This window comes from Mesocricetus auratus, unplaced genomic scaffold (assembly GCF_017639785.1).
Source record: "Mesocricetus auratus isolate SY011 unplaced genomic scaffold, BCM_Maur_2.0 Super-Scaffold_6730, whole genome shotgun sequence".
In the NCBI taxonomy this organism is placed as follows: domain Eukaryota; kingdom Metazoa; phylum Chordata; class Mammalia; order Rodentia; family Cricetidae; genus Mesocricetus; species Mesocricetus auratus.
In genome coordinates this window covers 24,690,480-24,928,753 of record NW_024429184.1, presented here as the reverse complement: position 1 = coordinate 24,928,753, position 238,274 = coordinate 24,690,480, and the positions used below count along the sequence as shown (strand labels likewise).

The 238,274-nt window shown below is 39.6% G+C and overlaps 1 protein-coding gene and 2 long non-coding RNA genes across 6 annotated transcripts in view; 1 reads left to right on the top strand and 2 right to left on the bottom strand.

Annotated features, from left to right (window-relative positions):
- Positions 1 to 9,458: 9,458 nt before the first annotated feature.
- On the bottom strand, positions 9,459 to 15,334 carry LOC110342891. The gene is made up of 4 exons (XR_002385069.2): positions 15,136 to 15,334; positions 13,465 to 13,617; positions 9,790 to 9,881; positions 9,459 to 9,684 (listed from the first exon to the last, which is right to left on the bottom strand). It is a non-coding gene; the product is annotated as an uncharacterized LOC110342891 (long non-coding RNA).
- Positions 15,335 to 15,479: 145 nt separating this feature from the next.
- On the top strand, positions 15,480 to 201,891 carry Rngtt (RNA guanylyltransferase and 5'-phosphatase). Of its 4 annotated transcripts, none has more exons than XM_040740422.1 (16): positions 15,480 to 15,690; positions 25,088 to 25,197; positions 29,270 to 29,373; positions 29,456 to 29,544; positions 33,541 to 33,616; positions 34,681 to 34,921; positions 37,808 to 37,917; positions 38,956 to 39,057; positions 56,938 to 57,073; positions 65,860 to 65,931; positions 70,727 to 70,891; positions 76,183 to 76,251; positions 111,706 to 111,806; positions 142,415 to 142,481; positions 197,999 to 198,122; positions 199,457 to 201,891. In XM_040740422.1, the coding sequence occupies exons 1-16, from the start codon at positions 15,627 to 15,629 to the stop codon at positions 199,570 to 199,572; spliced, it is 1,746 nt and encodes a 581-aa protein (XP_040596356.1). In that variant the 5' UTR covers positions 15,480 to 15,626; the 3' UTR covers positions 199,573 to 201,891. The 4 variants fall into 4 exon arrangements, with proteins under 4 accessions (XP_040596356.1, XP_021089082.1, XP_005080892.1 ...); XM_005080835.4 differs by having other exon boundaries at positions 15,482 to 15,690; positions 199,396 to 201,891; XM_040740421.1 differs by lacking the exons at positions 15,480 to 15,690; positions 25,088 to 25,197 and adding an exon at positions 28,345 to 28,483 and having other exon boundaries at positions 199,396 to 201,891.
- Positions 201,892 to 236,764: 34,873 nt separating this feature from the next.
- The window catches only part of LOC121137744, a 3,882-nt gene continuing 2,372 nt past the window's right edge, over positions 236,765 to 238,274 (bottom strand). The window contains exon 2 of the long non-coding RNA XR_005875053.1: positions 236,765 to 236,890. This is a non-coding gene — a long non-coding RNA (uncharacterized LOC121137744). The remainder of the gene's footprint in view (positions 236,891 to 238,274) is intronic.

Sequence of the window (238,274 nt, the reverse complement as noted above, 5' to 3'; positions counted from 1 at the left end):
GTCTTGTCTCAAAAAACAAAAGTCGGGGCTGAAGGAGATAGCCCAGTAGGCAAGGGCTGGCTTGCTATATAAGCATGAGAACATGAGTGTTTAATCAGTGAAGAGATCAGATTACACACACTAATGTAGAGATAATTTATCCAGTTCTTAGTTTGGAAAAACATTTCCTATTGTAGATATTAGTTACTAACCTCCTACATAAGAAAGCTACAGAATGCGGGTGGGAGATTGAGACTGAAGAATTAGGATTTCTGAGTCCTCCTTGGTTACATAAAAGGAGTTTGAAACCAGCCTGGCCTACATGAGACCTTGTCTCAAGATAAATAAATAGGCAAAATGCAAAATTTCAGGTCCACATCAGACCTATTGAATTCGACTTTACATTTAATGAGATTACCAGGTGATTTTGTGCATTTAAGTTTCAGGGACAAAACTAAAAACTTGGTCCCTAAAAGATTATTTTTCCCCTTCAAGTCTAATACACTCCAGGGCCTGGGGCAGCCTTGGACCCCGGGCTTTCCTGCTGCGCCCTCTGGAGTACTGAGGTTACTGCAGAAGTTTTCATTATATGTGATAGGAGATTGGCAGAATGCTTGTGCTGTATTGATTATGGAAATAGGACACCGTGGTTGAACCTGGAGCTGGAGGCTCTCCAGTTCCAGGCCAGACTGGGATATACAGCAAGTCTAAGTCTCAAGAAGCACTCAAGTTAGTAAATGTATAGGTTTGCAGGTCGTCAGGTGATAAAGCGCTTGCCTGCAACGCACAAGCGCTGAGTTCGGGCCCCAGAACCACATACAGGGAGGTGTGCTGGAGCAAGCCTATAGTTCCAGCACTCAGAGGTAGAATAGGAGGATCACCTTTGGGTACTCAAGGCATTTGGGGCCACCCAGGCCTATATGAGACTTGTTCTCAAACAAACACAGAGCTCCCTAACCATAAACCAGCAAACTGAAAAATAAGTCCTGGTCTTGAGGGTCAATAGATTTGTTGTAATTTTTAAAGTTGTGTGTGGTAGTACCCACCTATAATCCCAACACTTGAGAGGTGGAGGCAGGAGACTGGCCCAAACTACATACTCAGGGCCAACCTGGAGTACCTGAAACTGTCTCAAAATAAAACTGACCTGGGCCTTGTGAAGAGTGCTGTAACCCTGTTTCTTAGGAGGCTGAGGCAGGAGGATCAGGAGTTCCAGGTTAGCTTGGTGACAATGCCAGGTCCTTTCTCAAAAGGAAAGAAAATGCCCAAAATACATACGCAGCAGAGCTTGGGTGGATGAAGGATTCCTAGCAGTTTCTAGTTTTGCACATCCTTCCTGGCCTGCACAGCCTGCTCCTCACCACATCCAAATGATCTCACACCTGCTACACAGAGCTGTGCACACAACCTCATGTCTGATAACCTCAGAAGAGTTCATGCAAAATGTGTGTTGTTCTCAAATGACAAACAGATCCCATATCATTGAAAACAGTTGAACTCGTTTTTTTTTTTGTTGTTGTTGTTGTTTTTAATGATAATTCCTATCTCTGCAAGTCTTGACAGCAGTGTTTAGAAAGCTCCCTCCCCCCACAATCATGAGTATTTTGCAGTGAAGCTACTGACATGAACTGGACATCAGAGTACTGGCATAGTCATGGCTACTTAATTGAGATAGGTTAGGCTGACCTCTTTTACTCAAATTCCACATTCAGTCTGGAACTTTTCTTTTGATTGCCACAGCAGTGAGAAATTGGATTCTCTGGGTTGTAGTGCCATCTGGTGGAGCCATGTGGGGAATATTCTGTTTTTGTGGTAGGGGAATTAAGGAGAATTTTATTTTTCTACTTTCGTGATTATATCCAACTTCTCAGCATTCAGAGTATACAGTTTGGTTCTGTTTGTGATACTTAAGGCAATAGCTGGGCTGACCATGGAACTAGTTGAGAAGACTTGCCTCAAATGCACGGCGCCTTGGGAATGTTCCCCAGCACGGCATAACCCAGACATGGAAGGCAGAGTCAGGAGAAGGATAAGTTCAAGCTCATCTTCAGGGTACATAGATAAACTGAAGTCAATCTGAGATACGTAGTATGCTGTGTTTAAGAAGAAAGCAATAATAGCATTGCTGAATCCATTCTGTCACCAAGTCCTAAGAGAATGAATTTGTCAGATTTCAGGTCATTGGTACTAATTTAATGTTGCCTTTGAGTTTTCCTGCTTAGGCTTTGCTGTCATTGTTAAAAGGTTTTATTTTTATTTTATGTGTATTGTGTGTAGGTGCCCACCTGGCATGCATACTAGGAATCGAACTCTGGTCCTCTGCAAAACCAGCAGGTGCTCTTAACTGCTGAGCATCTTTGTAGTCCCTTGTCTGCTTAGTGAGGGAGGGGATGGGATAGTCCTCTAGAATGCAGATTTTGGTTCAAGTACCTTGGAGAGGAGTTGCTTGGGGCATCCAGCAAGGGAAGGCTGGACCAGTGATGCTGTAACGATAAATGGCACACTTGAGGGTATAGGTAACTGTTTATTGTAGAAATTACTCATAAGAGAGAAACGAGCAACCCTGATGAGTCGAGCAGTTTTCCGCCACGGAACTGGAAGCCGAAAAAAGGGGTGAGCGCTCTGCTGTTCCTTCTTTTATTCCTTCCTCCATACACGCCCCTTGCCAGGCCCACGAACCTGGATAGTGGCGTAGTTCTGCTGCCCTGTCTCTAGTCATGCCCAAAGTGGGTGTCGTTAGCAGCGCAGTTCCGCCCTTTCGTTACCACATCCATATGCGCCTTTAGAGCTGCCACATAGCTAATGGTGGAGTCCTGTTTCCCCCTACAGACCAGCAGGACTTTGAACCTCATAAAAGATGCTCTTTCCTTGTGTGGCTGAAAAGCAAGCAGTAGGGAGTCATGTTCCAGACCAATGCAATCCATGTGAGCAGATGACAGTGACAAGGGCTAGCCTTCCCTTGCTTGTTGGAAATGGTTTGGGTATATAGAACTAGGATGCACTTACTTATAGGGATAGAAGTGAGACAGGCTCCCCAAGAGTAACAGAACGGAGGTTTTCTAATTGTGCACCAGGAATTTAACAGAGAATCCAGATTAAGTTGGTTTATAGAAGATAAAATGGCTTGTAATTGTGGCTGCTTTAAAGCTGAGGCATGTGACCACAAGTTCAAGACTTCCGTGGGCTACAGAGCAAGTTTAAAAGTTAGCTTGGGAAACTTGCCAAAACTGTGTTGTTGTTGTTTTCCTTAATGATAATAAACCAGATAATGATGGATTACACTTTTAATCCTAGCATTTGGGATGCAGAGACAAGCATATCTCTGTGAGTCAGAGGATAGCCTGGTCTACATAATTGAATTCTAGGTCAGTCAGGGCTACATACTGAGACTCTATTGTCTTAATTAGGGTTTCTATTGCTGTGAAGAGACAGCAAGACCATAGCAACTCTTACAAAGGAAAACACTTAATTGAGATGGTGTCTTTTGGTTTCAGAGGTTCAGAGGTTCAGTCCATTAACATCATGGCAGGGAGCATGGCAGCGTGCAGGCAGACATGGTGCTGGAGAAGGAGCTGCTACATATTGACATGCAGGCATAAGGAAGTAGGCTGGCTCACTGGACATGGCTTGGGCATATATGAGACCTTATAGCCCACCTCCACAGTGATACACTTCCTCCAACAAGGCCATACCTTCTAATAGTGCTACTCCCTTTGGGGGGCATTTTCTTTCAAACTACTACAATCTATCATATATATATATATATATATATATATATATATGGACAGTATCCTTCCTGTCTTTTATTCTGGTCTCTCTAAACTAGCTATTAACCCTGTTGTAGCCTGCCCAAAGGGTCCTTTCCTCCTTCCAACACATCTTCATCCTCTGGGGACTCCACCTCTTGGTGAGGACTCAGGGTTCACCTAGCTCTTTCCCACAGCCCCTTTCAGACTTTCTGGTCTATCTCTATTCCTTTTTGATACCCACTGACCTGCAGAAACACTCTTTACCAGGGACCCCCCCATTGCCACCACAGTTGCCTAGGATCCAGAGTGGGCAACAGAAACCAGAGAACAGAACACATTCCTAACAAAGACAAGACCAGATATCTACACCAAGAAACACTTCAAATTTCATGACTCCAGGTGCCTGGATTTCAGAGCAAAACATTCATCAACAGCTAAGACAATATGCCCCCTCCAGAAGCCAGCAACAGACCCTGAGAAATGCAATTTAGCTAAAACACAAGAAATGGACTTTCAAACAGCAATTATGATATGTTCAAGAACCTTAAAAACATATGAATAAATACCTTAATGAAGACTGTGAAAGCAAATACAAAAGTTTGAATGAAATAATGAAAAAAATATTTCAAGACACAAAAGTAGAATTTCATAAAGAAATAGAGTCACTAAAGGAAACCCAAAAGTGGACAAAATAACTAGAAATAAAACATTTAAGATGTAGACAAAAACCTCACAGGTAACTCTCACCAACTTACTAAAACACATGGGAGACAGAGTCTCAATTGTTGAAGACTAAATACTTGATACAAATCAAGTCTCAACAGATACAAGAAAATTGAAATAACATCCTGCATTCTATCTGACAAGCATGGCTTAAAGCTGGATATCAATAACAATAGAAATGGCAGAAAGTATGCAACCTTAGGGAAGCTTGAACAACTCTCTACTGAATATGGGTCAAGATTTAAATGAAGGAGGAAATTTAAAACTTCCAAGAGTTGAGTGAAAATGAGAACACAACATACCCAGACCTAAGAGACACAAGGAAGGCAGTTCTAAGAAGCAAGTTCATAGCACTAAGTGCCTACCTGAAAAACATGGAGAGACCTTTTTAGTAGTTTAATGATACACCCAAAAACTCTAGAACAAAAAGAAGAAGTAATACCCAAAAAGAAATAACTAAACCAGAGGCTGAAACGCAAACAAAAAACAACACAAAAATCAGTGAAACAGAAATTAGTCACCATGATTAAAATGAGCTTCCTACCGGGTATGTGGGAGTGGTTCAACATATGTAAATCATTAAGCACAATCCACCATATAAACAGACAGAAAGCAAAACCAAATGATCATCAATACAGAAAAGGCCTTTGACAAAAATCTAACACCCCTTAATGATAAAAGTCCAGGAAGTCTTTATTCTGGCATATAGTTTCAAGGGGACACAGTCCATTATGTCAGGGAAAGGACAGCAGCCAGAGCAAGAAGACACTGGTCACACTTTATAGTTCCAGGGGTCAGGTCCATCATGACAGGCAAAGGGGGGTGTTAGGAGTAGGAGACCAACTGGCCAGGCTTGTGCTTCTATTTAAAACAGCGCTCATTCACAAAGAAAGCAGTGTTTTCTAAACATTGGAAAGAAAAATAAGACAAGAACCATCAAAGAAAAAAAAATACAGCCAGGTGATGGTGGCCCATGTCTCTAATCCCAGCACTTGGGAGGCAGGGGGAGGTGGATCTCTGTGGATGTGAGGCCAGCCTGCTCAATAGAGTGAGTTCCAGGACAGGCAGGACTGTTGCACAGAGAAACCATGTCTTAAATAAAAAACAAGCAAGCAAATGTAACATGAAAAAGGAAAGACCCAGATATTGATATTGGGGCTTACGCTTCAAGCAGCCAAGCCACTAGCTCTTACCTCTACCTTGGGCTGAAAGGGCTGAACCTACCTCAGACAGCTTCCTCTCCTCAGCATGGATGGAGAATCAATGCCTTCCTATCCTCAATGTGGCTGGAGAATGAAAGCCAGCTCTGAGACCATGTTCCTGTCTTAAATACCTCTCATGAGTCCTGGGACTAACGGAGCGAGCTCTGTTTCTGTTAGACTGATTCAATCTCGTGTAGCCCTGAATGGCCTTGAACTCAGAGAGATCCAACTGTCTTTGCTCCTTGAGTCCTGGGATTAAAGGTGTGTGCCACCACTGCCTGACTAACTAGTATGGCTGCTGGAATTAAAAGTGTGTATCACCACTGCCTGACTTCCATAGCTGGTAGCTGGCTTTGTTTTCTGAATCCTCAGGCAAGCTTTAATAAATCTTAAGTAACATATCACCACAAACAAAAGAAAAATACAAAGGTTATAGATATAATAAAATAGATTTTTGTTAAAGAAGGTTAAAGGAAAGGGATATGATTTTTGACTTTTAGATGAGAAAGACTTTAATGGAGAAAATTTGTCCTAAAGATTGTTAAAACAGGTCAGGTGTGGTGGAGCATACGTTTAATACTAGCGCACAGGAGGCAGAAGAAGGCAGATCTCAGAGATCCAGGACAGGTCTACATGAGCTCTGGGTCAGTCAGGACTACATAGTGAGACTCTGTCTGAAAAAAAAAAAGGTTAAGATAGATAAGACAAGACTAGAAGAAGGTTTAAGTATATTGTATGTGAGAGTTAAAACATAAAGCAAGGAGACATATATACAAATGGTCATTTCATTTCTACAGTTAGAGCTCAAAACACTAAGATAAATCGAATGCCTGATTTCCTGTTTATAGCAACAAGATTTTCTCGAACGTTAATCTTTCAGTAACGTTTTTAATACAAACAACTGGCTTAAAAAAAAAAAGATTTGGGTTAGTGGGAAAGAGGACTCAAGCCGGGTGGTGGTTGCGGTGCCCGCACCACAAGCAACGCCAGGGTATCAGGAAAAGAAAGACCAGATGTCCAGCTGTTTGTACTAAGAAGTGTCTTTATTTTGCCAGTGCTGTACTAAGAAGTGTCTTTATTTTGCCAGTGCTGTACTAAGAAGTGTCTTTATTTTGCCAGTGCTAGGAGGTTTCTCTCTTGTATGAGGGAGCAGTCTTATCTATAGTCTTACAATGCAGTAGAAAAACCCCAGGTGGAAGAGAGTGTGTTTTCTGCCTGCCAGATGTTGATGTCAGTGGGGCAATGCGGGGGGCAGTAAGCCAGGACTAGAAAACAGGATGCACCTGTGGCTATCAGCTGACAAACAACTCAGAGACCCTGTGGGGGCTAGGCCCCATCAGGTGGTGGCAAATGCCTTTAATCCCAGCACTCGGGAGGCAGAGGTAAGCGGATCTCTGTGAGTTCGAGACCAGCTTGGTCTACAAGAGCTAGTTCCAGGACAGCCTCCAAAGTCACAGAGAAACCCTGTCTTGAAAAAAAAACAACAAAGAGAGAGAGAGAGAGAGAGAGAGAGAGAGAGAGAGAGAGAGAGAGAGAGAGAGACAGAAAGAGTACTTAGTGGGTAAAGGTGCTCGATGCAAGCCTGATGATTGAGTTTGATCCCTGGGATCTACAGAGGAGAAGGAGAACTGATTCCTGCAAGTTGTCCTCTAATCTTCACACATATTATCACACACACACACACACACACACTAAATAAATAAAAGCAGTAAACGGTTTAAAAAGATATTTTAAAAAACTCATGGATTTTATTTTAACCTTTTACAGTGAAACGTTTCAAACGTGTGATGAGATTTTATTCAAAAGCTAGTTCACAGGTTTCCCCATTGGGTTAGAACTTTCCCTTTCTGGAAGCCACCCCTCAGCAGTACCACCTTGATATATAACATCGTGTTGCCCAGCTTGTTTTACTGGACTAGCACCTGAATCTATCGGGAAAATTTAGCCTATTATTTATTTCCACTTGGGTTTGCGACCTTCAGTCCTCTGGATTGGTTGAGTGAACAGATGGAACTATTTAAAAAAGCAAGCAACTAGCAAAGCTAAAGCCTTTGGCTTTTGCAGCCTAAGACACTTGCATTAGTTCTTCTAAATCTCTGTCCCTTTGGGGAAACATTCATTATCTCCTTATAAAATAAGTACTCAGTGTCTTATAAAAGTTAATTTAAATTTATATGGGCTGTATCAAAGGGAATCCTACACTATCATAAGGAACTTTTAAACAACCAAAACAGCAGTACTGGTCATAGTCTTTGCACAGTGAGTTCCACAAGAGATGGAAAAAAAGCATCTGCCCCCCCCCAACCAAAGAGGAGATTTCTTAGTTGTGTCTTTTGTGTGGTTTGGGTACCAAGGTAGCCTCATAAAAAGAGTTTGGCAACGACCCTTCTGCTTCTATTGTGTGGAATACTGTGAGGAGTATTTGTATTAGCTCTTCTTTGAATTTCTGGCAGAATTCTGCATTGAAGCCATCTGGCCCATGCTTTTTTTTTGGTTGGAAGATTTTTGATGACTGTTTCTATTTCATTAGGGGTTATAGGTCTATTTAGATTGCTTATCTGTTCTTGATTTAATTTTGGCAAGTGATACCTATCGAGAAAATTGTACATTTCTTTTAAATTCTCCAATTTTGTGGAGTATAAGTTTTCAAAGTATGACCTAATGATTCTCCGGATTTCCTCAGTGTCTGTTTTTATATCTCCCTTTTCATTTCTGATTTTTGTTAATTTGCATGTTCTCTGTCTTTTGGTTAGTTTGGGTAAAGGCTTGTCTATCTTGTTGATTTTCTCAAAGAACCAACTCTTTGTTTCATTGATTCTTTGCATTGTTTTCTTTGTTTCTATTTTATTGATTTCAGCCCTCAATTTGATTATTTCCTGGTGTCTACTCCTCCTGTGTGAGTTTGTTTCTTTTTGTTCTAGAGCTTTCAGGTGTGCTGCTAATTCCCTGGTGCCACAGTTCTCCAGTTTCTTTATGTGGACACTTAGAGCTATGAACTTTCCTCTTAGCACTGCTTTCAAGGTGTCCCATAGGTTTGAGTATGTTGTGACTTCATTTTCATTGAATTCTAGAAAGTCTTTAATTTCTTTATTTTTTCCTTGACCCAGGAGTGATGCAATTGAGCATTGTCCAATTTCCATGAGTTTGTAGGCTTCCTGCAATTTGTGTTGTCTAATTCTAACTTTAAACCATGGTGATCAGATAAGATACAGGGGGTTATTCCTTTTGCATTTTTTTTCTGTATCTGTTGAGGTTTGCTTTGTTGCTGAGTATGTGGTTGATTTTAGAGAAGGTTCCAAATGGTGCTGAGAAGAAGGTATATTCTTCTGTGTGTGGATGGAATGTTCTATAGATGTCTGTTAAAACCAACTGAGTCATAACTTCTGTTAGCTCCTTTATTTCTGGTAGTCCTGTCAATGAATCTATTTCCTCTAGTGTATCTTCAACACCTGAGATTCTCTCTTCCCTCTCTTGTATTCTGTTGGTTCTGTTTGCATCTGTAGTTCCTGATTGTTTACCCAGATTTTCTATTTCCAGCATTCCCTCAGTTTGTGTTTTCTTTATTGCCTCTATTTCATTTCTCAAGTCTTGAACTGTTTGAATTCTTTCCTTCACCTGTTTGATTGTTTTTTTTTTTTCTTGGTTTTCCTTGCTTTCTATAAGAGATTTGTTGCTTTCTTGCAGTTTTTGGTTTGTCTTTCCCTCCATTTCTTCCATTTTTTGTTTGCCTTTTCTTCCATTTCTTTAAGGGATTTTTTCCAAGCCCTCTTTAAGGGCCTCTATTATCTTCATAAAGTTGTTTTTAAGGTCATTTTCTTCTGCTTCATCTGCATTGGGATGTTCAGGTCTTGCTGATGTAGAAGCCTTAGACTCTGGTGCTGCCGTATCAGTCTTTCTGTTGTTGACTGTGTTCTTATACTGTTGTCTTCCCATCTCTTCTTCCAGTGGGTGCAGGTAGGCCTCTCAAGTGGGTGTGGAGCCAAAGCCCCGATGGTGGCAAATGCTGAATTGTTTGAACTGCCAGCAAGTCTCTGGGGATTTGGTGGGCAGGATGGGGTCAAGGGCCTCCAATGGGGGTATGGGGGAGTGAGGGGATGGGGGTTGGTAGGGAGGACAGGAGAAGACCCAGTACTCACCTCTTCTGGTGGGTGGGGGGCCAAGGTTCTGATGGCAGATCCCAAAGAGGAGATTTCATCAAGTAAAACATTGTATCAAATATTCCCTTTTTCTGGAGAGAAAGGGAATTTTCAGGTAACTAACTAGCCAGCATCAGTGCAGCCAAACTTCAGGACATAAACTCTCAGGTTTTATTTCCCACCTCAGACTTGTTTCTGTTTCTTCTGAGGACAAACCCACATAGACCTCAGAAGTGCTGGATGCGCTCATCTTCAATAATATCAACAGCTAAATGTGCCAAGTAACTAAATATTTCTAAATATATTCAGATTTGAAAATCTGTCCAATCTATTTAGTATTTTGCTAGGTATATGCCTAAGTGATAAAAATAATGCTAATCTTGATTTTAGAAAAACCTCCAACTGAGGATGATATCTCCTCCCATTAATTATATTTTTGTTATCACTGCTTGTTTATTTAGAACCCCATCACAAAACCAGATCTGGATCATGGTTGCTCACAGACTTGACATGATTCAAAAGTTTCTTCCATAGTGGTTTTACCAACTTTTCCTCTTTCTCAAACACCACCTTCCTGCCTATGACTCAGTCTCATTTCTATCAGATCCAAGGAATAAGCTTTCCTAGTAATGGGGAGACCTGAAATAATGTTTAGAATAACATTTGGCCTTCACAAGTGCAAACTGTGATGTTGGAGGAGGACCTTTGACCTAAACATCCCAGAAAGAAGTTACTTGTACACTGAACATTTGGCGGTTCTCAACCTGTGGGCCATGACCCCTTTGGCAAACCTCTGTCTCCAAAAATATTCATAACAGTAGCAAAATTACAGTTTGAATTAGCAAGAAAAATAACACAACATGAGGAGCTGTGTTAAAGGGTCAAAGTGTTAGGAAGGGTGAGAGCCACTGTACTAATTAGAACTTCAGTGGTTGTGGAGTAGTTGGGATGTTGAAGATCTAGAGCCAGATTGTTTCCAACTGTCTTTAGATCCTTTCATAGCCATTAATTGCCCACCTCTGTGTCTGACCTAACATTTGTGACTATCACAGGAGGTCTTTGGGGATGTATTAAGCTAACAACTTCCACTAACCAAACCAACAAGCAAACTATGTCATTGGGCAGCAGCATCTGAGGCCTACGTGTAGCAAAGCTTCCCCACTCTGCAGTGATGGTTAACACCAACTGCCAACTTGACGAGATATAGAACTGCCCAGAAGATGCCTATGGGGATTATCCTCGGTTAGGCTGAGGTGGTAAGACCAACCTACTACCTACAAAGAGGAGAGCGAGCAGAACGGCACACTTTGCTCTTGCTTCTTCTTGACTCTGGATTCAATGACCAGCTGCTTCAAGCTCCTGCTTCCCTACTATGATATGACTAAGTGGCCTTAAGTTGTCAGGGTATTTTATCACAGCAACTGGAGAAGTAATGCACCTGCCTACCTGAGGTACCTACTGAGGAATTTGAAAAGTCTGTTGATCTGTTACTTTCTTTGTTCTGTTAATGTAAAAACTGTTAACCACATTAGAACATGGAATTTGGGGCAACCTAAATTATCTAACTAGACCATGGTCACTCATATTTGGTAGTCCTGGCTAGTTTGGAGCTTTTTTATTTATTTACTTATTTTTGGTTTTTATGAGACAGGGTTTCTCTGTATTGTTTTGAGGCTGTTAGTCCAGCCTGGCCTCGAACTCACAGAGATCCACCTGCCTCTGCCTCCTGAGTGCTGGGATTGAAGGTGTGCGCCACCACCGCCCGGCTTAGTCTAGAACTTTTTTTTTTGGTTTTTACAAGACAGGGTTTCTCTGTATTGTTTTGGAGGCTATCGGTCCAGCCTGGCCTCGAACTCACAGAGATCTGCCTGCCTCTGCCTCCCGAGTGCTGGGATTGAAGGCGTGCGCCACCACCGCCTGGCCCAGAATTTCTTTTTAATAAAAGGATTTACTTTAAGTGTGTCTCTGTATATGATGAGTGTCTTGGTATAGGCATGAAAATGCCATGACATGAATATGGAAGTCCGAGGACAAGTTTTGGAGTCAGTTCTCCCTGTCCAGTGGTTTTACTTGAGCTTGTAAAGTCAAACTGTTACACTGCAGTTAATTTGCCACTGTGATGGTTAGTGCTCTTGTCAATTTGATATAATCTAGAATCATTTGGGATGGGCTCCTCATGGAACAACTCTATATCTTAGGTTGGCCCGTAGGCAGGACCGTGTGGGATTTTCTAAATTGGGTCAATTGGGGTAGAAAGACCTATTGTGTACGTAAGTCGAACCATTTTATGGCTGGATTTGTACTTAACTGAATGAAAAGTACATAGAGTACGACCATGCAGGAACGGATTTGAAAATGGACATTGGCCGGGCGTTGGTGGCACACACCTTTAATCCCAGCACTCGGGAGGCAGGGGCAGGTGGATCTCTGTGAGTTCGAGGCCAGCCTGGTCTACTGAGTTAGCTCCATGACAGCCAGAGCATTACCCAAAGAAACCGTCTCCAATCCCATCCCCCCAAACCAACAACAACAAAACCCCCAAAACTAAAATCAGACAACAAAATGGACACTGAAATAAGTTAAGGGACCATTTCAGAGAAAACTAACCAAGCAGGCAATCTGTAAACACTCGTGGTTGCTGGGAGGAGGGTGCTGGAGAACAGCATGAAGGAGAGCAAGAAGCAGCATTATGGTTAGGTCACGGAGGCTGCAAGCAGCTTCATGGGTCATGGGGTGTTGTGTAATGGGGAGACACAACACATACATCTGTTCACTCCAAAAGGGGAACCCACAACAGAGTAATGACTACCCCAGTTTCTTGGTGAACTAATAAGGTCTTTTACTAGGGTTACTAACAGAGGGTGGGGGATGGTTACTGATAAGGAGCAGGCTTAACCCAAAAGCAGCTGCTGCTTGGCCAGAAAGCCTACCACATGTGGGTAATGGCTCAATTTACAACTCTGGAGCTTTCTATGTGGCTCACAGGCAACTCTGTAACTCTCTTTTTATTCCACCGTTTGGCCTGTGGAGACTCTTCCACCTCTCAGTAATAGTTTACCCCCCTTTTCACTGTTGGGTAGCAGCTCTCAGTAAGCTTCCAAGTTCCTGTTTACTGATAACACTGTGCTCACCTTCAAAGCTCAAGGGCCTCCCCTCCTCCTTGGTGCAAATGCTTGTTTGGAGGGAATGTTACAGGCTTACCAGAGGGGGCTTCACAGAGGGGATTAGATTGCCCACAACATCAGGGCAAGAATGTGTAGGATATTGGCCAATATTTTAAAAAAGACAGACAAAGACAAGTCATGTGTTGTGTTGGAACTCCTGCTCCCCCTTGCACAAGCTGGAAAACTCCATCGGTTCGACTTTCCCCACCCCCACCTGTGCTGAAAAAACTCTGATAAAAGGAATGACACCCAAGTGCCCACCTAGGAATCTAGGTTTTGACCATATTTGGGCACAGTCCCAGCTCCTGTTGGCACATCATCACCCCATCATCTAAGGTCTATAAAACCTCCCTGCCGCCGGGCGGTGGTGGCGCACGCCTTCAATCCCAGCACTCGGGAGGCAGAGGCAGGCGGATCTCTGTGAGTTCGAGGCCGGGCTCGACCGACAACCAACAAAACAATACAGAGAAACCCTGTCTCGTAAAACCAAAAACAAAAAAAACCTCCTTACCTTAGTCTGGGCGTGTGGCTTCTCTGGCTCCTGTTCTCTGGGACCAGTAAATCCACCCTGGAGGCCACAACCAATAAACCTGCATTCATCTGTTTTTAATCTGGTCTGATCTGGCCTTTTGTGTTGCCAGAAACATATCATCTGCCTTTTTAACTAAACCACAGAAAACAGAGCAGAATTAGTGAAAATCTAAGTAACTGCATTGGGGGAAGGACTTGGGGTATGTGTTTAAGTACTCTATTCATTAAGGAGATAATTATTCCTTCCATCGCCTCGGCACGTCTTAAGGCAAATTAGCTTGGGGGGGTCACATGACTGACAGACTCAGCGGGATTAACTCTAAAGGGAGGGGACATAACACAAAGAGATTATATATTTTGGACCAGATTATGACATGTCTCTATTCACCTAAGGCCAGAGGTAGAATTTAGATTTTATTCATTTGAGCAAGAGTGTTCTAGTTTGATTTTTTTGTTGCGGTTAAAAGCATGTGGGGGAGGAAAGGGTTTATTTGGCCTACTGGTTCATCAAGAAAGAAAACAAGGGCAGGAACTCAGGCAGGAACCTGAAGGCAGGGAGCGATACAGCTGTTGGAGGAATGCTGCTTAGCGGCTGGCATCCCTGGCTCGCTTTCCTGTACAGCCCAGCCAGTGGTTCTCACCAGTGCGTCATGAAGCCTGTGACAAACCTCTATTCTCAAAAATATTTAATTATGGTTCATAACAGTAGCAAAATTGCAGTGATGAAGTGGCGATGAAAATGATTTTATGGTTGGAAGTCACCACAACATCAATCATATTAAAGGGTCAAAGCATTAGGCAGGTTGAGAAACACAGACCCATTGGTTCAGGAATGGCACTGCCCACGGTGGGTTTGGAACTCCCCCACCTCATCAACTAGAAATCAAGAAAATGCCCGACAGACATGGCCACAGGCCAATCAACTCCTTAATTGAGGTTTCCTCTTCCTGGGTGTATTATGTTGACAACTGAAGCTATTACAGAGGAAGCAGCTTGTCCCTAATGGGCCACAGCCAAAACAAAGCCCTGGGAGTTCCACCTTTCCATATGGTGTTTTAAATTTCAAGGGGGAAACACAAGGCTTCCTGGTCTACACTGACCTAGTAGTAGCCGAGTGGTCAATTCCTACCTCTATCAATTACACATAATTAGTGATTCCTTCGAGACAGAATTTCCAAACCCACTAAAGGTTTGCGATAGAGAGAACAAAAAAGATTGAAAAATAACAAAACAAACAAACCACATTAAAACTGCCTGCCCCAGCAATGGCAGTCTTTTTTTTTTTTTTTTTTTTTTTGAGACAGGTTTTTCTCTGTATTTGGAGCCTGTGCTGGCACTCGCTCTGTAGACCAAGCTGACCTTGAACTCACAGAGATCCACCTGCCTCTGCCTCCCAAGTGCTGGGACTAAGGGCGTGAGCCAACAACGAACGCTTAGAAATGGCCGCCTTAAGGCTTCTGGAATTACATTTTGATGTTTCATGGGTTCTCAGGATCATGTCCCCTACCCTACCCCTTCCCGAAAAAGAATAACCTAGTCTCTGGTTTTCAGGACTTTCTGATCCAGTCAAGGGAGGATTCCCAATGCCACTTCAAACCGAGACCCAACAAGGGCACCAAAGGAACTGTGATTAGCAGAAAAGCACTTTGACCTGTAAAACATATCCTTTTGAAAGTGGTAGGTCAGTCCACAGGTGGGAAGAAACTTGGATTCTTTCTATTTCAGGAGTTTCTCTTGTTTAGATGGTAAAAAAGGACGCCTGTCATTTGCGTACGCACAAAGGCAAAAAAGGCGTGGCGGGGGTGGGGAGAGGGAGGCGGGTGCTTGGGATCCAGGGGCGGGGCTGGAGGGCGGGGCTGGAGGGCGGGGCTGGAGGGGCGGGGCAGTTGGAACCGCCCCTCTACTTCGCGGCAGCTTCCACCCGCTCACTTGGGCGGAGCTTCCTCTACGCCTGACCTCGGAAGGAAGGGGGCGGGCCCCTCTGGGGCGGAAGTCGCAATGCATTGTGGGCTCGCCGGGAACCTCGGAGTCGAACCTGAATGAAAGTGGCGCGCCGCTGAGGAGCCGGGTGGGGCAGCTGGCGCTGGGCTTCGGGCCGCTTGCTCCTGAGCGGTCGGCTAGGTGGCGGTGTGCGGCGCCGACATGGCTTACAACAAGATCCCGCCGCGGTGGCTGAACTGTCCGCGCCGCGGCCAGCCGGTGGCAGGTACCCGGGAGGGGGCTGCGGGCGGGTTCGAATCCCACTGCTCCGGCCGGGCCTGGGCACCGCGCGCCCGGCGGCGGCCAGTCCCGGCTCCCGCAAGGCTGGGGAGCGAGGACGGGAGGTGGACGGGGGGCCTCCGCAGCTGAAATCTGCGAGCCCCTCTCTGTGGTAGCTTTGAGCCTGGGTCTCGCTGTCCTGGCGAGACTTGTTCTCCGAAAGAGGACAGAAGCGGCGGGAGTCCTGAGACCGAGGAAAGCTTGAAGAGAACGAGGCTGGGAAGCGGGGGCACTTTTGGCTTTTAATTGGCTTGTGTGGAACGCTCTCTTCCTGAGTTTGACAGAGTAGCCCCATCCTCGGACTTCAGAACTTTTCTTTCTGTCTTCCATTACCTGGGATTATAGGCCCGTGCCGCTGCCTGGCCGAGGGACAGCGACTTCAGCGTGTACAGTGGGATACGTTTGGACCACACACATATCCCAGGGAACACACTTGACACAGCTGAGACACAGTTCTCTGACTTTGTGGGGATCCTGCAGATGGTAGCTTGAAGGGACCAGATTCCACAGGTACCAGCAGCAAGGTTAGATAGCAGTTTAGAACTTCTGTCGACTGGACCTAGGAGCCAAAAGCTTTTTGTTTTTTATGATAAAATTGAGGAAGGAATGCATGAACTGTTTATGCTGGGTTTACTCTGTTTTAGAATACTCATCGGAAAGTTGTTTGCAGATCTTCATGGTTAAGCCTCCGTTTCGGAGTTCTCAGTGAAACTTTGACGTTTCCTTTCCCTTTTTCTAGATATTTATTATTATTATTATTTGTTTTGTTCGAGACAGGGTTTCTCTGTGGCTTTGGAGGCTGTCCTGGAACTGAGTCTTGTAGACTAGGTTGGCCTCGAACTCACAGAGATCCGCCTGCCTCTGCCTCCCCAGTGCTGGGATTAAAGGCGTGCGCCTCGACCGCCCCACCTTCCTAGCTATTTGAATACCATCCAAAATACAACGAGCGATGGCTTTCCACTGAGGAGGTGGTGCCTGTACTTGGGATTTTTCTCTGAGAAGCCCATACCCTTGCTTTCTGGTTGTCATTCTTCTGAGCGACTCTTCACTCTGAGCTAAAATCTTTTAAAATAGCTTTATGAAACTACAACTGTGCTTCAGAACAAAACAAACACAAAGCAGGCAAGTTTTAGGATGTCACATATGTGGACATTTCAGTATATATCTAGAAAGACTACAGTTTTGTTTTGGGTCACGATGTGGTGGTAACAGTATCTTTTCTGGCACCATCTGGCATTTGTAATTCAATTTAGTTTCCTGCTGCCCCCAACTCTTACTTTGTTTATGTCACTGTGCTTAAGATGTGTGGAAAAGACAGCCAAACTCTTGTACCCCATTTGGGGCAATTCTAGTTGACACCAATTATGTGATGACAAATAAAGGGGAAAAGAGCTCTGGTGCTTCGAGTTTCTCCAGCACAGGTGGCCGCCACGTCTATAGTGATGGTCAAGTGAAATGACCAGCTTTTAAACGTAAGCTTCAGGGCTCGAGAGTTTTCTCAGTGCTGCTGCTCTTCCAGAGGACACAAGTTCGGTTCTCAGTGCCCACAAAGAGTGACTCACAACCACTTGTAATTCCAGTTCCAGGGCATCTGATACCCTCTTTGGGCTTCTTGCAGTACCTGCACACATGTGGTACTCATATAACCACACACACACATACACTTAAACAGAAATAAACCTTTAAAAAAGTGAGTCTAAACATAAAGCCCATATACATGTAAAACTCAAGCTCTTGGTGTATTTTTCCATTTAGTTTACATAAAACATCTTCATTTTTATAGATACACAGTTTTTTTCCCCTCATGTAACCTACCATGTAGCTGCTTATAGACTCAACATGTAGACACAGGAAAAATAGTATGACAGCTCCTGCATAATAATTTCTCTATACTGTTGTGTGAAGCTTCTGCAGACCTTTTGTTCCCAGACAACTATTGATCTGCTTTCTGTCATCAATGACATGCATTTTCTTATAAATGGCAAACATCATGTACTCATTATGTGTGTATGTATAGGTGGCCTTGAACTATGGCCTATGTAGTTTGAGGATGATCTTTAACGCCTGACCCTCCTGCTTCTGTTTCCCAAATGTTGGGAACAGATATAGAGAGAGTTTGAGTTGGTAGAATAGTTACTTAACATTTGTCAACTCCATTGTGTAGCTTGTCTTTTTATTTTAACAGTTTACATTTGCTGGGTATTGTGCTACAGACCTTTAGTGCCAGTACTAGGGAGGCAGAGGCAGGTGAATCTTGTGAATTTGATGCTGCCTGGTCCAGATGGTGAGTTCCAGGCTGCCCAGGGATGCATGAGACCCAGTCTTAAAAAAATAGAAAAAGAAAAAGTGAAAGTTTAAAATTTTAACTAACTTGCAACTTATTAGTTTTTGTGTTTTGAGACAGGGTTTCCCTGTTATTAAAATGTCTAGGTTTACCCAGTAACGAGACACACACTGTGACTCAACGATCCCACGTGGAGTTTTATTGGTAGACAGGGAAGGAAAGGGGGGGGGTGAGAGGTAACCAACCCGTGCAGAGCTGAGAGAGAGAGAGATACGATGGGGGGGGTGGGAAAGAGAGAGGGAGAGAGGAAGGAGATGAGATGGAGAGGAAGACGAGAGTATAAGAGCGGCAGGGGTCAGTCCTTTAAAGGGGTCCTTTGCACCTGCGTGGTTCTCACAGAACTCTGGGCTGGCCAGAGTGCTGCCTGAGTGTATCCTGCCAGGTAACAGGGCAGACCAGCGTAATGCCTGACCCTTTCATTCCCCTGGATGGCCTTTAATTCACAGAGATCTGCTTGCCTCTACCTCCCAAGTGCCAATTGCTGGATTAAAGACTTCCTTTTTTTTTTTTAAATGATTGAGAGATTTTATGTGTACATAATATCAGACATATTTTACAGTATTACCTAATATATGAAAGTGTTAGAAGCACAGATATCATGATGATTCTATTTTGTGATGGTTTTTTAATATTTTATATGATATCCTCAATTAATAAAGCCATATAAACAATTGATAAAAGTGATTTGAAAGATTTTAAATAGAGACTATGGCAGATGTGTGTGATCCCAGCATTTGCAAGGCTAAGGAAGGAAGATTGGTGTGAGTTTAAGGCCAGCCTGGGATATACAGTATCCTAATAAGACTGTTGGAAAAAAAAATAGGTAGCATGCACCTATAATTTTAGCATTTAGAAGACTGAGGTAGGAATGTCAAAAGTTTGAGGCCATTCTGAGTTACATAGGGAGACCCTGTCTCAAAAATTAAAAAAATTTTTTTAAAAGCTCTGTCCATTGAATAAAAAAAAAAAGAAAGCTAATTAAAGCAAGTTGTAGTGTGAGAAAATAAAAAAGCAACCCTTTTTATTCTCACCATACTTATATATATATTTTCAGTTGTAATGATAGTCCTATTGTCTTTAATCAAGTTAATTATTCTATTCTGAGTCGTTTGAGAAATACTTATAGTCATGGTGGCACCCAACTTTAAGTCTAGCACTGGGGAGGCAGAGGCAGGCGGATCTCTGTGAGTTAAACACAGGTGGATCTCTGAGTTTGAGGCCAGGCAGGTCTACAGAGTGAGTTCCAGTATAGCTAGAGTTATACAGAGAAACTGTCTCAACCCCTGTCCCCCACACAAAAATAAAGGAACAGTTATTTACTTAGTAATGTTGGGGATTGAACTTAAAACCTCACACACACTAGGCAATTGTACCACTCACCTGTGTCCCCATCCTTTATTTATTTGTGTGTCTTATGTGTGTTTTGTTGTTGTTGTTGTTTTTTGTTTTTTTTGTAGTCCAGACAAACTTTGAATTTGTGATTATTTATATAGATATATATGTATGTATGTATGTATATGAAAGACAAGGTAGTGCTTGTGACCCAGGCTGTCCCATTTTAAAATCATCTTTTTAGGAATTGATTAGTTAATTGATAAATTAATTACTGTGTGTGTGCATGACATGTATGTGGGGTATGTGTGTGCCATGGTGTCTATAAGGAGAGGTCAAAGAACAACTTTGTTGAGTCAGTTCTTTCCTCCCATCTTTATATGGGATCCAGGAATTGAACTCAGTTCTCTAGGGTTGCTCAACAAGTATCTTTACATGCAGAGCCATCTCTAGCCCTAAATCTTCTTTTAAAAGTATTTTAAAGGGGCTGGAGAGATGGCCCAGTGGTTAAGAGCACCTCTGCTCTTCCAGAGGGCCTGGGTTCAGTTTCCAGCACTCACATGGCACCTCATAACTGTCTGTAATTTCAAGATCTGACATACTTAGATATACATGTAGGCAAAATACTAATGCCCATAAATTTATTTTTTAAAAATTATTTTTTTTTTGAGACAGGGTTTCTCTGTATTGTCCTGGAACTTGCTCTGTAGACCAGGCTGGTCTCAAAGTCACAGAGATCTGCCTGCCTCTGCCTCCCGAGTGCTGGGATTAAAGACGTGCACCACCAACGCCCGGCTTAAAAATATTATTCTTTCACAGTTCCATATATGTATGTAATGTATGTTGACCATGTCCCTCCTCCCATTCATATATGTATGTAATGTATGTTGACCGTGTCCCCTCTCCCATTCCTTCCTCCCATCCCCCTCCAACTCCCTCTGAAACCCTTTTTCCTAACATTTTGGAGCTTTCTTTTTTTGTTTTTTGTTTTTTGTTTTTTGTTTTTGGTTTTTAAGAGACAGGGTTTCTCTGTATTGTTTTTTGGAGGCTGTCAGTCCAGCCTGGCCTCGAACTCACAGAGATTCTCCTGCCTCTGTCTCCCGAGTGCTGGGATTAAAGGCGTGCGCCACCACCGCCAGGCTCTTCTTTCTTATCTTAAATATTTGAATTTCTACTTTTATGTCTTTAAGGAAATCTGGATTTTGCATATTACAGAAAACATCTATTTAGCTTTTTGACTCCAGTGACACTCATTTTCTTTCACATCATTTAATTTAGTTCCTTTTTTTTTTTTTACAGTTCTTTAGAATTACTTATTTTATGTGTATGAGTCTTTTGCATGTATGTATGCGCATCATGTGTGTGCATGTGCAAGTGGGGGTTAGGAGGGCTCTTTCGTCCCCTGGAACTGGAGATACGGATGGTTGTGAGCCACCATGTGGGTGCTGGGAACTGAACCCATGTCCTGTTGAAGAACCATCTTGCCAGCTTCCATGATTTAGTCTTTAAGGTGAGATAATAGTTCATTGTGTACATATACCACATTTTCTTTATGTAGTCACCTCTCGATGGCACCTAGGCTAATTCTGTAACCATGAGTATACTGACTTTACTTCTTTCAGATATATTCCCAGGGTTGAGATAGCTGAATTGTATGGTAGGTGTATTTTTAGATTTTTTTTTTTTGAGGAACCACCATACTAATTACAGTAGTGTCTATACTAATTTTCATTCTCACCAACAAGTGCATTGGGGGTTCTCCCACACTTATTAACATTGGTTGCTTTTGTTTTTCTTAGTAAGATAGAAATTCTGATTGTGCTACTTATGGAATTTTGAGGAGTGTCTTAGTTTCTTTCTCCGTGCTGTGATAAGATACTTTGATAAAACCCACTCAAGGAAGGAAGGACTTATTCTGGCTTTTAATTCCAGAGGGATATAGTCCATCATGTCAGGGAAGATGACAGCAAGGAGGGAAGGTTTGATGAGAGGAATATGGCTAGTTCTATTGTCTGGTCATGTTGCAGAGATTGCTGAGCGCATGCCGCTACTTAGCTCCAGTTTTTCCACTTACACAGTCCAGAATCTCAGCTAGGAAATGGTACCACCTATAGTGGTTGGCTCTTCCTACCTCAGTAACCCACTACAGGTATGCTCAGAGGCCCATCTCTCAGGTGATTCTAGATTCTGTCTAGTTGACAACACTAACCATTACGGGAGTATTGGTGTTCTTTAAAAAATTTAATTAAAAAGACTTATTTTATTATTTTTAATTATATACATGTATGTGTGGGTGTTTGTGTGTGTTTATGTGCATGCAAGTGTGGGTACCCACAGAGACCGAGGGTGTTGAATACTGATGGTAAAATTACAGGTGGTTGTGAGCTGCCCAACATGGGTGCTGGGATTTGAACACCTGTTATCTGCACGAGCAGTAAGGACTCGAAACTACTGAGCTGTCTCCTCAGCCTAGTTTAATTTTATTTTGAAACAGGATCTCACTAGGTAGCTCTGCTGGCCTGGAACTATGTACACTGACCAAGCTGATGCTGATGCCTACTAAGTGCTGGGATTAAATGTGTACCCACTCTGCCTGGCTCAGCACTGGTGTTCTTTAAAGAAGAATGCAGTAGTACTTAGGCTTTTCTTTGTTCCAAGACCTTGCTTTTTTCTTGTTTCTTTTTTAATTGCAGAAAGGATCTTGCTCTGTCCCTCAGAAAGGGCTTGGATTGTGCTCCCTTTGCCTCAGCCTTCCAAGTGCTGAGATTGCAGTGTGTGGCACCATGCTGGTTTCTGCATTTTCAATGCTTATTCTAGGCTTAGATTGTTAGTGATTTCTTGTTTCAGTTGGAATAGTGTCTCCACCTCTCTTTGAGATTGGATCTTACTATGTAGTCCTGGGCAGCCTAGAACTCTATATGTAGATTTGGCTGGCCTTGAAATTAGAAATCCCTGGTCTATGCCTCCTGAGTGTTGGGATGAAAGGCATGCACAGCCGTGCCTGGCAAGATCTAACTTTCCAGTTGTGGACTAAATGGTAATTTAATCTTTGAGGATTTTATATATTTCTATCATAGTTGCTTCTCACTTTCTCCCTTCAACTCCTCCTCATGACCTACTTTCAACTTAGCATGGTTTTGTTTTTGTTTTTTAAATAACCAACTAAATCCAACTAATCTCATTCATATACAAATGGATGTGGGGGTCATTCTTAGTCCACACCTCTGAGAAAACTGACTCTCTTTTACTTAGCGTGAATACCTGGGAGTAGCTCTTCAGCATGGGGAGGGGGCTTTGAGGCAAGGTCACTTTCTTTTCTTTTTTTGTGGAGTTAGGGTTTCAATTATTTGTACATGTAACAAAACTTAATGACTTCACCTGTCCGTAACCACACCTAATTCACACTAATTTCGAGTTCTCATGCGGTCTAATTATAATTTTGCCCCCACTCCTTTACTCCTTCAAATCCGTCTCCTTCCAAAGGTGATTACATCCTGGGAGATAGAAAAAACACTTCTAACAGTTGTCAACAACTACCAGCACCTAACATCTCAGCAGCATTTCACGCAACACAAAACTTGCGTGCTCACGCGCGCACGCACACAGACACACACACACCTACCTCACTCGCTCCTGGTTTTAGTTTTTGTGAGATGGGGTCTCACTATGTAGCTTACACTGGCACAAAACTTGTGGTTCTCCAGCCTCAGTCTCTTAATGACTGGGATTACAAGTAGGTATCACACGCTTACTGTCTCAAACTCACCTAACACATTCCAGTTCTTTCTTTTTCATTCATTAGATCCCTCTTCTATCCTCTACCCACCTTCTAAATGCCAGAATTCTATGTGTTCTACCCTGGACCTCCTCTACTCTAAATTATGTATAAAGTCTTCCCCACTACTGAAGTATAAATAATGCTAACTCTTTACCAAATTACAACTATTTTCTTTTCCCAAGGCACATCTCAGCACTTGGTAACAGAGGCAGGATATCCATTGCTAGTTCAAGGCCCTTTATCTATATAGTGTTAGCCTGAGCTACATTGTGAAACTGTCTTTTTCTTTTTTCTTTTTGGCTTTTGAGACAGGGTTTCTCTTTGTAGCTTTGGAGCCTGTCCTGGAACTCACTCTGTTGAGCATACTGGCTTCAAACTCATAGAGATCTGCCTGCCTCTGTCTCCCTACTACTGGGATTAAAGGTGTATGCTACTACCACCGGGCATGAGACTCTATCTTAAAAGTAACCATAAAAATCTAAACCATGACAAATAAGTATTTAAAGATTGTTTATTTAAGGCGATTTCTCTGGATTTATATTGTTGGCACCAAACACAGTCTTTAGCAAGTGATTTTGGTTAATACCATTGTAACACTATAACAAATCCTATATGATCTTTTTCCTAAGATGTGGGTAAGGTTCAAGATGGAAATACTCAACTACCCTCACATAGCGCCAGGACTGGGGAAATCCTTTAGTTAGTAGATTACTTGCCTAGCATGCACAAAGCCCTGGTTTTGATCCCTAGCATTAAATAAAATCAGTTCTGTTGGGGGAATAATACCTATGATCCCAGTACTCTGAAAATTGAGGTAGGAGAATCACGAATTCAAGGTTATCCCCAACTACATACCAAGTTTGAGGCTAATCTTGATAGTCCCTACTTCAAATAACAAAAAATAAGTAACAACAAAAAGGAAACCCCCAAATACCAAAGTCATGAAATTAGGAACTTGAAATAAATTGAGTTAAATTGGATGTGTAGGTACATGCTTGTAACTCCAGCTTTTGGGAGATTAAGATATTCTGTGAGATGATATTATTGGGTAGATGTGAACATCTATTCTTACTTATCCCAGATAGGGAAATGACAATAGGCAAGAAGTAAGGATTTTATCAAAGTCCAACTTGGGGAGCTGATTAGTTTTATTGGGCTAATTGCTTATAGGAACAGATGACTCTAGTGGTTTAAAGTTTAGATTCATAAAAAAGGATTTCTTCATTTATGTTTTATTTATATATATGTGTGTGAGTCTGTATAAGTTTATGTGCACCATGTGTGTGCAAGAGTCTGGAGGCCAGAAGAAGGAATCAGATCTTCGGGAACTGGAGTCACATGCGATTGTGAAACACCACATGGGTGCTGGGGATTGAACCCAGATCCTCGCTGCAAGAGCAATAAGTGCTCTTAACAGCTGAGCCATTTCTCTCGCCTCAATTTTAGATTCTTTATGGAAGTTTCATTCAGTGGTAATTTTCCTTTGTTCATATCATCCAATTCTAGAATTAATTCAAATTAATAAATCTGTGTTTCAAAGTTTCAAAGTAGTATTCTTTTAAAATATTGCTTAGAGTGAAAATACATTTTGGGTTTCATATTAAGGTATTAACAAAGTGAGGGTGGGATGTACCTGCTTACCACAAGGAAGCCCTGGGTTCCATACTCAGCACTACATAAAGCAAGGTCAGTGGTACAAGGTAATTAGAAATTCAAGGTCATCCTCAAGTACACAATGAGTCGGAAGCCAGGCTGGCATATGTGAGACCGTGTTTTAATAAAAAACAAAGACAAAGCAAAATGTTATTTTAAGAAGGCAGGTTTGAAATAGCAAGTTACAGAATTTTAGTCCTTTAAATAATGAAAATTATTGTTCACTTTAATGTTTAGGAAGATTCTTACCTCTGAAGACGATGCTGGGGCCAAGATATGATAGTCAAGTTGCTGAGGAAAACCGGTTCCATCCCAGTATGCTCTCAAATTATCTAAAGAGTCTGAAGGTAAGAAGAAGCAAAGCTCTTTGCTGCTGATGTGCTAATCCCCTCCCCGCTTTACTCTTCAAGGCTTTTCTGTGAGGGATGTGTGTACACATGGGTATAGAGGTCAGAAGACAACATTGTGTATGGTTTCTCAGGCGCACTGGTCTGTTTTTGAGATAAGATTTCTCATTGGTAGATTCCTTTCATATATGTATTTATTTTCAGGAACTTCTACAGTAGTAGGTTTCCATATGATTTTTGAAATGACCTTTAGTGTTAGTTTTCCTTCCCTATATTTCCTCCTTTTACCTTACCCCCACCCCCACACTATTTAATCCTCCTAGTTTTCATTTTATTTCTCCCTAACACTATATTTTATTTCCTCTAATTTGGGAAATCCTCTCCTTCTCACTGTACCTTATTAGGTTCCTAATCTCTGGTTATTCAGATTGTAGCACACATATTGAAAACTTAGAACTAATATTCACATATAAGAGAATAGTGTGTTACATTTGTCTTTTTGGTTCTGGGTTACCTCTCTCAAGATGAATTATTCTAGCTCCATCCATTTACCTGCAAATTCCAGTTCTTTAATAGCTGAATAATACTCCATTGTGTAAATGTATCACATTTTCATTATCTGTCAGTTGATGGACGTTTAGGCTGTTTCCAATATCTGGCTGTTACAGATAGAGCAGCACTGAACATGGGTGAGTAAGTATCTCTGTAGTAGGAGATAGGGTTCTTTGGTTATATGCTCATGACTAGGATAGCTGCATCTTAAGGTAGATTGAGTCCCAGTTTCCTGACACACTGATTTTTGTAGTGGCGACTGTTCCAGTTGGCATTCTCCCCAGCAGTGAATTAGTATTCCCCTTTCCCAACATCCTTGCCAGCATATGCTATCATTGTTTTATTGATCTTGGTCACTCTGACTTGTGTAATATAAAATCTCAAAGTCATTTTAATTTGCATTTCCCTGCTGTCTAAGGCTATTGAACATTTCTTTGTTTTACAGCCATTTGTATTTCATCTTTGGAAAATTTTATGCTTAGTTTTTTCTTTTTTTTCTTTTGGTTTTTCGAGACAGGGTTTCTCTGTGGCTTTGGAGGCTGTCCTGGAACTAGCTCTTATAGACCAGGCTGGTCTCGAACTCACAAAGATCTGCCTGTCTCTGCCTCCCGAGTGCTGGGATTAAAGGCGTGCGCCACCAATGCCCGGCTTATGCTTAGTTTTGTACCCCACTTTTTAGTTAATTTATTTTCTTGATGTTCAGGTGTTTTTAGTTTTTTAAAAAAATATATATTTTATATGTTAACCTTCTATCAGATGTATACTTGGTAAAGATCTTTTCTCATTTCATAACCTACTACCCAGTCCAAATAACAGTGTCCTTTGCCATACAGAGCTCTTCAGTTTCATGAGATCCTATTTATTAGCTGTTCTTAGTGCCTGTTGTATTGGTGTCCTATTCAGAAGTCCTTTCCCATGCCAGTGAGTTTAGGTCTGTTTCCCACTTTCTTTTCTGTCAGATTCACAGTATCAGGTCTTATGGTAAGATCTTGATCCATTTGGACTTGAGTTTTGTGCAGGGTGATAGGTGTGGATCTTTCTGCATTTTTCTGCATGTGGCAATGAAGTTTGACCAGCATCATTTGTTGAAGATGCTGTCTTTTCTCCCGTGTGTGTTTTTATCTTTGTTAAAAATTAGGTATCCAAAGGTGTGTGGAAATATGTCTGGGTCTTTAATTTAATTCCATTGATTAACATTTTTATGCCAATGCCATGCTGTTTTTATTATAATAACTCTATAGTACAATCTGAGATAGACAATGGTGATAACTCAATAGTGTTTTTAATATCAATTTTTCAGAATTGTTTAAGTTATCCTGTTCTTTGTGTGTGTGTGCGCGTGAGCGCACGCGCGTGCGTGTATGTTTTCATATGAAACTGAAGGCTTTCTCAATTTCTGTGAAGAATTGTGTTGGAATTTTGATGGGGAGTGTATTGAATCTGCAGATTGCTTTTGGTAGGATGGCCATTTTCACAAATTAATTTTACTGACGCATGGACATGGGAGATCTTCCCAAATTCTGTTGTCTTCCTCAGTTTCTTTCTTCAGTATCTTAAAATTTTAATTATACAAGTCTTATCTTACTTGATTAGAGTTATCTCAAGATAGTTTTTTTTGGGGGGGGGCTACTGTGAAAGGTAATATTTCCCAGATTTCTTCTTAGTATTGTCTGTCATTTGTATATAGGAAGGTTATTGATTTTTTTTTTTTGTGAGTTAATTTTGTATCCTGCTATTTTTCTGAAAGTGTTTATCAGCTGTGAAGGTTTCCTGATAGAATCTTTAGGGTCTTCTATATATAGAGCCATGTCTTCTGCAAATAAGGATACTTTGACTTGTCCCTTTCCTGTGTTAGCCCCTTCAGTTGTCTAATTGTTCTAGCTAAGGCTCCAAGTAATGTATGGAATACATATAGAGAGTGAACATCCCTGTCTTGTTTCTGATTTTAGTGGGACTGTTTTGAGTTTCTCTCCATTTATGTTGATCTTGGCTCTTGACTTGCTTGTCCTTTGTATTGCTAGTCCATCCTGGACTTTTATCCTAAAGGAATTATGGATATTGTCAAAGGCCTTCTCTGCACTGATGAGATGATCATGTGATTATTTGTTTCTCTGTCTGTTTATGTGGTAGATTTACACTCATAGATAATGTAAAGACTTTGGTAGGTAACTCAATTCAGTTTCAGTTTCATTGGTTATATTTTCCTGTCATCTTCCTAAATTTTGTGTGGCAGAATGCTGTGGAGGACATGTGAATTAACTCTTTCTGGAGTTCAGGTCAGACATACATTTCTTCTTTCTTTCCTTTCTTTTCTTTCTCCTCTATTTTATTTTTGGACAGGGTCTCATGTGCTTCAGCTACATAGCTGAGGATGACCTTGAAGTCCTGTTTCTCCTGTGTCTACCTCCCATGTACTAGGCATGAGCCACTACACTAGGCTTCGGAGCTACATTTTAAAAGTAACCATTTATATTATATGCCTCTCATTTTTATTGAAAATGAAGTTAGGATTTTATTTCATTTTCAAACTCTTGTTTCTTTCTGATATCCAGGAAGAGGAATATACGTGCAGAGGCCAGAGGTTGATGTCTGATGTCTTCCTCTGTCATTCTCCAACTTATTTTTTTGAGACAAGGTCCTTCACTGAACTGGAGCTTGCTGATTTGGCTAGACTAGCTGGACAACAAAGCCCCGAGGATCATCCTGTCTCCATCTCCCAGCTCGGGGATTACAGGTGTGTTACCACACCTGCCTTTTTATGTGGGTGCTGGGGATCCGAACTCAGGTTCTCATGCTTGCAGAGCAAGTACTTTGCCCACTGAGCCATGTCCTCAGCATGGGAATTGCATATAAGAATTTCAGAGGAGTCTTTTTTTTTATACCATCTGTGTAGCTGTCCTAGAACTTCATCTGTAGACCAGGCTGGCCTCAAACTCAGAGTTCTGCCTTCCTCTGGGATTGGAGGTGTACGCCACCACACTTAGCTGTTTTCATTTTTTTACTGTGCTTCTTTATAAGGAATATAGTTCTAGGCATTAGTGTATTTTTAGAAAATAGAAGAATAAATTAGAAAAGGAGCACACATTTGCTGCATTAATGGCTTCTTACGTAGTTGTGGTGGCTACTTTGGACCTGGGTGATGTGTCCCTTGGGCTAGAGCTGTACTCTTTTAGAAGAATGCTGTCCTACTTCTAAGTTTCAGGCTTCTGAGGACCAGAGGTAGATACAGAAAACAGTGACAGTGTTTGCCTCTTTGAATTCACATTGTTGACAGTGGAGTTTGCTTTGCTTATATTTTCTCTCCTCTGTAGTTTAGAATTATTTTCCAGTGCCTGCTTAGCTCTTATTTCTGGAATGCTTGGATTCTTAGTTCAGAAGGTACTTTCCACTGTCAGCTGCTTGCTAGCAATGAGCATGCAATCCTGCTCAGTGGAGTGGATGAACCCTAGTCTTGTCATCTACTCATCCTGTTTGGAATAAATGTAGTGACTAGCAAATCTGCCTTTTTTTTTTTTTCAAGGTTAAAATGAGCTTGTTGGTGGATCTGACAAATACTTCAAGGTTCTATGACAGAAGTGACATAGAAAAAGAAGGAATCAAGTATATCAAACTTCAATGTAAAGGGTAAGTTGTAAGTTATTAACATTAAACATTTTCATTGAGGTTTGTAATTTCTTTTCCAAGCAACTTCTTTTTGTGTTCTCAGACATGGTGAATGTCCCACAACTGAGAATACCGAGACATTCATTCGCCTGTGTGAGAGGTTTAATGAAAGAAGCCCACCTGAACTTATAGGTATGCTTGACTTCCTTAAGACAGTACCCCTGCTTTCTGTTTTAGACGTTGACAAACACAGAGAAGTAGTAAGTAAAATAAGACTTCGTATACTCAGTAATTATCGTTTGCTGATACTTTTAATCTTTCCACTCATTTATTTTAGTATTAAATTTTGTTATTTTTAATTAATAGATGTGTATATTATATGTACATGCTTATGTGAGAGTGTGTGTTTGTGTAGGCCAAGGATCTCCCACTAACTGGAGCACATCAATTTGGCTAGGGTTGCTGGCCAGTGAGCAGGAGTCTGCCTGTTTCTATCTTCTGATGCTGGGGTTAGAGGTGTGTGCTGTTCTCTGCTGGGGATCTGAACTCAGATCTCATGCTTGTGTGGCAAGGTATTTTCTGACTGATTGATCTTCCCTGACTTTTTTTTCCCCCATATTTAAAGGAAATCATAGATGTCATGTCATTTCATTAAGAATATTTCAGTATCTCTCTTAAGGGATTTTGGCTTTTATATAATCACTGTGCAATTAGTATACCAAGCAGAATAGTTACAAATTTCTTAATGTTATCTAAAAATCTGTCTACTTTCAGATTTTCTCACTTAACCTAAAATTTCTTTTTAAATTTTGTTGTTTTGGGAAAGGGCGTGGAATGACCTCTGGTCTCCATATACACACTCACACACAGAAAAAGAAAGTAAAAACCTAACAGTTGGATATTTCCTGTATACTATGAAGCACGCAGAGCCATCTACACAATACTCCTGGCTGAGGTGCTAGAACACATGAATTTAATTATGTTCCTAGACTAAATTCATGGGCTATATAATAGATAAACAGTTTATAGATTGAAAGTCCATAATCTGAATATTCAAAATGTAAAATATTTTTAAACCACAAACTTTGTGAGTATAGTTAGGACACCACAAATAGCAAATTCCACCTCATGAAACTTTGTTTAAAGTTTTGTTAAGAGTAGTCTACAATTTTACTTTCAGGTTAGGTTTATATGTAACAAATTTCATATTTAGACATGAATTCAGTTCTTAAAATGCATTTTCCAAAATTGGGGAAAAAAATCCAAGACCTAAACTACTTCTGGTCTCAAGCATTTTGTATAAGCTGTAATTAATACCATGGGAAAACAAGCATAGGACTTCAGAATGGAGACTATTTTTATAGGAAAATAAAGTTTTGTCTAAGAAACTTCTAATGGCTTGAAAAAAGAGAAACTAGAGAAACAAGATACAACAATAAAATTCCATATATGAATGTTGTTAGATTGTATTTTGAGAAAGTAACTTTAGAAAGGCATTGTTGGCCTGAGTATTGCTATGATCTTCTTTAATCCCATCCCAGATTTGGGAGGCAGAAACAGGGAGCTTCCTATGACTGAGGTTAGCCTGGTCTATGTAGCAGATTCTAGGGCAGCCAAGTCTACATAAAGAGACCCTGTCTCAAAAGAAAACAAGAAAAAAAAAATCAGGTGAATGTAAGTACAGATCGGCTGTCCCAGCAAGCCTTTTTACCTGCTGATCTGCTGAGCCATCTTACTGGCCTTCAGAGGATTTTGTTGAACTTCATTTGGCATTACTTTCTTAGGCGAACCCATGCTCTAGCCACTGATGAATGGATTGATAGTTTGCGCTATATGCTTTGTGATTACTTTGTTTACATTTGAACATATTCTTACTATCCATACTTTCTTTGTATCTTTGTTTATGAGGATTGTTCGTGTAAAAGATTTTATTTTTTTTTATTTTTTTGTTTTTTCAAGACAGGGTTTCTCTGTATTGTTTTGGAGGCTGTACTGGAACTCACTCTGTAGACCAGGCTGGCCTCGAACTCACAGAGGTCCGCCTGCCTCTGCCTCCCGAGTGCTGGGATTAAAGGCGTGTGCCACCAACCCCGGCTAAGATTTTATTTTTAATAGTGATGGATATTATGCTATAAAGTTGAAATATTTGATTTGACCCCGCTAATAGTCATTTTTAGAACTGTCATTTTAAGTAACAAAAACACTTTTGTAAAGATATCTTAAATGTAGAAATGAGATGAAAATGATATTTACCTTATTCAACTTTTGAGATAGGCTCTTTGTAGCCCATGCTGGACTGGAACTCAGGATCTTTGTTTCTACCTCCTGAGGGCTGTGTTTATGAAAATGTACCACAGTGCTGGAAGTTGAGCTCAGGGCCTAAATATTCTACCTTAGTTATTATTTAAACCTTTTTAACATTGTGTATTTGTGTGTGTGTGTGTGTGTGTGTTTGTGTGTGTGTGTGAATATGAATGCGTGTGAATGTCTGCGTGCACATCTGCATAGCAGGTATGGGGGGTGGTCAGAGGGCAATTTACAGGAGTTGGTTCTCTCCTTCTACCATGCAGATTCTGGATATTAAACTCAGGTTGTTAGGCTTTATGGTAAACACACACACACACACACACACACACACACACACTTTATTTTATTTATTTATTTTAGGACATAGCTTTATGTTCTAGGCTAGCCTCACCAAACTCCAGCTTCATTCTCCTAAATAATGGGATTTCTGGTGTGGGGTACCACACTTGGCTTCTGTGAGAGTTCATTTTGAGTCAGCAGGAGAGTCAGTTGATCTAGGAGCAATATTAATTTTTTTCTTTTCATTTCTTTCTTTTTTTTTTTTTTTGAGACACTTTTTCTGTGCAGCCTTGACTGTCCTGGAACTTGTTCTGTAGACCAGGCTGCCCTCGAACTCAAGAGATCCGCCTGTCTCTGCCTCCAGAGTGCTGTGCAATGTCAGGCTTTAATTACTAGTTCCAAACTCTTTGGTTTTGTGCTTTGAGCCCAGACTGGCTTTACTCTAGGACTAATCTTTTTGCTTAGGCTCTTCAATGATGGAATGAAAACAGGAATGAAAGCTTAAAAATGTTAAAATGATCCCTTCCACTTCTCTTCTTCCCTCCACCCCTCTCTCCTTCCCTCCTGTAGCCTAACTTTGCCTTAACTTGCTGTATAGCTGAAGATTACCCTGAACTTCTGATCATCCTCCTTATAAAGTGCTTTGATTCCAGGGTGTATCACCATGCCCAGAAAAATGATCTTGAATATATTCTGAAAGAGGGTTTAAGAAAAATATTTTCTTCATGTGTTTCTTTCTTGTAAAGATTTATTTTAAAATAAGCCCCATGTGAAGCTACAGTAGTTTGGTTTATAAAGCACTTCAAAATAATATAGGTTTACTATACTGAGCCAATCAGTTATCTGCAGCTGTCTTAGTTGGTGTCCAAGGCCACGTGTTTCTATCTTTTCAAATAATGCCACTCCTTATGAGCCTATGGGGACCAGTTGTATTCAAACCACTACAGCAGCCAATCGCTTTAGTTGATTACAGTCAACTACTATTAATCCCAGATGATCTTATATCCATATTTTTTTTTTTTTTGGTCTGATTTTTGACTCTTTCCCATTGCAGTTTGACTATCTTTCATGTTGATTATAAGGAGGGCTGGAAAAACTGGATGAAAGTTGTGGAATATAGGTGTCTTATTTTTCTGTCTGTCCTTCTGACCTGTGTGTTTAAACCTAAAATTCTTAATTTTTTTTTTTTTTTTTTTTTTTTGGATTTTTGAGACAGGGTTTCTCTGTTTTGGAGGCTGTCGGTCTAGCCTGGCCTCGAACTCACAGAGATCCGCCTGCCTCTGCCTCCCGAGTGCTGGGATTAAAGGCGTGCGCCACCAACGCCCAGCAATTCTTAAATTTTTAATGACAAATATTAGACAGTAGAGAGTTTTAGGCCAATAAACCAGTGTATTGTTTTAAAGATTTTGTCTAGTGCTCTAAGTTAGATCCTAAACAACTTAAATTAATAAGCTATTAATTAAAGGAGTATTTAGAGTTCTTAGAATGTATAAATATGTAGTGTAATTAAGTAACTGAACTGTTTGGAAAGCAGGTTGTCATTTAAAACAGAATGTGGCATTTGGAGTGGTTCAGTTTAACCCAAGCTGCTTTCTCTTCTAGGTGTTCACTGCACCCATGGCTTCAACCGGACTGGTTTCCTCATATGTGCCTTTTTGGTGGAGAAAATGGATTGGAGGTATATAGATTTGTTATAGTGGAAGAAGATATATGTGACAATTCATGGTACTTATGAATCCTATAAACAGTGTTCTTGCTTTTCCATGTTTTTCTTGTATTTTAGAATTAGTAGAGGTTGGGTCTTCAATGTTTGTGTTTGTATTCAACTTTGGAAATGTCGTTTTCCTGTGAAATTTATCTTTTATGGCTGTTAATTACGAGGAAAAGCATATAATGCTATATGAAGGAAGCATTTTAGGATGGCATTACTCCATTTAAACAAATCTTATCTTTATTGAACATGTTACTTGTAAAGTATATTTTTAGATTTTGAGGGATTAGAGCCTACTTACCTGGAATTCTTATGAGGATAGGATATTGCTAACTGAATTTTCTTATTACTGCTCTAGGTTCATAGTTTATGTTTCTAAAACCTTTTACCCACTTGGTCCTTTTTTGGAATGGAGTGAGGCAAAACATGGATCTGACTGTTCTCTATTCTTTTATACTCAGTGGTTTTCTACTTTGTGTATTTTTTAGCTTTGGCCATTCAGAATACTACATACAATAACATCAGACTCCTATGCCAGACTCAGCCAATGCTTACTTCCCTCTCAAGATGTGTATTCTTGGTGATTGGGTCTGGGTCTGTTGGTAGTTTCTTAAAAATCAATATGTTTGTTCACTTTGCTGTTCACATTTTCTTGACTGCTCTTTTATCTATGAGACCTTGACTTTCAATGTTTTATTAAGATTTCTTTTCATTGGCTATCCATGTCTGTCATAAACACAGCAATGTGCTTTAGACATTTGTAATGCACCATGTATTAGAAAACACTATGTATTATAGTGGACCATGTGTTATAGGTGGATGATCTATGTGTGCGATATGTTGCAGTATAACTTGTGTATGTGTTTTTAGAATCAGTTTATCATTGATTGAAAGCTTTGCTGATGAGGAAAGATTTTAGTTTGTCTGTTTTATATGCCTGTTATACTTTTTGTGGTGCGTTGAGTATGAGTTGTTGATAAGTCCACATAAATGGACACTAGTGAGAAAATTGCATTGATTGTTTTCCATAGTATTGAAGCAGCAGTTGCTACGTTTGCCCAAGCCAGACCACCAGGAATCTATAAGGGTGATTATTTGAAGGAACTTTTTCGTCGCTATGGTGATATAGAAGAAGCACCACCACCACCTGTATTGCCAGATTGGTGTTTTGAGGATGATGATGAAGAAGATGAGGAGGAAGATGGGAAAAAGGACTCAGAACCAGGGTCAAGTGCTTCTTTTGGTAAAAGGAGAAAAGAACGATTAAAACTGGTAATGTTCACAAATGCTGAATATTCTTTGAAACATGTAATTTATTTTTAATTAATTTCATTTATTCATTTAATTTGCATATATGCATACTTGAACGTATATGCCTTGGTATGGGAATGGCACAATATGCATTTGGAGGTCAGAAGGCAACTTGAGGGAGTCAGTTCTTTTTTCATACTATGTGTGGGTCCTGGGAGTCAAAGTCAGGAGCCCTTGCCTGCTGAGCCATCCTGATGGTCCCAAATACTTCCTTCCCTCCCCCTCTCTCTGTATATTGAAGAGCATAATAGTGGCCTCTGATTTTATGAAATTAATTTAGGTTCTACCTGAAACCCATTAATTAAATAAGTCCTGACATCGTGAACCACATGGAGACCTCAAGGCCAGTCTTGTCTCAACTCCCAATCCTCCTGTCAGAGTGCTGAGTAATATTCTTAATGCAGAGATAGATTATAGGCATGCCCCACCATGCCCTTACTTTTAAAGATTAGTCAGCCAGAATTGGTCTTTAAAATTTTGTCTTACAAAATTATTCTTTGGGTAGAGGGACTTGCCTGTTGCGGTGGGAATGTGAGATAAAGGGCCACTTGTGGGGCCCATTCCTCTCCAACCATCTTGTGCTTTCTGGGATTTAACTCAGGTTGTCAGGCTTGGGAACAATTGCCTTTACCTGCTGAGCCATTTTGCAGCCCAGAAGTCTCTCTTTCTCTCTCTCTCTCTCTCTCTCTCTCTCTCTCTCTCTCTCTCTCTCTCTCTCTCTCTCTCTCTCTCTCTCTCTCTTTCTAAATCAGAGAAAAGTTGGAGTTAAGAAATCCCATTCTGGTTTTGTTTCTTATGTAACCAAAGAACTTTTAGATGTTAGATTGACATTAGCTAATAAACTACTAACTACATTTAGTATTAACAATAGACTTAGTGTATTATCTAATAACCAGTGAGAATGTTTCTGCAAAATAGTCATATAGGTAATGTAACTGTCCCCTGCCATAGGTGTTTCCTTTGTACTATATACAGCTTAGAAGATCTCTGCTTCCCTAGTCAACTTCTCTTAATCTTTTCAGATTAAGAGTCTAATGAAATATAGGAGTTGGGTTGTGGCTACAACTCAGGTGGTAGAATACTTGCTAAGCATTCATGAAGCATTGGGTTCGTTTCCTAGCACTGTATAAATGGTGCATAGTGATACATGCTGATTCCAGCATTCAGAATTCAAGGCTACCCTCTGCTACATAGTTGTAGGAGAGGATGGGATACAATGCCCTTTGTTTAATTGAAAGTGGTAGAGTGGAGTTATCTTCCTCTTTCCTGCAGTGACAAGCGATCTGTTGAGAGCATAGTACTCTTTTACTTGTACATAGATATACTTGGTATAGACCAAGGGAAAGTTACAGAAGTGTGGAAGGAATGAGGTGTTGATGAAGTTAGTAATTAATGTATATTGTGGTTGTCCAGTAGACACTACAACTCATGTTTTAGTTGATAGTGGTTCACAAGCAAGAAAGAAAAATGCCTGGATTGTTTTATATGAATTAAGTAGTTGTTTAGTTTTTTTTTTAAACTCTTAGTTGGAAAACCTTTGTGTTTAAGCATTTCCATCTTGAAGACGGACTATAAGGCCATCCACAAGTGTAGATTGCTTTAAAAGAGAAATATTTTCAAAAGTAACTTATTCTCAGGCTAGTGAGGTGACTCATTCAGTAAGTGTTTATACAGTATATTACAAGTTGTTTTCAGAATGTATTTTCATTATTTAGTAATAGAAATGGCCTTATTTTTTTTAAAGTTTTTAAAATAGGCTGTCAAATAGGCCTCAAACTTATTGTGTAGCCCAAGCTGACCTTGAGCTTGTAGGTTTCCTCCCTTGGCTTCCATAGTGCTGGAATGTTAGTCATGTGTCACCACAGCTGCATTAGAAGTATATTTTCTTAAGATTTATTATTTTATACGTATGAGTATTTTGCTTCTATGTATGTATGTATGTGTATCACCTGTGTGTCTGGTGCCCATGGGGGTATGAAAAGTGTGTTAGATCACCTGGGACTGGGATTCCAGATAATTGTGAGCTGCCATGTGGGTGCTCAGAATTGAACAAGGGTTCTTCTACAAGAGCAGCAAGTGTTCTTAAGCACTGAGCCTCTCTTCAGCCCCCTAGATGTGGTTTTGAAAGAGCAGTTTTGTTGTTCAGCCAAGGAAAGCATTGGTCATCTTTGATCCTTAGGTCAAGGGATCCCTACATTATTTTAAGGCATCATCAGAGTTGAAGATTTATTAGATGACTATACATATTAATTCTGAGTTTCAGGCAGAATGTAGCTGGAAAGACTTAGGACTCCTGTAGACCTGACAGTGATGCATATGTGGATAAACTCTGAATGTTTTTCTTCCTCTTCCCAAGTGGATTGCTTGCCAGATCTTGGCCAGAAGGTTGACCTTTGCAAATTGTAGACCAGGTTTTTTATTCTTTAATGACATTATCAGCTAGAGTTGTTGTGTAGACTTTCCTTGGAAGTGATGCCAGAAGCTCTCTGATGGACCTGAAACTAATTTAGTATACACTTAGACTAATGTTTTGGTTTTAAAAAGTGTAATAAAACAAGCACATAAAATGTTATACAATTCCCTGAAGTAGACCTTTACTTTTCTTTGGCTTTAAGATGGGATCTTGCCATATAGCCTATGGTGGCTTCAGAATCATAATCTTTTTGCCTGAGCCTCCTGACTGGTGGGTTATATAGATGTTACTAGTACAGCAGGTGGAACAGATTATTTCTGTTTAATATGAGTTTTCTTAGGTTTGTGAAAATAAACTAATTCATTTATTTTGTAAACACATTTGTCCTTTATATATGTGTGTATTATTAACATTTTATCCTCTTTTCTTTAAAGGGTGCTATTTTCTTGGAAGGTATAACTGTTAAAGGTGTCACTCAAGTAACAACTCAACCAAAGTTAGGAGAGGTACAGCAGAAATGTCATCAGTTCTGTGGCTGGGAAGGGTAAGGAATATTTTCAACTTTTAAATAAAATTTATTCTTTATGTAACACTTAAAATTGATACAGACATTAACTGGGCTTTTTTTGTTTCTTTAAGTTAGTGTGTACATTGAGTGCTTAAGAGGATTTCACCTGTTTTCTTAAAGGTAATCTGTGACAGTCAAGTTGAATCAGGAACAGATGACTCACATTGTTCTCAAGAATATATTACTATTGTCACCAGCATTGTTTTCTTTGATCTCTTTGTTTCTGCTGTTGCTGGTTAATGTTGGACTGGTTTTTACCAGTGGAGAAGAATAGAGGAAGACTCCCAGTGTCAACCTCTGCCTCCACTATGCTTGTGTCAGCAGAGTGCTCACAAATTCCCCATAATTTAGTATGCATGATCTAAATAATAAAGCAGGTGTATTTTACATTTTATACTTCAGGGAAAAGCTTGAGTTTTAGCTTAGTTACCTTAACAATACTACACCTTAGGATCCTCCTGTTTCTACTTCTCCCTTTCCAGTGCTGGGATTATAGAACATGCTGCTAGGGTTGGCTTTTTACATGGGTACTGGGGATCCCAGCGTAGGCCCTTATATATGTAGGAAGCATTTTAGCCACTGAGATCTCTTTCCAGTGCTGCTTAATAACATTTTAAATTAGCCTAATATTTATATTATAGCAGTGGCAGTTTAATACCTTGTAAACTTGTATTCTAAAATGTCAAGAGTGAATTTTTTTTTTGAGACAGGGTCTCACTTCATAGCTCTGGCTGTCCTAGAACTCACTATTATAGATCAGTTTGGCTTCAGACTCGCAGAGAGATCCATCTGCCTCTGCTCTGAGTGCTGAGATTAAAGCAATGCACCACTATTCCTGGCTGAGAGTGATAGCCTTTGTTAGAGTTTTTGTGACAGCTCGTGCTGTTCCATTTGAAATTAATCTCATGATAGGAAGAACATTGTGATCAACATGTGGGCCACTTGAGATTGGTTTAACACAAAGATACCATTATATGGATTGTAGCCATGACAGAGTAATGTTTTTTCTCTTAGGTCTGGGTTCCCTGGAGCACAACCTGTTTCCATGGACAAGCAAAATATTAGACTTTTAGAGCAGAAGCCATATAAAGTAAGCTGGAAAGCAGATGGTACTCGGTAAGTTTGATTACTCAAAAACAATTACACAAATAACTATAATGCTTGAAGAATATTACATTGTTAGGGAAAGCATACAGTCCTAAGGGTGTGAGTTTTTGATTTGAACAGTAAAATAAATGTGTTTCAGAAAGTATGTAGTTTTCATCTCATTGGTATTCTAAGCTATATAAAGCTTTAGTTTATTCTTCTAAATTTTGGTTTCAGAATTCTGTTAGTTTATTATGAAAAAGTTCATTTCTTAATTTTTTGAGACAGAATTTTACTTTGTAGCCTGGGCTAACCTTAAACACCTGGTGAACCTGTAGCAATCCTCTTGCTCACCCTCCCAAGTGCTGGAATCATACCTGGCATATACTGACCGTATAGAAAGAGCATGGGATCCTTGTATCTCTGTCTCCTGGGTATTGGGATTATAGGTATGTGCCACTGTGCCCACATTTAGGATCTCTTTATTACCCTTGTTTCATAATTTAGTTGCCAGTTGTATCTTCCCTTATTCCAGTTTTCTTATTTAAATGCGTTTCATTAAAACTTAATTTTGGGGTCAGGGATGTAGTTCAGTTGGTACAGTGCCTGCCTAGCATGGAGTAGGCCCTGAGTTCAGTCGTTGGCACTGAGTAAAACTGGGAAGTAGTGGTTTAAGCCTATAATCCCAGCATTTGGAAGATGGTGACTAGAAGATCAGAAGTTCAAGACCAGCATGAGGTAAAGGAGACCCTGCTACAAACAAACCAACAAACTAATTTATTTACAAAGCAGTAGGCCACCTTTTTCTTTTGGCTCATAGTTTGCAAACCTATAACTGAATATATTCTTCTTAAAAGTCTTCGCTGGTCTGGAACTTACTATGTAGTTCAGGCTAACCCTGAACTTGTAGCCATTCTCCTACCTCTGTCTTCCCATTTCTGGATTACAAATGTGACCCACTGCACCTTGATAAGATTTTTTTTAATTAAAAATTATTTGTTTTTATGTGTATGGTGTTGTCTTGGTTAGGTTTCTATTACTGTGATAAAACATCCATGACCAAAAGCAGCTTGGGGAGGAGTTTCTGTTTTTCTTTTTTGTAGACTAGTGTGAAAGAGAATCAGGACAGGAACTCATGTAGGGCAAGAACCTAGAAGCAAGAACTGAAGCGGAATCTTTTGAGGAGTGCTGCTCATTTGCTTGCTCCTTCTTATGGCTTTGGTGATACCTTGCTTGTACAAATAAAGCCACTAGATAATCATAGAGGCCTAGCATATCTGATAGACATTTCTGTGAACCAGGATAATCTGAAGGACTGGACACCCTTGTCTTGGCAAAGTTTGCTGTCACTCTTTTTGGTATCTCGTTTGTCCAATTTGGACAGCATACTGTCAGCAGTTGAGGCAAGGGCACTTTCTTGCAAAAAAGAAAGTGAACTCCATGTGGAGTTTCTTCCATGCCCATCTTCCTCTCTGACATAATTGGTGTTGCAGGGAGCAGTTGTGTCTCATTGTCATGAAAAACCCTAATAAACAATTTTAAATGCCATATTCTGTAGGTATTTGAAAGGTTTTAAGAATACCTATCCATTTGAAGTATATATCTGTATATCTAGGAAACCTAACTAACGTAACTATAAGTTTTGACTATTATAGGTGACTATCTATGATCTGTATTTAATTATACGTTACACTTTAAAAGAGCTGTACAAACACATCTGTCAGATATGCTAGGCCTGTAGGTCAAAGATAGATGCCCCAACGTTGCAGAAGACCCTTGGGTGACTCCAGACAACCAGCTGTTTTCTATCATTTCTCACAGTTTTAGGAAGTCGCTTGCTCGCATTTCCCATTTACTCAATTAATATTTCCTTCTTGGGCCTCTGAGGGAGTTGAAGACTAGATAGTATAGTTTTCCTTGTTTACTAGAATAGTAAAGAAACTCACTATAGATGTGTTAAGTCTAATAAGTTTGAAAGACTTTAAAAGATAATTTGATAATGCACATTAGAATAGAAAGTACATTAGGTACAAGACTTGTCTTATCAGGAAAGAATAGATAATGGAATATTTTCTCTGAATTTGTCTAATGCTAATGAATTAGACATTTTTGATGTGCTTATTGCCTGTATATATTGTATATACTTATTGTATATAGTTTTCTTATATTAGTTATGATTACTTTTTTAATTTTAGGCAAAAAAGGGGCATATGTGGTGATATTTTGCTTGTACAAATAAAGCCAGTCTGAAGGTCAGAGAATGGAACTTATCACTAGTTAACCATATATAGCTTGCTCAGCCTACTCTTTTATATCATCTAGGACCACCTGCCCAGGAGTGGCACTGCTCACAGTGAGCTGGACCCTTCAGTGTCAATTATTAACCAAGAAAATGCCCCACAGGCCTGTGCACAGGTGGCATTTTCTCAGTTATGGTTCCCTCTTAGATAACTCCAGCTATGCCAGATGGGCAAAAAAACTAACCAGAACATATGCGTTAGCGTAAGTGTGCACCATGAGTTTTCAGGAGACTACAGAAGCTGGAAGAAGGTGTCAACTTTTCTAGAGCTGGTATTGTGAGCTACCATGTGAGTGCTGGGAACTGAACCCAGGTCCTTTGCAAAAACAGTGAGTTCTCTTAGCTGTTAAACCATTTCTCCAGCCCCAGATTGTTTTTTTTTTTTAATGTAACTTATTAAATGTGTATTTAAGAGGCAAATAGGACTGATTTTCCCCATAAAAAATTTGTTTTATTGCTTGGTTATGACATGGTGCTCAGTGTCTGGTTTCTGTTACATGTGCTGATGTAAGTATTTAGTGACCTGTGACTATCCTGTTTTAGAAATAGCCGTTATATGAATAAACTAATTATAATAAGTTGCCACAGATTCTGTATTTGTTGCTCTGTTTGTTTTTGTACAGAGCAATGCAATTACTCTAGGTAGTTTGCTTGAATTCCTTGAGTAGGTATTTCATCAGTAATTCTTGTATGTGATGTTTATTCTAGTAACTAGAGGCAAATGTTCAGACAGGAATGATGTGAATAAGGTAATGAGACTCTAGAATTTAGTATTAAAGAGGCTTCAGATGTCTCTGGGATAATATTTAGTCCTTTACAAACTGACTTTTATACTATGTAGAAATAGAATGACCCATTCATGTTTTAGTTAATTGGCCATTGTATATATGCTTTTACATTTGCTTGCCTAGCTCTTTTGAATTCAACTTAAAGCAGGGCATCAGCTCAAATACACATTTCTGCTTAGCCCTAGTTTCTTTCTGGCATTACATTCTGAGTGGAAATTTTTTTTTTCAGTTTATCATGATACCTTTTAGAACAATTCACAGATAACAGTTATGTATCATTGTAGAAGGTTTTTATTGAAAGAAAAAAAAAGCAGAGATTTAAATCAAATACAGCTGGGTTGGCTATGACAGTACACATTTTTGAGAAATGTTTCCTGGGAAATGCTGAGAGATTGCAGAGAAGGAGCAAGCCACCGTTACACCTTACCTCCTTCACAAGAGTGAGTTCCTGTTTCTCCCTGCCTTTTTCCTGTTTTCACCCAGCTACCTTACTTCCTGTCTGTACAGACTTCCAGACCTCTAATAGTTATCTAGTGGCAAGCTCCATTCTCTGACCTGCAGACAGCCTTTATTTGTACAATCAAGATATCACTACATTGCTGCATAGCAGAAGTTGACCTTGACGTGATTTTCTTGACTCTAGCTCCCAAGTACTGGGATTATAGGCCATGCTCAGCTTTGTGGTTGAAGTTAAATGGTGAAAATAATTTTTTATTCCTACTAGAAATATTTTTAGATTGGTGGGATAAATCACATTCCTGTTTTTTTTTTTATGGCAAGAGAAAAATCACTTTAGTATTTCAAAGATACAGGGACTTGATATGTGAATTTCTTACAAAAGCATTTGAAAGTGAGGTCATGGGCTGTTATTGCTCGTCCAGCCTGGTTAGCAGATGGGTTGTTTGTTGGAGGAGGGCTGTTCCTGGAAGTGTGCTTATTGTGATAGTAACTGCAGCCATCACTCAGACCTCCCGCCGAGGAACTGGAACCCACACTGCTGCAAAGTCAAGGTCAGGTTGGGCTAAATTAACCCCCCCCCCCCCCCAGCAAAACTAAAGACTACAAAGCCTTGAGGAAGACAGCCTCTTGGAAGCTCTTGGACTATGGGCTTCTGACTTGAACTTGGCTCAGCTGTCTGTGCTGGAGGACCCTCTTTTTCCTTCACTTTGATTACATGTGTGCCTTATGTAGGACTTTTGAGAATTTTAGTTTAAAAATACATTTCTTTTTTAGTCCATATGTCCTGTCATTCTTTCAGTTGATGTTGGGTCTGTATCTTCTTGGGATGTGTAAAATAGCAGCTCTGCCTATGGAGATGATTACTGCCTTTGGCCATTGCTTGTGATCCAGAAGGTTGTTGAAATAGAATACATTTTGTTTTTGTTCTCGAAACAGGGTTTTTCTGTATTGCTTTGGAGCTTATCCTGGAACTCGCTCTGTAGACCAGGCTGGCCTCGAACTCACAGAGATCCTCCTGCCTCTGCCCTCCTGAGTGCTGGGATTGAAGGCGTGCGCCACCAACTCCTCGCTAAAATAGAATACCTTCTTACGTTTCTTTTTTACCTTGCTGTTTCTATTAATGTGTCTAAGTTACCCAACATTTAGTAGTTTAAAACATCAAAACTTATTACCTTACTGTTTTTGAGAACAATGTACATGTGTGTGTGTAAAGTGAGGAACATAATAATGGCCTTTGATTTTGTGAAATTAATTTTGGTTTTACCTGAAACCCATTAAATAGCATTATAAACCAGGAAATGGAGATGAAGACCTTGAGATAGGGGTCTCCTGCAGTTGGCAGGTACCTCTTAGTCACCTATGGACCCCATTGGGTTGGTTTTATTTCTTGTAGTTTCAAAACTTCCAGTACTGCCACTCTGGGGACCAGGGTTAAAGTTGGACTTGGGGTGGGGGACTTCCATTCCATACCTGACACCAGTGCTTACTGTATCTTGGGCATATGCTATAATAGTGGGTATTTTCTTTCACTTGGCCAACTGTTCTGTCCCTTTTATATGTTAACACATTTAGTTATTTTTTTAAAATTTCTAAAATTCTGGAAAATACAAGTAACATAAAATTACCATTGCAATACACTCCCCTTTTATTTCTTTTTGAGACAGGCCCTTTTATTTGTTCTTGTGGCCTGGAACTTGTGGTCCTGACTTAGCTTCCCATATGCTGGGATCACAGATGTGTCTCCATGCTCAGCTTATTTTGCCACTAGTGGGTGAGCAGTTAAATGATATTAAATGAGACAGTCATCAGCAACATCATCTCCATTTAGAATTCTTTCATCTTATGAAACTAAAACTCTATATCAATCCATGAAACAATAATTCCTCATTCTTCTTTCTGTACCACCTCTGGCAACGCTATTATGTGTGCATGATTTTAACTACTTAGGGTACCTTCTATGAATTGATATAGTGTTTGTCTCTTTGTGACGGACTTACTATATAGCTCTCAGGGGTCATCCTTATTATATGTGAACATTTTCTTTCTTTTTGGAGACTGAACCGTATTTTATGTTATATATGTACCACATTTTGGTTATTTATCACTCAGAGAATATAGGAGTTGTTTCCATGTCTTGGCTGTTGTGAATAATGCCACTGTAAACATGGCCATGCTAACTCATTTAACTTTTATGAGCACCTTAGGAAGTAAAAACGTTTGGTGAGGACACTGTATAAAGAAATAACATTTATTTACTTATTTTTGGTGCATATGTGTGCATACATGTTTATGTGGGTGTACTTATATGGGTGGGTGTGGGTCAGTTCACACATCAGGACCAGAGGTCAACCTTGATGTGTTCCTCAGGAGCACTGTGTGTCTCCTTTAACAGGATCTCTCACTGGCCTGGAGCTTACCAGTTAGGCTTGACTGACTGGCCAGTGAGTCTTAGGGAGATTCCTGTTTCTGCCTTCCCAGCCCTGCCTTTTTACATAGGTACTGGGGATTGAACTTAGGTCCATGGTTGCAAGGTGGGCACTTAACCAACTGAGCCTTTCCTCAACCCCTATTTTATTTTTAATTATGTGTCTCTGTGTGTGTGTGGGGGGGGTGAGTGGGACACGCGCATGCACCCCCCCATCTCCTTTTGAAGAGACAACCCTGTGTATTTAACATTCCTGGTTTTCTTAATGCTTATCTGTGAGCACAAGGACCTACATGTCACGTCTGCTGTGCGGCCTGTGTCCGAGAACGTGCGGAGGGTGTCGGGGATTGACAACACAGAGACTCGTTCAAAGATATAAAGAGAACTTTTAACAGGCTCCAAAAAGGTTCAAGAAAAACTTCCTAAGAAAAGCTCCCACCAGAGAAGCTTCTGCTCTCTCCTCTACCCTCGCTGGTTCTGCTCTGACACCAGAGGTGGATGTGTGTGGGTTTTTGAAGGTGCGGTTAGTCTTTGGACAAGGTCGAGGTCAGGGCGGTTTCTGTGGGAAGGCCTTTCCCAGGAACTTATTGTATCATTTTTAGTAAACATGTTTTTACTAAACATTGCCTTACAGCTGCCTACTCCCAGGCAGAAGGGGAAGTGGCCAGGAACTTATTGTATCGTTTTTAGTAAACATGTTTTTACTAAACATTGTCTTACAGCTGCCTACTCCCAGGCAGAAGGGGAAGTGGGTCTCTGCTCAAGGTCTGGTGTTCCCACAATTCACCCCTTTTTATTTTCAAATGAGGCACTCCTGGCTTAGGTCAAGTAGGGTCACCCTCCCTTTCCTGTCTTTGGGGGACCTTGAACCCCTGTTTTAGGTGGGAGGGGTCTTCCCCACAGGTTGCCCGTCATCGGAGATACCCCAACCTTAAATCATCTGTAACCAACCTTCATGGCTATCGGGATTGCCATGGGCTAAGCTAATACTTGGTTACGGATCTCTTGTCTCTGGAACAAGGCACGTTTGAGCTCGGCATAAAGCCAGAATGCCTACCGCCACTGCCACCATTTCCAGGACCCCCATTGACATAGCGCCTCTCCATTACCATACCCATCACCAGATCTGGGCCATAACATTCTACCAGCCTTCGTCTCTTACAAGGGTAACCCGCATGTGATTTACATTTACAATTTGATAAAGTTTCCAATCGTTTCAAGATCTGCTCAGGAAAGCATTTAGAAAGTGCACTTGCACAGATACATTAGGTACAATCATTGATGTTACACATGTAGCATTATAAAAAATATGAACAATAGTTGTCACATTAGGACAAGTTGCATTTCTCCAGAAAAATACACTGGCCTAGTCGTGATTCCAGAAACAGGAACCATCAAGTGACCATGTCCTGTTCAAATACTGAAAAGAGGCTTTTGCCACTCATAGTCCATACCAATGTCCAAATACTTTAAATGGGTCCTTTTTTCCCCTAAAGGGAAAACTGGCAAAATGAATTCTGTTGTTTCAAGGTGTGTCAAGGGCAGACAGTTAGTCTTTCCAGTTCTCTGTTGGCTTCGGGATGAAAACTCACGGGTCCGGAAGGTTAATGCAGCAGGTCTGTTGAGAAACTGGAAATCTCAAACCGACTGTTTTCTTTCTTTCTTGGGCTCTAGATTCGATGACATCAAGAATCAGGAACACTGATTTAGGAGATCTCACTCAAACTGGCTTAGGTAGGCTCCCATGGTCTCAGGTCCAGTTTTTCTCTGCTCCATGCATCTCACTAAATGGTCTGACAGTTGCCGAAGCTTTATTCTTTTCCTGCAAGAAAACACAAACATGCCCTCGACCCCAAATTAGGGTCTTCTCCACTGTCTAGTGTATGGATGTCTCCATTTGACCTGAGCAATGGTTGCTTAAGTTCCATCATGCCAGAATCTATCTGAAGCTCACTGGCATTCACATTATAAAATTTTTAAATGAGGAGTGTATTATTTGATGAGTCATGTGGGGACTGGGGACATTATTCCCCCTTTTTTATTTTCTAAAAAAAAATTTCTTTTTTGAACTGTTGAAGCTGGACCATAACAGTAGAAGGATTTGTCTACCCTCCTTGGTTAACTATCTAGGTAAATTGGGATTACTACTTAGATTATTTGTAGATGCCCATTAAAAAGGACATATCCATTAAATATTTCCCAAAAACTTCTGAAAATCACTCAAAGATTGTAAACTATACTGTGTCCAAATAACTTTTGAAAATTATTTGAAGTCTGTGAGCAGTCTTTCCCAATCTAACCTGCAGAGCTCTCACTAGCTGACAAGGCCTCATTTGCATCTTAAATTTTTTTTTTAAAACATTAACAGACTGGCTGGATGTTCCTTTTGGCTATATTTAAAGCAATCTAGGTAGCTTCTTAACTATTTTTGAAGGGATTTAAGTATCCTTTTAATCATATAAGCAGTTCACACTCACGCATTCACAATCACATTTCATACATACCGGTGTGGCCACACCATACATTCAGAACATACATGCATCTTTCAGTCATCCTTTTTCCCTAGGTCATGATTAGTCTGTTGCAATGAAGCTTCCTTAATTGAAATCTATGTAAAAGAACAACTCCAGCCAATCCTTGAACTAAAAGGTTAAAAAGTCCTATATGTTTTTATCATTCCTCCATTTGAGCTACAGTCATGGGGTACAGCCGTACCTACTCCTTGTAACTCTGTAGATGCAAGGTGGAGAGGCCAGGCTTTTGGCCAAAAGTTTTTAGAGATGACTCACAAAATAGAACTTAAATGTAAACAAGAATTTCCATTCCATATACCTTTGTCTTTTTTTTTCTTTTACTTAATACCAGTACCTCCTTTATTAACCGTTACCAATTTTCAATTTACCCACTTTTAATCCATCCTCCAACTGAGGGTGATCTCTCAGGTTCCCCTTTCTTTCCTGACCTTGGTGTCAGGCGAAGGCCTGGAGATTTAATCCAATCCACCCCCTCAACTGAGGGCAATCTCTCAGGGTCCCCTTACTTTCCTGACCTTTGTCAATATCTCGGTGGAACCTCCAATTGTCACGTCTGCTGTGCGGCCTGTGTCCGAGAACGTGCGGAGGGTGTCGGGGATTGACAACACAGAGACTCGTTCAAAGATATAAAGAGAACTTTTAACAGGCTCCAAAAAGGTTCAAGAAAAACTTCCTAAGAAAAGCTCCCACCAGAGAAGCTTCTGCTCTCTCCTCTACCCTCGCTGGTTCTGCTCTGACACCAGAGGTGGATGTGTGTGGGTTTTTGAAGGTGCGGTTAGTCTTTGGACAAGGTCGAGGTCAGGGCGGTTTCTGTGGGAAGGCCTTTCCCAGGAACTTATTGTATCATTTTTAGTAAACATGTTTTTACTAAACATTGCCTTACAGCTGCCTACTCCCAGGCAGAAGGGGAAGTGGCCAGGAACTTATTGTATCGTTTTTAGTAAACATGTTTTTACTAAACATTGTCTTACAGCTGCCTACTCCCAGGCAGAAGGGGAAGTGGGTCTCTGCTCAAGGTCTGGTGTTCCCACACCTACATTCCGCCTACATATGGGTATGTGCAAGTAAGTATAGGTTCAAACAGAGGCCAGATGTGTTGGATTCCTGAAGCTGGAGTTAAAGGCTAAGTTGCTTGATGTGGATTCTGGGAACTGGACTCAGTACCTATACAAGAACAAAAGGTTTTTAACCATCTTCAGATGGTTTTAAAATTGAGTGGCTTAAGAGCAGATTTTATCTCTGTTTTATTGTATGCTTTATTGTTGGTATTTCCTGTCATTTGTTCATGCGGAAGGATGGAGGAGTCTACACTCTGATTCTGGGTTCTGTCCTTAGGTGTGTGGGGTTTTTGGGGTGTGTGTGTGTGTATTTTTAGGCTTTGTAGAAGTCTATAAATTTTTTCTAGTCGAAGGAACTTTTTGAAATAGAAGCATCTATAATTTTGAAAATGATCAATTTCTGTTGATAGAAGAACACTCATGACATTTGAGAATGCTTAGCTGTTTACTGTAGGCATCTTGAGTTCTTCGTTATTTATTTGTAAATTTGCTAAAATTGAAACAAAGGTTCCTTTTTTGTCTAATTACTTTTCCTTAGACAAAGTTTACCAAGATGTAGTAGGACACTTGTAGTCTAAAGAACATGTGAAGTAAAAATTATATGAAATACTGAATTGGAATGTTGCCAAATTGTCCAACTGCTGCTGTCCATTTAATACACAATTTGTTCTAAGATAAGAAATTGGTTAGAAAGAATTGATATTTTAATTAGTGAGGAGGTAATGGGCTTTGCAATTATAATTAAATAATGCATGTTGTCTGTTTAATCACTGCGTGCATGCAAGTCATCCTATAATAGAATGAAGCTGATGGCTTGTCGTGAATTTCAGATCACATCTGTTTGACTAAAAATGTTACTTGAGGATCGGAGGAAAGCTAATTCTTGTAAAGTATTTTGTTGTGTGTGTATACTCAATATATCAAAACTAAAATACCTGTAGAATTGGAGTGTTTTAGTAATGTTCAATGAAAACTTGGATAGTTTTTGCAGAATATAAGGTATTTATCAGTAACTGTTAATAGCAGCAACAAAAAATGGTTGGGCTGGAGAGATGAGACATGACTCATTTGCACAAGTATGAAGACCTGAGTTTGGATCCTAGCACTCAGGTAAAAAAAGCTGGGTGTAGTTGAAAACACTTGTAACTTCAGTTTGTGGAGTGGGGGCCAGAGACAGGAGGACTTTTGTAGTGCTTGCTGGCTGCTAGCCCAGCTCCAGGTTCAGTGAGAGATACCCTGCCTGTCTCAAAGGAGACAGAGTGAGAAAGCAAGACACTCATATCCTCTTCACAAATGCATGTGTGCAGGTATTAGACTGTGGTGTTAGTGTATTGTGTTTTTTTTTTCTTGTGAAAATGAATACCTTAATGTGAATTTTTTAAGCTTAGGAGTTTAAATGATGGAGTTCTCTTCCAGTGGTTATTGCTTTATGGTGCTGAAATGTGTGTGCAGGTAAACACAGTAGTCATAAGTTTGAATTTAAACTCATTTGTTGGATTATTATCAGTTTCTTTCTTTTGTGGAAATATCTGAAACAAGATTTTGAATTACCTTGGTTTCTTTTCCTGTGTTTCCTTAATTTTAAATTGTATTTTATAGAATTTTAGCTTAAGTAGTGATTAGGCTACCAAATTAGCCTATGAATTTTACTTGATTTTCAAGGTAGCTAAATTACCTACTTTGTATATCTGTCACAAAGATAGTGGAACTTCCTATAGTTGCAGTGTTAATTAAACAGCATAACTGCAGCATTAGAAGTTTATAAAAAATTAAATTGGATACTTTAAAAACTCTTAGGGAAAATATGATTTTATGAGACGAAAAGGCATTTCCCATGGAGGTTAGGAACTCTGTTATCTACAGGAGATAAAACTTAGTACTTGTAATTTTGTTTGATGCAGATATTGCTAGCTTTGGTTCATGAATGGAACTAAGTAAAGGAGATGAGGAGGACAGAATTTAAAAAATATAAAATGTGTGTGGGATGGGGTGGGGTGGTGGTATAGACTTTAATCCTCCTAGTACTTGGGAGGCAGAGGCAGGCCTCCTGGCCAGTCTGGTCTATAGAGCAAGTTCCAGGACACTAGGATGTTAAATACAGCGAAACCCTGTCTTCAAAACCAAAACCAAAATCAACCAAACAAAGTGCTAAAGTTTCAGTTTAAGCTGGAAAGAATCTAAGAAGTTTTGCTTAAAGAGAACATGGATATAGATTTTTTTTTTAACAAAAGGGGTGATCAGAGATGGAGTTTCCTGAACACTGAGCTAGTGAGAGACACAGAGGCCCAGTGTGCATACATCCCATGGGGAAGAAAGGCAGCTGGAAGCTGGCAAATCAGTTGTTTTGTATTATTTTTAGAGCAAAATGTGAGAAGGGTGTAGATGAGTAATTGACAGATCTGACTAACTTTTCTTATGTAAGGAAGGTTTTGGAATTGTCTTTTGTGCAATGACTCGAAGCTTTATATTTTCTTTTAAGACGTGTGCAAGTTTACTGGGATTCGAACTGAATAGAAAGATAGCAGTGGTTAGGTAATAGAGTCTTGTGAGGGAAAAGATTCACAGGGAAGGTTAACTCAGCTTAGCCGTATGCACTTGTCTCTGCAAAGGATGAGATGTAGGTGTTTTTCCTCTTGGTATTAGGTTATTCTATATAAATAGCTAGTATTATGCAACCCTTGGTATTGAGGATATGCTTGGGACATAACACAGGTGTTATGTCATAGGCACATTTAATTTCCACTCAGCTGAAGAGAGTTGGGGAAAAAGACAAACCCATAAAACTAGTATGGGGTGGCTGGACAAGTATACTTAGTAGCAGTTTTGATGGTGCAAATCAGTTTTGACTAATTGATCTAAAGAAGTGTGTTGGAAGCCTCTTGGGAGAAAGTAGTGCCTTTATTTTTTAGGATTTATTTATTTATTTGATGTATATGAGTGCTATATCTGCATGTATGCTTGCATGCCAGAAGAGGGTATTAGATCCCTCTACAGATGGTTGTGAGCCACTATGTGGTTGATGGGAATTGAACTCAGGACCACTGGAAGAGCAGCTGGTACTCTTAACTGCTTACATCTCGGCAGCCTCAGGAGAAGTAATCTTAAGATGTTGCCTTCTGACAACTTTATTGTCAGTCTTGCTCTTCCTCTCAGAAGTCCTAGCTCCTGGGTGGGAATAATGGAACTCCACCAGCTTCAGCTTTTAGTACTTTGATTTTGTTGGATGCAGATATATCACTGGGTTAGTTGATGACTGGAACTAAGTAAAGGAGATGAGGAAGAAAAAAATGTGTAAGCTATGGTTAAAGTTTCAGTTCATTTTAAAGTTGAGAAGAATCTAAAAAAGTTTGGGTTAAAGAGGATATGGGTAGAGTTTTAGAAAACAGGTGATCAGGGATGGAGTTTCCATATTAAAGGATGTTTTTATGTTTTAAAATAGTTGAATACTATGCTTTTCTGTGGATGTACTGAATTTATTTAGTCTGTATTTGTTCAGTGATGGATATTGAGTTTTCATTAATACAAAATAGTGTGATGAACTTCCTTGTACATAGCCTTGCTTGAGCATTTATTGAGTGTCCTATGCATATTTAAATAGACATGGTCTATAAAGAATAAATAAGAGACAGATCTTTGCTTTCAAAGCCTCAGATAAATATTTTGAAATGTAAATTTATCAGAGTTGTGAATTGGTGATACGATAATCAACATTATTGTGAATTAAGATTTTAATGTGCTATTGCTTACAACTTTGTCGGTCCTCTTCTCTGTACTTCCTAATTTTTACTAACACATATTTTGGGGATTTTACTTGGCCATATAATCTCAATGATGGAAAAGATAAAACTGAATTGTGGGTTTGTAGGTCAATTGGAAAGCTTACATTTTTGGTAAAACATTGAATCAGTATGACTTATGTAATCTGTTACTGTGTGTACCTTTATAGAAGGAACACTCCAAGTCTAGATGTGGTGATGCATGTTTGTAGTCCTAACTGTGGGTTGGGGAGGCTTCTTAGAGCTTTGCAGTGTGGGAATCTTGAGCCTGAGCTCAGCCTGGGCTACATAGCGAGGTCTGTAAAAAACAAACGAAAAGCATGACAGGAAAATAATAGGTTTCAGTGAAATTTTGCATTTTAATGAGAGTACATATGAACATAAATCTGAATACTAAATTTGCAATTGAGATAATTTTCTAAAGAGAAATTATATTACACTAGTGGTTCATGGTTGATGAAAGTAGATCTGTCGTTAGGTACTGAGCCAGTATCTAGCAATGTGTGAGGTAGTTGTCTCTTTCAAAAATAATTGGCTTACTTTCATGGTCTTGGGTGTGATGTGAGAATACTTTCTACAGTCTTTAACCTTTGTTCTTGAGCATGAACTCGCTCATTATTTATTTATTCATTTTGGTGCTGCACATGCTAGCCGGGCATTGCACATGTTAGGCAAGTACTCAACACCTACATGTATTCTTAGCTCTTCTCATTTCGTCTTGTAGGTATCACATAATAGAAGGATGTATCATTTGGAATGATTAGGATTGAGAACTTAAGCAGCTACTTGTTTCAGAACCCAAGTACTAATACATGGAGAGGAGTCCCTGAATACCAATAGATAGATAGTTTTTTGTTATTCCTCTCAATAAAGTTGTTTTTTATATGAACAATCCTTTGTAGTAAATTCTATCCTCCAAAGCCTTTTTGTCTTTTAAACCTGTTGATATGCACAGGTACACAGTATTTTATGTGTATAGTATTTTTTTTTTTTATTTTGTACTTGCGTCACTTGAGTATACTGTGTTCCTGCAGTGCCCATGAAGACCAGAAGAAGCATTGGATCCCCTGGACCTGCAGTTTCAGATGATTATGAGCCACCATGTGGGCACTGGAAATTGAACCCATGTTTTTTTGAAAGAACAAGTCAGTGTTCTTAAGCACTGAGCCATCTCTAAGGCCCTATAGTATTTTTTAAAAATTGATACATCTGTTCAAAATAGAAAGTAAGTTCAGCTCATAAGATAACATAAATTTGTGTGTGTGTCTGAATCTGTCACTCAAGTTAGTAAATGGATACTCTAGAAATTAATATTTATTTTATATGAACATCAATTCTTAATTTATGAGTAGCAAGTAAAGAGAAATACAATATCTGTCTTAGACTCAAAAGAGGCAAACCATTTCTTTCTCAAATTTGAAAATGTATTAACATAAGCCATTTTTTTCTTGAATTTTTGAATACATGTTGGGGTTAAGTTTAGAAATCTGGGGCTTAATAAGAGAGATAAAATTACTTAATTTCTTTTAAAAAGTTTTTTTGTGTTTGGATTTAAAATTTTTTCTTTGTGTATACTATATGATTATTTTGCCTGCATTTGTGTATAATAGTACCTGGTATCTAGGGAGTTCAGAAGAAGGCATTGCATCTCCTAGTAGTGAGGTTACAGATGGTAGTGAGCTATCATCTGGGTGCTGAGAATTGAATGCCTGTTCTCTGCCAGAGCAACAAGTGCTCTAAACCTCTGAGCCATCTCTCCAGCCTGTTGTATTTTTTGACACTGATTCTCAGGCTGTATAACTGAGGCTGGCTTGGAACTCCAGACTCTCCTGCTCCTGCAATGCCTCTGAGAGCTGGTACTACATACCACTTTACCTGTGATTTAAAACAATCTAATATGTATACATATCTTGGCTCTCTAAGAGAATGCTGCAGTATTTTCCTAACTTGTTTTTCTGTTAAACACTTTTGACCTTAAAGATGGTGGATTGTGTACTGTCTATAGTGTATTTGTAGACATTGTCATAATTGCTTTTTATTTGAAACTTATGTTGATTTAAGTTTCTTTTGGAACATAGTCTAGAACATTTTTTATTTCTTTCAAGAGGCCTAATTTCTTCATATATACTTGGAATTACTACGCTTAAGAAGCATATGCAAGAGAGCCTTGAGTATTAAGTGTTCCTATTGCTTTTGAGTCTGCCGGATTAGTATTTGGTTCATCAGTTCCTCTCTCCAGACTGAGGCTGTGCTTTTTCTTAGTGAAACTGAGTTTCTGTCCTTTTCATCTATTAGGGCTCCAGCTATTTCCATATGTAACAAGGTCCTGACAGTCTGTCCAGGGTCAGCTGGAATAATTATTTTCGGACAGCCGGGAATATCATGCTCGCCCTCAGATACAAGCTCCTTGGATGTTCACTGCTGCCCTTTCCTGTTGTTTGTGCTCTTCTTGCACTTTAGTCGGCTCTCCTATTTCTCTTTACCTTTGCTAAACACATACAGTAAACAAATGATTGTGTTAGCCACTATCTATTCAGTTAATGTCTTTTCTGCCTCTTGATTTCAGTTTGCTTCCCTTCCATCTCCTGTCTGTTGCTGACACATTGTCTTCTTTGGGTAGGTGGTTGGATGGGTCATTGTTTTCCTCCATTTTCAGTGTATGTCTTGAATGTTCTTCCACATCCGTGTCCCCTGGAAACCACTCTATAGCCAAAGTTGACTTTAAACTCCGTGGTCATCTTGTTGCCTTCCATCTGCCATGTGCTTGGATTCACTTTGTATATGCCAGGCAACCACTTTACCAACTGAGCTGTACTCTCTACCTCTACCCTTTCTGTCATCAAACACAAATAGCTTGGCTGAACTTATATGCTTTTGCCAGGATATTGCTATGTAACCTAGAGAAACCTTCAACTCTTAATCCTCCTGGACTTTATTTTTATGTGACGTCATTTGAACACTTTTTTATTTGGTGCTCATGTGTGTATATGTGATGTGTGTAGAGGGTTGGTTTTCTGTTTTGTGGTTTTAGACAGTATCCCTCACTGGGACATGAAGCTCACCAGTAGGGCTACCTTGGTTGGGTACTTAGCCCCACGGTTCCACCTCTTTCTGCCTTCCTAGCATTGGGGTTATCAGTATGTGTCTTAACACCTGTTTTCTTAAGGGGGTTCTATATTAGTTACTTCTCTGTTGCTCTAATAAAGATCAAAGCAACTTACGGGAGAAAGAGTTTATTTCATGGAATTAAGGTCCATGATGCAGAACAGGAGGCATGTGTTTAGAGCAGCTCCTGGGAGCTTACATCTTAAACCTCAAGCAGGAGGCAGAGAGAGCAATAGGCATGGCACAGCATTTGCAACCTCGAAGCCCATGTCCCAGTGACACACCTTCTCCAACAAGCACACCTTCTCATCCTTGCTAAACAGTTCCATTAACTGGGGATCAGGTTTAAATATGAGCTTATGGGTGGCTGTTACCATTCAAGTATTCATGCTTGCACAGCAAGCATTTTACTGAATGAGTTGTTTCCCCAGCTCCCCACCTTTTTTTTTTTTTTTTTTTTTTTAAAGAGACACAGGTTTCACTTTTTTCCTCCTTCCAAGACAGGGTCTTACTGTTTATCCTGGCTCTCCTAGAATTTGCTCTGTAGGCCAGACTGGCCTCAGACTCAGGGATCTGCCTGTCTCTGTCTCCCAATGGCTGAATCATGGGATTATAAGCATGGCTCCATGCCTGGATTGGAGCTCCGTTCTTGACCTGCAGGCACCATATATTTAACTTGACTTATGAAGAATGATTACTTTATTTTTTTTTTAAATTTATTTATTATGAATACAACACCCTGCCTCCATGTACACATCAGAAGAGGGCACTAGATCTCATTACAGATGGTTGTGAGCCACCATGTGGTTGCTGGAAATTGAACTCATGACCTCTGGAAGAGCAGTCAGTGCTCTTAACCTCTGAGCCATCTCTCCAGCCCGAATGATTACTTTATTAAGCATATAAATTTCCCCATATATTGATTGGAGATAAAGGCCAATGAAAAATTGTAACTGTGTTTAGAATATTTTAATTTTGTAGTTATGAATGAGAAGGATTCTAATATTCTGATATTTTGCATATCACCATATTCATTCAAAGAGAAGAAATACTTGTGCAATTGATATGGTGGAAAAGAACATTGAATAATTTGAGTTCAATGTTTTTTTACCTTTGTTATGGAAAAGGTAATATCTAATTTATAAATATATATATAATATATATATTTGTGTTGGTAAACTTTGAAATTCTTTGATATAAACATCTATAAAAATTAGAAATATTTCTTCTTATACATCATATATACACTCCTGATATTACATTATCTTCACAAAAATTAGATTTCCTTATTTATATGTTTCCTATAGAAAGTAAAACAAGACAAATTAAATTTGCATGATCAAGAGAGGGGCTGTAGTAATCGTTCTATGAAAATGTTGTCAGTCTAGGGAAAACAAGTTCAGCTGTTCTAATGACCCTGTTCTTGATACCATATGTTAATACTACCTTTTAATGTTTTATTACAGTTACATGATGTTGATTGATGGCACAAATGAAGTTTTTATGATTGACAGAGATAATTCAGTGTTTCATGTTTCAAATCTGGAATTTCCATTTCGTAAAGATCTTCGAATGCATTTATCAAATACCCTTTTGGATGGAGTAAGTAGTTTATTTATATGCATTTTTTAAATTAAGTAGTACAGTTATTGTTAGTATGTCTAATTTAGAATCAAATACAATTCTTATTTGAATGTTGAATTTTATTTTTTATCTGTATGTACAGTGAATACATTCCTTTTTAAAGATGAATCTAGATGAGAATGGTAGTGCCCTTGTATAATTCCAGCACTGGGGTGGCAGAAGCAGAAGAATAACAGCAAATTCAAGGCCATCAAGGACTAACATAATGCGATCCTGTCTCAAAAAACAAACAAACAAACAAACCTCAAATATTTGTGCTTGAGTCTAAACAGCAGTTTTCAGATGTTTTCTTTAGTAGAGAACATGGTTCATGATATGGAAAATGAGTTAAATAAATAGGTTATTAATCATAAGGGAATAAAATCATATCTTTGTTTTTACTATTGAAAAGTAGTTGTTACTTATTTTTGTAATTATAAAATGACTTTTCACTTTCTTCCCTGTGAATAGCTTTTCCCTACTCAGTTCTTAGGAAAAAATTTTTTTTCATCAAAATTTCTTTATTAATTTATTTTTTATATTCCAAGTCCAGTTCCCCCTCCTTTCTCTCCTCCTGCTCCCCCCATCCCCAATCTGCTCCTCAGAGAGGGTAAGGTCAGCCCTAGGAAGTCTACTAAGTCTTTCCCATTATCTTGCTGAGGCAGGACCAAGGGACCTCTCCACCCCTACACCCTTAAAAAGATATTTTAAATAAAAATTAAAATAATTCAGAATACAACAAAAAGTCTGGTAAAAAGCTGGCACATTCTTTTAATCTCATCACTTGGAAAGCTGTATATCAATGCAAATATATAAATTTAAGGCCAACCTGAGTTTTATATTAGGTTCTAGGCCAGCCTGGCTTCATAGTAAGATTGTCTCTTAAAAAAAAAAATCAAAAGGAAATCAAGTCACAATCAAAGGAAAAGAAAAAGCTAATTTAAAAAAAATCACTGAAACTTTTAATGTTGGATATACTTAGGTTGCAATTTTGATGGCTGTAACTGTGGACTTTGCTCTATGCAATGTAGTCAGTGTGGAAAACACAGCACATTTGTATCAGTAACATCAACTTTGAGAGCTGATTTTTTTCCTTTTTTCTGTAGTCTAGTAGTCTAGGCTGGTCTTGAATTCACCTGTGTTCCTGCAGGTGGTGGGATTGTGCATGTATATCACCATAGCTCCCCTTCACACCCTAGGGCTTCTCTGTGTAACAGCCCTGGCTGTCACGAAACTCAGCGATCTGCCTGCTTCTGCCTCTGGAGTGCTGGGATTAAAGTCATACATCATCACTGCCCAGCTAGAGTATAGATTCTTAAACAGAGTTTATTAGAAGCTTCAGGAAAGCTAGGGGCCTAATTTAATCTCAGAGTTTGAGTATCACAGAGCCTTTAGCTTGACTGAGAAAAGGAGTGCTCTGATCAAGCCTGTGCACTTGTAGATCATTTCTTGTTTTCTTCATTTGCATGAAGAACTAAATGCTACGTGTGGTTTTTAAAGTAATTTTCTACTTGCAATTTGTTTTGGACTTATTATTTTGTATAAATGTCTGGATTGTGTACCTGTATGTACAAATAGCATTATTTTGGATTTCCAAACTGTTTTTAGATTCCCTGGGACTGGAGTTACAGGTGATTGTGAGCTAACATGTTGAATGCTGGGAATTGGACTTGGGGGCTTCTGAAAGAACAGTCTACTCTTAAGTACTGAATCTTCAGTCATTCCAAATTTGATGGCAGATCATAGGATTAAAATTGACTGAAGTTTCCCCTCTTTCCACTTTTCCCAACTTCCCTCTCTCCCAGGGCTTGTGCCCTCCCTACCCTATTTCCTTTTCAGAAAAGAACAGGCCTCCAAGAGACTACAGCCAAACAGAACAAAACAAGATACAATAAGGCAAAAGCATCAAGGCCAAACAAGGCGATGCAGTAGGAGAAAAGAGTCTCAGGAACAGGCACAAGAGTCATAGGCACACCCACTCACCCTGTTGGAAGTCCTAAAAAACCCTGAGCTAACAGCCATACATAGATGCAGAGGACATGGTGCAGAACTGTGCAGGCCTCTGCTTGCTTTAGTCTCTGTGCGCCCATGAGTCATACTTAGTTGATTCAGAGCTCTGTGTTCTCCTGGTATCCTCCATCCCCTCTGACTCCTACAATCTGTTCTTCCCCAGGAGAGGGACCCCATAGAGACCTCCAATTTAGACTGTCTCCACATGTCTGGCTGTAGTTTTCTGTACTCCCTCCCATCTGCTGCTGGAGGAAGTTTCTCTGATGACTGCACGACGCTATTCAGTCTCCTGACCGTGGAGGCAGTGTTAGGCATGGGCTCCCTCTCCTGGCATAGATCTCAAGTAAACCAGACATTGGTTGGCCACTCCCACAAATTCTGTGTCATTGCCCCGGCACATCTTGCAAGTAGGACAGATTGTAGGTCAGAGGTTTTGTGTCTGGGTTGGTATCCATGTTTCTCTTTCAGTAGCCTACAGAGTACCTTCCTGCACCAAAGAGACTAGAATGTAGGAGTGAAGGCTCCATGCAGGCTTCAGCTCAAAGCTCTCTTTGTTCAATGAGCTGTGTGGATCTTTTTCTCAGCAGTGGGACCCCACTGTCAGTTTTTGGAGAACAACCCTCTGTCCTAACCTCAGCCTGGGCTGTTTAGGGATCTTCATGAGATACCTTTGGCCAAATGCAATCCAGTCTCACCATTGGAAGTCTTACCTGATTACAAAAGATGGGCAGTTCGGGTTCTGTATCCTCCATTTCTGGGAATCCTCACTAGATTCTAGGAAGTTATCACTGCCAGGTTTCCACACTGTCCACCAAATACCCTTTAATTCCAGCTCCCCTATCCCTCCTGTTTCCATCCTTACCTGCTCCTAGTCCACCCACAAAATCTATTTCCTCTTCTCATGGAGATCCATGAGTTCCCCTTGGAGCCCTTTTCTTTAACTAACTGCTTTCCTTGTGAAGTTCTTAATACCTATGCTGTCTATGCTGTCAATTTACTTGGGCCAGAATTATGGTTGTCATATCTGTTTTTTACCATTTAAGTTAAAGTCCTATGTATTTTGCTATTTATTTTACATTTTCATCTGCAAATTGTGTTTTAAATTCCAAATCCAGGCATTGGAGAGATGCCTTAGTGCTTAAGAGCACTGCCTGCTCTACCAGAGGACCTGGGTTCATTTCCCAGCACCCACGTGGCAGCCCACAACTGTCTGTAACTCCTGTACTAGGGGATCTGACACCTTTAACAAGACAGACATATCCAAAGATAACCCAGATTTTTAAAATGGATGTGGACATTGCTGCTCTTTTATGCCCTATTAGGATATATTCCTTTACCTGCAAAATATGGCAAATAGAAGTTTAGAAACATAATAGGAATTTACTCAAGATAAATGAGTGAAATTTAATGAATTTAATACTGAGACAAAGGGAAGCATATCATCCTTAAACATTAAAGTTAATAATTGCAATGTGAACATCAGCTTGCAGCAAAACAATTCTTGAAGAGGCAAGAAGCAAAACTCAGTTCATCCCAGCTTTGTCAACCAGGCTGGATCAAACTTCTAGAGTCTGATGCCAGGAGGTTTATTGCAAGCACAAGCATAGTACAATTTGGAAAGAAGTATCCTGTTATAATACAATCCCCAGTGCATAAGGAGACATAATTACATTGAAATTAAATTGAAAGTTCATGTCATTTCTTCCAAGAAGATGTGTTCTAGAGACATGTATTAATTAGCTTTAGGGCCTAGGGAAGATCTGGCATGGTCTCAGTCATGCAACATAGAAGTTGTTTGGGCTATTAGCCACTTCTGGTCCTGGTTGGGGAGTTTGGGGCAGCCCTTGGTTATACAGATAGTGTAAGGGTCATTTAGACAATGAGGTGTCTATGGTTCTTTTGTGGGAACTTGATATGGCCTGGCCCTTCAGGGTAATGCAGCTCACAGGTCAACTAATCACCTCTATCCCCAGCCTTTTGGGTGGAAAAACTTTTTTTTTTTTTGACAAGACAACCCTGCATGTGCAACTTTCCTTCTTTCCCTAGTGGTCTGTGAGCACAAGGACCTTTGTGCTCTCAACATTGCAAGAATTTTTTTAAACATTTTTTAAAGTAAAAGAATGTTTTGGGAATTTATTTTATTCATTGTTACTGTGTTTGTTGGTGTATGCCATGGTACATAGGAATTAGTGCTCTCCTTCTAGCATATGTTCTGTAGATTTGACTTCAGTGGTCAGGTTATGTGGCAAGCACTTTACCCACTAAGCCATTTCACAGGCACTCTTGTTGAATTTATGAAGCCTATAAATTATAGAAAAATTTTGATGTGCTCCCTTTTGTTCATTTTTGTGTATCTGTGTCATATAGCATGTGTAGCTGACATGTACACAGTGGGAATTTAATAGATGTTAGTGTAGGGTGCTGTATCTTTCCTCTTCAAGCCACAGAACTACTCTGTGGAATTTTATTATTTGAATGTTTCATATGTGTATATAATTTAATTTTGCCATTTTAACTCATTCTCCTTGTTTATCCCTCCTTCATCTTGCTGAAACCTTTCTTCCCAACAAGTCCCTTCCTTTGTGTATGATCTGTTGAGTATAATTACAGATGCTTGCATGAACATGTCTGGGATGTTACTTTCTGGAGACTGGGCAACTTAACCAGTGGCTGTACCCACTGAAGAAAATGATACAACCTCTTCTCAAGCAACCATTAGCTGCCAGTAGACTCTCAAGGAATGGATGGGGCTTCATAGACCCTACCTCATCCATGATGACTTGTTGTGCAGTTTTCGAGCAACTTACTACAGTTGCAATGAGTTCATGAATGGAATTGACTATACCATTTCCAGAGGCATGATTTTGTTTTGTATCTCCTTATTTTCTGACTCTTACAACATTTTTGTTCCATGACATCCCTTGCTTCTTTGACACTATGATGTAGATGTTCCGTCTAGGGCCAGATACTTGACTTATTCTTGGCACTTTGACCAGTTGTAAGTCTCTGCATTAACCACTGCCCATTGCAATAAGAAATGTCTCTGATGAGGGCAGAATGAATGCAGAAGTGATCTGTGGATGTAATTATGAGTACTTAAAAGATAGTTTGACAACATGACTGTTTAATAAGCAGTAGTAGTAGGGATCCTGCAGAACATACTATACTTTTGATCATGACCAAGCTTACAGTTTAAGCCAGACTACTCAGTCTAATGTTCTTTTTAACTGTGGCATAGCTGTGTCTGCTGCTCATCTTTGTGATCTGTACATTTCATCTACACTGGCCTTTGGAAAGTTGATTCAAAAGTCATTTTCATGTCCTTCTTATGTCATTTAGCTTATCTACTATCCTTCTATGAAATATCTTGTAACTTTATCTTTCAGGATTCGCTTAGGAGTGTGTGCCTCACCATCAAAACTTCCTTTTGTTTATGAAATAAAATAGTTTTTCCTTTTCTTAGACTTTTGCTATATGTCTTATTTGGACTGGGATAGTACAGGTATGTACTGACTATTACAGTGTGTTGTTCACTTCAAGCTGTCTTGGCTTGAATAAAAAGTTACCTGCCATTCTAATGATAGCCATTTCTTCTCTTCAGTGTCTCTCATTAATTATATCTAGCTAGTCCACCTTTCTGGGATCCTAAGGATTTGGAAGGGAGTGGCTGCATGCTCTTTATGACTTAGAGTTATGTCTAATTCATGGTTCAGGTGTAGAAAATGTGGATGAATAGGCAGAAGGGTTGATGCCTTGGGACCTTGACAGGAAAACACAGAAAATAGGAAGGTCATCCTGTTGGGGGATAGGGGTATCTTGAAAATTCACACTCTGATTTTTGCACTGCAACAGTCAGTCCAAAAGACAATAGCTCAATTTCTAAGAAGCATTTTTTCTTAAAGATGGTGTGTGTGTGTGTGTGTGCGTGTGCGTGTGCGCGTGTGCGTGTGCGTGCGTGCGTACATGTGTGCATGAGTCAAGTACCCTCAGAATCCAGAAGAGGCTGTCTGATTCCCTGGATCTAGAGTTGGACTTTGGCTTACATGGGTGTTGCTAGAATAGTACAGTAGAGCCATCTCTCTAGTGCTTTTAAGGAGTCCTTGAGGGGCATGAAACTGATATGCTGGGTGGGGTTTCTTCAGGCTTCCTGCACTTGGGACTCAGTGAGCTTCTTTTATTTGTAAATTTTTAATTCTCATTTCAAGTGTAGACATGTTCATTGTTGTTCCTGCCCTCCTCCTTTGGAGAGTCACTAATGCTTTCCTTAAAAGATGTTTTATTTCAGAGAGTTTCTCTTCATGTATTTTTCTGCCCTCATCCATCAAACTCAGGAGAGAGCTGCCTGCCTCTGCCTCCCAGGTGCTGGGATTAAAGGCATGTATCCCGTATCCATCTCTTTCTATATTTTCAATTAGTGAGGTTTTTTTTTTCCCACCAAGTTGCTATTAATTCTAACCATATTTTTGTGCGGTTTTCCTGTTGAAGCTCTCTGATTCTTTGTCTTCTTTGTTTCTAATTATCTTTCTGATCTTAATTAGCCAAAGCAGCTATGTATGACTGAAGTTGACTTGATGTTCTGATCTACTAACTTAATGCCTCTGCCAGCTTTGAGTTTGTTTGATTTCGTTTGTGTTGCATGCTAGGTAATGTGATTGAATGTCAGATATTTTAAGTTTTACCTTGTTGGAAAGGAATAGCCATCTTTTCTTATTCCTATTAATTTTACTATTTTTTCTTTTTCTTTGTGAATTTGTAGCATTACAAGCATATACTATCATACCTAATAGTGTAGTCCTTCAAGTTTTGAAAAGTATATTCTGTAACCCAGTCCATATATTTGAAATTGTAACTGTTTGTTTATCAGAGCTTGATTTTAAGATTCCTTTGGTGGACCAGAGGGTGTTTTCTCAATTTTTTTTAGTTCCTTGATAATCTCATACAAGGTGTTTTGATCATAATTATCCTCTTCCCCCAATTATTCCCAGATCTGTTTCCCTTCTCTATCCAACTTTGTCTTTTTTAAACCATTAAGTTATTTTTATTATTCTTGAATGTGTGGTCTTCCACTAGAGTGTTGTCACTTACCAGGGGCTATACTCTTAGAGAAAACTGTTTCTTTCTCTCCTAGCATCTGATATCCAATAGCTCCATAGTTAAGAGTGGGGTTTTTTTGCTGACTCCCTTTCCATGCTGGAATTTGGTCTGGTTTGTGTTTGTACAGGTCTTCTGTGTGTTGTTGCAACCACTCTGAATCTGGAGGTGTAGCTGTGTTTAGAAGATAGGCTTCGTTGTAATTAGCTCATCACCTCTGACTTTCAGCCCCACCCTACTCCACTGTACAGTGATCTTTATTTAGGACCAGAGTAGTTTTTAATGTAGGTGCGATTCACATTATTGAAACCATATTCTTCTCGGTTCCCAGTGCACATTTTGCCTGGCCTGTCTGTAGTGTTGCACATGAGGTCCATAGCTGAATAAGACTGTTAGTAATAATTTTCCCCTCAGCCACTTGAATAGTACCTTCTAGAGCTCTGCAGGTTAGCCAGCAGGCAGGAAGCTTCCAGTCCAGTTTAGCTTGATTTGTTTTCCTGTCCTATTATCAGAGTGTTGTGTATTGTAGGCAGCCATTAAACAAATAGACAAAAAACACTTGCTCATTTGTTTATTACACTGCTTGTTGATAATACAGTTTCCTTTTGGCTTTTTAAACTACTGTTTAAGGAAAGCTTTTGTTTCTTCTCATTTTATCAGATAATTTGTAAGGGGAATTCTTTGTCTGCTATCTAACTTAAAAATTCACTTTTTTAGTCACAGTTTTTGAAAAGAACCATTAACTGAAATCTTGGTACCACCTTGTTATTACATCAGGTATTCGGATGCATATGTTTAAGTAACCACATTTCAGTTAACAGGTTAAAATAACAAATATGAGACTGGGGCTGTAGCTCAGTTGGTAGAATACTTGTGTATCATGAACAAGACCCTGCCTGATTCCATCCAACTCACTGTGTAACTAGGGCATGGTGGCACACAGCTGTAATCATAGTACTGACTTTGAACCTCATTCTGCTGCCTCTGCTCCGAAATGCTAGGATTACATGTGGTCCATTATGCCTCATACAGTATTTCTTTAGATTTTTTTTAATGAGTGTGGTGGATTTAAAGTGCTCTTAGGTTGAAAATTTAAAAGTTCAGTCTATAAGACTAAAGTAATTAGCATATAACAAAATTTTAAACAGTAGTGATTAAACATATTTATCAAAATGTTGAATTTCAAACTTTGTTATTTACTCTTATTATTCTTGCTAGTAATCCAAACATAAAGCAGAATTGTTGTAGCCATTCAACTACAAAAAAACATATAACTTGTTGTGATGGTGCAAGTCTATAATTTAGCACTTTGAAGGCTGAGGCAGGAGGATTTATGAGAGTTCCAAACTAGCCTTGGCTACCTTTTGAGCTGTAGACTGTCTAGGGCTACGTAACAAGAACCTGCCTCCAAACAAATCTACACATTCTCAACCCAAAACACAAGGAGGTAACATCAGAGATTATTTCAACATATAGTATAAATACATAGTTAAGATTTTTGACATGTTGAAAACTTAGACTGAATTGATGTGAGTACAAGTGTGCTCCTCTTGAAATCTCATCAAGGCATATATTGAAGATTTATAGTCTTTTTCTGTGTGTATATATTCTAATTCAATTAAAGAAATTGCTATTAAAGTAAAAATTAATCTGTTTCTTTCAAGGAAATGATTATTGACAAAGTAAATGGACAGGCTGTTCCAAGATATTTGATATATGACATAATTAAATTCAATGTAAGTACCTCTTATAATTTATTAAATCTTTAGAATTGTCACTGAGATAATATGTATGTTTATATATATTAATACTTTTTTGTGGTTCTAGGGGGATTCATATATGCTGGGTAAGTGATCTACCATTGAGATACATGTCCAGTAGTAAAATTAGAAATGTTTTTGATAAACGAAAAGTATTTAAAGTCAGATAAGGTGACATAGTCTGGGGCGGGGGGAAGGAGGATCAGGAGTTTGATGACATCCTCATGATATCCTGTCTTGAAAAATTGAAAATAATAGTCATTTAAATTAAACCATGCTGAGAATATTTTATAATTTTGGAAATAAGGAATGTAAGATTTGAAGATGTATGGAAGTATTTAAAAAGCTAACTTTATGGGGAATATATTATACTTTAATAAACTGCAATGTTAAAATTTAGGATTACATTAATACCAGTTACTAATGGACATTTTTTCCTGCATGTTTTCAATGCATTTAATTGAAAGTTTTGGCTGAATTTCTATATTTAAAACTAAAATTCAAACTTAAGTACTAAGTAAGAAAACATCAGCTTTTTATTTTGTTCTTTCTTTTAAAGATTTATTCATTTTTATTTTCTGTGCATAAGTGTTTTGCCTGAGTGAATGAGCTCCACTTGTTTCCAGTGCTCATGGAGGCCAGAAGAGGGCATCAGATTCTCTGTAAATGGGCGCTGAGAACTAATCCTGGGTCCTCTCTCTACAAGAGCAACAAGTGCTTTTTACTGCTGCGCCATTTCAAGTTTCCAGCCATTTGTTGTTGCTGTTTTTTTATTATTTATAGTTTTTGAAACTAGTACTTTGCAAAATGGGTGACTCTTACTGCCTATCAGCAACTGATGTTTCTTATTTTTTTTTAGTTTTTTGGTTTTCACGAGACAGGGTTTCTCTGTATTGTTTTGGAGGCTATCGGTTCAGCCCGGCCTTGAACTCACAGACATCTGCCTGCCTCTGCCTCCCGAGTGCTGGGATTAAAGGTGTGCGCGACCACCACCCGGCAGTACTGTCTTCTTTTAACTCTGATTTTGAGATGCACTTTAATATGTGATATTGCTGTGAAGAGACACTATGGTAAGGCAACTCTTAAAAAGGAAAGCATTTAATTGGGGGCTTGTTTACAGCTTCAGAGGGTTAGTCTATTGTCATCATGGTCTGGGGAGCAGATAGAGGGAGAGAGAGCGAAAAATAGTGGGTAGGGAGTGAGAAGTAGGGAGATACACACACACAGAGGGGGAGAGACAGACAGATTCTGGGCTCATCCCCAGTGGCATGTTTCTAACAAGCCCACGTCTTGTAATCCTTTTCCAACAGTTGCACTCCCTGATGACTAAGATTCAAATATATGAGCCTATGGAAGGGATTATTCAAACCACCACAGTTAGTTTTTCTTGGCCTACAAACTTTCTTTGAGCGAATAGCTTCAAATACTTGGAAAAAAAGAGAAAAATTAAATCATGCAGACATGTACAGAACAATATGAATGTTAACATTTATTCATTTATTTTATGTGTATGTGAGTGCATGCTCTACTTTATGTGTAGAGGCTCAAGGACAACTTGTCAGGAGTTGGCTCTCTGCTTCCACTACTGGGACCAGAGGGTAAATTCAGGTTATCAGGCTTGTTATCAGGTACTTTTACTGCCTAACCATTTCCCTGGTTCCAGATTTGTTAAATCGTAATATTTTTTCTGTATTTTTTTGTGTTTGTTCATGTTTTTGTGCTCCTTTGCTTGCCTGTGCATGCCAGTGTGGAGGCCAGAGGATGTTGTCAGGTGTCTTTTGTTTTTCCCCACCTTAGTTTTTGAGACAGAGTCTCTTACTAGGGTGCCTTGTTTTGGCTAGGCAGGCTGCCAGAGAGCCCTGGGATTTTCTTCCTCCAGTGTCAGGGTCACAGGCTGTGCAGTGCCTTACCTTGCTTTTTCATTTGGGTGCTGGGGACCATAATTTGACAGTATGCATTTTATCTATTGAGTCATCTCCCCAGACCTATACTTTTTCTTATAAGTTATAAATCCAAGAGCAAACTCGTATGCACTGCTTATCCTATTCTTAGTGCTCTTTCCAGGATACCCCTCTCAGCTATGAATTTAATGTTTATTGCTCCCAAGATGTTTTTTTAAAAACATTTATCCACCTTTATGTGTATTCTGGATGCATATAGCATACTTTTGCAAGGTTTCTAGTGTTATATACTCTGATTTTTTTTATTTTTATTTTTCCATTGTGTTCTTGAGACTTATTGGTTAGTGTGTGTACAGTTAACCCATTCCCTTGAATTTTTGCTAGGCATTGTGCTTTATAATAGAATTGATCCTTTGTTTTGATTTGCAGCAGGATTTCTGCTGTTTGCCCTCAAGTTTTCCCTTGTATGCATGCGTATGTTTCTTTAGGACAATTCTCACATTTGGATGTACTTAGAGGGGCATGTGCGTGTTTAATGTATGTGTGCTTGTCTGTGAAAGAACTGAAATCATCTTAGTTCTTTCACTTAGGTTTTCTGTTTGGTTGTTCATCTTCTTCTAAATGTGTTGGATTATGTCTTTTGAATATGAATCTTTGGTGTGTGTGTGGCAATGGATGGAAACAAGTGATGTTTTGATGTCTTGGATTAGAAAGCCTTCTCAAAAAGTACATTGGGTCTTGTTTAAGAAATCCATCCACATTTAAGTCTATAAATGGGTTAGTTATACTTCCCTCCTAAAGTTTATAATTGCTCATTTAGTAATATTAATTGTATACCTATTACTGTACCTCATGATTTAAGGTCACCTATTTTATACAGATCTCTTGTTAGAATGTATTTATAATGGAAAGCATTATATGCTTTATTATTTAACCACTGTAGAACTTTCACTGCATTATTAGTCTTTATTTATATTGCTAACCCCCAGATACCTGAGTCTGGGTGATTTTTAATCCTAGTGAATTAATTTGGCTCAAATTATTGTGGTTAAAAAGCCAAAGTCTTAATTAAAATCTTTTATGTTCTTTTGTTTATTATTTCCCTCAGAACAAATTTAATTGATCATCTTGTATATGCTAGGTTCTGTAGTTACTGAATATAAAGAGATAAATAAAACTAATTTCTGACTTGTTCCCTTCATGCCATTTCCATACAATTCATTGGAATTTGAGTGCAACAGAGGAAAATTATTTTACTGCATCTATTCTATTTGGTTTGCTTTGTATTATACAGTTGTACCTTCATGCAAGTTGTTAATGTTAATGGCATATATCATTTATATGTGTCAGGATATGTGTTTAGATTGGATTTAATATCAAAATTAACTTGTAGACTGTTTATAGATATGAATAAAAAAGTAAAGAAGTATGCCAGAGCTACACAGTGAGACCCTGTCTTAAAAAAAAACAACAACAAAAAGTAAAGAAACAGAAACAGCATGCAGTGCTCTGAGTAGACAAGAAAGTATGTAAGAGGTAGAGTGGAGCTGGAGGGATGGAGCACTTCATCCTTTCCTGGCTGTTGCGTCTTGAAGAGTGGAGTCAGGAACATTAGATGCTTGGGGCCATACTTGGGGAGGAGTGTCATAATTGGTGACAAGAGTGGCTGATGACTTGACTGAGGCGTTTGAACTTAGATCTTAGTGTAATAAGGAATCACTTAAGAGCTTCAGGTATGGTTATGGTGGGAGGGTAGTGTTTTTACTCCTCTGAAAGAACTCCATTGCCAGTGTGGGCAGTGTTTAGAAGTAAAGGAGCTCAATGCAGTGCTTTGAGTGCGTCTTGCCATCTGCTCTCAGTGCTTCTACATCTGGCTGCCCAGTGCTTCCTGTGCTGCAGGCCTTGTGGATGTGAAGGTGATCTGCCTTCTGCCTATTCTTGTTTTGGTCATGTAATGCATATTTTAGTAGAGAATTTAGACTACTTAAGATCATTCATTAAAAAAAAAAAAGACTTGTTTGTGCCTTGTTTCTTTTACAGGTATCTGAGTATTATTAATAGGGCTAATAAGCAAGCCTATCATTTTAGGCTTTTCACTGTGGTAGGGATTGTATAGGCAGGGCCCTACATAATAGACCGTATCCTTGTTTATTAACTTTTCCTCAGTAGATATCTTTTATGAGTAGTTGTGCCCTTTTGTAGAGAACATCTTAGAAATTGTACCTAGCTCCTGCTCAGTTTGTTTTCACTCCATGTTCTTAGTTGAGTATAAAAGTTGTCATCCTTCCAGAGCTGAAAGACATCCTGAAGCATGTGCTGCCGCTCTTTGCAACATTAGGTTGGGCATTAGAGATTGGATCAGAGGAACAAGAAAGTAGTGATGGTGTCACAGTTTTTCAGGAGTTGTTAATTACCATCAACCAGGGTTTATGTACACGAGACTGGATAGGACATGAGCATAGATTAGTTTTCAGATTGAGGATATATCTGTATAGTAAGTGTCTTTTTACTGATGCTATGAGATCTGATCACAGTAGGTGATTATGATATTTATTTTGAGTGTTTATACTTTACTAAATTTGGGTTTTAGTTTTACTAGTGTAGTTAATATAATAGTTAAATTAATATGTTAATTCACATTTGAAATTTGAGTCATCTTATAATAGATGTATGCCATTTTCTCTTATTGCTGTATGTAATTACAATAAAAAAACTATTGCTATTGGGATGGGAATGTGCTGTTCACTGGACATCTTCAAAGATTGCTATTTGTATAATGTATAGTACTGTATATAGTATTGCAACCTTGGCAGTTATGCTGATAATGTAATCGTTAGTGTTCAAGTAAAAAAAAATGTTCTTTCATTCAGGCACAACCAGTTGGAGATTGTGATTTTAATATTCGCCTGCAGTGTATTGAACGTGAAATCATAAGTCCACGGCATGAAAAAATGAAGACTGGGCTCATTGACAAAACACAGGAACCATTTAGTGTCAGACCCAAACAATTTTTTGACATCAGTATTTCAAGGAAGGTAAAGTATATATACACATACATATATTGTTTTTAGTTGGTAATTCAAGTTTTGTTGCTCAGCTTGTGAGAGGTGAAGCTCAGGTCTTGTCTTCAGCAGTGTTCTCAGTGTGGACATAACACCGTGGTACTTCCCTGTTTCTTAGACTAGTTTGTGATTAATGATCATTGGCCCATATTTCAGTAAAGAAAAAAACGTTGTGGCTTACTCTGAGTCATTTAGAATGAACCCAGGAAGAAGAGCAGAGAAAAAAAGAAAGACAAGGAAAAAGAAAGGAGGGGAAGAGGAAGAAGAGGAGGAAGGGAGGACTTAGCTTAGCTCTATTAGCAGCTTCTTCATGTTTAATCTAATACAGCCAAGACAGTGAAGGTGTGACGAGCTGTTCAATGTTTAGATTCATATACATAGTTACAACTAACTTTCACAACTGTAACCAGTAGGGAGTTCTCTAATTCTAGTTACATTTCCAGTTTGAAAGCTAATTTAAAAAAGGAATTATTTAAATAGATTAAATCTGGGTGACAAAATTTTAACAGCATATAGCAAAAGCAAGGTCTTGACCCTTGGCTCATCATGCAGACCTGACAAAGGGAAGCTCTTGGACCCCAGACTGATGGCTGAGAGGCCAACCTGGGACTGATCCAGACCCCCTGAATGTGGTGTCAGTGAGGAGGCCTTGGCAATCTCTGGGGCCTTGGGTAGTAGATCAGTGTTTACCATGGGGTATGAATGAACTTTGGGAGCACATTCCATATGGAGGGAACCTCTTTCGGCCTGGACACATGGGGGAGGGCCTAGGCCCTTCCCCAGATGAAGTGACAGACTCTGGAGATCCCCCAGTGAATGATGTGAGGATTAGAGAGGGCTGGTAGAGGGGCAAGGGAGGAGGGCTGGGGAGAGGGAGCTGGGATCAACATGTGAAGCAAGCATGTTTCTAATTTAAATACAAAACTATATTGAGAAAAAAGCATATAGCAAAGTTTAATTGAAATATCGCTACTCGTTTTTGAATTGAGTCAGAAAAGTAACAGTTCCTTTTAGTTTTTAATGTATTTAGAATTCTGCTGGAAACAGTGTGGAAGTAGAGATGATTCTTTTTCGTGTGTATATCAGCCCTTGCTCTCCTGAAACTCTATTTGTAGACGAGGCTGGTCTTGAACTCACAAGGATCTGCTTGCCTCTGCCTCCTGAGTGCTGGGATACTAAAAATGTACACCACCACCGCCCAGCAAGAGATAATAGTATGTGTGTATGATGCATATGTATGTGCATGTGTGTTACATGTGTGATGCATATGTGTGATACTGGTCTAGGTATGGTAATTGTGTGTGATGTGTGATATGCTTGTGTGTGAGAAGTGTGTATGTGTGAGTGTGTGTGTTTGTGTGGGGATGTTATGCACTTGCTTGCCATGATGTACCTATAGTGGTCACAGTTCAACTTCATGGGGCATGTTCTGCTTTTATAAAAGTTCTGGGATCCCAGCCCATTTATTGTCTATATTTAGTAGGGCTACTGCTTTTTTTGAGTTAAACTTGTATCCTGCCACTTTGCTGAAGGTGTTTATCAGTTGTAGGAGTCTCCTGGTAGTATTTTTTGAGTCACTTATGTAAACTATTATATCATCTGCAAATAGTGAAAGTTTTACTTCTTCCTTTCCTATTTTTATCCCCTTGATCTCCTTTTGTTGTCTTACTGTTCTAGCAAGAAGTTCAAGTACAATATTGAAGAGGTATGGAGAGAGTGGACAACCTTGTCTTATTTCTGATTTTAGAGGAATCGCCTTGAGTTTCTCTCCATTTAGTTTGATGTTGGCTGTTGGTTTGTTATATATAGCTTTTATCTTGTTTAGGTGTTTTCTTGTTATCCCTGATCTCTCCAATACCTTTATCATGAAGGGGTGTTGGATTTTGTCAAAGGCTTTTCAGCATCTAGTGAGATGATCATTGTGGTTTTTCTTTTTCAGTTAGTTTATATGTTGGAAATCATTGATGGATTTTCATATGTTGAACCATCCTGCATCCCTGGGATGAAGCCTATGTGATCCTGGTGGATGCTTTTTCTGATGTGGTCTTGGATTTGATTTGCCAGTATTTCATTGGGTATTTTTGCATCAATGTTCATGAGGGAAATTGGTCTGTAGTTCTTCTTAGTTGTGTCTTTGTGTGGTTTGGGTACCAAGGTAATTGTTTGGCAATGTCCCTTCTGCTTCTATTGTGTGCAACACTTTGAGCAGTATTTGTATTAGCTCTTCTTTGAATTTCTAGTAGAATTCTGCACTGAAACCATCTGGCCCTGGGCTTTTTTTTTTTTTTTTTTTTTTTTTTTTGGGAGACTTTTGATGACTGCTTCTGTTTCATAAGGGGGTATAGGTCTATTTAAATTGCTTGTAGGTCCTTGCTTTAATTTTGGTAAGTGATGTTTATCCAGAAAATTGTCCATTTCCTTTAAATTTTCCAGTTTTGTGGAGTATAGGTTTTCAAAGTGTGACCTGATGATTCTCTGGATTTCCTCAGCCTAAAACCCACACACACCTCCAGAGAAGCTAGGAAACAAGGAGGACCTTAAGAGAGGCATACATGGTCCCCCGGAGAAGAGGAAAAGGGCAAGAGCTCCTGAGCAAATTGGGGGGTGGGTAGGAAGAAGAGGAGTTGGGGGAGGAGAACATGAGGGATCAGAAAGACTGAGATAGGGGAAGACTATTAATATATAATGGCTCCCTCTACTAAGGGTTTAAGGCACCAGGGAAATGTCCAGAGATCCACAAGGATGATCCCAGCAAAGAATCTAAGCAATACTGGAAAGGCTACCTTAAATTCCCTTCCCTGATAATGAGATTGATGACTACCTCATATACCATCCTAGAGCCTTCATCCAGTAGCGGATGGAAGCAGAAGCAGACACCCACAGCTAAGCACTGATCTGAACAACTGGAATACAGTGTAGAGAGGGAGGAGAGATAAGCAGAGGGGTCAAGACCAGGCTGGAGAAACCTACAGAAACAGCTGACCTGACCAAGTGGAAGCACAGGGACCGAGTTGTAAAGCTGGGGAACCAGCATTGGACCGAAACAAGCCTTCTGAATGTGGGTGTCACTTAGGAGACTTGGGCAGTCTATGGGGCCTCTGACAGTGGAACTAGTATTTATCCCTAGTGTGCAAATAGACTTTGGGAGCTCATTCCCCAGCCTATATACATGGAGGAGGGTCTAGACAGATGTGACAGACTTTGATGATCCCCCCTGAAAGACCTCACCCTCCCTGGGGTGTGGATGAGGGGTGGAGCTGGGGGGGTTGGTGAGGGGCATGGGAGGATGCAAGGGAGCGGGAACTGGGATTGATATGTAAAATAAGATTGTTTCTAAATTAAATACATAAAAAGGAAATGCACTTAAAAATAAAAAGAGTTCTGGGATCCATCTTAGCTTGGTCCATTGAGCCACATCACCAGTCCTTACTTGGCTGTTGATCATCCAGGAAATTAAAGTTCATTATGTTTTACATTAGGGTACCATGATAACTCATGGATAGATTTGACTTAAAATATAGATGAGAGAAAAAAACCTTAGAGACATTTAGGAATGTAATGTCAGAAATAAGTGTTTGTCTTTCAGCTCCTCATTCACCCCAACACTTTCTGTTGAGATTGCCTGACTCTCATCCTTCGTGAACACATCCTCTTGCTGTTTGGTTTGACCTATCTTCTCCAGTTTGAAGTTTATCTCTCTCGCTTTCTGGGGAGTGTACTTTGCAAGTGACTCAGTTTAAACTTCTTCTAGACAGCTTGGCTGGCTTCTGCTTCTTCCAGGCAGATGGTCTGGTCTTAAGAGTCTTCTTTGCAGCTTACCTTAATTCTGTTTGGGGGAAGGAGGAGCTTACTGTGGCAGGGAGACTTCCTGAAGCTGTTTTGAGTTGCTTACCTTCCTAGTTAAGGAACTTCCTGAAGACTGGCATGTTTTTAATCTCAAAAACAAAAACAAAAGCTGTTACATAACGCTTCCTTTTACTCTTTCTAAAGTAGATATTTAGTGCCCCAATTTTTCTCTTGAGTGTGATTTGTCAAACATTCTACCATGGTTTTGTTCTTACTCGTTTCTAAATGCTTTAAAATGTTTGTTTTGATTTCTTTTATTCATAATTTCTTAGAAGTTCATTATTTAGGTTCTGAACATTGGACAGCTTTCCATAGTATGCTATAGGATTTAGCAAAGTTGCATATTTTGCTTTTGTCTTGTTTTAACCTTTTCTGATCATTAATTTATAACTATTTCGGCTAAGTCAAATCAGTCAATGTGTCTGCCTACCTACTGCTAATATTATGAAAATGAATTTCATTTTTCCTCTCACATGAATATGTCATGCCTACTTAGAAATTGTGAGATTTTTTTTAATGTCTAGAATGAATGTTAAGTAGATATTTGACACATGGTACTTCAGAGGTTTTTTTTTTTAATAAGTCAAAGATTTTTAACACATAGTAAAATTTACTTAGGTGAAATATCCTCCTCATCTGTGTCACTTAAACCTGTGAGAGAATTAAAGAGAAATATATGAATTTTCATAGTTCTAAAATTTGGCTACACTGCATAATAATGGCTCTGAGAATCTCAGTTTGCCAACTCTTCCACTTGCTGATGGAGGAGAAACAAAACAAAACAAACAAAAACCAGAGGGAAATTTTGAGAACAGTCTAGTAAAATTTGCCATCTTCATATTATTTATTATTAACTATTTAGTCCAGTAGCAGTGAGTATATTTTCGTTATTGGACAGCTATTACCAGCTGCCTCTCTCTAGAACTGTTTCCATCTTTCTGAATTAAAACTCATCTGGGTGTGCTAGAGTACTCCTGTAATCTCAGAAGTGTGATTCAGGAGCCATGGAAGCTTGAGGGGCTCCTGGCCCAAAACCCCAAGACCAACAGCAAAGGGAACTAACCCTGGAACTTAAACTCTTAAGCCACTCTGTATCCTCTTAATCCTCCTTAGATTTCCTGTCCCTGAGTATAACAAAAGACTTTTATTAGCATTAAAAGAAACAGGCATTTTTAAACTCTAATGTAAACTGCCTTCACATTAGAGAGTTATGGATGTTGGAAAATGAGATGCCAGCTAAGATGAAGTCACAAATTAGGGCCCAAAATCTCAGCGTTTAACCTGGATCTCAGTGTTTCTACCTTTCCCCTGTTTCTCAGTTCTTACACATTGCAGAGAATTTTATAAGTCTTAGCAAGAAGCTAAAATAATTTTTGAATCATCATTATATTTCTAAAGAATTTATTTTTATTTTATAGCTCCTGGAAGGAAATTTTGCCAAAGAAGTCAGCCATGAGATGGATGGACTTATTTTTCAGCCTATTGGAGTAAGTTCATGTGTTTGCATGTGTGCGTGGGCACAGGAATATTTTCATCATTAATTTTGTTTTTATAAGTTTTTATTTATCTTATTGTATATCCAATACTCTGTCTGCATGTCTGCCTGCACACCAGAAAAGGGCATCAGATCTCATCTTAGGTGGCTATGAGCCACCATGTAGTTGCTAGAAATTGAACTCAAGACCTCTGGAAGAGCAGTCAGTGCTCCCTCTAAGCTACTTCTCTACCTTGTCATCATTAATTTAAATGGAAATTAGTTTTTCACTGCTTTTTTATAATTCATATAAAATGAATATTAATTTATCTTTCTTTGTTAGAAATCTGCCAATAACATTAAACAAATATGTATTTCCTCCTGAGGCTTGTTATATATCATGTAAGTATTAGTGTCTCAAAACCTTCCATTTGCTGTAGTTGAGGAAAACTCAAAGGTTTATCGAAGAAGAAAATGAAGAAAAGTTACTGTTTTGAGTCCTTCTTCCATGTGGACCTTTCCTATGTTGCTGGTCAGATCACACATGGAGTAAGCTGTGGTGTACTCTATTTACTGCAAGCTTCCCCAGCCTCATCAGCACTGATGTGTTGGGTCTGATAGTTCTTTGGTGCTGTACTGTCTAGTCACAGTAGACAATGTTAGGCAATGCTCTTGTTCTCTACTCACTAATTCATAACTGCCAGTAAATTTCCATTTTGGCCGCCTCTTGATAACAAGTTCTTTATACAGCCATATTTTTCAAAATGTGTCATGGAATTGACATTTCAGGAAATGACTAGAGATACAAGTACTTGGGCTGGCATCGAGCAACTTGTGCTTTAACATGTATTGACATTTCTTTGAATTTTCAAGAACTGCTCATTCAACAGAAGTTACACTCCGTGTTGGAACACCCTCCCATTTGCTACATTTTGTTTTCATTCACTCTGTCTTTAGAAATTAGGGTTTGAACTACTGAGAAGTTGTTATAAAGGCATCAAATTAGGCAACTGGATGGAGCAAAAAAAAAAAAAAAAGGAACTAGCAATTTTGAAACCAGGTATATAATATTAGATTATATGTACCTTAAATATATAATAAAACTTTTAGTGAACATTTGGATATGCTGTATTTTCCAGACTCCCTTGTTAGAGGAGGAAAAATCTTAACCTTCTGAGGTTGAAGGAGGATGAAGTAGAGTAAGCTGTCTCAGAAATATTTTCAGAAATTTCAGAAATATTTGTCTTTTTTTAAGAGTTTCTTTTTTGTGGGAATAACTTTGACTTTGTTTTGCAGAAAATCAGTATAATAGTAAATCATCATCTTATTGGGCTTCTGTTCCTTTAAGTTCAGTTAGGCTGGTTTCTAAGCATTTATGAGTTCTGTTTGGGTAATAAACTGTGTCTTTGCCCCTTGATGTACTGCCATGTTGGATATTTGAAGCAGGATCTTATAGCTCAGGGTGGCCTCGTATTTGTCAATTAGTCCTACTAGTACAGGTGTATTTTTATTTCTTTTCTTCCAGTCTTCTAGACTGACGTTAGTTCTTTTCAAAGTGGTAACTTTAATACATTAATGTTTTTTTCTGTCTATGGTGAGATTATGCCATTCCCTCTTCTCCTTCCCTTTCCTTCCTTTCTCTTTTGTAAAGACAGGTTCTTGTACTAAAATCTGGCCTCAACTTACCATGCTGTTAAAACCAGCCTTGAAGTAACTCCTAAACTTCCTGCCTCCCCCTCTCAATTGATGGGATTGCATGCATGATGTCACCATGTCTGGTAGTATTGCTACCTTTATAATGTCAATGCATTTCACATTCTAGTTAGGTATTACTTATATTTACTAGGGATATGCAGTTGTCTTCCCCCTCCCCTGATCCACCAAAGCAGGGTGATTATAAAAGAACTCCCAGGTGTAGCAAGATCAAAAGGGGGTCACTAGGGATGAATGACAGGGCTTCAAATTTTCACTGATGACTGAAGTTCATTGTGGCTCAGCATCTTCCTTTTGTTACTTGTCCCTGACCTTTGTGATAGTTTTAGATTAAGTCTATATTGCTTTATGAAGTTATAATTCAGTAGCTTTTTTTTTTAGGTGTATTGTCTTTCAATTCTAGTCTTGTTTTTCTGACCTTATAAAATTATATTGTAGGAAAAAGCCTCACTTGGGGAAACGGATTGAAAAGAGACCCATATTGACTGATTGAAACACAATCATCAATGCATAATGACATTTTACTCAACAGTGGTCTAGGACTAGCAAATGACTCAGTGATTAAGAATGCTTGTTGCTTTTCCAGAGGATCAGAGTTTAGTTCCAAGCATTCACATCTGGTAGCTCTGGTACTTGGTTCTCTTTAATGAAGATGCTCCCTGCTGTTTAAAGCACTGCATAGGCATCTTTTTGGACTGTCTGTTGGTCTGTTAGGTCTGGAGGAGGATCCCTTGGGCCACCATGGTCACCTCAAGACAGTCATGGGTGAGTACTTGCCAGTTGTCTTCAGGCAAGCAGGTAGCAGGATTGATGATGATGGGTTTCTCAAACTGTACTTGAGGGTGGTTCAGGAGTAGTGCCTGGGTCACACAGGCATTTGACAGCCAGTGGTTTGGTGTTCATAATAAGAAGGTCTCAACCATGTGGAATGCTGTGAGTATAAGATCCTGACTCAGAATTAGCTTATTTGCTTCTTTCACTGTGACAGCTCTTAGACAGGTGAGCCATCACAGTCTGTCCATTCCAAAAGAAAGATAGGTTGACTCACCTCTGACATTGGGAGGCTGAAAAAAATGCATTATTCATGTCCAAGATTGTGTATATCAGTTTCTCTGAAGGAATTAGACTCATGAGGTTTTATGGGCTTGGGACTGGGTGGATGGTGTCAACCCTCTTATTTTCTTCCTCTGATCTTGGATGGGTCTATAATCAGAGATCCTAGGTTTCTTCACAGGTAGAAGAGAGATATTTCAGGCTGACTGGGAGGGCATCAGGATGCCGGTCTCTCTAAGCTAGGAAATACAGACTACTTTCCTTTTTTCCCCCTAGGGCCATTGGGTATTGTTTAATCTAGACGGGGTAGCTGGACTGGTTAGTTGAACAGTTTTAAGAAGTTGTTGTTTAGCTAGTCCCAGGGGTATGGTTGCCCATACCCCCGGGAATCTTTGTTGTAAATCTGAGAGATAGTCCAATTGTATCTTTTGATTGAGATACTCCTGATAGAGGACAAGACGGCAGTATTTTGATGGAAAAGTCTAACAGATTCTCATCATCAGAGAAATTTATGTAAAAGATTTCATCCCAGCAACCGGTAGGGGCAATTAGGCATGACCAAGAACAAGTGGGTTGAGTCCCTTTTACTAAGTAGATAGAATGGATAATGGTCCAGGGGTAATAGGCTGTTTTTCCTTGTTACCCCTTGGACTGCAATGTTTTGATCAGTCAGTTGGCAATTAGTCAAGTAGGGGCTTCTTAAGGACCAAATATGCCAACCTGGTGTCTACTAAAAAGTCAGTTACTTTGCCTCCAACTTTAAGTATTACTTTAGGCTTCCGGGGGCCTTAAAACATAGGAACCTGGGCTCTTTCACTTTGTTACTTTTCTAAGTATGGTACTTGTGTACCTACCTCCCCTCCCCCAGTTAGGGCATTCATTTTTTTCCCAGTGTCCTTTCTCCTTGCTGTAGGCACATTGGTCTTTCTCTAATGGTGGCCTATATGTCTCCTGGTCTGCTTTTCACCTGTTGAGCTGAGCAGGCTTATTTGGGTTTTCTCTTAGATCTGCCATTATGACCCTATTATCTCTTATACTTTTGGCTCTCAAGTGGTTTTCTGTTGTTAAACATCTTTGAGCTACCGCCAACAACCAGGTCCTAGTCATATCTTCAAATCCCTCTAACTTTTGTAATTTCTTTCCTAATACCTGTGGCCAACTGGATGGCAAAGGCAATGTTGAATTCCCAACCATTCTCCAGTGCTTTTGGGTCAGTTGAGTGTATGACTTCACTTAACCTTTGATAGGTTTGTGGTCTTCCATGCTGCTGCTTGGAGCTCAGCAAGGAAAGTTTAGCAGTAGGTGTATAGTGTCCCCTTACCTTGGTTAGTGTTAGGATCCATGCAGTAAGTGTTATCAGCCAGATATCCCTCTCTTTGATCCAGGACCTTTTTCTTAGCTTCTAGTTTATGCAGTCCCTTTCTTCTCATGTGATCAAGGTAGCTGGTAACTTGGCAATCATCCCAGGTGGCCTGGTGGGTATAGCGAATAGTCTTGAGAGAGCTAAGTATCTATAGTTACTCAGAAAGGGAGCGTCTAGGACTTCCAGTTGAACAGGTCACTGGTCAAAAAGGGAAACATCCATAAATGGGAGCAGGTGTTTCTCACTCTGATCCTTTGGCTCAAAACAAATGAGTCTAGAGGGCTTGTTGGAGGGGAAGAAAAAGAACTGCCAGGGTCTGGGTTGAGTCTGGACTATCCAGGGAGTTAGTCAAGACATCTGGATGTAGGGAAGGGGCATAGTTAGAGTCAGTGCAGGTATGTAGGGGAAAACACAATTTTGCTTCCCCCCAGTTAAACAAAGTTACTCTCATTTCTAATTAGCATTCTTTTTATTCTTTAATTTTTCCATACAGTGTATTCTGATGCGTTTTTTCTTCCTCAACTTCTCTTAGATCCTCCCCACCTCTGTACCCACCCTACAGAAAATAAACAGGTAAAAACACATATTGAGAAAAAAGAAAATAAACAGGCAAACAAAACAAATAAGCAAAACACCAGAAACTCACACATGAAACACAACAGAAAACTTCACAAAAGCACTAAATCAGAATAATATGCAAGCAAAAATCTAATAAGACTTGCCCAAACAAAGCATTGAGACAAAAAGTCTACAAAAACACTATTGAGTCTGTTTTGTGTTTACCATCTAGAAGTGTTGTTAATGTACCCAGGGAGACTCCCTTGGAGAAAACTACTTTTTTCTTGGGAAGTGGGTATAAATTGCAGTTTCTGAAAGTTTATATGTGCATCATATATAAATGTGTCTGGAGACCACTGTTTGCTTGGAGCCATCCATCCCCTCTGGCTTACAGTCTTTTCATCCCCTCTTCTGCATAACTCCCTCAACCTGTAGGGGAGGAGCTTAACGAAGATATCCCATTTCTGACTGAGTGTTCCAAAATCTCTTACTCTTTCCACATTGCCCAGTTGTGGGGTCTCTGTGTTAGTTTCTGTCTACTGCAAAAGGAAACTTGTTTGATGATGGCTGAGTGAGAAACTTACCTGTGGCTATAGCAGAATTGTTATGATAAAGCTTGAGGGGACCTTTGCTGGGGGACCTTAGTAGATTCCATGGCAGGCAAGGGTGATCAAGGCGGAAAGACAAACCTGCCAGGCAGATGGAACATACATGAGAAGTTTTATTAGAAAGGGGAGGAAGAGGGAAGGAAAGAGAAAAGAGGTAAAGAGACACAGACAGAGAGAGGACAGAAGGGAGGAGGGAGACAGGAAAAGTCCAGTCTGCCTCAGGGGAACAGCAGGAAAGAGAGCAGGAAAGAAAGGGTGGAAAGAGCTGGAAGAGAGAAGCAGGGGGAGAGCGTAAGTAGGCTGAGGTCTTTCTTTTAAAGGGGTCCTTTGCTCCTACATGCAGACTGGCACTCATGGAACCCTGGGCTGACCAGGGTACTGCCTGAGTGCATTCTGCCAGGACAGGGGCAGGCCAGCATAATGCCTGAATCCTTACAAAAATGTCATTAGGAATAATTTTATTGCTATGCTCCTTTTGCAGAGCATTTGCATCTCTCCTAGGCCTAAGGCCTATCCAGTATCAGGTTCTTGGGCACCTGAGCAGTATCAGGCATGTGTTCCTTCTCAGGGAGTGTGTCTGAAATCCAGTCAGGTAACTGTTGGTCATTCCCACAACATATATGCCACTATTGCCCCAGTGTATCTTGTAGGCAGGTCACCATTGTAGATCACAGGGTTTGTAGCTGGGTTGATGTTTACCTTTCTCCTCTGGTACTGTGCAGAGGACCTTCCAGTACCATGAACACTAGTACTAGAGTGAAGCCTATAGTTAGGTACCTGCTTGACGTCTCTTGTAGTTCTGGAAATCTAAACCATTCTCATGGGTTGAATTGGCATGTTGGCAGGACTGTGCACTGCCTGGCTGAATGTCAGGAAAAATCCGTTTCTTGTCTTTTGTAGTCGGGAGCTGCGTTACCATTTGTGGCTTGCCCAACTTTAAAGTCATTGCTTGCTTCTGTGGCGTACCACCAACTTCTTTGTCAAACATTTTTTTATCTAAAGATATTCTATACGTTTTATCCCTTTTAACTAAAAATAAAAGTGATAGTGTAGGTATAAGTGATAACAGAGAAATTACTGAACTAGGCAGAAAGAAAGATTTATTGGGGTCAAGCTGCCAAAGCCATCTTTTGGGGACCAAAGAGAAGAGCAAAATGGCAGAAAAGCAAGCAGATTTTATGTGACAGTAATCAGGGTGGGGATTTGAGCTAATAAAGGCTGTCCATAGACATGGATCTATCTGCAGTCTCCTACATGCTAGCATCCAGTTATGCCATCACCATTTGTTGAAGATGCTTTCTTTTTTCTTTTGTATAATTTTAGCTTCTTCGTCAAAAACCAAGTGCTCATATGTGTGTGGGTTACTCATACATGTGTGGGTTAATATCAGGGTTTTCTATTCTATTTCATTGGTCTACCTGTCTATTTTTGTGCCAATACCAAGCTGTTTTTAGGACTATAGCTCTCTAATAGAGCTTTAAGTCAGGGATGGTGATGCCTCCAGACGTTGCTTTGTTGAACAGGGTTGTTGTGGCTATCCTAGGTCTTTTGTTTTTCCATATAAAGTTGAGAATTGTTCTTTCAAGGCCTGTGAAGAATTGTGCTAGGATTTTAATGGGAATTGCATTGAATCTGTAGATTGCTTTTGGCAAGATTGCCATTTTTACTATGTTGATCCTATCTATCCAAGAGCATTGGAGATCTTTCCACTTTCTGGTGTCTTCTTTAATTTCTTTTTTTAAAAACTCAAAGTTCTTGTGATTCAGGTCTTTCACTTGTTTGGTTAGCGTTACCCCAAGGTATTTCATGTTTGTGGCAATTATAAAGGGTGATGTTTCTCTGATTTCTTTCTCAGCCCTTTTATCGTCTGTATATATTAGGGATACTGATTTTCTTGAGTTGATCTTGTATCCTGCCACTTTGCTGAAAGTATTTTTCAGCTGTAGGAGCTCTCTGGTAGAGTTTTTTGGGTTACTTATATAAACTATCATAGCCAGATGGCCTCAGTGCAGAATTCTGCCAGAAATTCAAAGATCAACTTATATCAATTCTCCTCAAAGTAGTCCACACAGTAGAAGCAGAAGGGGCTTTGCCAGACTCTTTTTGTGAGGCTTCGGTAACCTTGATACCCAAACCACACAAAAACAAAACTAAGAAAGAGAACTTTAGACCAATATCCCTCATGAACATTGATGCAAAAATACCCAATGAAATACTGGCAAATTGGATCCAAGAACACATGAGAAAAATCATCCACCATGATCAAGTAGGCTTCATTCCAGGGATTCAGAGTTGGTTCAACATACTAAAATCCATCAGTGTAATCCACCATATAAACAAGCTGAGAAACAAAAATCACATGATCATCTCACTAGATGCTGAAAAAGCCTTTGACAAAATCCAACACCCCTTCATGATAAAGGTCTTGGAGAGATCTGGAATAACAGGAACATACCTAATCACAATAAAAGCTATATATAGCAAACCAACAGCCCACATCAAACTAAATGGAGAGAAACTCAACACAATTCCTTTAAAATCAGGAACAAGACAAGGCTGTCTACTCTCTCCATACCTCTTCAATATTGTACTTGAAGTTCTAGCCAGAGCAATAAGACAACAGAAGGAAATCAAGGGGATACAAATTGCATGACAATTCTTATAAAGGAAAACATTTTAATTGGGCCTGGCTTACAGTTTCAGAGATTTAGTTCATTATCCTCATGACAGGAAGCATGGCAGCATGTTGGCAGACATGGTGTTTGAGAAGGAGCTGAGAATTCTACATCTGGATCCGCAGGAGCAGGAAGAAACAGTCCCTCTGGGCCTAGCTTGAGTATATGAGACCTCGAAAGCCCACCCCCAAGTGACATGCTTCCTATAACTATGTTACACCTATTGCAATTAGGCTACACTTCCCATTAGTTCCAGTCCCTATGAATCTATGGAGTCATTTTCATTCAAACTACTGCACAATTTAAATAACAACAAAACAAAAAGAAACCCAAACAAACAAAAAGAGCCAGGCAATGGTGGCATAAATCTTTAATCCTATCACTCAATAGGCAGAAACAGAGGGATCTCTGAGTTTGAGGCTAGCCTGGTCTACAGAAAGAGTTTCAGGACATCCAGGGCTACCCAGAGAAACTGTTTACCCTCCCCTCCCTAAAAGATGATGGGTTTTGGAGAGATGGCTTAGGCTTAGCCATTGAAAGCACTGATGTTCTCCCTGAGGACCCAGGTCCAATTCCTAGCGCTCATAAGGAGACTCCCACTTATTCTGTAACTTTAGTTTTAGTGGATCTGGCACCCTCACAACAGACATACATGCAGACAGAACTCTAATGAACATAAAAATAAATCTTTTAAAAATACTGTATCATTTGCTTGTAACATATACATCTTCTGTATCGAAAATTATTGTAATGCCATAATGCTTTTATGGTGAGAGACTTTTTGATTATGCATAGCTGCAACCTACAGAGAGGGGATGAGTGGGGTTGGCTTGCTGCTGCTAAGTTGTCTGATAAAGCTAAGGCCCACCATCAAGGTAATCACAGAGATCTGAGAAAGGTAAATTTGAGTAGGAAGTATAGACCAATTGACCTCTTTATCAATTGGGAAAGAGAAACTTCCCTTCTAAATGGACAGCCAACCTTGGCTCTTCCGTGGTTATCTTTATGACTTTCTTGGGTTCAGAAGTCCAGGACAGCATAAATTTTTGGCCACAAGACTCCTGCAGAAAAGGGATTTGGGAAACTGACATAGTTTTGTTGGGCAATGAGGGGCATAGATTTTCAGTTTCCCAATTTCCCACAGTTTTGAAAGGGAGGGTCATGATGGTGGGCAAGATGAAGGGCAATTACTATGGTTGCCACATTTGAAGCTAGTAAGTTCCAGGTGAAGTCTACTGCCCCATCTTCCTTGGAGGAGACTTTAGGGCTTCTGCCAGGATCTGGCATTTCTATTTATCCGGGAAGCTTTTTTCATTAAACACCTCAAATGCCATATTTAGTAGCTCTCTCTGAGGGGTTTGAGGACTAATCTAATCTAATAAGTATACCTGATTTTAACCAAACTTTAACCAGCCTCCAGCAGCACAGGACTCAAAGGGAAATCCACAGTTAGTGCATACTAGACTTTTCTATCTGAGGGGTTTAGGGGACAAGACATTCACATTTTCTTGATGGTTTCCTTCTTTGTTCTATATTCTTCTTTTGTATTTCTTAACTCTATCTAGAAATGTCCTTCTGTCTCTGTAGATTTTCCTTCTTCTAATTCTCTTGATGGTCTCCTCCTAATTCTCCCATGTTTTTTTTTTCCCTTCTAACCCATTTTATCTCTTTCTAACTCTATTCTTTCTCTTACAGTTTATATACCCCAGCAAAATCTTTCAGGCAATATAAAAATTGCAATGTGGTTGCATTCTGTTTTTCAAGTGGATGAATACAAGTAAAAAACAGCATGCTTCCCATATTTCTTACATGATTAAACTTTTTACATATTACAGGTGAAAAACAAGTTATCCCAAGAACCCACATAAATGCTTACCCAAGCAGCTTGTTATAGATTAACAAGTGTAGGCAAGGAACGTATTCTTCTCAGTTAGGTTTTTTACTGGCAGGCTATATTTTGGAGTTACAAAGAAAGGGCCAGTTACTTTATTAATTATCTTGAAAGATAATATTATAAAGAATCTTAAAGGAGTTACAAACCTAAACTTTTATATATGAAAAAGAGTCAGTCAGCTCTACTTTAAATCTTTAGGTTACATATTCACTCATCAATAGTTTTTTATATCAGGAGATTGAGGGGAGAAATGTGTATAAGGAATTAATCATCACCTTTGGTCATCAACCAATCCTAGCAAGAAAAGTTCATCAGCCAGTAATAATTTGACTGTCTTGTTCTTGTTTCCTGGCCTTAAAGAGTTCCTCACTCAACTATGTCCTTTCTAAAACTTTAGATTGTCCTCTTAGGTTTTTTCACCTCAAAGCTATTATCAAAACATCCGATCTAACCTGAAGTTACTATAAGGCTTTGTTTCAGCTACTGACACACAATTAAACCTGTGACTGCATCTTTCAGCATTAAGATTAGGGAATTCAAGTCAGACTGGCTCCTGGGACTCAATTATTTTTCTTAATCATTAACTTGAGCTACCTTCTATTTAGCTCCTTAAGTGAAACTCATAGGCCCTAGTGGTGCCATATTTCCTTGTATTTATTTTTATTCATCAAAACTCTGTATAAGCTAACATTATTATTATTATCATCATCGTCAATTAAACAGTACAGCTTAGGGAGGAATCATCTTCATAATAATCCTCAGGTAAAAATGCTCAGTAGAACAGAATGTATCCATTGTATAAACACACTAAGTACAGACAGTGGGGATCTGCCCACACCCATTACACCATGTTAGATACCAGAGAAAGGTGGCAGCAGCAAACATGTAAAGACACAGCAGGAGCAAAAGAATTCTGAGGTTTGTGATCTCGGGGCCTTGCCTGTCTGAGATTCACCCATCAGGGATTTACCTCCTGGTGGGCTGATACCCTGAAGTCAGCTGCCATCTGCTGCTTCTCTGACATGGCACTAAACCTTTACTACACGCAGAGACATAAGTGATTAGACATATGTTTCTGTAACCTGAGTAGACCATTATAACTTTAGGAATTTAAAAATCTTAATTATCAAATGTGTTGTTTTTAAGTTCTATTTTCCATAAACCTTGTTCATGGTTTTGTCTCATCTCTTATTTTTCACTCTCAGGACAAAAATTATCATACAAAATCCATTCTAATCCCAAATATCTTGGAGGCCTGCTGTTATCTCATTAATGTAGGGAAAACAAACCATCTTGCAGACCAGGTATTGCCTCTTTAGTCTATACGAGTAGGTACAATGAGATCAGTGGGTACAGTAGGACTAGCTATGGGTGCTTCCATAGTTGGTTTATGCCACATGGTCACTTTAAGATGGAGATGAAGTAGCCGGGTGGTGGTGGCGCACGCCTTTAATCCCAGAGCAGCAAGCCACTTGGTTACTGTTTAGTCCAAGCTCATTGGGCACAGACCATTTTCTTTTGCTAGAAAAATGCCTAGAAACTTAGAGTTTAATGTGCTGTAGCAAATTAAGATTACTTGTACAGTTGGGCAGTAGTGGCACATGCCTTTAACCCCAGCACTCAGGGGACAGAGGCAAGAGGATCTCTGTTAGTTTGAGGCCATCCTGGTCTACAGAGCAAGTTCTAGGACAGCCAGAGCTACACAGAGAAGCCCTACCTTGAAAAACAAAACAAACAAAACAAAATCAAAACAACAACAGAAAGATTACCTGTATATAGACTTATTTATCCTTTCTATTATAACTTTTAAGCTAAATTTTTATTGCAGATTTTACAGATTTCATTTTATGAACCACCCCCAATGAACTTACAAATCCTGAGATACAGAAAGTTTGCACAGGGGTCTCCTACAAACCTTGAGATAAACTTTATACTTTAGCAAAAGTTTTAGAGGTGTAAGAGAGTTAAAACCAAGAAACAAGAGTATGAGGTAATCCCTGTCGGCAGTTAATTTTTTAGCTGTTTTTAAGCACACTACGGTGTATTTTCCTGGGCTGTTGTGTTTTGCTCTCCTTCCTGTCATAGAGTTAGGGAAGAAAAACAAAACAAAACAAAACAAAACAATCAAACCAAACATAAAACAAAACTATCCTACTGCTTTTCTAGTAAACAGAAACCTGCCTCTAGGCTTGTTTACCTGGTAGCAGTCCTTCTGTATACCAGCACTGCCTCTTGGGAGAGGCTGAGGCATTCTGGACCTAACATGAGGTATACAGAACTATGAGGTAGTCTTATTTCCCCATCTAAAGAGCCTTAATGTAATAGGATGTTAAAAATTATGTGAAAGATTTCTATATAATATAAAATCATGGATACTTGGCATGTTTAGGAATTTACTTTTAACCTTATCCTCATTATTATAGTTTACCTGACATTTCTAATTATGTCATAATAATTAGACATTAGTCCTAATGTCGAGTATGATTTCTGATTCTGTTTTGGTAAGATTTGTAAATTGTCTGTTGGGTATTATATTAAAATCAAATTTTAAATGTGAAGTTTGGGGCTTTGATCAGATCAAGAACATTTAATATAAAAATTGCCAATTTTCTTAATTTTTTTGTTCAGAAATGGGTAGAACTTTTTGATGAACTTAGTTTTATTAATTGAAAAGTGGTTGGTTTTCACTATGATAAGATAATGCCATAAATTATTGGTGCTCTTTTTAAAATACTAAGTTGCATGCAAATTTAACCTTTGGTTTTGAGTTGGTTAATGCCCTAAATGTCAGTTCCTATAGTTCTATTCTTGGGGATTCCTTCTGTCTAGTGACCATTCCTCTAGCCTCTTGTCAGATGGCATTTCCTGCTGTCAGTATTCTTGGAGTAAGAAAGGTAAAGGAGGGGTTAGAGAAATGGCTTAGAGATTAAGAGTGAGTGCTGCTCTCACAGTTAGCTTCCAGCACCCATGCTGGAGCTCACTACTGTCTGTAACTTCAGCTCCAGGACATTCAGTGGCATCTTTTGACCTCTGGGGGCACTGTACTCACATGCACATAATCCACACACAACCTACAAATATACGTATAATTAAAATCTTAAAGGATATGTAAGGAAGGTAAAGGGGTATAGCCCTACTCTTTATAAGGTAAACTCTCCCAAACTCCAGGTTTGTTTTCCTGTGCTTGAGTTTTTGAACTGGAGCTTCTCATGAATGTTTACATAGAATAGACATACCTTTTGCTGTTCTTCTCTGAGGCAGGGACTGAGGTACTCAAAGCTTGGCTTTAACCTGCAGTGTTTCCTCTGGTACCACAGAGACATTCCAATGGCAGAGGAATGTTAAAAGATGAATGTTAATTAATGTGTGTAATATATGCCTGTGTAGGTTTTTCCTGTCTGCCATCTATCTAGATATCTATCATGTATTTGGCACGTGCGCACGCACACACGCACGCACGCACGCACCCATCCATCCATCCATCCATCCATCCATCCATCCATCCATCCATCCATCCATCCATCCACATTTGTGAAAAAAAATTGCTTGGCCACAGTATGTTTGGTGCTAGTTACTTAAAATGTGGCAAGGAATTATTTTTGTTCTGTTACATTCTTATTGTATTGAATCACTTAGGTAGATGTCAGTTCTGTTGTAAAAAATATAATGCTGTAAATTTTGATGGAATATTAAAGGCATGGACATTGGTACTAAATAAACTAATAACATTTCTAATTAGGCTAAAGCAGCAAAAGTGAGCTTAGGAAAAATGTTTAACTTTTGATACAACGGCATTTATTTATTTATTTATTTATTTATTTATTTATTTATTTTGGTTTTTACGAGACAGGGTTTCTCTGTATTGTTTTGGAGGCTATCGGTCCAGCCCAGCCTCGAACTCACAGAGATCCGCCTACCTCTGCCTCCTGAGTGCTGGGATTAAAGGCGTGCGCCACCACCGCCCGGCAATACAACGTTATATTTTAAGAGCAGTTTTAACTTCATTTTATTATTTGTGCAGGTGTGTGCGTGCGCGTGTGTGTGTGTGTGCTTGTGTGCGTGTGTGTGCGCGTGCACATACAGAACACATAGTATCATAGTATGCTTGTGAAGGTCAGAGGACAACTTGCTGGGTTCATTTTTCCTTCGACAATGGGGAGTCCTGGGATTAAACTAAGGTTATCAGACTTTGAACCAGGTTCTTTTACCCACTGAACCATCTTGGCAGCCCAATACTTTTAGAAATATGACTAAGTGCCATCCAGACAGTTGCTTATTACTTTTAGAAGAAAAAGATGAATCCAGGCTTTAATAGATAAACAAAAGCTTAGAATATTTCTCCATTTTTATAAAGAAATGTGCTAGTATCAGATTTTGAAATGAACACAGTAGTTATTAATCATTAAAACAGTCCTGACTCAAAGCAGGCTAAATTTTGCACAGTTGTAGAAAGTTAACTGCAAAAGTTAATTCCAGGATTATTTATTTAGTCAGCTGATTCTCAGACTACTCCCAAACCTCCAAAATTCTAGGTGTCTGCAAATTGCTTTACCACGTGGAGTCAGTAGGGGGGGAAGTCTTGAGTACCTCAGCAGCTCAGACTTAGTTCTGTGTGTAGCACAGCTCATGGTTGCTCCTTTGAGAGGTTGCTAGCGATGTCTCTTCATTGCAGAATCAAGATCACTTTTTAGTTTCTTTTTTTTAAAAAACTCCACCCACTAGTGCAATGATTCTCAACCTGTCAGTCAAGACCCCTTTTGGAGGATGGAGTTGAATGACCCCTTCACAGGGGTCGCAAATCAGATATCCTGAATATTAAATATTTATACTATAATTTATGAAAGTAGCAAAATTACAGTTCTGAAATAGCAAAGAAAATAACTTTATGGCTGGGGGTCCCCACAACATGAGGAATTGTATTAAAGGGTATTAGAAATGTTGAGAACCACTGGTCAGCTCTAGTGTTAGTCTATATGCCTACTGTTTCTTTTAGTATTTCTGTGGTGTCTCTTTGTCTCTATTTTAGTCTTTTGCATTTCTTCTGTCTCATTCAGGCTTCATCTTTTTGTTTGTTTGTTTTTGTTTTGTTTTTCAAGACAGGGCTTCTCTGTATTGTTTTGGAGGCTGTCCTAGAATTCGCTCTGCAGACCAGGCTGGCCTCGAACTCACAGAGATCCACCTGGCCCTGCCTCCCAAGTGCTGGGATTAAAGGCATGCACCACCAATGCCCAAACTGAAGGTAGGGCTTCTTTTGTGCCACATAAGTAGTCTGTTAAGAATTTTTTTTTAATTTAAAGGTGACTTTCTTGTATGATATATCAACAGTATGTCCTAATTGCTTTTAAAGGGCAGAATTTTATTTTTGGAGCTTAAGAAGGTCAAGATTAATGTACTGACAGATTGGTGTCTGGCAAGGGCCCTTGACTTGGTCCACAGAGGGCCATCTTCTTACAGGGCCCCTTGAGGTAGGAAAAGGACCTGGTTTCATTCATAATGAAACTAATGACATCATCTATCTAATTGCATGTAAAGTCTTATCCAGTGTTTCAGTTCTGTGTGTGTGTGTGTGTGTGTGTGTGTGTGTGTGTGTGTGTGTGTGTGTGTGTGTGTATATGTTGTGGGGGATCAGGCAAGGACAAGTCAGGTGTGCATATGGAGGCCAGAGGACAGTTTTGGGGAGTTCTGGCCCTCTCTTTTCAAAGGTCTCATCTTCTAATGCCTTCATATGCTATCATGTTTGGATTAGGGTTTTACTCTAGGAATTGCAGAGGACACAAATAATCTGTAAATACTAGTTTGAAATTTTGAAATGTCAGGCTGGAGAATGTAATGTCTCAGTGGTTAAGAATACATACTACTCTTAAAGAGGATCTGAGATTGATTCCCTTGTTAGGCAGCTCAGACCTCCCTGTAACTTCAGCGAATCTGTACTTCACAGGCACCTACACTTACATCATGTACTCCCTGCCACATAATATTAAAAATAAAATAAAGTTTAAAAATTGAAATGCCAAGAGAGCATCCCTCATTGTGGGATGGGACTCAAAGTCTGGACTCTTGGGGGAGGGTCTAGGCCCTGCCCTGGATGAAATGACAGACACTGGAGATCCGCCATGGAGAGCCTCACCCTCTCTGGGGATTAGAGTGGAGATTGGGTGGGGGGCTGGAGGGCCTGATGGGGAGGGAGAGGGAACTGGAATTGACATGTGAAATAAGCTTGTTTCTAACTTAAATGAAAAAAACACAGGAAAAAAAGAAAATAAATAAATTTATAGGTTTAGGGTAAAGCAAGTAAAAAGATCTGCTACTTATAATGTTAATTGAGGAAACATGACTAAAGATATGTGCACAGAAAGTTTTAAATCAAAACATAGTAAGTACAGGTTAAAGCAAGCACACTGTTGGCGGAAGAAATGGGCATTCGATAACAGGAAACATAAGCTGTAGTCCATGAAATTCTTAAGATAATTGACAGCATGTCCAACCGTGAGAGCAATGATAAACAGACTTTAAATCTGTGCTTAATAGCAAATGCATAATCCGCTTAGGCCTAGATTTCTGTCTTTGGTTTCTTAAGACCATATAGTATACTTTATAACATACTAAGATTTATGATTTACAGCACACACAAGGATGGTCTTACTCAAATCAAATCTCAGAGCAGTGGATAATGGATATTTCAGATCTATAGGCAAAAGAGCAAAACTGCAAGCAAGGAAAGATCTAGGAAGATAAAGTAGGAAGCCCATGGAAAAGATGCTGCTCTGAAATTCATTATTCCTCCATTTAATAAATTATTATAAAATAAAAAATTGAAATGCTAGTTATACTTGAGAAAACATTTGAATATTTTGAGAAAATTTGTATTTTCTGTAAAAGAAAATGAAATTTTTTTTTTTTTTTTTTGGTTTTACGAGACAGGGTTTCTTTGTATTGTTTTGGAGACTGTCAGTCCAGCCTGGACTCGAACTCACAGAGATCCGCCTGCCTCTGCCTTCCGAGTACTGGGATTAAAGGCGTGCACCACCACCGCCTGGCCAAGAAAATGACTTTTTATTTTCAATATAAACCTATTTTCTGCCTAAGGTTTCCATTCAGTTCAGGCGTTTAAACTGAAATTGTTTTAAAAATCCTTTTTCAGATTGAGCCCCTTTGCTGTCATCAGTCTGTTTTATAAATCAAATAGGTCCTTCTAGACTGCTAATTGTTTTGGCTTTAGTTCTGCACTTTCATTGCCATTTTATCACTCATTATTTTGTGGTTTGTTACTGAAGAATGTCTGTTTTAAACAGTAACTTGACATTTTAATATAAGTAGTAGGTCTTTTACTTGATAACTATTAGATCATTTAATTTACAGAGTTGATGCTAACATTAAATCTTATCAGATTTTAAAGGCTATTTTAGTGGTAATTTAGGTAGTATATTGTACTTTTTATTGTACATTAAATTGTATAGTAATCATTAAATTGATTAATATTTTGAAAACTGTCTTCAGTATTCTACCATCCGTCCGTCCGTCCGTCCATCTTGGGCAAGATCTAACTATGTAGCCTTGGTTAGTTTGTATATTCCTTTGTAGACCACGACAGGATGTTCTTGAACGTAAATGGATCCTTCTGCCTCTGTCTCCCAGTTCTGGGATTAAAGGCATGTGATACCAAGCCTGACTTGGTTTTACTTTAATCTTGTGGAAATACTTAATATTTCTAGATAAGAATTTTTATGCAGCGAATTAAAAAAAACAAAAGAATTATATAGAGTAGATTCACAGTTGAGGTAAGGACAGAAATCTTGCATCTGTTTTTGTTTACTTTTAGAAAAACTACTTGTAGTGACAAGATACAGCAGTTAGTAAAACACTTAATTGCTTCAATATGGAGTCCAGAGTGTTTACTCTAAAGTAGTAGTGATACAATTATTTTATAATGTGTTTTTTCAAAGTTGGGCAGCTTGATTTTATGCTGGCATTAATCAATTTGCATGTAAATTTAGAGTCAGCTTTGGTTTTAATATTTCATTCTTGTAAAATATTAATATTTTTATTAAATTTTTACTACTGCTGGGTCTAATGACTGTTATAGATAGATTGTAAAATGAAAGCTGGAATTAGTCTAAATGTCTTGTCTTGAAGTACATGACGAATTACAGTGGTTTTTCTCTCTAGCAGGGTGGTGTTGCCATGGTGAGAGCTTCTGTTTCCATGACATTTGCTTGCATATTTTGATAGGCCTTCAGCTGAAGAAGGGCTCTGTTTCCTGGCAGACTGGAAAAGTGTCATCTCCCTACCCCCACCCTGGAACTATGCTGCTTTTTCAATTGAGAAATATAAGCATTTTTGAGGAATTGTAATAGGAAAATGTCAAGAAAGAAAATACACCTTGTTCATTTTAAGCATTTTTTTTCTTGTTCAATTTTCAGAGCATAGTAATTCATAGCTTCTTGGTGTAAGGAAGAGAAAGAAGAAAAACACCACTTAGTTTTCATAATTCATAAATAATATATGCCTCCCAGTGAATTTTGTGGACAAAATAAACTTACAGATGATTAATTTGCAACCAGTCTTAACTGGATTTAGATATACATATATTCTTCCTGTACTATTATACAGTTAAAATAGTTGGTCATGATGACATGTTGAAGGCTCAGAAAGGGGAAGTAAACATAAATAATGACTTTAGAAAATGAAAGGATCAGTGATGTCTTTGAGGGTAAAAATCTGAACATATTAAGTGAATTCTCAAATAGACGATCGCTAAACACCTAAGGAATCAGATAGCTTTTTAAAAATATTGGTACTCTATTGTTAATGTTGAAACATTAATGGAAGATTTTTTTTAAAAGAAGAATTTACAGTGGTATACTTAGTTTCAACTTTTCACTAGATAATATATTCATAAAAGTGTAACAATGAATCCAAAAGTGATATATGGGACAGGCCTCTTTATACTTTTCCTCTTCCTTAGTTATTAATATTATTATTTTCTTAAAGTTTTAGATAGCGTCTCATTGTGTAGCCTAGGCTAGCTTCAAGCTCCCTGAGATCTTGTCTCTGCTGCTTGGTAGTACAATTAAAGTCATGTGCCCTCATGCCCTCAATTCCGGTTAGGTTATTACCTATGTTTGCATGGTTTCCTTATTCACACCTCAGCAATTACTAGTACATTAATGCATTCATAGTTCACTCCACTTTCGAAGCTCCTATTATTTTGTACTTTACATTTTAGTATTCATCCAGATATTTCTATTTTAACATATACTTAATGGTAAGATTTTTATCATCCATAGGGTCATAGAATCATAATGAAAAGATAGGGCTGGTTTTCTACTCTGTCACTTATGCTTGGAACAATTCCACAGATTGGGAGGTCTTTAAAAATAAACATTTTGCAGATAATGTATGAATGTTTTTCTTCTGGGACTGGTGATTGAACACATGGTGTAGTGTCGTCTTGCTTCGCCAGTGAACTTGCAGTAGTGGCCACATCCTAGGGGCCGCTATGTACGTGGTCTGGTACTTGCTAAGTCCCTGAGCTGTTCTCAACTCAATATTGTACAAGTTTGAAAGAAGAAATCGGATTTTGTGCTTTATCTAATTAAATTAATTAATTAATTTTGAGATAGGATCTTACTGTGTATCCTTGGCTGGCCTGGAGCTAGCTGACTGTGTAGACTATGTTGACTCATGAACTCACTTGAGATCCATCTGCTTCAGACTCCGAAGCAGTAGTTTATTTATTTGGGACATTTTCTATATTTATTATGTGTTTGGTTGCTGTGCCTTCATTCTGTGCACCTCTTAATGTGGTGCTGGTGGAGTCCAGAAGTGGGCACTAAATTCCCTTGGAACTGGGGTTGCACTTAGCTGCTGTATGGGTATTGGGGGTTGAACCCACTTCTCTGGAAGATCAGCGGGTGCTCCTAGCTGCTGAACAATATCTCCAGCCCCATGCTTTACTTTTGAAGTTCAGAATTTTAGTAGTGCATTCTGTTGGTAGGCCATTGTATTTGGTAAGAGTTATAAACTGAAGTAGTTTAGACATGTGATTACATAAGTGATTCATGTTTCTTTCATATGCTACCTAGGTATGTTACTTTGCCTGGAGAAGCCTTGCTGACAGACAAGCTTGAGTTCCTCTGCTGGCCCCAGAGCATTTAATTTATTGAAGTTCAGTGATGTTTGAGATTTATTTTCTTTCTTTGTTTTAGTAGACTGGATGTGTCCTCCAGGCAGACACCGAGTCTGCCTTGTTTTTGTTTGTTTGTTTGTTTGTTTTGTTTTTGTTTTTGTTTTTGGTGCCAGTACAGATTGTTTCCCAGAGATATGGTTGCGCACTATGTCATGGGTGCACTTTGAATACATTTGTTACTCAGTTTTTCTCGGGTCTATCTGCTCTTCCCTTTTATTTATTTTTTTAAATTTATAATCCTCAGCTTATATTTTCCTTCCTCTGGGGAACTCCAGTCTTCTTGACAATGCTGTTTTTATGCTCTCATGTCATTAAGTTGTTCAGTTGGTTTTTAATGAACTTTTGCCTGCACTCTGCCTCTGGTTTCTAGCAGAAGTTGGTGTTGTGCCTGGTTGATAAGTACTTGTTGAGGGTGAGGCGTGAATGAATGCATGCTTCAGATCAGTATTTGGGTAGTCTTACTTTCTGGATGGTAGTTGATGGTATCTGTGGGAGTGATGCTTGCTGAGCTGGTGCTACATGAACCTGGGGCATGCTACAGAACCTCCAGAACTTTCAGAGCAGCCTTGGGGAACTCTGCCTTGATAATTCTTTTATAACATTTTAATTTGTACATTTGTAGACATATAGGACTTCAGAAGATATCAAAGAGATAACACCTTTAACTATTCACATTTTAAATTCTTTATTTTGTGATATTTTTGACTTACACAAATGTGCATTATTAAAAAAGATTTATTTTTATTTCATGCATATGGGTGTTTTGCCCTGGTTTTGTGTGTTTGGTACGTAAGGAGGCCTGGTGCCTAAGATAGTGTTGGATGACCCATAACTGGAGTTAGAGGAGACTAAACCATCATGTAGGTGTTGGGAACTGAACCTGGGTCTTCTGTAAGAGCGGCAAGTAGTCCTAACGTCTTTTAACCATCTTTTCACCCCCTAAATTGTGTATTTTAAGGTGTTCATCTTGCTGTTTTGATAATCATTGTATAATCAACTCATTCCATATAATTAACACGAATCATCTCTAATTTACTAGTTTTGTGCCATTGTTTGGTCAACTTTCATGCCCTTTTCACCTCCTTATATTTCCTGGCAACACCATCTTTCTTGCTATTTTCATGAGTGCTTATTTTAGATTGCACATGGGAGATCACATACATTTTCCCTTCCTATATTTTGCTTTGCAGAATGTCTTCTAGCTCCACTTGTCAGTGGAGAATGGCAGGACACCTTTTTTAAAGCTGAATAATATTCCACTGTAAATATAATACCTTTATTTAAAAAATTTATGCATCTATCAAAGACACTTAAGTGTTCCCGTACTTTGGGTATTGTGAGCAGTGCTGCAGGGTCATGGCATCACAGGTTTCTCTCAGTGATCCCACTTTCCTGTACCTTCGGATGCACTCACAAATGCAGTTGTAGGATCATTTGGTAGTTTCATTGTGGAATTTATTTCTACACTGTTTTCTGTAGTGCTGAACCAGTTTACTTTTCAGCAGGTGTTCAGTGCTTCCTCTTTTTTATCTTTTTGTTAATATGCATCCGAGTAGATGTGAGGTGAATTCACACTGAGGTTTTGCTTTCCAGTCGCTGCTGATTGGAGATGGCTTGGTAGGTGCCTCCTTATGTACCTATTGACCTCTGTTTCTTCCTTTGAGAAAGGTTTGTTCAGGTTATTTTCTCCCTATTTTAATTGGGTTATTTATATTTCATTTTTGGGTTATGTGACTACTATATATTTTGTATATTAAATACCTTATTAGACCCATGGTTTTCAAATATTTAGATGTCCTTCCCCCTGGTAGGTCACCCTGTAATTTGTTTCCTTTGCTGTACAAAAATTTCTTACTGTGATGGAGTGGTACATGCTTTTCATGTTAATGTTTGTTGTTTGTGCTTTTAGTCCTGCATCTAAAAAATTAATTTCAAGATTTCCTGAGATTTTGGTTTTTCCTAGTTTTACAGTTAGAGGTTTAATCATTTTGAGAGAGAGAGAGAGAGAGAGAGAGAGAGACAGACAGACAGACAGACAGACAGACAGACAGAGACAGAGAGACAGAGAGAGAGAGGAGAGAGAGAGATGTGAATTTCTCTTTTGCCATTGGTCCATTTACTATAGTAGTTAGTATGCATTTTAATGTGGAATAAAATATCTGGGTTTGAATATTACTCTGTCTAGATGCATTGCTTGTTTTCTGTCTTATGTGATCCATGAAGACAGGAGATTATGATGAATAAACCTACTTTACAGAGTATTCTGAGATTCATGTTATTTGATAACAATCTGCATCATGGTTGGTTGGAAAAATCATAATAACTGATAGTTATTAGAAATTATTACTACCTTTATTGTTCCATATAAAGACTGTATAAGAAGACGAAGACTAGAGGAGACAAAGGAGGCTAGATTGGGAGCTTGGCTGTTAGCTTCGGAAGCTTGAATCCTATTCATTCAGCTAGCTAATCAGCTGCAATGAAAATCCGTTCCATTTGACAGGGTTTGCTGGCTCTAGGGATAGCAGCTGGGTTATCACAGCAGTGAGGGAAATTCCTAGGGGTAATTGATGAGTGTAGAGTGATAGAGACTCAAGACTGGTCTGTGTAGAAACTGAACCTGACTAGGTAGGAGGTTCCTGTTCAACAAAATGGAAAGGCTAGCTTTTTGATTAAGCAAGTGAGTGATTCTATTTTAGATTTAAAACCTTAGGGTGCTGCCTGGACTTGAAGGGTGTTGGATTTGTGCTTGAAATACTCATATTTATAAATGAGCACCTAAGTTTCCCTGAGAGTAATTAAGACTAGAAATGAAAATTTAGGAGTAATTTTTGTGAGTAGATTTGGAGTCTTCTAGGAGTGGCTTGCAGTGAGAACCAGTAAAAAAGGGGGTGGGGAATAGATGTGTGAAGAGCATATTCTTCTAAAAGTAAAGGGTGGGAGAACAGCAAGTGGCAAGAGGGTAAGCAGAGATGACGTCATGGGAGAGCAGAGATGACATCATGGGGAGAGCAGAGATGACGTCACGGGAAAGCAGAGATGACATCATGGGGAGAGCAGAGATGACGTCACGGGGAGAGCAGAGATGACATCATAGGGAAAGCCTGAATGGTTTTTCCAAATGTAGTTGTTTATGTTTTGCGGAGATAGTAGAGGCACACACAACTTTGGTCTAAATACCCGATTTTTAGGGAAGCAAAACTTTAAACTTCCTTAACATTATTAAGTTAGTAGATCCAAAGAGGAATTAAACATACTACTATCTTTGCAGTTACTGTCACAGACTTTATGTTGTGGTTACATCTTTTGGCCTGTTCTGGGCACTGTAGGGTCTGTAGCAGTGTTTTAGGCTTGTGCCACTAGATGGCAGTAATATACCTTTCTCTCACCAGTGTTTTCCAGCATTGCAAATATCTGTCAGTTTTCCCTCTGTCTAGTTTTTATACTTTTTTTCCTTATAGCCACACTAAACTGCACTTTGAACAGAGGATCTGCTATGTTTTATTAAATATTTCCCTCTCATATTCAAATATTTTTAGTATTTAAGTTGATCGCATTGTTGCTTCTTTAAGACTGTGAATATCTCATTATATTGGGGTTGTATCCAAATAGAAGTATTTCTCCAGTTTTTCTCTTTTAAACAGTTTACTTGTTAAAATCAGGTTTATTTGCTGGGCAGTGGTGGTGCACGCCTTTAATCCCAGCACTTGAGGCAGAGACATACAGATCTCTGTGAGTTCAAGGCCAGCTTGGTCTACATAGAGAATTCCAGGACAGGCTCCAAAGCTTACATAGAAATTCTGTCTTGAACCGGGTGTTGGTGGCACACACATTTAATCCCAGCATTTGGGAGGCAGAGGCTGGCAGAAGCCCTGCCTCGAAAAAACAAAAACAAAACAAAACAAAAAAAAAACAAAAAAAAAAAAAGGAGAAAGAAACCCTGTTTTGAAAAATCAAGAAAAAAAAATCAGGTTTACTTATAGGTATCATATTTATCAGTTAACTACAGCTTTGAGTCCATGCTGGTGATTTCAATGTAATTAAAATTCACCACTCCTTACTATGCGCTACAATATGTCTATACAAGAGTTCATATTTAAAATGTGATAAGTCATATATATTTACTTTCAAAAGCCTTAACCCCTTTTATATACTATATTTGGCCCTATTTGGAGACTGTGAAAAAAGAATTCTTTCTGTTTACTTCTGTTTTTATTTTTGCTAACACCATAAAAATAAACAAACATGAATAAATGGTGATTTGTCTCTAAGTGAATTCCCTTGGCCAGGGCTGTGGATGGATTCAGGAGGGCTTGTCATGGCGTTGTGAGGCGCAGGGGTTTCAACGTAGTTTTTTCTGCAGACACCGCTTTCGTCCTTACTCTTGGTTACCTCATGACCCATTTTTCGAGATTTCTATCAAACAACTTTAATTAGCAAAAATAACCAATTTTTTTATCATAGTCCTTTCAGAGATGAGTTGACAATTGGAAACATTTTCCAGTTTGAGTAAGAAAACTCTGTACAAAGCAAGTCTAAAGAGTTTTCCAGTCACTATAAAGTGTGTATGTCACCTAAGTTAATCTGTTGTGGCAAATATGGGGATGAATTAAACTGACACATTGAAGCAGTAGATATTTGACTTTAAATTTATTCACTTTTAATCATAATACCTGGGGAAATACTGTTTTTTATTAAATTACTTTTTAGATTTAAATATTTTATTTTATATGTCTGGGTGTTTTGCCTGCATGTATGTATGTCCACCATGTGCTCGTCTGATGCCCGCAATAGTCGTAAGAGGACATCAATTTCCTGGAACCAGAGTTTGGAAGGGTTAAAACCATGTGATTGCTGGGAACCAAACCCAGGTATATTGCAAGAACAAGTGCTTTTAATCAGAGCTGTCTCTCCAGCCCTGTTAATTTTGTTCTTAAATAAGGTACATAGAAAAGGGGTTCCATGTGTTCCTGCACCCTCAAAGTCAGGCTCTCACCATGTAGCTCTTACTCATAGAGATCCAACTGCCTCTACCTCCTGTGTGCCGGCCTGGAAAATGTTCTTAGGAACTCCAGAGCTTTCTCTTTTATTTAGAAAAAAATCACACTAAATTGTCATCATATTGACTTGGGTTTGAAATTTGTACTCATATAGTTAGGGTGTTTTACAGTTTTCCTACAGTTTATAAAAAATGTTCTATGCATTTTTGTATGTATGGAAAATAATACTTATAATGATTTTGGTCGTGCAGATCAGTTGGTAGAGTATTGGCTGCTAGACAAAAGGGTCTGGGCTCATCTCAGGAGGTAGAAGCAGGAGGGTCAGAAATTCTAGGCCATCTTCAAGTTTGAGGCCAGCCTGGACTACATGATGCCCTGTCTCAACATTTAGAAATGAATGAATGAATGAATGAGTGAACGAAAGAAAGGTAAGAGGGAAGGAGGGGAAGGAAGGAAGGAAAGAAGAAAGGAAGGAAGGAAATAAATGAAGTTACTTAGTTCCTTTTCCTTCCTGGATGTCTCCATGATCTGCTCCCATTCTACATAATCACTGAATCCACATATTTGCTTCTCTTTGGTAAATCCTGTGTTCTGCTCATGTGTTTTTGCTAAGATTTACTTCCTGCTATAAGTCTTAAAGCTTTAAATACTCATTTTTCAAAAATTAGGCCTTAAGCCACCCAAATAAAACCCTGTTCTTCCTGTGTTCTCTGGATACGTGTTCTCTGGATACATTTAGCACTCCAGTGAAGTTTATCACCATTGTAGAAGTTGTTTTGTTTTGATTTTTTTAAACAGAGTAACCAAATTGCTGTTAACATTGTAACAATAGAATATTAGCTGAGTAGAAGTTAAAAACTGCTTGAATGGTTCAATAGATGATGAAAATGCATTTGTCAAAATTTAGCTACTGATCATTTATGCTCTTTGGAAAACTTTTGAAGTCCTTTTACTATTCTTGTGTTGTTTGACTTGTTGTTGGAATGTATATTAAAATTATATATGATAGATGCTAAATGCTTGGCAGGTATCAAATAGTAGTTCCAGTCTTCCTCTTATTAAATTTCCCATGAAGGATAAAGGTTCTACAATAATACTGATTTATCTTTCCTTTTTTTCTTTTGTACTTCCTCATGCTTTTGATGTTCAATTTAAAATTCCCCTGTTAAATCTACAACCCTGAAGATGTACTTTGTGTTTTCTTCTAATATATTGTGGTTTTTAGGGCAGGAGAGGTAGGTGTCCTTTTTTGATCTTTCAGAGGACCAGCGCTGAGATCATTTGGTGGCTCCCAACCAAGGAATCTGGTGTCCACTTCTGACTTCTGTAAATGCCTGTACAAGTGGCATTTACACACACACACACATCAATTAAATTAAACAGAATTACATTTAGGGATTGGAGAGATTTCTCAGCAGTTTAGAGAATTTGTTGCTTTTCAATAGGACCTGGGTTCGTTTCACAGCACTTACATACTAGCGCACAGCCATCTTAATTCTAGATCTAGGGGGATCTGACACCCTCTTCTGAGCATGATGGGCACCAGGTATTCATGTGGTATACACACATACATGCAGGCTAAATATTCATTGTGGCGTCTGTGCCACAAGCAAGTCCAAGGTATCAGGAAAAGAAAGACAAGACGTCCAGCTGTTTGTACTAAGAGAATGTATGTGCTGCCTTTATTGCCAGGAGAATGTGTGTGTGTATTTATTGCAGTTGCTAAGAGGTCTCTCCTTGTAGGGGGGGAGCAGCCTTATATACAGGCTTACAGCACAGTGGAAAAACCCCAGGTTTGATGTAAGAGGGTCAAGGCCAGGGCTGTAAGCCAGGACTAGAAAACAGGAAGCACTTGTGTAGGGTTGAGGACTCATGGACTCTTTGCTTATTGACAAGGCATATCCATCGGTGTCATCCTTGCTTAGCTCCCACTGGGTGGCTATGTTGGTGAGACTTTACAGTTACAGCTCCTGATGTTACTTGGAGACACAATCTCATGGCAAAGTCCCTGAGCCTGTGGGTCTTAGAATCTTTCTGAACGAGTCTTTGTCAGTGTTACATGAGCCTTGGGTGTGGAAATGTTATGAATATGTATCCATTGGAACTGAGTTCCCCAATTCTGTATGTTTGTTGATTGTGGTTTTCTTTAATGGTCTCTGCCAGTTGCAAAGTTCCTTTGTGAGATGAAAACTACACTTAACTGTGAGTATAAGGATAGGTGTTTATAGATTATCGTTAGGGATTATGCTAGTTTAGTAAATGCATAGTTGTAGATTCTCTTCCAGTAACCATGACTTCACAAGCACTGAGCAGGTTCCCAGTATCAAGCATGATAGCCCTCTTGTTGAGCTGATCTTAAGTCCAATTGGAGAGCTGTTACCACTGAGGTATTTATGCTAACACTATTATATCCTTAGGATAGCCGTGCTGTGCTGGTCCTTGATGTGGTGGTTCATAGGTGTAGGACTGTTAGTTGGCGTCCTTCCTTTGGAAGCTTGCATGGTGTCTTCTGGTACCATGAAAACTAGTCCTCAGAAAGGATATATTTAGGTCAGCTCCAGCTTGGGGTGTCTGGGTCCTGTTTCTGAAGTGCATGGTATCTTCTGCAATAGGGACTTTACCTTCCACAGTGGGTAGTAGTGGAGAGTAACAAGCAACGGGGCTGTGTGTTTTAGGAGTCTCATGGACAGCTTTGGCCAGCAACTCAAAAGAGAACCTTTCATGTTTGGTATTGGAAGGTTCTTTAGGTGGTCTTTGACTGTTGGATAAGTATTGCCAGCCCAGATGAGAAAAGTTTACTAAACCTATACATACATACTTAGTTTGAACATACCTACATATATACACACCTACATCCCCTCCCTCACACACCCCTTAAGGGTTTTCCCCCACTTGGGTAGAAAATTAATAGTATGATTCCTTGTGACTTTTTCAGACATCTTACGGTTATTTTACCCTGCTCCCACCTTCTGTATTTACTTCCTCCCTTCCGTCCTCTACTTGATCATTGTATCTTGCTGTTCCCCTTACTCACCTCCCACCTTCTGTATTTGTCTCTCCCCCTCCCTAAGGAGCACCTGTTACCCCATTTTCCTGCTTAGACATGTGTGCCCTGCTAGTCTTTCTATTGCTCTCCAACACTTCTATCCTTGCAGTGGTTCTCCTGGTTTTTATAGTTACTACAGGTCATGTTCTCATATCTCAAGATTTGGAGCTAGGAGCCTCCAGTAAGAGAGAAGATTGATAATCTTTTTAGATCTGGATCATACTCACTCAGTACCATGTTTTCTAGTTCCATTCATGAACCTGCAAAGTTCATGATTTCAGGTTTCCTTACTGCTGAATAGTAGTATTGCGTAGTGTGTATATACCACATTTTCATTATCCATTTGTTGGTTGTAGGACACTAAAGGTTGTTTCCATTTCCTACCTGTTGTGTGTAGAGAAGCAATGAATATGGTTAAGCAAGTATGTGTGGAGTATGATGTAGAAACCTTTGGGATTATGCTTGGTCTTATGGTAGATTTGTTTTTAGCTTTTTGGACTTCCATTTTTAGATTCTTGATTTGTTTTCTGAATATGACATGTGGGAATCTAACTTCATTGTCTTGCTTGTGGAAATCTTAAGTGTCTCAGCATTACTTTTTCCTATTGCATACACTTGAATTTGCTTGATTGAAGCATCTCTTTTACATGTTTAGATCTCTTTTATACACTCAGTGTGTGAAAACAAGAGTTAAAAGAATTAATGATCCTTCGGTTTTTGTTTGTTTGTTTTAAAGACACAGTCTCAGGGCAGGCTAGCCTTGAACACCTGATTCTAGTGCCTCTACTTTTAAGTGCTGGGATTATAGGAATGCAATACTACACTCAGCTTTTAATGTCATTTTTGCATGTGAAAATTATTGGTCACTTCCTGATATTAGCATAAAAGTGAAAAGAATTTAGTGCAGTACCTTTCTATTTAAATTTTTAAATGTTTGCTTACTTTACATGCATGAGTGTTTTGTCTGTCTGTGTGTGTACTTTGTGCATCGTGATGAATGGTTATGAATCACTGTGTGGTTACTGGGAACCCAACTGGGTCATCTGCAAGAACGAGTGCTCTTAACTGCTGAGCAGTCTCTCTAGTTAGTATAGTATAGTATAGTTAGTTAGTATACAAAATAGACTTGTATTAGAACATTGGCGTGCATGTATATCATAGGACCTATTTCTATTTGCACTTTCCCCATTACCTTCATGTAGTGGTTTGAATGACTGTATATTCTTATGTTTGAATACTTGGTTCCCAGTTGATGGAACTGCTGGCAAGGATTAGGAGGTATGGCATTTTGCTATAGGAGGTGTGTTATTAGGGATGAGCCTTGAGATTTCAAGACTTGAGTCATTCCTAGTGTACCATTTGTCTCTTGTTTTTCCTTTGAGATACCTTTGAGATGTGAGCTCCCAGCTGTTCCTGCTGCCATGCCTTTGGTCCTTCATTATGGAATCTGATCCATTGGAACTGAAAGTTCAGTTGGATGGTTTTTATCAGGGTGTGTGTGTGTGTGTGTGTGTGTGTGTGTGTGTGTGTGTGTGTGTGTGCGCATGTGTGTTTTATCATAGCAATAGAAGAGTAAGACCCCCCCCCACAGTTTCCTTTCCTCTTTTAAAATAGTCTTTCTTCTGCTTTTATATCATATGTGTTTGTGTGTGAAATTAAATCTAGATTCTACATTTGAGATCATGGGACATTTGTTTTCTCTTATATCTCTCTTGTTCTTTCCTCACCTCCAAGTTTTGGACATACTCCTTTCCCCACATTGGCCCTCCACTATACTTTTATATATGTTTATATATGTGTATATTTGCAATTAAATCTAGATTATGCATATGAAAGAAACACAATATTTGTTTTTCTGAGTCAGGGTTAACAGCATCATTTCTGATTTTAAAAGTTTAGTGTGTATATGTGTGTGTGTATGTATGTATGTGTGTGTGTGTATGTATGTGTATGGTGTGTGTGTGAGAGAAGAGAAGGGAGGTGGGTGGAGGTCAGAGAACAACTTTGTGGGTCTATGATTCTGGGGGATTGAACACAGGTCTGAAGGCTTGTTCAGAAAGCACCTTTGTCTGCTGAATCATCTCAATAGCGTAGCACTATTTCTTGAAGAGACTATTCTTTCTCCATTGAATGAACTTAGTACCCTTGTGAAATGTCAGTTAATTATACACATAGAGATTATTTTTGTACTCTTAATTCTATTCCATTTACCTGTATGTCTGTTTTTATGTAGAGTAACACACTGTTTGATTTATAGCCTTGTAGTGAATTTTTAAAATGGATTAATTTTGGGTGTAGCTGAGTTGGAAGAGCCTTTGCCTAGCATGCATTAAGCCCTGGGTTTGATCCCCAGTACTGAGTGAAATGGACTTTTTGTGACACATACCAGTGATCGCAGTACTTGGGAGGTGGAACCAAGAGGACTGGAAGTTTAGCAATTGAATGCCATCCTTATCAACAGTAAGATTGAGGCTAGTTTAAGACATATGAGATCTTCACTTAAAAAACATCTTTTTTTCTGAAAACATGTCCTCCAACTTTGTCCCCCCACCACAAGATCATTTTAGTTCTTTGTGGTCTCTTCAAGTTTCATATGAAATTTAAGGTGGGCTTTTCCATTTCTGCAAAAAGACAATTGAGATTACATTGATTCTATCGATTACTCTAGTTGTAGACTGTTATGGTGTTGGTAGTGGAAGCCAGACCTTCATGTATATGGGTAAGCACTCTGGCAGCTGATCTTTATTTTTATTCTTGTCTTTTCTTTTAGCTCTGGAATCTAGATATTTATTGCTGTTATATAGAAGCAAAACTGAATCTTCGTGTTAAGCATTTTACCTAGTGTGTCAGGAATTAATTTAACAAAAATTGTTTACTGAGAACTATAGAACATTGATGGAATTCATTCAAGGAGACCTAGGAAATGGAGATGTAGTGCTTGTGAACTAGATTCTGTCCTTTAGTAGGACAGCAGTGCTGCAGACGAGGGAGGTCAGAAATACACCTGGGACAACTATTCTTTTGATAAAGGTGCTTTAGCAGGTCACCGAGGAAGTGCAATCTCACACATGATACTGAATGAATAGGGTACTTATCTGCCAAGCAGTGAACCTAGTTTTCCTTTTTGAAAAATGTTTATTATTATTTATGTATATAATGTGTGTATGGGAGTTGCACATGTGTGCAGAAGTCAGAGGATAGCCTTGTGGAGTTGGTTCTCTCCTTCCACCTTATATATGTTCTGGAGAATAAAACTCAGGTTGCCAGGCCTGCATGGCAAGTGTCTTTACTCTCTGACAGGTGTCTCCCTGGTGCCCTAGTCTTCCTTTACATGTCACCATAGATAGAAAGAAATAAGAAATGGATCATCTACCCAAAAATAATTAAAACTGTAAGAACACATAGTAGAAAATTCTAATGACTTTATATTAGGAAAATATCTCTTAAACAGGGGTAAACTCCACAAATTACATGATTTTAAAGAGCCTAGTCTCCAATGACGGAAATGGACTGAGCAAGCCAGTAAGCAGCGTCCCCCGCCCCCATGGCTTCTGCACCAGGTGCTGTGTTGGTTCTCCTCAGAGAGGAACTGCTAGCTCAAGTGTAGGGTGAGGTAAACCCTCCCTCCTCAGTTACTCTGTGTTATGTATGGTCTTCATCACTGCGGTGGAAACCTACCCAAGACAATACCTTACGATGTGAGCAAAGTAGTTACGATTCTGAGAGGGGCCAGGAGGAATGCTCAGGAAAGAACTGAGGGTACCATCCATGGTCTGTGTCCTGAGCAGTTGGATGGCTGAGTTCCTTTTGCGGTAAGTCACCCAGATGTTTATGTAAGATCCATGTACTTTTTCTGTGTGTGTGATTGCTCTGGTTTGAAGGTGTTAAAGGCAGTCTAGGTGGCTCAGGCCTGTAATCTTAGATTCTCTGGAGCCTAAGGCAGGAATACCAAAAGTGAAGGCCAGTTTAGGCAATTTAGTAGGACTTTTACCTCAAAATGAAAAGTAAACAGATTTGGAAGAGGGGGAGGCACGTCATTGTTGGGAGTTAGCATCTGAGAGGCCCTGTGTTTAAACATCCACAGTATCCTTTAAAAAAAAATCAATGAAGAGAGATGAAAGAAAGATAAATTGTTAAGAAGATGCACAGAAAGTGGGTGTGTTGGTGCATCATTTAATTTTAGCACTCAGGGAGTTGAACCAAGAGTATTGTTGTCAATTCAAGGTCAGCTTTGGCTACATAATGAGTTCTACACCAGTCCCGTCTCACTCCTATCCCGAAGCCCCCCCCCCCCAAAAAAAAGGAAAATGGCTCACGATCCCAGCTTTTGGGAAGTGGGAACGGGCTCAGGAGTTCAAGGTAATCCACAGCTACATAGTGAATTTTGAGGCCATACTGACCTTCTTGGTACCTTGTCTCAAAAAAAAAAAAAAAAAAACAATAACAGCAGCAGCAACAACGACATTAGCATGGAGAGGTGACTCAGTGAAGTACTTGGTATAAATACATGAAGACTGGGGTTCAGTTTACTCAGAACCTACAAAACAACAACTGGCCGGGTATAGTGGCACTTGCTTGTAATTCTAGCACTAGGAAAGCAAAAATAAGGGGAGGTTCCTTGGGCTTCATATAATTATAGATTGATGGCCTGCCACATCTTTTCTGAACTTGATTTTCTTATCTTGTATTACTAACACAGAGAGATATCAATCTTATGTGCTCATTGATGACCTTTTGCCCTCCATACAAAATGGCATACTCTTGTTTATGAAAGTTCAGAAAAAGAAGTCTAATCTTGCTAACGGGCTAGATGTCTGTCTTTAGTTAATTACTATTAACATGATTATAACTTTATAACTTTAGAAATTCACCATTATACAAAAATTCATACTAATCCAAAGTATTTTGGAGACCTGCTGTTGCTTCCTTAGTCTAAAAAAGGAGATACAATGAAAAACCAAGAACTCAGTAGGACTGAGTAGTTTTTCTAGATCTTCTTAATCAAGATCAGTAGGGTGAGAGGAGCATTCTGACACAATAATGTGACTTTTGTAGTATTAGTAGACAAAGCAGACAGCTTCAGGGTGACACTCAGAAGAATAGGAGAGGAGAGAGCAGCTAAAGAGGAGGAGATGGCAGCTCCTATGGGGACCAGGAGAGGCTTTTGGGGAAAGGGAGGGTTCTGATGGAAGGAGATGGGTAAGCGTCTTTAAAAAGAGGTGTGGTCACATGGAGGGGATAAAGAGATGCCCCAGGAAGATGTAGCAGGCTATGGTAAGTAGCCAGAGAGACACTTACAGAATAGATGAGAGGCAAATGGGTTTGAGTAGGTAGAGGAAACAGGCAGATGAAGAGTTGGGCTCTAGAATTCGGAGTCAAATTTGATGGGCAGCAGAAACCAGCAGAAACAAATGGTCCATACATACCCTAGGCGAGTTGAATCAGCAGCTTCTTGTGGAGTGGCTGAGTCCCTTGAAGGGAAATTATATATATATATATACATATATATATGTATATATATATATGGAGAATTCAGCCAGAGGCTTCTGGAAGATTGTGGAAAACTTTAAAAGTTCACCTTCTAGCGTTTTCACTCAGGGTTCAACAAAAGGAACTACAAGTAAGTGAAGGAACTAAAAATCTATGGGAAAAGGATTGACTCACAGTTGCTCCTCTGCATGTTCCTTTCTTCTTTTGATCTCCTTCTCTCTTGATGTTCTGTTTCTTTGTCTGTTTTCTGTCTATTTCTTCCCAGTTCTTGAGGTTGCAGGTGTATATGTAAAATTGCAACAGTAGTTCTTTTTACAATATAATGTGAGGCTTGAGTTTCTCAGGGTCAGTAAGGCAGATGAGATTTACACAGAGAGCAATATATTAAAACTGCTAGGAGAAACTTTTAGCATCAATTGCTTAGGGTCTGAGTTTAATTTTCACAAGAAACAAAACCTGGTGCCTTCCAATGCTCTGGCCTCAGTGGCAGCACAGGCCTACAGGGGAGGTTACTTCTCCCTGAGGATGAGCAAATGGGCTGATTACCTTTGTCTTTATCTTCTCAGGGGAAACAAGAGGAACAGTAGATCTCTGATCTAAAATCTTGAGTTAATACAAGAAGCTTGAGCATCTTTTAGTGCAGGGTTAGTGTAGGTTATAGTTTCTCTATCTGCCAGTAAGGTAAATATGGGGCATGCTTATCCATCTATGCAGCTATGAATCAACAACTTTGGGTATGTAGTAATTCTGTGTCCTTGGGTATCTGGAAATGTCTTAGATATGATGCTTTTGCCTGGGCCCTGAACACTGACCAAATATCTGTCAATAAGGTAATTGCAGGAAGGCAGATCTCTGCAGTGACAGTGGAGAGGGGAACAAGGACCTACCTGATAGTGGGAAACAGGTCTCACACATAGCTAAGGAATGTAATCAGTAAACGAGGACCTGTTATGGAGAACAGGTTTTACACATAACATCAGTAAACTCCAAGTGCATGGGAGAAGTTGTTCCCAGTAAATGATCCGGTAGTGCTAAACTGTGGGAAGTAAATCCAAGTTTGTTACAGAAAGGAATAAGTTATAGGAAGAATCTATAGATAGAAACAGCCAGTTCAGTCACAAGATTATAATGCCAAGTACAGCTTTTGTATTGGTTTATCCATCAGAAGAATCCTAATTCATTTGAGTTATCTCTTGATAAAGATGGCTGTATAATTACTGTGTGATCTTGCGGCTTATAGCAGAGGAGTCCAGACTTAACATGAGGTGGGGGCGGCTGTGAGAAAGGAAGAGAAGAGAGAGGAAAAAGGGAGGCTACTAGGCCAGGAGAGAGTCAGGAGACCAAGAGGCCAAGAACCCACATTGCTAAAATAGCTGGGTTATATAGGGAAGAGAAGCTTTGGGGAGAAGGGAGGGATGCTCATCAGCTGGAGAGGTTGAGGTTAGGGGGTGGGTATGCTAGCCAGATGACTCTGTAGTGGGTATTGGTGATGTTGAGAGAGACTGGTAGCCAGTGTGTGTGTTGATAGTTAAACAGGCACCTCAGGCATAGGTTAATGGGGAAGCCTTATGTCCTTTTTTGCCACAGGTAAGAATGATTCCTTTTAGCAATAAAATGTCTTTTCAAGTTCCTGAGGAAATGCTGACTTTTGTCTAAAATGAGACTCAACATCCTGCAAATCTTGTCTGATTACCATACATGAACCGTGGCATGTGAACTCCCATCTCCATACACATAAACAAACAAATAAATGTAATTTAAAAACCAAAATGAAACTAAAAAATAGCAATGCTGCTTAATAAAAAGTAATACTATACTTAGTGAATTGAATCCTAAATTTTATCTTCTAATTATTGCTTTTATTTTAATTCACTTTAGAAATATAAACCTGGTCGATGTGATGATATTTTGAAATGGAAACCTCCCAGTCTAAACTCTGTGGATTTTCGACTTAAGATAACAAGGATGGGAGGAGAAGGGTAAGTGTGTACTCCAGGCCCAAATAGGGATTTTGCTTAGGGTTTTTTTGTTTGTTTGTTTGTTTTTGTTTTTCCTTTTGAGACAGAGTTTCTCTGTGTAGCAGCTCTGGTTGTCCTGAAACTCACTTTGTAGACCAGGCTAGTCTCATACACACAGAGCTCCAACTGCTTCTGCTTCCCAAGTGCTGAGATTGAAGGCATGGACCACCACCACTACCTGTTTTGTTTAGTTTTTAAAATCTGATCTTGTTTTGTAGCCCCAGGTAATCTTAAACTCAGGATCTTGTTGCTTCCCAAGTCTTGGGATTATGAGCATATGTTCATGAGGTTTCACTCCACCCTCTGACTGATTTGCATGAAATCAAATTTCATATAAAACTTTACTGTTTATAAACTAGTTTACATTACTCTAAAAAATGAAAGTAAAATATTCTATATTTTATGTATGTATCTCTTTCACATATCATTTACTTTTTGTATATGCTTAAGACTGTTGACAAAACTTTATTAAAAGTTTTCAATATAAAATATTGATGTTACTAAAAATAATTTCATCATTGGTCTTATAATCATAGGCACTGAATCAGTGGGGTTTTTTTCCTTTGGGGCTTTGGTCTATACTTTATTAGGGGAAATTTTTCATTTTTTACCTACATATTTCATAATACTCACTTTTTATTTACTGCCTATGATTACTGTTGACTCATTGTAAAGGATGCTTTAGTGTGAATTGTGGTAGAATATTATTCTAAGGTGGGTGACTTTTGTTTATGCTGCATTTATTTAACTCTGTGAAGCTGTGATTCTTTGCCTGTCTGAAACAACTGATGGTCTGATAAAGAGCTGAACAGCCAATAGCAAAGCAGAAGCATGGATGGGTGGGGCTGGCAAGCAGAGAGTGTGAATAGAAGGAGAAACAAGGAAGGAGCAGCAAGAAAATGAGAGGAGGACTTGAGGGGCCAGCCACCCAGCCAGCCGTGGAGTAAGGAGGAAAGGAAGATAGTAGGATTAAGAAAGATAAAAGCCCACAGGGAAAAGATACACGAGGTAATTTAAGAAAATCCGCCTAGAATCCTGCCAAGCTAAGGTTGGACATTCATAACTAACTAAGTAAATCACTAGTGTGATGATTTATTTGGGAACTGGCTGGTGGGCCCCCAAAGAGTCCAAAAAGGCAAAAGACTACAGAGAATGAGTGTTAATTGTATTTCAAAACCTTGTTTTTTTCAACTTTTTTTCATAAGTTAAAAAAAAAACTTAAAGCAAATACAGCAAAATAGGAACTGTTTAATTGAGGAAAAATAAAGAGGAAATAAATAGGATAATGATAGCAAAGGGATAAAGTTTTCGGGGCATGCCATTGAAATTTGTTATGTCTGTCAAAGTAAAGTATAGATGCACCTTTAGATAATGGCGACAAGGCCATATTATTGATTGCAAAAGTCCAGACTCAAAAGATTAAGAACTAGTCTTTTAAGAAAATACAAATATTCAAAAAGGGTTGTTGTGTAATGTAGTGAATCCTAAGTAAAGAAAGGCCATTGGTTAATAATGTGCATTAATGCTACTTTTAAAGTTAAATTGTTTAATAGTTTATACTTTGTGTGACTTAATTTGCCACTGTACTCAATAGCAAAAATTAAGGAATAATTTTCTTTCTCTGGCTCCAGAGTTTATATTAGGACTCTCTGTCTGTTACTAATTCATGGATAGGTAATCTCTCTCTCTCTCTCTCTCTCTCTCTCTCTCTCTCTCTCTCTCTCTCTCTCTCTCTCTCTCTCTCTCTCTCTCTCTCTCTCTCTGTGTGTGTGTGTGTGTGTGTATGTATGTACAGTTTTCAGAGGGTAACTTGTAGAAGTCAGTTCCTCAAATGTGTGTTAGCAGGTTATCAAGCGTTGGTGCAAAAATTTGCTAAGCCATCTAACCTGCTCCTTATAGGTAATTTTAGACTATGGGAACAGGTTGTATATACAAACATACACCTGTATGATTGGGAGACTGTTTATGAAAATACCTTATTTTTTTCTAAGTGTTTGGTAAATATTGAGTCAAGTATTTTTTTTTCCCCTGATGTAACGTCTGGTATATTAACATTCTGTTTACCTGTGGAGGCTGCACTCCGGTAAGCAAGAATGGAGACTTATGGAAGACCATTTCACTTCAGAAATATTGCATGATGGAGATTATTCTGGTGGGACCATTTTTCAAAAAGCAGATGTTTATGATTGTTTGGACACTTACATTTTGCTTTGCTTTGCTTTTTCTCTAGTCAGGCTGCCCTAGAACTAATGGAGAGCCTCTCTCAGCCTCCTTAATGCTGAGATTTTATAGGTGTGAACTGCCATATCTGGTCTTGGAAAGTAAGATTTTTTTAAAAAGATGTATTTCCCTTTTATGTGTATGTGTGAGTGTCTAAATCTCTATATGTGTAACCTACATGTGATGGGGATGTCGTATATGCTGTGAATATATGTTTCTCTTACCAGTTGATGAATAATGCTGTTTGACCTATGGACAGGCAGGATCTAGTCAGGAAGGAAATAGGCAGGGCTACCGGACTAGAGGAATTCTGGGAAGAGGGATGTAGAGAGTGAGTGGCGAGAGAGATGCTATGTAGTTGCCAAGGAAGAAAGGGTGCTGGGCATCACTGGTAAGCCCAAGATCATGTGGAAAATACGTAGATTAATAGAAATGGGTCAAATGTCACTGTTTTAATGTGACCTTTTTAATGTATTTGAGGTAATCAGTATAGGTACTTAGTTTATTTAAGACAGGTGTCAATTTAAAATGATGATATGAAATATTACATGGTAACATTTGTTACATGAAATATTTGATAGCCAAATGTTTTTTCCATGTAAAAAATGTTATGTGATAAATTTTAACTGCAAAAGTGAGGTTATGTCTAATGTTATACGGCAGCTCAGTTGCTACCAATATGTCTGTTTTGAAGGGAGAATAGCATAGTCTAAATCTCTTCAGGAACATGGTTGTGCTTTCAATGAAGTTTTATTTCTAAAGCTAGTTTTCAGGCCAGATACAGTCTGTGATTGTAGCTCGTCACTTTCAGTTTATATTGCATACTTGTGACAGTTGCAGGGTCCTTCTTTAAGAGGGATCTGGCTTCTGCCTATGAAGAGGCTCAGGGATGTTTCTTACATAATATTTGTTCAGTAGAAGATAAGAAACATAGGCTCAATAGCAATAATGCTTTACTTTGTGTGCATAAATGTCCTCTGCATTGGGCACGATGACACACACCTTTAATCCCAGCACTCAGGAAACAGAAGCAGATAATCTCTGTGAGTTAAAGGCCAGCCTGTTCTACATAGCGACTTCCAGAAAAGTCAGGGGTACGTAGAGAAACCCTGTCTTAACCTCTCCGTACAATGTCCTCACTGTTGTAATGTTTTTTTGCTCATAGTTACTTAAAAATTGAGTTTTCAATTAGTTTTGCTTTTTATGCTTGCTTGAACTAGAGTTACTGTCCTAAGTAAAGCACTATATTGGTAAAATATTCAGGATATTATAAAATATTGTCAGTAAGGATATAGCTAGTGATAAACTGTGTATGGGCAAGCCTTTATTTTGTTGTAATCTTTATTCTCACTTCTTTGGAAATGAATGCCCAACAGTTTTAATTTTATTATACTTTAAATTACTTGAAGATGTGGAAGTTGGAGATTATAGTACCATCAGTGGTATTATAAAGAATGTTTAGTGATTGCCATATAAAGGGTGGTGTGTGTGTGTGTGTGTGTGTGTGTGTGTGTGTGTAAGTATATAATATGCCTTGATCATAATCAACCTAGATTCTTCTTTCCTCACTTTCTTGACCTTTCCATAACCAATACCTCCTCCTTTTAACACTCTTCCTCCTCCTCCTCTTTTTTTTTTCTTAATTTTTTTATAACTCATTGGCCACACTCTGGAACAAAATGATTCCCCATCCACTAGCAACCATCCATTGCCAGTAGCTCCTCAGCCAGGGGTTGAACCTAATGAGACCCTCTTGTGTTCCTATTGGAACGCTGACTGGTGCTAGTCTTGTGCAAGTAACTATAACTGCTGGAGATTCACAAGTTCAAACATGTTGTGTTCAAAAACCAGTATTTCTCAGTACTCCTCCATTCTTTATACCCCTGTTATATGTTCTCTGAGTCTTGAGTTGTTGTCCTAAATTTCCTATTTAAAGCATTCAGTAGTCACCTACTCAGACCAGTTATGAATCTTAACACTCACTGCACAAAGATGCTTCTCTGATTGACTTTGAGAGAAGTAATCTCTGTAATTGTACATGCCCACTTAGCAAAACAGTAGTAGTAGTTTCCACACTAAGACCTGTGACTTCCCATCTGAGCCATAGGGCTTTGACTAGATTTACAGTGCCATGCATGGATTCCTTCTGATAGAACAGGCCTCAGATGCAGTCAGAAAGCAGTGGACCTTCATGTCTCTTTAGCACTGGTTGACACATCTTTGTGTACAGGTTGAAATTGTAACATTTAGCATCCTGTAGTGAACTCTGTCTCCAGTCAATGTTACCTTTTATACGAAAATAGGAAGGCTACTTTTTTGAGCTTTCAAGAGGGCAGCAGGCTTAACAGGAACTAGTGTTCAACTTGAACCTTTGGCTGATGGGCTAGGGAAGTCCCCATTTGAGATCAGTAACCAGTTAGGGTTGTGTTTCTCTGATTTGCCATTTTAGCTTTAAAAAACAATGTGGCAAAGTATAATTTGTTTATAATCCAGAGATTTTTCCCCCTTCTAAGCATTAAATCTAAGACTTTTGGAATGACATATGTTCTTTGAGAGTGAGAGAGCCTCTCTCAGCTCTTAGTGAGCTAAAGTGCCAGAATATTACAGTTGCCAAAGCCCCCATGTCAGTGGCTCCAAAATTTGTTGTCTCACGTCTGATAAAGCTAAAAGAACATAGGGAAGATGTGAATATAGATTTATTGCAGAAAAAATGAGAAAAACTCTTGAGTAGATGGGGTGTCCTAAAGAGGGAGAATACTGTACCATGTTGCCCAGGGGCATCTTTTGAGTCTTAAGATGGGAACATAGAGGGACTGGGGTAATCTTTATTGGGATTGATCCTTTGAGTGTATTGTAGACCTAACCAGTGTGGTTTACATACCCTTTGAGTGACTCATAGGAACTGAGAGGTGATTGTAAGTTGCTTGTTTAGTCAAGAGAGTGGTTATATGCTTTGGTCACTTTGCCTTTTATCTTCTTGAGCTCATTTTACTCTTTCTGTAGGCTAATGGTTAAGTCATTTCCTTTCTTGTTTTCAGATTATGTCTAGTTTATAATTTACCAGGAGCTCATGCTCCATACTGCTTATAGAGCTAACTCCTATTCCAAAAGTGTGTTTGTGAAAATGTGTTTGGCCTCTATATACTTTTGAAAGTTTTGGAGGTTTTTTAAATTAGAATTTATTGTTTATTTTTAAGTGTGTGTGTGTGTGTGTGTGTGTGTGTGTGTGTGTGTGTGTGTGTGTGTGTGTGAACGTGTGTATGAGTAGGTGCCTGGAGCCAGAAATGTTGGACTCCTTGGAGCTGGAGTTACAAGGGGATGTATTGTTATCTTGCCCAGTGGCCGCTTATGAGTCCTTGTAAATGTAAATAAAACCTTAGTGTATATGGTGGTTTGAATAACAATGGCCCCCATAGGCTCATGTATTTGAATGGTTTTTCCTGAACTGGTAGAACTGTTTGGGAAGGATTAGGAGGTGTGGTCTTGTTAGAGATGTGTACTCTGAGTGGGCTTTGAGGTTTCACAAGACTCATGCTCACTCCTTACATGTCCGTATTCCTTACAAGTTGTGAGCCATCTTGGTGCTAGGAACCAAATTCAGGTCCTCTGGAAAAGCAGCAAATGTTCTTAACTACTGATCCATCTCTCCATCCCCTTATATAAATTTTAAAACCATTTTGAATGCAAGTGTATATATGACTCAGCTCATGTGAATATCAGAATCAATCTGGAGTTGGCTCTCTCCTTCAACCTTTGTGTGAGATACAGGGTGGAATTTGGGCATGGTGTTCTTTTACCTGTTAAGCCCAGCTCATTGGTCTCAGCCTCTTGCCTTTTTAAAAATGGCATTTACTTATTTATTTATATGCGTGTAAGTGCTCACAAGAAGTCTATGTGTCTGTGTGGGTACCAGAGCTTGAGCTCAGATTGTCAGGCTTTGAGTGACTTTACCTGTTGAGCCATCTTGCTGACCTTCCTCTTATCTTTAACAAGATAATTTAAGAAGTTCTGTTTAGAATCAGTGTGCCAAGGTATGTCCTTTATTCCTTCTACTTTGTTTTTATTGTTTTCTTTTTATAACCTGACCTTTAAAAAGTATGTGATCACATTGGTGTTAGTTGCTTTTTCCTTCATATTTACTTGGAACTTATATGAACTTTCCATTAAGTTAATGGTATCTTTTCCTTCCCTGTACTAATAATTAGATGCATATCTCTTTAGTCTTTGAAAGTAAGAGAACAGCTCTTTCCCTACTACTCACTGTTCTGCATCATACCTGGAGCTCTTAAGACTTTGCTTTCCCTTCTAATCAAGAAGTCTTAGCATTGCTTTTATTTTCATTTCTACTTCCCACTATACTTTGTTACAAAATTTACTACCACCTTGTCCTCAAACAGCCCTTGTAAGTGTAACTAAAGCCTTAGTTTATACGGTAATTTGAATGATAATAGGCTCATATTTGAATGATTGGTCCTTAATTGGTAGAACTGTTTGGGAAGAATCAGGAGATGTGGCCTTGCTGGAGGAGACGTGTCACTCTGGGTAGACTTCTTAGGTTTCAGAAGACTCTATGCCATTCCTGTTGTGTTCTCTCTGTCTTTTGGTTGTGTTTCAAGATACAAGCTTTCAGCTATTGCCTTAGCACCAGGCCTGCCTGTCGGCCACAATGCTCCCTAGTCATAGACTCTAACCCTCGGGAACTGTGAGCCCCACATTAAATACTTTTTTAAATTTTCTTCTTTTTATGTTGCTTTGGTCATGGTGCCTCATCACAGCAATAGAAAAATAAGACACTGTAGATTTAAAAAAAAAGCCCAGTTTTCACCTCTAATGAATAAGAGATGGTTTATTCTGGAACCAAGTATGACATCATGGTCCAGGAACACAGATTCAGGCTATACCAAATACTATATTTTACAGTTGTAACAGTTGTTAAGTTTTTTTTTATAGTAACAGAAACATGAGAGTCATAACTTACCACACTTTTCAGATATATTGGTGGTTATATTAGGTAGGCAGCTTATAGCAAACCAGAAAAACTTCTGCTATAGGCCTCAGATGCTATCTGATGATATTCTTAGCTTTTGGGATGGTGGAAGGTATAGATTTGTTCTTGTATTCCCCCCAAAAAACTTATGAAATTGTTACAGGGATGTTAAACACACTTGAGATAAGCAGTAAATGGGTATTTAAGGATTAAAATAGATCAAGTTAGGTTAGCTCTTGATATGGCCTTCTTCAATATTCTAATTCCCTGTATCATTGAAGTTCTTAGCCTTGAACCCACATCCATCTCTACCCCCATTCCCCAGGAACTATATAGTTCACAGTTATTTTGTTTTAGGCTATGTAGTAGGTTTTCTTTTAAAATAAAAAAAACCCTCTCTATTATTTAAAGAATAGCTAGTGTGACTGGCACTGTACTTCATTTTAAAATTTATTGGTGTGTGTGTGCATGCGTGCACACATGTGTACGTGCACCTGCAAACGAGCGTGGAATATTTGCTTGCTTATCTGTTGTGGCCTGCCCTCAGAAGCCGGAAGAGGACTTTGTATCTTTTGGAATGGTGTTACAGGAAGTTGTGAGCTACATGATATGTGTGCTTGAGAAGAATCACAGTTCCTTCTGCAAGAGCAGCAACTGCTGCCAGGCTATCTATCTAGCCCCTTACCCCCCACTCCCATGCTTAAGACAAGGTCTTAATGTGTAGTTCTGGCTAACCTAGAGCTCTCTGGGTAGACTAGGCTGACCTTGAAATCAGAGATCTGTCTGCCTTTGCTCCTGAACTATTGTGATTAAAGGTAAGTGGCACAATGCCCAGCATTTATTTTATTTTAGTTACTTTTTGATTTTCTTTTAAAGCCATGAGTATATTTAATTAAAAAAAAACCTTAGTATACATTTCCAGTCAGCTTACCATTTTCCAATTTAAATTTAAGAGCATTTGTATGTTCTAAGATGCACTGTCTCCTAGTTTCCTTCATTTCTCATTTCTTACTCAGAGATATTTGTTCTTTGGAATATTTTTGTCTTAGGTACAGATATAGACTATTAATCTGAATTGTTGCTTATCTGTTCCTGGAAGGTCAATCTTATCTTACTTTGATGAAATTCTTGAAGTTTCTTTTGTGTGCATGTTTTGTGTGGGTACATGTGTACAGGAATATGCATGTATGTATATATGGAGGTCAGAGGACAATCTGAGGTGTCTTTAGGTACCTTCTGTTTTGTGTTTATATCAGGTCTTTCAATGACATGGGACTGTGTAACATGAGTTCTAATAGGTCTTAATAATAAAAGCTGGGAGTCAGATATTAAAGGGTGAAAGTTTAAAGACCAGAGAAGCAGAACAGCCAGCCACTAGATCTCTTACCTTTATGAAATCCTTAGATTGAAAAGAGCCTGAATTCCTGCCTCATCCTGCTCATATCCCTCTCTTCACCCAGCCATCACCTACAGACCTCCAGATCTCTATGGTTAGCTAGCTAGTGGCTAGCTCTGCCCTCTGATCTTCAGACAAGCTTTATTAAGAGTATAAATAAGGTATCAACATTGAACTACACCAAGTAGACTAAGTGACCAGCAAGCTCCACCTTCATTGCGTAGATTCTGGACATTTGAATTTAGGTTCTCACACTGTAAAAGCAAGTGCTTTGCTGACATGTCACCTGTGTTTGTTTCCTTGTGGGATACTGGTCAGTATTCTGTCTTTTGATTGGTGCTCATCTAGTTGTTAAGTCCTCTAAATGGTGGTAGTCTGTACTAGGAGAATGTAGACTAGAATGTTGATTAGCATCCCAGCTCTCTTTTTCATCTGCTCTAGCAGACGGTATAGGAAAAGAAAACATGGTTGTTTCAAAGTTTAGTTTACTCTTTTGGTCAAGTAGTCAGTCTTGTCTTTGAGATTTGTGGTGATATTTTTTACTTTTCTCACTCTCTAACAGAGAGGTTTACAAATACCAGCATTACTGAATCTTGGATTTTTCCTGTGTGCCTCCTAGTTCAAAGTAAAACCTTTGTGTATAGACTATGAAGTGCCCTATCAAAATCAGAAAGTTACACTTTTTTCCCTTTCACTTAAGAGTTAATCAAATGGGCCTGTCAGTTACCTGGACAGAGAACCCCCTCTCTCCAAATTGTATCTTCAAGAGTCATGATACGATATTTAAAGACATGTTACAGAGATGGGAGAAATAGCTCTACAAATAACGAGACACATACTTATAGTAGCCCCTTCCCGATGCTGTTTGTACAGATCCTCACTGCAAGCAAGTCTGATTGCTTTCTGAGTTCAAACTTAGAAAACATAGCCTTTTCTTTCCTTTCTCCCTTTTTTATACAGTGCCCCAAATTCTATGCCTGTTTGCCCTGACTGTCTCACTGTCTCACTGTCTGCAAGCTTGAAGATGTACTTTTCTATTGCTGAACCTACCCGGGTTTTCCAACTATACCTCAAAAAGCATGCCTTCCTCTTTCTGTCTCCTTTCTCTTCCCTGCAACTGCTGTGATCTATAGCATGCCTGCCCTGTTGGTTTTCTCTCAAAGTCCATTAAAATTGTTGTCAAGTTTTCTTCTGAGTCCATTTAGAAAATCATTCTAAGAACTAAGAATGCTGCTAACAAAATTTAATTTATATCAAAGTATAATGTTCTTAGTGTTTCAGGGAAATAAAAGATTATCTTATAAAACATTTCACTGATTGATTTTTTTTTAAATAAAAATCCAAATGTTACTGGGGAGAATTTGGGTTCCCTTTTGTGGGTTCTTAGTCTCATTAATAAAAGAATTTAAAAGCAGAACCAGTGAGGTGGCTCAGTGTATAACGGTGTTTGTGGCCAAGTGCATTTGGACCTGAGTTCTATCTTTGGGACCCCTCCCTCCACGCTTCCCGCACACACTCATTGGTAGAAGTGATGAACACACTCCTAAAACTTGCCCTTGTTCTTAAGTAAGTTTGGGAACCATTTTCTAAATTTTCATAGAAAAACCGGCAAGCCCGGAAATCTGGAAGACAGGAGAAGAGGAGGAGTTTCTTTCTAGCTGTGCCTTTTCAGTTAAGGTTCATTAAAGCTGCCATATCCAGCAGCGCAGCTGCAAGAAGGAAGGGGACCAGAGAGAATTGAGTGGACTATCCAGAGGGTCAGTGAAAACATTCCCCAAAATAGGAGCAGGCATGTGTCCTGAAGTAAAGGCCAGAAACCCTGGGTTAAGAAGGTGCATGGCGCATGTAGGACATTTTCATATCATCAACATCCATGACAAGATACCTAGGTGAGGAAAGGCTTCTAGTCTTTCTGTGCAAACGATTTTTAGATCTGTTAATCTTTTTTTTTTTTTTTTTTGGTTTTTACAAGACAGGGTTTCTCTGTATTGTTTTGGAGGCTGTCAGTCCAGCCTGGCCTCGAACTCACAGAGATCCGCCTGTCTCTGCCTCCCGAGTGCTGGGATTAAAGGCATGCGCCACCATGGCCCGGCTAGATCTGTTAATCTTGATACTGCTTTCACTCATACTTTTTACTCTTCCTTCTTCCCTGTAAGTTATCTTAAATACAATTCTGTTCCTAGTCTTTTATTTTTTAAAGAGATTTATTTATTATGTATACAATGTTCTGTCTGCATGTATGCCTGCAGGCCAGAAGAGGGCACCAGATCTCATTACAGATGGTTGTGAGTTGCCAGTTGGATTGCTGGGAATAGAGCTCAGGACCTTTGGAAGAGCAGTCAGTGCTCTTAACCTTTGAGCCATCCATCCAGCCCCCCTGTTCCTAGTCGTTAGGTTTTAGAATTTCGGCGATTTCTTTTGGATTACCATAAATCTTTAGATCATCCAAACCAAGCTATTTTGTATATTGGCCTTGAAAGTTCTATTTATTCCTAAAACATTTTTGTCTAATTTTTTAAAGGGGTAAAGAATTTTCTGTGGCATTACACTAGCTTACTACAAACACAGTTGTTAGAATAATCTTAGTGAAGTGAAACCATGTTTTAGTCTAGTGGCTTATGTTTGATATGATTGAATATGGAATTTAAAGATTAAGCTGGTTTTGGTTTATTAAACTTTGACCCAAAGTCATATTTTAGTTATTATATACTCCAAGTTCAAATTCTTGCTTATATCTTAAGGATAAAAGGAAAAGAGATTTGAGTTTTTTAAACACTGTGCATTACTAACATAAAATCAAGAATAGGTTAAATAGCTTTAATTATTAAAATAGTTTCAAAATAATTAGTGATATAATTATATTCATTTAATTTTCAATGTCTGTGTTGAATGAAATCATTTATTTTGGCTTAAAGAGTTAGTCATAATGAGAAGATATTTAATATCCTCTAACACATGACAGCTTCAAAATATAAATATGGAAATTTATTATGAAAAGAAAGGGCACATCATTGTTAATGCAGGCCTTTTATCTCTAGGAAATGGAACTCATATCAAGGTCTGAGTCTCAGGGGAGAGTGTATGGGGGGGATTAGAGAGGCTTGCTTTATTCTTTGTGTACATCAGAAAAGTCTCTTAGCAAGCTAGACTGCCAGGTCCTTAATAAAGGGGTAATAGGGACAGTTATAATTCAAGATTTTTGCAAGACTATGTACAGTGGTGGAGTTAGTAGTTTCTAGTACTTTAATTTTGTTATATTGATCTCTGCTATTTATGACCTTTGTTTAAAAAAATATATATTTATCATAAGAACTTGTGTTTCACTACAGTAAGAACTTAGGCGTTGGTTTTTAGGCACGTGTTTACCACAATAGTGTTGTCTGGTAAGAACATTACAGATTTAACTATTGTGTTTTTATGAAATTACTGCCTTGTGTTCTTTTAATTAGAAACATCTGTCAACTTGAGGGTTAGGGTATCTATTGAAAGATACTTTATACTCATATTGATAAACAAAATCTACTTCAGCTCACAGAATCATCTTTCACTCATCAAAAGAAGCGTAGTCTGCATTTTCTAAAAAAATTACACTTTTCATGAATTTGCTTAAGAATGACAAGTTGTATTAAAGTTGAGTTTTACTTGGCCAATTGTAGTTACACAAGTGCCTTAGATATAAAATTTCTCTCTTTTCACTAGTATTCTCATTAATATATTTTATTTATATTTAAAAATTTCATGGACATTTAAGTGTGCATTCATTATAGGAATTATAGGGCTGCTAATGGTCTCAAGGGGATTTAGAATAAATTAACTGTAAATTACATGAATTCATTACTAAGGAACAAAGACCTTTTCATCTGTTTCAGGATATAATTTGTGAATAAGAAAAAATTACTATTCCTGCTTGTCTTTCAAACTTTAGTGTTAGTAGAGATGCTAGTTATAGCTGAGTTATTACTATTCATTAAGTACCCATTGAGAACCATCAGTGTATTGTTATGTACAGGACATAAAAAGACACATCTACCCAGCCTGAAGGAATGAATGGTGTAGGACAGTAAATACAAATAAGTGTTAGTATGGAAAAATGTTAGACTGCTGCTGTGAATATAATACTACAGATGCCCAGACACAATTCTGTATCTTAGAATATATAAAAATAAATAGACAATACAAAGTAAAGGTGATTTGGTTGAAAAGATCCTTATAAATATGTTGGAAGTGAAAAAACAAAATGTAGGGGGCAAGAGAGCACAAAGCTTTGCTGTGATCATGGAGTTCATGGGAATAGAGATTTGAATAAAGTAGACCAGATCTTGATTGTGATAGATCCAGGGAATTAAGACTTACCTTAGAGAGTTAATGATTTTTAGGCAAGGTGGAGTAAAGGATCAGTTGTTAATACATCCTGGTAGGAGCAAAAAGAGATGAAGGAGGTGAAGGTAAGTCAAGGAGCGCAACAGATCAAACGGAGCACAGGATCACATCATAGCAAGGGTGGGCAGAGATAGGGGAGAAGTGTATCAGCTTTGGTGTTAATGATGGAGCGCCTCGTTGATGAATTACTTGATAATGTAATGCTTTGAACCTGGCACCAAAAACTGTATTCAGGTGCTATCTTATCAATCACAGCATCAAGCTATACTCTTTTGGGAGACCACTTCTTACTGGTGTCTCTGATAAGGAGATGTAGATAAAGAAATAGTTTTCCCTCATCTCACAGGTTTTTGTCCTATGCATGCAGCTTGGTGGATGCTTCTCTCTTCTCTCCTGATATCATTTTCCCCTTTAAAATTTTATTAATGCATCCCTGACCCCCCCCCCCGCCTGCCCGTGTGTGTGTGTGTGTGTGTGTGTGTGTGTGTGTGTGTGTGTGTTGCATATGAAGGCTAGAGGACAGTTTTTGTGACTTTTCTTTTCTATGGTTTCCCAGCTCTTAAATATATAGTCCACCTTTATGAAAATGCTGGATTTTTAAAAAATCTAATGCTGGCTTCAGCAAATTCTGGTATGTTGGCATTATAGAAGAGAGCTTGGCAGGTATGGAAAAGGAGCTGACTAGAAGTTACCATTTAGAAATGTTTATTGAGAGAGAGGATTAACCAAGAGTGGTGGTGCACACGTTTAATCTCAGTGTTTGGGAGGCAGGGCAGGCAGATTTCTTGAGTTCAAAACGAATCTGGACCAATCTAGACTACAGAGTTCAGGATAGCCAAGGTTACACAGAGAAACCCTGTCTCAAAAAAGCCAAAGAAAGAGGGGCAGGAGGATATATTTCTTGGGCACAGGAGTTAGCTCCTTTTGTAAAGTGCTTAACATGTAAGCATGAGGACCTGACTTTCACCCCCAGAACTTAGGAAGCCAGTGCAATGCTGTGGGTTTATAATCCTAGTAGTGTGGAGACTGAAGCAAACAGGTCTCTGTAGTTCACTAACCAGCAGTAGCAGCAGCATGGCTTATTGAAACCGTGCAGGTGGGCCAACCAGCCCAAGCCCATGAGGTTGAGGTAGAAACTAACACATTTTCTTAACTTGGTTGTGCTACAGTACCATCCTGTAGAATGACCTCACCAACTTCATTCCTACCCTATCCCCTTTTATCCACACTGGGCATGTTTCTACTGCTGTAATTCCATCATCTCTTATCAAGCAAATAACCCAGTCATATCTTTAGTGTTCTGTCAATACTCCTAGGTTTTATAGTTTGTATAGAACAAAAAATTTCCAAACTTCTAAGTTTTGGTGTCATTTGCTTAACAGTTCCTTTGCCTATCTGTGTCTCTTGGTGACCAACCCACTGCATGTGTTTTTTTTTTGTGTTAGACAATAAAATAACCCTGAACTGCTTAGGGTCTTCTCAGTTGCATCGATAGTGTCTACACATTCAGCCTACATCCATAGTGTATCTTGTTAGATTACCCATTTCTCCTTTTAGGATCTATGTCATTCTATACATTTATTTATATACTTTTTAATTCTTTAAAACAATTTTGTAAAAGAACTTGCATATAACATAACCCCAAGCCTATACATTACAGTGAACTTCTATACACTTAAAATATAGTAATTCTGAAGCTTTGGAGCTTCACACTGGAGTTTACATTTCACTATCCAAACATTTTTATGTACCTGTCCACCAAAACCTGAAAAAAAAATCTGTCAGGCCTAAAACTAGAAAAACAATTAGCTTTATGTCCTCTTTTTAATGATTAACATGTCTATTATCTATATACCTCCCTCTTTAAAGTTAAAAAATTATTTCATTGGTGGATAGGGTTTGGAGTTCTCTGGGTATGCCCAGGAGTGAAATAGATAAGTCATGTGGGAGTTCTATATACTTACTGTTTGGAAGAATTTCCATATTTTTTTACTGCTTCCTGTTTTCCATATTGATGATAACCACTTTAATGGGTGAAGTGACACCTTATTGTGGGTTTTAGCTGCTTTTCCTTTATAGTATTCTTTTCAGTTAACTTTTAAAAAAATTATTGTGTGTGTGTGTAAGATCAGGAGCCACTTTTTTGTGGTTTCTGCTTCAGCTCCTTCCAGGTTCCTGCTCTGGCTTCCCTGAATGGTGAACTTCAATCTTTAAGTTGAAACATTTTTTTCCCTCTCCAAGTGGTTTTTGGTCATTGTGTTTTATCAGGGCAATAGAAACTCCAACTAAGACATACTGCCTTTAATACATCTCATAAATTTTGATAAATTATGTCTTTATTTTAATGAAAAATATTTTAATTTTTTTCTTTAGCCTTTTATTTCCATATTAATTTGAAGTATGTTGTTTAAATTTCAGATATTTGGGGGTTTTCCAGTAGTCTTTCATTATTGATTTCTGCTCAGATTTAATAATGGTCTGAAAACATAGATCACCTTTGTTAATAATGTTACTGTGTTTTTATGGTCAGAACATATTCTTTCTTGGAAAATGTTCCATATGAATTTTGGAAACCACGTTTTCTGTTACCGAATGTAATCTGTACTTGTTACTTCTAGTTGACCGATGTTGCTATTTACAAATGCTTCATTTTTCTTACCTTAGATCCATGAATCACTAAAAAGAGAATTTTGAAAATTTTCCAATTGAGCAGTCTTCTGCTCTGTGGTACCCTTGGGTGTTGAGACTTATGGCAGTGTGATTGTAGAATTGGTGTCTTTTGCTTTTTGTTTTATTAATTTTTGTTTCAATGTGTTGATGCTCTTGTTTTACTCTGAAGTTCTAATTTTGGGCACATATATTTTGGTTATCATTTTTGTTTTTATTTTTAAACTTTGTTACTTTTGAGACAGACTCATATGGCCCAGTCTAAGTCTGCTTCTGCTTCTGCTTCCTGAGTGCTAGGATTACAGACATGCATCACCATACCAGTTAAGGCACACATTTAGCATGTTTTGTCTTCTTGAAGAATTGGCCCCTCTATCTTTTTATAATGCCTTTCTCTTTCTCTGGCAATTTTCTGCTCTGAAATCTACTTCCTTTGAAATTAGTGTCGGTACTCCAGCTTTCTTCAGAAGTGTTCTCTTGCTTCATTTCTCCATACATTTTATTTATTTACTTTAAAAACTTATTTTTGTGTATGTATGTACCATGTGGAAGTCAGAGGACAATATTTATTTATGGAGTGTGTTGTATCCGGTTTCTGATGATTGACAGTTTTTCAAGCTTGTACAATATAACGATATTCGATGCCATATATGGAAAACAATATATTTATTTACCAGAGAGAGAGAGAGGGAGAGAGTCGCACAGACCAGGAGTTAGAAGCATGGCTGGCTTCCAGGAAAAAAAGGGGAGGTTCCTTCTTCCTTCACTTCCTTTTATATCTACCTGTGTCAGTTTACATGTCTCCGACCTCATGGGTGGATAATAACAGGACTGGAACTCTCTGTGGATTATGATAGACTCAAACTACTCCTGACCTCCACACCTGGACTTACAACAGATGCTTTCACTCTCTAAGCCATTTTGTGGGCCCCATCCATCCATCCACCCATCCATCCATCCATCCATTCATTCATCCATCCATGGGGGGGGGGGTTCGAGACACTGTGTAGCCTTGGCCGTCCTGGAACTAAATCTGTAGACCAGACTAGACATGAACTCAGGCCTCTAACTTCCAAGTGCTGGAATTAAAGGTGTGTGCCACTACTGCCCAGCTCTATCCTTTTATTTTTAATTTATTTGCATCTTATATTTAAAGTGGTTTCCCCCTCCCTCCCTCCCTCCCTCCCTCCCTCCCTCCCTCCCTCCCTCCCTCCCTCCCTCCCTCCCTCTTCCTTCTTGTTTTTTTGGTTTTGTTTTATTTTGTTTCTTTGAGACAGGGTTTTTCTGAGTAGCCCCAACTGCTTCATGTAGGCCAGGCTAGCCTTGACATCTGCCTCTGCTTCCTTAGTGCTGGGATTAATCTAAGTCTTGAGTTTTCTAATTCAGTCTTTTATTTAGGCCGTTGACATTGAACGTGTTTTTTGATATTTTTAGATGAATATCTACATGTTTGTAACTTTGAAAAAATTTTAAAAGCTATTTGGCACACTTCATGGTATCATGTACAGGTTAGAGGCCATCTGTAGGAACTGTGCATATTTATTTGTGACTTGTAGATCTAGGAATTTGTTTGATTTTACTTTAATCTTTGATATTTGTTTGACTAGCTTATATTTTCACCTAGGAAAGTAATTGAGAACATTTCCAGGTATTATGATAGAATTATATTTAAAGAATAATTTAATCTCTAAATTATGTGATAAATTTATCAATGTCTTTTATTTATTAGCTACTGTTCATAGCCTGTTAAAGATTATATCTTATACAATAAAATACAAAAATTATATAAAATTAATCTGATGTTAGAAACAACATGTTGTCTTACCTCAGTTTACCACCCAGTACAGACTTTTCAGTGCATTGATGACCTGTTTAGTGATGGTGTTAGTTCCATGGTGATATGATCAGTGTTTTTACCAATCCTAAAACTTGTTTAATGATGCTTGCTGTTTGTTTGTTTTAAATGATTTTGGAATCAAGGGAAATAATAACTTGGGTAGTTAACTGAAGCCCTGACTTACCTTTTCTTTCTGTAGCCCACCTGACTTCGGTCCCTATAATTTACATCAGATTCTGTAAGCAGATTCTAGTCTTAGACATATCAAACTTATCAACTATTTTAAATATTACTCGCTAGAAAGTAAAGGTTTGGAGCTTGTTAGCACTATAAGCATAATCACACACAAGGAAATGAAGTGGAATATTCAAGTTTCATCCTAGAGATAATTAACCCTGGCCACTTCACTATAATCAGAACATCTGCAAGTGTTTGTTGGCTACATTGCCAAGATGATTTCAGATGTTTTACTACCAGCTAAGCATATAATATAAGAATGTTTTTGAATTTCTCATGAATACCTTTGTTTTTCCAAAACTAAATCAAGGGAGAATTTTGGAATTCTGCTGAGCTTTGTATTTGTACTTATAAGTCATTCACTGTCTTTTTATACAAATCCTTTAGGCTTCCCGATACTCGGGTTTTCTTTACCTTGTGTAGCTTGTGGTTGAAACTTTGGATTTTTTTTTTAATTTGTTTGTTGACTTTGAGAGAGCTGAAGTTGGTGTCTAGACTCAACTGGTGGGAATTCACAGACATCCTCTTGCCTCTTCCTTTTGAATGTCAGGATTAAAGGTGTACATCCTCACACCCTACTTATGTATCAATATTTTATGGCAAAGTTATTTTCATATAATTTCCTTTTATTATTCACGGAAAAGAGCACACTAGCTTCTGAGGTTACTTTTTAAAAATATTCCTTTGATTTCCTTTAGACTGTATATCAAGTAGCCATTGATCGATCACCTGCCATGTATTAGACACTTTACTGGAAACTTGATATTGTAAGTCTGTTTCTGTGTTTGGAACAAGTCTTACTATGTAGTCCTAGCTGGTCTAGAACTTACTGACTAGACTAGCCTCACACCCATATATAAAGGTCGCCTGTCTCTGCCATTCAAGTGCTAGCCCATGCCTTTAATTTATTCATTAAATTAAGTTTAATTAATTCATTTAAAAAGTCTCATCATTCCCTTTTATTTTTTTCAGGTTATATTTCTTTTTGATACAGGGTTTTACCCAGATGACCATAAACCCATGGCAGTCTTCCTGCTTCAGCCTCTAAAGTGCTTCACAGACATACATTACCATTTCCATCTAGGACAAATTCTTATTAAATGGCAGATGGTTAAAAGAATCTTAAAATATGAAACCGTTACCAGTTAAAAGTCTTTAGTAGTTAGATTAGCCAGTATAATGTTTGTGTAAGTCCATAATTGTGTAAGTTCATAGTTTTACTTATTTTTGCTTTTATAATTATCAGTTCTGATTTACAACATCTTTACTAATATTCACATATGCGTAGATACTAAACTGCTATTTATACTTTTAATCTGACTGTTGTGGAAACTTGATCAGTCATCAGAAGGCCTCTTTGTGAATGTGTGATTAAATAAAAACCAAAGAATGAAAGAATTAGATGACCCTGAATGATCTTTTTTAAAAATCTGGATTGTAAGATTTGAAAAACCCACTAGTCTAGAATTCATCTTTGCTAATTATGTCAGTGAGTTTCTGGGTTCCCTTTGGCCACCTGCTTCTCTAGTCTTTGTTTTTCACATATCAGACCTGTATGTACTGTGTGGATTCTAACAAGACTATAATGTTAAGCCCTTAAAATGTGCATGATAGCTGATTCATGACTTTAATAACAGCACATGGGGATCTGAAACAGAAGAATGATGTGAGTTTAAGGCTAATCTATAAGAGCCTGCTTAAAATTAATTTTAAACAATGTTATCATTGACTACAAGCTCCAATATTTCATATGACGTGACTAATTTTTCTTCCTTAGTAAATACATATTTTTTAGAATATATACTAGCTTTTAATTTTTTAATTTTTTCTTTAAATTAGAAACAAGCTTGTTTTACATGTCAATCCCAGCTCCCTCTCCCTCCCTTCCCCAGGGGGATCTAGGATGGCATATAAGGAGGTAGTCATCAAAGACAAACATGGTATGTACTCACTCATATATGGATTTTAGGCATTGATCAGGGGATTGCCAGTCTACAATCCCACCGCCAGAGAGTCTGGGAAACAGGGAGGACCCTAAGAGAGACATGTATAGTATCCTAGAGAAGGGGAATGGGACAGGATCTCCTGAGCAGGTTGGGAGCATGGGGGTGAGGGCAGGAGTGGAGGGGAGAGGAGGAAATGGGGGAGCAGGAGGGTTGAGTTGCAGGAACAATAGAGGAGAGCAGTATGAGAGATACCATAATGGAGGGAACTAATATAGGTTTGAGGAGAGATCTGGCACTAGTGAAATTTCAGAAATCTACAAGGATGATACCAACTGGCAATATAAGCAAGAGTGGAGAGGTTACCTTAAATACCCTTCCCTGATAATGAGATTGATGTGCTGGCTTTTTAATGTAGTTCAATTTAAACAGACTCACCATGTATATTTATTTTACTTAATACTCAAAACATCTCTGTGAAGTATGTTTTCTAATATATCTTACAAAATACAGTGAGTAAATGGGGCTTAAATGAATTGCCTATCATTGCGCAGTTAATAAGCACCACAGTTAGAAGTTCGCCTCTCCATGGTCAGCTTTTCACATCCTCAGAATAGCCTTATCAGAAAGCATCTACAAACCCTACAATGAGTCAACTTTCTCAGAGTAGACTGTTTCTGCAAATGCTGTCCATTTATAGTTGATTCATCTTCAAAATATCCTTTACTGATCTTGTAACCACACTTCTTAGCTGTCAAAATGGGGAAAAAATAGAAATTAAAAAATTCTTGAATAAAGAAAAGTTTCAATCTGGAAAAGTACTCAGAAGTTTTAGAAGAGATTTTAGCAAGAAAACAAAAGAAAAGCTAAGAAACTAACACTGTCTGTCTATCTATCATCAATATAAAATATTTATACATATCTATTTTATATTTACACTCACTCTCACACACACACAGAAAAGAGAGAGAGAGAGAGAGAGAGAGAGAGAGAGAGAGAGAGAATGTAAAAACTTTGCCAGCACTTTCCAGTAAAAGGGAGTTAAACTGACATTTCAAGATTTCCCATCATCAGCCTAGTATGTAAAATCTTGATAGATTTTTAAGCTGATCTGATATGTTTGGGTAATTTAAGATTAGTACTGTTGCAGGTGGGACAGCTCAAAGTTTGTTATGCTTTCTCTTGTGGTTTTTTGTTTGTTTCTGTGTTTTCATATGGGGTCTCACTATATTGCCCTGGTTGGCTCTGAACTAACTTATTATGTACACCGAGATTGCCTCAAAACTCAGAGATCTTCTGCCTCTGCCTCTTGAATGTTGGGATTAAAGGTGTGTGTCAACATACTTTACTTAGTTTACTTTCTGATGGACTGTTATGTTTTTAGTGTGTATAAAAACATGCATCATTTTATTTTGTTCTGAAATGTTACAGTTTTTGTAGTATTGAGGTTCTGTGTTATTATCTTTTGTTTGTTGACCAAAGTAGGGGTGTGTGTGTTTGAGTTTGAGACAAGGTTGTATAGATCAAGCTGGCCTTGAGCTCATAGAGCTATGTAACATGAATAAATAAATGACCCAGAATCAGATTTTGGGGTTCAGACTTTAAGCTGAATATCAGAAAAGCAAAGCAGCTGGCCACTAGCTCTCATCTCTAGCTCAGGCTTGTGCTGATCCCCACATGAACTCTTCACCAAGTCTCAAACTGCTGCCTCTCCTCAGTGTGACCGAAGGAGATCTTGCTTTTGTCTTACATACTTCCCTAATGTTGGGATTAAAGGTGTGAGCTATTCACTTTTGTGTAGATCTGGGTGGCATTGGACTCATGCATCTGTCTACCTCTTAATCCTGAGTACTAGGATTTAAGGTGTGTACCACCACCTCCTAGCTTCTGGCTGCTGAGATTAAAGGTATGTGCCGGACTTCTATTTCTTGTGGCTCAATTTGCTTTCTGAATTCTCAGGAAAACTTAGATAAATCATAAATAATATATCACTACAGAAATATATCTGCCTTATAAGCAAAATTCTTAAAATCACCTGAGTTTCTGTTACTTCTAAATCTGTAATAATTAAAATAGTTCTACTCTAATGTTAATTGCTTCTAAATGTGTTGCAAACTGATCCTCAGAGGAAAGGTAAAATGAATTTGTAGCCCAGATTCTTTTCTATGAACTTTTTATCTAGACACAAAGTTCCTTCAACGTCTTTACAATCTATCCAGTTAACAGTTACTTTAGTTGAACACAAGAATGTGCTGATAATATTAAGGCAGGGCTGTTTGTTAATTCAAAGGGCTGCTTTCTACTTTAAGCCATGAAAGTGATCATTACTTTAAAAATAAGGGTCAGTGTTTTGTGATGAAAATTAATCCAGTATTTCTATAGTCTGTGCCTACAGAAGGAGCATTCATACTAAAATTAGTAGCAAAGTCCAGTGTAGTGTGCATTCTATCTGTGAGACATTTGAACACGTCTTTATATTGTGTTGTAGTTCAGGTGGCAGCCAGTACTTTGTGGATAATTCTGTGAAGCTGAAACTGCCCTTGAAATTCAGAATTGTTGAAACCTTTAAAATTAGAATACTTTATAGCAGTCTCAATCATTGTGGAAATTTAAACATTAGTCTCTTGGACTGATCAAAGCCATTATTGAATGAAGCAAGTTGTATCATGTCACATTGTACTATAATTTCGACTAAAAATTGATTCATAAGTTATATATATTCTTTTTGAATTTTGCTGTATTTGGTTTATAGAACATCTTATGTGCTTTCCCATTGCATGAATGGCTTTCCAACATTGTATTTTTTTCTAGATGAAAATGGGGGCTGTGTAGTCAACAGTGTTGTCTAACAAATGTACAAGGTGGTCCTTTAAACAGAGGAGTAAAAACTGGTAACCAGATTCAGATATTCTCAATCCAGAAAGTGAACTTCATCTAACCTTTTGACACATGTTTTATGTGATATGTGTGTAAACATTTCTGTTGTCTGCTCCGAGAACTATTTCCAAAAGGGTTTTCTTTATATACTGTAGTATTAAATTTGATAATCTCTTTAGTCAACTAACAACAGCCCACATAGTTTGAGGCAGTTCACCTCAGTTAAAGTAAGACTATTAACGTATTCCTTTTTCCACAACAGTACAATGATGCGTTTGTTTTCATTTCGTTGGGATTAGTGTCATGAGGTTAGTGTCGAAGAGAGGAGAATGCATGGATATGGTGATGGCTGAGATTTCAGAATGGAGTTGAATCCCCTAATAAGCCATTTTCCCCTGTCTCTGTAGGTATGTAAGACTTAGCTAGCTATTAAATTCAGCTATTCAAACTACTCTGATTTACATTTACACAGGAAATAACAAATCAACTGTCCAATTAGAATTATTAGAGTCAACTTAAATTAATAAAAAACATATTTTTAATTATATGCACATGTGGGTACATGCATGTGAGTTGCAAATGCCCTTGAATGCTAGAGGCATTGGGTCACTTGGAGCTGGAGTTACAGATGAACTACCTGATTTGGATTCTGGGAACCAGACTCAGGTCTTCTAGAAGAACAGTGAGTACTCTTAACTGTTGAGCCATCTCTCCAGCCCCAACTTAAGAGTTTTATATTGCAAATGGGCAAATCCTCATATAAAATGTTTCTAGAATAACTAGAAGCAAATTTACTAATTTAAGAACAACAGGTAAGGGCATATAACTGCCAGTCTTGATACTCTTGATTTAGCTCCCTGGGGCCTACATGAAAAGGAAGGTTGTTCTGTCCTCTACATATGTGCAGTAACTTATGTGTATATGTGCGCAAAGGCACACACATACAAATAAGTAAAAGTACTTTTTAAAAGGAACAACCTATGAGTTGGGTATGGTGGCTCATGCATATAATTCTAGCACTCAGAAGACTACAGAAGATTGTTGTAAGTTCTAGGATAGACTGTGTGAAACCCTGTCTTGAGCAAACACACAAATAAAACAACAAAAACCAGTTTTTGTTTATGGTCATACAGGATATATTTGAAATACTGGTTTCCAGTTCATTTCTTTGCATATCCACATGCATTGAAGTGGGTTATTGTAATATTTATATTTCCATTTTGGGTTAATTTCTAGTTTTCGGGGTTATAGAAGCTGTTGTCTTGGTTCTGAGCCTCACAGAAGTGTCTTTTCACTCTCCCACTATTCTGTTATTCCTCTTCTTTGCACCCCCTGCCCCTGGGAAACCAACTTTTTTAGTTTTCTTGTACAAATGAACTGATAAATGAACATCTTTGACAAGGGCACTGCTGTATATCCTGTTTAATGCTTTAAGATTGTCTTCATTCCATTGCACAGCTGTGGTATTACTTCACTGTGTGGATTTATTGTTATTTAAGCACTCTAATTGGCACGTGAAGCAGACATTTCTAATTTAAATAAAAAAAAAGACTGTAAGGAAATTACTAGTATTCCACTGTAGCTGTAGCTATGCTGTTTCATGTACTCACCAGTGACCAGTGTCATTTTGGCCAGTCTCATGGATTTGTAGTTATTTCAGTTTGCATTTGCTTATTACTTGTGCTATTGAGCATCACTGTGCGAATGTGTGGTCTGTGTGTGTGCTAGTGGAAGCTATAGGTCGACTTCTATAGTGTCTTCCTTATTTTTTTAATTTTTTTTCCTTATTTTTGATAGACTTAGTGTTATTAACCCTGGAAGCTCACTAATTAACCAGATTAGCTGGTTAGCATTTCCTCAGATTATATGCATGTAATGCTGTGTCTGGCATTTTACATGGGTGCTAGAGATCTGTGCAGCATTCACTTTACCAACTAGCAGTCTCCTAATTCCCAAACCTCTTCTATTTGTATATTCTCGGTGGTGTATTTTTTTGGGGGGGCGGGGGGAGGGATAACAGTGTTGGAGGTTGAACCTAGGGCCTTAAACATTCGAGGCAATAGAGTTCAGATATGTCTTTTGCAAATGTTTTCTCTCATTCTGTGACTTTGTATTTTCCCTTGATCAAGATTGCTCTCTGTGTATGAGTGCTTTTTAATTGTGTACTTCCTAAATATTATTAGCGTTTGTGTGTGTATATGTCAGATGACAAGTTTGTAGAGTTGGCTTTCTCCTTGTCTACAGGGGTTCTAGAAATTGAATTTAGGTCTTCAGGCTTTTGTGGTAAGTACTTTTGCCTGCTGAGCTGTCTTGCCAGTTCTAAGACTGCTTTTTATTTTTTATATTTTTTTCTCCTTATCCAACATTCAAGAGTTGTGCTGTTACTATCTAATAAAATGAACGGATTTCTTTTTTAGAAGAAATTCTTTTTTAGTTAAATTTCTTTTTTAGTTAATTTTGTCTGTAAACATTTCGTAGAATTTGATGGTAAATCTGGCTAGATCTTTTGTTTTCTTTGTAAAAATCATTTCTAAATGTTACAAATCTAAAAAGACTTTCAGCTTTGAAAACTTCTGATTATATATATTCATTGTACATGGTACTGTACTGCATAAGGACATTTTTATCTAAGTATGTATTTGTGTCGATATTATTTCTTGCATATTGCCTACCCTTCTCTTTCTATTCTTTTTCTGTGAGTTCCCATTGTTCCCCTGGACAGTATCTATACAAAATGCAGAAACCACAGATGAAAGAAAAAAAAATACAGTCATGATTTATATGCCTTTATAAAATATATGAGTCACAAATGAGAGAAAAGAAAATATTTGTCTTTCTAGTCTAATTTATTATGGTTTTGTCCAGCTGTTTTCCTGCAGATAGTATAATTTTGCTCTTTATGGAAGCTTTAGACTTTATTGACATCAGTTTATTTTTGTATTTTCCTAGTATTCTTATTCAGAAATTTGAAACTTGTTGATATAAAAGTATTTATGCATAAGATGCATGTTTAGTCTTTGTTCTTTTTACAGTTTTATTTTTTAAAATAGATTTTTGTGTGTGGGTTTATCTGTTTGTCCATGTAAGTATATATCACATGTATTCAAGTACCCTTGGAAGCCGGAAGAGAGGGCATTTCATTCCATGGAGCCAGTTAATGTAGGCGCTGGGAATTAAATGGCACTCAGAAAGTACAGGTTCTTGGTTTGTTTTTTCCTTGAGATCTCATTCTAGTGCCCTCCTCCCCCAACAATTTTTCTATCTTAGACTCCAAAATGCTGGGATTACAGATATTTGCTTCCACACCCATCTTTCTTTAAAATTTTTAATTTGGGGTAATTGTAGACTTGATTGCTTCTTGAAGGCATGCTTCTGTGTCTTCCAGTACACAGTTATGAATCAGTGTATGTCAGATGTCAGTATACAGTGAATGAAGTTCATTTAGTGTTTGTTCTGTTACCAACCAACCAGTGTTTCCTTTTCTTTCATTGAGAGGTGTTTGTGGGAACAATTTGGGACATTTCCAGTATAGACAGTTGTTACTATTTGTGTATGGGAAATCAAAAGCAAAAATGAACACTAGTTTTACCTATTTTTAGTTCTTTAAAAGCTATAGTAGTAATCCTCTCTTCCAACACTACTCCTCTGCCACTGTTTTTCAAGAGTCCTACCAGGTAGCCACACTATCAAGCATTTAGATTCAGTACTTAAGAAGCCATTAGTAGTTTATAAAAATCATGGTGATGTTCACCTAACTTGAGGGCAGAACAACTTCATGAACTTGAATGAGGCAGAATTTCTGTCTCAGAGAATACCTATGTGTGTGTTGTCTGTGCTAAATTTATGTAGATTGAAAACATTTGATTGCTGTATTATAGTGCAAGCACTCTGTCATGGTGAATGACACTTACTACTTGGCAATAATTATGTATACAATTTAGCAAAACAATCTTTTAGAAGAAAAAAACATTTAAAAAAGTATTTTGGGCTGGAGAGATGTCTCAGAGGTTAAGCGCACTGACTGTTCTACCAGAGGTCCTGAGTTCAATTCCCAGCAACCACATGGTGGCTCACAACCATCTATAATTCAATCTGGTGCCCTCTTCTGGCATGTATATGTAATAAAAAAATTTAAAAAGTATTTCACTTTAAAAATGGAAACTTACATTAGCAAAGTATTATCTTACTCTTACAAGGCTTTTAAATCATATTACATATTTTAAACTACTCAAGTGAAGCCAGTTATGGTATATGTCACATGCCTTAATGTCAGTACTCACAAGACAGGCATGCAATCTCTGAGTTTCAGATCAGTCAAAGCTATACAGTAAGACCTTGTTTTAAACAGCAACAAAGTGTACTGTTCAAGTGATGACAGTAAGATATATGATAAAGAATAATAGATGTTTTTAAAAGTTAGAAACAAAGTCTTACTGGTAACATTTAAGAAAATTCTGAGGAAATGTAGTTTTTAGATAACAAATTAAAGGAAGGAAGGTGCACACTAAATAGTATGTTGGCAAACTTCCTGAGATGCATGTGAATAGTAATTAGAGGCATATTGGCTTTTAAATGTCAGCCAACTTTTATTATCTTCCTTTCCTCCTGTCTGTTTGTATGAACAGTGATAATTCTTACTTTTAAAGAAGGTTTATCAAATTTTCTGTGAATATTTGTTAATTACCACTACTATATATAGCTGCTAACAGAAATGGTTTAAGGTTTTCTTGGTTGAATTTCTTAGTTGTCAAAGCATGGCAAGAATTTTCTCATTTCCTTGCTGAGATTTGGGGACATATCCTATACTTTGTACTTGAATCAAGTAAACAAACGTCCTTTGATATGTCTGTTATAGTATATTATGACATATTATCAGTTATATTCTGAAAGTAAACAGGGATTTAGCTAAGTGAGTTTTATTCAGAATTGTTTATGTCTACTGTTAATGTTCTGTTAGTGTGTGTTATTGTCCCTATAGGATATAAGAAATTGTTCTGAGGAGACTGAAATTCTACCTTATTTCATGCTTTAAGATGTTTGCTTTCTTAGTCTCACTATGTAGTCCATACTAGTGGAGAAGAATCACAAAAACATCTCATATCTGTTCCCAGTGACAACTAAAGATTACACCATTATCAGAAATGTTCTAGTTTCAGAAAAGTTATTATTAAATGTGGATTCTAAAGCTCTTGAGGTCAAGTTTTTAAAGCTATGAATTGAATTTTAAAGAGACCATTGTCAGGTCTTGCGGTGCTGCATCTGTAACTTAGCACTTGGAGGTAGAGGTAGCTTGTGTAGTTCCAGGATACCCCAGGAGTGTGCAGTGAGAGCTCCATAGCTCTGCTTCAAAAACCAAAAACAAACAGTACAAAAAGGAGATTGTTATAATAATAATAAATTTGACTATTCTCATTTTCTGTGATTATGCCATCCATTGGCTTGAATACACACACACACACACACACACACACACACACACACACACACACAGTAAACAAGTGCATTTGAGTGTTCTCAGATTTATGCAATAGAATGTATAGTTATCCTGCAGTTCATTTCAGCTCTGTTACCTGTCCTAAAAGCTGTTAACTTCATGTAGACTCTTAGATATCTCTATACATAGAGATTTGGGGTGTGGAATACAGGCTTTCCCTCCATATATTAATGCTAAAAATGAAGTTATATGTCCATTTATTTACATGTCTTTTAGGAAAAAAAAAGTATGGTAAAAGAATGAGATATACTATGGTATAAGTGCCATGCTTACTACTTACCAGGCCAAAGTTACCAGCTATGGCTGTGAGGAATTAAACCAGGCCAATTGTTGAAGCCACAGCAAGACTGAGACTATGAATATTTTATTAAGAACAATCAGACTTTTTATACCTTTATCAGCAACAGAATATAGTGGCAATTGCAGGATCAATACAGCTGTAGTTGCCAGGATACAATGATGTTTGCAAGCTATACAGGGTACACAAGATTAATGTCTTAAGACCAATTGTTCTGTCAAGTTTCCATGCTTCCTTGACTTCTGAGGGAACATACAGAGAAACAGAAAGGGGCTTGAATGCTTCACTGCCTGAGGGAGTGTGATGGTCTTTCAGGAACTGGAACGCACATTGTGCCCGCTCCCTCTCCCCCAACCCTACCCATTTACTCCTGCCATGAACTCTAACCTGAGAAAACATGATACATGCCTCTCAAGGCAGCTAGTCTAGGCCAAAGTCAGGATTCCCCACACTGTGGCTAGTGTTTATGTCCTTTCCCTAGCTTACCTAGCTTACTCCACTACTAATTTCTCTTTAATTATTCCAAAGTTCTAAAGGCAGCATTTCTTCATTTATAATGTTTTAATATGGATTGGCTATTTAGCTCTATATAGAGTACTTGCCTTTATAGATGAGGCTCTAAGGTAATTCTCAGTACCACAGACAAAACCCACCTGAAGTTTCAGTGCAAATGATAGACCTCTGATTGTCACACAACCATAATCCTAGAACTTGGGAGGCTGAAATAGGCCAACATGAATTAGAAGCCCTCTTGGGCTACATAGTAAGACTATCTTAAGAAAGGAAAATAAGGGACTGCTGAAGTATCCCAGGGCTTAGGAGCACTGGCTGCCTTTCCAAAAGACCCTGGTTTGACTCTCAGCACCTCTCTTAACCAAAGTTCTGGGGGATCTGAGGCCCTCTGTTGGCCTCTGTGGGTATGAGGTATGCATGTAGTTCACGGACATTATTTGTAGGCAAAATACTCTCTCTCTCTCTCTCTCTCTCTCTCTCTCTCTCTCTCTCTCTCTCTCTCTCTCTCTGTCTGTCTCTCTCTGTCTCTGTCTCTCTGTCTCTCTCTGTCTCTGTCTCTCTCTGTCTCTCTCTCTCTCTCTCTCTCTCTCTCTCTCTGAAACAAAAGAAAATGACATATTGGTCCTTCTAGAGTTCTGAATACAAGAAATGAAAGGATGATTTAGGTAATAAAACCATATATCGTTAACTTTTACTCCTTACTCAAGCTGTGACTCCTTTGTGTTCAGACTTTAACCTAGCTCTCCATAATCACACTGCTTTCCAGTGACAGGCATTTTTTTTTTTTTTAATCATCAGTCAAAGCCACTTTTTGTTAGGAGTATTTAGTCAATTCTTGGTAAAATTTTAGCACAGAATTAAAGTCATTATCATCTATAATACATGGTATAGGCATGCATTCACTAATTCTTCAATTAAATCTCACCTCGTTCCTAGAGACAGCAGTATCGTATTAGAAGTGTATTCTATATTTAAATTTTCATGAAGTTTTTTGAGCTGTAGAAGCAAGTAGTGCAAGCTAGCCTAGAACTCTCTGTGCGTCTGAGGCTGACCTTTTTTGTACTTTTGATCCTCCTGCTTATATCTCATGAATGCTAGCATTACAGGCCTGTGACAACAAACCCAGTTTTATGCTGTACCGGAATTTGAACCCAGACTTCATATATGCTGTGCTAATACCCTACCCACCTGAGTTACATTCCAGCCCCATTCTTAACATTTTACCCATTTTTTATTTTAAAGTAGCATTCCTTTGATGTTACTAATTGCATATTCATTTTTCATAGTATCTATCAGAAACATTTTACTGTCTGTCAGTGTGTGTCTGTGTGTGTCTGTGTCTGTGTAACTAGAGATCAACTTTGCATATTGCTTTGCAGATGCTGTCTACCTTGGTTTGTTTTTTGGGGGGTGAGTTGGAGTGGGGTGGGCCAAAAGTCTTTTTGTTGACCCAAAACTTAACAGTTAGGCTAGCCTGATTGGTCAGTGAGCCTGTCTCCACCTTCCCAGTGCCTGGATTACAGACTGTTGCCACCACACCTGGCTTTTCCACATGGATTATGGGGAATCAAACTCAGGTCCTGATGATTGTGCAGTAAGCACTTTGCTGATTGAGCCATCTCTCCAGTCTCCCCATTTCTTATTAATAAACATTCTGTATCAAAGCAGAGTACTTTATACATAAGATGTTTTCTTTATTTTATTTTTTCCTACCTTGTAGGTTGCTTCCACAGAATGTTGGCCTTCTGTATGTTGGAGGTTATGAAAGACCCTTTGCACAAATCAAGGTATGCTTGTTCACTTTCTGCATATTTTTCTTTGGTATTTACTTACCGAGCCCACCCAAAACTTAGTAAAACCATCAGCCTTATCCAAGATGTTGGTGAATATGAAGGAATAATTTCACGGATTTTGTTAATGTCTGCTGAAAAAAAAAAACCAACCATAAAACAATAACAGACCTAGTATTTAAAATTCTGCTCATACTAAGAGTTGACTCTTACACCATTTTCAGGACGTGTGTTCTCCTTTATTGGGGTGTGGTTTATAGCAGTTTACTGTACATTAGACATCAGTTTGATAAATGCTGACATACTTAATCTAGTAAAAAGCTATTAGAGTAATGAGATAAATCTATCACTTGAAAAAATACACTCAAATGGTTTGAAATTTTTTTTCTTCGTGCTCTTCTTTTTGTCATCTTGTTCCTTAGAAATCACTGAAGTAGCTTGCTATTGTAGAATTTATATACTTTAGTATTTATGTGAATGGAATCATACATTTCTTTTCCTTCTCTTATTTTCATCTTTCACTCGGCATATTACTTTGAGATTCATCTACATTGTTGTACTTACTATTACTACTATCTTAGATTCTTTGGGTGGTAGTGTTGGGAATTGAACCAAGTGACTAGTGTATGCTAGGCACTGCTGTTCACATTTGCATATAGTTTTTCAGTAGGAATGTGTGCTTTCTTTTCTCTTGGACAGGAGAGTATACTGTATTTCTCATGGGCAGATATATATGTCTGTTCTATTGACCTTCCACCAGTACCACTGTATGGATCATTATAGCTTTATAGTAAGTCATAAAGTCAAATTATATAAACCCTCCAGTTTTTTCCTTTTTTTTGTGGCTATTGTTAATCTAGTTTCTTTTCATTTTCATACAATTTTTAAGAACTATTATATCAATCTATATAAAAGTACTTATTTGGATTCTATTTGGGACTGTGTTGAATCTATAGATAGATTGGAATAAAATTTAAATTTCTAACAATATTGTGCTGGAGGTAAACTGGATGATAGAGTATTAGTCTGGCATGTGTTTAATACTGGGTTTGGTTTCAGAAGAGGAAGGGAGGTAGGTAGACTTTTAGTAATACAGGATCATTCAGTTCACCAAAACTAGTTATTCCAGGTTTAATCTCTCTCTCTGTGATATCTTCTTGTATGGTTTTGCAATATATATATGTTTCATGTTTTTGATCAATTATAAAAGTACTTTTATTTCAATTTTTGAGTGTTCATTGCTAATGTGTAAAAAGATGATAATAGGTATCTTGACTTTGAATTGTGTGGTATTATTACACTACATTATTGGTTCTGGTAGTGTTTTTTGTAAATTTTAATAGGATTTCTTTATATAATTATGTGATCCACTGAAAAAGGCTCTCTGTTGTCTGATCTGGTGCATTTCACTGCAGTTTCTATTGTGCTGTCTACAGTCTATAATGCCAAGCTGAACAGTAATGGTTAAATGACACATCTTTGACATCTCCCTACTATCTATCTATCATCTATCTATCTATCTATCTATCTATCTATCTATCTATCTATCTATTTGTGTTTTTTTCTGAGACAGGGTTTCTCTGGGGCTTTGGAGGCTGTCCTGGAACTAGCTCTTGTAGACCAGGCTGGTCTCGAACTCACAGAGATCCACCTGCCTCTGCCTCCTGAGTGCTGAGATTAAAGGGAAAACATTCAATCTTTTGTCAGAATTGTCCATGGAAATATTAGGTAAGAATTGGTCAGTTAGGGCGTGAGAGATAGCTCAGCAGAGGACCAGAATTTGGTTCCTAGCACTCAAACAGCTTGTAACTACCTATAACTCTGGCTCCAGGGGCTCCATTTTCATTTTTTGGCTTCTGTAAGTACCTATATACATAAATAATAAAATAATTTTAAAAGAGTTTATTAGTTAATTCTAACCTGCATTGTTGAAAGGAATGAAAAAGTAGGGCTGGGCGATGACTCAGTAAATAAAGCACTTGAATATAAGGGGCATGAATTTGAATCTCCAACATCCACATAAAGCTGGGTGTAGTAACTTGAGTTAGTAATCCCAGTGATTTTATGGCAAGATGGGAGGCAGGGTGTATAGCTGCAAATAACAAAAACACCTTGTGTGGAAGGTGAGAACCCGCACTCAAGATTGTCCTTTGACTTCCATGTGTACGCTGTGACACATACAAGAGCACACTTACATAGATGAATGTGCGTGTATATTTCCTCTCCCCTCACACATTACATATGTACCAGAGGGGTTAAAATGAACAAGGCATGGCCAGTGACCCAGAAGAGGCAGCAAGCCCCAGTGTCCCCAAGAAGAAAAAAAGGAAATTTTCTGAGGAACCTGCAGTTGCTTCCAGCTGCACAAAGAATACAAAGTAAAAGAAAAAGTCCCAGAAAGTAGCCCAGGAGGATTAGAATGGGCATGCTTATTAGGAGTGGCATACCTTAAGGTAACAGTTCCTACCCATGATATACCCCAATAAACACACACACACACACACACACACACACACACACACACACACACACACACACACCACACCCCCAAAAAAAACAAGGGAGTAAATAGAAAGGAACATTTCAGCTTGGTTTTTTTCTTTGTTATTCTAACTTTCTGTAAATGTTTTCTAAGAGTTGTTAATCCCACTGGATGAGAATAAGACCACCATCACAATTTTTAAGCCAAGTTTGAAGCAAGCTTTATGAAATACTGGCCAGGTCCATTCCTGTGATTCCCAGAGAATGGACATGAATTACATTAGTCCAGTGCTTAGTAAGGCAAACCTCACAAGGCTGCGTTGCATTCTTCCTGCCATTGACCAATTGGGGCAAGTATACATCCTTACGTAATTCCTGCCTATGTTCTTCCTGCCTACATGTGCAGTTGGAGCAACCAAACTTGTTTACAGAAGTGAAAACATGGGTAAGTGTGGCTTATAGGTTAGAGGTGTTTTTGTTTTATATATTTCTTTAGCATAACAATTAAGACTTAAACATAACTTAAGCCCTAACATTCCACCTGTGAGTTGTATCCTGAGTCAAATTCTCTACTCTGGTAGGTACCTGTTTACATTGGCATCTAATAAACATCACTTGAATGGCACCCAGATGGGAATGTATATATTTAGTTAAGGCATTATTGATGCAGGGGCCAATAGTAATTAACAGAAACAGAAGGACCTTGTGGTGGCTGACTTCATAGTGACTATGAAAATGGGAGCTAGATATTTATCTCTTTTTTCTGCGTCCTGTCTCCCTCCCTCCCCCTCCCTCCCTCCCTCCCTCCCTCCCTCCCTCCCTCCCTCCCTCCCTCTCCTGTGTGTGTGTGTGTGTGTGTGTGTGTGTGTGTTTCAATTTGAGTATAGCCAAATTACCTTAGTGGCTTTGTATAGAAACAACAATTTTCTCTTAAAGCCACACAATAACCTCCTTGTTCTACATAAAGCAGGTCAAGTGCCCTATCATATTGTAGAACTGCTTAAGCTAATAAATCTACCTGTTGATTGATAGATCTGGGTCTATTTGTGATGTGAGATGCCCCTCTGTATGCTGTGAATATGTTTTATTACCATTGGTTAATAAAGAAGTTGATTTGGCCAGTGGCCAGGCAGAATAGAGTCAGGTGGGAAATCTAAACAGAGAAGCAAGGCAGAGTAAGGGGAATGCCATGTGGAGCAAGATGCCAGAACATTACTGGTAAGCCACAGCCACATGGCAATACACAGATTAATAGAAATGGGTTAATTTAAGTATGAGAGCTAATTAGTAATATGCCTGAGCAATTGGCCAAACAGTTTGTGATTAATATTAAGCCTCAGAGTGCTCAGATGCTCTTTTTGAGTTTCTTGCAGCAGGGCAACGCTCCAGATCAGATGACAAGGGCTGGCTACTTAATTGTTTTTCAGATTACATTAACAAAGACATCATAATATAAAACGTTTGATAAACTTTAAGACGTCCTTTAGCCTTATATTTAAGTATTTTAAAAACGTTTAAAAACAATTCTAGGTTTTTGTTTTCAATTTAAATTTCCTTTTAAAGTAGTTTAAAATCTAATATCAAAAATAAAATACCCCTTTAAAGTACCTGTTTTTACTTCAGGAGGGAAGGAACAGGGCACAATCATAAGGACAAAACCAAATTCCCAGCAGTGTAAACAACTCATTGCTTAATAGCTGGGATTCATTCATAATTCTTTGGGCTTCCCCAAGGGGCTTGGGTCACCTCTCTGGTCCTGCTGTTGGCAACACATACAGCCTGTTTTCTAGATTCCAATTGACTCCATTTCATTGTGACTGTTGTTTCTGGTGACCATCACATGGCACCGGCATTTCCCAGTTTCCTGGGGTCTCTCTCCTAGGCTCTCTTTAGAAATTCATGTCCTGCCAAATCACAACTGTTATCCGTAACCCCTTCATGCCTTTAAAACAAATATCATCTGAGTGACTCTTAAATTACAAAGTCTGACTTCCAGCACAAGGTTCATTCTTGTATATGAGTGCATGGAGGTATAGTTTTAATACTTAATAACAAGGATTGTTTTTTAGATTCTATACTTAAGAAACCTTGTTTTTATGACTTTTCAGGACAGGAATCAAAAATCCATTTTAATCCAAAATACCTTGGATGATCCCTATTGTTGCCTCCTTGGTTTATACCATGTGGTCACCTATACTCAACATGATAGTGATGTCACATGACATCCACCCTTTCCAACCTTAGCAAAGATGGCTGCCAGCCATGTGGCTGCCTCTATCCTGGTGGAGGACAGCAGCTAAGATGGCAGCAAACAACATGTCACTTATCCCAAGATGGCATCATGTCACATGGTTCCATTAAGATTACCTGTCTGTCTTATGGTTTCTATTGCTGTGCAGAGACACCATGACCACAGCAACTCTTACAAAGGAAACATTTTTATTGTAGTTGGCTTACAGTTTCAGAGATTCAGTTCATTATTGTCTTACAGGAAGGATGGTGGCATGCAGGCAGGCATGGTGCTAGAGAGGTAGCTGAGAGTTCTACATCTGGATTGGCAGGCAGCAGGAAGAGAGTGCTACACTGTGCCTAAGAGACCTGCTCCAGCCCCAACCCAGGGTCCCAAAAGTGAAATGCTTCTCTGGAGGGAAGGGTGTGTAAATGCATTTCTATGATAACTTCACACATCAGGCTGATGCTCCCATGTGTTCTTCACTGTTCTGTTTCTACCCTAATAATCCTGTCCTATTTCTAACTTCTCCATGCTCCTCCTTCTATTCTAATAACTCTTCTCTTTCAGGAGCCTTTAAGTGATACATAAATTTCTCTCATTGGTCAAAAGCACATTCCTAGAGCAAGCAATAAGGAGTTGAGCCATTCATTTGCCATAGAGAAGGGGCCAAGACCATAGGACCAAAAATGTGACCAGATGTGGGGGGTGAGGCACAGTGCCCAATGACAGCTTTGAGGCACAGATCCTTTGTTAGTAGACTGGCAAGTGAAGAATTTGGCATACTTTTCTTAGTAACCTTGGTTGGACATCTGCATCTCTGACCTTGCACGTAGCTTTAAGATTTCAAACTTACCTATTTACAAAAGGCCTTTAGTCTAGTTTGAGTTTGCTCTGATCAAGAGAACAAGTCAGGCTGTTAAGCATCCTCAGTCCTTGTGGGACAAATAGATTCGGTTATGAAGCATGTCTTAGTATAGATTCTGTATATCAAAATTGTATAGCTAAATGAAAAGTTACCTTCTGTACTATCCATAAATATATGTGCCCAGAAATTGGAATAGTTTCATGAGATGTACACAAGCAGTGGGAAACACCCAGAACTATGCTTGGGGAATAAAAGAAGTTCTTAGGGAAGAATGAAGTGACTCATGAGAGAAATTACAGAAAAGAGCAATGGGTTTCCAGAGACAGTGACCCCATGGCCTTGCCAAGTGGGGCTCCCCCAGGAATCAAGTGTCTGGTAGGTGCTAAACACTAGTTAACACTTGCTGTATCTCTCATGGCCCCTGACAGGGCCTGGCTTGTGCATCTGAGACCTCAAAGCCTGCTCTCAGCGACTTACTTCCTCCACACCTACTCCAACAAGGCCACACCTCCTAATAATGCCACTCCCTGTGACCGTACATGGTAGTTTTCATTCAGACCTCCATACTTTGTATAGACTTTTAAATTTGAATGCCCTGTTGTGGTGATTTGAATCTCTACTTAACTGAATCTAGTGACCATAGAGCACAGAGATAAATTCCGAGCCTGACCATCAAAACAGACATGGCAAGTGGCTTTAGCAATAGTGGTTGGCAACTGGCAGTGACAGCAAAAACTGTAACATGTAGATTTCCTGCCAGCTGCTTGGGTCCTGCTGCTGTCTCCATCCCCAAATAACACACGAGATACTATATTAATTATAAAACTGTTGGCCATTTGCTTTGTTTCTTATTGGCTAGCTCTGACTTAATTATTAACCCATAATTAATTATATATATTTTTATAAGGTCTTATCTTACTGGGAATGCCAAACTTGTGTTCTCTCTTTCTGGGAACACATGGCGACTACTCTCTACTCTTGACTACATTTCCCAGAATTCTCTGCAACTCCTAGTCCCACCTATTTTGCTTCCCTATTGGCCAACAGTGCTTTATTCATCAACATATACACAGAAGGACTTCCTCCATCAAAAAACAAAACCAGTAAACACAGAACACAGAAAGTTTACACATGCAAAGGATACTAGTTTGAAACAAACCATGAGGTGGCCACTATCATTCATACATTGAACTGAGCCTGACCCATATCTGTCCATTCTCAGTGTTTGCAACAAAACTTACAAACACCAGAAAACAGACCCTCCCAAAAACAATAAACAGACAGGCAGTACTTTCCAAACAACCAGAACCAGTCAGGCAGGTTGACATTTTACTTCTTTTCCTGGACAGGAGAGTATTTGGGTCCCATCAAACCTATCCATGCCTTAGATTGGGATCCCAAAGAACAGAACCAGACTATGACTTAGCAAGGGAGGTCTCTATAGAAGCTTGCTGCTTTTCTCATAGCAAGGGAAGTCTCTATAGAAGCTTGCTGTTTTTCTCAGTGTGGCAGTTCACTCTGATAGCATGTTAAATCAAAGCATGCCTAGGAAGCTTGGAACACCTCAAGGTGTGAGCCTCCTGGAGAGGCTCTTCAGTCCTGGTGTGTGGAATAAAGACCTCTCTTTAGAATTTGAGTGGATGGTCTGATTTCACTAGGGTTCTCCAGAAAATGTTAATCCCACAGGGCAATAATGATACAACTACCATGGTTTTTGAGACAAATTTAAAACAAGCTTTATTAAATACTGGCCAGAACAATGGACACTGGCCAGGTCCATACTGGGGATTCTCACTGGACTGTCAGTTACCTTAGTCTAGTGCTTAGGGCAAACCCACCTTCAACCTTTTGGGGGAAAACATACATCCTGACAAACTTCCTGCCTTTAAACCTCCTGCCTACATATTATGATCAAGCATGTTCTCTGCAAATGGGGCACCCAAACCTGTTTACATAAGTGAACACACAAGAGTTACCATCTTACATGAACAACTCCTAGCATCCCAAGAAGTTATCTGTCTCTGGGTAAATTGGGCTCAGAGGTTAGAGGCATTTTTGTTTGATAGATCTCTAAGCACAACAACTAAAACTTAAAATATAACTTTAGCTTTCACATTGTGGTTTTTTTTTTTGTGGTTTAATTTTCTGGTTTTTTTTCAATGTTTGTTTATTGCCTCAGGAGTTATTTTTCTGCTGCTTATTTGAGAATTGCATATTTAAATTTTTTAGCTGCATATATGATCTAGTTTTTTTGCTTTGAAAAAACAAAAGATTTTTCACTTAGCCTAAACAGGATATGCAGTCTTTTAATATACAGGGTGATCAAACTCAGCATCAACATCTTTTAATTTTGCAAAAGTATATATTTAGAATTAGTCAGCTGGGCTCAGTTTAGGTGATCCCAGTTTTATTGGCAACATGTAGAGCATCATGATCAGGAGCCAACTGAGCATATGCCTTCTCTCTGTCAGGCTGTATCAGGGTGTTGACTTTGGCCAAATCAGTGTCCCAGAGTTTTCCTCACAGCCTGTTTGATCTTGTGCTCGTTGCCTTTGGCATCCACAATGAACAGAAGTATGGTATTGTATTCTGTCTTCTTCATGGCAGACTCAGTTGTCAGAGGGAATTGGATGATGGTCTAGTGGTCAAGCTTGTTTCTCCTGGGCATGTTCTTCCAAAGGTATTTGGACAAACTGACTTCAGAGCTGCAGAGTCTTGAGTTTGGGTACCTTTTGTCCCTGTCTTCTTGACTTTCAAGACCTTTGCTCTTGGCCTGAGGGAGGGGCATGGGCTTCCTTCTTTGTTTTCAGCACCATCTTCAATATCAACATTATTGTACTGGAGATTTTATTATTGTTCCTATGGTATTAACACCTCTTTTAAACCTATAGTAATTTATCTTACAACACTATCTGTCATTAGTGTTATAAATTGTGTGCTTTCTTGAATTTTCTGATTCCTTAAGAAATGGTAAATATTCAGGTATTTTTTCCTTCGTTTCTAAGTGTTTCTACAACACTAGTGGATGCGAAGGAGTGTTTTTATAACTTTGCCTCCCTGTCCCATTTGTGGACTTTAACAGCAGAGCCAGAAAGCTTACTATGTTCCAGCAAGAACATTTCTGACAGCCTAGTTTCTCTCCCTTTTTTCTTCTCTTCTCCCCCTCTCCTTCTCTCTCATTCCCTATACCGCCCCTACTCTGGTTTGGAAAATGAATAAGAAAGAGAAAAGGAGAGGCAGAGAGAGCCCACACAAATGTATGTTTGCATATAAGTTACGGTTATCTCAAAAAGCATTATTACAATATATGTGTGAGTGTAAGGAAGTTCCTTTATCAGTTACTTGATTCATTAACATAAACAATTTTTTATCTAGGTCTCCCTCCCTCCCCCCTCCCTCCTTCCCTCCCATGTCAATCCCAGCTCCCTCTCTCTCCCCTCCTCCCCTGTATCTAGGTCTTTCTTAACAGGCTGTGTGACAGAGGTCACTTCTTTGTTAATTAATCGACTTGGCTGAAATGAAAAATCCATTATTTTAGGTTATCTTTTTTCCTTTGGTGTTCTCTCATTTGCTGTGGAAAAATTTCTCAACTTTCAATTGTTGAAGATCTTTCATAATTTCTTGGTTATAGCTAATTGCATCTCTATCTAAGAAGAATATATGTAAGTTCATTGGAAACAATAAAAATAGTTTGAATGATTGAGATTATGCTTGGAATTTAAGGTTAATTTATTACCTTGTCTGTGCTTGCTTCTGAAAATATCAGTATTTTGTTATGTCTACATTTTTCTAACATTACACTAAATGTAATGATGATGTGTTCTATGTCAAAATCTTTTAAAATGGATAGTGCATTGTTTTTCTTAAGATCATATTGATTACTGTCTTTTAAAAATAAATCAGTCTATACCAAGTGTCTTTCCTAATACTTTACTACCTTCATTTTTTTTTCAGATTATTTTTACTTTTAATTATATGTAGGCATGTGACTTCATTATCAGTGTGAGGTCCATCAGGCCCTGTTAAAAACAAAAAGGACTCTTAATTAAGAATTCTAAAGAGTATTTTCCTGTTTTTTTTTCTTTCTATTAACCAAAAAGATACTGAATGCCTAGAAATAGTTCTCAGAGGAAATGTTAAGGACTGTTGTTGATTGTTACTTACTCTTTAACTCTATTCTTTGGGGGGGGGGGGGGGGGCTGCCACCCAGCTTCCAAGTAAATCACACATGAAGTTACCTGTTACTTCTTATAAATACCTGGCCTTAGCTTTGCCTGTTTCTAGTCAGCTTTTGCTATCTTAAATTATCCCAACTACCTTTTGCCTCTGGGCCTTTTCCTTGACTTAGTTTTGTGTATCTTACTTTCATTCTTAGTCCATGACTGACTGGGTGCCTGGCCCTGGAAGTTCTCTTCTTGCTCCTTCATCGCTTCTCTTCCTTTTCTCTTGTTGATACTGTCTGCCCACCAGTCCTGCCTAGCCTTTCTTTTGCCTCTCTATTGTTCTTTACTAGACCATCAGGTGTTTAGACAGCTTTACAGAGTTAAACAAGTGCAGCACAAACAACAGCACCACGTCTTTACATCGTTAAACAAATGTTCCAGAGCATAAACACACCTTATAATAATTTTCTACAACAAACAACTTGAATTTTAAACATGCATGTTTATCTGAAATATAATGAACTAAATAAAACATTGATCATGTTCAAATGATTTATAACATGAAAAATTGCTTTATGATCTTGAGCTGTTGTTTTCTGCAATAACAAAACAGATTTTACTGTCAAAACTGAAAGTACTTGAAATATAATCATTGGTAATTTAAGTTTCTAAATGCATTGAACTGTGCTTAACTTGTGGTGTAAGTAAGTGGAAATGGTTCATTGTACAATTATATGTAGTCTTTGAAATTGAAAAGGAAAGGCCCACCAGCATGGCATGGCCCATATCTGAGATCTCAACACTCAGGAGGCTGAAACAAAAGGATTGTATAACTGTCTGAACTACTTAAAGACTATTTAAAGAAACCAAAATGGAAATTAAAAAACATTTTTTAAAAAGTAGTTTTTTGAGACAGGGTCGTAGATCAGATACTGCCTCAAGCTTACTGAAACCTGTCCTCTTCTTCCTGAGTGCTGGGATTAAAGATGTGTGCCTTTAATTTGGTTCATTTCAATTTTTTAAGTTGTCATAAGTTTTCTAGATATCTTTTATGATTGGTTGGAATTGGTCATATCATTGCCTAATATCTAGATTAATTGTATCTATCTTGTTATTTAGAGCTTACTTTGTAGGTACTACCATTCAAATTTCAGTAGTATTTTACATATTACACCTTTTTCTACTTTTTCTCCTCATTGAACTATATATCTTTAGCTTTGAACTTGTATTTTGCCTCATCCTGTTCAGCAATTTGCCTGCCAGTCATTGATACCATTGATCAGTCTGGTTTGTTTTATACCTACTATTCTGTTTTGTTTTCTAGTGTCAATAGTATAGAGAACTTTTTATTATTTTATTTTGTTTAAAGCCTGGTTTGGTACTTGAACTTATCTCCCAAGTGCTCAGATTTGAGGTCAGAGTTACTATACCTAGTCTGTGGTGCTAGGAATTATACCCACCATGACTTTATGTGTGTTGTACAAGTATTTACCAAGTACGTTACATTGTCAGGCCAAAATCTTAATGGTAATTCTCCAAGGTTTCAAACCTAAAAACTCAATTAGCAGGCAGAATCCATAAACTCTCATGGGGTGAAAGTCTGTTCATGTGGCTCTTAGTCAGCCAAGAGTGGTGGTTACTGAAAGCTTGAGGGCCACAGGGTTGCCACTCCTGGGACAGTTTTGTAGTAGTCGTCTGTTCCAGTCTTACAGCCCACGAGGTGTTAGAGGCACGAGGCTAAGTGTGACACTTCAGATCACATTACAGAAAGAAACTGCTGTACATTCAATAAATTCTGAAAAGAGCCATAAGCAATACTCAGGATTCTTTTCTCTAAAGCAGTTCTTTTATAGTTGACTCTTGAGGGACAAGATCCCCTAGTCACAGTCACTCACTCTTCTAAGCTTATATGGGGAAAAAAAAATAGGTTGTTCTCTGCGTCCAGGTACATGTACAGCAGGTAAAAAAGTATTTATCCCAACTTCATTTTCTGCCTTTTCTTTTTAAAAGTTATTTGGGGCTAGAGAGAGGGCTCAGAGTTTAAGAACACTGTGGTCTTCCTGAAAACCCAGATATGCCTCCTGGCACATACATTGGACAGTTGATGACTGCCCAGTTCCAGGGGATCCAATTTCTTTTCTGGCCCCTGAGTTCACCTACATGTGACATGTGGCAGTGGTGGGGGAGGCACACAAAAGTAAAAATCTTTTCTTTTGTAGTTTTTATTTAGTATACTATCCTTTGAAGTATTTTGTTCGGAGGTTGTTACTTAAAAACACCTTTGAGATGATTAACTAGTAAATTTTAATTTTAGGCTAGGTTAAAATTTAAAAGTTAAAGTATTAATTTTGTACTATTCTTTTATTTAAAAAACTAAAGTAATGGAAATAATTTGCCAGCTAGTGGTTATTTAAAAAATACTTGGAGCTGATATGGTGGCTTGTTGGGAGAGCCTTTTCCTTGCCAGCCACTTTGGGTTTTCCCCACCAGTCACCTGGGCTCTGCCATGTTGTAGTCCCCAAATAACACACAAGACGCTGTATTAATTATGAAGCTGTTGGCCTTGCTTGTTTCTTACTGGCTATCTCTGACTTAAGTATTTACCCCATAATTGTTAATCTAAGTATTTCTCTTACCACAGAAAAGGGTCCTGACTTCTTACCCCTATGGCAGCTACATCGTGACTCCCTGTGTTTCTCCTCCCCAGAATCCTGCTCGACTCCTAGTCCCACCTATCTCTCTTCCCTATTGGCGAACAGTGCTTTATTGACATATACACAGGACTTCCCCATCAGTGACTCATGCCCATAATCTACCACTTGGGAGGCTGAAGCAGGAGGATTGCTACAAATCTGAGATAAAAAAAAAAAAAAATGAAAACCTGTCTCAGGGCTGACATGGGCATTAGTATTTGATGTATTAGATCAATATTGCCCACATATTCATATTTTAAATCTCTAAAATGCTTTCTATTCTTTAGGATTATAAAAAATATATTTTTGATGTCACCCTGTCTCAGAGAGAAAGAAATGTGCCTCTGTCAGGTTTTGTACATTTGTTTATACATATGCCATGAACTGAACTTTCAAAGTAGTTGTTATGTCACACTATTACTTCCTTGTCTTTTCATTTGGTTTTTATTGTAAAATTTCCATTTGCTTATTGTGATGGAGGCATATGTGGAAGTCTGAGGCTAGTTTGGAGGAGTTGACTCTTTCCTTCCACAATGTGGTTTCTGGAGATAGAACTCAGGTCCTCAGGCTTGGTGGCAACTGTCTTTTAACTACGAAGCCATCTTGTCTGTTGGTTTGATTTTTCTTGTTCTTGTTCTTCTTGTTCTTGTTCTTCTTGTTCTTGTTCTTCTTGTTGTTCTTGTTCTTGTTCTTCTTGTTCTTCTTGTTCTTCTTGTTCTTCTTCTTCTTCTCTCTCTCTCTCTCTCTCTCTCTCTCTCTCTCTCTCTCTCTCTCTCTCTCTCTCTCTCTCTGTCTCTCTCTGTCTCCCCCCCCCCTCTGTGTGTGTGTGTGTGTGTGTTGGTGGTGTTGTTTTGTTTTGTTTTTAGAGGCAGGGTTTCTCTGTGGCTTCAGAGGCTGTCCTGGAACTAGCTCTTGTAGACCAGGCTGATCTTGAACTCACAGAGAACCGCCTGCCTCTGTCTCCCTAGTGCTGGGATTAAAGGCTTGTGCCACCACCGCCTGGCTTGTTGGTTTGATTTTTAAATGCTGGACTTGGCCCCTGGAATTTTCTCTGTTGAGCCTGACTCACAGTTTGGCAAATACTACTTCAGGATAAGACTCCTTCAGCTAATGCTGCCATATGCTTCCAGCATGGAAACGCCACATTTGTGACAATAAGGAAGCTGCTTGCCCCTGAATTGAAGCTAGCTCTTAGACTGCCCTTGGAGAGGAAGGAAAAGATGAAAAAACAAAAAAACAAAAAACAAAAAACAAACATGGTTGCTGGTAGGGGGCAGAAAGCAGTGTAGGAAGATCCATAAATGAGAATCGAGTTTAGATGTTTTATAAGACCAAGTAAAGCCATTTTTCTGTTTCAAAATTTGTAACTTTAAAGAACAGAAGGGAGCCTTCTACACCTCCTGTCTTCCAAGTAATTTCATGTATTTTGAGGATAGAGAAAGAAATAAAGATCAAATCTCCTTAATGAAAAAATTAAAGTTGAGGTGGGTGAGAATTTGAGAGAAAGCAGTTGAATAAGATTTAGATTTATATGACATATCCATTGAATAATGACTAAATTTTCCATAGTGCTATTAATAGTGAGGAAGCATTTTCAGTGTCTTGGATTTACAGTGATAAAGATTGAAGTAGTTGTCTAGATTTTGAAAGAAGGTTAGTAAAAAAAAGTTTGAGACTTTCTTCTCCCACAAAATAGCTGTTAATTTATTCTTCAGATGTCTGCAATAAGGGAGCTGTTACTTTGCAGATATTTGCAGATATTAAACTTTTACATCATGGTCTTGGAGGTGGTATAGTAGGTAAGTGTTTCCCATGTAAATGTGAGAACCTGTGTTCAGTTCCTTATAATTTTTATTTAAAAACAAAATGGGTGTACTTAGTGCCTGTAATTCCAGACTGAAGATAAAGGGATCTCTGGGGCAACCGTGGAGCTCTAGGTTCAGGGAGAGAGAAATTCTGTCTTAAAGTGATAAAGTAGAGTAATTGAAGAAAGCACTGGGTCTCAACTTCTGGCCTCCATGCACTTGTGAATATGTGCATACACATATACACAGAATAACACATCATTATGAACAAATTGTATGGTAATTGTTGAACAAAGTTCTACAAAGTATACTGTGCTGATTTTTTTCCTGCATTGTTCTTAAAATAGTGTAACAGATTTGGAATATGTAGATGCCCAGGTAATATGGGGTAAGGCCCTTAGCTAGTATATAGGACAGTTATGTTGTCCCTTATAGAGTGCTACTTCAGTGTATAGTATGTATTTATCAATAACAGAATCTCGTATAGCTGAGGCTCATTTCTAACTAGCCATGTAGGTGAGGCTTTGAATACCTGCTCCTCTTGCTTCCATCTCCCAAGTATTGGGGTTAAAAAGTATGTACCACCAATTCCCAGATTCAATGTACTCTCCTTTAAAATAGTTAATTTCTTTTCATGTTGAATTATTATCATAGAGAGAGTATTTTATAGTCCTTGATGTCTTTTTTTTTTTTTTTGCTTATATAGTAGACCAAAACAATCCCTGTAATTTCTGTAATTTGATGAAAGGCATGTGATTTTTATCTCAAAGGTTGAAGTAGAGATTTATTGTGCTTTGCATTTAAGATAGAATGGATATAAGGATATAAAGAAGCTCAGTGTTCTAAATCTCACCTCTTCCACTAAGTTAATAATCCAGAGTGTTTGCATTCATTATTGCTTAGAACTCTTCTTCCTCCACATGGGCCCTCTGGACTGAACTCATAGACTATCAGGCTTGGTGATAAGGGCCTTTACTCCTTTACTTTTTTACTGTATAGGGCCTTTGTCTTTATTCCTTTTTTATTACTTACTAGTGTGTGCAGGTGCACATGGAAGCCATGGTTGATGACAGGTAATTTTGTTTTTCAATCACTCTGTGTTATTTCTTGATGCAGAATCTCTTGCTGAACCTGGAGCTCACTAATTCCATCTAGTCTAGCTGGCTAGTTTGCCCTGGGGATCCTCTGCTTCTGGGGATTGAAGGAGGCCACCATCTCTTCACTCCTGATATCATGCTTTTATGGCAGGCACTTTATCGCCTGAGCCATTTCTACAGTTGTGAGGTATACAGTCACTTTCCCAATTTTATATGATTCTGCATTGGCCCCATGAAGGTTTTGCAGAACTAAGTGTTGGCCTTGTTATACTGGCATGCCCCTCAGCAACTAGTACTGGCATGGGAAACCCACTACTCGTGGAGTTGGCAGCCCTTGCAGGAGATAGTCATAGTGGTCCCTCTCCTGTGTTCACAGTCCTCACTCAAAGTCTAAACTCTCTGGTGGTTGCTTGGAGGGATGCCAGCCCTCACAGAATGTGTGCCCCTATAATATATTTAGCTATAAGAGATGTATAGCATTGGACATGGCTAAGGGGTCAGCTGGCCAATCTGTCAAGTGCCTGATGTCTAAGATTGGAGTCACTGGCTCCACCTTAGTGGTATGGCCATGATAGCCATCTGTGTATGCCACTGTTTAGGAAAGCAGTTCATGTTCCCATGGACTAAGGTACAGTTAGCTCCAGCATCAACAAGGGGCAGTAAATACTCTTTGTATATTGGGGGTAGGATGGGACATCAATAAATAATGAACTCAACAAGAAAGGTCTCCAGTGTTCTGGGGTCGCTCACTAACTGGACATGTTAGTCCTACCCATAGGATACTCTTAGCCATGGATTCCTACTTGCTGAGGTCCAAAGTATTTGTTTATATTTGGGAGTCCCATCTGTGGTGGCCCTGCCAAGTAATAGGCCATGGGGAACACTGTGCAGTTCTGAGCACTGCGGCTCATTGTTTTAACACAGAACATACTCTGCTCCTCAGGTGCCCTGCTGAGAGCCTGGCCCTGTGTATGTCTGTGTCTGGGTGCCTGTGTGCGTAGAGATTTGGGCTTTTTTATTCGTTGTCTGGTTAAGTCCATAAGGAAGGTTCCTTTACGCGTAGCCTCGGGCGCTTCATCAGCACCAGCTCATACCAGCTGCACTCCAGCCTTCACACAGCTCATTCGTGAATGTTCTGCATTTTGTGGTCTTGGGACCTGTGGCACTGCCTTAAAGAAGGTTGGGTGGTAATGGAAGTCAACTTCTTCATCCCCTCCACCTTCTGAGTTGCAGGTCCAGTTCCTCTTGGGTCTGATGTGTTGTTTCTCTTTTGATAGAAGCTGTTAGTGAGTTCCTGCTCTAAATCATATACTCTCAGTTTATCTCTTAGCGTACAACTGTTGCAAAGTAACCTCGAGGTCAAGCTTTTGGCACAATCAAAACTTCTAACTTAACTTTCTCGGCAGCTGTTTCATTCTTCTCCCATTAAGACTTCAGGAATCCCTCCCAGGGATTTGGGGATCCAATTTAACTCTTCAGGATACACTGCAGTTGTATCCTGTTCATAGTGCAAAACATTTCTTGCCATGCTCCAATGCCAGGAAAAGAGAAGCGTCACAGAACATCTAGAGGTCAAAGATACTGTGAGGAACAGGGAGCATATAAAACCGACTTTATTCACCAATGCATAGGCTGGTTATCAGGTAGTCAATGGCAGGCACTTGGGCATACATTGGCATATACATGCTGCACACAGATGGATATCGGCATACCCACAGAAAGGCACATAGGCTGGCAGACAAACACAGGAAAGCTGTCAGAAGAAGAAAAGAAGGGTTCTGTCCTCTGACCTCAAGGCTATAGTTGTACGGAATCACACAAGTGATATGGGATAATGCTCTTGTACAGTGTAATGATTTGTCACTTGCATTGGTTTAATAAAACACTGATTGGCCAGTAGCCAGGTAGGAGGTATAGGCAGGACTACCAGACTAGGAGAATTCTGGGAAGAGGAAAGAAGAGAGAGTAGTTGCGAGCCAGATTCAGAGGAAGAAAGATGAAAATGCCTTATTGAGTAAAGGTACCAAGCTGTGTGGCTAAACATAGGTAAGAATTATGGATTCATTTAAGTTGTGAGAGCTAGATAGTAATAAGCCTGAGCAACAGGTGAAACATTTTATAATTAATATAAGCCTCTGTGTGTTTATTTGGGACTGGATGTTCTGCAGGACCAGGTGGGACAGAAACTTCTGTATAAACAAAAGTGGTACTCTGCCAAAAATAGTTACATAACATTACATCACTGTTTACTTCGGAGTTCCTGGACATCTGATGTCAGCCTTTTTCTGCTGACTACTAGACCCCATATCCAGTCTCAACCATGTTTTAACTGACTCATCCCAGATATCCACATCAGTGCTGTATTGTCAACACGTAAACTGACCCTTAAAGTTTTCTGTTTCTGGCATTCCTGTATTTTTAATATCTAAGAGGTTTAAGTTGAAGCTGTCATAAGGTTTTATTAATTTGAAACGCCTAGTAATCCATTTCACTTCCTTGAGAGCCAGTTGGTAGGAAATCACATGTATAAACAAATGCCTTGTGTAGTTCAGTGTAAATTCATAACAGAAAAGTTAATCTCATTTGCAGAATTTTTCAACCAGGTATGGCAATTATGTTACAGTGAAACAGTTTTACATTTTTTAGTTTAAAGTTGAATATGAGCATAGTTGAAATGAAAATGTTTCAATGTTTTTCCACCAGTGTCTTGGAGTTAGTTTTATGACTCAGGACTGGTTTTAGCTACAAAATGAATTATAGCAGAGTTGCTGGATAGACGGAACATACGATTTTTAAGTTTCAGAATGAGTAGGTTGGTTGCATAGCACAGGGTAATAGGATGATGTAAAATGCTCTAAGCACTACTATTCCCATAGTGTTGATGGCTTAGCAAAAGGATGAATGAAATAAAGCAACATGTACATGGCATGTGGGTCATCAGATGTTACTAAGTGATAGAGCTACATGATAAATGGAATTGTCTTATGAGGGGTTATACTGTTATTGATAAGCTGTCCTAGGCTATCCATCCAGCCTGGGGCAGTTAGCTATCCAGATAGCTGAGATCTTAAGTAAAGTTTAATAATTTTCAAATGTCTTCATTGGCTTGAGTGAGTGACTTATCAAATCAGTAAAGGCTTTGAAGATTATACTTTGGGAGGAAATAAGCAAAGACTGTTTTGTTTGTTTGCATTCTACTCATTCTTTGGAGTCCCTAATTACCTTCTTAGATCCACATCATGTGAGCCCAGGCTTCTCCAAAGTTAGCTCTGTCAACCACAGCAGTCAGCACTTACCTCTTCCCAGGACCCCGTTGGAGGTCGTGTTGCCTGACCTGCTCAGAACCTTCACCCCTTGATAGTCTCTGTTTTAGGCATGACACACCCTAGCATGATATCAATATCATACTTAAGGATTTCTGGACATTTCATTTATCAACTCTGTTTTAATTTGTTTTTGTTTACTTTAAAAATCAGCAGTCTCATAAATATGAAGTTCTATCAGACTTTTCCCTTCCATTGCACTTTTATTTCCTCTTAACTTCCTCTTCTAAATAATAACATGTTTACAGTTCTCTCTTCCTGCAACTTTATGTATGTTCTCTGATGATGTGTGTGCCTCAAACTTTATCTGATGATCAAATACAAGCAGTTGGAGATAGCATTTATTAATAAATGTAAAATTTATTAAGATATTTTGTTCCTTGACCTAGCATTTGATGGAAGGGATATTTTCATAATAAAATCATTAACTGTACAGTCTAAGATGAGATGTGTCAGGTTCTTAGAATTGGATGTAAATGTCAGAAACTGAGGAAGAGCTTTGAACTGGGGCAGTTGGAGAAGGAGTCAAAAAGAAAGCAAGAACTATTTTTGATTTACTGATTATAGGCATGGTAGGTTGTGATTATAAATGCCTGTGGGTCTTTCCCTGTTTTCCTCCTTTTGGAGTAGAGGATGCTTGGCACTGTACAAAAGTACAAAAAGCTCTATTTGGTATAAGATGTAATAGTTGAGTAGGAGCAGAGGTTTTTATGCAGGGAAATAATATATTTGGGTAGAGAGTTAAATTGGTGTTAGAGAAATAAATGACATATGTAGCCATGTACTGTGTAATAATAGGATAATTCTGAGTCAGTGTGGTAGTACACATACTGTTATTCCAACTGAGGCAAGAGACTGCAAGTTTGAGGCCAGCCAGGAATATACACTGAGATGGGCTTTGGGTGAAGGGGAACATATAAGGATGGGTAGTTGATGATTCTCCCTCTCCCTCTCCTCCTCCCCCTCCCTCTCCCCCTCCCCCTCCCTCTCCAAACTTTGTTGTGTGAAATGTTATTGGTGGTGGTTTTCTTTGTTTTGAGTGTTTCTCAGGTTGGGCTTGAACTTGGCACATACCTTAAGCTGGACTTAAACTTGGCCTTTTAAGTGCTAGGATTAGAAGTGTATGCTACTTTGCCTGGCTCCTGTGAACAACAGTGTCTAGTATTTATATATCCAAACATTTTGAAAGCTACAGTCAAAATAACAATTTAAAAGATAAAAATGGGGGCTGGAGAGATGGCTCAGTAAGCAAAAATGCTTGCTGTACAAACTAGAAGACCTGAGTTCAAGCTCTGGAACCCACATCAAAGTAGAAGAGACTGAATCCATGCATCAAGGTACATGTGTGTGGCCCCTTCACACTCTTGGCATAGCCATCATCATCATAAAAAACAAAGATAAAAGTTGATATACCTGTATAGGGTATCTTCTGAAACATTGAAGGAACCAGACACTCTTCTAGCCCCTGCCTTGGTGGCCATGACAGGCTGCAGAAAAGACCCAGCAAGACAAAGGCCCCCGACTCAGCAACATGTGCTGAGCTCCCAACCTTGCCCAGATTTCTAGTCACTAGGAAGCTAGATACCCTCCATGTGGAAACGAACCAATCAGAAGTTACCTGGCAGGCTCTGGATGTGCTTTATGGTAGCAGTAGAGTGCAGAGCATAGCAACCGCCCTGGGAAGGTTTCCAGACATAACAACCTTCCTGCAGCTGCAGTTGACCAATCAACACAGGACAGGGTCTCCTGGGTCCTAATAGTGACTAGTGAATGTGAAGACCTAGGCTACTTACTGCACTGCTGTAGACTTTATAAACACTGTACACTTTGGCTAGAATACTATTTCTTCAAGATTGAATTAATTGTAGTTTATAGCCCTTTTTATATTATCATTAAAAACATTCAATTTTTAATTTCTGTGTATGAGTGTTTTGCCTGCTTGTGTGTGTGTGTGTGTGTGTGTGTGTGTGTGTGTGTGTGTGTGTGTGTGAGAGAGAGAGAGAAGTACACATACGTGCATGCATCTGTGTGCACCACAGTGGACATGTAGAGGTCAGTGGACAACTTGGAAGAGTCAGTTCTCTCTTTTCATCACTTTGGTCCCAGGTACCTGATTAAAGTCAACAGACTTTGTGGCAAGCGACTTTACTTACTGAGCTATCTCACTGGCCCTTGTTTTAGTTTCCTTATGGATATTTGAATGTAGCATTTCCTCCGTTGACTTTGTCCTCCGTTCTTGACATACTCTCTTTTGTTTGGCTTGGTCTATTGGTGATCTTTCATTGTGATTTTGTTTGTCTGTTTGTTTTATTCCCCATTTCATATCCAACATTTCTATTTATTTTTAACTCCAAATCCCAATTTCAGGCCGATTTTCTTTCTTTCTTTCTTTCTTTCTTTCTTTCTTTCTTTCTTTCTTTCTTTCTTTCTTTCTTTCTTTCATTTAGGTTAGAAACAGTCTTGCTTCACATGTCAATCCCAGCTCCCTCTTCCTCCTCTCCTCCCCCTCCCATCCCACCAGGTCCCCCAGTCCCCCACCCAATCTCCAGTCTGATCACCAAGGAGGGTGAGGCCCTCCATGGTGGATCTCCAGTAACTGTCATTTCATCTAGGGCAGGACCTAGGTAGGCCCTCCCCCAAGAGTCCTGGCTGAGAGAGCCTCCCATATGTATGCCAGGGATAAATACTACTCAAGGCCCCATAGATTACCTAGGCTTCCTCACTGACACCCACATTTAGGGGGTCTGGGTCAGCCCCATGCTTTCCATACAGCCATCAGTCTGTAGTCCAAGAGCTCCCCCTTGTTCTGGTCAGTTCTTTCTGTGGGTTAAACCAGCCCCCTATTAACTCCTTTGCCCATCAGTTCTCTGTTTCTGACACTGGATTCCAGGAGTTCAGTGCAGTGTTTGTCTGTGGGTATCTGCCTCTGCTTTCATCAGTCGCTGGATGAAGGTTCTGTTTCCTAGACTCTCTGGCAGTGGGATTATATGCTGGCACTCCCCTGATTCATGTCTAAAATCCATAAATGATTGAGTACATGCCATGTTTCTCTTTTTGTGACTTCACTCATTATGGTTTCTTCTAGTGCCTTCCATTTGCCTGCAAATTTCAAGAGTCCATTGTTTTTTTCCGCTGAATAGTACTCCATTGTGTAAATGTACCACATTTTCTCTATCCACTCAGTTGAGTCAGGCCAATTTTCTTAACTGTGTTGTTGAATTGAAAGTTTTCATCCCGCTTGTTTATGTTTTCTTTTCTGCCTTTCAGGCCTGTCAGTCACCATTGTGATTTCTAAATGCTCTTCTACTAGTTCTCTCCTTGGAATAGTCTTTTCTTTGTTATTCCATCCCACAGATGTAGCTCCTTAAGATTTTTTTTTAATGTGGAGTGTTTTGCCTGCAAGTATGTATGCTCATTTCATGTGTGCCTGATGCTTGTGAAGGTCTGAAGTGGCCATCAGTTCCCCTAAAAACTGGAGTTACAGGTAGTTGTGAGCCACCATGTAGGTGTTCGAACCAAACCCAGGTCCTCTACAAGAGTAACAGGTGCTCTTAATTGTTGAACCTAACTCCCACCCACATAGATAGTTTCTACCCCACTGTCTTACTCTGAGTCCCCACTTTAAAATTTCCCCACTTGTTGAAGCTAGTGGGGAAAAAATTCTTGACTATTTGTTTAGGAAACAAGCATGTTTAGGTAAGAACCAAACTTAGGGATCACCCTTCTTGGTGATTCAAGTCAGTATTTCATATAGTTTGTTTAAATCCAAGCTAAAGAAATGAACAATAAATGGCCATGCCATAAAGAGTCCTGGATTCCTAAGTGATAAACATTTTTATATTTTTCTCACATTATCTGAAACGAAGTAGAGCTGATGCAGAAATAGTTTAAGTTAGTGTGTCTCTTGTTTTCGTTCTGTCACTGCTCATACTGAACTATTATTATGACATGAAATGAATGCAATAGGTAGACCCTTCTGAATGCTTAATTACTGTCTTGAGTCTGACACTTTAAGTTGTGGAAGATTTTGCTTTTGCATAGTTGTTATTTAAGTTTTGTTTTATGTTTTGAAGAGTAGTAGAAATTTTTTAAAGATTTTTCCTTTTTATTTTTTAGTGTAGCCTATATAAAAATAATAATTTCTACAGGACAGCTGCATCTTTTTCGTTGTTGTTGTATTTATTTTTTTTGTTTTTTGCATCTCAACCTCAGTCCCCTTCCCTAGTCCCATTCTCCCCACCCCCCATTCCACATCTACTCCATCTCGTCTGTTTCTCTTAAGCAAAAGGCAGGCCTTCCATGTATATCAATCAGCCATGGTACATCACGTTGCAGTGACACTAAGCACCTACCCTTCTCTTAAGGTTTAATGAGGCAGTCTGGTAGCAGGGAAGGGTCCTAAAAGCAGGTAGAACCAGAGACAGCTCCTGCTCTCACTGTTAGAAGTTTGTACAAGAACAAGCCACTACACAACTGTAACACATTTGCAGAAGGCCTAGGCCAGTCCCATTCAGGTTCCTTGGTTGTCAGGTCAGTCTCTGTGAGCCCCTATGAGCCCAGGTTAGTTGATTCTGTGGGTTTTCTTGTGGTGCCTTTGACCACTCTGAGATCTACAGTCTTTTCTACCCTACTTCCAAAGGATTCCTGAGATCTGCCTAATATTTGTCTGTGGGTCTCTATATCTTTTTTTGCATCAATTTTTGGGTGAAGCCTCCCTGATGACCATTGGGCTAGGCAACAATTTATTAGTATAGCAGAATATAATTTTGTATGTGGTTCTATCCTTGGTCTCCAATTAAATTGCCAGTGTGTCTGTTAGACATACTTGTTCATAAGAGGATTGTATTCTAAAATGAAGGTTTTCATTTTAAGATAGAAACTACTTATTTGGATATAGTTACTTGCCTGTTGCTGTGATAAAATACCATGATGAAGGCAACTTACAGAAACAAAATTTAGTTTGACTTGTAGTTCAGAGAGAGTCCATAATGGTGGAGGAGGCATGTCAGTAGGCTTCTGGCGATGACATCCTCAACCCCAAACACAGATCATGGAAAGCAAACTGGAAATGGGGCAAAGCAATAAACTCTCAAAGCCTGTCCCTAGTGACTACTTCCTTCAATAAGGTCATACCCTCTAAACCTTCCCCAGCCAAGTGTTCAGATACTTGAGCTGGTAGTAGGGCATTTCTCATTCAAAACACCACAAATATATCCTGGTAATCCCATCAGTTTGAAGACTGAGATAGAAGCTTCATCAGCCTGGGCTATAGTTGTGGGAGGCAAGATTCATCGCTTTCTTTTCCCTAGTAATGGTCAAATTTTCCATTATGGTTACATTCACAGCTTCTTTAGGAAGTTATTTTTAAAAACTGGTATTTGAGTGTAAAGACTTGCATAGGATACTTCAACTCTGGGTTCAGTTCCCAGTACTAGGTGTGGAGGGGGAAGCAATGAGATGAATCTTTAGAAATAACATTAAGCTAGGAAGATAGCCTAGTCAGTTTATTTCAGTTCCCAGCATGTACATAATATCAAATGAGAACCAACTCCTGCAGGTTGTCCTTTGATCTCCATGTGTGCACTATGGCATGAGCATCCGTACATGTAAACACACATTTATAGAATAAATAAAATATAATAAAATTTTAAAAGATTTTTTTAATAAATGTTGTCAGCTGTCTTGGTAGCACAACCCTGTAATCTCAGCTTTCAGAAGGCAGACACAAAAAGATCATAAGTTTAAGGCTAGCCTGTATAAAACAAAATACAAGTCAATCCCTTTGGCAGCTGGGGATGTAGCTTTTTGGTTGATCGCTTGTGTAGCATGTGCCAAATCATCACTTCAGTCACTTTGCATGTTTCTCCATGGGAATTTGAACTATGATGTTTTCTACCTAGTAGAATAAATTCAGCAATCTCCCTCCCTCCCGTCTCTTTCTGAGAAAAAAATCTTGAAATTAAAGATAAGTTTGAGAAACATAACTCTGGCATAAATATAACTGTATGATTCTGGAAGAAAACCAGATACCTTATGCTGAGGCTTTAGGAGTAATTTTATTTATGTCATGTGGTCAGGGTACATTATTCCTTCTGATATTTATAGCAGCTTCATAAAATAGTTTTGCTGACACATGAATGAGAAAAATGAGGCACAAAGAAATAAAAGAACTTGCCAATGATCATGAAGGCAATAGAAGATAGGTGGTTTGTTGTTTTATTTACTTATGTCTATGTGTATTTGCAATTCAGATATGTGCACGTGCCTACAGATGCTAGAAAAGGTCGTTGGATCTCCTGGAGTTGAAGTTATAGGCAGTTGTAGGTGCTTGAAACTAACTTGGGTCATCTGCATAAGCAGCAAGCACTCTTTAACCACTGAGTCATCTCTCCCGCCTCTCATGGAAGTATTTTCTATGTACCTTTATTTTTATGTTTTTAGTTTATTTTACTTTTGCATATGTATGTGAATGGTTTGTGTGCTTATGTGTATGTATGTCCAAATGTATATGAGCACACATGTATGTGTCTGCATGTAGAGGTCCAAGATTGACAATCAGGTATCTTTCATTTACTTTGTACCTTAGTAGGCAGGGTCTCTTGCTGAACCAAGAGCTCACTAATTCAGCTGGTCTAGCTAGCCAGTTTGTTTTGGGAATTCCTTGTGTCTGCCTCCTGTGCACTAGGATTACAGGCCCTACACCCACCTGGCTTCCTGGCAGATTCACACTTACATGGCAAGTACTTTACCTACTGTGATTTACACAGCCTCTCTGCGTACTTTTTAAAGTAAGCTTTTGTATTAATTTTTCTTTGTTATATATTAGAAATTTCACTTTTAAACCAAGTCTGCTATAATTTATTTCATTTGTAGTATCATTCCCAGGTGTTGTACTGTGCTTTAATAAAGCAACTTCAATGCTCTAAAACCAGTTACTGCCTAGAAAATGACCTACGGAGACCTTTTTTGGTGGCAGATTTTATGCCAGTTGTCATTTTTTAAAGGTCAAATCCTGGCAGTTCTTTTCTTGCTACTCCAATTTTTTTTTCTCTGCCAGTAATCCAGGAAGTCCTAATGTTTATAAAACCAGTAGCTTGATCTGTACATGCCACCAACATTTGACCCATGAGCCTAAATATATTTTATATCCACCTGTAGAACTGTTTTGCACTTTTATTGACTGTCATTGGATTTCTTCTTAAATGTTTTACTTAGTTAGTTTTGTTTTGTATAAGTAAATGCTTCGCCTTTTTGTGTGTTTGTGCACCACATGCTTGCAGTGCTTGTAGAGGACAGAAGAGAGTACCAGAACCCCTGGAACTAGAGTTACAGGCAATTGTGAGCCACTATGTGATTGCTGGGAACTGAATCCAGTTCCTCTGCAAGAACAGTCAGTGCTGTTAGTCACTGAGCCATCTCAACAGCTACACTGTGGTTTTTCTGAAATTAGCCCTACAGTTGTGACCATGTGTTGTATGTTTAAAGTGGCTACAGATGTGCCTTTTATTTCTGGCAATTACATGCAATGCATTTGTAATCCTTAATAATTTAATATAGTGTTACTTACTGGCTATAAATCTATGACTATTGACATGACAAAAATCAGCAGCTGTTATGCCCTAAAAGAATATTTTTGATTTGAGTGGTTTCTTCAGTGACCTTGCTGCCTCTGATTTAAAAGAATGTTTCTTCAGCAAGGCAGCTGCTGATGTCACTGCTACTCAAAGCAATGCCAATTATAAAACAGTCTTGAGACTTAAAAATTTCTCTTTCCAACTTGCACATGTGTATCAAGTTTCTTCAGCAAAATAACTAAACTACTTCTACTCTGCTTGTCAGTCACTTGCTGGAGTTTTCCCTGCCCTTTTAGCGTAGCAGTGTGGTATGGCTTATGGTGCACACTCTTTTTAAGGAGATGGAAGTGGTTTGCTTGCTTCTTCACTGCAGAGCTCTTTGCTGCATCTGAGTATGGTGGCAAATAGTCATGAGGCGCATGGTTTCACAGCTTCACTCTGGCTGCCTTGAAGAAAACACAGCCAATTGAATGTAAACTGTGAGTGTTTTTACTGAGTTAAACATGCTGGGCACAACTCTCTGTTGGAAGCTTATTACAAATACTCTTAGAAGCAGTTTATAGTTTGTTATTAAAACAACCCAAACATCCCATGCTGTCCAAAGGAATATCTTAAAGAATGGCTTCATCAGTTTTCATAATTGGGATACTTTAAATTTTTATTTTAGAAATTTACAACCTAAACCAGTGGTTCTCAACCTTTAATACAGTTCCTCATGCTGTGGTGACACCTAACCTTAGCAGTAGTCAATTTGTTGATGCCTGTGAAATTCTTGGAACAGAGTCTGGCCAGACCCTTTCACAAGCTAGGTGAGATTCTATAACTGTACTATACCCTAAGTGCTTGGGGTGAGTATTTATTATGTTCATGGAGCCCTAATGTTTTAGAGTATTGTGAGCATGATGGTCAGTTTTAACTGTCCACTTGTCACAACCTAGATTTACCTGGCTGGGAAGAGTCTTAGTGAGGGTTGTCACCTTTGGTTGGCCTGTGAGCATGTCTGTAGGGGATTGTCTTAAGTTAACTGATAGTGAGAGGACCCAGCCCACAATAGACAGCACCATTCCCAGGTGGTGTATGAGAGTGAAAAACTGATCTGAATGGAAGCAAGAAAACATACCTGCATTGAGTTCCCTATGTGATGTTCCAAGCTTCTGCCCCTGTGAGTTTTCCAGAGTAATAGACCTTAAAAATTGATAATTAGTTGAATATTTATCATACCAACGGAAGTGAAACTAAGGCAATGGGAATTCAGGGGTGGGAAAATGAAAGTAAAATATATTCATGCAACTTAAGATATGTACTGGGGTAGTTAAAAAGGAAAGAAGCACAGAGGAGGCGCATGGGAGTCAGGAACCACTCTTGGCATGAGCAGTTCTTTTTTGCGGTGGGTGTGGGTGGAGGGTGATTTATGACTGTGCCACCACTCAACAGACACTTTTTATACTACCTGTGAAATCTTTTTTTTTTTTTACTATTTTTTTAAAAGATTGTATATCTTTTAAACTTAGTAGTCTAGCCACTACTAAGTTTTCTGTGTTGGAAATGAAAGTTTGTATTTGGGAAATAAGTGTTCTCACCATGGGTTATTGGTTAATAGTCTTGAAAGCCTAATTTCGTGGGGTTTTTTTGTTTGTTTGTTTGTTTTATTTTGCTTTTTAAAGCTTCACAGTTGCTTGAAACTGTTTAACAGCCTCTCATATAATAAAGGGATCCCGTGACAATGAAGAAAAGAGATACTACCTCTTCTTTCATGGGTGCACATTTGTAGATGTCACCAAATGTCTACTCTAATGTTTTCTTTTGGTCAGGAAGCATCTTTGACATCATTAATGAAAATTGGTAAACATTTAGTTTTTTTTCTTACCAACAATAGTAAAAATAACAGTTCACCTTTGGTAATGCTATCTCATGCTCATAGGAGGCTATGTCTTTTATAAATTGAAGTTTTCACACCATTGCTTCTGTTTCTCTCTTGGAAGAAAACAGGTGCTGTGTGGAAAATTACATTTTATAGCTTTTGAGGGAAGTGTGTATTTAAAGGATGGGAAGTTGATGGAAGCAGAGGCAGATACCCACAGCTAAACACTGAACTGGACTCCTGGAACCCAGTTGCAGAGAGGGTGGAGTGGTGAGCAAAGGGGTCAAGACTGGGTGGTGTAACTCACAGAAACTGCTGACCTGAACAAGGGGGAGCTCATGGACCCCAGATTGATGGCTGAGAGGCCAGCATGGGACTGATCCAGACCCCCTATATTTGGGTGTCAGTGAGGAGGCCTCGGTAATCTATGGGGTCTGGGGTAGTAGATCAGTATTCAAATATCCCTGCCATACAAATGGACTTTGGGAGCCCATTCCACATCGAGGGATGCTCTCAACCTGGACACTTGAGGGAGGGCCTAGGCCCTACTCTGGATGGTATGACAGACTTTGGAGATCCCCCATGGAGGGCCTCACCCTCCCTGGGGAGCAGAGTGAGGATTGGGTGGAGGGTTGAGGGGGCGGGGGAGGAGGGGAGGGAGAGGGAGCTGGGATTGACATGTGAAGCAAAGCTGTTTCTAATTTAAATTTTTTTTAAAAAGATGAAAAAAGGGATGGGAAGTACCTCTGTTTAATTTAAACCAACTAACACTTGTACTGATAAAATTACATATTGTATAATATATTATAATAACAACTATTAATATGTTCACCCAAGATTTGTTACAGATGTGATTCATAGACAAAAGAAATAAGTGAATACTTTATTTGCTGAAGTCTTTTGTTTCTGTGTCTAAAATCAGTACACTTATTGTGGTTTGAATTCTGGTTTTTGTATGAGCTTTAAAACTTACAACTATTCTTTTATTAAGTATTTGCTTCACAGTTGTTAGAACATGGGACTTAACATAGCAAGCCTTTCTTGGAAATGATCTCCCAAAGTAGATGAATGGATTTCTGTGTTGAGAGTAGACTAGAATTTTCATGGCAATAAATCTTTGTAGTGGCTTTTGATCTCTTAAAACACAAGGATTGCATGGAAAGAAGTGTGAATTAATTTTCTAGCTTTTGATAGAACTGAATCCTAAAACTACACACATATGTCAGTCACTCCTGAAAAGCAGTAAGTTTGTGGTAAATACAACAGATATCCTGTTGGAAAGCTGTTTCCACTGTCTAACCAACAGAGGAATTTGGTAGGTTACACATAACTTCTTGGTTGTGTTAGCTCTTGTGCTTTTTAGCTTAGCTTCACTTGTGAAAGAGGTAGCTGGCTGGTGGTGTGTCTGGTATGGGGCATTGGGTTAATTTTCATAATTAGTTTTTTAAAATCTTTATGGAGATATTTTCATGAATCCATTGAAATACAAGAAAAAAGATATGTCTTTCAATAGAAAAGTAAACTAGTCCCTGTCACATCAGACAGACTTTAGAACTAAGCAAATGTTGGGTCCAGATAAAATTTGGTAGTGGGTGTTCTCTGGGATTTTACTTTTAGGATAGGTATGACAATATATAGAAAGTGTGAATTATATGGAGTAGATGGATAAAGTACCTAGTATAATGCTAAACCCACAAAAGTCATATATAAAAATGGTGCTTCCTTTGTCCCTGTCATTCCTAAGACAGTTGGGGGTCTTCTTTTGCTACTTTATAAAGCTCTTCCGATATACCATTCTTTTGTAACAGAACTTCTGGCATGAATAATTAAGAAAGCAAGTAACCTAAACCATAGGATGTGTTTTTCGAGTATCTGTTTTAGGATCCTCTGGCTCTCTGGAGGTTGATACATATTTCCAGAAAAGGTAGGGTTTGTGGTACACCATGTGTAGGCTTTGATGTCTGTGGCACAGAACTTCAGTTTAAGAACACATTAACTCAGTACTCTGTTTCAAAGTTATTACTTTGGTTTTAATTCATAAATAACCTAATAGAATAGCTAGCATTTTCCATTTCAGATTGACAATACAATGAAAAGAAATGAAATAGTGTTACTTTCCTTCACTTACCACTACTAGTAGTTTTACACCAAATCCTATGTTGAGTAAACCACGTGAGTACTGCTTTTTTCTGTTTGTTTAGCTGTATTTTCTTGCTGTTTAAAATGAAAATCAAGAAAATTCTTCATATGTATGTGTATATATATATATATATATATATATATGGAGAGAGAGAGAGAGATATTTTCCTACATACATTGAATGCAGAATAACTCAGGAAACATTAGGAAAGCACACATCAAGAGTTATTGTCCCCAATAATTACCAGATCTTATAGGGGTTATTTACCGTATTCCAGATTGCACACCTTTAAAATGGATAATATCTAGGTATGACAGTACAAGCCTTTAATCCCAGCACCCAGGGAGTAGAGGCAAAATGATAAGGAGTTCAAGGGTAGCCTGGACTATATGAGATCCTGTCTTACAATGATCACTGCAACGTTCAGTTAGGTAAAAGACTCAGACAACAGGTTGCACAAACATGAACTAATACAGGACTTCTGAGATATAGTGTACAGAGCATGCTTATTTTAAAAACAAATTCCAGATTTTAATCTATTTTGGTTTATTCCAGAATTCTTTTTATTATCTTCTCAAACTGTTTCAATAATTGAACAAGATCAGAAAGATACTATAAAATTGTCCTTCAGTTGCATGTTCTGCATTTATCTGTGGGTGCTGGAAGTTATTCAGAATTGGGTGTGAAATTTGAGCTTCTCATATTTGACTTAAAATGATTTTTTGTTTGTGTTTGGATGCTAGAGCACTGGATCCTCTGTTATAGGACTGATTTCTAGTCCCAACACCCATATAGACCATCTGTAGTTCCAGTTCTGGGAGATTCAACATCTTCTGGCTGCTGAGGGTACTACATGCATGTGGTTATCAACAAGCAGGCAGAATACCTATATTCACGATGATTTTTAAAGTGAGGGCTTTTTTTTTCTAATTGTTATTTTGTATGTGTTCAGGAGGGAGGATGTGGACCCTTGTATAGGGATCAGAAGATAATTTCAGGTTTTCTCTCCTTCTGCCCTGTGGGTTCCAGGAATGGAACTCTACAGTCTGAAGATACTAGCTAAAAATTTTCCAGAATAACTTTTCAAATAATAGGTGTTATAATTATTTTGTCATTATTATTACTAATTACTTTATATGTTTAATTTATAAATTATATTTATAATTACTCAGGCTTTGTGCCAAGTGCCTTTACCCACCGAGCAATCTTCAAGCCCTAAAATATGTTTTTTTTTTTTAATTAACACATCTAAGGTCTTTCCAGTTTGTTTTTATTAAGCCAAAACTGCTGTCTTAGTTATTTTTCTATTGTTGTGAAGAGATACATTTAATTGGGGACTTGCTTATAGCTTTAGGAGGTAAGCACATAACTAACATGTCAAGCACATGGCAGGCATGGTGCTGGAGCAATAGCTGAGAGCTTACATGTGGCCCACAAGCAGGAGGCTCAGAGAGACAGAGAGAGACAGAGACAGACATAGACAGACTGGGCCTGACTTGGGCTTTTGAAAACTCAAGGCCTATCCCCAATGACACGTCTCCTCCAACAATGCCACACCTCCTAATTCTAGCCACCTGGGGACCAAGCATTCAAATATATTGGCCTGTGAGGACCATTCTCATTCAAACCACCACATAAACAAAACAGTCTATTATTACAGTAACAGTCTTGTTTTCTACAGTCAGAAGATCCTAAATGAAAATTTCCACAGTGACTTTTAGATAATATAACATGTTATTGTAATTACCTTGTCATTATTATTGCTGATCACTTTATGTGTTTAACTCATGAATTTTACTTTATAATGATGCAGTTGCTTGGATCCTCAAAACCACATGCATGGGTTGAAGGTTGGATTTCAGTCTATGATGCATAAACCTTTAAGAGGTAGAGACTAGTGGGAGGAAGTTAGGTCATGTCGTTAAAGGAACTCAAGCCCTCCTGTTGTTCCTCTTCGCCCTCTATGAAATAAACAGGCCTACTGTTACATTTTATGGCTATGATGATGCAGGCCCAAAATAACGCCAAATGACTGCGAACTGAAATCTCCTAGACCACAAGCCAAATTGAACTCCTTCCTTATAAGTTATCACCTCAGGTATATTGTCACAATAATGTGAAGGCATGTATTGGAAATCTTAGAACATCCTTCCTAGATATGGAGAAGCTGTCCTATGTTGGCCTTTATTTATTGACATAGAGTAATGATTTGTATTTGACTTTAAGGATTTATAAAGGAAAATGAGTCCGTCACATATTATAGATGTGTTGACGGTTCTGTTCAGATAACAGAATCAGTGCTGGAAACCACAAGTCATAATTATGGAAATATGAAAAAAATCTGTGGATAAGAGCTTTGGAGTTAAGGGGAAGTAAAATCAATACCTTTGGGACTGGGAATGTAATTCAGTTTGGTAGAGGGCTTGCCTAACATCACAAAACCTTGGGTTCAGTCTCCAAACACTACATAAATCAGTTTGACTTGTAAACCTGTAGTAGTCCCAATAGTTGGAAGATGGATGCAGGAGGCTCAGAAATTCAAGATTGTCGTTGACTATATAATAGCTTAAGACATCATGAAAATTGTCATCAAAGCTGAAGAGGGAAGCCAAGATTGAAACGTTTTATAACTAGATAGCTAGTTCCTGAATTATTTAATTGTTGTTTGACCTAATAGTAATACCTGTTTCCTCCTCTTGAGAAACTTGATATAGTTTATCAAACACTTACATATTAATTAGCAATGATAAATTAGAATTATCCTAAAATGGGCATTCATATACCACTTGTTAAAATTAAGTCTAAGTTAAATCTGTAGGACGTTATAACCAACTGGTTTCTCTAAAAGAACTATGTCACCTAAAGGTACTTGACAATGTGTCAGTCAAATAGTGCTTTTAAATAAGGTTCTAGTCTAGGTCTTCCTACTTGACAACACAGAGAAAAAAATCTGTCTGTCTATCTTATCTATATCTATCTATCTATCTATCTATCTATCTATCTATCTATCTACCTACCTACCTACCTACCTACCTACCTACCTACCTACCTACCTATTCGTCTTATGTAGCCCAGGCTGGCCTTATATTCTTTATGTAGAACCAAGGATGACTTTTAGATTCTCCTGCCTTCACATCCTGAATGTGCCACCACTCCTGCTTTAATACAGTGCTAAGGATCAAACCTAAGGCTTTAGCAATGAACTTACAGGAAATGCTCTCTCAATTTGCCTCCATTTAATATAATGTTCACTTTAGATTTGTTGTATATATGCTTTATTATTTTGATGAATAAATCACCAGAACTTTTACAATGAAGGCCTTTTGAGCTTTTCCAAATACCCTGTCAGTATCATTTAAGATGATTATGTAGGTTATGTTCTTATGTTTATTTATATAGTATATTACATATATTACGTTATGTATGTTTTACAAACCTTGCTTTCTGGATGGAGCCCACTTGGTCATAATATGTAATCTTAATGTATTTCTGAATTTGGTTTGCACGTATTTTGTTGGAAATTTATGCATCTATGTTCATCAAAGAATTGGCCTGTAGTTTTCTTTTTATGCAGTATCTTTACCTGGTTTTGCTATAAGGATAGTACAGAAATTATAGACCGAGTATGGAAGTATTTCTTCATATTCTGTTTTATAAAACAATATAGGAAGAATTGAGATGAGACCTTCCTTGAAGAATTCAATAGTAAATCCACCTGGTTCTGGGCTTTTCTTTGAAGGGAAGCTTTTGATTACAGCTTTGATGTCATTATTTATAATGGGCTTTTTGAATTATTTGTATCTTCTGGGTTTAATTTTGATAGATGATAATGCATTTAGAAATTCTTGATTTCCCCTGGTTTAGCCACCCTTTTAAAGTACAAATTTTCATATATTTCATTGGAGTGGGTTGTGAGGACGTTCTTTTGATCCCTAATTTTGTTGATTTGTATCATCCTCTTTTCAGATTGCCTAAGGGTTTGTCAATTATATTAACTTTTTCAAAGAATCAACTCTTGGTTTGGTTGATTTCTGTATTGTTCTTTCAATGTCTATTTCATTAATTTTTTTCCTCATCTGAATTAGTTTTTGCCATCTATTGTGTTTGGGATTGGCTGGTTGTTTTTTCAGGAGCCTTAAGGTACTTAGTTTGGTTGCTTATTTGTTGTTTCTCAGATTGTTTAATATGATTAATTATGACTATGAACTTCCCTCTTAGCACTGCTTTGGCTGCATACCAGAGGTTTGGATAGGGATGTGTTTTCATTATCATTTATTTTTAGGAATTTTCTAATTTCCTGTCTGGTTTCTTGGCTTATCCATTATTTATTCAAAAATGTATTGTCTAGTCTCCAAGAAATTTTGTGGTTTCTGTAGTTTCTTTTGTGACAAGTTTCTAGCCTTATGCCATTGTCTGGTAGAATACACTGGTTTAATTTATGTTCTGTGAAGTGATTGATTTTGGAAAAGTTTCCACATGTTACTGAGAAAATTGTGTATTCTCTTTTCCTTGGTAGAATATTCTGTATACACCCTATAAATTATTTTAGCTCTGAAGTTTGTTTACTTGTTTTTAGTTAGGAAGACGTTTATAAATAAGAGTGTGGAGCTGAGCATGGTAACATGACCTTTAATTCCCAGAACTTGGGAAACAGAGGCAGTTGTATATCTGTGAGTACAAGACTAGCCTGCCTGGTCTACTTAGAGTAGTTCTCAAGTTTCCTAATGCTTCAACCCTTTAATACAGTTCCTCATGTTGTGGTGATCCCAACCATAAAATTAATTCATTGCTACTTTATAAGTGTAATTTTGATACTGTGATGAATCATAGTATAAATATCTGATAGTCAGGATATCTGATATGTTTCCCCCAAAGGGATTGTGACCCCCCCCAGGTTGAGAACCACTGACATAGAGTTTTAGACCAGCCAAGGCTATATATTGAGACCCTATTTCTAAAATAACAACAACAAACAAACAAACAAACCAGAAAACAACACAGAGAAGTGGGTAGATGGGGTGGGGGACAGAGGGAGGAAGAGGAAAGAAGAAAACAGTAGAATACTGAAGTCTCCCATTATTTTTGTTTTGGGGTCTCTGTGGTACTTTATATCTCTTAAGGTTTGTTTTTATGAAATAGGAGCTCTGATTTTGGTGCTTAAAATTCTACATTTGTTACATTTTCCTTGGTGAATTGTTCAGTTCATTAATATGTACTCTCTTCCAGTTAGTTTTGGCTTGAAGTTTACTTTGTGTGATGTAAGGATAGCTCTGCCTGCTTGTTTACATTTTCCATTTAGTTTGTGGTTTTTCATCCTTTGTTATTAAGTATTTTGGTATCTTTGTTAGCCAAGTTGTATTTCTTGGCAGCATATAGTTGGTTTCTCTCTTTTAATCCAGTCCATTAATCTGTATCTTTTTAGTGATCTGTTAAGATCATTTCATTTAAGACTATTATAGAAATAGGTTTGCTATTTTCTATTATTTTGTTCAGTGAGGCTCTGTTTTGCTGGATTATAGATATTTTTTCCCCTTACTCTGTATTAGTTCTGAGTGCTTACTGAGTTGCTATGTTGAATCTGGTTGCTTCTTTCCCAAGCCTAGCTCATTTATTTGGTATTTGATGATCCAGTTTGGACTATGGATTCTGCAGTGGTAACTGGGACTTCAGAAGTTTAAAGCTCATGCACACAGTGACTGTGGACACCACTTGAGCCAAAGCGCCAATCTCTCTGGGGACCCTGATCACACTGAAACAGAAACTCAGACCCTGCACTGACTCCTAAGACCACTGGATCCTTCTGTTTTCAGATTTTGTAGGAAATATTGATGGAAATATTTTTATTATGAGAAATTTTTTAAAGAAGCAATACAGATATATTTTAGCATTAGCATACTAAGGTAAAAACATTTTAGATTCATTCTTGTTTACATGATATCTTAGTTTTGTTTCTGTTGTGATAAAATACTCGGACAAAAGCAATACCTGGTCACAGTCCATGTTTGCAGGAAAGTTCCTCAAAGACAACGGGTTGTGTTGTATCAGTAGTCAGGAAGTAATCAGGAAGCATAGGAGAGTGAACAAATGTATGCATGGTTGCACTTAGCTGGTTTTCACTCAGACACAGCCCAGGATCCTCTGCCTAGGGAAGAGTCCACCCTTTTTCCTACCTCATGTATCTTAACAAAGGTAATCCTCATAGACTCACCCACAGGCCAACATAATCTACACAGTTTCTCTTTGAGACTCTTTCCTAAGTAATTCTACATTGTGCCAAGTTGACAACTAAACCCACCCATCACACATGAATCTAAAGTTTATGGTTTAAAATAGGAATTGTGTAAAACTAGCTCATGAGGATGAAAAGATTAGTGTTTGTAAACCCTTTATGTTTCTATCAGGTACAATATGCAAATCTGTTTTTATTTAGTGTTTATTACCTAGCTTTTCTCCTGGACCTATGATGAAAGGGGGACTTGATACATCTTTACTTAATATTTTGTCCTGTCATCCCATTTCCCCCTATTGTAAACCATTGATAAAAGCTGGATGAGTGAGTCCTTTCCTTTCTTTCTTTCTTTCTTTCTTTCTTTCTTTCTTTCTTTCTTTCTTTCGTACATTTGTTTGTGTTGGGAGCGATCATTGTTATTTAAAACCTCATGTAAATATTGTCAGTTTTTTTAAGAATAGTCTGTCTCCTCCCCAGCTTCCTAATGAATAGAACCTGGGCTCACAGAAATAGCTGACAGTAATCTACAGTTAGGTTACTCAACCCTCCTCCTTGCAATTAGGCTACTTAGCACTAACACCTCTTCATTCCTGCTGCTCAGCCTCAGTGGTGGTCTGTCAACACCCCTCAGTACATGACCAAAAACATACTCCTGGGTACTTGACCAAAAACACTCCTTGGCCCGATTATTAGGCACTGACCCCTCCCTTATTGTCCTGCATCCCCCTACCTCATTTCCCCTATTTTAAGCCTGTATAGAATTCTCACTGAACGGAAGATCTGTCTTGCTGTCAGTTCTTTGTACCTCTTGTTCCACCATTCCAGGTTCCCGTGGATTTGACCCCCGTTGCGCCCTTCCTTTCTTCCTTCCTTCCTTCCTTCCTTCCTTCCTTCCTTCCTTCCTCTTCCGTTTCCTCCTCTTCCTCCTCCTTCTTCTGCCTTGTTCATCTCAAGTATGAACAAGATACATTTGGATGCCTTAATTATTTTGCTAGCTTCCCATGTGATAAAAACTGCATAGGAGACTATTTGCTTCTTATCAAAAACTTTAGAGGGCCAGCCTCTAAAATTTCCCCTCAGGGTTCAAAAAAGAGGAGCCACAATAAGTGAAGGAACTAAACTCCAAGGGAAAAAAAGAATCTACTTAGGACATGATCTTTCTATCCATCTCTCTCTATTATTTTCCATGTCGCAACAAAATGTTTCCAGTTTATATATCACTACAGCCAGCAATTTTCCAGCCCTAGTGAGGCTCCAGGACTGGAATTCTTTTGCACTGTAAAAGACAGAATCTTCACATAAGGGAAGTCCTTGCTGTCAGCTCAAGGTGAGAGTGGCTAGTGAACTAGTGAACGTCTGGTGAACTCCTTAAGGGAGAAGAGGGCTAGGTAAGAGATTAAATCATCAGGGAATTCTAGTGTGCTATGCGACATTTTTAAGTGGTTAGATAAAAGCTAAAAGTTTATAATCAGAAAAAATCATAGGTAAGGCAAAGATTGTCTTTTTACTCAGGGCACAGCTTTCCTTTCACCATGCATAGAGAGTATTGGGTAACCAGGCAACCTAGTAAACAACAGAGGAGTGCAAGCAAGCAGCTTTTGGTTCCCTGCTTTTAGCATCAATTGCTTAGGGCTGTAAGTCAAGGAGAGGATCTAAGTTTAATTTGCACAAGAAACAGAACCTGGCACCTTCCAGCAGGAAAGTTTACTTTTTCCTGAGGATGAGCAAATGGACTGTTTACCTTGTTGTTACCGTCTCAAAGAAAACACAAGCAGTAAATCTCTGAGCTAAGATCTTGGGTTAATAAACTGGGGTGAAGGTGATTGCAAGGAGTTTGAGAATATTTTAATGCGAGGTTAGTTTAGGTTATTCTTTTCTATCTGCCAATGAGGTAAAACTAGGGCATGCTTATTTTTTTCTGTCTATCTGGGCAGCTATGAATCAACAGCTCTGGGCATGTAGTAATTCTATATCCTTGGATATCTGGGAATATCTTAGATGGGATGCTTTTGCCTGGGCCCTAAACATTGACCAAATGCCTATCAATAAGGATAGTTGTAGGAAGGCAGATCTCTGTAATGACATACAAGAAGGGAACAAGGACCTGATAGTGGGAAACAGGTCTCACACATAACTAGGGAATGTAATCAGTAAACTCCAAATTCATGGAAGAAATTGTGTCCAGTAAATGATCAGATACTGTTGAACTGTGGGAAGTAAATCCCAAGTTTATTACAGAAAGGAATATGCTATTAGAAGGATCTACAGCAAGAAAAAGCAACTTTTATTCATAAGACCATAACGTCAAATATGACCTTGATATTGGTTTAATCCTCCAGAAAAATTCTTAGTTCTTATGAGTTGACCTTGTGAAATGAGGCTGATTAATTACTATGTGATCTTTCAGCTTGTAGCAGTTTCTTTTGTCCTCTCTTGTTTCTTTCATCTCTCCCATAGTTGATATTGTACTTCCTTGATAGAATCATGCATCCACAGGTAAGAGAGCCTAATCATAAACACATAATTTTAAGTGATTTCTACAGAGAAAACTTCTGATTTCTCAGTAACTAGGTCATTAACTTGAGGTTACTCTGTGGTTTAAGACTGTTTTGTTTGATTTGATTTGATTTTTTTTAAATAGGGTCTTTGGTTTCAAAATCAAAGAAAGTGCTCCTGCCCTGGCCCCCCAAATTCTGAAAATATAGGTGTCAATCACTAAGTCCAGTGTGGTTTTGTTTTTGGACCAGAAGTATGCAATTTGTTATTCATATATGCAAACAGATTTTAATTGAACACATACTACCATACCATGCTAGGTAGGGTTTGTTATTTGTTCTTTGTTTTGAGAGGGGGGCCTCTAGCCCAGGCTGGTCTGGCCTCCATTCTGGGATTGCAAACACATATCCCATATCCAGCACAAGCAGTTTTGAAGGAGGCAACTGTTGAGAGAGAGAATTCAACAGATTGTATTTTGAACAAAGAGAAGAATAAGGTTTGTTATTGGTGAGGCACAAAACTTTGTGCAGACATAGAGAGACTTGTAGAAGAAGTGATTCTGATAAAAGGGAAGTCACTGGCATAGGGAAGGAGAAGCTGATGCAGCAATGAGACCATTGGACACCTATTATGTGTTCAGTCAGGGTGTGGCAGTCTCTAAAGCAGCAACTAAACTTAGCCAGTATACCATGCAAAAAACACACACAAAAAAAAAGGACTGCAGAAGAGGTGGGTGATATGACCTGTCTATAAGGGTAGCCTTTTCACAGTGCAGTTAGTCTAGGGGCCTTTAGGTGAGGGTCCTAAGCTAGCAGACTCCTGTTTCTCCCCTACCCAACTTTGGTGATTTGTCCTGAAATCATTGTAGTGGGTCTTGCCCTGTTTTGTTTTTGTTTTGATGAAATAAAATAGAAGATACTACAATGTATTCAGATAGATAGATAGATAGATAGATAGATAGATAGATAGATAGATAGATAGATAGATAAGCAAGCTTGTAGATTTGTGTGCCTGTAGTAACTTGGTGTGTGTGTGTGTGTGTGTGTGTGTGTGTGTGTGTGTGTGTGTGTGTGTTGCATTGCATTAGAAAGCCCAAATTAAGTGTTTCTCTCTGGCAAAACATTTGTGACTGCAAAGCAGAACCTGACATCAAAGTTCCTCTTTCATTTACAAAGAAGTTCATAGACCATTCTAAAGTCAATACCTTTAATGGAGATGCCAGAAGTCTTAGGCCCAAAGAAGCATATGCTTCAGACTCTTCTATACACTCTGTAAACCTTAGTGATTTCCATGTAGTTGAGTTCATGTAGTTGAGCTTTCATGCTCTCTTCCAGCCAAGATTCAAGCCTTGGTCCTCTCTCAAAAGCAAAAAGGAATTTTGTCAATTGAACATTTTCATAGAATTCTGTGAAAAAACTCTTAATCTTAGAGATTTTTGTTTGTTTTGTTTTGTTGGTGGTTTTTTAAAGCCCAGACAAAATACTTGTATACACTCATGCACTCACGTATGTATGCTTATGTATATGAGGGGTACTATCACATGACCCTAATTCTTGGCATTTACATTTACATCCCTCCCTGTCAAGTGAATGATCTACCGCAGGGAGTAAAACAATGAACATAAGAACTGTGAGCCTGGTACCAAAATAGGGAGGGTTGGGAACTAGTTCTTTGAGTATGTAGGGTCTGTTCTCTGAGCTAGTAGCAAATAAACTGAACTAAGTTAGTAAAATACTACATGCTGCAATATAAGTGAAGATTCTCCAAGAGCTCTCACTGTCTGTAGTCACGGGAGAGAGCTGCTGGCAGCTCCATTTGGGGCATTGTTAGGCAGCTCTATTGACACTTGAATATATTCCATGTGATTATCATAAAATTGTGGCCTGAAAATTGAACAGCCATGGTGGTGCATTTCAGACTTAACATTTCTAATAAGCTGTAATAAGGAAACATTTAAAATGGGTATAAGAATAGGCATTACTTGCAGTCGCAGATGTATGGTCAATTGAAGTGTTTTTGAATCTCAATTTAACAGCGCAAACAAATTCCCTATCATTATTAATATAATTGTTCTCGCTGTTGGGTCTTGATTTTGAAAAAAGTAAGATAAAGAACAAGTTGCTAAAAGAACAAAACTAGCAAAAGGAAATTAACTGAGTTTTTGTCTTGACAAGAGGAGAAGAGGGAGGAGAGAGACTGCAGCTGCTCTGTCACTTCCAGACTGGCCAGGCCATTGCTCTCCTGTTGGACATAGGTGTGCTTCCTTCTCCATTGATTGGGGAGTGGGGAGTGGGGAGAGGGCAGCTGTTTGCTGCCATAGCAGGCCATGAAGTCCAGCTGTGCAATGTTCATGAGCTGGGGAAACACTAGGTTGTAGGCCTTTAAACAGGATCTCCTTCCTACCTTTTTATAGCTAGGATGATTTATTGTGGTGTTTGTGTGTGTGGGGGGGGTTAAGACAGACATTATTCCACAGCTCAACTATTGGATTTCATAAGAAAAGACATAATATAGGTTTTTTAAGGTTTATTTTTGTTTTAATGTATGAATGTGTGTGTACGTCTTCGTGTGAAAAGATACCCATGGAGGCCAAATGAGGACATCAGAGTACTTGAAACTGGAGTTAGAGGAGGATAGAGCCACCTGACATGGGTGCTGGGAAATGGACTTGAGTTTACTCTTAACTGCTGAGCTAGATATCTCTGCAGAAATATAATTTTAAGAAAGCAGTATCATTAACAGTTCACCACATTAGATTATGAGATAGTTTCACTTAGTGTTCTCAAATTAAGATACCCACCCTCCCAAAATATACTCTGCGGCAGTAGAATTGCAAGTTTAAACCCAGTGTAGGTAACATAGAGAATTTGAAGCCAGCTTAGGCAACTTAGTAAAAAACCCTGTCCCCCAAAATAAAACAAAAAAATTCTAAAATCTGTATTTCTATTAAAGTTATAGTTAAATTCACAAGTTTGTAAAATATGTGGTTTGTGTTTTAAAAACAGTAGCTAGGTAGCCACAATTTTAGAAGTGATTTTAATACTCAGTGACATATCTTATAAACTTTTTACAATGTATAACAAAACTTTTCTTTTAAATGATAAATATGTATTAAAAATAGCAAATTTTTATAAATAAGATGGGAAGTTTTTAAAACTACTATTAAAGCTATACCCTTCTGTAACCTGAGGTAGAAAATCACAAGTTCAAGACCAACTTGAACAAATAAAAGATACAGGGCAGGGCTGAGAGTGTATGGAACTTGCCTACCATGTGAGAGGGTCTGAATCCAACCTCTAGGACTCGAGTAAACAAACATTGAAAGGGAGAAGGGAGAAGTTCTTTATAGAATTTTAAAGAATCTTATTACCAACTTGCTATAAAAGGAAGCTAAAGCCAGGCAGTGGTGGCACGCACTTTTAATCCCAGCACTCAGAGGCTGAAGCGGGTGGATCTCTGTGAGTTTGAGGCCAAGTCTGCATAGTGAGTTCCAGGAGGGGCTCCAAAGCTACACAGAGAAACCCTGTCTCGAAAAACAAAACAAAACAAAACAAAATAAGCAAAACAACAGGAATTTAAATTGATTTTTAAAATTACAATGATGACATTACAGTGAAAACATAAATGGACTTGGAAATTGTAAACTCTGTTTTTCAAGGTTCTACTGCAAATCAGGAAGCCATGTTAACTTTTATTACATTTTAAAAGGTGTGTGTGTGTGTGTGTGTGTGTGTGTGTGTGTGTGTGTGTGTGTGTGTGTAGATCAGAGGGCAATTTGGAGTCTGTTTTCTTCTACCATCATACGGATGCTAGGTACAGCTTAGTGGCAAGTGCCTTTACCTTGAACCATCTCTGGTTCCTATTTTTTGCTAGTATGTTACTTTCTGGGTAAAATTTGGTCTGAGCACAATTAAGGAGGATGCAGTCTTTTACATTAAAATTATCTAACATAGTCTTAGTACTTATTAAAAATAATATATCAGATATGTACCAGGTAAGTGATACACTTGGCAAGAAGGAAGCAATTTATGCTTGCTAGGAAAGAAAAAAGAAAAGGAAAAAAAAAAAAACCTCTAAACTGTAAGCCAGTCCCAATTAAATGTTTCCCTTTATGAGAGTTGCTGCGGTCATGGCATCTATTCACAGCAATAAAAACCCTAAGACAAATTTAGGGACAGAGGGAGATGGATCTCTTGAATTTAGGGCTAGCCTGACCTATGTAGTGAATTTCAGGACAGCAGGACAGTCAGAGTTACATAGTGATAGCCTCTGGGGGGGGTGTTGGTGTTGGTAGCCATGTCAGAGGAGCAGCAGGAAGCCAGCTCACCAGGAAGCAAAACTCCAATGGGTAAATCTCAGATAGGCAAGGGCCCGAGAGCCTTGGCCCCAGAATGTCTCTTGCTATACTATGTGTCTTTGCATGTTTGCCACTATCATTTTTCTCTGGCATGGTGTGAATGGGCATGGGTAAATCTCCATTCCCCTTAATGTGGTGTGATTATTTCATGGAAATACCCTGTTCTGTTGGACATTTTTACATATGGATTATTATGAAGGTAATTTTCTTTTAAGCTGTACTGCTTAACTAAAGCAATGATTTTATACAATAATAGTGATAGTTTAAATAGGATTTAATGATTGAGGGTCTCTAGTAAATATAGTAAGGGATTATGATGAGGTTATTTTCGTGGGAAAATAATATGGATAGAAGCAAGATATAGTATTGCCTCCATCCCTAATAAAGCAGTGACTGCAGAGGATAGAGAATAAGAGCTAGAAAATGTCACACAGCTGTTTTCTCTTGAGGAGCTGTATGGATTGTGACTTAGGTTAATGATTAAGAAAGACAGTTGAGTCCCAGAAGTCCAGATAGCTCAAGTTCTTTTAATCTTAATGTTGGGAGATGTGTTTACAGGTTTCAGTCTGCATCATAGCTAAAACAAAGCTTAAATATGACTTGAGGTTAGATTAAGATGTTTTTGTTAATGGCTTTGAGGTAGAAAATCTTAGAAAACAATCTAAAGTTTAGAATGGCACATAGTTGAGAGGGGACTCCTTAAGGTTTGTGCCTTTCTTGGTAGGATTCGTGATCAAAGGTAATGATTAATTCTTTATACCCATTTCTGCCCTCAATCTCTTGATACAAGAAACTGTTGATAAGTTGGTATACACCCTGAGGATTTAAAATAGAGCTGGCTGATTTTTGTTCATATATAAAAGTTTAGATTTGTGATTCTTCTAAGATTGGTCCTTTCTTTGTAGCCACAAAATGTAACTGGCCAGCAAAAGAACTAAAAAAAAAAAAATACCTTGCTTGCTGATGCTGTTTCCTCTATAACAAGTTGCTTGGGTATGAATGTGCATAGGTTCTTGGGACAACTTATTTTTCACCTGCAATGATTAATCATGTAAGGGATATGGAAAACATTGTTGTTTACATGTGTTCATTGTGATCATTCACTTAAAAAATAGAATGTAATAAGGATGGAAGTTTCTGTCCTGCCTGATCCTGCATAGGTCAGTGCATAACACAACCCTCATCAGAGAGACTTATTCTTGCAGTACATAGTAATTAATGTGGAGACCATACAGAGAGTAAAAGACTTTGGAGTACCCATCTCTAAAATGGGGTGTCTTTATCAAACCTGTCCCCCTAAGGCTCAGAGATCTATGTGACAGAGTGTGCAGAGAGAAAGATTGTAAGAGCCATGGGTGGTAGATGACTTTTAAGGATGCCGTGTCATCCAGAAACACAGTGTTGATACACATATGAACTCAGAGACCATTACAACACAAAGTAAATTGCACAAGTTCAAACAAGACAAAATCCCAACATTGAGAAGGGAAAATGAACACAAAGTCCCACTCTTAACTAAGAAGCTGTTTGCCTTCTGGGCTTTCTCCATGGAGTGTCACTAGATATATCAACCACACTATAGGGCAGGCCCCATGCCCACGAGTAGTTGTCAATACAGAATGACTCCCATGTTTTTGTTTGTTTTGTTTTAATCTTATTGACTCTTTGGTTTGACCTTTGGTTTTATGTTTTGAGAGAGAGAATGAACATATTGGTTGGGTAGGGAGTACACCAGATGTGGGAAGAATTGGAGAAGGAGAAAGAATATAATAAAAATATATTGTACGTAGAAAATTTTAAATAAAATAAATTGATAGACTGTTTATCAAATTAAATGTGGCAAATATCCTTGAGTGTCTTTGGAGGTTCTAGCAGTGAAGCATAGCTATTCATATACCCTTGACCAAAGAACCATCCTCTGTTGCGGAAGGTCATCCTCTCTAACCTCATACTCAGCTTCAGGTAGATACACTTGGGGCATTGAGGGAGGATGAGGACACCTGCCTAACCAGTTAGATCGGCTAAATCAGTCCTGGCAAGCAATGAGATAGCAGATGCCAGAGCCAGATCGCCTTCACATCCTGTACTATGTGAATGGCATATACTGATTTCACAAAAGGTATCTTTAAAAACCAAGTAACATTAGATAGACCTGTCATTATACTTTTAGTTGTTTCTAATGAAAAAGGTGTCAGATATGAATGCTGTGTTGTAGCCTCATATTAGAAGGTAAAGCTTTCCTTGCTCATTTGTTTTATTATTTTCAGCATGCAACAGATTCATAGTCTGCTTGTAATTCTCACCATGCTTGGTACTAAACAGACAGGGAGCCTTTTTTTTTTTTTTTTGTGACATAGAGTTCAGCACTCTGTTTACTGAGCCATTGCCTTTACCTTACTAACCTTACCTGGCAGATGCCTAATGGCTCTACTGGAATCTTTTCTTTTTGGTAGGTATTTCCATTTCCCATTGGAAGGTCATTTGTTTCTATAATGGCTTCTTATTTGGTCTAAAAAATCAAACAAAAGCTTTGCAGCTGTGAAATGTAGCCAATTTTAAAATTAACCTATTGCAAATCCTTAATGACTGAGAAATCCTGTAATTTTCTGTGATTTCTGGTAGTGCTGCATGTAGAATAGCAAACAGTAGAAATGATACAGGTCAGAATGATGCACACTTAGGAAGAAAAAGAAAGGTTCAGGTGGCATGTTATGTCCCCTGTCCTTCATCAGTCCCATATTAGTCATCTCTTGTCTACAGACTTTGCCAAGTGAACTGTTATCTTTGGAAGTAATTGGTTAATGCAGTTTATTATGCCACAAGTAAAATTGTTCATAAATATATTCTACCTTTGCCTTTTGCAATATCTTTTCCACCTGGAGCTTAGATTCCTAGGAGGGGAAAAAAGGGAGTACAAACTTTTCATGTACAGAGGCCTTGATTTTATTTTATTTACCTGCTTATTTTCAGTGCTAGAGATCAAACCCAGGTTTTCAGGCCCTCTAGAAAAGCACTTACCACTGAACCGCACCTCACTTGAGAATTTGAATTATGATCATAAAAGAAGTTAGCTCTATTCTTTTGGATCTAGAATTCATCTGGATTTTATACAGCCTAAATTAAATATATTAAAGAATCTTGTAGGCATAGTATGTTTCTCCACTACTTACTATCTATTAAACACTCATTATATTACTTAACTCCTTTGTGCCTGTTTTTCTATATATAAAATAAGACTGCTAATAACACCTACTTCCTAGAATTGTTGAGGATTCAAAAAAATCATTTGTATAAAGCACTTCAAATAGTACTCAGTACCAGTGAAGTGATTATTGTAATTATTAGTCATCCTAGTGTACAGATTAAATCAATAATGAACAACTAATTTAAAGATAAATGAAAAGTATAAGGTGCACTATGATAATTTATATTTCAGAATGGTGTAAGAGGCTGTTTCATTTAGTACTTTGAAGGGAGAAGCCATTGACAGGGGATATGATTAAATTTACCTATGTTTTTAATCACTAAAAGGTTTAAGTTTCTTTTTTGTTTTAATTCACATTAAAATTTGTTTTTAGTAAATTTGCTTCTTGGTGTAGTTTATGAGTTTAGACATGTGCATATAGAATACAGTACCACTGAAATCAATATACAGAACAGTTTTCTCCTCCCTCCAGAATTCTCACAAGATATTCCCTTGTCTTTGTTCACTTCTTTCTCTTTACCCTATTGCCACTGATCTATTTTTAAAGATTTATTTATGTATTATGTGTACAGTGTTCTGCATGCATGTATGCCTGCATGCCAGAAGATCGCACCAAATCTCATAGACAGTTAAGAGCCACCATGTGGTTGCTGGGAATTGAATTCAGAACCTCTGGAAGACCAGCCAGTGCGCTTAACCTGTGAGCCATCTCTCCAACCTGCCATTATTCTATTTCTGTAGCTATTTTTTCCACCATGTCCTGTGAAATTATTTACTTAATAGCTTTTAGTGTATCATGGTTTAAATTTTGCACATTTCATTTGAAATTCTTCCGTGTTATTGTACTCACCAATAGATCTTATTTCTTGATAATATTTCATTGTACGATTTTACTATAGTTTATCTGTTCACCAGATGAAGGGCTTGTATGTTATTTCCTTTGTTGTGCTATGCTAAAGGTGTGTTTGTTATATGCTGGGATATATTCCTTTAAGATAGTATGACTCTACACTCCTGTTCTTCTTCCTCTATTTATCAAATACTAGGACTATAGGCGGGTACAGCCATGTCAGGTTTGGTTCCTATTTAAACTGATTATTTAAAAATCTACTTAAAACATACAATTTTTATGTGAACTTTTACTTTCTCTTCTCTTGGATAATACCTAATATTGAGTTTGCTGGTTCTTGTGGTTAAGTGTGGGTTGAACAAAGCAACTGCCAAACTTTTTCCAAAAACGATTATACTATTTGACATTTTCTATCTGATATGTGGGAACGTATTTGATTTGCTTCTTTCTATCCCTCATATTGTCCATAGTTTCTAATAGAGCAATACTGTGTGTCTTGATTGCTAGGCCTGTGTGTTAAACTTCAAGGTTAGTATGATTTCTCCATCCTTTTTTAAGAAATATTTTGATTGTCTCAGTTCCTTTGGCTGTTATGTAAAACTAGGTTGTCAGAATCTATTAATAATAATTCTAATGAGGCATGGTGGCACATGCCTGAAATCTCACCACTTAGAGACGGGGGCAGGAAAATCATTATGTTCAAGCCCAACCTGGACTTCATAGTAAGACCCCGTATTTAGGAAAACAAAAAATTCTGTTGAGATTTCCCTTGTGGTTGTGTTGAGGTTGTAGATCATTTTGGAATAAAAGTGGTGTCAATAGTATTGGATCTTCAATCTATGAATATATCTCTACATTTATTTACTTCCTTTTCTTTCCCTTTCACTGGTATTTTGTGGTGGACAGTGTATAGATGCTACAACTTTAAAATCTTGTCTTCTTTTTTGTTTGTTTGTTTGTTTTGATAGGGTCTTAACTATATAACTCAGGCTAGACTCAAGCTTGTAGGAATCTTCTTGCCTTATCCTGGTGAATAACTGGGGTTATTGGTGTCTACTACCATGCCCAGATGAATTTTTAAGATTTATATCTAAGTATTTTGTAATTGTAGTTTCTAGTGTTCAGATATTTTTTTGACTTTTATGTGTGTTGTGTCTTTTTGTCCTATAACCATTAAGAACCTCTTTATACATTCCTTCTATGTAAGTGTTGCTGTCTGTGAATCATGACAAATGTATTTCCCTCTTTCCAGCCTGGTAGATATTAATCTCTTAAGCAAGGAATTATAATTAAGTTTATATTTTTCTAAAATAAATCCAGTTTTATATAAAAATTGATGGGTTGGGTAGACAACTTGTGAGACAGTGGTGTCTTAGAATATGAATTTTAAAGCCAGGGTAGTAGAATAATTAGACAAAACCGATTTTTTTTGGTAGAATTAGTAAGCCCAATAATGGATTGAATATAAGGGAAAGTGAAGAGGAAGAGTTAGGACACCTGAGCGTCTCTCATGAATTGGATGAGTAATGCTACTATCTTTTAGACCGTGACAAGAAGAAATAGATTTGGAAGACGATAACAAGTTAAACATGTTAGATTTGCAAAGTTTTTGGAATGTTCAAATAAAGGGGGAAAAGGGGTTGGGCCTATATTTCTATGGTATAGTAATTAGGAAGTTTGAGGCCCCAGGTTTTATCCTTATCACAAAGGAAATCAAAACAAAACCAAATGATATCAAATAGGAAACTAGAATATGCAAACATATGGAATGGCATTTGTAGGCTGTAAAAAGTTTGGGAATGTGTCAAAACTACGGAGGCCGTTCTTATTCAAACCAACATAATTTGTAACTCTCCCTTTCGTCTTGCCTTCTATGAGCTGGATTCTCACCTGGATTTGAGCATCTTCTTAGACACTCTCACTTAAAACGAGGCACCTCCTTCCCTGTGTTAGATTCTCTTGCAATTCTGCTTTCTTTAAAGACTTTGTCGTAATTTTTGTCAGAATGTCAACTGTTTTCTTGTTTACTGTCTTTGTCTCATAATACTGTTGTTACTAAAACTACAATTTGTGCTCAATCATAATTGTCAGATGAAGTAAAAAAACAGGTCTCAGGTTCAGAAAAACATGCATACCAAGAGGTAAAATTTGGGAGTTATCTTGTGTATATAGGTGGTGTTTATAAGTACAGAGATAAATGAAATTGCTAGAGAAAGGCATGACCCCAACATAAACTTAAGAGAAGTCAGCATGAAAGGAGCAGCAGTAGCAAACATTGAGGGATGAGAGGGGGCAAGTAAGAAAATCACTCTGGGAGCCTAGAAAAGAGTCATGTTTACAGGCAAACTTTAACTGTCTAAGGCAGTACTAAGTATTTGATTCATAAGCAAGGAGATCTTTGCAGAACTCAGCACAAAGTTTCCTGGAAGTAAAAATGTGAAAACCACATTCAGATAGACTATAGAAGACACCATCATAGTAAATACACACAGTGCTTCTGTCCTGGGCTAATTCTCTATGTCACTTAGCACTCTGAACCATGTTGGTGTATAGTAATTATTTGGTAAACTTTGCCTTTAACTAGAACATTTACTTGTTTTTGGAATAGGCTACTGTCTTAGTTACTTCTCTGTTGTTATGACAAGACATCATGACCAAAGCAACTTATAGAAGAAAGGGTTTATTTGGGGCTTACAGTGGGGTGAGTCCACTGACCAGCATGGCAGGAAGCATGGCAGCAGTCGGGTAGGCAGGCATGGTGCTGGAGCAGTAGGTGAGAACTTATATTTTGTTCTATAAGCGCAGAGGAGGCAAGGAGGGATGAAAGGAGGCAGCATATATTTACAAATGTAAGCTAACTGGTAAGGGCATAGGCTTTTGAAACATCAAAGCTTGCCCCCAAAGACACACCTCCTCCAACAGTGGCACACCTCCTAATCCTTCCTCCAAAGTTCCACCAGCTGGTAACTAAGTAGTCAAATATATAAGCCTGTGGTGGTCATTCTCATTCAAGTTATCATACCCATTTAAAACTCAGAATAGATGAGAAAAAGCAAATTACAAGAAGTTTTTTTTATTTTGTGCTTTAGATCCTTGCTTTCAAGTTCCATAATTCTTGGAGCCATTTTAAGACTTGTCCATTAAAGGGCAATAGTATTATCCTACTGTTCAAGATTATAACTCAGTGAGCTGGGACAGGACCATCTCTGCTTGTTTGAGGCCATTGTGGTTATAGACAAGCCTGGACCATAGAGTGAAACCTAGACAGACAGACAGACAGACAGATTGATTTTGATTGATTTGTAATGCTTGACATATTCCAAATACTCAATGGATAAACTATATAAAAGCAAATGATCCAGGCCATCTCTGCTTGCCCTTTGCATGTTCTTCATTGCCATTACCAGCAGGGAGCCTGCTGAGGCAGTCAGCAGTAGAGAGCACAGATGTTCAGTGTGTGTCCGTATGAGAACATTAAAACTGACAGCTTTTGTAGCAGGAAGAAAGGAAAGATAAACAGATTTAAAGATTGTTCTGACTTCCTTTTTTTAAAATGTGTTTGTTTGTTTGTTTGTTGTGTATGTGCTGGTACCAGAAGACAGTAGCAGATACCCTGGATCTGGAGTTTCAAGTGGTTGTGAGCCACCTGAAAATGGGTGCTGGAAACTGAACTCCAGTCCTCTGTAAGAACAACAGGCATGCTTAACTGCTGAGCTTTCTCTGCAGTCTGGTTTACTGTCTCATTCCCTGCTTTGGAATGCTGGGCAAGTTCTCAACTGTGGAGCTACACCCTAGCTCTGGTTTCCTTTTGCCAGCTGTCATCAGTGCTACCTGGTTGTGGAGCTGAGCCTCATGAGCTCTTGCATTTAGTAAGCCCTGTTTCCCCACGGGTCTGTTGTAAAGCAAGTACTGGGGCAAGAAGGAAACCCATGACTTGTGTGTGATCTAATGAAGGGATGAGAACTCATTTTGTGCCATGGTCTCAGCACCCCAAGCAGGGTTTGTTACTACTTTGTTAGTTGCCTTCCCTTATATTTTGTATATAAGTTGATAATTAGATTTAGAGATTTGGGATGTGGAAACACATGAAGGAAAATAATTGAAGACAAAAAGTTATCCCACTTTCTTTTTACATTCCTACAGACACTGAACTAAGTCTAAAGAAATCCCTAACAGCCCCATTTCTTCAGTATAGATTGAGATGGCTAAACATTTGTGTTCTACACAAGCAGAATAGCATGCACTGAAATAACATCTCAAGCCTTGGAATCAAATATCAATATCCTCATATCCTATTCATATCGATTGTTTTCATAAGTTCTTGTTTTTTTCTTAATCAAAATAACTAATTCAGTTTTGGTAAGATTTACTAATACACCAAAGACCCTTGATGCAAAAAAAAAAATGTATTCCTTCTGAATAATTTGCATTATTGCATTATGTCAAGCATGTGTCACAGTATTTCCCTAAAACAAATCACAGCTCCTGTGTATTACTGCAACTCCCTGTAAGTTGCTGCAGGTATCCTCCACAACACTACTGCTCCCTGTGAGTTACTGCAGCTCCCTGTTAGTTAATGCAGCTTCCTTTCATGTGCTCTCTTGCAAGTTGGTACAGCTCTTGGTCTTAATTGCTGTTTGGGAGTTATGAGGAATTATCTTCCAGTTAACTATTTATCTCTTGGTTGTTGTACTTTTGTTTCAAAGGCTAGCCTAATCATTATTATCCTTACTAAAGCAGTATATTTAAGGTTTTTATTATTTAAAATCATCAAGTTAAATATAGTGCTGAAACATTGAAAATCAGATACAGAGAAGAAAAAAGAAACCACAAACCTGCCTACAGTGATTACTAAGTGAAGAGTTTCAGGGGACATTTCGACTCCTTTCTTTCCTTACACACTCACTAACAAGGAAGACTTGTCCATTTTTCTCTAGTTGGCTAGTAGTATAGACTGTAGATATTTTTTTAAGTGATGGTTTATAAGGCACTGTCTTCATTATTTTGCTGTTCAACAACTCCAGGTTTGTTGAGAATTTAACTTTGTGATATTCCACAAGTTAACATAATTACACAGCAGGGAAAGCTGATTTCCCCAATAAAAACTGCTGAGAATACTGGATATCTAAAAGATGATGAACCTTGCCCTTAGACCATGTAAGAATTTAACTCCTAAGTAGACTATGGACTGAAGCATAAAACCTTAAACTATTCACCCTCAAAGTATTCAAACCAAACCAAAAACTGGGGACACTTTAGGAAGAGATCTGGCAGTAACTTGTTGGATGACACCAGAATCACAGCAAAATGAAAAACAAGGACATTAAATTTAAAACCTCTATCAGAGCAGAAAGGTGGCCTATACAATAAAAGAAAGGTATTATAAACATTGTCTGATGAGAGTTAATGGCTAGACATAAAATTCAATAATACCAAATACTTGATTAAAAGCATAGGCATCCAGTCTCAAAAATAAACAAAAAGAGTACAAAATAGCTACTTTGTCATTCAAATATTAATATCTATTAAATTATGTTCTTTCAGTTGTGCTGTATTATATTTATATATATCCCCTGTTAAAATAATAAATGGCTCAAACTAATGAATGTGTGTATATATGGATATATATTCAGATAAATAGAAAAAAAGCTTGACAGGTTTTCTCTTATGTGTAATCCAGAGGGGAAGGACATCAAAGTAAAAGGAAATCTGTTAAGATCTCTTGCCCTGTAAAATCCACTGAGGGACAAGGGAAGGAAGTGGGAGTAGCAGTAGTTATGGTCAAATATGTCATGTAACAAATGAAAACCTCCCACTGAATTACACTAGTTTTTATAGTTAACATATGCTAATGAAAAAAATTTTAAATAGGCAAAAATAGCTGGACATGCTTCTGATCCCAGCACATGGCTAAGGCAGAGCACAAGTTTAAAGCCAGGATGACATCAGAAGTTCAAGGCTAGCTTGGGCCACACAGTGGGACCCTCTTTCACACACCTACCCCCAAATGGCAAAGGAATCAAATAGATATTTTTCCAGAAAAGGTATACAACCAATAAGCACATTCTACCAAGAACCATGGTGTCATAACATCTGGCGCCTGTCAGGATGACCAGTACCTAATGTTGCACTGTTAGTGATGTGTTTAGCCATTTTGAGTAATAATATGAAACTTGAATTAATATATGATCCAGCAGTCTTACTTCTGGGTATATACCCAAAATAATTTAAAGCAGGATCTCCAAGTGATATTTATACCCCTATTTTCTCACAGCATTAGTCACATTAGCAAAGAGGCAGGGAAAATGTCCATCAACAGATGAGTGGTTGAAGAAAGTGTAATGCATGTCTATAATGGTATATTATATAACCTAAAAAATAATTCTATCACATGCTACAATATGAATGAGCCCCGAGGATGTTGTGCTAAAGCAAAATAAACTGCTTTAGAAACATAAATACTATGCTTTGAAATGTTTAAAGTAGAAAAACTATAAAGTCACAAGCAGAAAACAGGAAGGTCTAGTATGTAAGGAGGTGCAAAACTGTAGGATTGGAAAGTGCATAAATCGGAGAAGTTGGCCATACCGTAGTGAATGGGCCTAATGTTGCTAAGATGTGCCCTTAAAATGGTTAAGATAGGGTGTTGGCTTTCTTAAAATCTTTTATTAACACTTTTACTGATTTTCTACTCTGTATCAGGGACCTTCTTCCCATGATCTAGTATATTAGAATGTCTTTTGTTTTTAGAAATTAAAAAATGCAGACTTTGGAAGATTTAAGAGACTTACTTCTGTTAAACCTTGTTCCAGGCATAGCCCAGAAGTGGTTGCCTAGATTGAATGAATTGCCCAGTGCCTGAATATAAGTGATGAATCAAAAGTAAAAGGAGATGAACCTCCTGCTAAGTCAGAGAAGGGAGACTAGAGAATGGATTATTTGAGGACACATTGGCTAGGTTACTCTACAGTGAGGTGAGCGTCATTTTTGTGGGGAGGTTAAGTCAGAGAGCCAGATTGCCAGACATCCTAGGCCTGTTGGACTTGTTAGGTCTGTAGAAAATGCAAATGATTGATCAAAAGCAATACTCATCTAGAGGGAAGGAAGACAGTTTGAAAGTTTTTATGAAGACACACCCTCCCTAATCTGTGAATTGAAAGCAGCTTTTAAAATTTTGCATCCCTTCATCTTCCTAGGTGGTAGTGAATATGTGGGCAGAAAATGAGAGCATTTCAAATAATGCTAATGAAGTTTAGTGATTACAATCTATCATATTGTGTGTGAGAGAGTTGTTAGTTCTAAAGGATGAAGATGGAATTCAAATATTACCATGACTGGCATTTGATTGGGAAAGTGCAAAGATAAGCTTAGGTTCCTTTTATGAAAACCATTCTCCCAGCCTGATGGAATATCTTTTAAAACTTACCATAGTTACCATGGAGACTTAGTGGCTTTGATGGAGTATGTTGCAATCCATATTCAATCATCTGAGGTAAAGAAGCCAAGAAGCACATCAGCTAAAGTCAAAGTGGTTTCCTCTCTAAATCCATACTCTCTGGAAAGATGAGAGGGGAAAATAGCCTGTTAATTATCACTGCCTGATAATTAAAATTTAGGAAGCATATTGCCTGAAGTTGATGCTTGTGTGTGTGTGTGTGTGTGTGTGTGTGTGTGTGTGTGTGTGTGTGTGTGTGTGTGTGTGTAGCCCTTTACCTATAGTAAAGAAAATTTCTTGGGTTTTGGCATAGGAATTTAAAATGGTAAGATCTTTCTGAGAGTTGATGAACCCTAAGCAGTGTACTCAATTTCTGAAAGCCAGAGAAATACAAACAGGATTTCAGGCATTGTCCCCATGGTAACATATTTGCATTTGGCCCAGAAGTGGCAGCTTTCTGCTTAGCTTCTTTTAATTGCTATATATTGACAGCCATTTTCACAACTCTGAAGTGTCAGATACATGAGCATGTGTACTGGGAGTGTGCACCATATCTTCAGGCTTGATTAGACACTTCAGATGACAAAGAGCTCTGCTTAAAGAGTTACTGAGGTGTTTCTGGCATTTCCTAATGTGTCTGTCACATAGTGGAAGCAAAACCCCTTTCAAATGATTTAAATATTTTCATCAATTCTCTTTTAAAACAGGTGACAAAAGAACTAAAACAGTACGACAACAAAATTATAGAGTGCAAATTTGAGAACAACAGCTGGGTCTTTATGAGGCAGCGAATAGACAAAAGTTTCCCAAATGCCTACAACACAGCCATGGGTGAGTATGAACAGTGGCCATTACATTAAATTACAGAGTATTATACCATCAGAGCCCACATGTGCTGTTGGTACTGTCCTGCTTGATGAGGCAGAAGGTCAAGCCTGCACTTTGCTAACCTCCAGTCGATTGAAAGTTGTCCTCCCTGGGCTGGGGAGCTGCCCTGAGTACCTGAGAGGGCTAGGAGGGCAGGGTGGTGACCACACACTGCTGGACTTAATGAATGACAGCAGCACTGGAAGCCGGGATAATTTCTGATCTATTCAAAACTATTAAAACCATTGTTTGCCAGATGGTAAGAAACAAAATTAGCAAAAGAAAATGTAATTTCCAGTTCCTAAAATAACTTTACAATCAATGAAGAGAAAGTAAATGAAAACCATTTTAAAACATAAAAACCGCCTTGCTGTCTGTCCTTCAGGATGTTCTTTGGGTGTAATCTAAATGCCTGGGGATTTAGAAATGCTTGTTGTCTTCATAAGGGACACCACAAACTGATTTGAGTTTCTAAGGCATTCTAATATCGAGGTAGTAGAAAGGTAGATACAAGGTGCAACAGAAGATTAATGGTCATACACTTGTCTAGTGTTCAGTTCAGTCAGTTCAGACGGTGATGATGATCGTGAGAAGCAGAAGAGTAGAGAGAGGTAGCCAATTCAGCCTTTTCACTTTAAACGATTCTGGTTCACATTCAGGGTTTTTTGTTGTTGTTGTTGTATTTGTTTTTAAATAGCATCTATGTTCAGACAAGATGAGTTCATTTCATTGTCTTCCCCCCACTCCCAAAAAACAAAATATATAAATGAAATGAAAAGCATTGGTTCTAAATTTTGATTACTCAAGAAAAGATACTTTTGTTTATTAGGCTATTATATTTTGTGTCCTCTGCAACTAATTGATTAAAGTAACAATATGAATGGTAGCTGTTATTAAACCTCCCTATTCCTAGTAGCAGGGGCAAGTACTGCTGTATTTCACAGAATGGACAGCCTTCTGAGAAAAAGACAAAAAAATTGTAGTGTACTTTCCTGTGTGCAAGATTGAGTTGAATGTGGACTTTCATGAGGTGTGCTATACTAGATTAAAATCCCTTAGCATTCTTGCTTATAATTAATACTCCAGCAGAGAGTAACCACGAGGAAAGAAAGCACCTGATCTGAAGCCCATTTCTGAAATACCAGGGTTTCACCAAGCTGCACGGAGACCACCCCCAGACTGTGGTGAGGCCACTGCCTTCGTTAGTCACCTAAGATGCTGTCCCCTTTGTTCACAGCTGTGTGCAACAGCATCTCAAACCCTGTCACCAAGGAGATGCTGTTTGAGTTCATCGACAGATGTGCAGCAGCTGCCCAAGTACAGAAGCGAAAGTATCCCCTGGACCCTGACACAGAGCTCATGCCACCCCCACCACCCAAGAGACTGCACCGGCCAACCTAGACCCTGCCTCTGACCTCATGCTCCAGAGGAAAGAAGAGCGAGAAGAATGCTGTTGCCTCATTTTCACAGCCAGAGAAATTCAAGAGACAAATATGGCTTGGTACTGGCATGTGTTATAAGGGAAAACGTGTAGCCAACCTGTATATATTTGGCATTGGTTTCTCAGAACTACAGTACATCATGGACCTAAATATTTTATTTATACCTGATGAATTCAGCCTTACCTTGTGGAGTCTGAAGATTGAAATATCCAAAGGTTTAAATCAGATTGAAGTCAATGAAATAGAGGCCTTGTTTGTATGTGAACAGATACCTTTGCATTTGATTCATAGCTAGCAATCTGAAACTGTGAGCACATTGAATTTTTTAGAAGTTGGATTTTAAGTTTTCCTCTTAAAAATGTAGGCAGTGGTATTAGAAATTCTCATTGTCACTTATCATGGATTTCCTATATTTCTGAATTTTCTATATTCTGAACAATTACAAGGTCAAGTATTATGCACATTAAACATTTTTGTCTGGCTATATACCATTTTAAGGTTTGTGTGTGTGTGTGTATGTGTATGTGTGTGTGTGAGGGTAGGATGTAAAAGTAAAACAGTAACAGCTCCTTTTTTTCCCCATGAATTTTATTCTTTCTTTAGAAAGTACTTTGAGTGTTTTACCATTTCTGTTCTTTGAACCACGGTGTCAGATGTCTGATGTTCCCATATTGGCAGTGGTTTCCAGTTACTTTGTGGCACTTAGATATAGAGACCCAGGTCCTTTGTGTGCTGCTGTCCTGAGAACATTGCTTCCTTCAGACGCCAGGGCTCCTTCTGCTTTACCTCAGTGGGATCATCACACACCACTCACTGATCTCTGGGAGCGATATCAAACACAAACGGTGTTGTGTTAGTTCCCTCAAACTAAACGTCAGAAGCAATAGCAGCTTATTCCTTTAGTTAGAAGGTAATGTAAACTGAACAAGGTGTTGTCTCTAGAAAATTCTTGGACAGATGCAAGTGCATTGCAGAGACTGATCATGGAGGAAATGAAGACGGTTGCTTCCACTGTTCCAGTTGCACCTGTGCTTGGGAGGTGATATTTCAGTGATGCGGCTGCACTTCAGTGTTTACTATAAACAATAGGTTTAAAAGGCAGCTAATGGTCCCTGGCATTGTATGAAACTGTTCTGATTGGCTTGTGAGGGAACTCAGAATTAACTACTAGCAGACAGCTTAATGTATTTATTTTTAGAGACACAGGTTTTAAGTGTATGTATTTAAAGCAAATTTTCATGATCTGAATTTTTATATATGTATAAGCATATATGTAAAGTATATGCACCAGTGTATATTCTTGTACTGACACAGCCAGAAATGAAAACCCAAATGTGTTACCTAGCTGACTGAGTATTTGATGGAGTTTTATTTGACATAGCACAGAGGAAACCAAAATTGTATTTATATGAACCTGAGTTTTAACATTTTTAAACAAACTTCTCTTCTGCAGTGCTTTTCTATATGAAATACTCGGCTGTGCTTGGGCTTATGACCCTGTTGTTCCCAAGTTATGTAATGTGCAACAGATTTATTCAAAACGCTGTTTTAATGTTTTTTTTATCCTAGATTGCTTTTGTGTATTGGGCACTTAAAGGATTTAAACATCTGACTGCTACAGTGATTGTTGAGGGGAAGTTGTCAAGGTTCCTTCTGTCTTTTACACATTGAATCCAAGACTGCCTGTGAACTCCAGTCTAGGGCTTGCTTCCCCAGGGCCAGTGACTCTTTATGTCATGAATGGTCTTGCTCCTAAGCTGGTGCAGAAGCAGAGTCCTTTCTCAGACATAATAACAAGCTTTTGCCAGTGATCTTTAATAGAATTAAAATGCTATGATAACTTAGATTTTAAGTGAGTTTTGTGAAAAGAGCATTGTATAAGACTTACTTTTTCAGTTCATCTTTTCCTTTCAATTATGGTAACATTATAATCATAATCTTACAAGCAGATCCCATGTAGTCCCCAGACACACAGCCTCAAAGTATCATAACAGTCACTTTGGTTGTTGGGTGAAACCTGGAGTCAGGACTTAGACATCTTGAAGGAATTTGTCCCTTCTCAGCTCTTGTTAAAATAGCCATTTTCTTTAGCTAGTGTTTTCTAGACAAGAATAAGACTGTTTTCCTGAGTTACCGCATGTAAAAGCTTGCTTTTTGTTTGGGGGAAAAATATGGACGACTACTGCCTAGAGGGTTCCTTTGCTTTCCATGAAATGCTCAGAAATGCCAGAACATTCCTTCTCTAGTTGTGTGTCAGTTTGTATTGTAATAAAAGTACTAATGTAAAATAATAGTGTCTTTCCTGTCTGACTGGCAGTTCCTTCTGCTGCATTCACTCTTGTTGCCGGCTGCCACAGCCAGTGTGGTTCATCTGACTGGGTACACTCTGAGACTTGTTTGACTTGTTCGAAGTCTGGGGCGGAAGTGCTTTGTATATTCTGTGCATTTACCCCATCTCAGCAGTCTGTCAAATGAGGGTTCTCTCACATTATCTTTCATGGATTTCTTTTAGAATATTTAGTAGTTAATGTCCTGAAGCCATGAACCATGACTATGCATTTTTTAATATGGGATTTTGCTATCCTTAAATATACCCAGCATTGTGAGCAATGTAGCGGTGGGTAGTAAATGCCTACGGGTGGAGAAAACCCTAGGCTAGCTCCAGAAAGAAATCCAGACTGAGTCTCCTACTAGTTTTGTGTTCTTTCTATCTTCTCCCTTCCTTTTCCATTTGTAAACAGGTTGGGCCTGACCAGAAGGAGCCTTTGTAGTCCAACTATGATTTTGTGTTCTTTCTGTCTTCTCCCTTCTTTTTCCATTTGTGAACAGGTTGGGCCTGACCAGAAGGAGCCTTTGTAGTCCAACTACGATTTTGTGTTCTTTCTATCTTCTCCCTTCCTTTTCCATTTGTAAACAGGTTGGGCCTGACCAGAAGGAGCCTTTGTAGTCCAACTATGATTTTGTATTCTTTCTATCTTCTCCCTTCCTTTTCCATTTGTGAACAGGTTGGGCCTGACCAGAAGGAGCCTTTGTAGTCCAACTATGATTTTGTGTAAAGTCGAGACTGTCTGTTCACCATAGCAGCGGTATTTCTGTGACTGGCTGATGGTTAACACCAAGCTGAGTGCCCTTCCTAACGTTCAAACACACAATGACATTCTAATCCCCAAGCACATCTTGGTACGTCAGCAAAACTGTTGCCTGAATGTTTCTTCACAATCCGGGTGTGGAGGCCACTTCCGTAAGGTCTCAGCCTGCCCAGTTGAAGTTTTGCTGCTGGTCGTGATGGCCATCATTTGCCTCTCGCCAGATGAAGGAGATGAAATCGACAGCAGCAAAGTAAATGTGACTGAACTGTCACGCAGGGAAGAAGAATGTTGGAAGTTCTGGGTCTGGAGCGGTAATTGGGACTGTGGTAATTAGGGTAAGTGCTGTCAACTCTCACACTCTGCAGAGTAGTGTTAGCCTTGGTTTACTGCCAGTGTACTCTCCTCCCCTCCCCGATATGGTAGTGTTAGCCTTGGTTTACCTCCAGTGTACTCTCCTCCCCTCCCCGATATGGTAGTCTTAGCCTTGGTTTACCTCCAGTGTACTCTCCCTCCCCTCCCCGATATGGTAGTCTTAGCCTTGGTTTACCTCCAGTGTACTCTCCTCCCCTCCCCGATATGGTAGTCTTAGCCTTGGTTTACCTCCAGTGTACTCTCCTCCCCTCCCCGATATGGTAGTCTTAGCCTTGGTTTACCTCCAGTGTACTCTCCCTCCCCTCCCCGATATGGTAGTCTTAGCCTTGGTTTACCTCCAGTGTACTCTCCCTCCCCTTCCCGATATGGTAGTGTTAGCCTTGGTTTACCTCCAGTGTACTCTCCCTCCCCTCCCTGATATGGTAGTGTTAGCCGTGGTTTACCTCCAGTGTACTCTCCTCCCCTCCCCGATATGGTAGTCTTAGCCTTGGTTTACCTCCAGTGTACTCTCCCTCCCCTCCCCGATATGGTAGTCTTAGCCTTGGTTTACCTCCAGTGTACTCTCCCTCCCCTCCCGATATGGTAGTCTTAGCCTTGGTTTACCTCCAGTGTACTCTCCCTCCCCTTCCCGATATGGTAGTGTTAGCCTTGGTTTAACTCCAGTGTACTCTCCCTCCCCTCCCCGATATGGTAGTGTTAGCCTTGGTTTACCTCCAGTGTACTCTCCCTCCCCTCCCCGATATGGTGGCCACTGTACATGGTAAGGGAATCAATATGGGGCCCCTGGATTTTCTTTTCTTTTTTTAAACTTTTTTATTACTTTAATTTTAAATGGCTTGCTTCACATGTCAATCCCAGTTCTGTCTCCCTCCCCTCCTCCTGCACCATCCCCCCCATCCTCCCACCCTATTGCCACTTCCTTCCACATAGGGGATATCCAGAATCTGTCATTTCACTCAGGGCAGGGTCCAGGCACTCCCCTAAGAGTCCAGGCTGGGAGACATCCCTCTTTGTGTTATGGATGCACAAAGTCTATTTGTATGCCAGGGATAAACACTTGCTTACTGCCCAGGGCCACATAGGTTGCCCAGGCCTCCTCACTGACTCTCACACTCAGGGGGTCTGGATCAGTCCCATGCTGGCCTCCCAGCTGTTGGTCTGGGGTCCAAGAGCTCTCTCTTTGTTCAGATCAGCTGTCTCTGCTGGTTTTTCCAGCCCATTCTTTGCCAATTTGCTCATTGCTCCTCTCTCTCTGTCACTGGGTTCCATGGGTTCAGTTCAGTGTTTAACTGTGCGTGTTTGCCTCTGCTTCCATCTGTCACTGGATGAAGGTTCTAGTCTATAGTGTAGACATCAAGTTCATTATCAGGAATGGGCATTTAAGGTGGTCTCTCCACTATTGCTTAGCTTGCCAGTTGGTGTCATCTCTTTAGATCACTAAAGATCTCACTGGTGCCAGATCTCTCTTCTAACCTATGACTCCCTCTATTAAGGTGTTTCTCAGCCTATTCTCCCCCTATTCTACCCCCCACTCAACCTTCCTTTTCTCCATGACCTACTCTCTCTTCCTCTTCTCCCCCTCTTCTTCCCAGCTCCCACTTCTCCCCACACCTCCACCTCTCGCCATGTTCCCAATCTGTTCAGAGGATCTTGCCTCATTCCTCTTCTCTGGGGTACCATGCATATATCTCTTAGGTTCTTTCCTGTTTCCCAGACTCTGTCAGTGGAAGTCCAGACTGGCACTATTGTGAGCCATGTCTAAAATCCATATATGAGTGAGTACATACCATGTTTGTCTTTTTCAGATTCCACATTTCTGAATGTGCTTGGAGAGATGGACTTGCCAACTGTTTTTCATGGAAAGGCATTTTTCAAATTTTTGTGGCCATCATTCAATAACATAAAGAGAATCTCAATACTGAAAAGTACTTTACAAGAAAATATAGGCCTTGCCGGGCGGTGGTGGCACATGCCTTTAATCTCAGCACTTGGGAGGCAGAGGCAGGCAGATCTCTGTGAGTTCGAGGCTGGTCTGGTCTGACAGCCTCCAAAACAATACAGAGAAACCCTGTCTCAAAAAAAAAAAAAAAAAGAGAGAGAGAGAGAAAAGAAAAGAAAATATAGGCCTTTACATAGAACAATTTTTGTTACTGTAATAATTGTCCTTTGTACCTGCATGTCACCCTAGGCTAGCAAGATCTTTGTGTTGGCCCATGGTGCTGATGAGTTTTAAGTCAAGTTGACGAAGACTAGTTATTAGAGAAGATGCAACCTCGATAGAGAAAACTTCCCAGCCAGATTGGCTTTGGATAAGCCTTTGGGACATTTTCTTGATTGATGTGAGAGGACCCAGTGCACCTTGTGTGGTGCTACCTCTGGCCAGGTGGCCATGGGTGATACAAGAAAGCAGGCTGAGCACTCTCTGGGTGGCAAGCCAATAAATATCACTCTTCATGGTTTCTGCTTCAGTTCCTGCTTCCAGGTTCCTGCCTCAAGTTCCTGTCCTGACTTCTTGGATGATAAGACTTGTAAGCTCTGAAATAAAATCAGTTCTTTGCTCCCCACGTTGTTTTGGGTCATTGTTCCTTATTGTTGCAATAGAAACTCCTCTAAGTAAAACACCCATGTTGGTAATCTGCCAGACAACTAACAGCTGAGGAATAGGGCATATGGCCCTCAGGGGAGCAACAGTTCTTGCTTATACCAGTGAAGGTCATATTTGGACTTGGCAGTGGTTGATTGTACGGGTGATTCTATTGTGCTCTCTTGCAAAATGTACATAGGTAGAAACTGGAATTGCCTGTATGTTAAGAAATGATGCCCAAGTAGAATGAAACTTGACTATGTTTCCCAAATTTTATTTCATGCTATGTGTGTTGGAGGTGGGTATGCATTTTGTGTTTATATGTGTGAGGAGGCCAGATGTGCAAGATTCCCCTGGAGTTAAGAGTTACAAGCAGTTGTGAACTGCCTTACCTGTGCACTGCCAACACCTGAAACTCAGCTATTTAAGAGACAGAAATTAATTCGAACAAACACAACACAGAAAAAAAAAAAGATCTTTGGCTAGACCAACAGGAAGTCATATGTTTTCCAAAGTTGGTACATAGTCTCTTTTTCTTGAGATCACAGGTTCAGAATGATCTTTCAAAACCTCAAATTGCTTCTCTTAGTAACCCCAAGAGCTGGCACCACAGGGAAGCCCCCTGGTGTGGCTCCATCCTGTGCCATCTGGGTTTGAAACCAGTGGTGTGCCCCTGAGTTCCCAGTGCTCCATTGTTCTGAGCCCAGGAGCCTCAGCTTCCCCTCATCTTGGGATCGAGGACATCGCCCTAATGTAGATGTCTGTAAGGAGGCATGCATTTCGGTACTTTCCTTGACTTTTCCCCTCCATACATGGGGCTGGAGACATAATGGTGATATTGGGTCACAGAGCTTGGCAGTAGTGGAATTCAAGTGTCCCTTTGTGCTGCTGTCCCCTTGGGTTAGTCATATGGAAGTGTGTGGGGTATGTGTGTGTGTGTGTGATTCTAGTCCTCTCAACTGTACCTGAAACACTGAAGCTTGTGTTCAGAAGACTGTATTCAGGTCCATGGCTATTACGGCTCCCTTTTAATCACATTAGCAGCATCTTGTCTGTTCTTGTCTGTTGCACTAAAAACAGGAACTGGGAGACTATTGAGCAGGTAGTGCCCTGTTCTTCCTTTTTGTGAAATGCTTGAAGGGAGATGAAAAGGAGGTTATCTTTTTCTTTTTTCTGTATCTTATTTTTTTTAGTGCAGTTTCATTGAACTTAGCGTATCGTAAGTTAGGAAGCTCAGCCTACCCATCCCACCCATTTTCTCGTGTATTCACAGAGTGATCCTTTGGTAACTATTGGGACCTTTCATTTTTAAAAATAAATTCTGGTTCCCTTTGGGTAAGTCCATGCCCTCCAGCCTTGTCTTCAAACAGGAGAGCAAGTGAAGGAGGCTGTTCTTGCTGCTACTATTGAATGTCTTCCAGGATCTAAAGGAATAAGAAACTGCACAGTTTCCATGGAAGTTCTGTTCCCTTCCATCTGGGCACCCTTGTATGGCTTTGATGTCTGCATAAATACAGTGTGCTCTGATAAGCATCAAGGTGAGGCCTGCAGGAACCCATTTGAACATATCACCACTAAAATCCTATAAGGTTTCTGGATTGTCATATTTAGGTGAAGCTAGAATTCTGAGACATCTGCTGGGGGTGGAATGAGAGGAGAGGTGTGACCTAGGCCTTCCTGGGTGGGCTGTAGAGGGTAAGAAAGCATGACATGACGGTGGCTCATGGGTTTGCAAAGGAGATTGACCAGAAAATGAACTGTAATCTCTGCCTTTACCTCCAGGCAACAGGCTCTCATCTCCATCTCTGCACAGGGTCAAATGCACTCCGGTAAACAGCCTGCGGGCAGTTCATTGCACAGGTACTCACTGTTGAATGAGAAATTTCAGATACTTGAAGTGCAGAGTGAAATGAAGTACCATTTCCGCAGACCTGGTGGTGCTCAGTGTCAGGACATTCGTTTCACTGGCCAGCCCACAAACGTAAATATGACTGCTGTAAGGTTTGTTTCTCTTCCCGCCTACTGCCCTTCTCGCACTTGGCCATTGTGGCCTCTCGACTTTCTTCCCTCCCACATACAACTGTTCTTCCCCAGCCTCTCTCGTCCCTGTACTAGTGGCCAGGTGTAGTCTACCGGCCTCTGCCCATACTCTAGCAAAGTTTCCAAGTTCATTTAGAGCGTTCACTCAACACTAACTTGAGTGTGGAACTCAGACTTCCCACTGACAGTTTAACATCTTTGCTGGGGTGCCTGATGTCAGCTCAACCTGAATATGCCAAAGCTGAGCTCTTCCCGTGTGCTTCTCTGCCCACGGTCATCTTCCAGGTATAGTTAATAGCAATAACGGTTTTGCAGTTGCTTCTCTGTTGTCCTTGACTCTCTTCTTTCTGGTAGACTTCCACCCAGTCATCTGCAAATGTCAGCACTACCTTCAAAGTGTGACAACAACTCCATCTCCCAGCTCGGTTCCTGTGCCATCCCAGGTCCTCTGTCCCCACGGCCTCTCTGACCTCTACTCAGACTGTTTTGCTGGCCTCTGGGTCACACCAAGCTTCTACCCGCCTCTGAATCTCCTCTCCACACTGTTGATATGGTGCTTTCAAAAACAGGTCACTCTCCTATCCAAAACATTCTGAAGTCCCTGCCTTATTCACCATGCCCCAACATGACCTGCTCCTGTTCAACCAGCTCATCACTCCCACTAGCTAAGCAAGCTCTCATTTTAGTGCTTTGAACTTTGCATGTGAAATGCTTTGCCAGCAAACATGAGAGGTCCCCACACCTGCTCCTGCAGTGACCATGCTGCCTGGGTGCCACACCCTCCTCATGGTTCCTTCTTATCTAGCATGCATGTTAGCTTTTCTGTCTCCTTTGCATCTCCTCTCTAGAACGCAACTTGTGTATGTGGAACTAATTTATTACACAAGTAGCTATATTTCTGGCACCTAGGCTATTTAGACACAAAGTAAGAGTAAATGTTTTTAGAATCCCTAGGTAAAATCTGTCTGTGGGGCTTTGAATGCCTGACCAAGAGTAAAAGTCAAGCTTAGCAAGTTGGAAGTCCATATTCAGATGGAGGTCAAAGTTGAGACTAGAGAATCTATATAAATAGGGGATGGATGTGATGGACATTCAGAAGGTTAGACCTCCAGACCCCACCATCACAGGGTTCGAGTCTAGGTGAGGAAGCAGTGACACCCTTGGCAGAAAAGGGATGAGAGGCAAAGCCATGTGGGACTGGATAAAGAGGCATTGTGAGTCCAGTGATTTGGCTGGACATGCTTGGGATGGCCATGGAGTTATGGTAAGGATGGTAGCAAGGAGAGTGGAGCCCAGATGCAGTCAGTAGCAGTTGTGAAGTAAAAAGAGGACTGGAGATGGCCAGGTCAACCACAGAGTCACCTGCAGCCCAGGCTGGCTTGGCAGGGCCCCTGAGTATCTAGTGAGACATGGCTCAGAGGAACTAAAAGGGTGTCTAGGAGGCTGCTGGGGAAGGGGGGGGCGGCTCTGAGCCTTCACAGATGATGCTTGGTTTTGGAGGTTTTCCGTTACTGGATGACAGTGTGCTCTGCACATCAGGGCCTCATCAGGGTTTGAAAGAACTGACATGAAATGCCCATTGAATTACAAGTCCACTTGAACCATCCAAGAATGTCAACAGGAAATCACAAGAAATTTGTGAAAATGAGAAAAGATGATTCTTTAAATATAGTTTCAACTGTTGACATTTTTGAAAGATTGCAAAATGGTTTAAGTTTTTATTCCAGCATGCAGTTTCTCATCACTAGTGATTGCTAAATATGGGAAGAGACTATGAGGATTTGAGGGCAGCCTTTCTGGCGTTAAGCTATGTTTAAAAGGCAGGTTTTTCAGATGTTTGGAAAGGATTTATTTCAAATCAACCCCGCTCTACACACACACACACACACACACACACACACACACACACACACACACACACATGACAAAGAGTAATAGTATTGTTACTAGGTTTTTTATTAATTTAAGTTTTTGTATGTGGTTGCTTTGCCTAAATGTATGTGCTTCATGTAGTGTCTATGAAAACCAGAAGAGGACATCAGGTCCCTGAAACTGGGGTTATATGCAGGACTGAGCTGTCCTTTGGGTGCTGGAGACTGAACCTTTCCCCTGGAAAAGTAGCCAGTACTCAACTACTGAGCTATTTCTCTAGCCTCAAGACAATATTTTCATAAACCCCAGAATAAAACTAGAGAATAAGTATTTCTGTATTGGTCTTGGAGTGGGCTTTATTACAGTTTCTTTATATTATTGTGGTGGTTTGAATAAGGTGGCCCCAATAGGCTGATATATTTGAAAGCTTAATCACCAGGGTGTGGAACTCTTTGACAGGATTAGAAGGATTAGGGGGTGTGGCCTCATTGAAGGAAGTGCGTTGATGGGGATGGGCTTGAGGTTTTCAAAAGCCCACACGTTGGTTCAGTGTTTTTCTTTCTCTTGACGTGTGAATTTCATGCCACCATGCTGCTTGCCATGGTGATAATGGACTAAACCTCTGAAACTAAGTGACCCTCCAATTAAATTGTTCCTTATATAGGAGCTGCCTTGCAGCCGGGTGGTGGTGGCACATGCCTTTAGTCCCAGTACTCGGGAGGCAGAAGCAGGCTGATCTTTGTGAGTTTGAGGCCAGCCTGGCCCACAGAGCAAGTTCTAGGACAGGCTCCAAAGCAATACAGAGAAACCCTGCCTCAAAAAACCAAGTAATACATAAATAAATGGATGAATGAATGAATAAATAGTTACCTTGGTCACGATGTCTCTTCATAACAATAGAACACTAAGACAACTGTGTAATTGAGAAGAGGTAAGATGCAGCTGGTATATACCTGTAGTGGAGGAAGTCTGGGGAAGGGGCTCATTTTCTGATCTCTAAGATCCTCCAAGAGAAAAGAAAAGCCCCAGACTGCTTTTGTCTGCAGGCTTGAGACAATGGTCCCATTTTACAAGTGTTTTCTGTTTCCCAGCTTGTTTGGTATTATTCCTTGTTTAAATAAGAGTGAGAATGGGGGGAAAAGCCTTCAGTTGGTTATAAGAAAGCCAGGGTATCATCCGCTGATGACTTCTCTCCAGAAATCCTAGAGAGAGCTGCTCGCTCTTGGTGCCTCCATATGGAGGGATCCCTGGCCTCCATCCACTCCAGCCAAGTTTCCAAGTTTCCAAGTTCATGTGAGCATGGATTTCATTCTGGAGTGCTGAACTCAGACACCTCACTGACAGCTTGTCATCTTTGCTGGGGTGTCTGATGTCACCTCAACCTGAATACGCCAAAGCCGAGCTCTCCTGCTTCCTGCGTGCTTTCCTCTGCCTAAGGTCTTCTAGGTGCAGTCAGTCACAATTACGTGTCCCCATTTCTCCAGGAGCTGGAACAGCCCAGGCTCTCCAGAATTACTGGTGCTGGCTCAGACCTCTGAAGGGCACAGATTTATTGGCGTGAGGCAAAGATCACAACAAATGTTGATGTACTCAAGTTGTGTAACCCATAGGCACATGCCTATGTAGAAAAGTTTGATTTTGATTGCCAAAGAAGGCAAAACATCTCAAAACGAAGTTGAGCTATCTTTGGGCAGGATGCAAACCGCCCATGCGCATCTCACAGCAGAAGCGACGTGTGATTTCTTCCAGTCTTTCAACTCAAAAAAGATGAACAGATTTAACCGATGCATTCTAAAAATAAATAAATAAATAAATAAAATCCACTTGAGCTGGAAACCAAGTATAGAAGTGGGGTAGGGGGGGGTTAGGAGTGGTGGGGGTGGTGTGGATTTTTATTTTTATTATAAAAAACCAAAGGGCAGTATATGTGTTTCAGCTGTGAGTATTTTCTGCTGGGAAAAAAAAAAGAGGACCAAAGGTCACAGAAACAAGAGTTGGAAATGTGTGTGGATGGTGATTAGACATTAAATCGTCGCTTACGCCTGAGGAGACACCTTCAGAATTGAGAACCATGATGGAAGTCCAAGTTTCTTTTTAAAATCTATAATTTCAAGAACAAAGCCAGATTCTGGGGTATAGCAGCCCCTGACTATAGGAGTGAATGCATATGGGTGCAGCCTGGCAGCTGGCCCCCTCCCAGCCTCGCCATGCCTGAGTGGAGGGGGTGTCCCCGCTGCTGTCACACAGGCACAGCTTGTGTGTAGATAGGGACATCAGATCCCCTCCTCTCTGGGGCATGGTCAGCCTTTAACTTGTTAGGTAGCAGAACTTACTGGACAGAAGCAAACTGTCCTTCCCAGGTCATCCAGACTCTTGTGGAGCTTATTAATGTGGTTGTGTCATTGAATTAATGTGGCTGGGCTTTGGAGTGAGAGCTTATTCTTTTAGTTCTCTTTTGTCTTTTTCAGAAAAGAGACTTAATGTGTTACTGTGGTGTAGAAAATCAATGCTTTGAAATCAATGGTGATTTTGCAGGCTGTTTAAAATGACTCACGTGGCTAGGCAAGCACTGCTGGCAGAAACTGCTGCAGAGGAAACCTTGGAGTTTGGCCCATGCCACCGTTCCCCCCGTGTGGCTGCCACTTCTTCTTGGTGCTTGGTGCTTCAGCTCAGGCAGGGCCAGTGTGACCCTGAATCATGCTGGAAATTCAGAAGCTGCACATGAGATGCATGTTGGGCCAAGGGTCAGGGGTAGATGGCCAGCGTAACTACATTCCTGACAAGTAACTGAACAAGAGACGGAAGAGACAGAATTGCTGCGGGGAGAAGCTGGGTGGCCTTTAGTTGTCTCTAGGACCCTCTCTCTGGAAGGACTGTGGTCACTGGTGAGAGCTGGCTCTTGAACACATCATGCCCACTCTGTGATTTGTAAGCCACTCTGTCTATCAGCAGTGCTTCTGCAGGAGACCTGTGCTCGGAGGTCTTTGGGGACTTACCCAGGATCCATGGCTGAGGACCTGGGACTTGTCTTTCTGCACATGACCCTAAGGTGGCATTTGTCATGGGTTTTAAGAGAAGGTAGCTCTCAGGTCATTTCAGATCTGAACTTCTGGCATCCATGACTGATAAGCAGAAGCCAGAGCCCCAAGCCACCAGATACTGTGCGATTGCAGCCGCATGGTGCCTTGGCAGCCCCCTAGTGGGACACTAGCTGCACAGGGTGGCATGTTCATCCCTCTCCGTTCTCACTGGATGTGCTAGCACCTGACAGGCATCTTGGCCTGTTTTGGCCAGCCCTAGAAAAACATTTTTCTAAAACATAGTATTGACTTCATCTAAATCAAACTAAAGCACCTGGTTGTGGAGACTGGTCCAGATACTACATTCAGGGTACTGGGAGTTGGTGGCCTCCAAATAGAGGTTGAACCTGAAGGCTGGATCTCGGCTCTCACTGTAAAAAGTCGGCCCAGGGAACCATGTGTAAATTGGTGATGACCCCCCCCCAAGGCCATCAGTAGCTTCACTGGCCACACCCTGGACAAACAGTACTCTAAAGGGCCCAGAAGCCACCCGAGAAGAGCCAAGGATGGGCCAACTCTGACTTCCTCTTAGACCTGGGGGTGCAACTGAGGCCAATGCTGGAGAAAGCCAGCTCATTCCAGCCTCTCCACTTGGAGACCACCTGCTCCTTCAAGAACCCTCCCCTTGGAGAGAATTTCAGTCAAGCCCTCAGCTAGGCTCTTATCTGAAGGCTGTGAATTAGCTTCCCGTCCTGTTTTTAGAAGTCCTGGGCAGAATCTTTCTGAAGCAGTATGTAGTTTTTGTCTGGTACCCTAAAGATTTTCCATCCTGAAAGTTCCAGACTGGGCAAGTAATTTTTTGGCTAGATAAAGTTGGGGTGTCTGTGCATACCAGAAGAGTGCAGAACTGTTCCTTGCACGGGCCATTGCTGTGGGATAAGTTTTTGATTGACGGCCTTCTTTATTGCCGGCACTCAACAAGTCACCAAACCTCTCCATGTGCACCTGCAAAAGTGACAGGGAAGGAGTGCCACTCGCAAAGCTAATCTACTTCCTGTTTCAGCCTACAGTAGTGACCTGTGGTCCCGGTGCTTGATTTCACTTATCATAAAGAGGAACACGGTGTGGTGCTACTGGGCTGAGCTCCTCAGAACTGCCCATAGGATATCCTGGTCTTCCCGAAAGAGCCACGCTGGGCTGACCAGGTCACTTCAGGCTTGAGCTGAAAAACCTGTTCTCTGAGGTCAGAATCACAAAACCCAGGCCTCTTTCCTTTGCCTGTATACAGGAGGAATAGTATATGCAACCTAGGGTCAGCTTAACTATCATGACCATCTTTGCCGGAAGTTGTCCTCCTCAAGTGCTGTGGGCTGATCCTAGCACGTGATGAATGGGGGAAGACTGTAGAGAAGGGCTGTCAAGCTTCTCAGGCTTCCCCGGTGGAGAGCAGAAAGTGGGGTGCTACATTCTAGGCGGGCCCATGTTTGGGGGTGGGGCTGTGAAGCCAGCTTGTTTCTGCCTTCTGGGCAAGTGCTTGGTTCTGAGTTTTGCAAAGCACAGCACCTCTGCAAGCCTGGAGGCAGTCAAGACTGGAGGACCCTGGCGGGGTGGGGGGTTGGGGGGGTGTTCAGGGCCCTCCGGGGTTGTGGGAGCCTATATTTAGGTTTGGCTACTGATTCTCCCAAGGCCCTATGCCCATTGAGAGTCTAGGACAGACCTCCAGTGCCTGCTATGAAGATCAGTTCAAGTTCATCAGTCTCTGGTGCATCCAAAACACTCGCATGCTTGTTCTTCCCCTCTATTACCAGAGAATGGAGATGTGCTGGTAAATGAACGTTGGCCCTCCTCCCTGGCTCTACAGAAGTCAAAGCTGTCCTGAAAATGACAAATACTTTTATGCAAAACCAAGACAACAAACCTACGTAAGGCAAGCAGGGCCCGGGAGTGTTGTCCAGATGAGGACCTTGCCATAAACCCTTCCCCTGCCAGCACACAGGGCACCCACACTTTCAGTTTTGATGATTTCAGAGATTTTTTAAATGTCAAAGAAATTCTGGCTGTAAATGTCCCCACAGTGATTTTGTCATTTTGTAGAGAAAGAAAGCAAGTTTCCTGGCTGGCCATCCCTTTCAGAGTGGTCCAAGTTGTGGGCCCGGCCCCTCCCTCCAAACCCCCTCCCACCATTCTGCCCCTCCCGTCCTATTCATATTCTGATCCACACACTTGAAAAGTTGTTATTCCAAATGCTCCTGCCAAAGAGGAAATCTTCCTCCTGTTTTTAAAGCTGCTGCCAGAAGACTTACTATGCTGTGGACCAGTGGCTGCAGATGCGGCACTTCCAGTTTTGGCTTTGGGTAGTTAGCCCAATGCCTGGTCTGAGGGGTCACAGTCCAGAGGGAGGAAGGTCTCAGATCCCCTAAGCTTCTAACTCTGACCGCATCAGGAATGCTCACCGAGGGGGGTAAAACTAGGTAAGACAACACACCCAGAGGAGAGGGTCTCCCGGCTCAGAATTCCCAGTCAGTTGATGTAAGGGAAAGCGAAGACCTGGTAGGTAGGGATGATTTGCCAAGCTACGTTGTTAAAATACAGAAATTGGTAGAGAACTTAAAAAAAAAAAACCAGCAAGGTAATTTGATCTTTCTTCACAAGCACTTACTCACATTCTACTGTGTGTCCCCTGCTAAAGGCAGCAGCACACACTCTGTGCTTAAGGGTGGAAAGAGACAGCGGGCAACCTGGCTGAGTGCTTCTGTGGCTAAGGGAAAGGCATGCGAGGTTCACTTAAATGGTGACCACTGCTCTTATGACATGCGCCAAGGAATCCGGACAGCTTTCCCGACGGAAAGGAGAAAGGAGGTGGCTCAGGAGTCTTCTAGGAAAGTGGGTGTGGCTTTGGGGAAGCTCAGTAGGCAGATGCCAGATATCCAGGCCACAGCCTGGGGATCTAGGGGGATGTAGGGTTGAGGGAGTACAGAGAGGTGGTAAAGAGGCCCTGGATTCAGAGTAGGGCGACTGCAGAGGGACTGTGCTGTGTCCAGTCACGGGAAGCCTGCTGGAGGAGGGGGCAAAGGAAGCAGATGGTGGAAGGAGAGAGGTCAGCTTCCTGGGAGGGTGCCCACAGGAGTGCAGCTGGAGGGGGTCCAGGGTCTTCATGCCCCTAGGGACCTGAATTAGGACCTTAGCAGCATCCTTAGCAATCAAGTATTTGGTGCTAATTACAGATAACAGCAGGCTTCATTTGCATATTAACGACTGGGTATACTAATTACAAATTAGCTTTATCTATTCATTAAAACAAGACTAGGATGCCTTTTTACTTGGGAAGGATTTGATAGTGTTGAGTTAAATTACTGTGCACCTGGAAGGAATGAATACCAGCTGCATTTTCTTGTGGGTATTGTATAAATCAGTCTGGTAAAAATAGAGGCAGTAGCAAATTTGAAACCAAAGATGGGGTTCGATTTTGTGTCCTCAGAAATCCAATGCATACATGAAGGTAAGAGTTGTTTCCAGCGAACTCGTCAGGAAAGTTCAAAATTATTACACTACAAAAAGAAAAATGGTGTGCTGCTCTTTATGCCCAAGGAAGCAGAGCCCCTGAAAGTTCGCTGTGAGGCTGAAGTGCTCCCAGGATGAACCAGGAGGGAGCTGTGCAAGCTGGCTGAGGTGGAGAGGATGGGGAAGGAACAGAAAGCAGTGGCCATGACAGCAGCTTCCTTGTCCATGGGAAGCTTGGCTCTGTGAAATAACTGAATTGAGTCTGCCTTCCCTGTGTCAGGGACTGTGGCACTGGGAAGGTGGAAAGGAGGCAGCATGTGCCTGAGAGAAGTGAAAGAAATGTCCTAAGTGTGTCCCACATAAGGTAAATATAGAAGGTACCAAGGCTTGGGGATTGGAACAAGGAATGGAGACGGACAGCTTTTTTTTTTCTCTTGTGTGCCTGCTAGTCATGCTGACTTCTTCAATCCATGTGTAACTGATACTTTGCTACAGGGTAATGATCAGGTCTGTGAAGACATGGAAGACCAGTTTGTTTGACTTTAATTCCTAAGCCAAAGCACGAAGAAATAACAGTCTACTAATTCATCAAAAGCAGAAACACGCCACCATTCCTTCGTGCATCTGGCTGGGGCAAATGCCGCTCTTTGTGGCACTGGCCTGTCACAGTTCTCCAAGGCTTTCCATCTCCTGCCTGAGAAAGTTCATGTCCTTCAGGGCTTCTGGGATGTGGGCCCTATCTTCCTTTTCATGGCCCTCTTTAATCCACTCCTTGTCAACTTGACACACAAATGTACCCATGTTCAGCCATAACCTTTCCTTCCTTGTTTGTCCCCAAGATCTCCTTACTATGATGTGATGTAAAAGATAGATACTGAACTTCTAAAGTTTTACAGTCTTTAAAATTTTCAGTGTCTTTTTAAAGGTCAAAACTCTCTTAACTGTAGGCCCCTGTAAAATGAAAAAAAGAAAGATGTTACATACTTTTTATTTCAAAAAGGAAAGAATCAGGACAAAAAAATCACATTTAAGCAAACCAAAATCCATCAGGGTAGATAGCTCAATGTTCAGCATCTGGTCCACTGATGATCCAATTGCCTTAGCCATCCCACTTCTATAATTCTGTCATCCTCAGCATACACAATTTGTTTTATAGGCTTAGACAGTTCCATTCCACACCTGCTGATGTCCTTGGTAGACATCCCACGGTCCTGAAATCTCCCATAACCTGGAATCATCATTGCATCTGAGACTGCACCTTCACCAATGGCCTTTCCTGGCCTTACTTCCTGCCACATGGTGGCAAGCCTCAATTTCTCTCTATGCCCTCTTGTGGAATATTACGATAAGATGTGTTACATTTGTTTAGGCTGTGGAACATTTGTTTAATGATGCAAAGATGTATTGCATTCCTTTATGTTGCATTTGTTTAACTGTGAAGCTGTGTTACTTTGCCTGTCTGAAACACCTGATTGGTCTAATAAAGACCTGAACGACCAATAACAAGGTAAGAGAAAGGATAGGCAGGGTTGGCAGGCAGAGAGAATAGGTAGGAGAAATCTGGGAGGAAAGAGCAAGAATGAGGAAAAGAGGAAGACTCCCGGTGTCAGCCACCCAGCTACACAGCAAGCCATGGAGAAGGAAGTAAAGAAAGATAAAAGCTCAGAGACAAAAGATAGATGGGATAATTTAAGGAAAGCTGGCTAGGCCAGGCATTGGTAGTGCACGCCTTTAATCCCAGCACTCGGGAGGCAGAGGCAGGCCGATCTCTGTGAGTACGAGAACAGCCTGGTCTACAAGAGCTAGGTCCAGGACAGCCTCCAAAGCCACAGAGAAACCCTGTCTCGAAAAACAATAACAACAACGAGAGAGAGAGAGAGAGAGAGAGAGAGAGAGAGAGAGAGAGAGAGAGAGAGAGAGAGAGAGAGAGAGAAGAAAAGCTAGCTAGAAACAAGCCGAGTGAAGGTGAAGGCCAGGCATTCATAACTAAGAAGAAACCTACCATGAGCGGTAGTCCCCCAAAGAGCAAAGAGTAAAAAGTAAAAAACAACCAACCACAATGGCCACTTCATGTTTTTAAAATCGGTATTACACACTGCCGAGTTTGGCTTCTAGCTTGATGTACAGCTTCATGCTCCTGCCCCTCTGCATCAGGGTACATATGCTGGCCCTGAGGAAATGCTTCCCAGAATGCTTCACTTCACTGACATCGATCTGTATTCATCATGGCTGATTCTTCGGCCCCAGCTGACAGGCAACCATGGATTCTTAATTTGAAATGGCACACAAATGGTCCTCAAAGAGTTTGCTTCCCTCTGGAATTCATAGGTCAGAAGGCCTCCACCGTCTCCATTTCTGTGAACATGCTTACCTCCCGAGCAACTGCAGAAGCGACCACTAAGCTTTACGCACTCGATGAGTTTTCTAGCCCAAAGTTCCCAGTGCTTCCACAATCTTCCCAAAAAACAACATGGTCAGGTCATCACAGCAACACCCCAAGCCTGGTACCTAGATTTTTGTCGTACTTTGCTTTGAATAAAACAACTCAGGGAAGGAGAGGGTTACTTCAGGTTATACTTCCAGGTCACAGCCCATCAGTGAAGAGTCGGGGAAGAAACTCAAGCAGACTGAAGCGGAAGCCGGGGAAGAGCACTGACCCCTGCAACTTGATCAGGTGGCTTTCTTGCACAGGCCAGGCTCACCTGCTTAAGGATGGTGCTGCCCACCCTGACCAGACCCCTCCCCTATCCGTAATGAAGACCCTTCCCCACAGACACGCCCACAGGCTGGTGCAATGAAGACAGTTCTCCAGTTGAAGTTCCTCTTCTGAGTGACTGGTTTGTGTCAAGTTGGCAATGAATACAAAGCTGGGACACTCCTCTTTGAAATCAATAGGAAGGAAATCCTTTTGGTCTTTCTTTTTTCTCCCTAGGTCCCGTTCTCCAGCAAGACCCCTGACTCAGTCTCTGCCTCCCTCTCTCACTGAAGGTCAAAGGCAACTGCAGTCTGGTGGGAGAGACAGGAAGGTTTCAAAAGACAGAGGGAGCATCGGGGACTCAGGGCTCTGGCAGACTTCTCGAGGGTCACCAGCCAGCTGCACCCACAGAGGCTAGTGTCAGGGTGCTTGTAGCTTTCCCGCTAAACACTCCCCCATGCTGTCCATGTCCCGGCCCTCACCACCCAGGGAGCAGCAGTCTCAAGCTTATCCCTCAGACAGCTCCTGACCCATCAGCTGAGTTTATAAAGTTTGGTATGCCAGGCCTGGGATAGCTGCAAGTGTAGCTCAGTGATCAAGTGCTGGCCTCGCCCCTGAGAGGCACCGGCTTCCATTCTCAGCCTTGCCAACAACAACAAATAAACAAGAGTCCCCTGTCTTGTGATGTGACTGTCATTGGGCTGCTTCGGTGTGTGATGGTTCTTCGGAAGCCAGTGTCAACCTGCTAGAGAGGATGCTGGGAGCTTTTCTAGAAAAGCAGCAGCAACATTCGGCTGTGTAAGGCACTCACGCCCAGGCCCTTGCTGATTCCGGTATTGAGTCAGGGTAGCAGTGTTTGAACTTGGCTGCAGGCCAGGGAGGTGGCCACTATCACGTCCTCTGGCGTTTCGTGGCTGTGAATCCCCAGACTCAGAGCGGAAACACAATTTGTTCAGGTCACCTGGCCTTGGCCCTGCTGCAGCTCCATCTGGCCTCTCATTATGGAGCAGCTTGGCAAAGGACAGCGATGTGGGAAGAGCAAAGCTCAGCATACACACTCACCAAGGCGCCCATGACTTCCTCCATCCCTTGGCTTCAGGCTGCCCACCCATCGAAGGCTTTCGCCTTAGAGGACACAGGAGGAAGGGAAGCTGGCTCTCAGGGAGGCTTGCTGTGCTCATTTGCTCTTGCAAGTCCATGGGCAGCTCCACAGAGTTCTGAGGGCACACGGTGAACCAGGAAAATACCACAAGTTACTTCCCTGGGCGTGCCTCTAATCTGCATCTCGTCTAGACTTGCTAATGCCCCTGGAGGAGCGTGGATCTTATCAGCAGCTTCATTTTTGACAAGCAATAAGTTCACACTTATCTAGTCGAATGGCTCCAGGAGCCTCTGTTAGTGAACTGGTAATTTCAGATGTTGTGAGAGGGAGTTCTCTGTGGAAGGACCACACTTTCAGCCCCGAACTACAGCTCAGTTTGGCCTAATTGTCTTTGATTTTATTTGTTGCATAAAATGGCTAGTTTCAAATGTAAAAATAAATAAATGGTCATGCAGTTTTGCAATCCCTTCTCCTTGGAGACGGATCCCATCAAGCTCTTTGCTGTTTCTTGACTATTTCCATCTGCCATGGTGCTGATCTTTCTTTATTCTTTTCTATTTTCTGTTCCTCTGTTGTGCTTTCCCAACCCTTACCAAAAAAAGAAAAAGAGAGTCTCTCTCTGTGTGTCTATCTCCTCTGTCTGAATCGTGCACAATTTTAGCGTGGATGTTCCTTAACATCAAGAATAGTTCCTTCATGATATGACACTCGGAAATCTAGACATGCCTATTTAAATGATAAATTAGAATTTTAAGTGATTTTTAAAAACTAACAATTTTTTCCTCAGTAACAATTTCTTTGCAAAACCCATCATTCAGACCTGGAATGAAAAGCCTGAGAGACCATCCTAGGCCTCTGGAGGGAGAATGCCTTCCACAGACACTCAAAGATGCGGTCCTGATCCCCCATCCCCACCCCATCCCCCAAACACAAGCAGAGACTAGTGGAAGGCCTGTATCCCAGCAACCTCTGCCTCTAGGGGACCATGCAGTCTTCAGGCTGCAATGAGGAGAATGCAGGCGTGTGGATGGACTGGGTGTATCCTAGAGGTGTCTGGGAACCCTGAAGAGAAGGAAGGAGGCCAGTGACCTGGAGGACAGTGAAGGCCAACTGTAGGGGTTGAATAGGAAGAAGGGGAGGCTTTGGAGGCATTTGGGGGATGGGGTCTGCAGGCCCCACTGTGTGGAGAAAGGAGTCTGTGGAGTTGTTCTGTTCTGCCTTGTAGACCCAAGAGGGTATGGGTGATGTGGATCGGGACTGTGGCCAGAGATGGAGTGGGCTTGCCTTAATGAGCTGCTTCCAGTGACCATGGTTCAACAGAAGAGGCGCCATGCGACTTTTCAATACTAGCTTCTGGAAGACGATCTCGCTTCTACATGGGTCTTCCTGGGGCTTCACACCTGAGCAGCCGAGGCACAGTCACGTGGGAAGCGCATAGGTAGGTGCCCAGTGAGGATGCCATAGGACAGTTAGACATCAGAGGGATGTCCCTCGTCAGAGCCACTGCCTATCTACAGCATTGTAGGAGATAATTCAAGCTAGATGATCAGGGCCAATGTCGGACTGTGAAAAATAGGCGACGGTGGTGTGCTGAGCCACCGTGCTCTGTGGTTTCTGAGGCAGTGATGGGCAGAGAGCACACACAGGAGAGTACCCATGATGGAGGTTTGCAATGGCAGGCTCATGGGTTACTGGATGAAGCCTCTTTGTGGGGACCTGGGTAACAGCAAGCAGGAAGGAAGGGCAGGACACCTGGTGACCTGACAGCCACTGTGACATGAAAGAGACGGGGGACGGAGGGGGAGGGGGGGAGAATGACCAGAGCGTCAGCAAGACCAAGAGGGAATGAGAAGGTCACAACTGCCTGAATCTTTTCCACCTCACTGCCTGTCAGCGTCTCCCATCGGCTTAGCCCAGCGGGAGGCCAGACGCTGCAGTGGTGGTAATGCAGAGGCCTCTCTGAATAGTATGGCGGACAGATGTGGCAACCTTGTCTGGGACATAGCCACCATAAGTGACTGAGTGAGAAGACAGGTCAAGGTGGGTGGGAACTGCAGCACTGGAGGGTAGAGTGAGGCCGGGATGGTATCTTTGTATGCTCGTGCAAAGCGCTCTCTGAGACCTCTTGTCTGGGGATGGGCTGGTGGCCCTGACTCTGTGTAGCGGAGGAGAGAACAGAACACACCAGGAGTAAGCCAACTGTGCCCCAGACAACACCTAGAAGGTGAACTTCTCCGAGCAGAGGCTCCTCTTGTTTATCCCTGGTAGAAAGTTCCTGCAGTGGGGGAAGGAAGACCACTCATGGGGAGAGAGGTCGGGGGGCCCCAGCTGGCTGCCCTAACCCCCCAAGTCAGCTTTTGCAGGGTGTTGTGAGCACAGATTTGATGGTGTTGCCTTTATCTCTTGCTATCTGCTTTTTCCCTGTTCTGCCCAGGGGACTCTCTACGGAGCACACCAATGGACTGCCTTTCAGTCTTCTGTCTCTGTTGAATGTTTTGAGAACCCGATTGAAACAAACAAAGTGAGTATTGCAGAGCTTTCTGTGAGTATTGGACAGACATGTGAGACGGACCTGCAGCGCTCCACCCAAGAGGGGAATTCAAAGGACCGGCAAGGCACTGACAGCAAGGCTCTTCCTGGACCTGTGAGAGCAGGTCCTCGGGCTCCAGGAGCTGACCATGGTGAGGAGGCCTGTCTCCTCAGTCTGCCTTCTAGCTGCTCATGTCCTATCTTTCGCTGGCATCAAAGACAGCATGTGTCTCCCTGCAGTGTGCACAAAGGGACTCAGGTGCCACCTGAGGGAAGAGTGAGACACAGGTCAGAGGCGTTCAAGAAAATATCCAGGTGGGCACCTAACCCACCCTGGTTAGGAAAACTCTCAGGGTGCACGTCTTGTGTGAAATTGGTGTCCTGGAGGGCAGGACTGATTGGCTTCCCCTTGAGACAGCTCTGCAGCCTCTTCCCTTGCCTTCCCGAATCCTCTAGCCCTAGCGCCTGGAACTCATAGACATGGTTGCTGGAAGGAGACAGTGGTGTCAACTGGTCAACAGATACTTAAAGGAACAATGTCTGGGGACTTGGGGACTCTTCTTAACCCACAGTTAGTGCATACATTTCAGAAAGAAGTAAAGGGGGGGTACTCTGGGCGAGACAACTCAGATCAGGGTCATTAAGACTTTGTCCAGTTCTGAGATTTAAGCACTTGTGTGTGTCTGTTTGTGCATGTGAGTGCATATATGCATGCTTGAACATGTACAGAACTCCCTGGAGAATTGTCAGAATGGTGGAAATGGTCTTCTACCCCATCTCATATAGTTGAGACTGAAGTAGAAACAGAATAATATGAAAGGCTTTTCTTATTGCCCCAGAATCCAGCAGGCAAGACCGCAAGAAGAAAGAGTTTGAGAGCATAGAAGGAGACAGAACTTAAAATTGGAGAGTGCTGTATCTCTCCCAAGGGTGTCCTTTCTGGACTCAGTGACTTAGCCTCCAGAGGGAACATGCTGGTTTTATCTGCCAGCTTAGACCGTGTTCCTTATGACATATGGCAATGATGGAATGGTCGCTGAAGAAGCTGGAGAAAGATAGTCTTGTCCCTGCAGAACCCAGTATATGGCAGGTGTCCCCTCAGTCCTGCAGTCTAGTTCCTTGGCTGCATCCCTCCTTTGGGGCCCTGCTGTCAAGAATCCCAGAACCAGTGACCTCGGGCTCGGAGCCTGGAAACACATGTTGGCGCCCAGCCAGCTCCTGCCCACTGCCAGGCTGGCACTCTTGGCCACACTGCCTGACAGCTGGGAAGGGAGGGGCTCGCTTGGCACCCACTCTTAGCACTGGTGTTCCCATTTCTGCTGGGGTTCACTGGGAGAGAGATGAGAGCCAGCACAACAGATTTGTTTTCCTTTTTCTTTCGATGACTCACTTTTTACCTAAAGAATAGGGCAGCGGTAGCAGGTTGGTCTTGGCTTTGGAATGGAATAGCTCCATGCCTTAGGGTTTGGCCAAGGGCCTTTTCCACTGAGCTTCTTCCTCTCCCAGGAGAGGCCGTGTTCTTGTATGAGCCAAAGGAGAGACACAGATGTCAGCGTGGGTGAGAGAGCGCCAAGTCCAGCTCATTACTTCTACCTCTATCGTTCAAGGCCAGAGCCACGGAGGAGCTGGACTTTCCTACGGGACACGGATGGCAGCATGGTCGAAAGTTTCCCTTGCTTCCAAGCACCACGGTGCAGCGCACCACACCCCCTTGCCATTCATCTCCTGTGTTCCCACACATTCACCTATCCATTCATCCACCCACCTATCTGTCCATCCATCTGTCCATTCAATCGCTCACCCAGCTGTCAGCTCTCAGGCATTTCCCCATCTATGTACTCATAGAATGTCTCTTCAGAACCTTGTGTTGGCACATGACTGGAAGGGTAGCTTCCACATGAGAGATTTACTCAGACTGAGGTATTAGTATGAATGAAGGAAAGCTCATCTGTGTGGAGTGGCATCAAGGAAACGGGAGTGGGTAACAAGGCCCAGCTCACATTGAAGGCTGTAGAGTTGGCCGGTTCCACACAACACTCATCTGCAGTTTGTAATCTCTGAAGGAACATTACTCTGTGGGGAGACAGGGAAAGTTAGCAGAACCATAAGGGTGCATCCCAGAGTTGGGGTTTGAGTTACAACAAGCGAAGCAAAACCCTTCAGTACTCAGAGTTAAAGTCTTTACCTCTAAAGGCACGATTACCAAGCACCACAGAACAAATTCATTTCATGTCACACCCTTCACAGATGTGTGAGCCCGTATTTTAAAAACCAGTGGTTATTCCAGCTGTGCTCCTCAGAAACACATCCCAAACCCATGGAGAATGTAAATGAGAAAGCCAATATGCCAGAATGTGAGGAGCATGGAATACCCCATGGAGTTACTCAGAGAGAAAGTAGGCTTCCCCATCATCTCTCTCTCTCTCTCTCTCTCTCTCTCTCTCTGTCTCTGTCTCTGTCTCTGTCTCTCTCTCTCTCTCTCTCTCTCTCACACACACACACACACACACACACACACACACAGATTTTACATTCCTCTGGCATGTGGCTGACACCAGAGCAGGAAACTTCTCTGGGACTTTTTGGGAGGTCAGGGTGAAAGACCAGGACTGGCATGTGACAGTCCCCTAGGGCCTGAGTGAAGGGTGTGGGTGTGTGGGGGGTGTTCTCCCTGCCTGTGCTCCTTGATTCCAGTGTTTTCTCTCTGCAAGACCTGAGAATGGTTCTCACATTTCTGAAGAAGTTTGTCAGCTTACACTGTTGTGTTTCCTGAGCAGCCAGGCAATGTGTCGTCTCCAACAACAAAACTGAACAAATGGCAGTTCAACCTCAAAGGAAATTCCTCGCCTAAGGAAGAATCTCCCCATGCCAATTGTGGGATGATCGTTTTCCACACCAAAAACACACAGAAAATGTTGGCTGTCAAGATACAGAAGCGGCAGAAATGTAAATTCACTTAGCACCAAGAGAGTAGAGAAAGCTTGTTCCGTTCGGATGTTACGCCAAGGACGCTCAGCTCAGCCTGGCGTTTCCCTCTGCCTTTGCCACAGCTGCTCAGGAAAAGAGCTTGTGCTTTCCAGAAGAGGGGCATCCCCAGAGCCGCCTAGCAGGTGGCATTCCTGATGCTCACAAAGGTTGGGTGTCTTTGCCAGGTTTCCCCAGCAGGTTGACACCGAGGTGACAGACTACAGTTCACACCCATCTCAGCCTTCCCCACAGGAGCCACAGGGCCCGGGGCTTGCTTCCTCCCTCAGGGCTCTCTGCTTTTGCTTGTTTGCTGTTGCCTGAAGTGGGTTGCTGGATCCAATTTGTATTCCAATTCAAAGCCAAGCTGTCCTTGCTCGGTGGAGTTGGAAAGTGTGTGCAGCTTTGTGACAATCACATAGGCTCTCCCTGGAGAAGGTGTGGTCTGTGCACATGTGAACTGGAGTCCAAGCTCATACTTCAAAGAAGAACGTCTCATTGCTCATCCTCTCGCTGACATTTGGTTTGCAAGTGAGACACCGCAAATGTCTCTCATGTGACCTCCTCTGAGTGTGAGGAGACTCCTAGTTTCCTCACTCCTTTGTCTAGCCATATTGCAAATCTCACCAATGCTAGTGTCTAATTCATTATCTGCCTGACAACAAAATGGAATAAAGGTACCTCACTACTTCTTCTAGTTACAATGGAAATTCCTGGAAAAAAAAACATAAAAAGCTAACTGCCAGAAAATTATATACTATACAAGAAATACTGTGCAGCCAAACGTGTGTGTGTGTGTGCACACACGCACGCACGTGTGCACATGTGTTTGCCTCCTGAGTATCCTGGTTTATGCACTAGAGAGGCCCAAAATATGGAAATGTCGCTGGACTCAGACAAAAATGACTTCCTAAAAATGACTTCTCTAGCTGAGGCCCTGGGAAAGGAAGGCAGTGCAGGATAGAACTCTCTGCATTTCCTGCCTTATACCAGGATAGCACAGGGCCACAGCTGAGCATAGGGAGAAAGGGGTGCGGTGATCCAGCCTCCAGGCTGCTACCACTGACCCTCTCTTTGCTTGCACATGGTGAAGAAAGGGGTGTTTACCATAAAACAGCCCCACACAGTGGGCCTGAGTCTTCCTACAATCAAGGCAATCCTCCACAGACATGCCCACAAGCCAGCCTGATCTACATAATTCCTCTTCAAACCTCTTTCCCAGGTCATGTCTAGTTATTTAAAACCTGCCGTCACAGTTGAGGAAGGAATAATCCAGACACTTCAGCCCCATCCCTGCCACCACGATGTTTGTACAGATCCCCAACATCTGAGATGGGCAGAGGAGAAAAGTGGTGTAAAGACCTTGCAATGAAACCAGCCACACACCCACAAAAGAATCCTAAGATTCCTGGAAGACTGACATTTCATGAAAGTGGAATGGTTCCAGAGTCCCATGACATGATACCTCAACTTTTCAGGACAAACTTTTTATAGGAAGAACAGGAGCAAGGACAACAGAACATTTTTACAGGGTTTATACCTTTTATAAATGTGACCCAATAATTATGTACACCTTTGAAACAAATTCTCAGTAAAAATGTCAAATATATATATATATATGGCAAACTAGATAGGAATTATAGAATGAAATTATAGAATATGTAAATAGAATACATAAGTAGGAATTATAGAAATGAAAAATAAAATGAATTCTAACCTTGACACAGTGAGTTCAAGAGTGGGATGACAAAGATAGAATTAGTAATCTAAGACACAGGTCAATAGAAATTATTCCATCTGAACAAGGAAAAAAGATTTTATGAACTGAGTCTCAAGGATCTGTGAAATAGTGACAGGCGGAACATCTGTCAGAATCCTGGAAGAGGAGACTAAGTCAGATAACCCTCCTTCAAAACCAGATGACATACATGAATGTATAGATCCAGATGCTATAATGGGTCTTTCTTGGGACAACCAACTCCTGAATAATGACATGGGACTTTTATTAATTATGAAAGCTTGGCCTTAGCTTAGGCGTGTTCCCAATCAGCTCTTATAACTGAAATTAACCCATTTCTAGTAATCTGCGTTCTCCCACGTGGTCTGTTACCTCCTCCATACTGTATGTCAGAATTCCTCTGTGTCTAGCGTATGAATCTCTCTCCCTCTCTCCTGAAGTCCTCCTATTCTCTCCTGCCTAGCTACTAGCCATTCAGCTCTTTATTAAGCCAGTAGGAAGGTGCTTTGGCAGAGATGCATCTTCACAATGTACAAGAAGATTATTCTACAACAAAATGCTAAGAGAAACATAATCAGGATAAGCTAGCCATACTCACACCTAATCAAATTCCTGAAAGTTACAGACGGAATGTCTCACAGGCGGCCACATGGAAGCATGTAGCATGGGGTGAGGAGTGATGGAAAGGGCAGAGTATTTCTCATCCGAAGCTGAAGGGGCTAGGAAGAAGGGCGATATGCTTTGCAAGTGTTGAAAGAACAAAACTGTAATCCCCCAATTCTATATCTCACAAATTTCCCTCAGAAACAAAGCTAAAGTAAAAATCAAAAACTTCTCAAATGAAGGGAAACTGCAATTGTTGTCCATACATCTGCTTAAAGAATTAAAAGGGGACTTTTTAAAAAAAGATTTATTTGTTATGTATATAGTGTTCTGCCTGCATGTATTCCTGTAGGCCAGAAGAGGGCACCAGACTACATTACAGATGATTGTGGGCCACCATGTGGTTGCTGGGAATTGAACTCAGGACCTCTGGAACCCCTGAGCCATCTCTCCAGCCCACAAGGGGACATTTTTAACCCCCAAAAGCAAGTGATAACAGAGAAAACTGGGAACGTTAATCGTGAGGAAGGTGATGCCTGTGTGGTCATGAGTGTGTATAGTTTCCAGGACTGGAAACAGAACGCTGAGCTTTGCAGCATATTCAGAAGAAAAAGTGGGGATAATTCCATTGTATGGATCCTGGAAAGGAGGGATCTATTCCAAAGAGACCCAGGGGCCCCTCCTGAAAGCATATTTAAATGTTAAAATACCAACAAACTCATTAAATGTTAAGTCTAAACATAAAGAGTAAAAGAAAAAAAATAGAGCTTAGCAGAATGGATTAAAAAGCCATGGCCTAACTCATGTTTTCTGTGGATAATCACTTGAAGGTAATAATATAGGATTTTTTTTCCATGTAAAAGCATGGGAAAAAAGCTACAAATGAATCAAAGGGAATACAGAATGTGTTTCTATTGAGCAGCATAGACTGCTGTGCCTAAGAAGTGGTCAGAGAAAAAGAAGGATGTTATATAATTGTGAGAAGACATATTTGTCCTGCTGTACACACCTGTATCCGAAGAATACACTCCCTTTTTGAGCTGAGGGTCTTGCAAGGCCAGAGGGCCAAGCTACACAGCAAAATTCTGTCTCAACAAATAAAAAACTAGGGCTGGTCAGATGGCTTAATTGGGAAAGTGCTTGTCATGCAACCTAGGTTTAAAAACATTGCATCACCGGGTAAGTGGAGACAGATACAGGCTTGGGTTACTGACCAGTCACTTTAGCTGAATGGGTGAACTCCAGGTTTAGTGAAAAACCCTGTCTCAAGAAACAAGGGGAAGGTTCCTGAGGGAGGATGCCTGACCTTGACATTTGACCTCTGCATGCATGTGAGTACTTATCCCATTCCCTGCCCCCAAAGCCACCTAAATCTAATCAAACACACAAAATCCCATCTCCTCCCAAACAGACAAACACAAAGCCCCCCAGCAACAATGGCATCATTGCTCTATCAGTAAATGTGAGAACTGTGGATAAATCCCTGGGGGGAATGTGAGAATCCAACCATATGATCAGCCACCATGCTCTAATTCATACTGCAGAGCCCTCATCCAACGCGCCAACATCTTCCTTTGCAAGTCTCAGAAGATGCTTAAACACAGTGAATGGGATGAGATGAAAATACGACTGATGAGCTGCTCAGATCTGTATGCCCAGCCGAAGTGGTGCTCAGAGGGACCAGGAGACTGAAAGATCCTGGAAAAAAGGAGAGGACTGCGACCAGCAATCTAAGCGTCCACTCGGGACCCTAGCAAATGAGAGAAAATGAGCAAGAAGAAGATAAGAACGGGGCAGAGACCAGTAACGCTGAAGGCGAGAACAGGGGCATTTACAAAGACAAGCTCGTTCTTGGAAAAGATCAATACTATTGAATAATCTCCAGCAAGTCTGACAAAAATGATCAAAGACACAAATTACCAATATCCAGGATGAGAAAGGGGGCGTTACAGAGATTGTTCCTACTATGCAATAGCAAGGGGACGTACAAACAGTGCTGCGCAAGCGGAACTGAAGGCTCTGAAGAAAAGTTCTCCAAAGCCACGGGCTGCGCACACTCTGTGGCTCTGAGGAAAAGGATCAGTTCTCCAAAGCCACGGGCTGCGCACACTCTGTGGCTCTGAGGAAAAGGATCAGTTCTCCAAAGCCACGGGCTGCGCACACTCTGTGGCTCTGAGGAAAAGGATCAGTTCTCCAAAGCCACGGGCTGCGCACACTCTGTGGCTCTGAGGAAAAGGATCAGTTCTCCAAAGCCACGGGCTGCGCACACTCGGTAGAGATGAAGGAAGTGACGCACTTGGAACAGCCACACAGCAGTTAAGGTTTCCTGGACACAAATATCTTCCTACTGTCCCTACCAACGATTTAAGGAAGAAACTACACTAGTTTTACATCTTCCCTTACAGAAAGTAGAAAGGCAATACTTGGTAATTAATGTCACGGGGCAAGCATTGCTCTGATAATCAACCAGGATAAAGATGGAGAAGTGAGGGGAGGTGGCAGAGGGTAAGATGCCACACAGACCAAATCCTCAATAAAATACTGCCAAATTCAATCTATACGAAAATAATGGTATACCACCATCAATAAAAACTAGTTCCCTCATTTACAAAGAATATTATCCAGACAAGACCTCTTAAAACTAAAAGACAAACCACACCCAGACGCAAAATACAAAGTCAAGACAGAAAGCTCATCGACCTGGAAACGAAAATTCTATTTATAATAGCTTAAATAGACATCCTTAGGACACGGCATTAGTTGCTGGAAACAGCAAAATGTCGACTCAAAGAGCTGGAGTGGAGTGGCTGGCCATCCAGCAAAGGAGCCAGCTCCCTCCAAGACTGGCCTGTAGGCTCAGGGCAGCTCCCGTGGGAAGCTCAGCTGGGCTGTTTTGTAAACATAGACGAAGCGATTCCAAATTTTCTATGTAAGACTGAAGATCTGGACCAGATGGGACACATTGAAAAGGTAAAGCGCACACAGAGTAATAGTACCACAGGATTTTAAGACTCACTGTGTGCCCACAGTGACAGGGAAGGACAGTCACATGGGTCAAAGGAGCAGAGCACAGTTCAGAAGTAGACCTGGGAAAACATAAAACAACTGACTGTTAAAATTAAAGTTGCAAGATTCAAAGAGAAAAGGAAGACACTGTGTTACTCCCACAAGGTCTGTGCCACCATTGTCCTAGCAGATTATACAGGCAGAACAGATTGTAAGTCAAAGGTTTTGTGGCTGGATTGGTGTTCATGTTTCTCTTTCAACAGCCTGCAGAGTCCCTTCCCATACCAAAGAGGCGAGAACATGGCGTGAGGTCTCTATGCAGGCACCAGTTTGACTTCTCCACGTTCAATGAGTTGTGTGGGTGTTGTTCTTGTCAGTGGGGTCTTGCTGTCTATTTCCAATTTGAGGTCTTGAACAGTTTTATCTATTTCTTTACAATGTGTTTTCTTGTATTTCTTTAAATGATTTATTTATTTGTTTCACCTTTAAGGATCTCTATAATATTCATAAAAGTTTTTTAAAAGTCATTTTCTTGGAATATGTAGGAATATTCAGTGTTTACTGTGGTAAGATAGATGGTCTCTAGTGGAAACATATTACCCTGGCTGTTGGAGACCATAGCAGGTTTCCAGCTATAAAAGTGAGGATGAAGCTAGGGGGGTTGGATCTCAGGGGCATTAGGAGAGATATGGGTCTGCCTTCCACCTACTTGTTGTTCTGGGAAAAGCAGCCCTTGGATTAGCAGGAGGCGCCTACTGGAGTTGGAGTCTGGGACAAAGCAACAAACCAGGAGAAGGAGATTAGGAGGGGATGGTTTGTGGGTTCCACAGGAGAAGAGGGCAGGGAGGGGATGGGAAGGCTGCAGTTGGTGATCTGCTGCAGTGCTAGGAAGGAGACTGCGGGACTGAGTCTGGGGGGCAGAGAGAGAGGAGAAGGTCTGGGGCAGCTTACCTGGTTTTCTGACAGGCATAGGCTATGTCGAGTGTCTATTTTTATTGTTTTGTTCAGCCAATGTTTGGGCAGTCAAGTTGGTGAGACTTTATATGTGGGTATAGCTTCTGACATTAGTAGGAGACACAATTTCACAACAAATTCCATTATCCTCTGGTTCCAGCAAACTTTTTGCTCCCTTTTCTGCAATGTTCCCTGAGTCTTAGGTGTGGGAATGTTTTGTAGCTTATCTACTGGGACTAGGATCCACAACACTACATCTTGATTAGTTGTAGCTTTCTGTAATGGTCTCTGTCTGTTGCAAAGAGTAGTTCCCTTGATGAGGGGGCGAGAACTACATTTATCTGTGAGCATAAGAACAAAAATTTAGCATGTACTTAGGAATTATGTTAGTTTAGTAAAGTAGGAGTTGTAGGTTCTCCTCCAAGATCCATGACTTCGCTAGCCCTGGATAGTTGCCTAGGTTTCCAGTACCAGACATGATCTCTTTCCTGTTGAGTGAGTTATTAGGTCAATTAGAGAGCCGTTGGTTACCACCAAGGTAAGTATGCCATTACTGCACCTGTATGGTTATTGTGCTATGCCAGTCATTGTTGTGTTTCATAGGCATCACAGCTACTGGTAGGAAAAGTTGTTTGATTCCATTTATGGAAGTTTACATGGCACCTTCTGGTACCATGAAAGCTAGTTCACAGGGAGGAAACATTCAAGTCAATTCCCAGGTGCCTCTGCGTCATGTGTCTGAAGTGCATAGCATCTTCTGCAATAGGTAGTTATCTTCCACCTCTGGGGGGGGGGCAACCAAGGGCAATACCCATAGACTGTATGGGGATTCTCTTGCACAACTCTGGCCCACGACTCAAAGAGGGCTTCTCATGACTGGTTGGGGTTTTTGTTCAGTGGCCTTTTGCTGTTGGAGGGAGCATTGCTGGCTCAGATAAGAAATATTCATTTAAACTATATATGCATGATTATCCACAGAATTATGTGTGTTATGGGTCTTTAAAAGGTAAGTAGTTGATAGTATGATTCTCTTGGACTTTCTGAGACATCTTTATTGTTATGTTATAAAGAGCATCCCTTTCCTATTTCCCCTATCAGATCACTATATCCTGCTAGTCTGCTTTACCCCTCCCCCACTTGCTGTATTTATTTTCCTCTTCCCCCCCCCCAAGAGCCCTCTTTTCCCATTTTGATCAGGTTATTTGGACCCTGCCATTCCTGCTCCTATTGCTCCCCCCATCCTATTGATGATCCTTTTTATGTTCCTGCTTTCTGAATTTACTCTCAGATATGAACTCACATCTGAAGATTTGGAGCTAGGAACCTCCAATGAGAGAGAACAAGCAGCATTTGTCTTTCTGGGTCTGGGTGATTTCACTCCATATGACCTTTTCTAGTTCTATCTATGTATGTACAACAGACATGAGTTCATTTTGCTTTACAAATGTGTGTATGTTTCACATTTTTATTTTTATTTGTATGTTTAAGGACATTTCTGCTGCTTTCCTAGCTATTGTGACTCCAGCAACAATGAGCATGGTTGAGTAAGAATCTGGGATCAAGCCCTTTGCACATTTGCCAAGGACTGTATAGCTGGGTCATATGGTGTATTTACTTTTCACTTTTTGAGAATTCTCCACACCGATTTCCATAGTGGCTGCACCAGTTTGCAATCTCAACAATGTGAATGAGGGCTCCCTTTTCCCTACATCCCCTCCAGCATTTGTTGTCAGTTGTTCCACTGATTTTTGGCTGGAGTGAGATGAAATATCAAGTTGTTTTGATTTGTAGCTCCCTATTTCCTAAGGACAATGGGCAGTTTTTGAGTTATTTGTTGGCCATTGTTTTTCTCCTTTTGAGAACTCTCTCTGTTCAGGTACCAGGGCCATTCTTTGAATGAGGCATTTTCTTTTTGTTATTTTTTTAGTTCTTTATATGTTTTGGATATTAATCCTCTGTGAGATGTATAGCTGGCAGACGGTCTTTACCATGTGTGGGCTTCCTCTTCACCAGGTCGACTGTTTCTTTAGCCCTGCAGAAGCCAGTTATTGGACTTAATTCTTAGACACATGGAGTCCTCTTCAGAAAGTCCTTCCCTACACCTGTGTCATGAATGGTCCTGCGTATGTTTTCTTCTAGCACTTTCAGTATTTCAGGTTTCGCAATTTTAGGTCCTTGGTCCATTTGGAGTTAGATTTTGTGCAAGGTGAGAGATGAAACTGATTTCATTCATCTGCATAGCATTTGTTGGAGGTTCTTCATCCCCCTTCAGTTTATGTTTTTGGTATCTTTGTCAAATAATAAGTGCTCACATTTGGGTCTTTGGTTTTTGCCCATTGGTCTGCATGGAATTTCTTTCCATTTCCTAGAATCTTTATTTCTTTCTTCAGAGGTTTAAAGTTTTCGTTGTAGAGATCCTTCATTTCCTTGGCTATGTTTATTCCTAGATATTCTGAGTCTATTGTGAATGGAAGTGTGTCCATGATCTCCTTCTTTGTATGGTTGTTGTTGGTATCTAGACAAATTATTGATTTGTGCAAGTTAATTTGGTATCCTGATACATTGCTGAATTTGTTTATAATTTCTACAAGTTTTCTGGTAGAATTATTTTGTCTCTAATGTATAATGTATCATCTGCACACAGGGATAGTTTGTCTTCTTTCCTTATCTGTATCCCTTTAGTAAACTTCTAGCACAATGTTGAAAAGGAGTGAGGATAGTGGATATCCCTGTTTTGTTCCTGACTTCAGTGAGATTGTGTCAAGCTCTTCTCCATTTAGGATGATGATGGCTGTGGGTTTCTCAAAAGCTTTTTTATGTTGAGGTATGTTCCCTCTAGCCCTATATTTGCTAGAGCTTTTATCATGAGTCATGTTGGATCTTGTCACTGGCTTTTTCTGTACCTATTGAGATGATCTTGTGATTTTTCTCTTCATCCATTTATGTGGTTTATTACACTTATTAACTTGTGTATGTTGAATCATGCCTGCATTTCAGGGGTAAAGCCAACCTGGTCATGGTATATAATATTTTTTATGTATGTTTGTATTCTGTTGAGTCTATGTTCATCATGGAAATTGATGTGAGGTTGTTGTTGGGTCTATAGTTGGTTTTGGTATTAGAGTGACACTGGCTTTGTAGAAGGAATTTGGAAGTACTTCTTTTGCTTCTAAGTTTTTGAATAGTTTAGGAAGGATTGACTATAGATTTTCTTTTGTAGAATTACCTCTTTTTGGCCAGAAAGCTTTTCATTACTATTTCAAACTCCTCATTTGTTGTGGGTCTGTTTGGGTTGCTGATTTCCTATTTATTACATTTTGGTGGTTTAGTTGAATCTAGAAATCTACTGATTTCTTTTTGGTTTTCCAGCTAAATAGAGTAAGGGTAAAGCCCTCCTTAACGTATTCTTAATTTCTTTGGTGTCTGTTGTAATGCTTCCCTGTTTGTTTCTGATTCTGTTAATTTGGGTAGTCTCTTTTTTCTTGGTTTGTTGGGCCAAGGGTCTGTGTGTCTGGTTTATATTCCCAAAGTTCCTACTCTTAGATTTGTTAAATTTTTGTATTGTTTTCTCTGTATTTCAGATTTCTACTCTGATAATATTATTTCTTGCTTTGACTGGGTTTGTATTTAGTTTTCCCAACTTTTTGAGTTGCATCACTAAGTCATTTATTTGGGTTCTTTCTGGGTTTTAAATATAGGTACTCACTTAGAACTATGAATTTTGTAAGATGACTTTCAGTGTGTTACAGAGGTTTTGTTGTGCTGTGTTTCTTTTTTCATTTACTTCCAGGTAATTCTTTATGTCTTTCTTGTTTTCTTTTTGGATCCATTCATCATTCAGTAAGGAATTATTTAATCTCCACAAGTTTGTGTATTTACTAGAAATTTGTTTGCTTCTAATTTTAATTTTTATTGCATTGTGGTCAGACAGGGAACAAGGAGTGCCTTCAATTTTCTTTTTTGAATTTGTAAAGATTTGTTTTGTATCCCAGGATATGGTCTTCTTTAGAAAAACGTCCATGTACTTCTGAACGGAAGGTATATTATTTGGTGTTTAGGTGGAATATTCCATAGATATATGTTAAGTATATTTGATGTATGATGTCAATTAATTCTGATATTTCTCCACTTGCTTTTTTTTTCCTGGATGACCTGTTTACTGGAGGATGTAGAGTATCAAAATCACCTACTATTAATGGATTGATGCTAATCTGTGTCTTTAAATCAAGTAGATTTTTTTTAAATGAAATTGGTCACCTCAGAGTTTGGTACATGCATGTTTAGGACAGTAACTTCTTGGTTAACTGCTCCCTTGATAAGGATGAAGTTTCCTTCTTTATATCTTCTGATTAATTTTAGTTCGAAGTCTATTTGGTCAGATATTAGGATAGCTACGTCTGCTTACTTCCTTGTCCCATTTGGTTGGAATAGTTTTGTCCATCCCTTCACTCTAAGGGCTACCTATTTTAAAGCTAAGATGTGTTTCTTGTGGGCAACAGATATATTTTGTTTATTGATCCATTCAGTCAACCTGTGTCTTTCAATTGGAGAATTGAGGACATTGATATTTAAAGTAGCTATTGAAATGTGTGTGTTGATTGTAGTTACTTTGTTGTCGTATTTTTCTTTTGTTGTTTGTATTCTCTGTGGTAGTTTGTTTTAGTGATTATGACTTCAAAATTCTTTCCACACTATCTCTGCTATGCTCGGTCATCTTCTCAGCCTGAAATAATGTTTCCTATGTTTTCTTTTGGTTCAGTTTGTTTGATACATTTTTTGTTTGATATAAAAATTTTGAGTTTTTTATATAGTAAATTTTTTCTTTCTCCTTTAAATATGGCAAATAGTTTTTCTGGGTATTTTATTTTAGGTTGGTCATCATAATCTTTTAGAACTTGGAATGCATCCTCCAATCTTCTGGTTTTCAAAGTTTCCATTGAGAAATCAACTGTTCTTCTGATGGGTTTTCCTTTATTTATGGACTTGTGTTTTTCTCTCTTGTAGCTTTCAATGCACTTTCTTTGTTATTTATAGTTAGTGTCTTAGTTAGGGTTACTATTGGTGTGAAGAGACATTGTGACCAAGGCAATTCTTGTAAAAGAAAGCATTTAATTAGGGACTTGCTTATAGTTTCAGAGGTTTAGTCCATTATCATCATGGCGAAGAGCAGGGTGGCAGTCAGGCATGTTGCTGGAGAAGTAGCTGAGAGCTATATCCTGATCTGGAGGTGAAAAAAGGTGGGGGAAGGAGGGTTGGCATGGACTTTTGAAACTTTAAAGCCTACTCCCAGTGGCACGCTTCTTCCAATAAGGCCATGTCTCTTAATTTTTTTCAAATAGTGACACTCCCAGATGGCTAAGCATTCAAATAGATGAAACTAAGGTGCCCATACTTATTCAACCCACCACATTCTACTCCCTTGTCTCCTTAAGCTTGTAGCCATATCATAGTGCAAAAATGCATTCAGTCAAACTTCAAAAGTCCCCATAGTCTATCAAAGTCTAAACACTATTCAAAAGTCCAACAGTAAAAGTCTTTACTGAGACTCATAGCAATCTCTTAACTGTAATCCTACATAAAAAATCAAAATTAAAAAGCAGATCACATACTCCAATGGCACAGAATATACATTATCATTCAAAAATTGAGGAAAGGGAGCATACTTGACCAAAGCAAGACTGAAAACCAACAGGGAAAACTCCAAACTCTGCATGTCCATGTCTTATGTCAAAATGCTCTTCAGAGCTCCAACACCTTTGAGATTTGTTGACTGGAACACACTTCTTTCTCTAAGGGTGGCTACATACCCTGTCTGCAAAGTGCTTGGCAGGTATCCCATCACTCTAGATTTTCCAACATTTTAGGTCCTTCCATGAAATCCAGGCTACACCTTTACAGCTTCATGCAACAGTCCCTCTGGGCCTGTACATAAGGACATACCTGGGATATGCCTGGCCTCTACAACCTTTTCCTTGTATTTCTTGATTCTAAAGCCAGAACCACATGATTGAAACTGCCAAGTTCTGTTACTGGATGAGGCTGGAACGTGGCTCCCTCTTTCAAATACATTTGTTTTTGATGATTTCTTTTACTTCTTAGGCTTTTCTTTAGTATCTTTTCACAAGTTGGAAGCTTAATTGTGTGTAGTCTTGCCTTGAGGTCACCACTCCCTTTATTTCACTTAGCATCAGGATTTTCTTTAAACTTATCATCTTGACTGGACTTGGGGCTCCAACATTACATTTCTTATTGCTCCTTTTTTCTTCAAACTATACATTTTGTGTTTTTCTTACTCTACTTGCTCTTTTAGAGATATGCATAAGAGTGGCCACTAATAACCATGTGACACAGTCAATGCCAGGCTGTCTTGAGTTCTCCCCTGCCAACATCATTAATTCAAAACTTTTCAATTTACCCTCAGGCAGATTTTTAGGACAAGTGCAAAAGCAGCCACACTCTTTGCCAAAATACTACAAGAATGGTCTCTAGGCCACTTACTAACATTCTTCTCCTCTGAAACTTCTTGAGCCAAGTTATCATAATCTACATTGCTCTCAGCTCCACTGTCTTCCATGTCTTTACTAACATGACTCATGCTTAAAGCA

What these genes read in the sequence shown, in the direction of transcription:
- Rngtt (XM_005080835.4), top strand. Translation starts at nt 15,627, where the DNA reads ATGGCTTACAACAAGATCCCGCCGCGGTGGCTGAACTGTCCGCGCCGC. An exon ending in TGGAAAGCAGATGGTACTCG is followed by an intron (nt 39,058 to 56,937) that starts GTAAGTTTGATT and finishes GTTTTATTACAG; the next exon opens with TTACATGATGTTGATTGATG. An exon ending in TGCCTACAACACAGCCATGG is followed by an intron (nt 198,123 to 199,395) that starts GTGAGTATGAAC and finishes CTTTGTTCACAG; the next exon opens with CTGTGTGCAACAGCATCTCA.